General features: G+C 44.2%; 2 protein-coding genes and 1 long non-coding RNA gene across 8 annotated transcripts; 1 reads left to right on the forward strand and 2 right to left on the reverse strand.

The window, feature by feature from the left end:
• The first annotated feature begins 36,993 nt into the window (after positions 1-36,993).
• Positions 36,994-233,231, forward strand: BACH2 (BTB domain and CNC homolog 2). 5 transcript variants are annotated; one of them, XM_064447623.1, is made up of 9 exons: positions 36,994-37,604; positions 79,827-79,913; positions 95,273-95,450; positions 122,627-122,735; positions 141,755-141,906; positions 179,430-179,684; positions 208,067-209,611; positions 218,856-219,062; positions 226,254-233,231. In XM_064447623.1, exons 6-9 carry the CDS (start codon positions 179,442-179,444, stop codon positions 226,731-226,733), a joined length of 2,475 nt encoding a protein of 824 aa, XP_064303693.1. In that variant the 5' UTR covers positions 36,994-37,604; positions 79,827-79,913; positions 95,273-95,450; positions 122,627-122,735; positions 141,755-141,906; positions 179,430-179,441; the 3' UTR covers positions 226,734-233,231. The 5 variants fall into 5 exon arrangements, with proteins under 5 accessions (XP_064303693.1, XP_064303692.1, XP_064303694.1 ...); XM_064447622.1 differs by lacking the exon at positions 95,273-95,450; XM_064447624.1 differs by lacking the exon at positions 95,273-95,450 and having other exon boundaries at positions 122,627-122,731.
• On the reverse strand, positions 144,533-163,348 carry LOC135312632 (uncharacterized). 2 transcript variants are annotated; one of them, XR_010372264.1, is made up of 3 exons: positions 163,196-163,348; positions 154,271-154,417; positions 144,533-144,975 (listed from the first exon to the last, which is right to left on the reverse strand). It is a non-coding gene; the product is annotated as an uncharacterized LOC135312632 (long non-coding RNA). The 2 variants fall into 2 exon arrangements; XR_010372263.1 differs by lacking the exon at positions 144,533-144,975 and adding an exon at positions 149,674-150,365.
• Positions 233,232-241,924: 8,693 nt separating the features above from the next.
• GJA10 (gap junction protein alpha 10) lies at positions 241,925-243,514 on the reverse strand. Its single transcript, XM_009508376.2, has one exon. The coding sequence runs from the start codon at positions 243,512-243,514 to the stop codon at positions 241,925-241,927; it is 1,590 nt and encodes a 529-aa protein (XP_009506671.2).
• Positions 243,515-243,793: the final 279 nt, after the last annotated feature.

Here is a 243,793-nt window from a genome sequence, read left to right on the forward strand (position 1 = left end):
GCCATGAGCATGTAGCAACAGCAACTGAGAGGACCAAGGACCACTTAGACTCTGACTGAGGGCAGGGAAAGTGTGCAAGAGCAAGGGTGCATCAGCAGCTACAGAATGGTTTGCCCACCACGTGGTGCTGTCAGCTGGGCTAAGCGTGTCACCTCTGCACCCCTGTCATGCTTGACTCACCCACCCCACTTCAGTACATTATTATCCAGTACATTGTCACAGTAGGAGCTCTTTTCTACACTGCATCAGAGTAAAAAGGAAGAGAAACACAAAAATAGAGACAGTCCATGCTTTTTCAACATTGACCTCATCAAAAAGATCATTCATAAAAAGTCCTGCCCCAAATAGCAGTGCAACTCTTCAGTAACTTTCCATTCAGTGCAATTTCTCAAGCATTGTCAACCTCCAAAATGCCTAACCTGGCCCGACCTCCCGGGACACTCTCTAGGAGGCTGCCTGGAGGTTCCAGAAGGCTAGCTGCAATGGGGATCACTAACCCACAGAGGCACCAAACACACAACCGTTTGGAGTAAGTGGGTCTAAAACCTGGAGGGAGAGACCTGATGCCACCAGCGAGGTGTGCTCGCTCTTGCTGATTGAGTGAAGTTACCTGGGGCTCTGGATGTCAGGCATGTCAACTGAGGTTGCTGAGAGAAAAAGGCAGGTAATAAAAACAAAAGCTGCAAAACGTACACAGCAGATGTTTTTCCTTGCAAATGACACTGGAGTGTTCAGGAAGGTGGGTGAGTGCCTGCTTATCATCTAATATTTATACACATTTTATTCTTATTCATATCATCCTCGCAGGGTATCAAGCTTTCAGAAGGATTTTGGTTAAATCATTCAGTGAATGGGAACAACCAGACTTGTTCTTTTCTTTGCTACAGCTTTTCCCAGCTTACAATAAACTAGTTCCAGGACAGTATTGCTACCTCTTCCTTTTACATTTAACCTTCCTGTCACTCTAGTTTTATCATTGTGGGTCTGAAACTCATTCACGTAGAAGCCAACTGCGGACTGGTTGTTGTGTAACGTCCCTTGATTTTATTATTTAATCTCTTTTCATCTTGCTCATGTACAATATCTACAGCTACATACATTCAGTACAGTTATGAAATATCGGATCCCTCCCTCTGCTTCCTCGGAAGGGAAGGAGAAAGGAAAGGGGAGATTTCATCTCTATCCCCTGGTATCATGCTCTGAATGTTATTCACTGTGCTAATAACTGTATCAGCATGTTTATAAGCTGATGTGCTTTTAATTGTTTCACTCACTCTCTCATACACATGAAGTAAGCACTCTAATGGGTTCTGTACCTTTCATCCTTTATTTTATTGCTAATGCTATCTCCAGTAATATAAAATGACGGATGAGTGCAGTCTGAGAAAAGCAGAAAAATCAATGCGCGTCCAGACTCCATATGAGAGCGGGCGAGGAGCTGGGGCTGCCAGGCACTGCAATTCTTCTTGGGCTGGATGACGAGAGCGAGGAGGTGAGCGAGGAAGGGCACATCAGCAAAACATCTCCTTCAGTGCCCTCGGACAGCAAGGAGCATCGGAGGGAGTCAGTGCCTCAGGCATCATGCACCCTCTGCCCTGCCAGCCCACCTCCTGTTTGTAAAAAAGTAGCTCCAGCCATGCTTGATGTACAGATACACACACAGGGAGGCTGCCAAATGCGTGGGCGCAGGATGTTTCCATCCAGCTGTGAGCACAGCGCTCACACCGCAGCTGGGGTCACCCACAATTCGGGCAGCACGTGGGTGGAGCTACCCCAGCACAAAGCGAACGGGTGAGCTGGGTCTTCTTCTTCCCAGGCTCTCCCTGGCAAGAGATTCAAGGGGCCTTGAGCAACAAGGGAAGCAATGGCATGTTCTTTCCTTGACTCCAGAAAGAGAGGTGTCCATGTGGTCAGGGACCGTGCCCAGCCGCGGGTGTGGGCAGATCGACATGTGCTTGAAAAACTGTGCCCCGAAACATGTGATGGCAGTGGAGGGTGTCAAGCGCAACAGCCGGGCAGCTCTCTCTGTCTTGTGAGGAACACCTGGCAGTTCTCTGCATGGATAGATGAGTGTGTCACACACATTCCCCAGGAACACAGCATCCCCATGTCACATATAGCCATCAGCCAGCGACGGTGTTAATAATGCACAGGGGCAGCCACTTGCCATTTCCAATTCTCTAGACATCTCTGGTTTTCCTACAGGAAGATATAGCTTGATCTTTGGCCATGAAAAAAAGAAATTGTTTAAGAATTCAAGAAGATGTATACACTTTTTTTTTAAAGCAACAGGAACGCAAAAGTCTAATAGATACCAACAAATTCTAATGCATTTAGGGAAAGGAAACAGAGGTAAGGAAAAGTATTGTTTGTTTCAAAACAAGATCCCACCCTTCGTGTCAGGCTATAGCCTGGAGTGTGTATCATACTGCCGAGTTATAGGAGCCTGTAATGGAAATGCTGACAGACCTTCAGCACCATCGCAGTCATAGTCACTCTATAAATAGCCTTTGCAAATGCCTGGCATGTGAGATGGGTTCAAGTAGCCACCTGACAGAATCTGGCAATTTGACCAGTGATTATTTCAGAAAATGATGTTAGATGAGATCTGTTTGTTTGTGTACTCACTCTTGCAGGTGGTTTGGGAGCTTATGCTACCTATTCTCCAGTGCCAGATACGATGCATTAAGGATGCTGTTCTGGCAGGTACAATGCTGCTTCCCAAACAAAGCTGTAATATGACCTACTTTGCTCAGTCTAGTACTATTCAATAAGTGGCCTCTATTGGGTTTCTACATGTAGACAACATCAAACATGTTTCACTGAAGCATTTAGATATTGATTTTACTCAGCCTGGGAACTTCAAAGTGGGTTCTTTCCATGTCATCTTGAAAACGCATCCTCTTGCTCCCGTGCTATAGATTCTCTGTTAGTGTACGTGCATGCAGACTCCCCCAGGTACTAGCCATCCCTCTGCTATTTGTTTCTAAATTAAGGGCAATTGCTGCATCCCTTTATCCCCTAATGGCAATAACTATTGCGTATAGTAATGTAGGAGCTGTCTCTGCTTCTTGGCTCCCCTGCTGTCACCCAGCTGTGCCTCAAAACATGTTTTTTTAACCAGACTGCAAAATAAAGCACTGGTCCCAAATAGGAGCACTGGGGACACTAAAGGGTTGTTTCAAATTTGTAAGCCTGTTTCTATAGCTTCAAGGAGTGTGCTAAGTTTTCACCATGCATTTGTTCATCCCGTCCTGTGTTCTGGGGCTCTGTCTCTAGCTAAGAGCTTCATGGAGATTTATTTACTATTCCCCACCAATAGGGGTTGCGGTGTTGGTTTCTTTTGTTGTCTTCTGTTTTCTTGAGTTTGGGGGAAGTTCTCTATCAATTAGGTAGAGATTCAAGTGAAACCGGCATTTTGCTAAGGGCTAACCAGAAACTGAAAAAGGGACATCAGATACACTTTCAGCAGGGGGGTTAAATGCTGCACCTGAGCCAGCTTTTCAACCACAAGGTGATATGCTTTTTCCTAGACTTCTCCCAGTAAATTCAGGTGTGGGAAAAGTGTGCCCTTCCTGTCTCAATTTGTGACATTTTTCTGCACGTCATTCCATTACTGCGACAGTTCAATCCAAAGCCAGTTGCATCCAGAGTCAGCCCCAGGCAGAAAGTGGCTTAGGGTCTTTGGTCTTGAAATGCGGGCATTTAAGTAGGCTGTCCTGAACCCTGCTTAATCTGGAAAGGCCACTGGCATCACGGGGAATCCAGGAAATGGAGCCCTACCCAGGTGCAGGCCGTGTTCTTGCCACACATTTGGGACCAAAAAACGTCATTGCCCTCCCAGAGTCAGAAGGAGCTGGTGTCTTCTGCACCCTGCCAGAGTGGCACAGACCAGTGTCTTCCCTCTTCATCTATGGGACAATGCAGATGCCCAAGTGCAACATCCATATGTCTCATCCACAGATCCACCCTTCAAAATTGACTGCATGGTACTTAAACAGAAAAATGATCAATTAAAAGTTATTTTTAGGGACTCTTTTGATATAGAGTCTTTATGTAACGTATTATCATGGTGCGCTGGATGTGATGTTGTTGTTATTATTCTGCCTAGACTACCATCCCTAGGCCAAATGGCAGTTACTTTCTTGCAGAAAATAATGAGTTAAAAGCACCACAGCAAACGAAAACCAAGCAGCACCTGAAGCAAAGGAGCAGCAACACTGCTGCAGGAGGTCAGTTCTCCTTCAAACACAGAATTTTTGCTCCTTCATTGGCCCAAATGAGCATTCTTGCCCAAGTGCCATTCCTGATTGTTTAGTAATCTTTCCTCCTAAAAACTGAGGGCAGACAGCACAACATTTATATCCACAACAATTATTCACTGCGAATGTTGTTTATTTGAAAGGCTGAACACAGAAGCTGATACAATACCCCAGTAATACTTGAGGAGGTTTCAACCAAAGCAGGACTAATCACATAGGGCACCCCATGAGGAAAGCGTTTCATCTGGAAAGCACAGCCAAGGCGAACAGCGGCAGTGCCCATCACCTTTGCAGCACCTGGAGTTCCAGGCACTTGCCTTGGCTTTCTGGGAAAAAACTGCCTGGGGCTCCGGCCTTTGCACAGATGCTGCTGTGGGTATTTCCACGCTTTGGTATTGCCAAACACCGCCTGCTCAGTCAGCACTGCGGAGCACACATTTCTTCACCAGGACTTTGATGACAGCAGATGGTTAATCAGGAAATAGTGCCAAAGGCTGAAAGGATGGGGTTGTTGTTTTAAGTCTGAATCCTTACGGTGATGGGGGATGTTAGAGCACTTTCTTCATGTATTACCAAAAAAAATATGAGACCACGGGTAAATCAGGACAATTTGATACTGCCAAAGTGAAAAGCTTCGGTTATTACATTTCTTTACGCATAACAGATACTGTTTAACAATTACGTGTTTCTTTCAAAGGAGCACACTCAGTCCATTGTGGTTTAAAGAAGGTGGAGGAAATGCTAACAGAGAATAAAGATGAGATACAAAACCTGTAGTAAAGGAATGCCTCAGTGGAGATCGCTTCTCTGCATCCTTCCTGCTTTCCCTGGAGCTATGCACACTGCTGCACTCAACTCAGGACCAGATCCTGCTCATTTTTTCAAGGCACATCATCTTTGGTTTCACTCTTGTTATACAGCAATTGTGATTCTGTCCTACATGTTAAAATAAGGATATTAGCAAGCAGAGAGATTCCCTTCCTGAGCCATGAGATAAAGTGATGGAGTCGGTCTGCTTTATGAATGCTGAAAGAGAATGTGCAGTGTCTGGAAAACACTAAACTGACCTGGGAGGTTTGAGACCTGCCTATAAAGTTCCCATTTAGATGAGATGCTTTCAGAGTGGGTCGGCCAAACTACACTCTTCCTAATATCTGCTAATAACCTTAATGGAGTGCAAAAGCATGGAGAGGCACCAAGAGGGATTTAGAAGTGGGGAGAGCAGGAAGGGCAGGCAGGACACTCTGTGAATAAAATCCCACACCCTGGGTCATACAGAGATGCTGAGGTAGGCAGGGACCTCTGGAGATTGGAATTGACTCATTCATATCTCAAAACGAAACACTCAAGTCTGCACATTCACTTGTATTCAAAATGGCACTTACGGGCACAGATATCACAACATTATTGTTTGACCAAATACCCTGGAGGAGCAAAAGCATCCTCAGGAAAAGAGGAGGTTGGAGTCATAGGATGAGATCTGCAAACACGCCTGAGGGCGCTGGCGCACCCGAGGCAAAATCTCCTCATGACTCAGTGCTGTGTGACTTAGCGGTTCAGATCTGTAGGAAATGTAGCCCCAGGGCAGAAACCCGTGTTCCCCTTCCCCGCAGGCCGCATGCAGAGGATGAAAAGCCCAACAGCAGCTTTTGAAAAGCTGGCAAGGCGAGTGGGGAGTGAGCAACCAGTTGTGTGAAAGTGGGTGGCCATTAGCATTGAGAGCAGACTAGGCAAAGCCCCTCAAAGACAGCTTCGGCCTTTGCTCTCTTTGGGATTCTTGCCTGGAGCTAGCTGCCAAAACTTGCCCAGGCATTTCTTACAGGAGGCAAAGAGCTTTCCTGCTCTGTCCCAGCTTTGTACGCCTATTAGCCCACAAACAGAGCACCGGCTGGGGAGAGCAGCTGTGCTTGCAGCCCCGCGCATCTGATGGGAGCAGGTTATGAGTCCAGGACACCCACCAGGTTCACAGGCTGCCCTCACTGCCAAACTATGACCACTTTGAATGAGTCTTAATCTCCTCCATTAAGGACATTCCAGTTGTTATGGCACATACCCTATTTTGGGAGGGGGGATCCCATGGGAGGCAAGCGTTCGAAGATGTTTCTCCAAATGAGACAGCACAGGAATGAAGCCTGGGCTTCGTGCGTTCTGGAGAAACAGTCCAAACACTCAGGTGAGGTATGAACTTTCAAATGGTGTTGCTCTGAGAGTTTTGTCTGCACTGTTTACAAAGCCATCAAGGCAGCCGTTTCTTTTGCCAGAGCTGGTGGGAATTTGGTACTGCTCTCCCTTGAGGGGGGTTGAGAAAACCCACCCAGAAAAACAGAATACACCCAAAGGACCTGCTGAAGCCAAGTGACAACAGTGGAGAGGGAGATATGAACAAGGATCTCCCTAAGGACTCAGAGCACCCTAATTGCTGCCAGCATCTACTGGGGGGTGTCTCAGAAGCAGTCAGGGTAGGGGGGAGCAGAAAAAAGTGCATTTAGCTAGGCTAGCCCTTTTCCTTCAGGCAGCACAGCCAAGCTTTGAAAAGACAGAACAAAAGGCTGACTGGTGAGCAGGGGAAGAAAGTGCTGGAAAGGAATTTGTTTCTACAGGAAGCTCAATAGCTTGTTGTAAAACAGACTGCAGTTCTGTTGTTTCCATGTTAAACCCTAGAAAGGGGCAGCTCCAGCAAGCAGTGGATTTTCTGGTGCAAAAACAGTGGAGGTTTGAAAAGGACGAAAGGCAACTTGAACTTCCCAGCTGGATCAGTAGTAAAAAATAATAACCAAGAGCAAGCTTTTTCCCTTTTATTCTCCTCCTTCCAGAAATTCTCTGGTTTCGTCTTTTTGAGTCTTAAACATTCATTTAATCCCAGGCTTGTCTTTAAGAAAAAAGAAAACGTGTAGAAAGCCTTCTACACCCCAAATCTATAGCAACACTTCCAATTTTCATTACCAGAAATAGCAGAAGGAAATTAAAAGCAGGTGTGGGAAGGCTCTTCTGAATGATGCCAGGGCTGTGCTTTAACCTTTACTGGGGGGAAATACACATCTGTGCATGCCAGGCTATTGCCTTATTGCATAGTTCCCTTACAGCCACAAAAAACTGACAAAAGCAACCAAATACACTCAAGTTCTTCTAAGCATGTTTGCTGACAGCCCATGCCACTGAAATATTTCACTGACCTTTGACAAAGACAGTGAGTATGGTTTGCTTGGCTGTAGGCAGGAAAAAATCAGGGCATTGGGGATCTCAGAATTAAACAAAGAAAACGGTAACAGGAAAACAACTTTGGAGACAGGTGGGAAGAAAAATAGCCATCTCACCTATCTCTCACCACACCATGTTATTCTTGCTTTTTGCATACATTAGTGGTACTTTCTTTTGAGTTACTTGAGATGGCTTTGGTTTGATCCTGCCAGATGCTGAGCGACAAGCCATTGCCAGGCTCAGCAGCTTGCAGCGATTGAGCTGAGATTAGTCCCAGATTACCCCAGTGCAGCCTGCGAAAGTCAGTCATTCTGTTTTTCATTTCTGTGGCAAAACTGCAAGATCCTGGAATTTGTTCTTTCTCCTCCTATATACCATTCAACGATGCAAGAATGAATGCCCCGGAGCTAGCTGTACACTGCCAACTCAAGCCTTTAAAATGAACACAAAAATCACAGCCCAGCCTGAACAGGGAAATGTAAGCCTGAACCTGGCCCCAGCGACAGCAGCTGCTGGAAAGGCCCCCTGAGGCGACTCCAGCGCTGTAATAACCTACGTAAACAGGGATGGTGTATTTTTTTTATCCTCCGCCTTGCTTCACTGGAAAGGGGCGGAAAAATAACTCACTTGCGTACACAGTCATTTAGGCCCAGTCATGATTCCTTTAGAGCCTGTGCCAATGGATTTTAGTCATTCTCTGGCAAAGGTTTCTCTTTTAACCACAAACACTGAATAGTTACTGGGTGAGTCACCACCTTGAGTAATCTAATTCCTTGACCAGTACATGCTTGCTTCCTGCGCTGCAGAGTGTCTTTCTTCACTTGGGTATTTTAATGTGTGCCTTTCCTGCAGAGTTTTTCTTTCCTGCAGCACCCAGCATTGCAGGCCTGGGAGTCCAGAGGAGTTCAGAGGAGTCCGGAGGAGTCCAGAGTCCAGCTCCCAGGGCAATTGCCGCCGCAGATCCTTGGCTGCCTCAGGGCTGGGAAGGACACCGTAGCCCACTGGCCTCCCTCGCCTCAAATCCAGCATGTGCAATCCTTGGGAGAGCAGCAAGCTCAGGGTTAGAAGGTAATTTTTCAGACAGCAAGCCTTTACTCAGCAAGTCTGGTCATATCTGGAGGCATAATGCGGCTACGCAGATTTACCAGCAAATTGTAAAACAGCCAAATCTGCAACATTTGACTTGCACCGGCCTCCCGGTCAGCCCTTTGGACAAGAGCAGTCAGTGCCCACGGGCTGCTCGGACTGACTTTAGGAAGTCAGCAACCTCAAGCAGCATGGGACAGCATCGGTGCAAACCACATGGGATGGTGTTGGTGCAAACCTTTTGCAAGGGGTATGGACTGTTTTCCCTCTCTCGTGTATGGGCTTTACAAGAAAATATACTGCTAAAAAATCATGGGGTTTAGAAACATCAGGGAAGAAAGGTATTTTTTTCCCCTTGAGAGGATATAATGTTTCAGGAGCACTTAAACACTCGAAGATTAAATTGTGGTGAGTGTTCACACGACACCTTTTTCGGAATGTTATTAAAATCTTTCCTAGCCCCTTCTTTCATGATTGCAACTTTCTGTTTCATTTCCTATTTATGGGGGACTGCGCTTTCCTCGGGGCATCCTCTGGCCACTACATACTGCAAGCTCCTTCTCTTCAGGGGAGGAACAGCAAAGAGAGGCACTGAGAGGGAAGGATTAAATTATACTCTGATATTTTAAGCCAAGAAAACAGACTATAATAAAAGTACTCTAATATAAATTTATGATCCCAGTAGAAAAATGTCTCAGAGTAAGGTGTCTTTGTGCATTTATGTATATATAAGTACTGCTGACAAACAGAGCAGATCTGACTGTGGCTATGTCTGATAGCTTATATGTCTGCTAGGACCAGTAGGGCCTCTCCTGACCTAATCAGTATTCATGCCTATCATCAAAACACACACACACTCCTTGAACAGGGGAAGAAAAGTGTTTTACATGAATTGTCCAAAGACATGATCAATCCTGAACTTGGTGACTGAGTAAAAATGTTGTTATTCTCAATTTTAACACCTAGCTTAATGCTTTTTAAATAATTACACCACATTGCTTGTATGTATTAAACCAAGTTTTTTATGTTTCTCTCTTCTTTTTTAAAAACTGCTATCAAAAATCTGGCCATCTCAGGACTAGAGAATGCTGTCTGTAAATACACAGGTCATGTGCATAATAAACTGTTTAACAGTTATTTTAATTTAGAAAGAGTATTTTTTCATTACATATGGAACACCAACACCATCAACACACCGAAATAATGGAAGAAAGCAGAGGTCTTTGGAGACACCCCTGAGAAACCCAGTTAGCTGAGCCAGCACTGTCTACGACACGTCAGTCAGTGGAGACAGGGACAAATCCTATTTGGTAGTGTTTCCAGCAGCTGGAGCTAAACATTTCCATATTTCATGTGACACTGACATAACGTGTTGTTGCCTATGCCCTCATCATCCTTCTGTCAGCTGATGCTTTTCCATCATTACCGCAGAAGCACACAAAGTAGGACTGGAAAGGACAGGACAATATCACCTACTCCAGTTGTTCTCAATCTTCCTTGAGCTGTGGGCCTCGAAAATCTTCCCTGTGATGGCAAGGACTTCTGAGGCTAGTCGGTGGCATGGGTGGACTCAGGTGGCTTTTGAGCATAACCTGACATCACACCTAAGGCAACCCATTGCCAAAATGAGTGGTCCTCCGCCACATCATCATCCCCGAGAGTCACTCATATCCTCTTTCCTCCAGGACGCTGGCATTCATATGAGGCCACGGTCTTCCAGTACAGGACTGAACCAGCAGGCAGCAATTCACCTTGTCTTCTGGGGTTAACGGCTGGCTTTCTGCCCCAGCCAGGTCAGTGCAGGGCCAGGTCAGCAAACCACACTTGGTAGTGGTGCAGGGAGCTATGGGACCACAAAGGGCCAGAGGTAGCAGGGCATTTTCAAGGCATTGGCTGCATCAGCTTAGTTGTAGCATAAAATTGAGCCTTGGCTTGCTTGCATGGATGGCCCTCAGGCCAACCTGTGAAAACCACTGTGCTCCCTGGTCTGAATCAGTCAGGTCCATGCTTTACAGATGGTTGACAAACCTTTTTTTTTTTTTTTAAACTTCCACCCAGGAAGTTTATCATCACTTCGAAGTTATCTTGGCTTAGCCTCTTAACACTCCTTATAATAAGAATAATGTGCGCTGTGTATACCTTATGTAGCCTAAATAATGTGAGCAAGATAAGGCCTAAAATCTTAAATTAAGCCTTGGGACTCTCAGCCACAGGACCAATGCAGGAAAAAATACTGATTTCCTCCCATACCTGTGGCCACCACTGTGGAAAGGAAGCAACAAGGGGCTAATGCCCAGATGTGCCCAGCAGCAAACTTATGCCTCTGCTGCACAGCCTTGAGTTACCGACCTGGCTCTCAACAATTTGTGCCACCCAAGAGCCGCATCCCTTTTCACCCTGCCTCCATCACAGCTCCAGTCGATCTCAGGTGTGGGGCTCAGCCTCCTCCTTCCCAAAGCCAGAAATGGTTAGGTCACTGTAGACTTTCTGACATTAGTGGGATAAAGACCCATCATTCAGAAAAGCAACTGATTTCATCTGAAAGACATGAAGCAATGTCAAGCCCACTACCATTGCGGTAAGCTATTTCAATATTCATTTACCACTGCTGCTAGGAACCTGGTTTTATTTCAAGGTTGAATTCATTTAACTTCAGCTTACAGATATTGGATCTTGTTACATTTTTATATATGACATTAAAACATTGCCCTAGATCTCATTTCTCTGTGTAAATATCTATAAACACAGATCAAGTAACTTCTCAGCCTGCATAAGCCTTAACTTTGGGGCTTGCCTTCCAGCCTTGGGTCATTTTTGTAGCTGTCCTTTGAATTCTCTGCAGTATTTCACATCTTTCTTGAAGCATGAAAATGAGAAGTGGACAAAGTATCATAATAGCAGTCATTAATTCAAAATCACTTTCATTCTTTACTTCATATTCCCTTATTATACATCTATGGGTTGCATTGGCCAATTTTTCCCATGGCATTGCGTTAAGTGCTTGTGGTTGGGTAATTATTTGCAATGACCCCTGTGTCCTTCTGTTCAGTACCACTTTCCAAGAAAGTGCTCTTCATTCTGGGCAAGTTTTTCAATCCAAAGATAATGCGGTATTAAGTCAAATGGCTTTGAGAAGCATAAGCGTATATATTGGTGCAGAACCGCGGGCCAGTAATCCTCTCAAAAAAGGGCAACAGGATTGTGTGATGAGACATACCATCCCTGAAACCTCACTGACTGACAATTGCTATAATTTTAGATGTAACTAGAGCTTAGTTTATTGTTTGCAGAGTCCTGAATTCACTGTTCTGTTATTTTGACCAAGATCTTCATCAGGGTCATGTACTTCCCTGAATCACAACGCTCACTCCTTGCCCAAGTATCGGAGTTTTTTCAAGGTCTGAGCACTCTGACTCACTCCTTTCAGCCTCTTGGCTATGTGTAATCTGAACAGGCTGATTTGAAAATTTTGATCTTTAGTAGATGCTGCGTCATGAGAGGTTTCCACTTCTGGCTATAACTTCATCTGAGCCAGGCATATCCTCCTGCTCCACCCCACCTACAGCACAAAAGTCTCTTTGAAAATGTCTGCCTTTTTGAGATCCAATTTACACATCCACCATTTGCAAGCAGCAGTAGACCCTTACCTGACCTACAAATTTTTTATTCCTAATATGACAAAAATACCTTCTTATTGCCTTTAGCCATTTAATCCCAAACTATATGAGTGATTCCTTTAGCTCTCCACATCACTGTGTATTATTTACAGTTGTTAGCTTCACTGTCCATCCATCCTTTCAGCCTGGAAATCTTTCTGGCAGCACAACTTCCCTGTGTGACTGCAGAACCAATGCTGAGGGATGTCAGTAGGACAGCATGAAACAATCCTCAGTTTGAGGTAATGCTTCCTACATCACAAATCAGTTATGTCAGCAAAAGGTTTGAGTTTTTGGAAAACTCTCCCTTTTGAAGTTCCAAATATATGTGATAGATGTTGGTACTTTCTTTACAAGGTCAGTGAAAGCAGGCTGCTTTCACTGGTGCAGGGGCAGCTGCCAATTTTTAGGTCAGTGATGATCTCATCTTCTTCAAGCAGAATGAGAACCAGTATGCGGAGTTGTCATAGGTTCTACCGATACCCGCGTGGCTACTGCAGCACGGAGGTCAATACTAATTTAATCTGCTTTTGTGACTGCAGTGAAGCCACGGCACTTCTGCATTAAGAAATCATTCGTCATTTCTGGAAACTCAGGAAATGTTGCTACTGGCCAGAGAAGTCTAGACGGTGCGTCCCGTGAGAAAGGTGCACATGATAATGCAGTTTTACTGCACATTATGTAGAAAGATTAAGAGCACGTAAGATTAGATGCACTTTAATAGATGCTTGCCAACACCAACATCTCTTTAACTCACCACTTGAAAGTGTAGCCTATAACCTTTCAGAAAGCCTGGTCATGATCTCTAGTGGTCTAAAAAGCGGCAATGTCCTTAATGGACAGTGCCTTAGGTGAAACTAATGTCACCAGTGTAGATCCCCACCAAATATACCAGTCTGGGATGCCCCACATGAGTGTCCTCTATTCTTGTGATGATGCCCTTCAGTTTTGGAAAGCAGAAAACTGCTGTGGGATCCAGCTGTGCTCCAAGCGCCATATGCATGACCAGCCCCTTGGGGCTGGCATTACAGAGACGACCGTCTGCATCGTCTGTCTTGACTGGGATCAGCTGGAAGGCCCTTATGGGCTTTTCTGAGGTTTGCCCGGCTAGAGACGAGCAGCATTTCTCAGTTTCCTACTCCACCACCTGCATGTCCTCTCTTCTAGTTGGTTCTTGCAGGTTCTTCATTCAGATGTCTGATTCAGCACCTGGTGGTGATTTGATACCTCCAGATGGGAAGATAACATTCTGGTTCTTCTGCTTCTGGTCATGACACATTGCCAGCCTCTTTCTTTGTTTCTCATGTTCCCTGGACAACTTAACTCCACCACCAAAGCTTGAAAGATTTGCCATAATACTGGCCAGACTGAGGAAACCTTTCAGAAAAGCTTTCTTACTTCTGGCCTTTTGGAAGATGGCCAGCTTTTTCTTAAGACCTTTAACTTCCCTCTGGTAGCTCCCACTTCAAGGAGACCACAGGTAGGAAGCAAATATGACACGTGACAAAGGTCAAAAGAAGTGGTAATGCTCTTCCCATCCTGATCATCGCATTTGTAGAAGAAAGTTCTCAAGCTCCCAGAGAAAAACCTCCTATACGAGATGTCTGTGTTAAAACTTTATCTTTTCCAAGAGTTATTAGTTCAAATAAACACTTCTACTTTTCTAGTAGAAGTGCTTCCTCTTTTAAAAGATACACAGAAAGTCTTAGCAGTGTTTGACAATGATACAGAGTGAGAAATTGATACTATTAAGGTACTATAAAAAAAATTTTAAAAAGGATTAAGAAAAGAAATAGTGACTATTTTCTGTTTCATATTTTTATTCAATGCTTAATTCTTCAGAAATAAAAAATCATACAAAATGTATTTATACTGCATATACGCTTAGCCATGAAAAATATGCCTACCTTATTTTTATGGTATTTCAGCTTTTGTTCTGTGGCTTTCAGTTTATTTTTTTTAACTACATAGACAAGCTTTCTATTGTTGTTTAGTTCATTGTGGGTGAATACTAGAACTTTAAATGTACTTTAATTTATGTCATTACGATCCACAAACCAAAAAACTGACAAAGTTTGGGTTTTGTCTGTACAATAACTGGAAACTGTTGTGAGCCTTTTTCTGCTCTTACAGCTTAATCAGTGCAGTAATAGGACCCAGTTCTGCTCCCATTCAAGCCAACAGGATTGTCACTATTAACTTTTAAGAGCATAGGGTCAGAATATATACTGCATGGAATTAAATACCTGACGGATTTTTTTTTTCTTGAAGGGCTAATTCTTCACACCGGATTGCTGGGAGCTGCAATGGAAACAGAGAACGAGCTACTTCTACCTTTCCTGGCAGTGCCATGTTTTTGATCTATATTACAAAGGATCACTGAACATGAACAGACCTGGTGGCTTTGAAAAACAGCCCCAGAGTGGCTGTGAGCATATTTTGCCCCACATCCCACCCACTTTCAGTCCATACAGCTGCCTTGCAAATAGCTTGCCCGTGGCCTGTTCGAATGCACCTGGGAGCATCCTAGCCCACGGAGCAAGCTCAGGCAAGCGTGGTCCCTGCAGCTGCTGCAGAGAGCACACGTTGAACCCAGGCAGGGGCTGCGCTTATAGACTCGCAATACGGAAAATGGTCAAGTCTGCTCTTGAGGATGGTGTTGGTACAGTCAATATTCTCTCTAGACATTTCTGGGGATCTCTGACTGCTCTCTGTGACCCAGTTCGGTCTCTGTTGCACCACTGTTTGCCCGTACCATTACCCTGATGTGGGTGGAAAGAAAAACATGTTGTCTGCCAGGTACAGCTGTGGGAAAGGGCTAGGTCCTCCTGCTCTGAGAGGAGTGTGCCTGCATACTCATAGGAGAAACCATAAGGAGAAGAGCAGAGCTTGGGTGTGTAGAAATTAAGGGCTAAATCTGCAGCTAGCACACATCAGCCACACTCCAGGGCTGTTAGTGATGCTGTCCTCACTTGTGCCAGGCAAGGATCTGGCTTCTAGCAACCTTCTTGGCCACCAGAAAGGCACAAAATGCAACGCAGCCATGAGCAAAAGAAGAATAACAAAGCACTTTGCTAGCAGCAAGGGTTAGAGAGCTGTATCAGTTTCTTCAATCGCTGCCGGAGTCCCTGCTGCTGGCCTCATCACCTGCCTGTTTCAGGCAATCTCTTCTCTAGGCTGCCTTAGCCATCTGGTAAGATTACAAACAGAACAAAGCAGCAGCAAAGGAGAAGAAGGAGATGGGGCGGGGGGAGCTTGTTCATCCTGCCTCCCCCCTATGCCTCCTTTTCATCCTCTGAATGTGTAAATCCTGGCTGTGGCCTGGCTCCTAACAAACTGTGTGTGCAGAGGTAGCCAAGGCCATTTGATTCAGCTCTATTGGAAATCTGATTTCTCGTTGGTCTTACACAAAGGTCTATTAATTAGGGCTGATAGAGCTTAGTAAAAAATCTGCTTGGCTAGCAAGGGCACTCGCTCGTGCTTTTCTTAGATCTTGCCAAGATCTCAAAAATAGAGGGAGCTTAATTACAGTCAGTGGATTAATCTCCAAGGGAAGGAAATTGTAATTAGCTCTTTGAAATGTGCCACTTTTTCTCTTGGGCTTTCAGAGTTTGTCAGTGTGTCTGTCTGTCCTTCTGTAGGACTAGAAACAGGTAATTCTGCACAGCTTTTATGCTCATTTTTCATCCCAAGCCAGAGGTGCAAATGGCAGACTGACTTCACAAACATTTCCAGCTGATCTTGAAGAGACTGTTGTTACCTCGGTTTCTCTCTTAAATCCTGCTCGCTGCTTCCTGCAGGGTGATTCTCTTTAGCTGCAGTCACTAGTGGCCCTGCAGACAAGGCTGCGAAGGCCTTCTGGTCTCTCTTTGAAGTCGTTCTCCACTTCATGAGAGTAACAAGGAAAACCTGGGTTTTGACTGTGCCATTTCGAGCTGTTCATGAGATGGCATGAGTTGTAACAGCCCATCAGTGATCGATGGGAAGGCAATAAACCCAGCACCTTGTAGTCTATCATTTATGTTCATGTTCAAGTAGGTTTGAAGGTGAACAGGAGTGTTGGAGAGAAAATCTGAAGCCAGAACAAGGCATTGCAAGAGATTTCAGTGAATTCCCATTTCTCACGTATGGGAATTAGGCACAGGTTTAAAAATCACCTTGATAAATGAGAATGTGTCCAGCAAAGACACACCAAGCACTCTGATTTATAACAGTCATTGAACGCAGTCATGTCGCTGATACACAGCACCTTTGCTGTTGAGTTTGCATATATGCAAGCTAATTTTCCAGAAACGTACACTGGGGTACATCACACATTGGCAGGCAAGATCAAGCCCTTTATGTGTACACATTGGCAGTGTATCAAGGAGAAGAATACAAAAAGGAAATGAAATACTTTCCTATGGGGGAGCGAGCATGGAGGGAACCTTCAAGATGTATATCCCTTAATCCTTCTGCCTAGTATATCATCATTCCTCAACAGTGCAGTAAAGCTATCCCTTCATTAAGAATCTCAGTCCTAGGGAAGGTGACCCAAACTCCCCTTCCATCCATTTGAATCTTGCTCTGACAGCCAGTGACTTGTTAATTATTAATATGAAATATTTGATGGTACATAGAGCAGCTGAACCCAGTTTAATGTATGCTCAGGGCAACTCTCTGAAGCTGAAATCAGCCATTCTGATGCTTTGGATTTTTCTACTGAAGTTTTGCCTTTTGCTTCCTCTTTTACTTCCCTGTCCCTTTCTTGTGCCTTTGTGCCTTCATACTGAGTGCCTGCTTTCATCTCAGCAATGAACTTACAGGTCTGCATTTCGATGCTATTCTATTCCTTTACTTACTGATCAGGCTTAATGGAAAAATAAGAAACAGGATACAAGCCCTGGTTTCATCCAATCCCCAGAAATGCTATTTCGTTCTTCTCTCTGAAATGGTTAGTCTGTCCAGTGGTACACACTTCGAAACACTGCTCATCTCTGTGTACCCCTGGAGTTTGAGCTGTGGTATTAGCTTCGACTGCAAGTGAAATCACATCACCCAGAGTTAAACATGTGCTACATGTGGTAAATACAGGCTTTGGAAGACTTATCTTCTGGCTTAGGGCATGCTTTTAGGATGCAAATCTTCTCTTCATGATGAGATGATGATTTGCTACCTGAGTGCTTCATCGGCACAAACATACGTTACCGAGGTGATAACCACCCGCTGGCCCTGGGTGCAGGCACAGTTACTTACAGAATCTGTCACTTGATCATTCAAGACAGAGGGATGTAATCTGTTTGGCTCCCATGCAAGCTTTTTAGCACTGTTTTTTCAAAAGCATTTTCCTGTCTTGGGTCAGGTCACATTTGGCTACACCACCTTCACCCTTTTGTTTGTGTAGCATCTCCTGTGCTGATCAAGAGAATCCACTTTAGTTAACATCTCCAGTCGTCCCCCCCCCCCATTTGCAGCTGCCTGTTTTTGTTCACCTTCTTGTGTTTTGCCCTTTTGAGAGCCATGAGCTGTGATAATACACGAGGGCTGTGCCAACACGGTCCAGGATTCAAGCTTAGCCCTGGAGAAAATCCCACAGCACCCCTGTTGTTATTTCCCTCTCAACATGACAGTCAGCTCAGCTAAAGCCTCTTTGGAAACGTGGCCACCAGGCCATTCAGCAAAACGTAAACCAGCCCAGTTACTTCAGATAGTGCTAATATCAAGTGTGGCAAAGACATCGGAATTTGGAAAAGCCTGACTGTCTGCTCTTTCTTGCTTACTGGACTGCCTGTACTCATGAACACCAGAGTATACACAGTAGCCATATGCTTATTATATGATATACGTCCATCCCTCTCTAGGGAAGATGTGCGCATGTATTTAACCAATATTCTGTTGTATGTTGTAATTCCAACTCATGTTAGGGATCTAGCAACATATAGCAGAAGCAACAAGCCCCGTTCCTTGTCTCTCCTCTGCTCATCCATCAGGCACACTAAGTTATGCACGTTGTTTTTCCTGAAGAATCTCTTCAAGCAGCATCATAAACCTGCAGTATTTGCATCGCAGAGGCAACCTTTGTTCAACTTAGCACAAAGTAATACTCAGTATCTGCGTGCAAATGCAGAAGAGGAGGTGATTTGGGAAGTATTTTGGAAGAGTTTAGAGAGCAGGCTTGAGGATTTTTATTATTATTATTACAATTATTATTATTATTATTATTACTGGAAACTGGGACATTTTCTATCACATTAACTGACTTTACAGCAATTTATTTTGCTGCTATCATAAAGGGAGGTAATGAACCATGAAGTTTCTTCAGGAAATTGTCAGCATCTGCCTGCAAATAATTTTCAAACACATGTGAGCCATGAAGGAAGAACACAGTGATTCAAAGAAAACTGCTTGTTCTAAAGGAAAGGAAAACGAGTCAGTGTCACTGGTGTTTGACACATTCAGGAGAAAGGTCTGGTTTAAAGATGTGTCACTGGTATGTAACAATGGAAAATTTAGATGCATGTTAGTCATCTCACAGATAAGATTATCTCCTTTGAAAACATATGTTTCCACAGATGGATAATCGTAATGAAAGGATAATCAATAAAATGAGAAGAAATTCAACAACCTGCTTTTTATTCTCTTAGGAATCTCACTTTTTGAAACAATTATCTCTCCGTTAGCTGTGACACCTCCTTTGTTCCTCACAGTAGGTGCCTAACACTAAATCAAAACCAAAACCCATATCTAATCAAAGATAATAGGAAATTTAAAAGATTTCCTTATCAGTTCCAAACACATACAGCATCACACAGTAGTTATCTAGGATTAGGAAGCTTTCTGGGTGTGATTCACTGATAGCATTTACATCATGCTACATCTCTGTAGTTTTGGTGACAAACATGGTACTGAAGAATAAAGCAGCATCCTCAGGTTGTGATATGCTGGAAATCTATGGGAAATGGATTCTCCATGCCTAGAGCCTTGTGTGGTCATTTATACAGATGCAAGGGGAATATAAAATGCAACCAGCTATATGTGAAGCATTTTGTTCTCGCTATTAGTGGATGTAATTGACTGTGCAAGGTACCTGGCAGTGAAAAGTCAAGCTCATGTATGTTTTAATCTTTAAGTTTCCCAGTGATCGAAAAGTTGTACGTTTCCTCTATTCAAGCTTTCATTTTACGCAGTTAGGACATCTATCATTCCCTCTCTTGGGTCTTTTCTTCCTTGATGTAACAAGAAAAAAGGGGTTTTCATCTTTTTTTTCTCTTTACTGACATATTATCATTAAAAGTATCTCAGACCTTGTTATGACTTCACACAAAACACTGGTCATTGATGTTTTTCTGACTAGGAGAAAGCCAGTGTTTGTCTTCATACCAGGTTCACTGGCCAGAGAAATGACTTGCTAAACTCATCGCAAGCAGAGAGGTAGAATTCATTGATTTACTCATTTTCCCTGTGCTCATCACTTTAACAGCTGATCATTTCATAAGTTTTGAATGGATTTATCTCTGAAGTAGATCGGTGAGGTAAAGAAATTTTATTTACTTCCATTTTACTGAGGCAATGAGAGATTAAGTGACTTGTCACAGGTCACAAAGGAATCCAATAATGCATCCAGGAACAAAGACCAGACCTCTTTACTATCAGTCCACTGCCTTAGTCACAAGAACATCTTTCTTCTCCTTCTCCCTTAATAACCTCTAACTCATTTCTTTCACAGACCCTGTATCTTGCAGCAGCCTGTGTCTCTGTTCACAGCTTGCTTGCTTTTACTGTAATCCCATCAAACTCTCCATCCCTATGGTGCCTTCAAAAACATTTTATATTTATTTCTGATATCAACACAAACAAACGATCGCGGCATTCTCAAAGTAGCATTATAGCAACCCAGCATGAAACAGATGGAAGAAATAAAATGAGGTGATGATATGCCACTCTAACAATAGTGAGAAGACAATATATTGCTAACACCACTCCCAGTCTGCTGCTACTCCACTGTGTGTGAAAAAAAGCTTTATTAGCAGAAATCACAGCTAGTTATTTACCAGTAGTATGGTTAAGGTTTGCATTTACTTGGTTTTCAGCTGGAAGAAGGACGTGCAGCAATTATTCCCAGAACATATATCTGTGGCATAAAAATACCAGAAATACCTGGTTTCAGTTATGCTCTGTGGTGGCATTTCCTTGACTGGGAAGAAGAAGAGAAGGAGAGCTTGCAGCGCCTAGACAAAGAGGAGAAACACAATATTTTGGGTACGGCTTTATAAATGCCTATCCCATTTTCCAGTCTCACTGCAAAAACTGATAAAGCATAGAAGCCAATGGGGTAAATGGATGGTGTCCATCAGGGTATCTGGGGTGAGCAACAGTCTCAGTTACAGTCATGTAACTCATAGTGAAGTAGATGGGACGGGGTGTCCAGTGGGCTGTGAAGTCATTTCTCTGGTGCATGGCTGGTACAAATCATTCCCATTTCAGAAGTGACTTACAACCAGTTTGCATTGGTATCAGTGAGTAAGCAATGCAAAAAGCCATGAAGAATTTGAAAGCAGAATTTATCCAACTGAAGGCAGAATTTCTCCCTGTTTAACTGAACAAAGACATGTTCAGTCTGGTCATAGGTCATGAAAAGGGTCTATTCTGTATCTGAGCTGGGATTCTTGAGGATGCCCATGTCCTAACTCCCTGAAATCCTTACTGTGCTTGCATTCAGTCTGAATTTAGGTTGCTGCAGCTTACAAATTCTGCATGTCCTTCTAGTAGCAATCTTAGGCTCTTTCTAAGAAACACTGTAAGTCTTCTCATCCACCCAGCTTTGATCGTGCACCATGGCTGCAGAGGCTGCTGGCAGGGGAGAGAGGCTGCCGCACCATGCACAAAGACAAAGACCCCTCTCCTCGCTAGCATTAGTGCAGCCCTGAACAGGCTCAGAAATGCACCTAAGTACTCCCTCGCTTTGGACAGTTTTCATCTCACCGCAACTTTCAGGGTGAATACCACAGCTCTTCAGAAAATTTGGCCTTAACAATAGTCCCCAAAACCCTCTTGAAGTAAGGTTTAGACTCAGCTGGAATATTTAGGATTAAATGGTTCCCACTTACCTTGTTTCCCACACATTCAATGTTTCACTACATTTCAAATCAACTGGGGGTAACTTGGCGTGTTGATGTTCTAGTCCACACCTGTAACTTTTGCCTCAATGGAAAATACTCAGTGCTTGCCCCCAGAAAAGCACTGAAGTTCGTTTCATTCAGTTCCCTCAGCTCTAGTCATGTACTTCTAGCAGGGCAAGAAATGGAGTAAGAATATATCCAGGATTTACAGAAGTGATGTACAGGTCAACTCCGTCAACCACTTTCATCCAGACTTGGCCCCCAGCAGGAATCAGCTCAGTGAGTGGGACAGAAAGACGAACTGCTGGAACTACTGAAACTTCAGCTTTTTGCAGCTGGCAGGAGGATTCTCGGGGACCGCCATGTGCCAGAGCCAACCCATTTTCTCCAGCCTTTTTCAAGGTCTGGCTTGACAGAAAACTGGCCCTGAATCGGCAGTGGCAGTCCCAGTGTGGATGAGCATCCGCGCAGCTCTGCAGCCACAACCGCACCCCATGGCAGGGGAGGGCACTTTGCACAGTGCTACTGAAGGAGCGGCCGCTGGTACATCACCACCCATGGAGGCTATGTCAAAATGCATCAGAGAAAACCTCAGCCTTTGACTTCAAAGAACACATTTATGGAGAACATGAATATTTTTGTTTGTTAATCAGAGTTAGGAAAGATGGACAGGTTATCCAACTACTCTGGTAACATCAGTAACGGTCTGTTTTCAGGAAGCGCTGCAGGTTTTTAGCAGAAAAGTCTAGAAACTATAACCAGAAAAAATCCCAGATAATTAAAAACACGAGTATTGGGAGTGATGGCTTTCTCTTGTTATGCTATAAAACTGAGAAACTCGCCTTTACATGAATTTCCAATAACCTCTGTTTTTCTTACTCTTTTTTACACACTGTCCTCATAATATTTTTATAGGATGCGACAAAGAAACTATTTCAATAAAGCTTTTCTTTCTTCATGTACTGAGGAACTATAACTTTTCATTTAGCCTTTTAAGATATGACACATCTTTTGACACTTTCTGACTCCCGGTACAAGGCAAAGGCAACTTCTGAGCTTGTGTTTTGGTTTTCCTTCTCTTTTTGATCTGTTTAGCTGAGCCCTTGACAGTTGAGAAAGAATTTTTAACTCATACATTTCTGGATGCTGAACAAAAATTGCTTCTCAGTAACACCAGGACTGCTGCCGGTAACAGCTGCAGCAGAGCTCTCTTCCACCACATAGGACTGGGCTCTGTTTATCCTTTAGTCCTTCCTCGATTTGTCTGTAATGCCCCACTTATCAAAGTTTTCCTATGGTAAGGTCCCCTTAATAACTGTCTTATTTATTACTCTTTATGACCATGGCTATTGGCCTTGATCAACAACATAAACCTGTCTGCCCTAAAGATACCACTAACTCCATAGATAAAGATAAGCATACTGGTCTTTCCCTTCCTTGGCCCTTACTCACTTTCGCATCTACTTAAGGGCAAAACCCACAAATGCCCAAGTCATTAATTTATTTTTCTCATTTCTCCCTTGACTTTTGCATTGGATCTTTAAGACTGAAATACTGAAATTAAATTGTCATAATTTTTCATATGGATATGCTCCTACAAAGGCTAATAAGGAGTAGGCTAATTTACATACTCAGCTAAGGAAATTAAAAAATCAAATATCCTTGCATGGATAAACAATAATACACATAACACTTTTTGCACCTGAATCTGGGTTTGATAGGTACATTCTTCCTGCGGGTTAACATCAAGACAACATTTTGCTCAGTCGCACCCGTATTTATCTACAGAATTTCGCCCTAAGCCAATTCAGATGTAACTATTATTATTTCCTCCTACTTCCCTTTAAAGCAGTGTAGGCATAGTTTGCTTTGAAATGAGCTGGCCAATTTTTTCCCATGAAGTACATAAAATAATCCTCCACTAAACAGCACTCGCTTCTTTTCTCTCTCTACTTTACGCAACACATGTGGTTCTCATGACGAGAGAAAGAAGAGATTATTTTTCTCTCCTTTTTAATTAATCTGTTTTGTACCAAAGCCATAAAAAGAAGGCAAAGATAACTTAGTCAAAAGGGTTTTTCTCTCATGACCTTCTCCGTGACAAGTTAAAACGAAAATTGTTTGGAATCAGGGGCTGGGTAAGGTAGTGAACTAGCTGTGCACCTTTATGGGTTTGGCTCAATGCTAGTCCACATCAGACATACAAATTAGGTGTGCGGTCTTGTCCTGAGCCTCGTTTGTACACATCACAAGCTCCAAGAGGGCACGCTGTAACCACACAGGCAGCCGAGAGAGGCTGGCGGGTGCAGCTGCTTTATTTCAGCTGTGGTCCTTGGGTCAGGCAGTCGCAGTATTTCTCACCAGCTCCTCATTCAGCCCCACTCTCACTTCCTCCCTCACCTCCCAGCCCGTCTCCCTTCCAAAAGTCCCCCCCCTTTTCTTAAAAAAACCACATTTTTAATAGATGAGCTTGACAGGAAGCATAGGAGAAACCATTTGCAGTGGTTAAAAATGGGGCAGTTCATGAGCAGCTGACAGAAGGAAAGTATCTGACAACCTTAAGTTAAAGTTGCTTTCCTGGATAATATCGTTGTAAATTATAATAATATTTAAAAAGTCAAACGCCCCACTAAATTATCACATCGTACTGCATTATCACACTGAACCAAGGCAAGCGAAACCTTTATAAAAAATTCCAGAGCCTTCAAGGCTCTTTCAAGGCAGGAGTTGCTGTAGCGGAAGAAGAGCGTGGTGCTGTGAACTTCAGAGCCGTTGCCTCCAGGACAACACCGGGGGAGATTTCACACAAACGTGTTAGAAATTCTGCCCAAACCAGCTCAACACAAGTCACAAGTAAACTGTAAATAGATAGTAATTCGGAGGGAGGAGAGGGAGCAAATAGCCAAAGATATTAAGATAAACAATACATAATTATTCAAATCTACTAAACATAAATAAAGCTGCATGTGTGTCTCTGTAGGCCCTCCGGGTCATTAAGGAATTAAGGACGCAATTAACAAGGATTAAGACTTTTTCAAGAAGCTGACTTTATTATTTACATTTGTCTTCACTGTAGTGGGGGATTTGGAAATTTATGAAAATGATGAGTGTGATACTACAAAGATAAACATTTCTGAAGAAGAGATCCTGGAGCAAGTTGAGAAAACCCAAGCTGATGAATTTAAAAGAATCCAGGAGCGTTCAGAAGCTAAACTTCAGAACAGAGCGACTGGCAAGAGCCTGCAACGCGACTTTGAAAACCAAGGGTGTTTCCCAAGAATAAAGATATTCCCTGTTCTAAAATATGAGCCAGAAATGAACATAGGTAATGCTGACCCCAGGGACGAGGATGCCCACTGTGTGCAACTACGGACGAGGTTAATTTGGGTGTGCAGGATCAGGCCAGCTGGGCTGCAGCTCTCTCCCCTCGAACCTGCAAAAAAGTCCCAGTGAATTAAGGAAGCGGGACGTGTCAGTGGGTTTTCAAAATGCTTTTGACAAAGCTCCTCAGAGCAGAGCGACGGGTCAGATGACAAATTGTGGATTAGTACGCTGCGTTATAAATGGATTAAGCAATAGGAAACAAATAATCTCGACACAGTCCTGCGTGACAATAGTAAATGCTAAACCCCTGGTGACTTAAAGGTTAACCCTCGTGTCTTCCCAATTCCATGACATCTATTTGCTCATCATGAGATTTGATGAAGAGGCTGCCTGAAGAAAAGGGGGAACATTTGCCTTCAGGAAAGCTGGGTTGTCCTTGACTCCACCACCCCCAGGATGACACTGCTAGGCTGAACAGCCATGCCAAGGCTCCTGCTAACACATTATCCATTCTAATTTCTTACTATCGGGGACGTTATTTCACACCTTGCTGGCTGTGGTTTTTCTTCTGCTGTGTCATCCTGCCACCTTGGAGCCTGGTCTGGAAAGCGGAGCAGGTGAAACGCAGAATGCCCCGGGTCTGGTGCTGTTCCTCGGATGATTTTTCACAGTGATTTAGAGAAGAGTGACAATGTGTCGCTGAAGTTTATGCACGCTGCTAAGGCTGAAGGGCAGTGTAAATTATGGAAGATGGAGAGCGATTTCAGTAGATCACACGTATACACCCCAGGCATGTAAAATGTTGTCTGAAGAGTACAACATAGCATGCGCGTAGGCGAAATAACAGTTTCTTGACATGAAATGGCATTCTTTTTGCTTGGTGGTTTCAGGAAAATTCAGTATGGCTCACAGAGGGCATCCCTCCCAGCTCTCCCAGGATGCAGGTAATGACACTTAAGCAAATGAAATAGCATGAGCCGTGCAAGATAAACAGACTGACACACCACAGGCAGTTTCAGACCTCTATGTGGCAGGCTGTATCCCCTGTGTGGAGATCATTGCTCAACAAGGGCTCTGATTTAGGTTTTGTTCTGTTGTTTGCCATAGCTGGAGTGACAGCTGAAGAGATCCTGGGAAAGCTGATGGAAACAAACGCATGACATTAAGTACGGCAAAAGCATGAAGGGAAATGGGCCGTATCCAGCAAAATACACATATGCCCATCCTCATTGCTCATAGAGGCTGCTTGCTCCCAGCCCTCGCTGCGCTCCCAACTTGCCCAGTGCCTCTGCCTCGCATGAAAGCGGCTCACGGGGCTCAAGAACTTCCCAGCTCTCAGCCTGCAATGAGCCACTGGACTCATTGCTTTTTCTTCGCAGTCTGAGCCCTCTGCCCGACCCTCTTGTCCCCCGGCTCCTCCCTTCCCCACCTCACTGACCTGCCGCTCTTCCCTGGACTTACAGCCAAGCCCCTCACTAAAACACAGAGGTGCTGCCGGCTCTGCCCACGGCAGATGCTGGTGAGCCTCCAGGCTGGGGAGCATCGAGTGGGCAGAGCACCTTCTGGTGGGGTGCCAGGCGGGGGCAGAGGTGCCTCACTGCTGGACTCCTGAGGCTGCGGGCCCATGCAAGGTCAGAGTGCTCTGCCCTGTCACCAGCTTCCCATTCCCACTCCTCCCTTTGCACCAGTCCTGGTCTCATCCGATCTCCTGGTCAGCTGGTTCAGGAAGGTAAGCTGGAGGAAAAAACCCTGCAAAGAAATGTAGAGCCACTTTAGCTCCTGAACTGGCTTACTGCAAGGACAAACAAACATCAGTGCCTGTCCGAGGGACAAGCAGTGGGGGAGAGATGGGAAAACTCAACCAGAGGTAAGGATGGGATGGCAGCAGTGCCCATGAGGGTTGTTGGAGCCATCTCAGAAGCACATCCTTAGGCACCAGTCTGCTAGCCACCACCAAAACAGAGGCTTGTCTGTGCCTGTGCAGCAATGACAGCCTCAGGCTGCAAAGGCAAAGCTTTGAGATGAAAACCTACAGAGTTTGTGCACCTCTTTGTTTAGGAGCTCAGGGTCACACCTTTAGGCTTAAGCACTTAGGCCCCATGGGGAGTAGTTAAGCCTTTTTTGGATCTCCTTTACCTTCTGGTATTGCTGCTAGGGTCCCCGTGCTGGATTTAAATAACCATTTTGTGATGTACATAGCAGAAACTCACACTCAGTGGGAAGAGTGCAGAGAGGATTATTGCTCCACTGTAATGGAGCCAGGACCACTCTGCAATGATGCTCAAGGTCATTCAAGGTCATCAAAGGATGACTTGAAAACGTTGCTTGCATTCTTGCCTGGGTGAGCAGAAAATCTGGAGTAAGCTGGGAAGGAGAGGAATCTCACAGACATTGCACGTTTTCACAGAGTAGCCCAAGCGGAGCTCCTGCTACTTCATAAGGAAATGCTGGAAGAGCAGAAAGAAGCTGGCACCGCTGCTGCCTTCTGGGACCCTCCCCTCTGCCCTGTTCCCCTGCCTGTCACTGCCCTCTCCTTTGCAACAGTGGGAGGCAGCACCACCAGGGAGCATCTTCTGCCTGCAGGCAGACCTCTCTCTTACTGAGGTGAGACGGACAGAGGAACCTGTCCAAACCTCCTAGAAGGGTAGGAGGCGGGAGCCATTGCCCTGTGCCAGCAAAAGAAATCTACCTAAAGCAATAGTTTTGCAAGTGGGGGGTGGGAAAGAATTAACTGATTCAGTTAGGGAGCACTCAAGGGGAAGCAAATGGTAGCTTGTGTATTTTTCACCTAGACAATTAGGTCTGGTCCTCAGGGCAGTGGGTGTTAGGCCAAAGCTGGAAAACTTTCCCCAAACTAGCAAAGCACAAAGCTTCCACGCAGTGTGTGCTCAGCCCCAAGAACTTCCTGGTAACTCAGGTTATTGAGGCAGATTGTTGATTAGGATCCAAGAGAGGATTAGAAACTCTTTTAAGCATAAATAGTATTTGCAACTGTGTGAGTTAAGCAAACGGATACAAGGGAAATCAAACCTCACGCTTCAGGGCATAAACTGCTCTCTTGTGAGTCAGGATCAACCCTTTTTTTCCTCTACACATAGCATCTCGTAATTAGCTAGGTGCTTGCTGTGGTTTTGATTTGCTCTGAAGCATCAGTTACTGGCTGCTGCCAGAGGCAGGATGCTGGACTAGATAGACCCGTGATGTGTTTCTGTAGGGCAACCCTTTTGTTCCCATATTGGCAAAGCTTTGTGGGAAAGCTTTGGTGATTCATGTCTTCAGCAGCTCCTGGTCTTACTGAACATTGGCCTCTCATTTCCATAAGCATTAAAGTCACTCTGAATTGCTGCAGAAATAAAAAGCCAAAGTTGTATGGAGGGTTATTTATCTACATGGTGCAGACAGCATTTATTTACTAAATGCAAAGATGCTTTTAGGACCTGCATGGGTCACTTTTTCTAGCAAGAAATTAATTATTTTCTCTATTCCATTTCAGCTGCAAAGAAGTCACAAAACTTCAGAAGGTTTTGTATTTTGAAAAATACGTATTTCTGTGCACGTCTGCGCATACACATACATGTGTGCCTGTATGTATATAAATACACGTCGGTCCAGTAAAAGGGTTTGAATTGCTAGCATTTCCTTACAAATTAAAGGCAGGCAAAGACCAGTAATGCAGGTGACAGAGCATGCACTAACAAAGTCTGCCTCTCCATGCTGCCTCTTTGATGTACCTCATCTTTGCCCTGAAGGAATTTCATTATCCTATGGTGAGCCGGTAATGAAATCTGTACTCAGAATCAAGCCTTCATAGAAAACGGTGTCTTGACTCTTTGTTCTGTACAGACTAGCTGTGTGTGGTAGGAATATGTTTCTATTTGTGTGTGATCTGAGTGTACTTTGAATACTGATCTCCAGATAAAAAGGATAGAGATCTAATTTGACAAAATATTAAATTCCTCTATCTTGCTTTATCTAACAAAATTTCGATGCTTATTATTGTGATGAACATTTGGGGTGATACTTGTAGTGTTCAGCATGTGTGAGAAAAATCTCTCTGTGGAGAATCGAACGGCGTGTCAAAGACCCTGATTTATAAAGAGTGCAGAGGGCTCTTAAGTACTATTTTTAGAACAATGCCGCAACAGATTTACACACAGAGAAAAAACCCTCCTCTACAGTCACTTAGGAGCAAAGTAGCATTTCACTGCATAATAATGAGGAATTAATTGCTCTTTGTCATCACTTTTTATGCAAATTGCCATGGAACATTTGCCCAGTGTGCATTTTACCTTTTAACAAAGAAAGTAGTCATGACAAACTAGACCAAATTTCATAAGCTAAAGACAAAAGTAGGTTGTACCATACATAAATTGCAGCTAGCAAGTCTATTCCTTTGAGGAACTCTATCAACTTCCCATGAAAGTCCATTAAAAAAAAAGAAAAAAAAAAAAAGAGAAAAAGGTTTCTTGGCCTATGTGCCTAGTTAAATTAAGTTAAATTATTAGGCAACTAAAATTTCTTCTCATGGAATTTGCTTGTCACTCTTTACAGCCTTTGTTTATTTTTTTCTTTTCGCTTGGGATAATCACCAAATATCACCCATTTTTTTGTTTTTATACACCGCTTTCCAGCTTTTACTCATATCGTTATTGAATTTCAGACATCGCAGGTTGCCAGTCATCTAAAAATGTTTTCTTGGACTTACATTTAAAAGTAAAAAAAAAAATTATCAACCTTGTGTTTCACCTATGTTTTCACAACATTTACATTTAGACTAAACTGATGATTCTTCAGAGAAAACCAGAACTGCAACAGCTACAGAATAGCATTTCCTTTCAGTGTAAGAAAGAGAAAAACATAATAAATCATCTTTGTTCTACATGAAGCTTTAATTTTTTAGTCATTCTGCAACTGACACTGCAAATTTGACGCAAAAATTACCTAGATGGCAGACCAGGTCAAAATGTAGACATCCTAATGGATTGCATTGTGTCAAAGCATTTTCTCCAGAAACATCTCAACATGTTTTCTTTTCCCTGAGAAATGTAGGAAGGATATCACTGAGGAAGGAGTTTCTGTCTTGCATGTGCAATGAATTCATTCAGTGAACTAGTGGGTCTTTTCAATCTCTGGTTTCTACCAACTTCAAACATAATAGCGAGTTCCAACAGAGTCCCTTTTCTATTCATATGCTATTCACAGCAGACCTTTGTAGTTCACAACTTCAAGTTAACATAGCAAAGAGCAGTTTTAAATCACTCCAGTAATCAGGGGTCACAATTATTTGCCGCAGCTACAAAAAAAAAATCACACACACGCTGCACGCCAATGCACTCTGCTTTCACCTCTAAGACAGAAAAATAACAGAGACTTTACCTCTGCCTTAAGTGCTAACACTTCAGCAACACTATCTATTAATCAAAAAATACAGGAATGCAGCTTATAAATCCCTCTGCGTGGAAAGAGCCATCTTCACCCTTACAGAAATATATTTTCTCTCCTGGTCCTTGCTTAAAGCGCAAGAACGTCCTGCAGCCTTTTTGAAAAAAAAAAAAACAAAACCAAAAACAACAAAAGCAATGGATGCGAGAAATAAATGAATCAAACAGTTGTTAGTTATGTGAGTGGAAACCCACAGATTCTTTGGGGTCCCAAGTTCTTTGGGTAGTGTTAGAGCTAAAAGCAAAACAAATTCCCCCTGCAAAAGCCAAAGCCTTCAGTATAGTACTGAAGCACTCCAAACTCCCCTCAGAACTGCACAGTGTCAGGGCATTTAGCCTGGAATAACAAGTCCAGAATAACTCCAACACCCACTCCAATGCCATCAGAGACAGTGGGAGCCACTGTGCCGGTACGGCCACTGTGTGCCTGCTGAGTGTCAGTACCTCTGCACCCTCCGTGTTCCCCACCTGCCCTCCCCCGGTCTTTCTCTGGCTTCTGTTCAGCCAGAAGCCATCCCCGACCTCCACAAGCCTTCTTATGCTCTGGTCACGTTTCAGCTACATGAAGCACACGTTGCTGTTATTAAACCCCAAGACAATCAGACTTGCCTCCTAAATTTTACATTCCCACACGTTGCTGCGTGTCGCTTCCGTGCCCTCCCTCTGAAGGCACGCTGATGGGCACCTCGGCCATGCCCCATAACACAGCAGCGCCTACCACTGCTGGGCTCTGCCGAAGCTGGTGGCTTTGCGCTCTGCCTCCTCCTCACCTCCCTCTCCACTACGCCCAGTGCCCCAGCCTCCTCTCCCAGTCCCACCAGCACAGCATTGTCTTCATGGCTTCGTGTTTCCCACCATCTGCTACATCCTGCATGACTCAGAAATACCTCCTCAGCTGAAGCGGCAGCATGCTCAGCAAAGCGTGCCTCCTCCTGCAGAGGCAAAGAGAGCACGCAGCCACCACGATGGCAGCCTGGCACTGAGGACCAAGGCAGAGGTGCCCAGCAGCACAAGCGGCAGCCGGGAATCCAGTCGGACATCCCACCGCCACAACCAGTTCTGAAGAAATGCCTCGCAAGGCCTTGCAACAACAGCAAGATGTCCTCTGCTGTGGCTGCACAGTCCAACCCGGAAGGGAAGAAATTTATTTGCACGAATATTGCCGATAACTGATAACTGTTACGGTTATCCACTGAAAGCAGAATCACGGGCACTAGAAAGTCAGAGCTGTTACCAACTCAGTATCGTTGTTTGTGGGTAATAATTACCTCAAGGCTTTCTCTTAATTAGTGAATTTGGGTCTAGTCAGCCACTGGTGCATGTGCATAAACTCTCACTGATGTTAAAGTCTATGTGGCATGGAAGACTCCTTAGAAATAGTAATTTCTCCCCAGGGAATAGTGGGGTTTTTTTCCTCCCCATCTTCTGTTCCTTCCCAAAATCATGACTTTGAATTAAATCCTGCCAGATTACTGGTGTCCTGCGACATGTCAGAACTAGGACCTAGTCTGCTCAGAAATATCTCTGTGCTCTCGAATGGAAAAAGTCTCCGCCTGATATTTAGTGTACGGAGCTCAAACACCGCTCTGTCACACCTGCATTAGCCTCCGTATGCCCTCCTTGTTCTCCAGTCCCAGACATTTCCCCTCCCTCAGCAGCACTCAAGAGAAAGGAGCTTTCTCCCAACCCTCTTGTGCACCCCTTGATTTGCAGAAGGACAGCCTTGCCAAGGCAGCTGCTTTGTCTGCACTCTCGCGGCTTGCTGCAGATATTTTCACTTTTCTGGATAACTGTAAAGACAGAGTGTTGTTGAAAAAATGGATTGCAAGGCTTCTGAGCAAGCTGAGCTAAAACAAGGTTGAGCTTTGTCTACAATTGCCCTCAAACAACTTTTGGAGCTGATTTGCCTGCACTGATTCTTAGTGATGGGAGGATACGAGCTGAGGTTTAAATATGTCATTATGGATGTCCTTGCTTTTGGAAGCAGACTCTGGGATCATCCTGACCTGCAGAATCAGGGAATTTGCCAGATTTGACCTTCAGAACACTAAAAAAATATATATTTCTACATTATATTTTAAAACACAATTCTAAATGCAAAGTCTAAAATGTTACAAATTGTAAATAATAATGAACATACTAAGTAAAAAAAAAAGAAGTTGAAAGCAGTAATAGAGCTGATGAAGATCTCAGAAGGTGGCACTGATTTAAAGACAAAATGGGCAAGGACAAAGCTGTAACCTGTCTCCAGGACTGGCTGTGGGCTGTACTTGGACTGACTCTCACAGCACTGAACTTCAGAAGGCTGTTAGGACTGTGTTTGTCCTGGGGCTGACAAATTCTAACATCCTGTAGGACCAATGGAAAGAATAATCTTTAGGCCATTCATCCTATCTGTCTAGCATAGGTGTTGCAGTTACTTTCCCCAAATTACTATATGTCAAACCAAAGTCCGGCAACCCCAGCAAGCAGGCAATCTGAACAGTTTAATTATCTTTTTTTTTTGAAAAAGATAAACACCAGAGAAGACCCTACCTTTTGCCTTAGTGAACACAGAACATGTTTTGGACATAATGCGTAAAACCTTAATGATTCCTGACCCTTGATTTCTTGACATACAAAGTCAACAGCTCCCTAAATTCCCTTTCTATCATGTTAATTTGCATCTATATTTTTTTAAGGTCAGTGCCTACCATTTTTTCCTGCCTTCCTTCCTGACACTATAATTTCGGTCCCAGCAACAATGTTTTGCTAACACTTCAAAATATTTCAAATATTATATCTCACCAGCTCCTCAAAATATCATGCCGGAGATCTGATGCTCTGTGCATGGCAAATGTTCCTTTGTGGAGCTTTTGATGTGATGTCAAGCCACGCTGAGGAGACATTACATTGTGGATCTTTGATATCACGCACCATGACAATGTCTCCTTCGTAGCCGTCGCAGCCACTGACTCAGGGCGTGCTGCTCATACTGTCAGTGCTCCTGGAAACGCAACGTACCTGGGGTGTGTTAGAATCTGGTTGCGAAAAGACGTATGGTGCCTGTAGCATAATCAGTAATCAACCGTGAATTTCTTAATCACTGCAAAGAAAATGATGCAATTTAATGAATTCTACCTGCACAACCCAGGAGAATATGTGCATAATTATCAATAACGACTTCGATTTGTGCACGGGACCGGTGCTTATCCAGGAAAGCTGATCTTTTTCACCCAAATGCTGCAGGGTAAAATGTACTGCGGAAGGAAATTACAATTTCCTCAATTAAAAACCACAAGATTTGTCCTTATTTTTCCTTTTTCACTCCTTCATTACCATTGCAAAGATCAAGTTGCATAAGATCCACTAATGTGCTGCTCATTCATAGAGTCTTCGAGTCAGCGGGGTTGGAACCGAGACTGCAACAAAAGTTGTTCTGTGCAGTACTTTCATCTCTTCCTGTAGCACTTCAAATTAGGAATTACCTATCACCAGGAAAATGCAATTTGTTTTTATAAATACGTGACTGAAATACCTTGCAATACACAAAGCTCTCCAACAAGTGGCACTATTAAGACTATTCAAGTTGCAAGATTGATATGCAAATGAGATATCAGAAAGGGATGTTGGGACATGTTTTACAATATTGGATTCCATTTAAAATCCTTTAAATTTACATATGAAATATGTTTGAAATAGACCTTTGTAATTCAGATATTCTGGAAAGTTTTGTGTTATCCATAAAGAAAACACTGAAAAGTAGGTCAAGTGCCATAAGCTCAACCCAGCGGTCCTCTCTAAAGGGGTGAAGTCACGGCAATATGGAGAAACCACCTAATTAAGAGATCAGTAAAGGTAACGTGTAACCAGTTAATTTCTTCATAGAGTTGAGTTAAAACCAGTGGCTGAATGCGTGGATGCAGCCTTTTCTCAAGGATAGCGTTGCAGCATTCACGGCAAGTATTCGTGGGATAACTTCTACACCGTACCTCTTCACATTTATGTTTATTTTGTTGTCCTTGCCTGACAAATTGTGGATTGTTTTCAGAGACCATCCATGACATCTCTTCAAATAATTCATATTCGTCTGGAATATATGTTTGGCTGTACTTCAAGAAAAATGGTCCAAAAATAGTTACGCATACAAAAACTGAGGCGTGGATTTGATTGCAAAGGAAACAGGATCAGACCGGATTTGGTGCTGGAATATAAGCAGTTTGGGAATGAACTGGGAAGCCAATGCATTCAAATGTAAAATACATGATACAAAAATAGCATTTTTAAACAGTAGGCTTCATTGGGTTAGTGTAATATTCCCTGTCTTTGAAAATCAACTCTGTCAGTTTTCCCCCAGTTTTCTAGTGTTATATAGAGACATAACGACCATAATAAAATGACAATCTGAACAATATACAGGAATCTGAACGCTGCCTTCCATTATGAGTTGGTCACAAAAGTATTACTAGTATTTGGGCACCGAAAGCTGCATAGAGGTGCTTGGTGAGTTGTCAGAAAGCCTGCTTGCCCATTCCCTGCTCAGCTCTAGCTTCTTTCACTCTGTGCCGATCTCCATCCTGCACAAGCATGATCTGGTTCACGCTGAAGTCACTGCAAATTTTATCACAGGGTAAACAGAATAATAAAATCTAAAATGGATGTTTTCACTCTACATTTCCTTAAGTTTTGAATAGTAACATTCATTTTAAAATGTCGGCCAGTAAGATAAATGGCAATTATCTTGCCTTTCAGAAACGCGTGCTACGGGCAGAGGTGTATACAGAGCGCTTTGTCAGTTTTCTATTTGGCCAGCTTTAACTTCCTGGAGCCATATCTCCTGTAGCGTGTTCGAAATAACAGAATATGTGCGCTTTGAATGCAGTGGCATAATGGGCACGTAGCGCGCTAACTAAAGCATTACAAATGCTGCATGGCTTATTTTTATCTCTCCATCCTTCTCAATATAGTATTTTTATCTCTCACGCCAATACAAAATTATTTTTGTGTCTCTAGGAAAAACAAGGCAACAAGGAGACTCAGTCCTGTTAGCATTTAAACACATGACAAGTCCCCTTACACACTGTGAGACTTTTCACATGCTTAACACTATATATGTCTGCAGAACCAGAACCTAATGGCACTTGTGAGCACAGCTTCATACAAACACTACTTGGAAAGTGACGTTTGTGAGTCAAATTCTCCAGTGGGGTGCTATTGGGCAGCCACATGTAGCCAGCAAAAGTAGGAGTAAAGCGCTACTGAACTAAAATGCTTTCCACTTTATGCAAGTGAACAACCGTGAAAAGTGCAAGCCGGGGGAGAAGTATGCTTTTGAAAAGCAACAATATATTTGTTGTTACGTACAAAGAGTTGGCTTTGTGTTGGCACACAGTATTTGCATAGATTTCTGTAATTCAGTAGACTTTGAAAATGCAGGTAGCCCAGTGGAGCTGCTGCAATTTCAGCAGAAGTTATCAGCGAAGTAACTTCGCAGAAATTGCTCCTCTCTAAAAGATACGGAAAACATTGCATATCACCCGTCTGTAGCAAAAGGGGGAAACAGAGGGTGAAAACATACAGTAAAAACTGATATAAACACATAAAAAATAACAAACAGGCGCACATCAGTTACTGAACGTGCTTTTGTTAGCAGTAGGTCACCATCATTCTTTATTGACATTTACTGCAACTGCAATTTCTTTTTCAGGACCACTGACCCAGGAAAATGTAACCCTCTAGTTATCCAACGCCTTTAATTAGAGATGTCTCCAGAGATAATCTCACCCACGGCCCCTATTGTGAATCATTTAATTTCTAACTTTCCTTTTTTTTTTTTTTATCAGCCGTCTGTCATCTTTGTTTTTCTCTCCTAGCCGGGCTGAATAACTTGGGCTCGTAGAATGCATTTTATTCATTTACAGGTTCTCCCAATCGCACGTCACGTCTGGCGACGTGCAGGGGTCTCGCTCGGAAGCGCTGGCTGCCGGCACCGGGGTAATTCACGGGAGTCGTGGATTTCCACTTGGTGGAAGGAACCGTGGCGCAGATCCTCGGGGCGGGAAAGGGCTTGAAAACGGGCGCCCGACACGAGGCGAGGGGAAGACCAGCCAGCCCTCTCGCGTTGGGAACGCTCGATGGGGTTTTGTTTTTGTTTTTAGTCTCGGGAGCACTTATCTCTTCTTGTGATGTTTGGCAGGGCTGACTCATGACTGTTGGACGCTTGCGGTCGGCAATATAAGTAGGATGAGGTTTCTCTGGGGGCGGAGTGCATAAAATATCACCGGGATCAACACCGAGGCTCCGCCGGCAGCGAGGGGGTGACCGGGCGGGTATTTTTTGCCCTGCCCATCACGTTCTGCCCACAGCCGCCCCTGGGGCGACGCGCCCTCCCTCCATCGCCCTCCACGCAGCCAGGCCCGGCGGCGGCGGCGGCGGGCGCCGGCCTCCCCCACGCCCGCTGCCCGGGGAGGTGCGCAGCACACACACACCCCGCACCACTCCACACCACACCCCGCCATCGCCAGGGCGGCGGGACCGGACCGGACCGGGCCGGTGGGCCTCCTCAGGCCATGGCGGCTGCGGGACCGGGGGGCGGACTACGGCTCCCAGAGACCCCCGCGGCCGCCGCCGCGAGCCCAGGCACGGGGTCCAGCGGCACGCGCGCACCCCTGGGAAGCGCGGGAGAGAGGGAGGGAGCCCGCCCGGTTCTGCGCATGCGCCGCCCGCCCCACAGCCGAAGGGGCGGGGCGGGTGGAATGTCAGCGGCGCCCCGCTATTCGCGGAGAGGCTGTACGCCGCTTTCTCTGCGTAAGGGCCGGGCTACGGGAGGGAGCGGGCGCTGCGCCGTTGGCGTAGCGTTATTGTGAATGGAGCGGGTGGCGGGGCGGGGAGGATGATGTCAGCCTGCGAATGTCAACAATGTAGCGATTGAGGGGCGGGGGCGGCGCCGGGCCGGGGCGCGCGAGGCGGCGGCGGGCGGGCGGCAGAGCCGGGCAGCAGCGGCCGCGGCAGCAGCAGCGCAGCGCCGCCTTCCCTCCTGCGCCTCCGCCGGGCTGCCAGCGCCGCCGGCCCCGGGTGCCGCTCCGGCAGCGACACAGCCGCCGCGGGGCCGCTCCCCCCTCCCGCCTCCCTCCCTCCCTCCCTCCCGCCCTCCCTCCGCTGCGGTTTTCTCTCCTCCTCCGGCCCCCCTGCCAGCCCCCTCCCTCCCTCCCTCCCTTCCCCCTTTATTTTTCTCCGCAAGACTTTGGCTCTGGAAGCAGCTGGTTCAAAGCAATCGCCATGTGATGAGCGTCTGGGTCGGGTTTTTTTTTTTCCTTTGGGGGGGGGAGGGAGCAGGTTTCTGACCGCAGAGAAATATTAATAAGAATTTCCGAAACAACAGCAGCAGCAACAACAAGAGCAACCCCCCTCCCCTCCCCAAACCTCCTCAGCCGTAACAGCCTTCCCCCGCCCGCCCCGGGCCCGCTCCACCCCGCTCCACGGCCTCCCCCCCCAGACCCCCCCCCCCCCCCCCCAGGCTGCAGCGAGAGGGGCGACCCCCGAAAGTTGCGCGGAGGCGAGGTGAGTGCGCCTGTTCCGCGGCTCGGCAGCCCCGCCGGGGAAGGGGAAGGGGAGGGGGGGCAAAGTTTGGGGGGAAGGCTGGACGGGAGGGGGGGCAGCGTGTTTTTTCTCCTCCTTCTCCCCGAGCAGCTGTTGCGCGGGGTTCGGCAGGGGGCTGCACCCCCGGAGCGGCCGGGGGCTTTGCAGGAGTGCTTCTTGCTTATTCCTCGGAGTGGGAAACACGCGCGTTGCGTAACGGGGAGCGCGCGGCGGGCGCCGAAGTGCGCGTGAGCCCCTCTGCGCGCACCGCACCGCGCGCCGGGCCCCGCAGCCCCGGGCGGGAGCGGCCCCCTCCGCCGAGGGCCGTCCCGCCGCCTTCGCCTGCCTCCCCCCGGCCACCTGCAGCCGCCCGGGGCAGGCGGGCACCCCGCCGTGCGCCGTCCCCTTCGCTGTCCCCCCACCCCCGTTTCGATGGGTTTGGGGAGAGATGTGAACTCCGATAACAGTTTCTTGGATCATTAAAACGTAGCGTGTAGGCAAGGCAGCGCGCCGCGAAGACGCTGGCTGTCATGAAAGACGCGAAGTGTGAAATCATGCCTCTCCTTTTGTGGAGCAGGCTATTTTTGTAATGCAGCGGGTGTCTTGCTTAAAGCGCTTCGGTTGTCGTGAGATCATTGTGCCCTTGTTGCTTGAAGCCCCGGCAGCTCCGGAGTAAACCGCTTTTTTCATTCTTCAATAATAAACGTGAGGCAGGGATGACATCTTATTAGAATTACTCTTTAGGATGTTGGAAAGATTGGGAAATCACAGCCTTGCTGTTTGCTCTAGTTGAAGCCGTGCTGGTGTTTTCGAGATGAAAGCCCGTTTTCGAAGACTTTGGAACTGTCGCTAAACTTGTGCGTATTTTAATTTGCTGTTCTGGGGCTTGAGCTAGAAACAAGTAGCTTTTTCAGGCTGGGAATTGTCTGAGGTTCTGCTGTAGATGGTGGAATGCTCTGCAGTTTGAAGAGGGTGGTGGTGCTTGGGTAAATTGACTTCTTCAGGTATGTAAATACTGAAATTTGAGATAATTGCGTTTGGCGAGATGGATAGAATAAAACGATAAGGTTGTGTGTTAAGCTGTTGTCGACCGGGCTGTTGTAGCAACAGCCTTGCAACCTGTGTTTTAGGAGTCTCTACATCTGACAGATAGAAATAAAATTCCACTTCAGATGTGGGCTTGTTCTTTTAAAAAGCCTGTGTTGCCTTTTGTATCCACCCGCCTGCCACCGTCACTAGGATCTGGGCACTTGTGCGGCAAAATGGATCAGCGCCGTCCTTCCCTGCCGCGTACTGAACCTGTGCTTTCAGCGTCGTTTTTCACATTTGACTCTCCAGCTTCAAAGGCTGTTCCGAGGGTGCTCTGCAAGAAATGGAAGGAAGCCGTGACTAATTGGCAAAGTAGAGGATTGAAAACTCAAGATCGTAGGTCTAGTTTTCCTGTTAGTTTGCTCCGTAACACTGGACGAGCCATTCAAACAGATGCGTGCCAGTACACTGAGCTGTCAGGTGGGCAGGAAAGGTCCCTTAGTGATTTTGCAGATAGGGTGGTTGTCAAGATATTTAGAGATCTTTTGCAGAAATGCTCCACAGAAGCAGAGTGTGCGTTTCTGGGCAATGCTGGGCAACTCTGCTGTGTAATTTGTGCTTAAACAACAAAATTGTTGGAAAACTTTTACAATTGTGAGGATTGGATGGGAAAGGTGCATGACTCGTGCACGTGCTGACAGATCCCAACTGGTTAATCATCAGCAACTGTTTATGCCCAGGTATCTCACGCTGGGAAGTAGTGCTAGGACAGGTATTCCTGGTCCTTTTCTGACCTGGAGGCACATATCAAACGTGTTGCTATTAGTGTCACGCACACTGGGAGGATGTGCCAGTGGTCTAGCTGGGACGTTCTCCTCTCCTTCCCCCTTTGCTTTCTGTCGTTCATTTTTGCAGCAAGAAAACGTTGGCTGTTTGCTCTTCCGTGCTGGGCATGAAGCAAAGTTAGAGATAGCACCCGAGTTGCTAGAAGATGGGAGTAGCAGTCCGAATCCCAATAAATAGGCATTGACATCGTGTTCCCGTTACGAGGAGATTCTGGTAAATCTTTGACGTTGTAGAAGGCCTCAGAGGCTCATTGAAATGAACGAGTTTAATAAAATCCCCTTACTGTACAGGAATCTTGCCTATCTCTGTGTGCGTGTAATTAATGACAAAGAGAGCTGAAAATAAACCGCTGTATAGATGATGTGTAGTGTGGAATATGTGACAGAAGTTGCTTGCCTTTGCTTATTTTAGAACTTTCATGGCTTGATTTTCTGTTCTGAAGTGCAATAGCTATTTTTCTTAACGAAGCTGCAGTGTGATTGCCAATTATTTATTTTCCTTAAGGTTTTCTCTAAAAATATCACCAACTATGAAAAAAAAATTAGCGATCACTTGTTTTCTAAAAAAATAAATCCAAGAAGAATAAAAGGAGATGTTTTCTCATTGTGTGCCTGTGCTATTCTTTTTGGGTAGGACTTCGCATACAGAGGTAAAGAGGAGCCCTGCTAGAGTATAGCCAAGAGACATCTGTGGCACTAAGCTGAAAAATGAGATGTGTAACATTAATATATGCGAAGTAATCATTTCCGCAGTAATGACATTTTTATGTAATAAACTGTTGGTGTAAATTGAATAGCATTTATTGTGTGATGTGAACAGAGTCTCTTGTGATTTTAATTTAGGTAGTATGAACATGGTTTATGTATTCAAATCAAAATGTATGTGCCTTTTCACTCGAAGGAATGCTCTCTGAATGGCTTCTCAGTTTACAAGTTGCATGAACATACCTGTAGTGTTTAGCAGATTTGACTTACGTTTGAAGGCATGCATGCTTCCCGCTTTCACCTCATTTTGGGTGTGATGGCCATATATTAGAGGTTTTTGGGTTGAACTATGTTAGAGGAAATATACCAGTCATTCCATTAATGTGCTGAAGAAAATTTGGATTTAAACTCAAAGCTTTCTTGAAGTCCGAGTTAGTCCTGCTGCTTTCAGTGTTCCTCCTGACGACACACGCTTCAAGAGAACGTGGAAGAGAGCCCTTCTGATACTGCAGTTCTTTACTGATATTTGAGGAGGTGCCTCAATGATTTTGTTGCGGTAGCTGAATAGACGGTAGATTTCTACCCCCACTGACTCCCTAAGGTTTTCCAGAGTAGTGCTGAAAATGCTTATTCAGCTTTTTACAAAAAATGGTCATCACTCCTTTAAATTCAGCCAAAAGACATTAACCTTGGCAGCTGCCCGAATGTTACACGTTCATTTGAAGCTGGCATCAAGAAGATGTAAAATGTATGAATATAGCCAGCTGAGTTGTAACGTGTTAGGTTTGCTTTTTAGTTAGGCAGAAACATCTTCATAGTGGATTGAAAAGAGCATTACTTACTGTGCCGCTTGTGGGCTACGAATTATCATTTTAAAGCAGGCAAGCAGTGGAATGCATACAAATGCATTCGTGGCCAGTGATGGACTCGAAGCTCCTGAGTTACTAGAACTAATGGTATTGATCAAAAGGGCAGCCACACGTTCAGAACAGGTAAATAAAAAGGAACAAGCGAATAAATTCGGAAAAACCTTTTTGCTAAAAGTTTACATGTACGGCAGAACTTCGATCCGTCAAAAATTGGGCTCAGAAGACTCCTCTGCGTGATTGTATTGATCTTTCTGCATAAAGAGCCACAGCAACAACCTGAAGAACACCAGCTGTGCTGCACTGGCATCTCAGCAGATCGATAGACGTGCCCCTGTTTGGCTTGAAGGAGATTGCCCGCAAAAAGCTCCTGATGCGGTGGGATCTGAACTGCAGCTCCTGCATGGGTGTGGGGGCTGCCAGGCATGCAGCCCCTCGGTGCATAACCCCTCACCCCTCCCTGATCTCCTGTGCCTCTGCTCCCCCTTTGCTGTTTATACCTGCTTGATGCAAACCTGCCCTCAGAGCAAGCTGGGATGCTTTAGATTCGGTGCCTCCAAGGAAGAAGGGAAGGAGGTGGTGATGGTTCTGGCTGCAGGGGCAAGAGGCACCGGGACCTGAGGTACGCCGTTTTCTTCTTTTTAGTGTGAAAGGTGACCGAAAAGGGTCAGATCCTCACAGATTTATTCCCAAGACCTATAATTTGCATACAGCTTGACTGGTAACTGTTTCTGCTATCGTATCAATGGAACAGATGCTTGAAAAGCTGTTATGAACAGAAAACCCAGGAATTTCCAGTTTACCCATGGGAATTTCCAGTTTAGCACTAGTAGGAGTTGAAATAGAAGCTGGAAGCTTATTTTTTCACTCCTGAGCTTTGAAAAGACTCAGCCAGGCTGTGATGAGTAGATGGGGTTTGGTGGATAGGCTCGAAAGGAGTCTCCCCGCTAAGAAAAACAGGAACTGTTTACTGCTTGTCACCGTGCAGGGCTTCTGGGCTGTGGAGCAGCAATTTTGTTTTTTGAAAAGAGGAAAAGCAGTTATGCCTGTTTAAATAAACAAAATGACCCTTGAGACTTAATTGTAGCTACTTATTATAGCTGACGTCCACTGAGGGTTTTTTTTTTCCTTTTATTAGCGATCGTTTTAAAATTTAAACCTGAACTAGGAAAACAGGAACTGTAGGTGTGGAGGTGTTCCTTTACCCCGATTTGCATGCAGCCTGTTTTTTATTTAGTGGGTAGGTGTGTTCAGCGTATGTGAGAGCAATTGAACATGTCAGCAGTTTCCTACAAGCTGTGCTTGCTGACTCACGTGTCTGGTGCAGCTTGGAGCTACCCTCGCTGTAAACTATCCACAATAGGAGGCGCAGGCAGAGAGACCGTCAGTGCTGAGCCGTTGTTCAAAGGTTATTTTCAGTTCTACGGTCACTGCTTTGCTGGGGTTTTCTTCCACAGTAATATCAAAATACACTGTCATTTGCCAGGCTGCTGTTCTGCTACGTGTATAGTTTAAAGCAGAAATTCATTGCACGGCTGCAGAGGTTGTGTTCAAAGTGCATCTAGATGCTACGGATGTTCAGCAGGACTAAACCTCTGGGGTTTGTTTTGTTTCTTTTTCTTGTGAATGGGATGTTACCAGAAAAAAAAAAATCCCCTGAACATTGTTCCTGATTTGAATATGGCAAGTCCAGCGTATGAATTGTATTTCACCATGCCAATTGCAAGCCTCCTACCCTCCATCCCTCTTTGTGACAGAAATGTTCTTTAAAGCCAGCAAGGAATTCTGTTTGGACTTTAAAAAACTGGGTTTAGCTATCATGAATTTTCATAATTTTACTATTTCTTAATCTGGTTTTTATCTCCTGTGTGACAACAACACTGGCCGTTAGCGTGAAAGGATTCCTTCATTTGCATGAAGACGAAAACTTACGCTCTTGTACAACTGCTGCTTTATTTACAGACTGTTCTGATTACTCATAAGGATCCTAAAACGATAGCTTCTGCTGACTGATGATTTTTAACTGATCGTCTTGTTGTGGTTTTTCTTCTGCCCTCCTTTCTTTTTCCTTTCTTAGTCAATATCAAAAGCCTTTGCAGAAGCGGAGTGAATTATCCGTCTGCAGTTCTGGATTTACTGTCACAGTTTAGATTCGTAGTCGTCTTCTGTGTATTTTTCTTTTTGTGGAATGGGCGAAAAATAAGCAATCTCTAAAACTGCGATAAATGAAATCAGCTGGTATAAAACAGGCTTTAATAACGATAAGGTGAGTTCTTGTCACTTGTTTTGTTTTTAGTCAACTACTTCGATCAGTAATGAATAGAAAACCACATTGCGAGCTTTGTAACACATGAAGCAAATGGGTGTTCTTGGTTTCCGCCAATACAGATGACTCATCAGTATCAGTAGGGTTTCTACTTCTAATAATAAAACTGTGGAAGACCTTTAAAACGTGTGGTTTTGGCCCCTACTCTTAGTGAAAGGTTGGAAAATATTACTTTGAGCTTTTTTTTTTTAAACTTATGGAAGCTTTATTGATTTGCTGTGCAACAGTGAAAGATCTTGTACCCTCCCAAAAAAACCCTAATTTTACCACTACTTGTGATGCTAAAATCTTCCCCTCTCCTGTCTCCTCAGTGTTTTGCGTTTCACTGCAGTGAGTATTGCCGTCGCTTAGCCTCGATGTCAGAGATGCTCATCTGGAAAATATAATCTATTTATGTTGAGTGGGGGAAGACTTGGCACACTACCTCGTCTTGCTGAGCTGCTGTTCTCCACCTCTCTTCTACTCCGGTAGAGAGAGGACAGTAAGATTGCTGAGTGACCTGTATTGCTGTTTGAGCTGGGGTCAGAGGACCTAGAGAGGAGGGTAAACAGAAAACAGGAGTTGAAGAATAAACAACAACTGCAGGATGTGTCTGTCATTACCTAGGAGGAAACGCACGTCTTCCAGTACTGAAAGTGATACTGAAAAAAGGGCAAATCAGAAAGTGATCTATTAAACTCTTCTCATTCTCTCTCTCTTTTTTTTTTTTTTTTTTTTAAGTAATAGTTATCAAGTGTGCTGGCATTCTTTTACCTGTTTACCCATGAGGCTGAAATCTTTTTGTAAAGACTGCCCCCTGTTCAGTGCAACGAAGCAACCTCTAGCGTGTACTGCATTTTGTTTGAAACCATGCCTTATAGAATGCAACGTTATTTTGTTTTCATATAAGCAGACCATGCCCTCCATGCTGTTACAGTATATCAAATTTTAGTTCTTTTATGCAAGGTATTCTGCTTTTAATGGTGTTCCAATCAGTGTCTCCTGATATGCTGTATTGATATACAGCGTTGCTGCCTGCTTTCAAGTTGCCTGTGTTGTTGTAAGATTTAAAGACTATAAATAAGGCAGAGCTAGTCTTTTCTTCCCTGTTAGAGTGAAATTGCCAACATTTATGAAACCTCTGTGTTTATTTTCTCTGGTGTCGCAATATTTATACGAGTAAGTTATTCCTTAAAAGGATGTGATGGTTCTTTGTTTCTTATTATTCTATTTTAAAAACAGAGTGTGCTTTTACAAAATCCATTCTGGGGCAGATCCTCAGTAAACCTACTCCTATTGCAACTCCCTCAGTGTCAGTTGGCATCTTTTACCACTAAATATTTAAATATGTTTACGTAGTTAATTTGGATTGTGCCAAAATACCTTGGATGTGTTTTAGTTTCTTGTATAACCAGACTGTGATGGAGAATCTTTGTCTTGTAGCTGCTTACTGGGAAAGGAGTACTAAAAATAGAGGCGCAGAAGCCTGTGGAGATATAACTTTGAAACATGTGAAAATCCAGTTGTTTGTTACATGGCAACAATAAGAGAGATTTTACTATTTTCAGACTGGTATAGCAGAAAAGGTCAACTTCCAACTTGCAGGATTTATTTATGGCCAGTTCTTACTGAAGGTCACACAAGAATAATCGGTCAGGACTGCAAAAAATGGTGTCAGTGGTTATCAAGAGTTCAAGAGAACATAGGTTCAGCACTTTGATTTCAGCTTGTCTGTAGAAAATCTTGCGATCAGAACTGGGTGGTCATGACAAATGAATAATGCATCTAAACTGCATCCATATTCTGAGCTCTGCTGACTGAGAAACTGAACTTGTGTCCAAAACCACTGAGGGCTGGACCTGTGAAGGGCAACAGACACTGTCGCGACTGAATTTTGAAACTGTGATTCTGCTTTGCATCATCTCCTCTCCTTTCACCCCAAGACCTAAATTGGCAGAAGATTATTCATTGTATGTGTAGGGTTGGTTTTCTGCTGGTTGAGTTTACTGCAGGGCCTGGCAAGGACCTGGGTAGGGGATCAAATTAAACCAAAATTTGTTAAAAGAACTAGAGCTGACCATGGAGCACCTGGCCCCCAAAGCACAGTGACCATCACAGCATCATGCTCATCTTCTGAAGGTCACTCTTGTCTTGCTTTTACAGTGTCGTGTACTGCAGAAAAGCTTTTAGCAGCCTGTGCCCAGCCTAACCTGTAGCTTGGCAATAAGAGCTCACTGCCAGGGCAGGAGAGGTTTGTGCCGTTTAATTTTGGCTTGTGATTGCAACAGACAATTGAAAGAAGCGTTAGAGGAAAACAGAACTTGATCAAGCAAGTCTTCTTTTGCATTTTGTTAACGTAGTACTATCTTTTGCAAATATTCAAATAACTCTTGTTATTCCCACCTGATTCTGGTTGCTCCTGGCCTGATGTGACCTGGTTGTGTCACCTATCTCCCAGCTGTGATGAGCTCTCATGAATTTAGGTTTTAAACCCAAGTTATAGCTGAGGAGATGAGCAGACCTGGTGGCTGTGCAGTTTTCTGAACCAGGTGGCTGCGATCCTAGACCCTCAGGTCTTCCTTGCAACCTTTTATTACTCTAGGGATGATGGCAAGTGTGTGCACTTAAGAGATGTTGAGTGACGGGTTCGGCAGGTGATCAGAGAGGCTTGAATTTGCTCAGGTGAAGGAGGGAGTCTGACATCATCCTTCACAACCAGAGGGTGAAATTAGGAGCTGGTAACCCTTTGTGCAGCTGGGTGAAAAACAGAGGTCCTGCTGGCCGTGCACTTCTTGGACTTTGAGCTGATTCTGCTTTCCCACCTAGCACAGGTTAATGTACCGTTTTCTTAGCCCTGGCTAATTTTCTAGACAATTTGATGAGTAAGACCACGGGTCCAAAGAGCAGCAGAGCTAAAGTGGGGGAGCAGTGGGGGCGCAGGGCTGTGGCGCCTTGATACGTTGTGCGTAGCTTCACCCTGGGTGACTGCTGGAGTCCGTCACCTGTTGTTTGGGAGGGGAGTGGTGCTGACACCATTCTCCTGTGTTCCTGAGCAGCACCAGTGGTGATTTTATGCAAAGCTGAATGCTGGCCATGCATATTAGGCAAACTTTTTGCCAGAAGTCTACTAGCAAAAATCAAAGCACCTGCAGAGTTTTGGTTAGGTCCTGCTCTTGAGCTGGGAAACCAAAATTCTTCTTCAGGTCAATTTCAGGTATCTGCTGTGCCGCAGGTACTTCTGTGTGTTGAACCTATAACCTGCCAAATGCTTCTGACTCTACTCTGCAATTTAATTTCAGTTCCAGTCCCTTCATTTATTCCTGTAACTGTTATTAAAAGTGTACTGAAGGGAAGCATGGTGCAGAATTCTTTCACAGAACTCCAGATTAATTGATGGTGTGAAGTGATCATGAGTCAGTGAGCCAATTCCAGTGTAAAGCTCATGGAAATTATAAAATTGTTGCATAGTTTGTCATAGCTGGAAGTTCACGGGTAGTGCAAATATAAGCACTCTGCAAGGAAATCTTTGTTTGTCTTTTTCCCCTTCTTGTTCCTCTTCGTTTGTCTTATTATTAGTCTAAAAGTAGAGTCAGTGATTCATTCAGTAATCTGTTTCTTGGACAGTTAGTCATCTGCCAATTTGTGTTAACTTTCCACTTTGTTCAGAAAGTGAGTAATGCTTAATGCACTAACCACCAAATTCCAAGCTTTATAAAGCTGTGAGCATCATTCGAATCGTCTCCAAACTTTCTCTTCAAAATTTTTACCGTTCTGTAAGATCAAAGAAAGTAGGGTCTGGCATGCAGTATGGTACAGCTACAGTCCAATTGTTTTGTCTAGCCCCAGTTATTAAAGCAAAATACAAGGTTGCAAGTGTAATGCATGAGCTCTTTTGTACGCCAACCCGTGTATTACTTAATCAGTGTAATGCTTCTTGTTTTCCTTCGCAACTCCTACTTTCAACCTCCTTATTTCCTCCTTATTTCCCTCCCTCCCTCTCCAGACTGCCACGACTTTGTTCATTTATATTGTTCCCTACCTCAACGAATTGTGATGCTATCAGGACTAATTTAGTGAAAATAGCTTGCAAGGAAAGTTGGAATTGGTATTAGCTGCCTGCTGCAAATATTTCTGGTGCTTTTCATGATTCTTTTTGGTGGGGAAAAAAAAAATGATTGTGCTGTTCACATGATATCTATATAGAACTTGAAGCTATAAAGCCTTCCTATAGCGATCAGGTAGATATTTTGATCTCAAGGTGATGCCAGTCATTTCTGAAGATGAACACAGTTCTTGTTTGAACCCCTTGAGAATTTTTTAACTACTTTTTTCTTTCTTATGGAAACCGGAGTAGTGCAAAGAGTAACAAGGTCAGTAGTGTCATGGGAGAACTTTATAGGACTAAAGTCTTTACAGTCTGCTCTGAATTCCTTTGCTGCTGAGCACAGTAGTCAGCCCTTTCATGTTATTTTAAAGTGCAGGAGAGACTTGAGTGCTATGGGGGGGGGGCATAGGGTGAGGTGGGGGCGGTAAACATGGGTACCAAAAGTGGTTCACTTGGCCTGACATTTTCCTTGTTCCTTCCGCAGGCACCTGTTGTCCTGTCCTCTTCCACCCCACAATTTCAGTCCATTTCTTGCAGTGAAACATTGTCTCTGTGTAATTATCCTGTGGTGCAGATGGTTTTAGGGTGTCCCCAGTGCCACAGTTCTGTAAGCAGGCAATGCAAAAGCAGGTGGATGGGAAGGAATAGCCTTTGGTTGTGGGGTCTGTAGGCAGCCCATGGCCACCTTCTGCTGCAGCGTAATGGGGACAAAGCAGACGTCTGTTGTGCTCTGCTATTGTCAAAGAAAGAAAAGAAAAAATGATTTGGTCTCGAGGAAGAGGTAGGAGAAGATCCATTTCCGTATTCCTAGAATCCAATTCCAGTCCTTGTAAATACCCAAAATCACCTGGTAGCCATGTTCCAGTGTGAAGAATTATGGCTTCTGAAAGGCTTTTTTTCCTTGCAGCCTGATTGTGCACACCAGCAAGTTGAATGGTTTGGTTAAGCTTTGGACAAACTGCTGTAATCAGCCTTTGAGATCTGCTCATCCTGATTACCTGCAGATTTTCCAGCATCAGCAGTGTTAGTTAATGCACTTGCCTCTTTAGACTGATCGCAACTATCACATTTCAAAAATTACTTGTTTCTGGTTTGGTCTTAAGTTTCAGCTGTTGAGATCTTTACTTTTCGGGAGCAATGCTGGATTGCAATTTGAAAGTTTCTTGGATATGTCTGCTTCTCAGTTGGCTAAAATGTGAGTGGAGCTTTCACCTGCTTTTGGTTGAAAGTCCTCCAGGAGCCAACCTGCAGATCCCCTCCCTGATTTCAAACAAAAAAATTAAACCACATAGGATTGCATATGGAGGGACCCAAAAGCTGTACCAGAATAGCCCGAGAAACTCTCTCTGTAAGATTAGCGTATTATGAAATTGCTCCCTTGTTTTCCAAAATCAAAATTTCCACCTTTGTAGGAGGCAGTGAGCCAACGGAGGTAGCTCTGCTGCCTGCTGCAGCCCTGTGTGGTTGGTGGTATAGGCAAGAGTGCCTGTGGCTCTCCTGGTCTCAGTGGAGAAGGAGCTGCTGACAGGCACCCGGTGGGCAGAGCTGCTGGCTGCCGAGCCCCTTCCACTCTCTGCCACCCCACATAGGATGTCTGCGCTCACACCAGCATTGCTTTTACGTTTCTGATTTAAACCTTCAGAGCATTACGAACAAGCTTGCCTCCTTGCTAGTTTTGGGGCAGGGAGAGAAGAGCGAGGGCTGGGGTCAGCGGTGCAGCTGTTGGTTGGGTTCGGTGCGCTCTATGAATGTGTGACTTGAGCAATGGCTGATTCACTGCCTGAACTTGGTTTGGGTTTTTGTTGTTTTGTTTTTGGTTTTGTTTTTTCCTTAAGGAAGTAATCCCCCCCTTCCCCGCCCCCCCCCCCCCCCCCCCCCCCGAGGTGAGAACTAGTGCCATTTCATTGGATTATGAGTAAACCAAAACTGCAAGGAATGTCTTTGCTTCCAGCCTTTTGCTCCTGACCTCCAGTGGCCAATGCTGGGCAACAGACTTTGAGCACCGAACTGATGCCGGAGGAGGCAGGCACCTGCCTTTCACAGGGGTGTGCAGTGTTTGGGGGATCACCTAATCGCCAGGTTTGGCACTTTGGGTTGCCTGGATGGAGCAGAGGAGGCCACAGGATTTACGGCTGTACTTGGTCTAACACTTGGCACAGCTGCTTTCTTTGGCTGGTTAAAAGACTGTGGGGTAAGGAGAGATGACCAGGTGCCTGAGACCTTGTAGTTGTTGATACCCAGATAAGGGCAGTGTTGACTGTTGCAAAGTTAAAATTGTGTTCAGGGCTATTTTTTCTGAGGAATTTTTTTTTCTTTTTTTCTCCCCCGCCTACCTTCCATTTGTCTCCTGACTGTAAAGTTTTGGACATTCCCATTAAGACAGGCACACTGGTGTCGTCCTCCTGTGCCGCAGGGTGCCCGGGGAGGTGCAGCCGGGCAAGGGTTCTCCCCCGTATTTATAGAGGGGTGTCTCCTGCCCCAACTCGCTCTGCAGGTGCACTGCTCAGTCGGTTAAAGAAACCACGAGTTGAAATGATCGTGGGGGTGAAACAGTTTACAAATAGCTTTTCAGTGTTTGTTTTTATTTTTAACTCCTTCCCCACCCATGGGTCCCTCCCCCGGCGTATCGGCGAGGCTGAAACGGCTCAAGGAGGGAGAGTCGTTGTTGCAGAATATGCAAAGTGCCCCAAGAGTTTCCAGAGGACCCTCGGAAAGTGAGTTGCTCTCCTAACAGCAGAGATCCCACACCTCTTCCTTCGCCGAGCCCCACTTGTTCCCCTCTGCTCATTTCTTACTTGGGGTTTACAGGGGTAAAGCTTCTTTTTCTGTGGCTGCTGGGGGGTTCTTTTTTGGGGGACGATTGCATGTTTTGTTGTTTGGGTTTTGGGTTTTTTTTTTTTTTTTTAAAGGGCTGACAACTGATGAAAAGATACTGAAAGCAACGGATTTGATGCAGGTGGAGGCAGGGCACCCTTCTGCTGCATATGAGGAGAGCCCCGAGCCAGGTCCTGCTGCCTGGGCACCACCTCCCGGTGTCCCCAGCAGCGCGGTCCCCGTGACCAGACGTCTTTCCTCAGGCACTTGGTGTGACCCCTTTTTGCCCTAATTTTAGCTTATCGCAGAGAATTGATCTCAACCATACTGTGCATCTGAGCGCGAGAGGAAATTTAGACATTTCTTTACTCTTTTTTTTGTTTTTAAATTTTCCTAACCCATGTTCAATAGCTTATGGAAAAATCTGGTCAAAAGGGTGAAATTTCTTTGCTGGGTGTTTAATCTCAAAACCACAGGTCCCAATACCCAGGACGCACTAGTGGTAATGCCCTGCTTACAGCCTTTTTCCAGCACTGTGTAGGTGTGGGTAGGTGTGCAGCAGGGGGAGAAAGGGAAAGGGCACGAGTTGGGTGGAGGGGTCTCTCTTGCTCCTTGGGCTGGTTTCCTGGTTTGTTTTTTAACTTAAAAGAAGAGAAAAGAAAGTAAGTCCAACTGCCTGCGAAGTAGGTTAATCATTGCAGAAAGACCCGGCGCTGGTACTCCACGTATGTATTTTCACACGTGTGCCGATGGCTGCATGCGTACTTTGCGGCTGGCGCAGCGTAGCTGGGAAGTATGTGGGAGCGCTTCTGCTTCCTCTGAGGCTGCTACAGGTGGTCAGAGGAGGGTGGGGGGCGGAGGAGGAGATGCTGGGGGCGAGGTACGACACCCACTTCCTCTGGTGTGTGTTGTCGTGCGCTCGAACCCGCTGCCTCGCCGACAGCCAGGCGACTGCAGGTCGCGCCTGTGGTACATCGTCTGTGCTTTTACTGATTTGCTGTTGTAGGTTTATGACTAAGGTTGTGGTTTAATATGCCCTTTTTAGGTATGCGAAGTGTTTTAAAATTATCTAGTGTTGCATTTCTTCTTTTTTTTTTTATTTTCTTTTTTTCTTTTGGTCATGGCCTTTCTACCTTTAGAATTTTCCACAACTTTTAGAAGGCAAGAAGCATAACTATTTTTCTCTTAAAAGTTTTCCATGGTTCTTACTTGTCAGCTACAAGTACGCGTTTTTGACTTTCAAAGATTGTTTTTTGAGATTAAATTATTTCATAGCCTTTAAGGTTTAAATATCTAATGCAAGCTGTTGGTGAGCCTTAAAACTAAATAAAAAGAAAGCTTAAATACGTGGAATTTGTGAGGAGACTCTTCCTCTTTAGATGAGATGCCTTTCTTCTGCAGCTGTACCTCAAGAAATTCGGTGTTAACATTTGCAAGTACAGATTCATTTCCTTGTAATTTTGCAATCTTTACTTGAGGGCCTGTGATTTTCAGGTGCTGCTGAATGCCTCGGATATTTGTTGAGTATATTGCATGTCTGCTGATACTCCTTTACGTTTCGGATGAAATGCGATGGTCTAGCAAGCTACACTGCCATCATACTAACGGTGAAGATAAAATTGCACATGCTGACTTGGGGAGGAGGTGGGAATGGAAGGGAGCAGACCTATATTTACACGTACATCTGACAGATACAACACCCTTCTTTCTTAGTAGATTGGGCAGCTTTAGTGCCTACTGATTACCTTTTTTTGCAGTTTGTGTCCTGTTCTGCCACGGAGTGGGGTAGAGTTTACCTAATCTTCTTACTGAAGAAAAGGGTATTTTCCCAGTGGAGTTACCTGGAATATCTGGCATCAGCTTGCAGTTGACATGAGCTCCAAATGCTCTGCTCCGGGAAAGCTCAAGTGAGTTCAGCTGTCAAATGTAGCTATTAGATATTAAGCAGAGGTGTAGAGCAGTCTTTCTGATGTTTGTGCCACCTCGTATCTCATTGTTAATTGAGACTGCAACAAAAGGACACAACAGTAGTTCTAGACTGTATATTTGACACTTTTGAAAACACTGATATGCCACCGTTGTGGAAGTGTTAAGGCTTGATACATGTCTTGAAAAGGAGTATCTGCAGGGAAATCTAATGCCCCACAAAGATGTAGTGAGATATGTGAATCATTCGCAGAGTCATACAGAATTAAATTGATTTAATTTGGGAAAAGGTGCTGAAAGTCTCATAGCACTTTGGCTCAAGTTCATCTCCTGCAGAAAGACTGCCTCGCTGTTGTTTCTTGTGTATTACTTGCTTTGGACTTGAGGTGGCTAGTCTTTGGAACCCTGCAGTCTGCTTGCCAAAATCCTTTTACCGATCAGGTCTCCCAGGTGTCCCTCCTTGAGCACTGCAGGAGCTCTGGGAGCAGCTCAAGTACAAGGTGCCAATCCTTCTCTGGAGGATTTGCTGCCTTGCTGGTGGTCCTTGGGGCTCAGCGGCTCCTCTAGACTTCACCCATCTCAATGCTGGCAGGGTGCCAGCTAATCCCTGCACCAGCAGAGCCCTCACACCTCTTGCATGACGAGGTCCATGGGAATAATCCCTGAATTGCTTGGGAGGCAAAGACTGGCCACCCTGGTTTAGGGGCTGTTTGCAGAAAGGAACAAGATGAGGGAGGTTGAGTTGAAATAGCCGTAAATGTCGTGTGCAGCTGCCAGGCTGGAATCGTTGGATTAGAAAATGAGAGAGACTGTGGTGCAAAGCCAAGAAGCAGCAGAGAAAAATCAGAAATTACACAAAGAGTAAGAAATGAGAAGACAGTTAAAGCCCTGTCCTCTGTCACATTGGAAAGGGGAACATATAATTAAAACTCCCGTGTCAGAGTAGGTGATGTAGGAATTAAAACATACCTGTTCCAATTTGCTTCTTTCTATGCAACCTCGCTTCAGAATTAACTCTACCCCCAAAAAAAAGAGCTTCTTGCATACAGGAAACCATGTTTTTGACTAGAAGGTACAGTAAAAAGACAGGGTGGGGCATACATGTGCTTTATGGTATGAAAGCAAAAGGAGAGGGTATGCTGCGTTGCATCGTAAGTGAATCCTTGTTACTTCTCTCCTTTTTTTCAAAATGAGTTTGGAAGATTTCATGCTCCCAAGATACAACACCGAGGCTTGGGCAGCTGGTGTGAGAGTTACGGTGTGCCTTTTAAACTCTGCCATTTTACCGTCCCTTTGGTGAAAAAGGGACTTAGCAGTTGCAGGGAGCTTTAAAACATTTGACTCCGCAAAACAACACAAGCATTTAGTTCAGCACACAGAACTTGCATGCTGACCAGAGGCACATGGCAAATACAGTACTAATTTATTTTATTTTTTAGAGGTCCTACTGGTAGATATCAATGAAGCAGATTGAGATCTCACCGTGGTTGCAAGCTGTGGCAGAAAAATTAGCACCATACTTTCCAGGGGAAGCAGAACAAAAATGTAAAGTCTGCCAATTAAATTGGAAACAGCTCTTAATTTCCCCTCTCCTCCTCCCCTGAAGGATGAATGGCTTACTCTTCTGGATGGAACTTTGTGTAATGACTCATAGTTTTATATGGATTAGTGTGAATATGTAGGTGAGGGAGACTCTGGTATCTGAGAAACTATATATAGTGACTAGCAGAAGTGTCCTGGAATACAGAATAAATGAATGTTTGATCTATTTCTCTTGCTGAATTAATGGAAACATAAATGCATAATACCTTCCTCCTTTTACTCCCTCCCCTCCCAGTTGTGCTCAGCAGACACAAAGGAGGCTTATAATGAACAGAGAACATGCCTTTATCAATAACTGAACTAGTCACTAAAAAAAGGGTACCCCCTTTCTCCTATCTGAAATACGCATGGACAGGGCACCAGGAGCCAGGAGTGTGAGTGTGCAGACATCAGCAGTGAGCGTGCAAGGTTTCCGTGGTACCCTTTGTGAGGTGGTTATTTTTCCGGTAGGTTTCTGGCAGGCCCTTCCACTTTGGATGATGAAGCTTGTCCATGCCTTACTATGGGCAGCAGCCAGAGGTAAGAGCATCATACACCTTGCTCTTCTGGTGGCACCTTAACATGCCTTGTGTTAGCGTGTCCCCGTTGTACCTGCTGCTGTAAAGCCATGGGCGGGGCAGCTGTATTCGTGCTGGGCTAAGCCAAAATCTCTCATGGCTCTGCAGTCATCTATAGCTGGTAATTTAAGCTGAAAGCGTGGGTTCACATGGGGCTTCTCCAGTGGACTGAGAAGTTTTCTATCTCAGGGCTCCTGTTTCACCCTCTCCTCTCTACAGCCATTTACTATGCATCCACTTGCACCAGAATAGCTATTAATAAAACCCATATCAATGAAACATTCAGGTTGGGGGGAGGGGGGAAAGACAACTTTGTAAAAAGATGTTTTAAACTCAGCCATTTCACTGTGTTGCCTTTAAGCAAGGCTACAGAAATTTAAAGTGGAAGAAGTAAGGGGTCAGTGAGTTGTAGTAGAGGAGAAATGGGATCAAGCAGACAGGAAAGATGAAAATGCATTGAGCTGGCATTGATGCGGATACATGCAGTGGGGCTGCACACTCTTCAACGTTGTTTTCTCTTAGTCTGCAGCAATGCCATCTGCTCCTGGGGAAAATGGTCTTCTATGTGGAGTGTCCGTTAAGGGAAAAAGTGAGAGAGAAAACTGTTCTTATGTCCTTGTAAGACAGTTGTACCTTAAAATTAGGCCTTATGTAGTATTCAAAAATCTAGCATAGTTATGTGTTCACCATAGCTTAATTGTAGGGACCTTACATTTACATCTCGGACTTGCAGACATGTATTGTGCTAGCATAGCCATTGTTATTAGGTAAGAAGACTGAAAATCGTGAGGTCAGTCCTGAGCTCCTGGCCTCTGCTTTCCCCTGGGAGCATGTTGCTTGTCTTCTCTGGGAGGACCTTGGCTGTGGTGTCTCCTCAGTTCACTGTAGGAAAAACCTTTGGGTTTCCCTTCAAGCAAGATGCCACGTGAGGCTTACTGTCATGGTACCGTGATACCCTGGGAACTTTTTTTGGGAGAAGGGGAAATGCATTTACATTAAAAACACACAACCAACAACAACAAAAAGAAGCAGCCGCTTCTCATATAACTGGGGGGAATCCCACAGTGTCTTCAGAGAAGTAGACTTATTTGGTCATGTGCAGTGTATCAGACCTCCCACCATCAGAAGTCAAGGAGGTCTGACTTCCATTTTAAAACTAGTACCTGGCATGGAATAGAGTTGTACTAAAGCCTTATTGCTTAGAAACCCAAACATGGAGAAATCAAGAATTCATGTTGTTTGGTGTAGTTTCTTGAAAAGAGATTAAAACTCCAGTGTTTATCTTGGATCCCCAATGCAAGGAGCGGGAGGGAGCGATGAGGGTATTTTATGATTAATGAGTCTTTCTGCATATGTTTCTTGTGCCTCTTGGCATTTAGTAGTCTCAGTGACCTACCTTTTTACTTCATTCTTCTCTTGTTGGCACTCTCATTAGTAGTCTCCTGAGATGCAAGAATCTACCCTCAGCCAGCGGGTCTCTTGGCTGTAAGGATGGGGGCTAGTTTACTGCCCTTGGACTCCACCGGTCAAGTAGGTTAGTGTTTCTGTCTCATTCCTACCACCATTTCTTTTGTCCTCTGCTTCAGCACAAAACAATTCCTACAACACATGAAGCCATCACCCTCACCTTGAAAACAGGATCCAGTTAAGAAGGGGAGCAGCGTTACACTGAAATTGCTGGCCTAACCGACAACAGGTTAATTTGGGTACCGTAGGAGTCTAGCCGCAATACCTGCAGTTCAGTGGGAGTCAGGGTTGCTGCCCAGGCACAGCACAACTCTGCGCACAGCACGCTGGTGGTCCTGGCTGCTCTGGTCGCTGTGACAGCAGTGTAGACCTCGCCCATGCTGATACAAAGGCCATAGGAAGAAGCACTCTTCAGCCACTTCTCTCTGTCCTCAGAAGAGGAGAAACCCAAGACAGCAACACATGGTTCCTGGCACTTACACATGGAAGGCAGGGAGGGGAAAGTGCTGTACAGACCAAGCAGCACAGTCTGTTACAGTCAGTTTTTTTCCCTTAGGGGTCTGTGTGATTTTTATGGGTAGGGAGGGGTTTGGCTTAGATGTGGGACTGATCCTTCATATAGGCCAGAGCAAAGAACATCTGATACTGAAGATAAGCAGTTTATCCTTTTAGATGGGAGGTTTCTCAACTGGTGGCAGGCCATGTATGGCACATCAATAGCTCTGCCTCCCCTGGGGCTTCTCTCTGCAGCTGCAGACCATGTGCTTGTGTATATGTGCATGCTTACCAAGGAGGCGGGGGAAGTATTTAACCAGCTGCAAATCAGTGAATCAGTGTAGGGGAAATTATTTCCCTTGGGCAGAGGAACTCTGTGCTAGAATGGAGGCTTAGTTTGGCAGGCAGTTCAGGGGTAGTGGGAACCTGTGCCACCACTCTGAGTTAGCTCACCTGGGCTGGAGAAGGGACTCCAAGTTGCCATGTCCCACTGAAGGAGTCCTGTGTGCCTCACAACCACTATACAGCCATCTGTGTTGCTTCCTCTGCCATTTCAACCAAGCTGTGGAGGGCCTTGACAAGAAAGTTGTGGATAGAGGGCTGGAGGATGAACCAGTGTCTCTGTAGAGGAAGGGCAGGGAGATAGAGGACTGCTGAAAAATAATGGTGTGCTGCAGGTCAGGCGGCAGCTCTCCAGGCCTGGAGCATAAGTAGAGCGTGCTTCTGTTCTTTTGGACCTAGGGCTTATGCTTCCTTTCCTGCCTCTCTCCTTACTTTGAGAGTAGTCAAAACAGAAGTCATCTGATCAACCTGCTGGATGCCCTTCTTGCTTTTGCCCAGCTGAAGAGCCAACCATAAAAGTTTCCCCCTTCATTCCTAACTCTTCTTTCTTGGCTGTTGATGCCTAGGCAAGTTCAGTCTATACCAGTCTGTTTTCCTCACATACGGGCAGCCTATCTATGTAGTAAATATTTTTTGCATTTTTCTAACCCCTGGGTACAACACACCTGTTTTCTACAGAGATGCGTGCCATTTAACTAATTGTGCTTAAATGGAGGAAGTCAGCGAGTAGATGGAGGGTTTTAATTTCACTGAAGCCATTCAGGAAAAGCAGCTGGATTTCTATTCTGCATATGTCCTTATTCCACCCCACGCTTGACTAGTTTGGGAAGTGCTGTGGTGAGCACCCGATACGGTGAGTTTTGTCACGTGCGTGAGTGGCTGGATGCTCAACACAGAGACTGCAGAATGAAGCATGCCTAAATGTTTGGGGAAGAGAAATGCTCGGCTTCATTTTTATGGAAGAAGCCTTAAAGGTTTGCACGAGCCTTTTCTGCATCCTGGTGAGTAACCCAAAGGAGTGAGGCTCTCGGTGACAGCCTGGTGCTTTGGGGAATAAGCATCCTCCTAAGAGCTTGGTTTCCAGCAGGGTGAAGGGAACAGAAGAGACAGGATGGGGCAGGTTTTCCTGTGATTGACCAGTGTTAGTTTTCTTGCAGCTTGCCTTGAATCATCTGTAGTTCTGCTGCCTGAAGCTGATGGTGGGGTGAACCACAAGTGTCACCTGAGAAGGCATTTTCTTGTGTACGGTATAAGCTGCCATCAGACAGTTACTATTAAAAATTGCCAGTTATTTCCTCCGAGCGATACATTTGGAAGTCTTGTTTAAAAGTGCGTAAATCAAACATACCATTGTGTGGGGAATGCCTAGCTTCTATAGAAATTAAAATTAGCAAAACTAAATGCAGTGCGTTACCCCTGGCACATGACTAGGCTGTATCCAGTGAAACTGATAGGGGGCTTGCCATTGATTGGCATGATCGCAGATGCATTGCATCGACCTGTGCAGATTTAGGACCCTTTCTCCTCCAAATGGAGTGGAAGAGCTACACTGAACATTAGCACAAAAGCTGCCATTCTCTGTATGGGACAGCTAAGACCATGCTTTCCAGCTCTGACCCAAATAATGAAAAAAATTTTCAATGTTTTTTTGGTGATTATTTTCTTTGCCTGGGAAGGGTGGTGTTTAAAAATTGGATGCTCACGAATACATCATGAGGTCTTGGTGCTCTGGACAGTTATTATACTGCTCTAAAAAACTTGTGGCTAAGCTGTTCCAATATGTTTCCTCCAGGATCTTGAATATGAAGAATACTGTAGAGGCGGGATGGTACACCAGATTAGCCCTGGTAGTGAAAAGAGGAGCATAACTGGGCTAGCAGTCTTGATGTAAAAAAATCACCGCTTCAGGTTTTGATGGGTCAGGGGGGCAGCGGAGAGGTTGGGGCAGGTCATGAATTCAAAGTAAAGCATGAATGTGACCAATTAGCTATTGAGTCGAGCAAGGAATGCACCCTGTTTTGCTCATATTGCATGTATTGTACTTCTCATTTCTTACAAAAAACCCCAGATGTACCAATTTTAATTTACTGGACCTTTGCTTAGTAACATATCATCTTTCTGGGAAAACCTATACATAATCGCATTGTTTTAGTGGGCACAAATCCTTGCCCAGGCTACAAGCGCATGTTTTGGACAGGACGTGTTTTGGGCACTGCGCATGGAATTTTATATAGCAATTGTCCTCTTTGCTTTTGTGGGTAAATTTTCTAGTGCTAAAATATCGAGCTACAACACTGTGCTTCATTGTTAGACTCACTGACCTTTGCCTTTAGTTGGAAAGGGGGCAGGAAGTCTGTGTTTCCTAAAAGCTGCCTGAAGTCACAGAAGAAAGCAGTATCCCTTCTGCTAGCAGTATACGAAATGACCTCTCGGTGCAAACAGAAATAACTATGGCCACAATGAAAGCTGTATGGAGGCTTGGCTGTGGGAAGTCACTGATGATGGGAAGCAAATAAACAACAGGGAACTGGATGTTAATGTTGGTCGTGTCAGATATGTAAACTTGTGTAGGCTGCAGTAGTTCTGTTTATCAGGACTCACAACTCATCTCTTCTGAGAGCAGGTGTGAGCCTGTGGAGCAGATGTATACACACTGCTTCAGAGGCAAGATCCAGTTGTGGGCAAAAGAAAGGGGATCTTACAGGGAAGGGAAATCAAAGTTGTTGCCTCTTCCCTGACTCCTGGGCTGTGTAAGAAAGCAAAAAGCCATCCAGAACGGTGAAGATGAAGCATCTCAACCTCTCTTGCCAGTTGGAGAACTGCTAATAATGCTTATAGTCCTGGAACAAAAGACAACAAAACAAGTTATTTAAGAAAAGAATCCATCATTCTGACAAAAATAGAGCTTTCAGCTATTTTTTTTTTTTTTGTCTGAGCCTGTGTTTCTCCAGCCAATCAATCCTGTTACTAAATAAAACTCTGGAAATCAACTTAACAAGATTAATGTCTGTAAATATTTGTAAAACCTGTGTGTTATACAGTCTCTTTAAATGAGATTATGTCATGTTTATAATACTTACTCATATTTTGTACCCAGTCTGGTCTAAAATTGGATAGTTTTCATTAATTTTTCTTGCTTGTTTAATTTCATGCTTAAACCAATAAGTTACAAATCCGCATGACTGCCCACTTTTTGTTACACTCGGAATAATTGCAGTGAGTCACTGTGCATGGGCTCGGATTGCCATAGGGTGTTAATACTTGATATTTAAGCAAGCATGTTTATCTGAAAGCTGCTCGTCAGTCTGTGGAATGCCGTTTTTACTATGCGCAGTTCAGCCTAGAACAACTGCAGTTAGGAGATGTAGTCTTCTGATCATTAATAATGCCTAGAATTGGTGTTTGTCATTTTAAGTGTGTTAGGGAAATTATCTGCTAAATGCAGGGAAAAATAAATGCAGGGAAGGTAAGCATTAGCCTTTGAGAAAAGGGGTTTTGTGTGCATTTAATACAATCCTCTTTAAAGATTTTTTTTTCCTTCCTTTCCTTCTTTTTTTTTTTTTTTTGCCCCAGTAGGTATCTGGTTTTTCTCTATGCTCTGTCTTGAATGTCTTGTTTAACCAGAGGAGAATTTGGGATTATGCAAGCTAATAATCAATTCCCTTCATAAACCAAAAGATTTAGTTTTTCCTGTCCAAGTTTATTTCCAACGTTTAGTCCAAGTGTTTAGTTCCAAACACTGATGCGGAGGTTTTCTCCCTAGTGAAATTGTCCTCTGTGGCAGAAAGAACCCCAGGGAAACCGACATTTGTAATGCTGTTTCACCCTTGTTTATTTTGCTAATGTGTTTGCAAGTAGTTAAAATGCTGAGAAATTCAGTGGCAGCATCACCTGCTGGAGTATGTTCTATAGAAGGAAAACAAATAATGAAGGAGGGATGCGGCTGTTGGTTTACTTGCACTTTCTGCTGAAGGACCATCATCGGTCCTGACGAAGCAGCCGATGCACTCCAAACCCTTGCACTGGGTGAGAGCAGAGAACGCTTCCCCGAGCAGATTCCTTGCCTCAGCAGGTGAGGGACTGCTCGGCCACTCTGCAGGGTGCGTGCTACGTAAAGCCTGCAGAGCTGTTCTTCCTCAAGCAAGGTGGATGATTTCATGCCGGACTTTGTTAGAACTGGTGCTCGGGTTTTAGCAGGAAAGCCTAATTTTCTAAACTGCAAAAGGTCCACAGTTCTTGCTTTCGGGATTACTAGCCAAGCGTCAGCAGCAGGCTGGATTTCATTTTTCATGTGAGAAGTTCTGCAGACTGAGATAAAGCAAACTTTAGGTTGGAAATCAGATGAATTTGTCAGTCAGAATAACGGTATTGTAGAGCTACAGGTGAGCAGTCAGACAGCACTTCATTCTTTGCAAAAAACAGAGGGAAGACTTTCATGATGTACCACTCTGTCACACCAGTAGTATTTATTGCCGCTGAGCACAGATGCTCCTGATCAAGGTGGTTTTGTTAGTTGGCTTCCTGTTACTGTAGTTACTTGGAATATCCAAAGGAATCGCTGTTACTCAGAGGCCCCATCTGGCAGCTTAATATTTTGTGTTCCAGGTGGTATTTGCATGTCCACATATCGTATTTATAAATAACATTTATTTTTCTTTTTCAGCGAATGTATTACAATAAGAACATAGGGAAAAGGACTGGAGGACATCATAGTTATAAAAATGCTTTCATTTATATTCTCTTATTTGATGATCTCTTGTTGATCTTTTGCTATCTATACAAAGAATGTTTTGCTAAACAAAAACAATTTTATAGAGAATGTAGAGGAATATGTATGTGTGCAAGAGGCTTACATTTTGATTTTTTTCAACTGCATTAGACCGCTTTAGATTTTAAGTACTACGCATTATCCTTAACAGTGATAACACATGGAGCATACTGAGATATATTATACACATATCACTTGTTCTTGGGCACCAGTATAACATACGTGGGTGTCAACTGCATATCGCTGTGGTTTTTAACCAATTTATGATAGTTTTGTTCTGATGCAAAGCTTAAGTATGCTAGAACCGGGATTGCCACCCACTTTAAATGTTGTTGTTAGCAGATAGCATTTATTTCAGTCACTTTAAAATCTTAACATTATGAAGTGGTTTTAAAAGGTTTATGTCTTTTTAAAGCAACTTTTATATTCCATCTGGATAATATCTACTAGCATTGGTATTGGAGATCATTCTCTTGTAACATGTAATATGGGTGTGTAATTCCACTTTGTTAATGAATTCCACTAAGGTCTCGGACCTCCTAGAAGAAGTAGGGTCATCCCCGTTAAGCGTCAAAACAGGATACAACCACCCGAACAGCAGTGTCCCTTCAAAGCTCTCTCTTATCCCCTGGATGGAGTCCAGGTAGCCTATCACTTCTAGGAATACATGTGTTGGACTGTATGACCTTGCATAATAACCACGCATGTGAGAAGCCCAGAGGGCAGGTAATCCATGGTCCAGTGGTGATGCTGGCAGCAGGCTGGCGAGTTTCTGCACCAGAGATGTCTGTGTGCGGCAGGAGGGCTCTGCGGCTGGCTACCTCGTGGTGTCTGCACATGGCATTCTCCAGCTTTTGTTTGTCCTCCTGTCTTTCTTGTATAGCAATTAGGCTGGGAGATTGGGAAGTGTGGCTTGTGTAGTCCATGCAAAGGTTTCTGAAGGAAGCTCACAAGGCTGCACGGATTGCTCCTGTGGCCTCCAGTCAATTCTTTGGCTGAAATTAGCTTGAAGATTAGAGGAGAGGATGCAGCCACAAGCATGCATGCAGAAGCTTACAGAGCAATGAACATACCCAGAGAAATCGCCCAGAGTAAATTTTTTGTGTGTCACGTAAACAAATATATCATAAACATTCAGTGCCTGCTTGTTAGGTTTATTTGGTAGGTTACCCTGTGTTGCCTCAGAGCTTTAGTTACAGTGCTTACCAATACCATACTTGATCTTTGGGGACCTACTGAACTTCTTCTCCCCTTCTTCTGTTTCTGTACATGTAAAATGGAGGCTACCTGCCTTCCCGGGGCTTAGAGAGGATTAGTTACTCCTTATGGCTGGCTTTGGAGAGGAGAAGCACTAAGCAGCGTGGCGTGACGTATGATGGCAATGGGAAGGGAGGAAGCACCAGGGTGCTCCTGGAGAAGGAAGAGCATTAGCCAGTGAGGACGGGGTCAGGAGAGCCCCTGCGTGGGTATGTGGGGGTGGAGGGAAGGCCACCAGCAGCCGCAGGGAGACCAGAGCTGCGTGGGGCTGGCTGGCATTTCTGGGACGCCTGCAGCCTGCTCTTTAAAGCAAGCAGAGCAAGACAGGCAGAGGCAAAATACCAAGAGCGTTTCAGTAAGTACGAGCACAGACCTGTTGGCTTAAATCAGCTTATGAGAAATGAACTGCGCCTGGGACCTGCACGTGTCGGGCTTGCAGGGCGAGCTCCGGTTCGGGCATGCGCGTGTGCACATCCCTGCATCCTCTCTGAGCGCACACCCTGGGGTGGGGGATGCTGCCTTCGGGCTCCATCGCTCTGGTTTGTGCCCAACTGGCCCAGGCCTCTCCCAAAAAGCCTGCCAGGAAAGGCAAGCCTCGCTACTTAGCATGATCCAGCTCAAATTTGGTGTTCACCTGGAAAACCACGCTCCGTGCCTGCTCCCAGGCAAATTCAAAACCTGGTTCAGGACAGGTTAACCTCATGTACAGAATCAGTGGTGCAAATGCTTGCCTGCCTCTTCCCGTTTACCTGAGCGTGTGTGTTTCTTTGTGAGCTCTGTGTCGTTCCCATTACTCCCTATTGCCTCTGCAGTGAGGGGATGCAGCTCCATGCCGCCTTCCTGATTAATAGCTTCCCCATCACCTGCTGAAGGGTCCTGCCGGGGTCTCTGGAAGGGGCTTGTCCCCCAGCCTGTTTCCCCTTGTAGCCTCTGGGATTTAACTCTATATAGTTGGGCTGGATAATGCCCAGATAAAGCAAGGTCTGAAATTGGGGTGCAGAGAGCTCCTGCACTGTGCAGATCGAGGGGATGCCCAAGCGCATCCCTGCCTTCCAGAGGACTCTACATTTGTTGGTTAAAAATCAGCTGGTTTCTCACATTACCTCAGATGTAGGAGTGTTTGGGGTTTTTGTTTTGTTTGTTTGTTTTGATGTTCCTCATGTCTCCCAAGACAACAAAAGGCTGTAATATTAGAAGATAATTTTATAAGTCCAGTGAGAACGTACTTTTTCAATGTGCAAATTAAAGTAATATTCTGTAATAACTACTGTGTAGGAATTGATTTTCTGCAGGTAACAACTTCTTGTGGGCCTGATACAATAAAGTAATAGAGCTGTGCATGTTGTGTGTAACCCCTGCAGTATTTCAGGGCTGTGATAGAAACAGCTTTTATCATGCAAGAGTAGCAATTGCATTTCAACATTTTCAGATTTTAAAGTGTGAGCTTCAAACATAACAACAGAAAATATATGAAATTCATCAGCCATTCTCATTGGAGTTTGCCAGGCCCCACGCTGTAAGTGTGGTGGTACTTCAAAGCCGATGACATTCAGTTTTAAAAAAAATATTTCATCCACTTGAAATATTAACATAGGAGAAAAGCAAACGAAAAGGCTCTCTTGGCATCTGCATCTGATGATTTCCTTGTCATCCTGAAGTTCTACCTAAAGCTGAGACAAAACCCTAACACTTCATTATCATCAGGCTTCTTGCTGTCTCTCAGATGTGGTTGTCAAGCTCCCTACTTTATCCTTGTAGCATGAATGGGGAGTCACCAGCTTGCAGAGGCTCTGGGAGAATGCGTAAGCAATTGCGTAAGTCCAGAGAGGGGCTGTGAGGTATGGTTCTGTAGCAAACAGGCTCGCTTGAGCCCAGGGGCTTGTTGCAGCGAGAAATAGGGCATGAAGGGCAGACAGTGTTGGTCCCTGACATATAGAGGATGAGCCCTGTGACTCTGGACCAGCAAGTGATGTCCAAAGAGTACTTACTGTATCCCCCTCCGCATCAGCTGAAAGAAAGGGTAGAGCATGTAGGGAAATGCTGCTTTGTGTGGCTACACACACCTAGTATTTGTTGAAGTAAAAGTTGGTTTCTAGAGCCCACATAAAATCCACTCATAGGTCTGAGTTATTCCTCTGTGCCTTGGAAGTAGTAAACTTGTGGACCTGGAGTTAGGTCTGAATTCTGGCTAAGCATGTGCTTAAGCTTGCTGGGAGCCTGCGAGGGCGGTGCTAGTCTGGAGACAGAGGGGAGCTGGATCATGATGTCCCATTTCGAAGAAAGCCTATGGGTAGGGTGACCTCAGGAGGTGCCAGAAGAGAGGCCAGTATTGGTGCCTACTTGGGTCGAGACAAACTTAGAAGGTGAAGTTGGCTCCTGAGGGCAGCAAGAGTGGGCACTGATCAGGCACTGTGACTCTGCTGGTTGCACAAGTTGTGGTTCTCCTAGTTTAACCAAGAGATGTTTCTTCAGGGAGAAGGTACTTACAAAGCTGTAAGTACGTATCGGGCTGGCAGCAGGCAGATGCCGTTGATGCCTGGGCAAAGCTGAAGGGCTGCGTGTAGCTGTTACCTCCTCTTCTGGTGGTGGGGGTGATGTACAGGCACTTGTGCCCTATCCCTCCCTGCCTACGCTGCCAGCACTGCTGTTCTGCAACTGGCTCTTATCAGTGTGGCGTTACCGGTCTCCTCTGTTTTGATGGCTACATTTGAAATATCTTGTTGTTGATTATGCAAAGTATCTGCTTTTCATCACTATGTCTTTTTGTGTGAACACTGTGTTGAGGCTTCAGTATAGATTTAATATTTCTTGAATATTGTATGTTAATTGCTTCCAATCTTCGATTGCTTCATCTCTTGGCCACTTCAACTTAAGTTATTGTTATAGCTGCCCTTTTGTGAAATGTGTTATGCCTGTTCTGATTTTTCTTTTCAGTTTAATTTAAGTACTTGGCTGCTCAAGTAAACCTTCTTGCCTTATATATTTTGTTTAGAGCAACAGATTCCCATTAAATCAAATATGGGAGTTTGTTTAGTTAATGGGAAGACTGTATAGCACTACTGACTGGAAAATACTCTGTTGTAGCCTCCAGCATTAAACTGAGAATGGTGCATTTCTTGAAACTTGAGGTTTGTGTGTTGATTCTTATATATATCAGGTTCTCAAAAAATGTTATTAACTGTTCTTCACGCAGAATTTTGTCACGGCAAGTGACGTGTGCTGTTCCCCTGGGTCTTAGCCTTTGTATAGGGGAAAGGGTATAGACTTCTCCATACTCACGTTGAATGAAAAGGTGCTCCTTCAAAAGGCTGATGAGTAAAACTGGACCTCAGCAAGAAAAATGCATCAAGGTAATATGTCCTTTAAACCCTGACTTTCAAGTTTATGTGGATCTTTCTTCAGCGGAAGCTGAGAAGGAGCTGCTGGAGTCCTTCTGGAGGACAGTGCCGAGTCTCCTCACATCCAAAAGAAAACTCCTTCTGGAGGACGGAAGGGGAGAGAGGACGGTTCAAAATTTAGAAGTTGTGAGGCACGGTGAGATGGGAGTGACAGGCACAGAAAGCTGTGTAGATGGTGGTGAGTTTTATCAGCCCCCTTACAGAGCTTGAAGCCCCCCAGAGTGTGTTGGTGGCACAGTAACCTGAGCTTGTCCTTTCCTCTGGGTAGCGAAGGATGGGAGACTTCTGCCTAGGATATGTGGGAGCTGCACCAGCTGAAACAAAGGGTGGTGGGAAGGGTCCCAGCTGAAACGTTGCATGTTTTGTATAACAAGACAACTATGCTCAAACCAAAGCATACTAATGCATCCCCACAGTCTCAGACCACTTCTTTCCTGGCTGGCTGGCGGTGTGAATCCAGGTCCTGCTGTTTACCCTGTGCAGAAAGTATTTGGCTGTAAAGGGGATGAGCCCGCATAAAGACTTGTGTGAGGAAATGCAAGATCTCCCAAAGATAGCACAAAATTGTTTCTTAATGAGTGTTCGGTACACTATTTCATAATGGACCTTGGGAAAAGTATGAAAAGTATTTGCCTCGGTGTCTTAATAACATCTCTGGGGGAGGGAGCGGTCTCCTTCCCATACATGGCTGCTGCAAGCTGGAGCCTCGGGCTCCACTGTGGTGAGGAGCCCCTCTGCCTCTTGCACATCATCGCTTCCACCCCTGAGATTTTGTGTTTATTAGCAAGACCGCTCATAGGCTGGGATTTGACGGTATCTTTTGTAAATTAGTGTTTGGAAAGGAAACCAAAGGGCTTCGCTGGATGCCCATGAATTGATCCAGGTGCTTGTTTCTAATGCAGACAGTAGCTCATTCATGAGCGTAACCCAAAGAGGATGTAGTCGGTTGTATTTTTTTTTTAACTGAAAAAAGTATTTTTGTAAGTGATATAAAAATGGCATTAGGTTAAAAAAAATAATCAAGCAGGTGTTATGTTAAAATGTGAAGTGTTTTTATGGTTTCACAGCATATCTGGGTTTTTTCCTCTGTATTGTTATTCACCACAAAAGCAAATGGATTTAAGACATGGAGCAAACGGCTGATCATAGTAGACTTCAAGGTGCTGGGTTATTGCTCAGGTTTATGCTGCTTTGGGGTGCCTGTTGGTTGCATGCTGGCTGCAAAATAGTTAATTTTTCTTAATAGTTGCAAAGCAAAGTGTAGGACCAAAAGCACGGGTTACTGTTGAGATGTTGTAAACCAAAAATGAAAAATAAGTATGCTAAAAATGCCCTCCATTTCCATTCCTACTTATCCTCTTAAAATAAATGAAAACAGCGTTAAACAAGTATCCATTTATTTTTATAAATTTCTGGAAAGCACTGGAATGTGAGGACACGAGCACGACAGTACTACCAGCATGCTGTGAGACCACATGGAAGCATTTAATTGAATGAAGAGACCCGTTTCTTTTTGTTTCAGATTATAGGATATTATTTAAAACCAATTGCAGCTTGTTGTTTTTAAAGTTGGTTATTTTCAGCCAGTAACCTCTACACGCCGCCTGTTTCGGCTGTGTCTGCTCTGCACACGCCAAGGCTGGGAGAAGGAGCGAGGGGCAGCTGAAGCTGGGGGGCGTGTGCCCTGTACTGACATGGCTCGTAGGCAGCAGATGGTCCCACCCCGCAGCTCATTCACTGCTTATTCCCTTCAGTTTCCTAAATATTACTAATTTTCTCTTCCATAGATCATCAGTTCCCTTTCCTAGTAATTAATCATTTCACTTATTTTTTGGTTCTATATTTAATACTTCCCATTCATCAACTCTCTTGCATGTTAATCTTCCAGTAATAGAGGAGTTGTGTTCATTTCTCTGCCAGTTCAGATCCCTCTCTGTATACCCCAGTTTACTCTCTCTATTTTGGTCACCAGCAACAAGATGCTCTGGAGGAAAGAACGGTGCCCCTGCCCCACCTCGAACGGCAACTATAACATCCTGACAGCCTGTGGTGGCCTGGGCTTAACCCTTTAATTATTGGGTCAAGACTGAAGCAAGAGACATTTATGTTCTTTTCCAAAGTTTTGCTGAGATGGGAAATCTGTGTCCAGTCCCTTTTTGAACCCAACTGGATTCTTGGTCCAGGGGAGTGAATTACTATTGGGTAAATTGCATGTTGTATAGAGCGTATTTTACTTTTACATACATTGAGGTTTTTGTTTATTTGAAATTTATTTTCTTCTTGTGTTATGAGATACAGAAACAAAATCTCTTCTTCTATCTTCCCAGTTTAATTTCTAAAACATACATTTTAAGCAGACCAAATAGAACATGTTATCCAGAACCAGAGCACACCTTCCTCCTGCTCAGCAGCGCTGCCGCAAGGGTTTTGCTGTCTCCTTTTGCACCTTGGTGCTGGGGTGCCTCTGTTCAGAGCCGAGGCATGGGGTGGCCGGGTGCTGGCCCTGTGCTGCCCTCCTACCGCAGGAGGGAAACCCAAGCCATCCCCAATGGTGTTGCAAACTGCCACTTCAATTGGAGAGGTGTTTGTCAAATGATGTAGAAGCCATCACTGTGTGCATGCGTTTCTTGGGCGGGGGGTGGTTTGACGGAGCACGGGAGAGGTGTCTTGTCAGCCGAGCTGTCTGATTGAATGATAGCTTTTTTGTTCCAGGGTATACCTGCAGTGCATACGTAGATACCTAGTCTCCTGTCTGCTTTATTTTAGTTGCATATATGAATTTTACAGAAAACTCTATACAAGCTACACTGTGTTTCTTAAGTGATTCTTCAAACCTGCTCCTGACTTAGAAACACTTGGCGGAGTGATGAGGGGATGTGCTGAGGTGTTTACACCTGCAGTAGCAGTTGGAAATGAAAGACCCAGAGCCCCATGTCCAGTGGTGTACAGCTCCCTGTCGGACAAACCTGGCCCGGAGAGCCTACAGGAGGGTTCCTTGAGGGGTTTTATAGCTCTGCATTTGAACTGCATGTATGTGATGCCCTGTCTTTGACAACACGTGGTGCCTGCATCTCTTATCATTCCAGGACTTACTCAGACATCTGAATAACTTCCCACCTCTCAACTGCATGTTGATAGCGGTGCCGTTTGTGGACTTGCGTGGGTAAATTCTCTATACTACCTAGCGTTGCTCTGCCTTTAACATGTATACATAACCGCTCAGGTAAAATAAATTCATTATGTCTTGCTGCAGCTGTCAGTGAAAGGAAATCGTGTGCTTTTCCCATGAGTGCTGGGATAGGTTTTTCCCAGCCTTTCTTCCTTTGAAAGTCCTAGTGGCATGCTACTTTTTAGATTTCTCTCTTTCTTTATGGGGGAAAAAAAGTAACTTTCTGCTTTTCTTGTGTTCAGAATTATGCAAAGCAGTTGCTGAACATAAACATGCAACAGTAAATGCCATAGAAATGTACTCTACAAAGATTCCACCGTTAACCACACCAAAGAAAACAAAAATGCAAGGTTCTTCAAATCGATGTCACATGCAGGAAGTGACATTTAATTTCTTACTCATTTAAAATTAAGCCGTCTTACCATTTTCCTCTTTCAAAGTGTAGAAGATTTTTCCATTAGTTAAAGAGTTGTCTTGCAAGCCTTCAAGAATAAGTTTTTCCATTTTTATTTTAAGAGGCTTGAGCTATTGGGCTTTTTTAAGATGATGGTATGCATGTGAGTGTAACAGATTAATGAGGACTGCGTACGTTTAATTGGCTATTTGAGAACCTGTGTTAGAGGACTGACCTCAGAAGAATTAGGAAATGGTAGTCCCACTGCTTATCTTTACACTTCATAAAAAGCATTGTTTAATTCTTGGAAGGAGAGGGCGTTTCAGTCTCGTTCGGTCATTTTGCTTGTTCTGGTTTGCTTTCCTTCTGTTGGTGTTTTTCCTGATCCTCTTCAGTTCTGAAATATAGTATTGAAACAACGATGCGGTTTATGGCTTTTACTCCCAAGGTTTTCTTTTTTTTATCATGGGGAAGCCTCATGTTGAGCCTCCAGTAATCAGATTTTCTTGAATCCAAACAAAAAGCAAGGGCTGTGACGTGGAATCGGTTTTGGCTGTGAAACCGGGGTCAAAGCGGCTTGTACACATCCAGTCCTGGAGGCGGTGAGCTTGGGCTTGCCCAAGGGTTGATCTTCCCCACTGCTCCCAGCTGAGCTCGCGTCCCAACAACGAATGACACTTAAGACTCCTCTGGATGGCGAGCTGTGTCGTCAGTCCCCTCCACCATTCGAGTTGTCTGAACAAGCGTTTTCTCCTTCCTTTTTGAAGGAGCGTTGCTGGAGTAATGATCTATTTTTCCTCTTCGTTTGAATTGCTGATCCTTTCATGTGCTGGATACACTGTGGATTGAACTCAACTGTTGATGCTCTTCTGAAGCATGAAAGGACAATGCATTTGTTTTAATTTCTCGGGCATCTGCCAGAAGTATTTGATAGCATTGAAGTGTCAAGATGTTATCCCAATCACTTAAATTCTGTACTTTAGCATTTCTCCATCGCTAGGGTTGAAAACAAACACACCAGATTTGAAGTATGAACTCTCTTTCAAATGAAATATAACATTTAATGCACTTACAGCTAGTAAAATTATCATAAGTCTTTATCTCCTGTGCATCTCCTGTATATTATTCTGTCAGCCAGAAGTGTCTCTGGTATTCTGTAAGTATTGGAAGATTTTAAAATAGTCTATTAAGGAAAAGAAAAAAAAAGAAGCTAAAATCCTGTTAAATAATTAAGATGCTTTGGGCTTTATCAGGATTGACAGTGTTCTTGCCATAATATACATATGCAAAAACTGTAAGAAGTTTAATATTTTATAGCAAGGATAACTCCAAAACCTAAGTCTGCTGGCTTGTTTCTATGGTAACAAATATTGAAATATGTCTAGCCAACACTCTGTCCCCCCCATTTAAATTCTGACTATGGGTTCTAGGAATTCATTAAAAGTGTAGAATCCTTTTAAAACTGGTACATTCTGTTGTAAAATTCCCTAAGATTAATGTTGAAGGTAACTTTAAATTTTAACATAAACACTTCTTTGAAAGAGATTTCTTAGCAAGTGAGGGATTAGAGGTATATTTCTAAGACTGTATGCTCATTGATCTGGTATTTTTGTTCTTCATTGGTAAGTTGAATATTTTTTTTTTTCTGTCCATGACTATACTTAAGAAATGGAGTTTCAGTCTATGGATTCTGCTGAAAATATTAAAGGCTGCTTAACTAGAATGGTCTGGGTGGAAGACAACAGCATGAAGTCAGCACCTGCAGGATTAAATTTAGTGGTCAGGACCTCTTGGCCAGAGCTGCTACTTAGGGATCTTGTCCTACTGTTAAGATTAAAATGACGACTTACTGAGAGCTTCAGCCTTTGTTTCCATTAATTGCACTTAACTTTTTTGTTCATTACAGAGTATTTTCTAGGTATCTGATTTAAGCCACTTTGTGTCTGACATCTTCTGGTTGTTTTTCTTCTGAGGGCAGCCCAGCAGCGTTGGGAAGTAATCTGAAGTGTTGGCTGTGAGTTTCCATTTCCCCAGTGGTAGCTCAGACCACAAGCACCTCGTCCCAGCAGTACGAGAAAAATTTTGAGACTTTGAAGTGAAACATCAGGTTGATGCAGCATTTTGCTTCTGGTTGACTAGCCAGCATTAGATGCAGCTGGAAGCATAGAGACTTCCCCCCTCCACCTGCAGGGACTCTGGTTTCTGCTGGAGTGTAGTAAAGATAACAAGGCAACAGAAGGAAAATTTCAGAAACTGAGATTTGTGCTTAACAGCTCAGGAGCCTATGGTTATGGACTAAATGCATGTTTTCTCATAGGGCTAGTAGCATCCAAGCTTTTTTCCTTGAAGAGACTTATAGCTGGGGACTTGGAAGCCAGACTCAGTGACCTTAACTGATGCCTCGAAGGGCAGGGAGGTGCAGCTGGAACCGGTAACTGAAGTACTCAGTAAAAGCAGAAGGTGGTGTTCAGAAAAAGTGCAGTTCATTCATTTGTATCCTCCTGTGCAATAAGGAAGAAAGTGGGATGTGTAACGGGCAAAGGATTATCTCCACAGTCCAATGCGGGAATTGAGTGATTTCAGTGCCGAGCTCGAGGCTGGCGTAGGCAGTGCTTTGCTCTGAGAGCCAGAAGATTTGGCAGCTCTGTTCCTCAGACAGAGCTAGGCTGAAAGAAGGTGGCAGAGTAGATGCACAAGTAAACGTCAAAACAAAACAACAGGAGTAAATATATTCAGTGGGACCATGAGTAAAACATCCTGTTGCCTCACAAGCCCTAGGTAAATCTCCAAAACCTCCTTTTACGATTGCAAACATGTAGAAAAAGAATTGAGGCAAGGTTCAGTGAAGAAGTTGCTTTGGGTTGCATATGGGAGGCTTGTGAGATCTCAGCCCTCACCTTGCTTCACCTGTGTATGTTTATTTGTCCCTAGCCTGAGATACTCCTTTTTTCTTTCATGCACGCCTTGTGGTGTTCTTTGAACCAGCATGGGTTGTGGAAGTAGGAGCTGCAGAGTCACCTGCGAGAAGGTTATCAAAGTCTGTCTCCATTTTACGTGATTCCTGTCACCATACTGTCTGAAAGCTCTTTTCAATGTGTGCTCTTGTGGTACGAGAGTGCCTCCAGCAGCACCTGGGCTTCTCATCCTGAGAAGTGTATGGCTGATGGAGGGGTCTTCTCTTCACACACCCCCACGCCACGCAGTCAAGGACAGCGATATCCACTCTTAGCAATATTTTGAACTCTCTAGACTTCATCCCAAGCCCATGGAAAGATGACTGACGACTTCTCTCTGCAATGAGAGGCCAATGTAAACGGCATTTTTCTTCTGGACTGCTTGCTTTTTTTTTTTTAAATGATGACTTTTCCCCCTTTTTTTTAGTTGTTAAAGAAAAGCAAACAACCTCTGGTTTTGTAACTATAAGATGGAACTTGGTTTTTCAGGACAGAGATGTGAAGTCTCTATGCGTTTGTAGAGTGCCTAGTGCAGGGAGGGCAGTGGCTGAGGCCCCTAGGAGCTGAGGTGAAAGCGGGCTTTTTGTTTTGGGTTTTTTTTTTGTGGGGTTTTTTTTTTTAATCCAAACGCAAATTCTGAGAAAGAAATTACTGAATGAAACTGATGCAAGACTTGCTACAAACAACTGAAAAAATTTTGCTCTTTCATTGCTTGGGTTGAATGTGGAATTTTGTGAAACCACAGATGTGCTCCAGCCCAAACTTTTTTCTTTACAATAATCCATTTTTCTTAAATGGGTACAAGAATACATGTAACGAAATTAGTTCTGTTTTGAGGCTTTCTCACATCATACTGACGGACTTGTCAAATTTATTTTCTGGAAAAGTGAGCAGGATTATATGTCTCTGTGAAAGCTGTGAATACCCCTGTTCCATTAGGCTTGTAATCTTTCTCAGGCAGGGCAAGGCTGCTCAGTACAGCATGGCCAGTTGGTAGCCGTTGGGAAGATTTCATGATGGACATGTCTACACCAGTTTTCCCACCTTCCTTTAAAAACATCTGGTATATATCAGGGTCCTGCACACCCTTTTTGACTCTCGGAGCTGTGAAATGAAAAAGCAACTTGTATTCTTCTGTGATCAGCTCTCACATTCTTATATGGTGTCTGTGCAATCAGACGCATCACATTAATACTTTGATTCGCTCCTACACTTTGAAAAATACTTACCGTCAGGTTTAGACGAACTGCTTAGTGAAGTCCTGAGGAGAGTGAGCGTGAGTTGAGGGGAAGTGCACGTGAGAGGTAAGATGCCAGTGGTTGTATGGTTTGTTTGGTGCAAGACAAAGGCAGAGTTGAAGCCACGATTGCTGCTATTAACCTTTGTGGCGTTTGCACAGAACAGGAGTCAGTATTTTGTGCAGAGCGAATGTCGGTATTTCCCTTAACATAAGCAATCCTGCAGGAAGATGCATACCAGACGATTAAAAAATAACAGGCAGCATGAGCACGTGCAGAGAAAATCTGCTTTGATACAGGAGCATTTGTTTCCTGCCAGAGTTATACAGCCCCTTGCAAGAGGAAAAACAAGGATTTGTAGAACTGTATTTGTTCTAAATCTGAGTGCTTAGTGTTGTCCTGATAGTGGGGGGAATTTTTTGTCTGATAGGTCTCCAAAAAATCTGTGGTTTGGAACAGAAGGTGGATGGTACAACCTCATAAGGACTTCAGTGTGATATTCCCAACCATAATCTTACTGAGAGCCTGTCTCCTTGCCCCATTTCCCTGCTGATGAAAAAATTTGGTTTCTTATATTTGAATCCTCTGGAGGCAAAATTTTGAGAGGTCAAGGGTGGCTCTGTTGCAGCTTCTTTTCTGTTCTCAATTCCCTAGACTTACACCAGAGTATTTTTTTTTCTATAGGTACTTGTACCGTGCTGGTTAAAGACAGAAAATATTTAGCTTAACCCTGAGGCAGCTCAAACCTTGTGCTGGATTAATTAAAATATAGTGCTATGCCCTCCACAGCAGCAGAGCATTGTTTGGGAGGGGAGTGAAGGGAGGAGCGTTGTGCATTGGGGGCAGGAGGACTCATCCTGCCTGCGGAGATCCCTGCCATCAGCGGGAGATCCCTGCGAGTAGGGGGAGCGGGTATCTGCCACGCAGCTCCCCGAGCTGGGTTTTGCCTGCAGCAGTCTGTTTATAAGGGAGCTGTTCCACTGCCAGAGTATTTTATTTTCTGAAGTTGTTTCAACTCCCTTTTCCATCCTGGAAAAAATAAAAAGCCTTTTGGAAGAGGGGCTAGGTAACAAAGCTATGCATTTCTCCTCCATGTTATGTCCTTTGCGCAAGTTAAAAGGCTCCTTTTGCCTTTCATCTTGCGGACTGTTTTCTGCAGATATTTCCTAACTTTTCCCATGACGTTTTCGCCTGGTTCTTCAGAAGATTGTATGAACTGAAAGAGACTATTGTTTCCACAAGAGTGCAAGCATGTGCACATCATGTAATCTGGTTGGTACAGGATTTTAGGAGTGGGTGTTGGACTGGGGAACAGGATTGGGATGTGTGCGGCTACGAATTCTTGTGAACGGCATGCTCTCTTATTCTGTAAATAATATCGCATTTCACTTTCTAGGTTCTCCATTTGTGTTTCTCCAAAAGCTGAACTCCAGCACCATGAGACATAAACAAGGAAATGGCGTACAGGAAGATTGCAAAATCTTTGGTTAGCAGAGATTGGAAAGCTGGTTCGGTTTTCAGTCCTGCGCCTGGATAGGTATCAGCTACTTGATTGCGTAGAGACTCAGCGTGTTTGTTTTTTTGCAAACAACATAGGTTTAAAATTGATCCTTCATTATCTTTCTTGCTGTCTCCTTCCCCATGTTCAGGGTTGCATTTCTGAGGTACAGGGTAGGCAAGCAAGTACTTTTTAGCCTGTCATTTAGGAGGCAGACTTTGGCAATCAAGGTGCATTTGCCAGCTCTTGAGACACTGCAATCTGAACCTCGCATTGACAACAAACTCTTTCTGCAAAGTGGTTTGCATACATCGTATGATACGGTTTTGTTGTTTTGGGGCTTGGGGGGGGTGTTTGTTTTTTGGGTTTGGGTTGATTTTTTTTTTTAATCAGATGATATCACCAGATAGCAAAGAAGCTGCCAGTGGTTGGTTTTGTTTTACACCCAGGACCTTGTCAGACGCAACCTCGCTGCAGATTTGTTTCCCCTTTTGGGAGCATTACCTAGAAGATGGTGCTGGGATAACTCCAGCTTCCTGGTGGTGACCCAGATCTCTGCTGGCGATGAGATCTCATCTCCGCTGGGCATAGAGCGAGAACAGCAGTTATGTTTTCGCCTGCTGATCCGCAGGCATGTTCCCATACAGTGTTTGCAGGCTCATCAGCAGCCTTGCAGTGCCTTGGCTATTGCTGCTGACGTGCCTGTGTCTGGCGGCGAAAGGCGGGGTTTTCTTCCACGGTCTGGTTTCATGTAGGTCTCGTAAGAGGGTGTGAGGCAACTCCAGGGTGTTTTTACATACTGCTTTATGTATGCGTGAGACAGCATAAAAGCCCTCGGAGTTTTTTTTTTTTACCAGAAACAGCATTGTATAACTGACAATTCGCTGTATCCCCATTTTAATACAGTTTCCTTTCTTGGTCAGGAATAGTTGCTGCTTGTGAATGACTCCTTGGAACTAGAGGATGCAGGCATGAAGGCTGAGACTTGCTGGTAATTTAAGAATTGATGAGGATTAATACTGTGGTTTGCTGATGTCTCGCTGAGATGCTTTTTGAAGGATGCACAGGAATTCACAGGTGTCGATAAAAGCACTTGACCATAGCCAATTTTGTAAGGGGATAGGGAAGAGAGATTGTGAACTGAGGAGGATTTGTCTGTTCCTTTCCATCTAGAGGCTATCTTATTTAGTAAAGAGCTTACAGCCTCACCCATAGTCACGTGTTTTTAGCACCGCTGGACCAATCTGCCGTATTTGCTATCCTTGGGTTTTTCCGATGCTTCCATGGGACACAGCATGGGTCAACTCTCTTGTTTCACAGACCACCTCACTGGTTGCCCAAGTGATGTTTCTGAATTTGCAGCTCCTTTCCAACAGCTCATGGATGCAGTACGGAGCACTGGAATCAGTCTGTGAAGCTACCTTTTCCTATCTGAGACTCATTTTGTGTCAGACAGAGCCCTTGTTGCTATTGCCAGGAATATCTGAGGCATGTTTTTGCTGACAGTTTTCTGCCCTGCACTCCCGAGGATTGGATGTAGGGCAGTTCGGAGGGTTCCTAGCTGTGGAACTCCCTATTTACACTCGGTGAGTTCATTAGAGCCCTAAATTATTTACCTTAAAGAATTCAAGCCCTGAATTATTTACCTTCAAGCTCTGTCTTCCTGCATTGTGTATTTGGTTGACTGTAGACCTATGCTCTGTTAAAAGCTGTGAGTGTCTAAGGCAGCATAATATCTAGGGTGGTTTCAGCCATTTAACAGCTTCAAGCGGCATCAGGGGAGGTTTAGATTGGATATTAGGAAAAATTTCTTTACTGAAAGAATGGTCAGGCATTGGAACAGGCTGCCCAGAGAGAGGTGGTAGAATCGCCATCCCTGGAGGTATTAAAAAGACATGTAGATGTGGCACTTCAGGGCATGGTTTAAGAGATATGGTGGTGTTGGGTTGAAGGTTGGATTTGATGATCCTAGAGGTCTTTTCCAACCTTAATGATTTTATGATTCTATGATTTGCTGCTAATTTTATTTTCATACACAAATACATTGCAATATTATAACTAAGGACAGAGTGCAAGTCAGTGAGATATAAAAAAGATTTGTGCAGCCCTGATTTTAAGTCTTGTGAATGCATGGACAGTTTCTGATTATGTGATGGCACCCTGCTCTTTCCACAAATCCCTTGGCTAGTGCCGAGCATACGGCTGGAGCTGCAAGCTCTGGGTGAATGCCCTATTCAGCATCTTGGCTTCTCCCTGCTGTTCCATGTTTGGCCCCGGTCTTTTATTTATGGCACATTACTCAAATCCTACTGAAGAAGTTTGTCGTTTCCTCACGAACTTTTTCTGTTTATCAGTGTCAGGTTTGAGGGTTTGATAAATGATTTGGGAAGCGTTGCCACTTCTTTACAGGAAGGCAGTTAAACCAAGAGGACAAAGGATCTTGAGGATCTCACAGCCTTGCTGCTGAGATGCCTCCGTACTATATAGTGTTTCATGTACTGGAAATACAGTTCCTTTTTGCTGTGAGTGTTCATTAGTTTTGCTTGAGAGAAGTCAGGGTTTCAGGTTGGTTAGGAACTCGCCGTTAATGGCCACTTGGGAAATGCTGGGTTTAAATGACTGGAGCAGCGCTGCATCGGAGCTGCATGGCAGCTCTCCAAGGCACAGCTCATCTGCCTGAGTGCTGAGAGGGGTGGCAGGGAGCGGTGGGGTGGCTGCCAACACCTGTCAGAATTGTCCTGCGCCTATCCCGTAGCCCTGGCGCAGGGCTCAGGTACGTCCCATGGGCCGAGTGCGGCAGGGGATGAGGGTGAAGGGAGCCGCTGCGGGCAGCGCTCACCCGCCACGTTTCCCTCCCTTTTCAGTGTTTCAACTCGTCAGTCCTCTCTTTTGCAATGTAGCATTGGTGCACCAAAGAAAAAAGGCAGGAAGCAAACATGGCAGACGGCATTCACTGGCATCACAGAGGCTTGAACACGATTCATGGGCAGTGCTGAAGCGGCACAGCCACTGTGCAAGCCCTCTCTGCGTAATGAGACTGTTGCTCTCTCCCCATCCTACCTCCAATTTTCTGTCCTCATTAAGTGCAATTTCTCATTCTGACATATTTTTCCCCTCCCTCCCCTGGCCCAGCTCCTGGCTGCTCTGCGTTGAGCGTAGGTGACTCCATGCTGCTGGGGCTGCAGCAGTGAAGTCACCTGGAGCAGGGGCAAAGGTTGATCCCTCTCCTTAATTGGGAGGTGGCCCTGCCCAGTTGCGAGCAGATGCCAGAGGCAAAGGCCACCTCTCTCTTCCTCAGCCCTGGACTAGACTGTGCTCTTTGCTTCGTGTGGCACCTGGCTAGTCCCAGGTTTGAACTCTTTGTTACAGAGGTTGCCAGAATTTGCTGAGTCTTCCCAGCCACTATTTTTTGAGAATGGCTCAATCGGACCACTGCAACCGAAACCTTGCAACAAAACTTTCTGGCAGACATCCATGTCGGCGATGGACAGAGTATGATGAATGCCCAAGCCCTGAAATCACAGGAAGGGTATCACAGCCATATTACCCGCCCTGTGCTGCATGGTTGTGTTTACTTCATGTGCCCTTGTAGAGGCAGGCAAGGGATCATGTACAGATAGTTGAGTTGCATCTCCTTAAGGGAAGGGTTTTGTTTTGTTTGCTTTCAGAGAAAGTGATGGAATACTGATGTTAATGGCATTTCCAGTACTGAAATTCTAGGTGCATTTTTTCTTTACTTATGATGAGTCTTCTGGCTATTCAGAGAGGCTGGTGGCATTTTTTGAGGTTATAACTTCAGTTGGGTTTCTACCATATGGGCTTTTTTCTTCCTTATTTAAGTGTGGAAATTTTGTAGATGAAGTGTACATTTTGGTTCATTGGTGTGTTGGCAGGAGAATTTGACACTGAAGTTTAAAGCAACTAATATGTGAAGTGAGGAGTGAACACAGACACTAAAAGACCCTTTTGAGAATTCGAAGCGGAGTCACTACTTAAATAATGTGGGTGCAAAGTTCAGGGAAACTGTACAATTAAGTCATTTACTGTTGATGTAATTTTGCAAGTATTATTTTTACATTCCTGCTGTGGTTATTAGTGGCATGTATTCACTGTTGAAACTGAAAGAATCTTAAGCAGCTCTCTCTTCCCCTGTAGCTCTGCTTTTGGTGGCACTGAGTATCTGCTTGGTGTTGGTCCTGGTGCTGCCAGGCAGGATGCCCCAGAGAGAGGGCAGAGGATTTGGGCACAGGAGAGCTATGTTCTCCTGTGCAGCTCTACAAGTGATGGGCTGTGGTACCTTGGCCGCCCCTCCAAATTATTCTCTGTTGCTTCTCTTTGGTCAATGAACAATTTTTTGGGAAAAAAAAACCAAACCCAAAACCTAAATATCTGCTGGGAAAGCCAACTGCAAATAATGGATAATCACATGGCAGTTAATCAGTTTTCTCTTTTGTGTTGTTTTTTACACAGAGCAATGAGGCAAGAGAGAAGTTTTTAAAAACTGAAAAATGTGATTGCGGAAACATCATTGTTGGCAGGAGGACTCAGTGGATTCAGGTAATAATGTGACACTGCTTTTTATTATGCTTTAAAAACTGGCTGGGTTTTAAGCTGACAGTGGCCCTTTGTCAGGGACTGAGGAGTAGAGGAAGGTGACAAGGTATAACAAGACCCAGTGGCTGGCTGTTAAATTAATGCAGACCAGGCGAGAGGGTGTGAGTGTTCCCATAGCATGGGTGATTGCTGAGTAGGACAACATTGCTAGGGCTGTGGTAGCTTCCTTCCTTATGTCAGGCTGTTAAATCTGAGGCTGTTCTTTTTTGTTGTTTTGGGTTTGGTTTTGTTTGTTGTTTTTTTTTTTTTCTTCCCTGGGTTTTTTACGCTGAGAGATTCTCTAATTCAGCCTCTTACAGCTGCATTGATGTAGGTGGGGAAGCTCCATGCCTGTTTTATGGAAGAAGGTCAAATGATTAGCTGTCCCTTCAGACTGTACAACTCTGAATCTATGAATATTTCCCTTGAATTCCCCCTTTTAAAAGACTTCTGGATCAGAGATCATTATCTGCTAGAAGACCCAGACTAGAAGACCTTTACTGCTTTAGAGGACTACTGCTGGTTGCTTTCTGTGCATGAATGAAGACCATTTCTTGTTGCATGGCTATAGGAAACCTTATGTGTGATTTTTTTTTTTTTAGCATGCTACTAGCATGTTTGCAACAATCTTATCTTAAAATAATGAACCTTAACATATTTAGATACTCTTCTGTAGGAAATGTAAGTTGCTAGCTGAAATGCAGCTCTCATGTTTTTAATAATTTTAATTATTTCCCTTACTGAGGGGGAGTGGAAGATGAAGGGGGGGGGGAGTTTACAGTGCTAATTGCACTCCACATTCATAATTGAGGCCAGATCCTACCCTCAAACTTCTTAGTCAATCCCAGTGAAATCATCAGGCTTTTCACAAGCATATGGATTTTCCCCACATGTATTTGATTCCAGGATAAGGGCCTACAGTGCCCTTTTTTTGTGCATTGATTTCTCACACGTATGAGGAGATGCAAAAAACATGCATCTTTTTAAACATAGCCCCTTAGTTTCCAGCACCAATTGGAGAATTGCAGTATTTTATCGAGAAGCAGGTCAGCAGAGCTAGTTGCCTTAGACTGAGCTGTTTTTAACTGGTGAGTCCTTTGCGTTTTCTTTGTTAGGTGCTAGGTGGGAAAAATGCAGTTGTGGCTTTGCATTGCTGTATTCATGATTGAAAAGGACGTTTAAATAGGATGTGAATGGGTGTGGATTTGATATTTTCTAGAGCCAGCTTCTTTTTAATATTAATTGCATACTCTGAGAAGATAGTTGCTGTATCAACATTGGTATAATGACACATTATTAAAAAATCAATATCCAGTCATAGAAACGAGTCCTGGTGTAAGCAGTTGGGTGCTTACAGCTGCGATTTGTATGTATTTGCAAATGTAATGGGCTTTTTTTTCTTGTAGCACTGGTAACTTGGATAAACACTGTATGTGTGACTCATTGCAGAGTATAAACTTATTTTAAAGGAGTAAGTGTGGGATTTGCTGAATATCCTATTGCTTGCATCCCTGAATACTTGCATTAGGTCATGATTAGTCTTAAATTGGCCAACCTGAGAGGAAAATTACTGCTGATCTCCCATAGGTGACTTCAGAAATAAACAGAAGGATGGAAGTGCTTTAAAAACATAAATAGTAGTTAGAATTCATAAAATCAGAAAGCAAACATATGGTACAAGGTCTTCTAAAATATAACACTTGAAAGATTTTTTTATAGTATCAGAAAGAGCTTGTTTAGTTATCACAGCAAAAGTAAATATTTTAATTCCTTTTTCTTCGGCTCTCATTCCATTCCTGTTTGGTTTTCTCCTTTTTTTTCCTTTTTTCCCCCAGAATCTTCTTAATTTGGTGCTATGGGGGACCAACACCCAACGTACCTAGAAAGCTCTGTTTTGGGGGCAGGAGAAAACACTGCTAATTGTCCTCCTGTTGTTAGGTTCATTCTTGAAGTCCTGCAGTGTCCGGATGGAGTTGATGTAATCCAAACTGAACGCTCCCTGTGTGCCTGTGTGCATGAGTGAGATGCGATGGTCACTGCAGCGGCTGCTGGACCGGTCAAGAACATGCCTTTTTTTAATGTGGTACCCCAAGCATTGACGCTAAGGGATGTGATCCCTCTGCGTGTGTGTGCAGGGGTGCGAGCTCATGGAGGGTGGCACGCCTCAGCATCCCTGCTCTTCTGCCACATCCTCGGTGGGGCTGCCACAGTCCCCAGTGCTACAAGCATCGCAGCGGGGAGGCGAGGCTGCTGCCTGAAAGAGGGAGAAGGAGGAAGACGGGGAGCGGAGGAGTGGGGGGCCAGGCAGGGAGGGGGAGCTGGGGAGGAAGACGCAGCTCCGGAGGGAAATTCTCTGTGCTTTGCAGTTGCTTGTGTGGATAGAAACCAGATGGTGCGCTGGAACACCCGCTCGCTCGGGCGGCGGCGGAGCCAAACATATGGTTAATGGTTAGGAGAAAGAGCTTTGCGAGCCAGGGCTTTGCTGACTGCCTCACATTACAGATTGTTGCAGTGTGTCATTACATTGCCAAACTAAGTGCTTAATACCCGCTGCGGGCGCTGGGCAGGCATTTGCAGGGAGGATGCTGAGGCTCCCCAGGCAGGGCGGGAGGCTGACATCACGTGCGTCCCCCCACCACACCCCCCCACGCCCCCTTTCCCCACTGGAAACACTGTAAATCTCCCTTTTTACAAGCTCAAAACCTACAGCAGGCAATTTTCCCATTCTGTGTATCTTTAATCTGTTTATTTCCAACAGCGTATGGCGGGTTTTGCCCCTTTTTTTGGGGTGGTTTTTTTTTTGGGTCCCCAAGCAGCCAAGTTCATCGAGGCTGCAGCACTGCACTCACATGCCCGGCATCCAAAGTTCCTGCTCTGGGAGCTTTGGGCGACACCAGGCCCATGTTATCTAAGGAACTGCTGAGCTCATTCATCTCCTTTTCACGGCCCGCTTCCTTTTATTTTTAGCCAAATCCGTCAGGCCTGACAGGCGGGTAATTTGAGCCAGAGAAAGGGCAAAGCTCCAGGTCCTTTCCACAAAGCAATTCTTCTCCTCCCTCCTGGGAAGGCTCCAAACTTGGCCTGCTCCAGGCAGATGGATTTGTTGAGTCATGTGAGATCATTTACACAAAAACACAGCGAGGCAGTGAAAAGGAAAAAAAAAAAAAAAAAAAAAAAAAAGGAAAGAAAAAAGTGGGGGGGAAGGGGTGGGAGAGCGTGTGCTGCCGGGGCTGCTGCGAGCGTAGGAAATGTGCTGCGAGGCAGCTAGACAGAGGAATGCAGCAGATTCATTCTTGTATAAGGTAATGTCTCGTTTACAGTGCAGGGTGGAGCCAGTGCAGAGGAGAAATCACTCAAAAACAGATTACTCATTTAAAACAAAAATTCTCCTTGAAATAAATAATAATAATTAAAAAAAAAAAACCAAAACAACAAACCAACCAACAAGCAAGCCGTGTGCATGGGCGCGCAACAAAGGCGGCGTTGTTGACAGCACCGGATTACAGTAGCGGTAAACTCCGAGCTGGGAGGTTGCTGGAAAATGAGTTTGCTCCGTGATGCAACCGGAGTTTGCTTTGTCTGGCCGCCAGCACAAGCCGGGTGGTGGGGATGGGGAGCCCGGCGGCAGCAGCGCACGCTTTGCTCCGTCCAGGGATGGCTTCAGGTGGTGGGGAAGGATGGAGGAAACGATGCAGGATCCTGAGCGGGCAGGCTGTGCTGGGGAATCGTTGAGAGTGAAAATTGGGGTGCGGGGGGATTGTGCATGGAGGAGGCAGGGGAGAGCCTCTTCTTGTTTAGGTTTTGAACTGGTTATGGCATGATCTTCATTACATCAGTGAGTAAATTGCGTTTATTCAGTTGAATGTGATTTTGTTACTGTTTGCAACCTAAGCTCACCCCAGCGTATTGGTTTGGGTTTTTTTTAAAGTGGGTGGTAAGAGAGAACATCAAACTTAGAGCTTTTTAGATCTTGATGTATCCTGGAGAATTAGGCTGGGTTAATTTATGCAGTGTTCTAACGAGATGTGTTCAAACCTTTAAATAGACGTGGACTGTATTTAAGTATTGTTAATATAACTTCCAGTTACTCCAGGTTTCTTAGCAAGGCAATATCTGAGTATTAGTGTTTTGTCCTGGTGATGATGATTAAAAATCAGAGCAGGAGCAGAAACTGGAACTGGAAATTGGTGGAAAACATGTGCAGTCAAACAAGTCTGATGCAAAACATAGCATTACATTCTCGGCTGGAGTTAAGGAACTCGTGAGAGTGTGTAAACGTGGATTTGTATTTTAACTTGACCCTTTCCCCCGCTGAGCATCATCTTCTGCAGACTCCACAGCGGCATCCGCTGAGTGCTTTCCTCTGGGGAGGGGATGGTTTGTCTGGAGCCTGCCTCCCTCTGCTTGACCTTGTCTTCCCTTTTTTTCCCTCCTGCTTCTTTTTTACACTTTTGTCTGAAAGACGGCTGGCTTTCCCAGCCCGCTTGCCCTGCCGGGCTGTGCCTCTCAGCACATTTGGTGTGGGGGGAGCCTTCACTTCTCATGCTTAAGAGTTTTCTCACTTGGTGGAAACCTTTTCTCTTCTGGTCTCTTGGTTGGGCCGCCTCATTAATTATGTTGAAGGAACACTTGGCAGCACCCCGACCTGCCTGGGGTCCCACACTGCACAAACCCGTGATGGGGTCCCTGCCCCTCAGCGTACAGCTGATGTCCAGGGTGAGGATCAGCAGGGGGATAAGAGTATAAGGATGAGAAGTATGGCCAGGCTTGGGAACTAGACTGTGCAATAAAGCTGTGGCCGTAGCGTGGCAGCTTTTAATGAGGAATGGCTGTAGATTTCTCCAAGATCCTCAGAAAGGTCCCAGAGGAGGACAGTGTTGTTGTTTATTCTGTTTGCATAGTTACTTTAACTTTATTTCCCCTCTTCCCCAAAATACCTAATTATCCTACATTTTCTGTTGCTGTGAGCAACATTTCCCGTAGTTACCCAGAGCTGCAATTCCAATTAAATTCTCACTTTATAAAGCTAATCTCCCAGCAGTGGCTGTGGGATTTCCAAAAGAAAAGACGTTTGTGAGGAGCCAATGTTTTTGGTTTTTGTCTTAGCAGACAATTCTGCATAACACCTCTGTTAACTACTCACGTTCATTATCGGTTGAGAGCTCAGTAGCTTCATCTCTATTTATGGCACTTAAAAGACTTGTAGTTTTTTTAATTCCCCTGCAGAGTGCCCCACTCCACAACATCTCCTTTTTCTGCTCCAAAGATGCCACATGTGTTGCTTATTGCATCTTTACGTCAGACAACCAGCCCAACAGGACAGGTTTTTGGGAACCGTTCATGACCTGACTATCGGGAAAATCAGCCTTACTCTTCCTTCCCCCACTTTCACGGCCGCTGAACTTCCTCCCCTTCTTCTGAGTGTGTTGTCTGTAAGATGCTATCAGTCCCGTGATTCTTTTATCTCACTTCTCCTATCGTTTCCATTCTTCTACTGCCTCTTCCTCTGTCTCACGATTAGACCAGAAATTTCTCTGCTGCTGGCATCTTCGCTCCTTGCACATACTGTGGCGCTGCCTCCTTTGGGATCTGAGGAGGGATGAGTTTGGAGTTCATACATGTTGTGTCATGTCCCGCGCTTGGCTTCAGTTTGCACAAGTAGAGGGTAATGGTAATGGCCTATGGTAATTTTCCTTTGATTGCCACCTTAAGCAACCAACTCTCTCTCCGCCTAGGTTGGAGTATGAGCAGGAGGTCCTCAGTGCCTCCCTCACCAAGGTGGCAGAGCACTGAGGACCTCCTGCTGAGGTTGATCTTTCCAAAGGGATGCAACCTGTGGCCGGGGGTTTGCTTGCTTTCCTCTAGGCATGATAGCACTATGTTTCCTTCCAAAGACCTTATTCTGTGCCCTAATTTGTATAACCTTCCTCGATCTGAAGTTGTGCCAAGGGTAGATGCTCTGGGAGCGAGGTAACCCTCTACTTTTGAGCTCAAATTATCCTGCTTGACAGGATCGGATAGTAATTTACTCCCACAGAAAACTTGAGCTAACTTTATAATTCTCTGCAGTGATATCTAAGATGAGTGGGGTGGTGACCTCCCCGTATCGCAAATGTTCGTTTATGGGACTTATGAAATAACCTCAAAATAAATCTCTAGCCTGACAGCTTCCCCCTTACAGAAAATTATAGAAGTTATGGTGTAGTGGTGGCAATTTCCTTTTCTTCATGTATGCATCTGCAGGGCATTCCAGGGGAGAGGCAAGATTTGTTCTAAATAGATTAATCTAAATTTCCATGGAGCTTTTAAAGGCATTAAATCTATGTAAATTTTTCTCATCCAGCAATGAACTAGTGCAGCGGTGAAGCGCAGGACTGTTTGTAATATATTCGGAAACCTAGCTGTTTTCTGGGTGCGGCCAAATCCCATTAACTGTGATTTCCCTGCTTCCTTTTTCCTCCTGTCAAGCCTTCTGGATAGTGGCTTCTCTTAACAGCTTGTTTGGAGAATCTGCTCTGAAAATCTCCCAGCCTCTTCACTCTTCTCAAAGCACGGGAAACTCTGGGAGCAGCTTATCACCTGCTCATCAGCTGACTTCCATTTCTACTAGATAGTCTCTGTCAGCCATAGACCAAACAAGCTTAAATCTCTTTCCCTTCCATTTGGTCAGGCGCAGGAGAGGTAGAAGTCCTTTTGGAGATTAAACTTTGCCTGTTGGTTTAGTGAGATATCAATCCACACAGCACAACATGTATAAAATTGGCTTCTTTAATTCCCTTGGAGCATCCTTAGGGATCCTTGAGAGTTGTCTGAGAGTTTCTAGGAAGGATGTGTGAGCACCCTCTGACACTGCCCTTGCAGTAGCAGGTTTCTCAAGTTTGTGTTCAAAAATATCAAGTTGTTTTAAGGCTCTGTTCACTCCATTAGCTTTTCACTGATAGTTCCTGTTACTAACTGCTAGTGTGATCCTTTAGTTTTTTTGCCTTGATTCTGTCATAAATTAAATTGGTGTTGGCGAAAGCGGCTTCTGATCACACACTGTAAAAAAGATTTTTTTTTCACCTGTTTGCAGCCTTTGTGCAATTAATGGGAACACACTGTTGCTCCTTGGTAAATCCATTCATGTTTAATAGGTATTTGTGGGCCATATTTGGCTTCAAGTGGATGCATCACAGGTCTTGAGGCATTTTGGTGGCTAAATAGCTGGGATTAGACACTCTGGTTACTCATGCCAGTTGTTTTCCTGTGTCCATACCAAACTCTGTGTGTTACACAGTATTTTTAGTTATAGCCTTGTCAGATTTGTTTAAGGAAAAGAGATGTCCTCATTTTTCAGAGATGTTTATATGGTAGTGAGTAGAGTTATATTAATGTTTTTTTTTCTCAGTTGATCAAATTCTAAGTGCTAGTATGAAAGGTCCACTATTACGTGCAAAAGTAAGACTTGCTTTTGCAGGAGTAGAGCAATTTATCTTCTGTATCCCCTTCTCTAATTGCAGGCTGTAAAGACCCCAAAGAGTCCTGCTAGTCAATGATTTCTTTACTGCAACCAGTGAAAAATCAGATTTAAAATGCATTTAACTGATGCTCAGTTTAATATCTCCTGATTACTATGGTCACAGCATAAATAAATACATTTGATAGCTTACTTGATCATGCAACTATTGAATATCTTTCTCCTTCATCAGAATGCTCCTTTTTATCGAAGATACCCACTGTCATAGAGCCCCAAGCTGTTGATCAGGTAAAAGGGAATGCCATATATGCGAAAATAAACCAGCACCCACAGGTAGCCTCTTACTAGAAAATAATGAGTTTTCATTTAGCGACTTCAGCTTGTTGTTTTCTATTTGAATACTTTCTCGAAATCAATAATGAAAGACTAAAATTTGCCTTCTGGGAGGATGGTATAAATAATTAACATGGGATATCTGTCTACTTGGTTTTGGGTTGATTGCTTATTGGCTTCCACATAGTACCATGAGTGGGTTTGAAGCCCCTGCGGTGGCCTCGGGCTGTGCTTGACCAGCTCAGACTTGTTGCTGCCCTTCTTGATGCCGTTCACTGTGATTAACAGTGTCTGGATGGATGGCAGAACCCAGACAGTTATGGCAAAATAATTGCCTTCTCCTTGGATGCACCACTTGGACACAACCATCAGTAAAGCCACTTCTGCAGCCGGTGACATTGGAGGCAGTGGGACCACGTGTTGCTCCTGGGGAGGACATCTCGTGTGGGTAGTGCTGTGCTGCCCCAAGGGTATGCATGGCACAGCCAGACTCGTTCAGCTGTGCTTTCTGAGAGCAAGAGGTTAAAAGGACAAGGGTAAACCATGGTCGGAAGCAGACTCTTGCATCTGGCAGGTCTGTTCTTGGGTAATGCTCATTTGGTTACACAGCTCAAGTACAGCGAGAGTTTCACCCCTGCCCACGGGTTGACGGTCTCACGCCCAATGGGAAGTTATTTTTCTGCTGGGTTTTGCCCCTTGTGAGTGTTGTCATCGGAAATAACAGCAAATAAAGGGACAGAGGTTTATGGGGCATCATGGCCTGTTCACTGTTTAAAATAAATCTTCTGTGATTAATTCTCCATGGGGCACAGGGGGAGAGGAGTTCGTGCCCTAAACTCTGGAGAATGTTTAGTATTTAATGCTAATTTTAACCCTGAACCATCAGTGAGTTAAGTAGAGCTCAAAGTGCTGCATTTAGCCGTCATCAGGAAATGCTGGATATCACCACTGGAGGAGTTGTGACAGCAGGGAGTTCCCACATGCACGCAGTGGTACTTCTAGAAGAAATAAAGGTTGGTATTTCCAAACAGAAGAGGAGACACATGCGAGTTGGTGGCACATATTTTGATTTTTCAGTACAGTAGGTGGCAGGAGAGACAAAGCGACAGCTTGGCTGAGGTAGCTGCTTGTCCACATGCCGCAATAACAAATGAAGGCCGCACCAGTCTATACCCAATACCCTGGAAAAAAAGTGACATCATATTGCCAGGTGCTTTTGTGAGGTCTGTCATCTGGTGTGATAAATACAAGGACATAAGAAGATGGGAACGTTAACATTGCAATGCTCATGTTAAATGCCACACCATGCACTGTGTCTTGTGTTTCTACGACGTCTTTGGGTAGGCGTCAGGGACTAAAGGTTTCATGGCAGCCTAAGCCAGTCCCAGTTATGGCTGTTTGTCCTCTTTCTGTCCCCACAGTATCCTTGGCCAGGACTTTCCCACCGTCCCTTTTGCACCTGCTTTGGTGCTTTTGGGACTGTACCATGAGCGGCTTGATAGGGTGAATCCAGCCAACAGTTAACTAAGACGCAGTTGGATTTTGGGTAACTCAAGCAGAGCCATCTCACCTTGTGCTTGTGAAATTAGGGTTGAGGGGAAGGAGCAAGTGAGAGGAAAAAGGGACTGATGGCTTCAGGCTGCAGAAGAGCTGCACCCTTGATCTACCACCCCATCAAACTGGATGGAAGAGGTGCTTCTTTAATGGATAATGAAGCAGATGCTGGAGACTTTTCTAAGCCAACATCTGATATTCTTGGACTTTGAATCTGTAGAGGGATAAGGTAACCTTAAAAGCCTGACAAACTGTCCTTTCTAAGCATACAGGAGTCTTTCTTAATGGAGAGGCAAACTGAAGAAGTGAAATTAGTGGGTGTTTTCCCTTCTGTCTCTTAGAAGTATGTCTCATTTTTAAAGGTGAAAGGGTTGTTCCTCATCCCACTTCAGTTAAGATGAACAGATTGTTTCTTATTTATGGGAGATTGGCCTCCCATTGCACACAAGGACAAAATCTGCTCTAGTGCTTGTGTAACTTGAGCAAAGTCAATGAGGTTGTGTTTGTAAAACAGAGGTGGTGATTTGGCTCAGGGCTTGTAACTGGAGAAAGGAAGCACTTCATCCATTGATTCATAGGGAATTAGTGTACGGCTAAAACAGGCCCACCCATTTGCTTTACTTTTTTCTAAGGATTGTTCTCTGAAGGACCTTGGGTCATGATGGAAACAGCTTCACTCTGTAGGCCTGCCAGAGGGCATTGAATTTGCCCTAGAGGCAAAAAGAGCGGACAGTATTTGATTCATACTTGTCAGACGAACCTTTACTATACATACCAGCTTCCAATGACAACTTTAGTCCTTTTATTTGTACTTGGACTTAAACTTTGATTCTGGCAATATCAAACCATGCAGTTGTATGGTGGCCTAAATTCTGCATTTTCATTCGCTGGGAAGCTCTCTCGAGCAACTCCATTACTTATATTCTGTTTCTGTGCCCACTGGTTTAATAAGATTTCTGTCAGCATTTTTTTTTAATATATTAATGTTGTTTTTGTTGTGGAAGTTGACTGAGAATTGAACTGGTGTTGAAGTTGTAAAACTGTCAGTGTGATGTAGTGGCAAGGACAAGACATCTGTTCAGGTGCTTGCTCAGTTGTCTTTGCTGGAGAGCCTGACTGCCCATAGATGGCACCTAAACATGTCTGGGCATCTAAAAGAGGATGAAATATCACCCTTGTACTGATGAGAAATGGAGGCAGGAGCAAGGTGATTTATTGATGGTCATGGAGGAAATCAGAAAGGTTAGGATCTAGGTCTCCTCCACCCCACCCCAGGAAGCTGAATCATGTGTTTTCTAGTATAATGAAGTTTGCTTGCTCTCCCCGAGAAACGTGAGAGTCTTCCTATTGCTAAAATACCTGTTCTTAACACAGGAGATGTGGGCACACGTTTACAACTTGTGAATTAAGTTTAAGACTCATTGCTACAAAACCCAGCAGATTTAGTAGCTGGCTATAGCTGTAGTGTGCAGTATTTCAAGGGGAAACAGTCTGAGGGGCACAGCCAACAGTTAGTAGCTGCTCTGTTGTTGCTTTACGTACAATTCAGAGAGCTTAGTAGTTGAACAAGAGGAGGGACCTGGGTGTACACTGAGTTTGAGCAGCTTACGGGCCGTTCCATTCATGAAGCCATGCGGTCCCACGCAAAGATAAGTCCTTTCTCACAGGGAAGCGGTTTGTAAAGGATGGGACCCTGTTGGCCAAATTTTTCTTAAATAGGCTGGTATCATGCAGATACTGATACATTGATATAAATTGTATGGCTGCAAATAGTTAATTGTTTCTGTAACCATGCTTAACTGTGGAGTGCTCTGCTTGGTGAAGAGGATCAGGAAGGAGTTCCTGTTATTTTAAAGCAGTAGCTGAGGCTAATTATGAAAAACATGCCAATATGAAATATTCTTTTTTTTTTTTTAAACGAATATCCATAAGCAGCTCATAGACAGGTTTATATCGTGCTGGAAGAAGTCTGACTGCACTTTAATGTAGATACCTGGATTGGTGATTAGGAAAAGATTGTTAAACAACTGGAATTTAAATACCGGTACAGCTTCATTGTAATAATTTCCCCAAAGGCACATTGGTAATTCTGCTAAAGAGAGAGTTTAATAGACTTTAATAATGTGTACTTTGGAGACCCTATACACAAAGGAATTACGCATAAAACATTCATTATTGTAAACTGCTACCTTTGCATGTAACAAGGAATCTGTCAGAACAAAATCGGCATGTTGTGTGCGGCAACATGTTGTCAGGCATTAACGGACAGAAGTCATTATCGCTGCCTTACCTATTGCTTCACCTGTTTTGATCAAAGTTGCAGCCCATATCATTTTACCTAACAGTCAATGAATTATCTGAGGTACACATTCGTTTATTTTCCAAGAAGTCCTTTGCTGGCAGGAGGGCTGTGGCAGTTCACAGGACTTTGTTTTCCTTTGATGTGCCCATGTGGTGTCAAGAGAAGAAATACCTGTAGGAAGCACAGAATAACCCCATTTTTAAAAAAAACTTGAAATAAAGAATAACAAAAAAGCAACTTTAGCAAGTGGCTCTAAGTGAGTTTAGCATTGGATTTTGATTTGATTTCACTGTGCTGCTGCTGAGGGCCCTGCTGGAGAACAGGCAAGAAGGAGGAAGGAGCAGATGCTTTTGGTAGAACAGTAGGGCATTTATCTCTTTTAATGAGGTAACATCATTAGTGCTGACAAAGTGCTGCAAATCAATACATGTAATGGACTGCTGCTGTCTTTCGGTAGTGCACAGGCTGTTGTACCTCTGAGCATTTAAATCTGCTGAATCACAGGTCAGGCTTTATCTCCTGTCTGATGCTGGTTTGGTTTTTTTTTTCTTTTAACCATTTTGTTCCCCCCCCCAGTCTTTGCCTTCGATCTCCAAGAATTGGACCACATCTCCAGAATATGTGTTGGGGCAGGCAGAAGTCTACAGATTTCATGAGTACAGGAGCGCACCGAAATGCTGCATATGTCCGTTGCAGTTGGAGGACCTTCTCTTTAATTAGAAAGAGTAAGGTTGCTGTCTATTTGAGTCTGATTCCTTCTGCCTAAAATGGCTGCAGGTTTTGTTTTGGGTGGTGTGGTTTGGTTTTTCCCCCCCCCTTGCCCTCTGCCTGCTTCCTTTAGAGCAGTGGTGTAATGTCAGCCACACTAATCATGTCAGCTAGTGGTACCGATGACCCTGACATTCAGCAACAAAGAACTGCAGAAGAAAGGAGAGCGCGAGGTGGCTGCGGCGCTGGACAAGGAGCAGCAGCAGGTGGAGGGAAATCTGCAGGTCAAAGCATTTCTCTGTACAAAATCTGTTGGTGTAAAAATGGTATGCATGGTTGTATGCAAGGTGACCAAAGAAAGAAATGAGATGGATGTCAGTGGAGATCCGTCCTTTACTACTCACTTTTCAGATGACAAACATGACAGCACATGACTATAGTAGTGTGAAAATAATTAAAAAAAAAAAAAAAAGGCAAATTAAATCTAAATTTGAAAAAGCCTGGAGGTTTTAATAATGTCTCTGTTAAAAATTACTTAATTCCCCCAAAACTTCTATCAAAACCATGTCATGCTCCACTACAAAGAGGTAACATAACCTAAACGTTTGAGGTACGCTGTCTGTTTATCAGAGGGCCCAGGAGTGACACTTGGGTGTCTGTGCTGATTCCAGGAAAAGAGGCTGTCGGTAAAAAAGATTCATCTAATAGGTCACGCATGTCAAAAGAAAAAAAAAAGTGGTTCCTCTTTCTTTTTTTATCTGCATGCCCCTCCTAGCCTGGGCTTCCCAACACCTGCTTGTGGTGAAAGAATATAAACAGAATTGCAACATTCCTCAGCATTAACTGTTGCCTGACAGCTCCAGCTAAGCACTGCAAAGTCATCTGGTTTTTCCTCCTTGTTTTTGTTTCTTGTTCCCTGCCACACACCCAACGAGCCTCTGCAGCATCCTCAGGTGGCACCATCCATGGCGGAAAACCTCCCCATGTTTTTGCCCTGCCATGACCTGAAAGTCAGTCATGTTTGCCAGAGTTGATATGAATCCAGAGTTGGGATCTCTCATTGCCCACCATCTCATGTTACCCTCGCACCGAGTGGGCGGACAGGATTGAGAGCCAAATAAGCCTTTTGGTCACAGTTGGTGGGACCACATGTAAGCACTTACTAAAGTATCATACAGTAGTTACACTGCTGAGTGTCAGTTTGGGTCGAGACTAGGTAAGGCTCCATTAATACTTGTTACTTTTTTAAAATTTGATTGGTGTTCCCACTGGAGAGATCAGAGGGGTACGCTTAGCAACACCCAGGGTACAGTCAGCATTCCTCACTGCTGAAATGAAAGCATTGTTCCTCCAAAGCAGAAATCTAACTAGTGGTTTGTTACCTCCTCATGCTCTTGACTGCCTTGTACTGGCAGAAAGTAATGGCCAACAGATGTAGAAAAGGTATTGTCTTGGGAAAGATCTAAAGATCTTTTTTTTTGTTGTTTTCTTCCCCCACACCCCCACCAGAACATCCCTTTTATAAATCAGTGTTTCTACATCACATACCACAGGCTTTCTGTGCTATCTTATTCCAACAGTGAAACCAAAGTTCACTTACCTCCCTTCCAAGGTTGGGATTACAGAAACCTTACACACATCTCACCATCCGCTCGCTGCAGGCACTCCAGTCCAATAAATAAATACTTGGCTGAGTTTTACTGCCCTTTACCCAGTTAACTAAAAACAAATGCCTTCTGCTTTGTTAAAGGCAAGTCATGCCTACTTCTGTTGCTACAGCCAGCAAAGTTTCTCAACCAGCTTGGCCTCTGAGGGACTGATTCCCTTTTAGTGACTCTGAAACAGTTACCAAAACTTTCTGTGATCAACATATGAAAAGCAAATAAAATTCTCGTGGACTCTAAGGAGAGGAAATAGCTGGCCATACCCTTTCCCAAGGCTACAGATGGCCCACTTTTGCTCTCCTTTTCTCAGTAAAACTGGGGTGAAAGTATAGTGACGGAGGGTGAAGGGACAGGGGATAGGAGGGTTAGAGAAGTAAAGAGCTGTTAGTATTACAGGCTCCTGTATTATCTAGTTTTTATTTTCCTTTTTTTCTTGTGGATGGTATATTCAAACTATTTTAGTGCTGCATGTGAACTTGGCACAGCTTCTCAAGAGGAGAAGATGCAGAGCTGCTCATTAGTATTGTTTCAGAGCAGGCGCAGAGTTGATGCTGCCACAGGCTCGGCCACTTGTAAGGCTTGGTGGTTACCCCTCACAGCAAATACAGGTCAAAGCGTTGATGGAGAAGGGCTGCTAGCGTGCAATTGCAGCCCTGGTGGGCCAAACCATGTTTGCCCGGCTTCCCTGGGTGGTCGCCTGCCTTGTACGCAGCACATGGAAATAGATCTTCTGGAATGTGAAACCGTGCCTTCTGCATTTCTCCCACAAGTATTTTACAGTTTTGACTGGCATGCGCGAAGGAAATGGAGAATAATAGAAGAAAAAACTTATATAACCCTTCAGCTGTGCTTCCTTTCCATACCAAGGTTTTGCATTTAAAGTAAAACAACCAGTCTGTGTTATTGTGTAAGTATTTTTAAAGTTTAGTGATTAGTTTTTTGGTAAATGAGTGAAGGGGTATTTTTTTTCTCCCTTAAACTCATCTCCAGTTTAGATAGTGGATGCTTCTGTGTGTCTTCACTCAGAGAAACTGAATCGATGTAGATTTAGTGGTTGGGTAATCTGATTCTTAAAAATTCAAAAGATCCCTTTGTCCAAGATAGATTTATTTGATTCGTGGTTTTACAGAAATAGGTTGTGAAGGGATCTTGAGAATTCAGGGGGTTTTTGTTGTTCTCTTCTTTTTAGTAATTATGTTATAAGCTAGTAAGTACCCAGACTTTTGTAAATCTCATATGTGAGTGCTGTACATAGGATGAGGAGAAAAGAATGTAAGACCAGCATCTCTCTTTCCTTGTTCTCTAGATGTGGCTGCCATCTACTCACTAACTCTGTGATCATGGCTCTTAACATTTGGTGTAAGATAGAAGAAGCACGTCTGTCTTCTCAGTCCCTTCATGGAGAGAAAAGATGGGTCCTTGCCAGCAAGACTCCTTTCTCCCTCGGGTTCAGCTGCACAGCCTAGAAAAAGCAGCCCGCACATGTAAGGAGTTGTCCTTTCAGAGCATGTTAAGGATCCAGCTTTGATCCAACTGTGAATCAGCCACTGAGGATCCTTTGTACTACCAGGGAAGCTGCCTCCCTGTAATAGTAGGATCTGTGCCCTGGAAGTGGGAGCTTAAAAAGACGCAAACACTTGGAAGGGGCATTGGAGCAGTAAAGGTAGATACGATAATGGCAGTAAAGTGTAGTGCAAGAACATAGGGAGTCAACGGGCGTGTGGGAGTGAGAAAGAAAATACTTGCTTTTCCCCCAGCTCTGCCCTTGGAGGTATCCTTGTCTTCTTAGGTACATGGTCCCGGTTTTGTGAGGGATGCCCTGAAGTCACTTAGCTTCTGAGCTTTGTAGATCTGGGGGTGTTTTGTTGTTTGCAAGGTGCCTTGCAGTCATCCACTGGGAACACGTGAAAAGTACCCCTTCCTTTGCAGTGGCTTTCAAATTAAATTTCTGTTTTGTTTACATGATGGCTTCCTAGCCTGCTTTGTCAGCAGCTCACTGAGATGCTTCCCAGTGGCTTACAGCTCTTGGTTTCATCTAGCAAGAGCAATCTATAATCCAGGGATGTATACATAAGGGAGCCCTTCAGGGGCTTGTGGAAAAGGAACGATGTATACAGCTTGACACTTAGAACAGGTGAATAGTCTGACAGTTTCCCACTGTGTCACCCTATTCAGTTTCAAAAATTGTGGCTTGCATTTATCCTCTCAGTAGAATGAGGCACTCCTCTCAGGCTCCTGGAGGAGACCAAGAAGTGTACACTTAATTGCTTTGTGAATGATGTGAAGTCTTGGAATGCAATCTAGCCGCTGCTCATTAACTGGCTGAACCTATTAAACCTGGACAGCAAGCAGGACTGAGTCGGCCGCCCTTGATTGCAGGCAACTAATGGAGCCGTGGGAGCAAGCTGTGACTGCAGAACGGAATTGGCAGTAGACTCCCATCAACCTTCTCTGTTTTGAACTCACCCTACACTCCCTTTAGACTTCTGGCTTGGAGACAGATGATTTCAGAGTAGCGAGAGGGGGGGGAAGGCAGAGGGTGGAAAGCATTGTCTTCCCAGCTATGTTAGCTTTGATCTAAAGTTAAAAGTGAACCAGAATTTGAATGGCACCAGTAATTTGACATTTAAACCTGCAGAAGCAGAGAGATTTGTCATCTGGCTGTGGCTGGCTTTGGTTATTGATTGGGTCTTGTGCAGATGGTCCTGCTACACAACGTTAAAACAGAAGAAAATGGCCAAATAATGTGACTTGGCATCTCCTTGGTGTTTTTTAGCTCAGAGGCAATCAGCTGCACTTACATAGCATGCACATATAGGTGGCATGGTACCGACAAAATATATCTTGTCTTGCAGAAGAGCGTTGTAGCACTTTCTTGCATCTTCCTGCCATGCTAGCAGCACAGAAGAAAACAAAATTCACTAAATGTTAACTGGATAATTGAGGGTTAGTTGTTTTATTTTTTAGTAGCTTGAGGAAAAATGAGCAGAATTGAGATTTGCTCAGGAAATTTGAAGCATTTAACCTTTCAGGTACACGAGGGCCTCAACTAAAGATGGATACAGCTCTGGCTATGTAGCGTTTACCTCCAGAGCACTCTTGGCATTGCGCTGGAGCGTTGTTTCTGAGCAGTTTGTGCTGCTTGCTAAATCACCAGCATTTCATCCTTCAGCATTCGCATGCCTCCCATCCAGTCACACTTTGTGCCCAACCTTATTTACCTTGTGGGTTTTGCCAGGATCACAGCTTGGTGGTGTGGCTTTGGGCCCAGTCAGACCGTCTGTCAAGGAGAAGCGGAGGAGAAGTAGTGGTTTTGACATGTTGCCTGACGAAGGGCATGCCCAAATGTGCTTTGAAATCTTTGTTCTACTTGCTTGTTCGATGCTTTTAAGCTGCTGTGTATTGTGGGTTTTTTTCTGTTGTTTGCCTTAATTTCCCTGTTGTGGAGAGATTGTTTCATTTCTAGTCTGGATTCATACATTTTGTTTGTGCTGCTGGCAGATCCTATGAACACCCACTTTTCTGTGATATTTAAACTTTAAAAGATAAAATAAAAATCTTTGGTGTCATAGAACACTGACTTGCTTGTAAAATAGTTCCATATACCGGAGATGCTATTTAAAAATATTGTAGGAGTCTAGTAATACATTAGCATTTTATGCATTTCACTCTGAGCAGTCCCAAAGTACTTAAACTGTAGTGCATGCATGCAGCCCTGCTGAGATGCAGTCCCTAGGATGGAGGCTGTAAAGCAGCCCTACATTTACTGAGGATGTGAGGAGTGACGGATGCGAGCAGCTTGAAACAAAGTGACCAGAATAATCTGCCTTGTGGAGGAAAATGCTATGAAAATCATCAGTCTTGATGTATGACAGGGGTTCAGCTCGGGATGCTCTCAGAGTTGCTCACCCTGGGACCGCTAAGCTGTGTGTGGACCCGGGCCGGGACACCCCCTGCCCAGCCAGAGCCACACCGGGCTTTGCCAGAGCTGCGGGTACAGCCCCAGACCGGCACTGGAGCCCAAGTATTTGGAGGGGCTCTGTTGAACAAGTGTCCACATGGGCTCTGTGTTAATAACTTGTTGCCCTTAGTAATCTTCACTGCATTAAAAGCAAATAACCCCTTCATTTGTTAGCAGCTAAAAATGGAGTAACCCGCTTTAGCTGTAGGCTAAGCTGGGCTGAGTTGACTTGCAGCAGCCGTGCACCAGGAGCAGCGTACAGATGGGCAGCTGTTGTGGGTCCCGTGGTGGCTGGTGATATCTTAGCGGTTGTGTCCCCCACACGTGCGAATTGTGTTTCTCTGCATCGTCCTAGTTATCCTTCAGCCCATTTTTATATTTGGGTCCTTTTAAAACCACTGAGTTGCTCTCAGATTAGCTATTTTATAAGTGTCTCAGCAGGGGGGATGTAGACCCTTGGTGTGAGGACAACAAAACCATTTTTAGATGATTTTGAGGCACGGTTACTTCATTCTGGGAAATTCAGCCTCACAGAGGCTAATAAAAACTAAAATTCAAGTTTTTATAATGTTTAGCAGAACTAATACCACAGTGCATTTTCTGGTTATCATTTCAAAACCTCAGTGACATTTTATCTGAATGTTTCCATACAGGCGCTGTTATTCACACGTGAGAATTTCAGGAGCAGCTGAGGGTGCAACAGCAATCTGAATGGCATATAAGAGAGCTCCCATCTTCCGAAAGGAATTATGTCATGGCCAGCTGTGATGTCATAGCTCAGGGTTCAGTGAGCTGGCAACAGCCTCTGAGTCTGTTTTTTCTAACCAAGCAGTCTGTGCTCCTTTTTCACTCTTTAAAGAAAAAATGAAATGATTAATTCTTTCAGTTTTAAAATACCTCATGCCTAAAAGAGAGAAAATTAGAAAAAAAACCAAAACTATTTTATTTTCATGTGACATGACTCTGTTAGGCAGAAAGAGCCTTCCAGTACATTGAATTGGGAAGTAATTAGTCTTCAGAGTGTGAGATGGGTTATAATCTTAATGTCATTTTACCATTACTAAAATAGGCTAATTTTTTCCTTGACTAATCCATGTAAATCCCATTGATTTAACAGTGTTGTATGGATGAAAACAGGAAATGGGGCTGGCCTATATTTTGGGATCTCCTTGCCTAGTGTAAGAGCTTACAAGCACATTGTTTAATGAAGCAGCCATCCCTCCTGTATGCCTGAGCACCATTACCAGATGCTGGCACAAGCCAGAGCATCGCATGTTGCTGTTTCAGAGCTAGCAGGCAAAGCACAAAACCTTTAATTTCTCTAGGTTCAGCAGAATATGTGTATGTTCAGTTTGTCAGTGTGTTTATAGAAAAACAGGCTAAGAGCAGAAAACATTTCTAGAGACGGAGAAATCTGCTTTAAATTAAATGAGAGGCTTTAAAAGCTTACGCAGATCTTGAAAAACACAAAGGGCTGGACTGAACATTGCCGTTTCAGTCAAATTTAGAATCTCCACCTACTTACACAGGAACACATTTAGGTCAGTGCTTTGTGCTTTGCAAAATCGTCTCCCTAATCTCCTTCGGAGCATTTCTGACTGATTTCAGTGGAGGGGGGAGGGAAGTGCTTCCAGGCTGAGACTTGTAGCTAAGTTGTCATCTGGAGTTAATCTGTTGAAAGACTGAAGTGGTGTAGATAGATAGGCACTGAATTCTGAAACCTGCTATTTACTGGCGAGTATACTTGCATGCAGGTACTAATTATTTGGAAGCATTCAGCCAAGGTATCCAGAAACTTTCAGATTTTTAAACCATTTGCCTAAACCATGGAAGCTAATTCGAGTTACCCAGGTTGATCTCGCTTTGTTTATATGTTTCAGCAAGATTCAGAGAGGTTGTGTCAGATGATCTCTCCTATACGCAGTTTCTTGCATTCGTCAAATAAGTGGAGCAGAAACATGGTTTCCTCTTTTCTCCACCCCCTTTTTTATTTAATGAAACGGGAAATGTTGAAGCTACTGGAAACCTTGATGTGACATTTCTTGATGCAGCGATGCTGTCTCTTAGATTTGGGCCCTGTAAGCACGTTGCAAACATCAAAAGCTCCTGCATCACTGGTCATCTTTAGTGCTGTTGTTTTATGAAGTTGGTACGGAATAAGTAATCAGGCTAGTATATCAGACTAATATATATTCTAAAACACGTAATGAAATGTACTTCCTTGAGGGATGATATTAGTGGTAAAGCTGTTGGTCGAGCTCTCCATTACCACAAAGGATCCTGTGAGTCTGCTGTCAGAGGACTTGGGGTAATGGGAGATGGGGTTGGGATTTAGGATATCTTTAACCAGCATCCTGTGAGCAGAGGCTCCAACAAGATTGTAAGTGGTGCAGTTGTGATTGCAGTGTGAATGTGGGCATCACGTAAGTGAGACCGAGCCCCCTGGGAATGAGCATTGGCACTCTGTCTTCCCTGAAACCCGCACGTGCTCACCCAAGTTGGTATGTCTGGCTGTCACCCATCCACTAATGAAGAACGAAATAAAAATATTCTGCAAGGAAGTCTTCCCTTGGTGTTCATCCCCCAAGTGTTTCTTCTTCTGTCTGCTCAGCAGGCTCTAAAATGGAAGGCAAGAGAGTTATGGAAGTGGATGAGTTAAACTAAGGAGGTGACCACGTGTGTTCTTTGGGCTTCCTAAGTATCTCAAGTACTTGCTTTTGGGAACAGGGATTGGGGCCCATTCCTGTTTCGGCTGATGCTTCAGGTCTTGCCTTGCCATGTCTGCACTTACTGCTTTTTTGCAAGCAATAAAATAAAAAACTGACAATAAACACAATCTTGATGGAGCATTGTGGTGGCAGATAATATTAAAACGTGTTCCATCAAAGAGGGCTAATTGTCAAGAGGTAAAACCAAAACTGCAACACAGTCACACCCAGGTTTGTTGTCTAGCCATTATGAGGCCAAGCAAAGAAAGATAGGTATCACAAAATTGAAATTCACATTCAAAGCAAATGAAGCAGTATTGTGATTACTTGGGGCAACAGAAGCTAGCTGTTCTCTTGTGAATCTGAAATAGTAATTTCAGTCGCCCTTCAACTTCTTTTCTTCATCCAAGACCTAATAGCTACAGATTTTTGTGACACCTGTATTTACTCAGACACCTGCTCTTTGCTAGAAAAAAAGTACATTGGAAGTTGTCTCCTGGAGACTTGGTGGCAAGGTAGCACAGACAGGTACCAGCTGTGTCCTGTATCCACTTGCTGATCGCTCCTTCTCAGCAGCGAGTAACTCTGAAGCGTGATGGTCTGCGTTTCAGAAAGTCTAGGAGGGTTGCTTATGGCATTTTAAAGTCTGGATTTGAACAAGTGGATTCAAGAGTCTCTTTCAGTTTGAGGAATACAGGGCACTGTTTATGCTCTTTGTACTTTGGAACAAAGCTGTTCTCTATGGAGAAATGATGTATTGGATAACCACAAATGGCGGAATTACTTAACTTTTCTCAGTTTTACACTGAACAGTACTTTAACCACCAAATTTTGATTAAACCCATGTTACAGACACCTATTGCAGTATACACAGTTTTTACATGTGTGTAAGCTGAAGAACAAAGAAGTTGTTCGGGGTTTTGCAAGAAGGTTTTTAACACTAGCCAGGTCCCTTGTTGTTTGCTTTAGCCTTTACATGGCTCTTTGTTTGTTATGGTATGTTTACAAGAAGAGGTGAAATGCAGATGGTTTGGATTTTTTAGGGCAAGCTATACATTGGTAACACTTGCTTAGTCTGTATTTTTACTACTTGAGAGCTGGTCGGTTATCTGCAAATATTGTTGTCTCTGGTTTTTATTTTCTTCTGTCTCTTCTTTGTTTTCCATGTTTGTGTCTTCTGTCTTGATTTGGCAAGATTAAAATTGTTTTTATTTAATTTCCGAATATCTTGGATAAGAGCATTTTTTTTTTGGTCTAATTTTTTAACCAAAAGACTCTCTCTTAACCCTGAACTCTTGTTTTTTCCTTCTCCCCTCTCTTCACCCCATCTCCCACCCAATTCACTAACCTGGCTGGTGCCAAGGATGACACCACCAGCAGAGATAGGGCACTGGCCTAATCCGTTGACCATCCTGAAGATTTACAGAACAGCTCATGCTGTCCTGATTTGGTCTACCTTCTACATCTCTTGTTTGGTTGATACGTAACCCCCACAATTTTGATCTGAAAAAGTAAGTTAGCAAGTCCTGGTCATTTGGGTTAAATTTTCCCCTTCTGTGGAGCCTGTCTCCCTAAAGGACTGGGCTTTATGCAATGTTGAGCTACTGTTCTCCTCAACACTGCTAGACCATTTTGGGTCTCTCTTGAACCCTGACTTCTGAATGTTAATATTTCGGGTCTGTGGCTTGGCCAACCAAGTGCAAAGTCTGCTCTTCTCTTACAGTTTACCCACTGTCAGGTCCAGAACAACTTTGTCACGTGGGACCCGAGTGTACATAATATCTCTCACGTGAGGTAGTATAAATTGTTGGCAAAAGGGACTTTCCTTTTTATTCTCCATCTGCTGAACCAAATAGCACCATAAGTATAGAAGAATATGAGCTAGTTCAGTAGCCAAAAAAAATTTTTCTGAATTTTTTCTCCCAGCTCTGGTAGGTGTTAAGTTTCTGTGTTTCACTGTATTTAGGGAGTCCTAAAATGAACTTGCATAAGATTCAGGTGGTGATAACTGTGAACGTATTAGTGTTCTGGGGACGAGGAAGGGAGGCAATGCAAAATGTCATGCTGAAGAAGGTATGAACAATTCACAGCAGCTCTGAAGACAGAATGCAGCTGCCTCTCAGATATAAGATGTGGTTTCTTTTTTAAGCCAGGTATTGAAATGGCTGCTGTTACTGTAAAATGTGAGTACTCTGCAATCTTTTCATCTTGCAACATCCTTATCAAGTAGAACGTAGGTGACAGGAAAACTGCTGGGTTCCCTGAGTGGTTGATGGTGCATGGGTACCACCTAACCCAACGACCAAAACAAGGTTGCAACCTGACCCACTGAGGGTGAGGTTGGTTTGGGTCGTGAGACTTGACAAACTGGCCAAATAACATGTTTGAGATGAAAAGCAATAATACGGCACTCTGTGTTTGGGGTTCAGCTGCAGGCAAAAATCTGTCCTTGGAAAAGAGGCAAATTAGAGGAAGATGGTGAGGTAGCTGTTCCAGCAAAGCACGTGCCAGGGAAGTAGAGAGATTCTGTCTCGGGTGAAAGGATACAACCTGCTTTGGTGAAAACCATGAGCCAGATAAGCCTCTGAGAAGTTCTTCGGAGAAAGTTTTGGGGAAAAAGAAGCCAACCACTGAAAGCAGGTTTCTGGAACACTGGAAGAAAGGCTGTGACAAAAAAAAGGGGCTTAGGTGAAAGAGATGGACGAATACATTAAGTAAAATTCTTTGAATAAGCAAAATGTCTGTGACCAGGAATTGATAAAGAGCAATCTAAGAATGAAAACAAAAATGTAATATATTCATGAAGCAAGATGATTATAACTCAGAGGGAGTAGCATTAATTATGACTTCCAAGGCAGAAAAATAGCTTATAGACTGGGAACCAATTAGTGATCGATTGCTCTGAACTAGATTTCAAACATAGTACATGAAATGACAATTACACAGCATTACCAACAACTATGATGGGATAAGAGCTGTCAGCAGTTTTGGACCAAATTCCTCAGACTGACACCTGCGTATTAATGGGAAGACTTCCTTCTCGGGGTTAGGGATGGGGACAGACTGTAGGAATCCATAGCCAAGCATCATCATCTGTCTCCAAAGCAATAACGTGGGGCCTGCCTGGCAGAGCTCTGCCTGCTCTTGAGGCTGTTGGTGTTGTGTGGCCATAGTGTAAATGTGTCCCTAGAGCAGTTGGTGGAATTGTTGTGGCCTGAGTGTGTTGGAGGCAAACACAGTGCATATCTTCAGCAGATTTCTATGTGCAGTAGAAGTGATTGTCATATTTTTGTGACAGGACCAAAAAGAAAGAAAGAAGAAAAACCTCTGCAGGAGAACTAGTAAGAGAGGTGTTTCTTTTGGTTTTACTACCAAGTGAAAAAGGGATATGTTGCTAAAAATGTAAATGGTTTTCATCTAAGCAAGCCCAAATAGTGGGCTTTCCAAGGATGGAAATGTCAAAGCCAACACTGGACGTTTGAATGCTGATGGGAGGAGCACTATGACTTTGCCAAAGGAACTGAAAATGCCAAATTAGAGACGCTGTCTCACAGCACAAAGGCGGTGTGAAAAACTCTCTAAAAACAAAATTTGGAGAAGCTGCAGGTGGAGACAGTTGCTGAAAAATGATTGAATGAATAGTTGCTGAGTTCTTCAAGAAATATGGGAATATGAAAAAATAATAATCTGATTGATGGAGAAATTGCATTCCAGTTAAAGTACCCTAGAAAGGTAATGTAAGTGATTGCAACAGATGAAGGGAAGTTCTGTTCCTTTCAGTGGTACAGTCATGAAAAAGGGAAAAAAAAACCAAAACAAAACAGAGATTCTAATTTTTTTCTCTTACACCTTCAGCTCAGGCATTTCAGTTCAGGAGATAAAGGAATGATCAGATTTTTGGGTATCCTCTCCTGCTCCCTTGCTTGAGGCAGATTACCTGCCAATCTGATGCAGTTGTTTGGGGTTCTTGGGCAAGGGGGGGAGGGTATTTTTATTACCTTTTCAGGAGATGAATCTACTCATTCAAGTATGTATTTATAATAATAGCAAAGTCTTGACAAGCTTGAACCATTGAAGTAGGTGGAGAGCTGAGTGAATGGTTCATTGTGGATAACACTGGTGTAAAACAGGCATATGTTCTGTCACCTCTTTACAGTTGCTGTTCGACTTGATGTTGACATGACCAAGTCATCATGAGAAAAGGTACAGCTAGATATAATTTAGTGAAGTGGTGTATCAGATCCAACATTGTGAGCATGGGATGCTTAAATGACAACTCAGAAAACATGCAAGTAAAGACTGTCTAGCATCACTGGACTAATAATTACTTAGGAAAACAAATCTCAGGAGACCTTCAGCAAATCCCAACAGAAGCATTATATAAAAAGGCAAAGGAATACAAGGAATGAGTCAATTTACATGTCTTGGCAGAAACACACCAACCAGTGGGGAAGTCCAAAAGGAAATGTCACCAACTGGCAAGGCAACAGCTGCGTTTACCAACTTAAATAAAATTAGTCATTGAAAATACAAATGTAGAGACCAAACTAGGAGTCTTCCACTCAGATGTTATTTCCATTTTAACATGTGGATGTGAGTGTTGGAAACTCACCAAAGGCACAGACGCCTCATGCCTCCAGAAGTAAATACCTGGGGAGAATACTAGGTGCAGACGGAGTGAATTTGTCACAAGTGCAAAGATCTGTCACTTTGTCACCAGTGTGCCCCCCAAGTTCTCCAGGGTAAGTGTTGGAAAAACCTGGGTCATGTGCCGCAAGCGAAGCCAGCAAGCCTGTCCGAGCAGATGGGCTCTTGAGCAGCTGGAGGAACATGCAAATGGTCAGACCAGATATTACTTGGAGTGTGAACGCTTACTGGCACTCAGTGATACAGAAAAACTGCAGAGAGCGACTAAAGATCAGCACAGACGGCGGAGCCGCGTTGGCTTCCAGAGCAACATCTGCGGGTGCAAGAAGGCTTTGGGGGAAAAAGTTACTCTTGGTTCACTTGAGGGGGGGCGGGACTTACATGGTGTTTTCTCCTTTGCGAATTTAGACTATTTAAGGTTAGGTTACTGAGAGGAACCGGAGCTTCCCGGTGACTGCTTTTCTGGCCCCAGCTGCAGAGTGCTGCATTGCACACATGAGCCAAAAGATCCGTCATCTCTGGTCTAGTGTGCTTTTTCTGTCTGACCTCAAGCAAATCATGCGACCCCACTGGTTCTCCAGAGCTCAATGACCACAAAATTATGGGATTTTAATTAGGAACAGTGGACAGTGCACTTTTTTTGGGTTTCACAGCTGTCCGCAGGGGCTAGTAGGTGAAGCAAGCTGCTGTGGAAATACAAAAAACCCCCACGTTTCACACACTGTGGTGGAATTCAAGTTGCTTGTAGCTCTATCTAAAACTGACCTAAGGTGATGTAACTGTAGTGACAGATCATCTTCAGAGGTGAATGCTAGCCCTTACCTTCCTCATTTATGTGTGCTTACATATTTAGCTTAATCCAGTTTTGCATTATTTTTTTTTTCATTTGGCGTTTTAGATGACGGCAGTTACTACAGTAAAAAAATGTATATGTTGCTGAGTTTTAGACCACTTTGTGGAATGGGGGGACAAAAATAACATCCCAGGCTCTTTTTTTATCCTTTCTTCATTTATACAAATAGCACTTCAGTTGTTTGTTTTTCATAACTCTGGTTCCTTTATGCAAATTCTGCTTTCATAGAGAAGTTATCAGACCCTGTTCATTCTATCTGCTTTTATCATTGCAGCTTAGCACCTTCTTGTGCATCAGGGTTTGCACCGCTCTTACTAGGCCAGTTGTGCTACCTCACCTCTGCTGCTCCTTTTCTGACATCTACACTTGGGTACAAACAGCCATCATTTTTGTTTCTAGTGGCAGTGTCATCAGCCTGTTGGATGAGAAGCTGATTTTCCAGAGAGTTAGAAATTTAAGGCAGAAAAAGCTTATTTGATCATCTGCTCACACTCTCTCTGCCAACCTCCTATTAGTTCTCATCCAGCCTAGTTGTAAAAGGTTGAGGCATGAGATCCCAGGCCCATGCCTGGGGAGGTGGTTCCAGCACCCAAACCCAAGCTTTCTGCCATGGAGTAGTTCCCAGTGAGAATCCCTACGTCTTCGTCCTGGATTCAGTCTTGCTGTTTCACTTGCACGTGCCTCAGGGGCATTTATTACCATTTACGACAACCTTCCCAGCTAGCCAGGTTTAGATCTGTTGGTTCTTCCTCCAGCAGTCTTTCTCGGTAGCCTTGTAGGATGACTGCAGCTCCTGGTAATGAGAGGCCTGTGACCGAGCATTGCTTTGGAGGGTTTGCTTTCTGCCTGCCCTCTTCTGTGCAGCCGAGCCCCTCTGCAGCAGGGTGAGCCATGGCAGTAGGTGTGGACAGACCTGTGTGCTTCACATGACACCATCCTTCATGTCTAGAGCTACCGGATGATAAAGTACACTCATTTATTTGCCAGCCAAGAGCTAAGTAAATCATGCCTTTTCCCTGCAAGAACTGATAAGCATCACAAGCAGCTACGTAAAGGTATAGTGTTTTGCTGCATAGTTGATGGTGTGAGTTATGCTGCCCTCCCTCTCCAGAGATGCTTAGAAATCAGGGTCTGAGCTTGGGAGTATGATCAAGGAACCCCTTTCCAACCACAGTGAAAGGCAGTCTATCTAAAATTATTCTGCTCCCTTCTGAAAACAGTCTGCTAAATGGGGCTGCACACAGCAAGGGCAGCCGCTGCGTGTGCTATCCACGCCAAGGACCTCATCTGGACTGCATTTAAGAGGGAGTTTTGGATGCGAATAGCCTAAATGAACACAGGACTTGCTGCATTTGAAATTTCAAAATCAGCAGACATCAGAATACGGGTTGGCACCGAACCCCATAGGTAGGTCGGGATGCAGCAACGGCCAGTTGTGAGAGCTGGGGGCTTGCTGGGGGCAGCTCTGGATGCCTGAGGGCTCCCCCAGCCAGTCTCTGCGGAGCCACAGTAGCATCTGGCGAGGCTGCTCAGCAGTTTCTGCAGGGAGCTTCGCTTGCAGGATCTCAGCTGGAAACCCTGTTAAACTGGTAGCCGGCCTTCTTGAGACTGCTTCTTTTCCCCCATGACCCAATGTGGATGTGAGCAGCGCTGCCTGCCTAGCTAGGGTGAATCAAGCCAAATTTGGGCCCTTTGCGTAAGTGGTTGCAGATACATCCCTAGAACAAAGTCGTAATACAAATTGGTCATGGCAGCAGGGATGGAGTTCAGCAGGAGTTAGCCTTTGGGATATTTCATCAAATTTTTGAAGCGTGAACTGTTGGTAAACCAGAGCTAACAGGGCAGATTCACAATCCGCAGTGAGAAGCCATATATAAAGCAGCTGCAGCCCTGCTGCTGGTGACCAGCATTAGATTTCTTCTGTCCTTTTTTTGCAGTCTTGCGGTTGCTGTCACCATCCTACCTGGGGGGCTGGGGTCACACTACGGACCCCAGTCCATCTGGAGATGGCAAAGCTGCTGAAATGCTGCTGTGGGCGGCCTTGGACCAGGAGACCAGGCTCAGATCTCCTGTTGCCAGCCCCTCCCAGAGCAGGGGTTTGTTGGGGTGCAGACGCCACAGTGGAGCTCTTGGGTCCCTTCTGTAGGCAGCAAAGGGGTTCGTTCACCTCCTTGAAGATGGTTACCTGAAATGGTGTGACATGTGCCCTGGAAGGGACTGTCACTTTGCATCAATGGTAAAGGAGGTCTGGAGAGATGACTGTCGCAGCTGCAAATTTCTACCTTGCATCTGAATCAGATGAGATTAATCCTGTTATAAATTGCTGGAGTGATGGGGCTGTAGAAGTAGCTAGATAAGTAGTAGACAGCTAATTAGATAATATTTTATTTCGTAAGGTGCACTCTGTATGTGAGTATAGCAAAGTAGAGAGGTGGGTGTGAAAGGCATAAGTGGTACTGAGATTCTTGACTCTTTAAATTGTGGTGCTTGATAATATTGTTGATTGACTGGCAGCAGATTAAGTATTCTGTGGTAGTCTTGCACATTTTAAGAGAGAAAAACGTTTTGCAAATAAAGGTGGATGTTTTCTAAAAATATATTAATTTCTGCAGGAATATCTGGGTAGCTTTCTGTTTGCACCTAGCCATTTTGGGATTCATCAATAAGTGGATCCTCAGTTTGGCCCAAAGTCCAGACAGTTTTAATTTGAAGAAAGTTTTTATAAACTTAAAGCTTAGGGTTTTTTCTTCTTCTCTTATATCCTATGGAAAATGTTGGTTTTAACAATAACAATACATGTAGTGCTTCAGAGCCCCAGCTTGATTTTCATACGTTGGTTTACCCATTTCTTGCATTCTTCTTGATCAGGACAGCAGAAAAAACTTTAAAGATATTTTCCTTCCTCTGAAGTGATATGTCTGTTATGGCTAAGACTGTAAGGACTTCCCAGTTCCAGCTGCCTTCCACGTCCTTTAATCTCTTCCTGCTCTGCATGTCTTTTTGGATTGTCTCAAACCAATTAAATGCAAAATTAAAAGTTTAGTTGGCAATTACAAGAACTACCGAAAAGTGTCATGCTCTTTGACTGCCTTGCTTCCAGGAGGCTGTGGGTGGGAAGGAATAAAAGCATACCTTAATTATACAGTCTAGCTGTTTATTTTCACAGCTGTAGCACCGCTAAAATGTGCAGCAGACATCCTAATTCCACCGAGCGTGGTCCCTGGATGTTGCACCTGCCAGTCCCACAATCTCAGTACTGATTGGGGATGTGTGTGTGGCTGAACAATGCGGGAAGACTACAAGAGGTTTATCCCATTAGAAATAAATTACAGTGTAGTGTAGCATGAAAATGATGTGTCAGTGAATACAGAACACAGGATTACCTTCTGTCTCTTCCCTTTATCATAGATAACAGAAGCAGTATGGGAAGGAGATTTATATTGCGCTCATTTGAAGCTGACCAAGCAATTTAGGTGAGATGAAATAGGGATTTTATTTCTGGAGAGAAGAATGTGTTCCTGCTAAAATGCCATTAATTGCTTTATTACTTAAGGCACAAATTATATCCAGCAATTTGTTGGTCTTCTATTTTTTCCAGTGGAAATAATTCACCATGGAAAGATTAATCTGTAAAAAATTTGTGATGAATCTACTAACAAATTTAGTTAAAAGAAGATTAACTTTCAAATCAGCTTCTATTTTTCCCTGTCTCTCTCCCTAAGCACCAAGCATGTGTGTGAATTTCAATAAAAACAGTAGTGATTTTGCTAAATATGAAAATCTTGACAAAATTCATGGCAAGTACCATTGCAACACTGGAATTGCAGGCATCCTCTTAATGTATTGGGAAGCTGCTGGCTGTCACGCTGCGGTAGCAGTGGTACTGCATGCCCATTGCAAGCAGGGCTTTGTTGTGCTGGGTGCATGTAGAGGAGGGGAGCTTAGGAAAGCTCCTGGGCTCTCCTGGGGGCAGGCAGTCATCAGGGTGGACCAGACCCTTCCAGGTCCAGTGCTAAACTCTGCTCTTGCTTCCCTGCCCTTGTTTTAAATATACCGTGTAGACCTTTGTCCACCAGCACTGTCCCTGTCTGCCAAGCTTCCCTCCTTTGGTTCTCGGCTTTTGCCTTTTTTTTTTTGTTTTTAAATCAGTCTCTTTTTGTATCTCTTGTTGCTCCTTTTGGTGCATTTTTGTTTCCCTTTATCTGGTTCCCCCGTCACCCTGCTGCCAGCAGGCTGGTGGCCTGTCTCCATCACCCAAAGCTGTGTTCTTTCTCCCATGTCTTCATTGCTGGAATTTGCTGTGCCAATATTAACCCAATGGTTGCCCACAGTTAGTTTATTTGCCATAAAGGCAAATCAAGCTGAGTCCAAAGGAGATGCGCCTCCATGCAAATCACAGTTGTCTTGTACAAGTACTGCTTGCAGGAGCAGTTGCTTCTGCATCATGCCCAAAGCACAATCTTTGGAGTTTCTGCTTTGCTGTTGGTTGGGATCAAGAAAGATTTGGAGGTTGTGAGATGAGCAGGGTCTTTTGTACTGTTAGGTTGCTCAGGTCACCCTCAGAGCCCTTGTAAGCATTGCTTGCTTTGGTCATGGCACCAAGGATTTCCTTACATCTGGGGTGGGGCGGGGGGAGGGCCAAGGAAAAACACGTCTAGACATGCACAGGATGTATGTGGGGACCAACTCCTTGCTGTGCCTGGAGCTCAGGTCTGTGGGCTGCAGCAGGGGTGTCCACCCCTGTGGCCGAAAGCCCCCAGGTGCTGGCCTGCTGTGCCTGAGATCTAACTCAGCTCTTTGCCACACCATGTTAGGGGTTTTTTTTTTGCTAAAAACAGGGCTCGGTTACAACCTAACATGGAAGCATCCTAATCTTCTGTGTCCTATTTATATAGGGTTTTTTCAAGGGAGGTCTAAATTGTACTCCATGTGGTTGCTGTCTACTACTACTGCAAGCTGAGCAGTGATCATGGTAAATTAGATCTGTCCTCACACTGATGGACTCTAAGGTTTTTTCTGGAAGGAGGTGATAATTATGTTTTACTTTAAAAAATAATAGTTGCTCCCTGGAACAAGAGCTTTGAGGCCATTTCTTGTATTTTTCAGTTCTTCGCAAATAAATGATTCCAAGAATAACAGCTTCATATATATATATATATATATATAAAGTTCCATTATTGCTGTTTTCCTTGTGAGACAGCATTGCTCTCTGTCTTAGTCTGTGTTTAAAGCTGCAGCGAGACCCCTCAATTTCCAGCGACTCTATATCATTTGTGTCACCGTCGATAGGGAAGAAGAATAGCTTTTAGAAAAACTGTTTTTGTTACAGATGTGTGGACGTGAATTTATAGCTTCAATCATGCTTCCAAGAGAGCATCTGTGAAAGTGAGATAGAATGCTGGATGAAAGAGCTGGCAGGAGGAGTAAAACATAAGGGGGGGACTGCAGGAGGGGGTAACACCTGAAAACATCCACTGGGAGAAGCGAAGCTGGGGGATGTATGCAGCCATTAAACTTCACCAGTCACTGACCAACTACTGGCTTCTTGCATGCCTTTTTTTTAAAAAATTTTGATTCGGTATTGCCTGGTGTATTTATTCCCACCCTTCTTTACAACAGGTGGTTTTTGTAAGGCTCGGAAGCGAGTGAGCGCTTTTTCCAGCTCTCTGCTCTCCATGCCTGCTGGAACATCTGTACACACACACTTTTCCTGTCTAAAGATAGTTTGAGCTAGCGTGCCCAAAATACAGCTTCAGGCTTCGGTTTGTTGTTGTCTTAGTAAGCATAAAAATATGTTCTAATATTATGTCACTCTGGTTATGTGTTTCAGCAGCTGAGCTCTATCTGTGTCCAGTTTGTCAGGAGCGGCCTTGCTTCCTGGGATTTGTTCTTCCGTAGCCCAAGTCCTGGGTTGCTTAGGTTGACCGAGCCTGTGAGAACGATCGTTCTTGCCTGGTAGTATAATTCAGGCAGGGTTTTTTGCAGGAGTGGCATGACCTCCTTTGACTGACCTCACACTCTGCCAGCAATGCCATGTGAACAGCATCCCGTCCCACCCCCACTGCTTCCCCTGTGCATTCCTGTCCCTGCAGGCCTTGCCGTGGTTGTGCAAAATAATTCCCCTCCCCTCTTTCTGCAGTGTCGCCTCCATGTCTGATATTCCGGGTTTTGCTTCCCAAATTTCCTGACTTGACCTCTCCCCCTCCCTCCATCTAACACAGATGCAGTACACTAATCCTTTCTGCAGATATATATGTTCCTGCAGCGTGCATTGTAAAAATGGAGTTTACTTATTGTGGACCTTTGCCTATTTTTATTTATATTTTATTATATTTAGTTTAATGCATTGTAGCCTGTGCTGTATGTGGTCACGAGGCTTTATCTTGTCTTCCCATCGTGCATTCCCAGGCAGAAAACTAGGATAGGAGCTTTGCGCTGCCTGGGGACCCAGGGAGGGGAATCTCTGCTAAATGGCAAGTTGTGCTCCAGCTGCAGTTCTGGGTTGGCTGGTGTTTGGAAAGCTGAAGCATACTCAGATGTTTCAGGTGAGGTTGGTGGCAAAGGTAAAGGGGAGAGCAGAACTGATCAGGATCAGCAAACATTAGATGTTCAGGCATTCGTATATGGGTATCACAGTCCACGTATTTGTGTGGAGATGTTAATTTTTGCTGAAAAAATTAAAAAATACACTAGGCACTTTTATGCATAAAGCAAAAAAAAATGTGACATGATCATGCATGGTTGTAAAGCTTTTATAGTACTGTAAGTTTGGAAATGTTAAGTGGCGAAATGGATGAGTTATGCGGGTCATCTCAAGTGAGTGCCTATAAAAAAGGACTTTGCAGCTCATTATCGGGTATTCTCCTCTCTCTGAGCCTTGTTTTATGGAAAGAAAACTTTTAAAACTTTGAAGATTCTGATTTTTATTGGTGATATTCTTTATCTGTCCTTGGAGCAGCAAAGGCAAGTTCTCCTTGCTGCAGGAACACAGCACGCTTGGTCTGAAGGAAGGTGGAGGCATCAGAGCTTCCCCAGCAGAGGAGACGGGTGACCCCTCGCTGCTGCTGGCCGGTCAGATCCAGGAGAAGGAGGCAAGAAACTGTACAGCTGGCATCCTGGTTATGGCTCTTGGGAGTTGCCAAAATTAGTTTAAAATAGCTTTTACTCAGAAAGCGATATTACAGATTTGTATTGGAACTATTTGGACTTCACAAGGGTTGGAAACCGAGATGCCAAACAGTGCAGCTTGCTGTTTTTTTGATGCAGACTTCCACATCATGAAGTTTTTGTCACATTAAATTTCTATTTTGAGCTCTAGGCCGCAAGGCGTTTGCTCTAAAGTATGCTGTTGTTCCAGGACTGAATATTTGCCCTTCTTTGGCATTTGGGTTGTCATCATTTAAGTTGCTGTGATGCCCAGAGGCCGAGTAGGTCGGGACCCCGCTGCGCTATGTGTTGGGTGAATGCATGGTGACAGCCTCTGCCCAGGGAGCCGGCAGCCCGATTTACTGGTTTCAGATGGCTGCTGCCACCAGCTGCTCAGGAGCATCAGCTGCTGGGCCTGAGCTTACCAGGGGTGGACAAAGCAGGGATAATTCAGGTGAGGCAGCCAGACGCGCACTGTAAATGCAGTTTACAATCGGGATATCAGCGCTGCCTTCTTTGCCTGAGTCAGCAGATACAAACGCATAGCTCATTGTGTCAGTGACCATCGTTATATATTGCAGAGCCTTATAAGCCCTGGCCTACTAGTTGGTCTCTGCCAACACCGATTCCAGTAGGACCAGTTTGTTAACTGTTAGAAACACAAATACCAATTAGAGAGATGTATTTTCTCCTTCCCAATGGGGAATCCCTCTGCCCTGTCCTCCCGTGCGTTGTGCATAGCATCCCTGGGTGAAGGACAGGGAATGGTGTCCACGGATTCGAGGGAGAGACTGAGCTGTAACACTGTAGTGCTGGGAAATTCTTCTATGTTTATAGTGTGCCTTAGTCTGGGGCAAGTGCAGGTTGGAAAATAAAATAGGAAAGTTGGAAAGCAAATGCAAGAAAGCAATCGAAAATTCTCTAATATGTTTCAAAGCCAATTGGGTGCTATTTGTACATTGTCTAGGAGGGTGTGAGCTGGTTTCTATGGGATGTAGTCTCAACCATCAGTGTGATTAAGGTGTGCCTTTGCCACTTACGACTGGTCTGCAGTCCTTGGGAACTAGGACAGGTAAACCCCTATCCCCCACCTTCCCTCACCAGGCAACGTGTGTGCTGTACGAGCACCAGTGTGGGTACAAGCTGAAGGAAAACTTCATTATGTTTGACAGTGCCTTTTTAGTTGAAGTACTGCCACAATTGGCATGACAGCAGTGAATCCCAAAACTGGTTGATTGCCGAGAGAGACTTTAAACTGTGAAGACAGACATGAGGGATAAAAAGAATTAAATGCATAATTAATGGGTTTATACTTCCCATTTCTTGGGGCATGACTATTTTTCCTCTCACCTGTTTTGTTTACTTTAAGGTGCCCTGTGTTCCACTTGAAGCTGTATAGAAATATGGTAAAGAAACACACACGTCAGGGTTAAGAGGGTTCTGAATTAGGTGATCTACTAGTTGAATATTGGACCTTTTCCATAGGAAAATGTTTCAGGCTACTAATATAAAGAGGCTATTTGGTCAGTATTCTGTATCCTAATGACAGCACCTATACAACCGTGCAATTACTCTTGCTCCTAAGACACTAAAATAAACCTCTTGCCTTAGCTTCGACTTCTCATGGCAGAAGTTCACTCCCGTTTTCATAGATTCCTGATAACATTTTTCATTAGAATTCTAGTTATGAACCTCAACATTTCTTTGGTGTCTCCTTCTGTTAGTTCCTTGCTTCCCACATGCTGTTTTATGTGAAGGTCTTTGTGAATTGCTTAAAGGAGTAAAATCCTTCATGGTAATGGAGATGCTAACGTGCCTGACAGTTCTTATCCACCCAAAAATGGCAGCAATTGACTTGTAGTTTTTCATATAATCTGATTTTTCACTCAGAAAAGTTTTCACTTAGAGAAGGTAGCTATTAATTACTTATCTATCCATGTTTCAATATGCCACCATCTCGTTAAATAGCTCCCTTGTCTATTTCTTTCTGAAACTCTAAAGCGCTCTTTTCTGCAGAACAAGCTTGATGACATCTTGACGCTTTTCTAATGTTTTCAGATCCTGGTGGGTTTGAGTGAATTATTGGATTTATTTGAACTTCAGATTCAGGGCTTGTAAATATACACAGATGAAAGCTAAAAAGGTTGACAAAAATGCACTTTCAGTTGCAAGTGCTAAGTTTGGCGTAGTTATCTTTGGCAACATGCACCTCATCAAGTCCAGGAACTGGAGTGATCGTAAATCTGTTGTGATACCAATAGTTGTCTTGTATTACAGTAGTTAGTACTACCTCCACTATTGTTAGATTGGACCCTGGGGAAATGCAAAGTGCGAGTCTCACCCACAATGTTTTGGTACTGAGCAAGCCAAGCACTTGGAGAAGATCCTTATCTTCACTTTGCAGATGGAGGGTGAGGTGGATGTATGAGACTTAGTCTTAAGTTGCTGAAGAGGTCTGATGCAAGTGTTAGTTGGTGGGTTCTCATCTTCCAAAAGTCCAGAGCCTTAATGCAGAATGGCCCTGCTTTCATGGGTCGGTACGCTGCTTTTCTCTTTCTGAACAGTAGTGGTGCAACCCATGAGAGACCTGGAAAGATGAGTACACCCAAGCAGTGAAGCTTTCAGTTCTAGCATTGCTAAGGAGCATTTCAAGAGCTGATTTCTGATGTTTTAGTGGTCCGGGGATTTGGAAGATCTGTGAAACCCTCCACCGTGGTTTTATTTTAATGGAAGTATTTATGTAGTAACATTAGAGCTATGTGCATGTAGCCATTAAGCAAAGAGAGCAATAGGTGGCACCTCTTTCGCTACTACTTCTGCCACTTAACTTTCTGAGTATAATGCTTTAGTTTAGGTGCTCCTCCCGTACCACCATCTCCTGATGAGCACAGGTGTTTGTTAACTGGCTCTGTGCAGGGGATGATATGATCAGTGGGTGTTTAGTTTAAAAGTTTTGCCTACTCATCTTGTTTTCTATTAATAACTTCGTGTTTTAATCTTATAAATATATTGTGCCATGTATCTGTCTATTTGGGGAGCTAATTCTGTCGTGGTGGGCATCTATTTCAGGAGCAGCCTAGACGAAGCACAGCATATTTGAGTGCTAGCCTCCATCATTGTCTGTAGTGGGTTATGTTGCTGATATTAGTGTAATGTAGGAGTTCAAAAAGGAAAGATGTTATTTGCAGCATCAACTCATTAAAAATATTCTGCACAGATTTTTCCAAAAGAATAAGCAGACCAAGCACAGTGGGCCCCATGCCAGGGTATGTAATAGCCTTGCACAGCATCAGTTGAAGCTCCAAGTTGGATAAAAGGCAGCTTTTTATGGGTTTGTTGAGTATTGCTTAAAAAAAAAAAAAAGGTTTGTTTACAGAAGTAGCAAATTAATTCAGTTCTATCAGAAAGTAGGTCAGTGACTGACCTCCTGATAGCATGAGGCAGCAGTTTCTAGCAGAAGTGACAGCTCAGCAACATGAACCCTCCGTGTCTCCAGGAAACTTGTTTTGACAAATGTAAACACATTATATCCTGTATTCCTCTTACTTATTTATTTTTTTGCTGCTGCATTAGAAACCACAAACTGTCACTCTCCATCCCCTTTCTTCACCCCTTCTGGTCCCCAAAGGGAAATGCCTTGTAATGTAGCTAATAATTTTTGCAAGGCTGCGTAATGAGTAAGGCGTTCCAGCAGGGTTGGTTTTTTGTTTTTTTTTTTGACAGCCAAAGTTGAGCCCTGTAAACCAGACTTGACTAAAATCCAAACCAAACTCTTTCCAATGGTGAAGGAAGTCATTGGGAAGAGAGGAAAGGAACTGGATTAATTTAGGATCCTTGTGTCCTGGTCTTGCTGTGCTTTGTGCTGTGCGAAATTTTTGCGTATACCCATGTACCTCTTCAGCATTTGTATTGCCAGTGTTGATGTCCACGTTGCTGAACAGACAGCACTTTGAACACATCCTCACTGTGGCCCAAAAATTCCTGAAACTGGGATGCTTTTGTAATTTTGGGGGAAGTACCAAAGAGCTGATAAAGGGGGTGGTGGCTTCTTGAATGCCACAAAGAAAAGTTGCTTCAGAGGACATGGGGAGTATGTTAATCTTTTCATTGAGTTGTCTTTATCAGCATGTATAAAAGATGGATCGTACACTACTAGTTAACTGTTTTGACGGGTACCTTTCCTGCAGTGATTTCTCTTGTGGAAATCACTGTGGATCAAAAGGTCAGGCAAGGTTTCCAGCTGCAGTGCTGTAGGTGAGACTCATCTCTGAAAAACTATCAAGTTGGTTCTTTCTGCTGCCTTGTGCCTGGGTTTCATGCACAAGGTAACGCCATATGGAGGAGATAGGATCTCATTATATACTAACCAGCACGGTCCGATTTAAACATTTTTGCTAAAGATCTCATAAAACTTGACATGATTTTCTTCATTACCTGGTTACCTTTCTGGCCTGAGATGGCTCAAAAACATCCAAAGAATCCTATGGTCCTTTATACAAATGCTGTACAAGGAGTGATTTTTGCCATGTGATAAAACTCTAGAGCCCTTCAGCTGTGCCTTGCCATTTAACGGGATTTTTAAGTTCATTTGTTCAGAAGCGTTGCACTAGAGTTAAAGTTGGATGACATTGTCTCAGCCAGAAGTAGGATTTGGTTTGGGAGGATGGGAATGTATTTGTTAGAAACAAAATGATTCTAGCTGTGTAAAGGTTTGGTCTGAGTAGACACAAATCAAGCAAGAAATCAGATGGATATATTTAACAAAAATGGCTACAAGAAGTTGGGGAAAGAGAAGGTCCTATTTAAATAAATTACATGCTTCTGTGCTAATGCTATAGGTAATGCTGGCACTGATCGCTATATGATTAAACTTTTCATAGGGCCACCAAGTTTCTTCTGCCTGAAAGGGCTGGAAGTGCAAGGTGTGCTCCCGAGAGGCACAGACAAACATCTGATGCCTTTTCCCACTGTTTCATGCTTACAGAGGTAGCACTTCCCGTTGCTCCCTCTCCTGCACTGGGGAGGGAGAGTCAGGAAGGGAATGGCTTCTTGAGGGCCTGGGCTTTGCTGAGCAAAACTTGCTGTGCAAAGCTGGGGCAGGTTGAGATCGTTTCAGTTCAAGGCAATTTAAGAATCTCAGTCCCTTCTTAAGCTTTAAGAACTAGAACCATTTTTGAAGCGCCCCCTCTCCCCTGCCAAGTGGAAAGCTGCAAGGTTTCCCACCACCCCCGAATGCTCGCAGGAGGTCCTGCCAGACTGTCCAGATAAGCTCCTTCCCTGTTGGCTGGTGGGCGGCAGACCTTAGTGTAACAGATATGACGCCGTGACCTTTGCAGTGACGTGAAGACAGGCGTAGAGCACAGACAGGAAAATTGCCCACGGTGTAGTTAGTCACTGGTGCCACTTGCCTTGGGAGAGGAGAGGCCCTGTTAAAAACCCAGCAGCTCTGAAACATTTTGGGTTAGCGTCCTGTTCTCGCTGGTTGGAAGACTGGCGCCCAGAGAATAAAAAGGCTATAACCCTTCTTTTTTTTCTTTTTAAATTTCTGGCCAGGGGAGTTTGTTTCACACAGTCTGCATCCCATGCAGGCAGGGGCTACCCAATGCATATTCAGTATATAAACTAAATATATATATATTTACCCCTTCAGTTACATTGTGCATTATCAAGAGAGCAGGACATCTTTGTATATTCCCTTTTGCTTTTGAAATCTTGGTAAGGGCTTGCTGGGGCAAATGTCATCTTTATGGCTTTCTTCTAATACCGTGCAAATAGCAGTGGGAGGGAATGCAGCTGCAGGATCGGCCAAACTCCGCCATCCTCCCCACGCCGACACCTGAAGGGCAGAGCAGAGAGGTGTGATGCAGGGAGGCCACGGGAGATCCTCAGCCTGCTTCTTCCCGATGTTGAACCTTCCTGTGCTAGCCCTGTGTTGCTGAGAGCAGGCACAAGCTTAAACAAGGGACTTGGCAAGAAAGGCCCTTCCGCTTGTGGGTGGCTTCTTCACACTCACAAGTTGGATCCATCAGGAAAAAAACTTGTCACAAGTTAAAAGCTACTTTTTCTCAAAGAAAAAAAAAAAGAAAAAAAAAAGAAAAAAAAAAAGGCACCAGAAAACCCACAGTCCTCCTTTTTTCCTAATAATCTTTACTGGGTTAGTGGGGATGTCTTGGGCTTTTTCCATCCCAAATTCAAACTCAGGGAGTTTAAGTTCCTTTGTTTCCTTCTGTCCTTCTTGTTTACTTCAAAGAAGTGCACAGGAGAGATTATATTTTGGCAGTTGAGATAAACTTTACTGTAAGTTAAGATTTTATTAATTTTCCTCCAAGGTGGAGGAAGATTAGTGTTACCTTCTGGGTAGTTACACAAATGAAGGTTTTTTACTTAATAGTTGAATCGTCTTTATTTCAACCTCATTGACTCTTGGACTGAACCCAGGGAAATAATGCATTTAATGCGATGCACTGAAAATATTTATCAATTTTTGTTACTTGGCGGGAGAGAGGTAGGAGTTGCCACTTGAGTTCTTTTCTAAATGTACAGCAATCTAAGTTGATTAAGCATGGATGATATCATTCCAGTCAGCAGCACAAGATAATGTCCATCCTGACTGTAATGACGTAAATGTCTTTTGCTTCCATTAGATCTATCAGAGAGTAATATGTCATTCTTCAGAGTAACTTCTCAGATGATGAAGAAATACTGTATAGGGTGTGTGAGGCATGAGCAAGTGAAGAGTCCAGATGACGTCCCCCCTTAATGTTTTGCACGAGCTCTTTTTGTTTTGTTACGTGTTTTGAGTTTTGTAGATAAATTACGCGGATCGCTCTTGCACCGATGCAGGCATGGGGCAGGTGGATCGGCTCTGCACAGGTACAACATTGCCTCTCTTTAGGATCTAGGAACCACTCCAATCATCTCTTCATTGTGCCAGTGTTAGGGGAAAAAAAAGAAAATTTTTTTTTTGTATTACCAAGTTAATTTCCTGAATTAATTTCCTCTGCATTCTTGCGTGGTGTGTGCTCTGAGAGGTGGTGGAGCTCAGAGAGTGGGACTGGAGCACTGGAAGTCCAGGTTGCTGATGCATAGCATAAAGCAGTGGCTTTTAAATACTCCTCCTGAAGCCCGCTTGGCAGGCGCTGAGAGTGCTCCTCTCACAGTACTGTGCTTTGCTACCCTGGACTATTGCTAGCTTTTTGAGTTCTGCCTGGGGTCCAGCCCAGCATGACTCCCTTTCTTCTCTCCTACACTGGCAGTCTTCCTGCCCTGACCGTCAACAACGCTGGAGGTGAAATGAATTGAGCACTTGGTTTCGTTGCTGGATGACAGGTTTAGTGTGGGGTTAATGTTTTAAGTTAGCGTCGCCACTGAAACACTGCTCATTTCAGCTGAGACTACCTTTGTGTCCATTACTGATTCCAGGGTATAAACTAGGCAGATTATTTATCCTGCCCTGGGGAAGAAGAGGAGGAGTTAAAATTTAAGAGCTGCCATGGGCATGAGCGCTGACTAATGCTTACTATGTTGAGCACACGGAAATCAGTTTGGACTTTGTCTGATGAATACCACCACTTTGGGGTGTTTTTTTTGCATATAGAGCTATACAGAAGAAACGAGAAATAAATGCGTTCGCTTAAGATAACATTGTGTGACAGCTGAGAACAATTAAAACTTACTCGCAGCTACATTTTTTTTTTCCTTCCTTTCTACAGTAGGAGGGTGGTGTCTGCAGCTCTGAGTAGTTCATACAGGGTATTTGTCACTTGTCTGATCTTATCTAGAACAAGTACTGTGCAAGGTTATTTATTTTACGGCCTTTTCTCCTAGTTTTGCACAATACACAGATCTTGGTACATGGGAAAGGTGGTGGTTTTTTTTTTCTTACTAGAGTCTTTTTGGCAATAAACACACGCCTAACTGTAAGAGAAAAAACTTTCACAACTGAGCTTGTTTTGTGAAGCCCAAACATTTGTGAAGCTTACAAACCCTCAAACTTTGCATAATGTGCCCATCCCTGGTCTCAAACATGAGGTGGCAGAAGAGGGAAGTGTTACTTTTTTTAACCAACAACTTATGACTGTGTCAACACATGACAATTTGTCAAAGCTTGCTGTAGCGGTGCTGCAAATTAATTTTTAGCATCAGTTGTAAGTGGTAAACACTTTGTGCGGTGTGAACAGCTCTTAGTACAGTGTGAGTTGTCAGCAGCTTGTGAGCTACCCTAAAAGAAAAAAAAAGTAAAGAGGAGGGAAGGATAAAAGCTCATTTACTAGTACAAAATGGATCTGAGTCTGCAAAAATTTGACACGTGGTGGTATTTTTTTTTCTCCTCCGTACCAGTCAGCTCAACCTTCAGTTTGGTTTTACCATTAATAATAATCACCTGCAAAGTTGGGAAATCACAACTCTCCATCCCATGCACCAAGTAGCGCCTGACAATAAACAAGTTTCTCAGGATTGTGGCTAGATGAAGTAGAGCCCTCTCTTTACTCTTGGGTTTTGCCTTTGCTTGCGTGCTTTAAAAGCAGAACGTGCCCTGCAAATGCGAGCATGCTCCTTTGTTGAGAAGTCTTGCATAAATGACATAAAATGCCTAGAAAAAAAAAAAAGATGGCAGCCCAAAGAGAAATGATGGGGGCTGAGCGCGCTCTCTCCCTCGCCTATCCCCTTGCCACTTCTTCTTGCCTATCCCAGCTGCTGTGGTGGAGCTGGCAATGATGGTTCGTACAGTAGGAGTTGACATGACGGAAGAAAATTATTTGATACGAAAAGCCAGGGAATATGTATTGTAGAAAACAACATTTCAGATACAAACCTATTTTAACCTGTCACTTCAGCAGAACAAGCAGTAATAACCTCCCAACCTAACAATGACTGTTAAACTGAACATTAATTCACTCGGTCGTTGAATTGCTAACATGTCTACAACTTACGAGTGAACACCCACTCAAGAGAAAAAAGAAGCTGGTGCCTGGAATTCCTGGCCCTGCTGAAATCACCTACATTTTTTGGCGCTAACACTGGTATTTCGTCTTGCGTTTCCTGCAAATGTTTTAAGTAGAACTAGATGAGAAAAACAGCTGCGCGCGTTTGTTTGCTGCTTTGATACACTCCGCATGGGGCTTTTTTCTCAAGTGCAGTTGCTCTCGGCTTCAGCACCCTAGGTAGGCTTTGACTGCGCCTTGGAGCTTGTTCTTATAAGCAGCAAGCACACATGAAGCTTAGCATGAGAACTTTATCAAGTCCTACTAAAGCTAGTTGTAACCTGGTTATGGTTTTAAAAAGAAAGATGACTTTATTTGTGTATTTGCTCACAAATAATTTTGGTTTTATTTCCTTTTCTAGATATAACTGTAGGTGCTGCTTGTATGAAAGAGCTGAGCCACACCATCCAGTAAACTGTCTAGAGCAGCAGTTGGCTTGCTTGGAAATCGCTTCCAGGACTGTGTTGTAAGTAAGTATTTTTGCAAAAGCAGCATCAAATGGTTTCTTCAGGTTTGGGGCATTTTTTAGATGTTTTGATTGTTCCTTATAATTTCATAGTTTTTAACATCTAGCCGACAAGTAGCAATGCATGTGGGAACATGAGCGCTCCCTTGTCTGAAGCACTGAGCTGAAGCCCTTTAAAGGCTCTTTGCTGACTTTCTCTAAAACTCTCTGGCACAGTACCTGAACACTTCTGAGAATAGGCAGCTACATATAAGCCTAGGAAAAAGTTTGGCAAAATACATATTGGTCTGTTTTGCCATTCACTCTGTGGCATACATCTTTTTTGAGTGTTCACCCCTGCCTGCGTTTTCGTACTTCAGCATTTCAGCTATGCCAGTATAGCCCTGCTAGGGCAAATGCTTTCTGAAGATATTCCAGGGGCATAGGCTGTGATCTGCGTAACTCGATTTGAAATACTCCATGCATAGCTGCCCTAACTGATCAGAAATGGGCACTGGTTTGTCTTTTCTGACATGCTGTGGGTATGGCCTCAGCAGGCTGTGAACAGTGGTGAATTTGGTCAGCTGCATCTGCCTCTGTGATGAGTACGTGTCAATGAAAAAGACCGCATTTCAGGTTAAAAGCCAATTGCATTGAGTATGGCATTGAGAACACGTTTGCACTTAAAGTGCATAACATAATCCTAGAAAACTTCAAGATATACACCAAGAAAACCTCATCATGCCATTTATATATTTCCTTTTGAAAGCATAATCCATTTGGGGATGCTTGTGACCTGAAATTTTATAACTATTTTATTTCCTTTTACATTGCCTTCATTTTTCTGCTGCTGCTGATGCAGGCTATGAGAAGTATGATATGAGAAGTATTTATGGCTTAAGTGCATTTCCCTTGAAACGGCCTCCGATAATACAGTTGCTTCAGAGAGCAAGGGCGGGAGGGTTAGTGTCTTAGGGCTCAAATCACTTCAAGGTAAGCCCATTATACCAGCTGCTCGCACTGCTCAGCACCCTGCAAAATATTCCCTACAGGTTACATTTTCTGTACATAAACTAATTTTTAAATAAATATATATATTTGCTAGTCCCCAAACTGAGTCCTTTAAACCCAGTGGTAAAGCAGTTGAGTCAGTCTTTTGGAATAGGTTTCTTGTTTGTGGATTTTTGTTCTGTGTGGTCGACTGATACACCTGGGTCACTCATCAGGTGAATTTGTGCTGGGCAAAAATCTTTGCCTCAGCTCTGCCAGGAGTTACGTGCCAGATGCATTGACTGCCATTTCATTCTTGCTCTGTGCCCACCAGACCCATGGGGTACTCAGCCCAATTCCACGTGGGTGGATATGAATGAGATGAAAAAAGGACACAAGTTACTGTCAGTGGTGGGACACGTCAGCTGTGGCAAGTGGGTGGAGAAAGAGTGAGGGAATTGCTTGGGGGAAATTAGGACTCAGAAAATTCTAAGAAAACAAAAATTTCTAATTAGAAAAATTAGAAATTCAGAACAAGACAAAACATTTGTTTTCAGCACCCTGCCTGTAAATGGTCTGTCTGCTTCTGGAATTTAAGTCCTGACCCAAGCCACCGTTGCCTCCAGCATGGGAGGCAGGAGCCTGGCACCTCTGGAGTGGACAAGTGCTTCTGGTCCTGACCTGCATCTGCAGCACTTGCCAGCAAGAAGCCCTCCTGTGACCCAGCCCCAGGGTGGCAGCCCTATAGAGTTGCCCATAAGCCTTGCAGCTGTTTCAAGGGGAGTTTTTTTGCTCTATTGCCGTTAGTGCTGGATTTTCATTCGTTTTATGTCATGGTGTTTGAACCGCTGCAGCACCAGGAGCTGGAGCTGTGTGTTTGTTTAATTTACCCTGAGGTAGTCACTGCCTGTTTGGTAGAGCAGGTTCGTACCTGGTGTCACAGGGCGCACACTAATGCAACAATCTCAGTTATACCAGTTCTTAAAGGTTTCGCTATTCCAGCGTGGCTTTCTGCCTCATGTCCTTCCAATTTAACGGTATTAGTCTGTTTAATGGTGCCAGAAGGCCACATATTGGCTCTCCATGAAGCCCCAAACGGTAGATGCATACTTTTAAATAGTTAAATAAATGTTAATTATGATTCATGAATAGTTTTTCCCCAACTATTACGTAATATAAAACACTGAATTTTTCAATCAGTAATTGTTTTTCCAGCTGCCGAGTGGGACCAAGTATTCAATATTTTTAGAGGGTTATTTTTGCAGCTGCTCAGCTGCTTTAAGCATAAAAGTTGTATTATTTTGTAGGGCTTGAGAGCCTTCGATGCACAGTGGGCACAAGTTCATGAAAGCCTGTGGTGGAAGTGGAATGATGACAATCTTCTGGTGCACCTTGGTTAGCTGTGGATAGATTGGGCTGGATCCAGATAAGCTGAAAATAGCATATGGGCACCTTTGAAAGTTTGTGGTTTTGCAGCTTTTTCTCACCAAAAATCTGAAGTCTCTTTCTTTCTCACTGTGCTAGTTATTACAAGGTGGAAATTAGCTATTTTTTCCCTCTCAAGATCTTGAGACTTTCTGTAAGGGATTCAGCCAGGGTGAATTATTTCATGAAATAACGGTTTGACTTGTTGGACCTCCTTGCAAATAGTATGATACCACCGAATTTTATCTTAGAAATACATATTGTGTGCCTTTCACTGAAAGATCTTAAGATGATTTCAAATATCAATTAAACCACACATCATCGTGATAAAGGAAGAGATGCTGTTCTCACCCATCATGAAGACTGCCCTGGCTGTGAATACATTGCTCACATTTGCCCAGTGATTCATTAGCTGAGCAGTAAAACAATCTAGGCAGTCCGATGCGGTGGCTTACTGGTAGCTTTTTTTCAGCTGATTGCTCATTTTGACATGATGCATAGCAACATCGGAGCATTTACTTAGGAACTTACCTTTCTTGTTCATTTCCTTTCTCTGGTTTTCCCACCAGATCTTCTCTGATGCCTCACAGCGCCACTGTTTGCATAAGCAGTTGCTATAATTCTTTGAAGTTGTGAATAAGACATCTTCTAAATATCACTGATATGTTGTCATGAAGCCATAGTTGTGAGCACAGGGTGCACAAAGCACACTTAACAGTGAGAGCTAGAGAGAGGCTGATGTTGGTAGGGGAGAAGACCAAATCGTGAAGGTTAAATTCTGTTTAATGTTCACTTGTGTTGGTTGTTTAAGCTAAAACAAAAAAGAAGTAGAATAAAAAGCTTCTGCAAAGCAGAAGTGTGAGTGAAATGAAACGTAGTGGCTAGACAAATGAAAAACCCCACATTCATTAAAAAACCCACCAAACATAAATTTCAAAGCCCCAGCAGAAGAGGTGATCTGTCAGCCACCCAGCTTGGACTGGGCACCCAACTGGAACTCATGGTCTGGGTTCGGTTCCCCACCTCCGTCACAGGTTTTCTATGTGTTCTCGGGCAACCTCCTTCATCTGCCCCATGACCAACTTCCTCATTTGTGCAGCAGATATCATCCTCCGCCCTTCCATCATGAAGGTGAAGCCTACTGATGCTACTGAAAGACATGGATATTGCTGGATGAGCCAGCCTGGAAACTAGAGCCAGAGGGATAATTGCCCATGCTGCTTGCAATTTCAGTGTTCAAGAGTAGAGAAAATGATTTCCAGATCTAGAAAGGGTTGGTTTTTTTCTTTCCAAGTCTTTCAGGCCTGTTTCTGATGGAGTTGGTGCAGCGGCAGGCATTTGGAGTGTTCCCTGTCTCTCGCCTTTCTCCTCACAGTCTGTCTCCTCATGGCTTGGAGTCATTCCTGTCTGCTCAACACACACGACCCACACAAACCCAATGGGATCAGAAATGCAGCTTCTGTCATCTCCCGACTTATGCAGAAATCTCTTGACATTTAAATACAGTTGTGTGTTAGAAAGAAACTGAAGAATGCTTGAGTCTGGTCAGGAGGTGACCTTAGCAGTCAAGAAAGGTGGTATGAGGGAGCGGGCTGTCGTGTTCCCAGCCTCCTGGCAAGGTGTGCGCTGGCACAGTGTTGCTGCACTTGCTGAGCGTGTCCAGATAGCCTGGCACTGTGGTCGGCCCTCAGCCCCTCTGCCCCTCCACTCAGCCCCTGATCGGCAAATATTCATTTAAGAGATTCTGATATGAATTCACCCAGTACCAATGCTAATTCTGAGTAAGGAATCAGAAGTGACAAGTCACATGCCTTTTGATGTGTCCTGTTATCTCCTATGAGTTGGTAGTTAAACTTTTCTTACCCCTTAGAGGAATTATTTTTCTCTGGGAAGAGGGTGTGGAGCCCCCATACACCCTTTTTTTCCCCTCCAAACATTACTAATGCTCTTCTCCAGCCAGTGACGAGATCCTGAAAGTACAAACAGGTTCATATTCAGACCAGAGCCACGTTTTGTTTTCTGTCTGATTCTGCTACAAGAGCTCTTGCTGTTTCCTGCCCTCCCACCTTCTTACTGCCTTCCCTTTTTTTGGCCATGCTTTCACAAACCTTCCTTTCATCTGACCCTCATCTTTCTCCAAGCTGCAGCATTGCTACAAGATCATCCTTTTTGGGACCTGCATAGTCCTTCCATCCCTGCTGTATTTCAGTCCTCCTCCCATGGCCACAGAAATGCTTCACCAGCCTTGCTCTGAGATCCATACTCCCCTGGACCTCTTTTTGCCACTGATTCTTCTTATGCTGACCATTCTGTGAGAAGTTTCTTCTCCGCCATGGCTCATGTCTGGTAGGACACAGAAGTGGCACAAGGTGCTCTTCCCTCCCAGGTCCTTCCTCCTCTACTTGTTTCTTACTCCTGAATGGCAGCTAGCCTTTGTCTCGGGCAGGTTGGCTTTTCTTCAGTAACTCTCTCATCAAGTTACTTTCCTGTTCATTTTTCCTCATCATTTTACCACACCCAGCTTTCCCTCTCTCATCGTTCATGTAATGGCTTGGTTTGCATTGGTTCTGGTTTCTCATTCAGACCCCAGTTGATGGCAGCACACAGCAGCCTAAATTCTGAGCCTGGGTGCCAAACAAGGGTCATACCAGAGGTCTACCAGCCCTGCCTCTGACCATGGCCAGGAGTGGACATCTGTGGAGAAATCGTGAGAAGGCAGCAGGCAGGTGGGGGTAGTGCTGGGCACTGAGAGATGCACTGGAAAGGCCGTGATTGAGAACCCTTCAGAGACAGAGGGTGTATATAAGGCTTGGTGGACTTGGAGCAGCCCCTCTGATTTTCGTCTAGTTAATTCCATCTTAGATTAATAAAGAGCCCGATTCCTCCTTGGAGAGGCACAGTGCAGCTCTGGCTTGGCTGCTGCGTCTAATCCAAACCTCTGAGTGTTCTCATGATGTCTCCTCCGTTCTGATGCTGGTTAGCTCAGAGTCCCCTGCCATGAGAAAACACGGCCAGTTGGAGATGTGGTGCTGTTGACACTGGATGTCCCCTCTCTGCCTGCCGTGCTTGTCCCTTTTTCCAGCTGGTAAACCTGGGAATTTGATCTGCTTACAACTCCGAGGGGCTGCTGCCTGAAAATATGGCAACCGCTTAGATGTCCATTGCCTTTTCAACCCCTTGCCCAAGCTACAAGTAATGAGTTATTGAACTAATTTAGCTTTATAGCGAAGAAGTGATTTTCCTCTTGCAAATCAAGAAGCCAACTATTTAATGCAGTGTAATTGACTTTAGCTGTAAAATTCAATATACTTATCTAGGATTACAGTTCAATAAAATCTGATTGTGCCGAGAGCAGCAGGAATTGTAGAAACACCCAGGGATTGTTTTCCCCCTTTCCCACAGACAAGCTGCATTGGATGTCTTCTGATCCTTGTGGTTTGGGTTACGCTGCTGCTTGACCTGCGTGTTGGTAGGAGCAGCTTGAGGTGGCACTGTTTGGTGCGGGGAGGTGAAGCCAAGCAGCTGAAATGGTGGGTAGCCTTCTTCAGTAAGTTTTACATGAGTGACTCTCTCATTTCAGTGTGCCCTGCTGGTGTCGCACTGGGGGAACGGGAAGTAAGCTGTGTCTGGTTTCATTATGATGATGATGATAATAAAATCCACAAGGTATATGAGATTAAAAGCCCTATAACATTGCAGGCCAAATTGTGCACAGAGAACAAAACCTGAAATCAGTTCAGTGCCTAAACATCCTTTTGTCTTGCCTCACCCAGTGTAGGAATAAATACGGGAAAACAAATATTTATTCAGAATTTCCTTTCACTATTTAACGAGTAGGAAGCTGTGTTAAGAAACATTTGCTGGCCATCATGCATTGGATTTTATAGCTGCGTGACATAACTGTGGAGAGCCTTTTTGCCCCAGTACTCATTAATGAGTTTTTCGTCAGCCACTCTGAACAAACGGGAAAGCATTAGATTTAATTTTTCACTTGCAGAGCTTGAGGAAGAAGTACAGACTTTTTCAGTGGGACGAGGACTCTGGCACAGGTACTGAGTAATTTGGGATGACGGCTCAACAGACGTGTGGCAAGTGTCCTTGTCACACGCTGAGACACAGACTTTGTTATTTTTCCTTCCTAGAGGTACATCCCAAACTACAGTCCTTGATCCAAATGTGAGCTTATGTCATTAGGAGTTTTTACCTACTGCCATGCTTGTTTTCTCCATTATTTCTTCCAAGTATTAATTATCCTGTTGCAAGCAAGAAAGGAAAAATATACTTTCAGACCAAACTAATAGATTTGGCTGGTTCTGGAACACTGACTTCATACACAATAAAATATGTAACATTGCTTGGTTACGGCATTTGCTGTACTAATTCTCTGTGCAACTGCCCATTTTTTACATAATTTTAAACAAATGCCAGGACTACAGAGAATAATAAAACAAGGTAATCCAGGCAGAACAAGCAGGTTTTATGGTATGAGTCAAAAACAAAACACAAAAACCCTCCAAAAGCCGTGAGAACTGGAAAGAGAGGCTCTTTCTTGTGGCAAAGTTAAGCTATAATTACTGGGTGCAGATAACATTTTTCTTATAGGAATGAGCAGTGAGCGTGGATTGTGCCGGAGATCCCTGAAGCTGGCACAGCCACAGTTTAAGAGCAGAGAAGGGAGCTTGCTAAGAAAATCATTCTTTGTTCTGCTTATGGAGTGGGCTTTGATTCTGGACTAATGCATGCTGCTTCTTATGACTGCTTTGGGTGATGGTTAAGTGGGATGGTGTCAATACTGATATTAATTGCTGTGTTCAGATGGCATGAAACTCAAGAAGAAATTCATGTGGTGCCCAAGTTTCCTGTTTTGAGTTGAGCCGTTAGGGAGAACTAGACGGAAATGTAAAGTACAGTCTTTCCTATTCTAGTTGCCTTTATTTATGAGGTGGTGAATCCTGATTTACTTCGCTCCCCATGTCTTAATTTTTTTCATCGTGACATTCAGGAGTCGGTGCAAAATGAACTAAAAAGCAGCCAAGGCAGACTTAATTCAAATTTAACCCACTTATCTTGCATCAAAACACTAACGTACATCTGTACACAACCTGCTGGTATGCAGTGCCAGACAGCAAATGGTTTGTTAGTATTGGCAATGCTCTCATAAAGCCAAATACGATTCTTTCGCTTGCTGGCTTGAGAGTGCAAAGTGCTTTTAATTCCCGTTCAGTTTTTCTCTACTTCCTCTGCCTTAGTATTGCCACCCTTGTACCTTGGAATAATAAAACTTCAAAGAGTTTATAAAAGTCACAGTCAAAAGCATGTGCAATCCTACGTTAGGCAGATAAAATCAGTGCTAAGTGCAGTCTCCTCTCAAATCTGGCCAGGATACAGTGTCTCCCCACATTTTGGGAGTGTGTCTGTCCATTTCTCTTTAAAGTAGCTGAAGTAAGCAAAAGTGTAAATATGAGATTCCCCAAATATGTTGTAAGGTTGATGATACTCATTGGATTCTGTGTTGAATATAGATAAAGCAATATGCTTCTGGATACCGTTTCCAGATCACAATTGAGATTGCGTCTTGTTTAGTGTTGTCATACGTTTGTTTCATAAATGTTGCTCTGCAGTCATTTCTTATTTCAAAAGATCTGTGTGAATTGCTTGCGTTAAGATGTTTTGTCATTGAAAAGCAAGACTTTTATCTAAATTCACTTCTGCCCCATTCAGAGGAGGCAGAGTACATTATTTTCCTGATTCTTCTAAGTATTAGCTTCATGTCCAGCCACCTACACTGTTAGGGAAAAAAAATCTAATGTAATCTCCAGCCAGTAAATAATTTTCTCTTCCCATTTTATGCCATTTGTTCCATCATTCCTTCTTCTCCACAGCTTTGGTCAGTCCTTTGGCTTTAAAATCTACCATTGTGTTACTCTCAGTACTTGGTGTTCAGATGGGTCCTTTTCCATCTTCTCCAAAGTATCTAGAGGTTCTCCTCCTACCTCCATTCCTTGTTTTTAAGAATTAGTAGCATGCTGTGTAATCCATGAGTTACTGATACAAGCTGAGAATTGTGCCTCCAGCAGCGCTGCTGATGTGCTCCAGCTGCTGGTGGGTGCTCAGTCTGCAGCACCAGGCTGGAGTTACTGCCAGGCAAAACAGAAAAAATTGGGCATCACATCAGCTTTGCAGTACTGGCGGTTTCAGTCTACTGACAAAGGCTAATATAGACGTGGCCATTCATTTCTCACCCATCCAGGGACATACTTCTAATAAGACCATGTATCTGCTGTTAAATGTTTCAAATGCTGTCCCCTTAATCTATAAATTACTGGTCTATTTAACAGGGCTCTGTGTTCAGTCCCAGCCTTGACACCTGGGCGTACCCACTGAGCCCGGTGCCCCTGCCCGAGTCCTCATCTCTCCATTTTCATGCTAATGGAGTAGCCTAGTCCTCTTTCTGTTAAAGTATCATGCCAATTTCTCCCTTTGGTTTCTTTCTCTCTTTTTTTGTTCTAATGATTTTGCTATTCCAGGGCAGATTTCCTGCCAGAAGACCCACAGTACTGCTATCTGGCATCACCCTTACCCTGGTAGTGGCAACCCCCTGTTTTGCGTCACCTTTTCTTCAGAATACACCACTAGAGGCAGTTGCAGGCTCACTTGATCTTTCCCTGTTTAGAAGATGTGAAAATAATTAATGAATCGTTCTGGGGAGGTGTGACCTGAGGGATGCAGATGTGTGGGAGTATTTGTTTGCTGAAAGCCTCGGAGGGGGAATCACTCTGTTATCCAAGTACTGGTGTCAAAAGGTGGGAAATCAGCATGCTCTGCAGTTTCATCGACCCTTGTTCTTCTCACATCTTCCTAGAAGATGCTTAATTTTAGAAAAGCTCAGGAAGAGGGGAGAAGAGAAGCTCTTAAATTCCCAGGATTTCCTCTGGGGAAAGAGATCCTAGAGGGGAGGGAGAGAACTCTTCTAAGAATCTTTGCAGCATTTAATCCCAAGAAAATGCAATAAAATCAGTGCTTCCACTGAGAGTTGGCAGTGTATTCTTTCCGTAACAAGACCCATTTTTGGTTTCTGTGCAGTACAGACTGTACTGAGTTGACTGAGGAGAGTGAAATCTGTTTTTTTAACAGATGTTTCCCGTGATCTGGCGAATACAAACACTCCTACGAGATGACAGGTGGCTTGTTTATGTAGGAAATCTATTTTTTTGAATAATAATAATAAAAAAAAACAACAAAAAACACACAAACACAAAGCAACATTCAGATCAGTCATTCTGATCAAGGCAGTGTCAATTATTAGGCTGTAAGGGGAACTGATGACTCAACTTAGGCACAGCGCTGCGGCGGTCCCCGATTTTCGGTTTCATAACAGATTCTTTTCAGGAATGCTTTTCATTCATACCCGACATTTAAACGTGTCACTGGGAGCGTGTATCGTTTTGTAATCGGGATGTGAGAGACTGGCGTCAGCCTGTGCCAAGCGGTTGTGCAAGATCTGGGAGACGTCCCCGTGCCTTGGTGGGACGTTGGGTGCCCGGTGGGAGAGGGGTCCTCTGACCCATCGCATCACCTGCCCGGACCGTACCCGCACACCATCAGTGTTGTCAGTCACCACGTTAAATTTATAGACAAGGTCATATCAATACAATTGAAAAGCACTTTGATTCAGAAAGCGAAATGTTTTGATCAGATTCCGTGCTTAGTAATTCCAGCAAGCACACTTGTTAAAATGGGTGAGTCAGAAATGGAAATGCAAAGCATTTCTCTGAACGGTGGCCGGAAATTAGCTCTGAAAACTGAAACAAAGCCCAGACCGCAGTTTTATCTATTTACTTAATAATTTTAGATCTGCGAAAATCCCTTTGTCTTTGGGAGACATTTTGATTCCTCTCTTTTAGCGTCGGTGCGATCTCTAGGCTGGATCATCAGCCATGTCAGGTCTCTCTGTTGTGTCTTAACTTTTTGGTTTAAAAAAATTAGTTCCCCATAAGTGGTGTCATTGCCTGTGGTGCTGCCTGATTCTGTCACGGTGTGTGGTAGAAGTTGGTGGAAGTATTAGGCAGGACGGGATGTTGCAGTATTTGAGGTCATGTAATACTGAGGAAGAAACCCAGGGGAATTGAGTGGAGTCACTCAGCTTCTTGTTGCCCAGTGCATAGGTTATATACGTACATACATACATACATACATACATATATGTGGGGCACATGGGGTTCTCTGACTGTTCCGACACCAAATGCTCATTGGTTTGGGGCTGGCCGCTCCCCACCTTAGCATGGAGAGGCCACGGTGGTGACAGCCCCTCAGTTTGTAAGGTCGTAGCCCTCTGTCTGTGGAGAGAGAGCAGAGTGGGTTCATCAGAGTTTTGGTGTTAGTAGAGTTGGTCTTGCTGCAAAAAACTTTAAAGCGAGCGTATTGGGTGATAGATAGCAGTGTTCTGGTCGTCATCCTGCACCCAAGATCTTGCTACTTTCTTCTCTACTGATATCTGGGCATCTGGTGCTCATGCTTGAGAGTGAGTCTGGATGCTTTGGACTCACTGCACGGCTTTCGACAATGTAGGGACTGTCTTCCTGGCAGCTGTTATATGGTCTGAGGCCCACAAATGTAAATTACAGTGGAGGAGGACAAAGTAATATACGTGTTTAAGGGACTCGCAATTCCCATGATAAGGCCAGTGAAGTAGTGCTCATTTCAAAGAGAAGACAGTCTGGGTGATTTTTCTTAATTACTGTTTACCTAAATAAATAAATAATGCATATTCATGGCTTTAACTAAAGTAACTCGTGTTGAAATGTTTACCTCTCCCGAGGATAATTATTAAGGGTGGGGTGGGGGGGTTGCAGCAATTAATAATAAAACATTTAGACGAGATTACAGAACGTTCTGATTGGAATAGTAAACATTATGCTAGAAATAAAAGCAAATACATGGAGCAGTCTTGAATTAAAAAAAAACATTACCATGCTATCCAAAGAAACATGCTGAACGGAAGCAGTTCAGGTGAAGGGGCACAGCTCTTGGTCTTGGAGCTCTTCAGTATCACATGGAGGATCATTCAGCATAAAGTTAGATTTGTTGGTAAGTTCACCCTCATCTCCAGTCCAGAAAAAAAGACACGAATATTGGCATCCACACAGACCAGTGTAGCAGCTGTAATACCCATCAGCACTGCTTTGAGGCTGATGCGCGTTGATTCTTAAACTGAGCGATGGGGAGTGTTTCAGCTGTTTATATCAGTAGTAAACAAAACCTTCGTTTGTGTTGTGAACCTTTTTTCCCCCCACCTCCATTTCATACAGTCCATTGAATGAAATTCTTTGCTCAGCTGAGAGTTTGAAATTTGGACCCATCCTTTCACGTCTTTTGGCTACGGCTCCTTATCTGGTTAATCAGCTCAAAGAGAGCCAGTGATGTGTTCAAAGATTTCTGTGACAGCTGCATACCATTAGGCTGAATGATTTAAAAAAAAACATAATTGTAGTTTAGCACAGTAAATACAGATTGGTCTTTTGGTTTAACATACGGTAGCAAGAGGACTGAGCCTTGGACAAAAGAGAGCTGCTGCTTAACCCCATGCAGGTGAAGCTTGTGGGGATGGTGGAGCTGCTCTGCCCCGTAGCCTTAACCTGCCTCCAGCTCTTCTGGACCAGCAGAGCAGCGCAATCAAGCAATGGGGTGTAGCTACCTTTTTGCACTGGGTTAGAGAAGGAAAAGAGTGTTAGAAGATGGGCAGAAAGTAGTTAGGGGCACCAAGGCAGCCTGAGAGGGCCATAGCATGCCACTGCTCCCTCCTCAAGCTCAGCACCACCTTGGAGCTCATGGTGGAAACGTGATGGGCTCTCCTTGTTCACTGAGTTGTCCTCAGCCAATCTTAGAGGAGCAAGCTGCTGTGTTCCCTGGGCTGTTCCCTAACTTGGGTGTCTTCTGGGGATGAAGGTTTCCAGACCTCCTCCTCTAGACTAAATCGGTCCCCCTGGTAAGGTAGCATCAGAAGTGCTGTGGCGTTTGCTGGCACCTAGCATGCCTGGCGTGCTGCTGGCACGTGTGCCCTGGATACCCTCTCATCTAGAAACCGAAAAGTGATTTTTTTTGGAAGTGCGGTCTGACTATTAGATGCAATAGAGTCTTTGCTCATGTCTGTTGTTAGTGGAAGTCCCTGGCTGTGCTCTGAAACAGAGCAAGATGTCGAGGAACAAGCGCCGGCGGATGGGCTGCCTTGTTGCCAGCAGGGGTGGTGGGAATGCCTGGGTGACTTTAGTCCTTGTGAGGCAGCTCCGCAGGTGCTGCTGGCTGATGAATTTTCGCAACCACATTTTTTTTTCTGCTTCGGTGGATCAACCTTTTCCTGACTGAACTGCCTGCTGTGCAGGATCCATGAGTGGCATCTGTACCGCAGAAGATGAGAGTGCTAATGGTGGGACAAGGTTCCCTGTTGGTCCCATTGCCCCTGTAGCAGAGAGGGTGGTTTTCTAAGCATGGTGCATTTTACCCATTGAAAAAACCTTTCTGGGTTTGCCTCAGAAAGATTTCTGTGGAGCAGAAATATCTATCTCCACCATTTTTTTTGGTGAGGGTTTCTGGAAGTTTCAGCTACACACCTCCCGGTGAAGCCAGTGGCAGAGAGGCAGCCAGAGCTTCACGCGGTGTTTTGCAGGTTGAGAAGGCTCTGCACACACGGAGTGCACAGCACAGTAAACCCGGTATCAGCTCGCAACTAATTATCTGTGTATAAAAATTCCCCTGCTCGCTGTTGTGCCGTTAGAGGCTCGCTGGTAAGATTTATGACTCTGGCTAAAATGAAGCACCATTTCCTTTTTCTCAGCATTACTGCATGTGGCCTCTCTGGCTTTTCTTGTTAAACAGACCTGAGTTCACCCAACAGGGAATGTATTTTTGGAGCCCTTTCCCATCATGATTCGGCCTTTCTCTTTTTCTGTTTGTTACGAGTGAAGATAACCCACAAAACATTTTCAGATCTTACAACTTTCCCCTGCTTGGTGTGAGTGTAACGAAGGAGAAGCAGCCCCTTCACATGAGGAGCAGCATTGCCCTGCTCTTGGCCCTACGACAGCTTGCACAGGCTCGTGGTAGACCATCAGCATGGGTGGGGATAAGATGAATGGGATCTGCAGTGCATGCCTTCTTGCTTCTTTCTGCTGAAGCAGACAGAGATTACCTCTGCAGGAGAGGGAGGAGCAGTGTTTGGCCTCTGCTTGGTGGGGTTGATGACCTGAGTGGGAGGTGGGTGCCTGGAAGAATTGAGCTCGATAGGATGAGCTGGATGACTCTTGTCTTTTGGCAGCACTTCTCCATTCACTTGGAGTGTCCACTGCTGTAGCTCAAAACCTGGGTTCCCTCTGCATCGTAGTTTGATGCTCAATTGTTCCCTTCTGCATTTATGTGAGCTAAAGGATAACTTTTTCACTTCATGCTAGAGCATTGGGGACCAGCTGTACAGCTTGGAGAAAGGCTTTATTTCTCCTGCCCTCCTGTTGCACGTGTGTGTCCTCATTTCACAGGCTGATGAAAATGAGACCACGGACTGAACTTTCTGAACTGGCAAATGCATCACTGACTTCACCCTCATCTGAAATCACCTGAAAATTAGTTTGTCTGATGTTGTAAGATGGCAGGGTTTTTTCTGAGTACAGAGAAAAAAAGGGAGCAATGTTGAGCTGCTGCCATCTCTCCCAGTCTCAGTTAGACGTAGTTATTTTTGTATTAGAGCTTGGAGGAAAACTGGTAGAGATGCCAGATAAACCTTCCCAAAAAAACCCATTTGTGTTAATACTTAAATATTGTTCATCTTTTGCAGCATTTACTTATCTGTTTCCCACATGCCGAACCTTATGGGGAGTTTTTGTGGTTGACTGTTGCCCGTTCTTTCATTCTGTATGTTAACAGTTTTCTCAATTTGCATTTTTTAGAAGAAATCGGCAGTAAAACTCTGACTGTGATAATCGTTCAACGCGGGAACATGCTTTCAGCAGGGCAGGCATGTATTCTTGTGGTTCACGTGCGTTGGGGCAGGACTCCCAGAGCATAAACCCAGTGAGCTGCGTCATTTCGTGCTGCCCTGGGGAAGCATCCTTACCCGAGAGACTCAGAACCAGCTGGTCTGATATTGTTTTCAGAGATGCCAGGCTCAGGGACAACAATTTCATCCTCATCACTGAACCATCTTAATTTTTCCTGTTTGGATGTGTATTAACCGAAATCCCTGGTCCTTAATAAGGAGAAATAAGCCAGATAACTGAATTTTCATCAGATCTGACACAAAGTAGTAGGCTGTGACTTTTGCTGTGTCTTGGTTTTACTGCATGGGGCATAAATATTAATCTTATGTCATTTGATAGTGGTGTAGTGTGGGGGTCTTTCTCACAGCATATATTAACTTTCCTTTTACACCTAGCCATTCTTTCATGAGTCATACCACCAAGACAAAATATTTTCAACGGTGGCTTTATTTTAAGTCAAGTATATTCCAATGATAAAGTCATTCAGATTTTACATAAAAAGATTTACAAGTTCCTGTGGTGATGCTCTTGAACTACAGTCTCCCGCCTCTCCTAGCCCAGCCTGGTTGATGTGTCACAGACTTAACCACAACCAGAGGACAAGAGGGGGTGGAAAATTCCCCCCACGCACATCCCCAGCTCCTCTGAGGGTTTTCCGTTTAAGCCCAGTTGGTGCTGTTAAGTGTAGCTGGGGAAAATCCAGTTTGCAGACCCTGGAGCACTTCCCTGGCCAGCACAGGGCAGCAGCAGCTGCTTTCCCCTTCAGTCAGTCAGCGACGGTTATCTTGCTGCCTCTCCTGATGACTTCAGTCGTGGTTTCTAGCCAGGCTGATTCCTCACGTGATTTTGCCATGAGCTGAACGAACAGCTCAATCTCATCTCCACTGACTGTTGACACAGCTCTCCCAGATAGGGACCTACTGCAGAGCTGGTCCTCGCGGTCCTGGGTGGGTGCCTCCCTGCTTCTGGTCCACAATTCCTGGGTTGTGGTGGTCTTCTGCATCCTGCCTCTGGGTACCAGGGAAGAAGCTGCTGTGCCCTTCAGACTCCTGGTTTTGGCTGCCCCATGCCAAACGGTACATGTGAGCACAAGGAGGAGTGATGGATGAGCATGTTCCTTCTCTTTGGAAGAACCGAGCAGGTTATTAGGAAGAAATTAAATGCACTGATAGCGAAGCCAGGCTGTGCATCTTTTCTGACATAGGTATCGATATCATCTTGGGTTAATTTACAGATTTTGGGGAGGGATCCTGCACTAGATATCAGGAGCACTGCAAATGCCTTCTCAGCCTCAGGCAATCCTTCAAGCAGTTGCGAGCTACAAATGTTCCAATGAAGCTGTTCCAACCAGAAAGAAATACTCTTCAGCTTCACTCAAAGCCACACAAAACGTAAAGCGAACACATTTGCAAATCTGTCATGGTATTGCATGTAACAGCCGGGGATCCTTCGCTTCAAGGGGACGAGTCTGTGCACATGTTTGTGTAAGAAGTGTTGCACTCCACCAAGTGATGCGTCGCTTCAGAAAACACCAGCTCTGTTTGCACATCTGTGCTCACTTCTTCCTGCTTGCTGGTGCGCAGCCTTCGATTCTTTTTTTTCCTGCTGTCCGTGTCTGTGAGAAGCTCACCAATTAGCCTTGCAGTGTGGGTTCATTTTACTCTAGCCCTAATTTTACGTGCCCGTTGTGAACATTGGTGTGTTTGCTTACCCAGCTGCATATTTGTTGCTCACTTCCCTCATTGTTCACCCACCTTCCCTGGTTTTCTCGAGCATGATTACACAGTTTGCTGTGTTTGAAACATGCTAACCAGATTAATATCCAGGTACATTCATCCCACTCTTCTCAAATCATCTTTCTTATTTTGTTCACTGCAAACTGAAGAACTTATCAATTTTCCTCCCCTTAGAGCATCAAAGCTCCATTATGCTATATTAACAACAAAACCTCTCTTTGAAACGCACCCTCTGTGTAACAGAAATCCAAGCTGGAAGGTGTTTTCTTGAAGTAAATACTTTTTTAGCTTCATGCTTCCTTCTGCCAGTTGTGGTGTCTGGTGCGTCTTCCTTTACTTTTGCATTCTTTGGTACGAACTTGAGCTGCCAAGCAGTACTGGAAGCCCTCGGAAAGGGGGAGAAAAGGAAACCTGGTTCAAAAATGTACAAGAGGTTGTTAAACAATATAAGTTAAAAAAAAAAAAAAGATTATAATGTCTGGTTTGAAGTATTGTTATTTTTCTAGCTTTCTATGCAGCATTGAAGGCAGATGTTTATTTTTAAAATAAAGTTTCCTTGCACCCCACATGACTCCAGGAGCTGGGTCTTCACATTGATGTTGAACAACAACTTTGTGGCCTCTCATGATCCTGTAACTGATTGCCCATGTGTGCAGGTCTGTGCTGAGAGCTGAGACCTTGATGTGAGCAAAGAGTGTGTCTTCCCCTGCCCAGGATCCAGCTCTTCTCGTCCTGTAAACCTAGTCAGTCAGCATGTTAAAATGCTGAAACTCCTCCTCAGTAGATGCACCATTGGCTCTTCATTTTGTATAAGCTCAGTTTTCATGCGTTCCTTGTAAGTTTACAGCTGTAGCGGCAGTTTCGCTTATAAAAATTTGCCTGTTTCAGAAAGAAAATTCTTTTATCGAATGGAAAGCATGGAGAAGCCCTCATGTTGAGTGTAGGCGTGGGCTTAGGTTTCATTCTACCCTAAGCTGACCTCTGGGCAGAGAGATTCCTGCTTTCATGTTTTAGATCATGTGTAAAACCTGATGCTGGCTGGATCATCCCGCATAGGGCAAGAATATCTAGGGAACATGGGGAGATATATGGAGTGAGATATTTGCAGAAGGGAATGAAATGTTTGGGATGCAGCCTCATGCTTTCTACAGCAGTGAACATCAATCACACCTTCTCAGAAAAGCATGGCACTGAAAGTCTTCCCCCCCCCCCCCCTTTTCCTGTTTCCCTGTTCTCCACTTCTGTTTATTCTCCTTTCCTTCTGATATCCTGCGGCAAGTGCAATTTTAGCTCAGAAAACTAACTTGTTACTGAAAAAGCAGAGCCTTCCCTGGTTGTATTCCTATGGCCATAGTGTAAGCAACAGTTATTTTTGTTCTACCAGTGATTTATGACTGAGCAGATTTGGAGTTCATATTTTTAGTTTTATAGGCAATTTAGATAATGTATATTTGCGACCATAAATATTTGGTCCTCTTACAGTCTGTCAATGAAGGTTATGCCCCATTGGAGAAAGTTACATAAACTGAAGAGATACAAGCATTGTGTTCCTAGCGTAGCCTCATGATTCTTTTCAAGTACCCATATAGGAAATCCTTAAAGGTAGCAGTATTTTGAGCATCTATTGGTAAATCATCTAGGAGTGTGACATCCAGAAGAAATAACCTGCTTTTCATAAGTGATGCAGATCTCTACAAGGCTTGGAGTAAAATGCTCTAGCAACAGTGCCCAGAAAGAATTGAACTTTCTTTACCAGGAACAGCACACTTACAAAAAACAACCACCAAACCTCTTTCATTTGCACTGCTTTGTTACTTTTTGACTTTTTTATGGAGTCAGTAGATGTTTCTTGAGAAACCATGAGTTTCTACTGAAGAGTTTAATTTGGAAGTTTCAGAAAAATAATAGTAGTTTTAAAAAAAAATCTAAACTTTTGGGTTTTATTTTCCTTCCCCTCACCTCCCCCTTTATATAGCTTTACTTTGTGGTAATTCTGCAGATACAGCCCTTTCAGTGATCCTGAGAAGACAGATACGTGCCACTGCTTGTACTGCTGCTGTCCCCTTCTGTTCAAAAGAAAATCATCTTCCCTTCTACTACCAGTTGCCAGCTTTATTCAAGTAAACAGTAGTTAAGCCTTCAGATGTTTTTTCTAGGAAAACATTAAAGTGTTGGGCACTGGCAAGTTGAAAACTTCAGTCTGAAAATCCCTGTAACATAAAACTAACTACTTCTCCTTCTACAACTGTTTCCTTCCCACCCTCCTCCTCAACCACTTCAGAGGGCGACGGCTTCCTTGATAGGTGGGGGAAGCGTTTTCAGAATCAGCTGGAACTGGGCATTGGGTGGGATCTGGGCTGTGTGCAGATGCCGGGATTCGAGTGCTGGGCGGGGGGGTTCACCCCCTCTTGCAGCCGTCCAGCCTGACCTTGAACACTTCCAGGGATGGGGCATCAACATCATCTCTGGGCAACCTGTTCCAGTGCCTCTCCACCCTCATCGTAAAGCATTTTGTAGTATGTGTGCACAAGTATGCACATTCCTGCAGCATGATCTGGCACAATAATCACAGAAGTGTTAGTTTATCTGTTCTGTAATTCTTCTCGGGGGCCTCATCTGTCTGGGTGCTACATGAATGCAAGAAAAACATAGTCTTTTTGTAAGGTGTCTACAGCATAAAAGTAAGAGGACATATGTAATGGGCATAACGTAGTTGTCGCGTTTGACATAAGGGCCTTCTCTGTTTAAAGAAAAAGGCCCCCAAAATGTTTGTAGAATTGGGGGGGGGGGGGGGGGGGGGGGGTAAAAGGGGGTTTGTGAAGATTCAGTGCTTGAATTTTTTAATGCCTGCCTTTATTTTATTTTAGGTTGCTATTGACCAAGTTGCCAGAACATTGTCCTACAAAGCTTTGGGGGGCCACTTCTTAATGGATTGCTGCAGCCTCTTAATTTCTCCACTGATCCTGTTCCCTGCGTCGTGAGAACATTTTAGCCAGCACAGAACCTAGAAAAGTTACATGTAAGTCGTGATTCAAATTCCTTTCTATTTAAAGAAAAAAAAGGGGGGAAAAATAGGTCTTGGGGAGCCAAGGTGGAGGCAGTAAACATCATACTTTAGAAAAATACTGTAAAAGCTGTAATTCAACAGCAAACATTAGGTGGTGAATAAATTGTTATTGAAGTAGTTGCTTGCTTTTTTAACCTAAACGATGATTGTCATTTTGAAGGCTTTTCTAAGTGTTCTGCTACCATAGTAAACCGTAGCAAGAAGTACTTAAAATACCTTCACTTCACCCCATCCCCCTAATTATGCTTTGTTTTTCTCCACAACTGGGTAACCGTGTGTACACTTACCTCAGTGTGCTGTGCCAAAGCCGCATGTGCTCCATGCAAGTTTGGAGGCCATCCTTTGCTCAGCAGGACTACAGGCATCCCTGTATTTTTCCTGTCATAAAATCAATATCCTCCTCCTCATTTGGTTTTGCAGAATACTTCCCTCTGAGGAGCCCTGGCACTGCTTCTCCTTTCAGCCTGCTGCCCCAAAAGGCTCTCTAAGCATCCATGCTATCTTCATTACCACCTCCAGCTCCTTCCAGGTGGAGTTAGCTGCTCCACCTGGCTGTAGGAGGGTGGAGAAAGCTATGCATAGATCTGCCATGGACAAAAGGGATTGAAGGGGCTGCAGACCCATTCCTATCTCCTCAGTCTGGTGGTAGTTCCCAGTATATGTTGTATGCTTTGATTTTTCTTCCAAGATGGGGAGTGGCTGTGGTGCTGTGCACACATTTCCTCCCCCATCATGGCTAAAGCCTCCTCTGAAACCTCGCATAGCACCAGCCTGGCATGGAATCAGTGGACTATTCTAGAGGGGAGAAATTGGTCTGACCCTTTTTAACTTGTCAGATGTTCTAATCCTAATTCTGGAATGGATCTGCAGGTGGAAGAAGCCTCTGGACCATTATAAGGTTGGCATGGATGTGGTGGCCTGAGCTGTCCAGAGGGTGAGACACCCCAGAACTGCCAAGTTTAGAAAAAAGCTTGAGCACAAATTTATTGCATTGATTTTTTATATAAAACCAAATCGCGTTGTGGTTAGGAGGATTTTATCTTTCAGATAGGGGTATAGAGCAGCTTGGCAAAAGGCCTCCTGAGCCAGAGATAATACGAAATTGTGGTTCACAGTGTGGTACTGGGCATGTTCCTGCCTTTATTCACTGCACTAACAAATTCATACAACACAGTTTAATGATTAATCAGGACAAGGCAATGAAGCTGACCGCAGCACTCTGCTGGTCACTTTTTCTTGAATGCCATTTTTAATCTTAGGAACTGATTTGTAATATTACTTCTAAACAAATAGTACTTTGGAACCAAAGAATTTATGTTAGAAATATACCTTCATTTGAGGTACTCTAGTGCTTATGTGACACTAGAAGTATTATTTAAAACAAGAAAAATGTATTGCAAAAGGACAGGGTTTTTTAATGCGTATGGAAATTCAGTTTTTAAAGAGAGGAGAAATTTTCTTCTGGTGTGATGAATATCAGCAAAAGTAACAGTGAAGTAGTAAGCAATGGAGAAAGGCTGGGCATGGAATTCACTGTCAAAGAGGCCTTACAGGTTGTTGGTCTGATTTTGTTTTCGGAAAAAGGGGGAGCATTGCCATTTCATTGTGGGCTTGGCAATATATGGTACAGTTATTTATCAAACCCCAATAGCAGGAATCATCTGACTACACGAAAATTTTGGATCTGGCTTGAAACTTGTTTCTAGTGCTTGTCTTAAGGGAAGAAAACTTGAAAATATGAGTTGTAACAGCTAGGCAGACAGTAAAAACTTGTTGTTCATTAGTCCTACTTAGCACCATTCCCATGAGGTTTGGAAGCCTTATTCACAATTTTTTGCAAGCTTTTCTCATGATGTGTGAAAAACTTATCATTAGGCATCTTGCAAATGCACTATTAAAAGTCATTTCAGAGGAACTAACTTTAAAACTGACATCCTTCTTAGCAGACTTGAAAAAGGAGCCAGAAACTGAATGGACATAAATGGAGGAAAAAAACCCTCTAATTTCAAGAAGTGTATAGAAGTTTGATAATCCAAAGTCCCTGTTTCCATCGTTAAAATAATGTCTGACCAGCAAATAAACTTAAATACCAATGTAAGAATATAGGAGCTGTCAAAAAATATGTGCTTTTCTTTTTTTTGTTTTTACTATGGTGCTCAAGATGTGCCAGACTTCTAAAACATGGCCTGTGGTCTAAATTCAGGAAACCATGTGTGTTGCCTCACAGGTTGTTGGTGGGGATTGCACCTGTTGTGCATGGAGATCTGAGCCACCAGAGGTAGATGTGAGGGCAAGCTGCTGGTTGCTAACTTAATTTCTCAGTGTTTCCTGCTGTCTGGCTTTTTCTGACAACAAATTCTGCTTGTAACAATTACCTTGTTATTGCAATTCCCATAGAAAGAAGTGAACTTTCCCTCGTTAATTAGCCCTGTTGGCAAGAGCAGTCGCACAAGGTTGATCCAGCTGTAACAGCTGTATTCTTCTTGCTTTTCCAGGTTGTAGTGTGTTTAGTAAGCAAGTACACCTTCCCCCTCCTTCCATTTATTATTTAGTTTGTATAATACTGCTAGGATGCTGATTGATGTGATATCCGTAAAAATAGTATGTATTGATGTTTGAATTGAAAGCATAAGGTGTCTAACTTGTTCTGATGGAGCAGATTGCAAAACCCTGTTACAGAGCATGTGTCAAGATTAAAAAAAAAAAAAAAAAACAACAACATTTACCCAGACCCCCTGGGAATTAATCACAGGCAGGTTAGACCGTGTATATTATAATGAGGGAGTACAGGAATTAGGGAGAAACTGTGCTCTTTGCTGAGCGGCTCACAGTTTGTTATCCTGAATGATCGCTAATGGCAGTGTACAAATGGGGCTTTGCTCGGACGCTGGGGACATGGCCGAGCCTTGGAGCAGATGCTGGGGCAGGGCAACTGGCATCCCAGCGGAGATGGGTGGTGATTCCTAGCCATTTCCATGCTCTGCTCATGTTTCTCGCTTTGGTTTACCCCTGTGTCTTTTCCTGCAAAAGAGGCAAAAATAACATCCTAACCAAGGGCATTCTGGGTCCTATAAATTGTCCTAATTTGCACTGCTTATGCAGTGTTGAGGATCCAACAATGGCCTTTAAGTGCTTTGTTCATGGACAAAAAAGACAACCCAAAACTCAGAAATCTCTGCACACAAATTTCATATTTGCTAGGTATGATTTCTTCAGAATATTTCAACATTTTAAAAATAAGATTTCTTGAAATCTGTCCTTATGCCATCTGTAGGCAGATGTAAATAATGTAAAATTTTAAAATGCAGATTTTGGTGATTGAACGTCTGTCACCCGCCTACCACTGCAGCCTGGGAAAAACATATCTTTTTTTTAAATCTGCAATGAAAGGTCAGGTAATTTGATTGGATTAAGCAGGAAATCAGATTTCTGGAGGTGAAGTCACATGCCTTTGAACATTGCCTTACCAAACACTCCTAACTCTCAGTACCAAACCCAATTCCCAAGTGCCGTGGCTGTAGCTGAGGACACGGGTGGGTTTATCGTACAGGATTTTGATGCAAGGTGTGGCTATATCTGGATTTCATAATTCTTCTGGTACGTTTTCCTGTTGGAGTGCCAGTTTTGTGGTGGAGAAAGCATTTTCTTACCCATTTTATGGTACTAGCAAAGCAGGGCTCTGCACCTTGTGCACCACTGCATGGAGCATCTCCTGCCCTGAGTAGCTTCACAACCTCCTGTGACATCCTGTCCCAGGAGTTGCGCTCGCAACGGCCAAAAAGCATTTTCCTGCAAACTAGGGGAAATCCTTCCCGCTAATTAATCCAGTTATTCCTGCTGCCCCTGCTGTTGAGAAGACATAAAGCCATTGACCACTGCTGGCACTGCATTGGTCCCTCGGTGTGATCAGGTGCTCCTCAGCACCATCAGTGTCTCTGTACCTGAGGCAGGCTGCAGCCCCAGCCTGTGCGGCTGGAGATGGCTTTGGTAACTGCTGCAAATATATTGGTTGATTAAGTATGATTTTTATTTTTGTATATGTGTATGTATATAAATAAATACATGAAAATAGTTGTATCTATTAATATATAATTTTATAAAAAGCAAAATATATATCTGGACAAATATTTTCAGTACGCTCTGAAAAGCACTGGTGTAGCTTCATGCACAGCGACTGCGCGTGCAGTCGTGTGTGGGTGGTGAGACGGCGTCCCTCTCCGGATGACGCTGGCCACGAGCCCCGTGCCGGAGGCATCCCCATCCAGGGACACGCAGTGGCTGCGGGCCGTACGGCCAGGAGGAGCATCCTGCTTGCGTTTAGCTGTGTTTGGCTGGTTTGACAAAGGAGGACGGTAGTGGTTGTTGCAGTATAGCACGCGGTACGAAATCAAATTATTCTGACGCCTCTCCCCTTTGCTGCCATTGACCACAGGTTTGTTTGTTCATCACTCCGGCAGCGCAACAGGCCGCGTGGGCGCGTGGTGTCATTGATCTGTTTACTCGGCGTTTCCCACGTGGCTGCCGTGTCGTGGCGAGAACTTTTATTTTTTCGCTGCAGCAGGTGACAGCCCGGGTGCATGCGTGTGTGTGTCAGCCCGAGGGACTGAGTCACAGCCGACCTCCGACAGGGGCTGGTGGCACTTCCCCTTACTGGGGCGGGGCGAGGTGCCAGCCCGACTCCCACAGGATGGCTTACCTGCCCGTGCGTTGATTTATTATTCTTTTTTAAAGAAAAGACTGAGAGATGGTGACGGTGAGATCAACTTTCTCTGTAACCCAAACCAGTGAAAAGTAAAATCCATCTCACCGCACCAGTTTTGTTTTCACTGCTGGTTCACCCTATCCTCTCCCTCTGGCAGAGCCCTGTACAGTCATTCAACGCCCGGCTTGGGGGTGGTGTGGTTGTTAGCTCAGTGGTGTATGACCCATTTATTTTCATAATACTTAGATACCCGCGCTTCTGCAGCGTTCAGCACACAGGTCCTACGACCTAAATCCTCACCAGAAAAGCACACACCTGATTTCAACGGCGTGCATTGAGAGCGACCGGCTCTGCGCTCCGCTTGCCGGGGGCTGCGGCAAGGCAATGGGCTGTTGGGTCTAGCGGACAATTAATGAGCAAGTGCAGGTAAAGGTACATTTCTCCAGAGCTGGCACTTTGTCTTAGATTATTTTGTTAAACATTGATTGCTAGCTTACGGGACGTGTTTCCTGTTACGATTCGCGTAAGTTGAGAAGTAAAAGTGTTGTAGTGGATGCTTTTCTGGCTATAACTTGCATTTTCAAAGACGGCAAGGTAATTCACAAGATGAGATTGTTCATTCTTTTTTCCCCATCCCCAGACGTGGCATCACCTATACTCTTGTTGAGTCTGGTCTTAAGACAGACCTTTTTTCGACTATTTTTATTTCTTTTTACTCAGCTAATTGGGTTAGCGTTCTGCAGGTTTTCAGATGCTAATTAGGTTCATGCTTGTGTTGCTTTCTGTAAATGGAAAGAATCAGGCATAGGACAGACAGGAGGGTAAACTGGCATTGTAGTAGACATGGAAGTTTTAGGTATAAAATTAAAGAGTAATTTGCAAAGCAACTTGAAGTAAAGTGGATTTAAACACAATGAAATCATCCTTGACAGCAATTTGTTTGAAGTTCTTCTACTATTATGAGTGTAAAGGGATTTTTTTTTAATTGCTGGTTTCTGGGTAGAGTGTTCGGCATAATTTCTCACAGGTAAGTGAAGCATTAACTCCTTGTACCTCGGTGGTTTGGGCAGTGGGGGGAGAAACTGAGAGCTAGGGAGAGGCATCTCCTCCATTTCATAATCTGAAAATCAGTCAGTGGTCAGCTAACTTAGAAAAGGACTTAACCAGGTAACTGAGAGAAAACAATTAATTAACTGTATGAAAATCTAGCAGGATCCCAGACAGTAGATATGCACTGCATGTGAATAGCTGTCCTCGATGTTTAACAGAATATAATGGCACTTGAAATACAAACTGGAAAAAAAGTAACAGCAGTTAGCTAGTTTGCATCCCTTGTTCAGATGAGCCATGAGTTCTGGGGTTTTTGCATTTATATACTTTTGCTGTAGGTGTTGGAAGTGTGGGTGGCCATGAAAAAGCCGTGGTTACAATAAGATTTTCCATTTATTGCCCTTTGTGTACAACTAAAAATAAGATTCAAATGGTTCAGAATTTGTAGAGCAAGCCATAATCCTTCTCTTAGCTCTGATGACTGGCTTGCCTGCAACTTCAGCTCTGTCTGGTGAGTCCCAGGGTTAAATGCTTGTAAATGGTCTGTGTTGGAATGAGAGTCAGAGTTTACTTGTAGTGTGGTCTAGCTATGTTAATTCATCAACTTCTTATTTAAAAAAAATAAGGAGTTAGGCTCAGTGCATAAGTAAAAGGTGGTGATGAAAGAATTTTGGAAGCAGAATTGTTCTGTTCTCTGGAAAAAGAAACTTTGGAGAGGACTGAAAGATCTTTAAAAGCAGCCCTCCAAAACTTCACTGGTGTAACTTGAACTGTTGATCCAGAACTTCATCTTCTGGCAAAGAAAAAGAAAAAAAAAAAAGGAAATATATACAAATCTGCTGAGCATCAAGAAACAAATTCTCAGGGTTAACTTTTGGCATATAAAATCCTTTTGGTTTGGTTTTTAGGGTGACGGTATTGAAATATGCAAGTCGGTAGTTTTTCCAGGTAGTTGTACCGCTTAGGAATATGCTAAATTAGTTGCAATATCTTGAGCTACTAAATCTGTTCTGACCACATTAATTGATATGTTAGCTCGTGGCCAAAAGAAACATTAGAGAGGGATGTTGTCAGCGTATGCAGGGAAATTCGTAACTTCATGGTGTAAGGTTTGGTGCTGTCCCAGCTTCGCTCGTTAAGTAGCCGTGGCATTTCCAGAGAATGAGTGTGCCTGTGCATGTCAAGCTTCTCGGTTTGATGTCATTCTTGCGATGGATGAGTAGAGAGAGCATCTGTCCAAGAGCTGCAGAACCAAAGGTAGAGGCTGAATACTTGCTTTCTGCTGCATGGCAGCTTGATTATCACTGCTTTCTTGTTGCTTCATGACCTTTCCAGGTTTTCAGGGCTTGGCAGGGTAGCAGAAGTGTTGGTCTTCAGAATCGGGCTGCGTAAGACAATAGGTTTTCGCTCTGAGTAACGCCGCGTGGCACAGAGGATGTGGGGAGCTAGGGGCACTTAGAGGCACACACGCTTGTTCCATGGAATAGCCATGCTGTTGGCGGTGAGTCTTTTATTATGCAATATGAAATCCCTTTAAATTAGCTTGGTGTAACCCTCCCCCTCTTCTTAGGAGAGCTCGCTGCCTGTCGTTGCTGCCTTACTTTCGCCTTTTTGCTGAAATGCGTGTTTCTGCTTTTACATCTGTGCGCGCCCCTTGGACCGGCTCCTGCCTTGATACAAAGTATGAAAGACAAGAGACCTAATGCAGTAACCAAGGTTTTAAATATTTCAGGTGGGAACAGGCAAAACTTCAGCAATGATTAGTTTCGATGGCGGTGGTTGCTGCAGGGAATTACATCTGTTAAAATCACCTGCATGTCTCAGTCCTGTAGGTGACCAGATGCTGACAAGCAGCGTAAACGTTTGTTGTCATTTTTTCTGTGGAATTTTCCCTTTTCGCTACAGATGTAGAGGTAGGTTTTTTCTCCTACCACCACCCCCCCCCCCCACCCTGCTTTCTACTGCTGCGCCCGATGCAGATGAGTTCAAATCCGATGGCTTTGAAGATAACGGCAGAAGAGAGTGCGTCATGCAGCGACGGCACTCACGCGCCGCTCGCTGCTGCCACACTTTCCAGCTGGATGAGACACGCTGGTCTTTTCCAGGGGTATCGCCGTACGGGCTATTTTTAGAGATGGCACATAGGACGCGTTGTGCAACTATCAGTACATGCTGCCCGGGCTCTTCATTTTTTCCCTTGTATGGTGATGAGGTTTTTAAGGTGTTTACCTTTCTCTTGAAGAGGCAGACGGATCTCTTTTTGATTCTTTTAACCACTTGCAGGGCTGCTCTGTGGAGTCTGTGCAGTAATGTTTTCTGTACGCGGTCCAGACAGAACAGTCCTGCATGTGGCCACTAAATTAGAGTTAGTATAAGTCACCGAAGCAATGCGGTTAAGATTTTCAGCTGAAGAGCCCTAACAACCTGTCAGGTTGCATAGCAGAAGATCTGTTACCTCGGGAAACCCCCAGCTTGGTTTTTTTTAACTTTCCCACAGCAAACAAGCTGTACTCAGGCATCTTTACAGTTGTCATAAACTCTCTTTGTGACTCTCAGTTTCTGGAGTCCTTTAAACAGCCACCTCGGCTGTCGCTGCTCCCTGTGATGTACGGGAGGTCCTGTGAGATGGCGGCGGCAGATCCCGGTACCTCCCACGCACCTGGGGGGACCAGCGGATGGTTAGGGATGTGGTGCAGCCTCACGATGGGAGCAGAGCCAGGCATAGCAGTTGACTGCCGGCTTACGCCTGTCGCTTGCTGGAGGAACAGAGCTGGCCAGTCACAGGCTCCTTATTGCATTGCTCAAATAATGCAAAAACATTAGCATTGGAGATTTGCTGTAATGGTGTATTTTAAGTGCGTCTCTGCTCTGCCAGTTTCACTTTTAATGCACTCGGTTAAGGAATGCTTTGGAGGTTGCTGCTAATGGATGAATCTTCTGGAAAATTGGAATTTTCAAATAAGATTGACACTTTGGAGTGAGAAATATAAATCTAATGAGAGTATTTCAGCAGAGGTTTGTAATTAGGAATGAATGGAGGGAATTTGTACGCGCAGTCTGCAAAAGGGCACAATGGAAGGTGAAATTGCACCCTCTGCGCTGAATGAGGGATGAAAGCCAATGTATCAGTGTCATGGCATGACAGTGTAGAGTATAAATGATACTGTCACTGAGTGCTGCAGAAGGTATCAAGGGAATTCCACTCCAGTAAATTACATTACTTAGACAGACCTGAAGGCATTGTGTCTGAATGATTGGAGGGAAAAAAGGTTGTCAGCACAAAGCAGAAGATATTATAGAACAACTGGCTGCAGGGTTGGAGAGCGATGTTTTTCTGATGTTTACCATGCAAAGCTCTTCAGAAGCTTTTTAAATCTTTTTTTGGTTGAATTACAAATGTATTGATGAAGCAATAGTACTTTTTGAGATGGTGTTCAGAGCAGATACCAGCCTGCAGCAAAAGGTTGAGCATGCACAGCTTCCATTTTTTCAGTAGGAATTGGGACTCCTTCAGACTTGTGAGTTCCCAGCTCAAGCAGTGATCTTTATGCATTGCTTCATTTGGCTGAGGACTTGCTGGATTTTGGTTATGGGGTAAATCTAGCATTGGTTTTTGTGGAGAGGAAGGTTGTTACCATTCTCACTAGCAGTGTCTGGAGCTGGACTGTGGTGAGCAGCAGCAGACCACGGAACACAAACTTTATGGTCTCATTTAGAGGCACTCAGACAGCATGGCAAGGTCCATGATGTGGGCAGCTAGGAGCATGATGTTATGGTGGCAGCACAGGAAAAATCCAGAGACTTCATCCCTTTTAGCATGCATGTGCTGGTACATCATACATATGTGTTCCTCATACTGTTTGCTCGTTGCCCGCCCATACCTACTGCTGACGCCGCCTTGATTCCCCCAGACACAGTGAGAATGTTGAGTAGAAAAGTTATTTCTCACCTTTTTTTCTCTGTAATGACTTATTACATCCACCCTCAGAGGGGCAGTACCTCAGAGATGGGGCTTAACTGCTTCTCTGTCTCTGACCTTAGACGCAGACAACACCTACAAGCTCCTGTCATTTCTTAGTTTGCTCGTGGGTGAGACAGCCCAGCTCCCACAGTTCTCCCAAACTGCCGCCTGACGATAAAACGGCTTCTTCCCAAAGATGCTATGTTTCATTCCTGTGGCGCATAATAAGCCCTGCCTGCCTTGGGGCTTCTTGTAAAACTTCAGCAGAGTTTGTACTGCTTAAAAACATATTTTTCCACTTGCCTACTCATGAAAAGCCTCAGTGAAAGTGCGTGCTCTAAATAATGATAAGGGAGCAGGCTTCGTTTCTCCTCTTCCAAAACTTGATTCTCAGCAAAGCCCACACATGGCAGGGGGATGGACATGCAGCACAGTTGAATTAGCAGTCCTTAGCGTAGGCTTCTTTACCTGGAAATACTGTTTCAAGTTGTGGGGGCATTAACCAGGAAATATGGCCAAACTGAACGTTACTGACTCTGGAAAGGCTGTGGTTCAAATGCTTCCACAGAAATGGCCCATCCTCCTCGTAGCTGGAAACCATAGCATCAAACCTACAGGCAGTGTGAAAAAAACAGTGAGGCATCCATGGAAAAGAAGATGCCCTGAATGGGATGGGTTTCAACAGTAGAGCAATTTATTAGCGGGTCCTGATCATAGCCAAAGGTGAGTGGGAGGAAGCAAAATGTAATTTGTATCTATACTTCCCACATTAGAACTGGCCTGGAGTGGCCCAGGGTACAGGACTGTGTCTGTCTGGATAAAAAGGGGAGTTAAGATGTAAGAGATGTAAAGGTTGCCCTTAGACCATCATTGCCATGGGAAACCACTTTGCCTGCTTCAGTGCTTGTTTGTAGTAGTATTAAAAATCTGCCATCGCTCACTTCTCCTGTGGTATTTCATGTCAAAAGCTGGCATTTTAACGCATCTTTTTTTTTTCTTTTTCTTTTTTTTTGTTTTTTTTCATGTTGGGAAAGAAAATGCTTTTTCTTATATTCAGTGTCATTCCTGTGGTCATGATGGAGCCACATTTTCAAAATGTGGCTCTTTGTAGTCATCCATCAATCCACAGAAGACCCGTTTGTTCTCGCTGCCCTAGCTATCCATATGATGCTGTTTTCCTCTTCCCACGCTGGTCCTGCGGCACGAACGCCTATAACCAGCACCTGTGAAGTCACCAGGGTCACTCACGGGAGCGATGGATGTGAGACTGAACTTTGAATGCTGCAAAGTACTGTGATTGCAAGAGCGGGGTAGAGCAGGAGAAGGAAAGACCAAACTCTATGCCTTAGGGAAGACCGAGAGACTAACCAGTATTGCTTTAACTGAGAGAGATATTGAGCTTGCTCAGTCAGATCTGTATGCCCTGGCAAATGTATTTTGTTGTGTAAACGGCTCCCTGCTGTCCCAGAAGACTATCACTATCTCTTCCTATCTTGTACAATGGATTTCTAAATAATCAATCTTTGTGCGGGGAAGTTGTGGTTCAGTAAGCCCAGCTTGCTCATGAGTCAATGGTTTAATCTTAATTCTCACTGCCAGGGCTTTTGATAACACAGGGCTATAAAGTTTGACATAGCAGAAACTTCTCTATAAACTCTGATTTGCTTGCCAAGAAGTCAGCCCATTACCGTTAATTCCCCTCTTATCATTAGTGTTATTAAACTGACGATTGATGTGTAAAAACTGCCATTTGTATGAAGTTCCCAAAACTGCAGTAAAAGAGACTTTTGTTCTGACTTGGTAAGAAGAGGGGGGAAAAAAAGGCAAAATAATGCTAGTTCTAGCAGCAGAGATGTTCATATAAAGACATGTTCTGAACAATAAGATCGTTTATCCATGTATGACATAAATACATTGGAATTTAAATAATGAGAGATCTTGTGAAATGCAGCTAAACGCACACCACTGGCATTGTGAAGTTTCCCTTCTCTAAAGCCCTATTCTCAGGGAAAAGCAGCTTTACTTCTGCTTTGAAAATCCATTATCATAAGCCATTTTTTATAAAACACTTGTCTTACTGTAATATTAAAGCAATTTTGTACCCTAAGTGCAGCTCTTTCATAAGGTAGTGTGCAGTCGTGTGCGCGCGCGTGTGTATGTGTGTGTAATTGCGGTTTATAATACTTCTTACAATCCTAATTTCCCCAAAATTAAGAAAACCACTCACCTTTTTAGGCTTTCCTTTTCCTAATTATTTTTTGGTTTCCCTTTTTTCTTCCCCAAAAGATCCTTTTTTAAAAATCTCTTCTTAGGAGGGGAAAAAAAAAAAAAAAAAGAGAGACACAACGCTTTCTGGATTCATTGCAAAGCACTGCTTGAAGGAAACATTTTAAGAGTTTAGGTTAAAAAGTTTCTGCCTCTTTCAAACTGCATGGGTGACATTGCTATTTTGGGAGGCAGTGCCATCTGCTTGTTCAACCAAAAAGCGGGGAAGATGTTCCTAGTTCTAGCATAGACTTTTGGGTTGATTCCACATAAAATTCCCAACCAATCTTCACTTGTGCTTGCCCCCTCTATAAGCTGGGGAGAGCAAGGCCACTCACCTCTTCCACCTTCACAGCTCCTAGGGGAAAGGTGTTCAGCTTGTGCGCCACAATGAGCGAGTAAGACATGGTTGTTCACAACAGGCACAGTCTGTCGTGACATATGAGGTCCATCATTCCTCCCCACGGGTGTTCATGTCTCAAGAGCTGTAACAAGGAGAAAAAGAGAGCATCGTAGTGCCCAACATGCGACATGCTGCAGGTGGCTGCTACCTGCAGGTAAAGAAGAAGGTGTTTGGGGGAGGCTTGGTTGGGTTTTGTTGGAGGAGTTGGATTTTCTTTGCTTTTGAGTAAGAAAGAGGGAGGACAAGTTTTCTGGGGTTTTGCTTGCTTTGGGGGGAGAACAAAAAAAAATCAGGAGGACAAGGTTTCCTGGAGCACAGATGAACCATTTACCAGCTAGTGCTGGTGTGAGGGGTGCGGGAGCTAGAAAGGACAGTAGGAGTAGGTGGGGAGGAATGGCAGGACTTGTAGGGTGTGCAGATGGGTTGAAGGAAGAGTTTGACAGGAGTAGGAGCAAGGTGGAGTCTATGTAGTATGTACATGGAAATAGCATAGGGTAACACAGAAACATGAGAAGATATTACTGTAGTCATCCATAAGTGATGAAGACATTTCTCTGAGATAAAGAGAGATTTAAGTCTATGTTATATTGCCGGAGTATTTGCAAATACATATGTATCATCGTTACAATATCTTCCTGACTGGCAAAATGTTTCACTCAATCTCTGTTGACAGAAAAGATTGCCTACTGATAATTGCTTTGCTTAAGTGTCTGATAATATGCCAGAAATGAGAGCATTCTCTGTTAGGTCATCTTTAATTATGCATGTACCACCTGTCAGCTTTAAATCTGGAAAAGATTAGTTTTCTCATTGGATTCAGAGTAGGGAAGAGAGCCTTCAACAAGGAGACTAGGCTGTTGCAAACAGTGTGTCTATGGGGGAGTTTCACAAGCAGTCTCCTCATCTTCCCTAGTCATGGATACCGCTGTTGGCACATGTGGAAATATTTGAAATATTGCCTAAGCTAGCGGACGTAGCAATGGTTTTCACAGGAAGAGGATTTCAGACCATCTGTTACATTTCCTAGTTTTCCTTTTTCCCCATTTCAGAGGGAGAGGGAGCGCCAAGGTGGGGGAGAACACATGGCAAGTCGTGGCTCCTTTGGCAGTGCTGGGAGGAAATCCCCCCAAAAGCCTTGTGAGGGGGTTATTCACTTACCACTCATTAAAGCACACAATAAAACCACTCAGGCTGATGAAGGCTTGCCAATCTAATAGGAAATTAAGGGCTCAAAAGACTGAAAAATGATGAGGATGGGTGCTTTGTGGAAAACCTCAACAGGGAGAGGCGGTAAAGGTCTCTGAGGATATTAAATTAACGGGGTTGCCATTATCAGGCCTACTTATGATATGAAAAATTACTTTGGAGAGGAAATTTATCTTTGTACAGGGTGGGGAGACAGTAATTGTTTGGGGTAGTTGAAGGGATTTTCAGTTCATGGGAGAATATGAGCTGTTTATTTAGTACAATAATAGATTTAGGGATCTCCTGGGTTTTCTGATCTCCTTTACTCTGAGGCCAGTCTGGATAGCAGGGGAAGGATGTTTGGTTGTCCTCTGAAATGCGTCGTTTGTACCAGAAAACAGGAACGGTCTTTGTTAAATTTCTCGCTTTCGGCAGAAGAGAACATCACTTGTGCTGTCAGATGTTGGTCCTGCTGCTTGTTGCCTATGTATCTGAGTGGCCCGTACTTCCCCCTCTCTGGGATTTTGGTTTTCCAGCTTCTGTCATGACTGCCTCACCTCCTGGAAAGAATTCCTCAGTTACACTGGTTAGCTGGTGCTGATCGTTTTTCCTGGTAATACGTTCAACCAGTGCTATTTCTGAAAGTCTGGGATTTGGAACAGTAGGTCAATTTCTAAAACAACAAGAACGAGTAAAGAGGGACAGATGGCTCTGGATGCGAGAGCGTGTTTCTATTCATCTCCTGTTTGGCTTTTGCTCATGCTTCATCGTTGCGTGAGCATTTAAGGCTGTCATTTTGCATTGGTTAAGGGGTAGTTGCTCCTTTACCACAAAGATTGGCCTATGGCACTCCTCATGTGCCCCCCCTCTGCTCTCGTGAGGCACCAGGGCAGGCTCCCTCTGTGGAAGCTTGCAGTGCGTTTGCACCCAAGGACATGGAAGGGGTTTGGGAGATGAGTGGATTTTCTGCTCAGAAATCTGGCTGTTTTTTTCCTGACCTTTTCTCCCAGCAACTGTGCTGGATGAAGCTTGCCGGATAATTCCTTTGCTCGGGATAAGGTTGCCAGACTCACCTTTCTATGTTATGCCTGTGTAAATGACAACTTTTCCATCCTCTGTTGTGCTGTGGGATTTTGCTCAATTCTTAGACAGAATCTGATTGATTCAGACTTGCTCGCTTCTCTCTGTCTGGGCAGTGGTTCCAGTAGCATCACTTGGACGTAGCTGAACTTTACAGAGCTGAAATGGAAAAGTGTGGGGGTGTACCACAGCCTTTTTTGCTCGCTCATGATTCATTCAGCCTTTCTTTCCACCCCCCTATTGCACACTAAAGGGCTCTCCAGTCTAGCAGTCGTCACTGGAAGACACCTCTTTCGTAGGGGCTCCTTCATTAAATAAGAGGGTGTATGCATCTCATTATGTTTGTGCTACTGCTCAGTTGTGCAGCACCACTGGGCACAGCAGGAGATGTCCCATTCACCAGTTTGAGGGACAGCCCTCATACCTGAGCTAATACAATACTCTGCTTTTGTCTGCAAAACTTGGCAACTAGATGAAATTTAAGGATACCTGTAAGGATTAAAGAAATATTTCCTGAAAATCAGACCTGAAATAATGAAGCAAAATCAGAGAAAAAAAAGAGTTAAAAAATGAAAAGAAAAAACAATAGCATGCCCTAGCAAGGATTTTTCTGACCTCTTCGGGCTTGCAAGATGTCCATCTACATGCCCATCTACAAGAAGAGACAGAAGGAGGATCCGGGGAGCTACAAGCCTGTCAGTCTGACCTCAGTACCAGGGAAGGTTATGGAGCAGATCATCTTGAGTGCCATCACACAGCACATACAGGACAACCAGGAGGTCAGGCCCAGTCAGCAAGGGTTTAGGAAAGGCAGGTCCTGCTTAATTAACGTGATCTCCTTCTATAACAAGGTGACACGCTTAGTAGATGAGTAGATGGCTTGGACAGGCATACTCTTAGTTTGGTAAAAGACGTCTGTATGCCCAGGCCCAAAGAGTTGTGGTGAACAGAGTTAAATGCAGTTGGTGGCCGGTCACAAGCAGTGTTCCTCAGGGCTCAGTGTTGGGGCCAGTTCTGTTGAATATCTTTATCCATGATCTGGATGAGAGGATTGAGTGCACCCTCAGTAAGTTTGCAGAAAGCACCGAGCTGGGCAGGAGTGTTGATCTGCTTGAGGGTAGGAAGGCTCTACAGAGGGATCTGGACAGGCTGGAGCAGTGGGCCAAGGCTAGTTGAATGAGGTTTAACAAGGCTCAGTGTTGGGTCCTGCACTTTGGTCACAACAACCCCATGCAACGCTACAGGCTTGGGGAGGAGTGGCTGGAGAGCTGCCTGGCAGAGAAGGACCTGGGGGTGTTGGTTGACAGCTGGCTGAACATGATCCAGCAGTGTGCTCAGGCGGCCAAGAAGGCCAACAGCATCCTGGCTTATATCAGGAATAGTGTGGCCAGCAGGAGCAGGGCGGTGATCGTGCCCCTGTACTCGGCACTGGTGACGCCGCACCTCAAAGGCTGTGTTCCATTTTGGGCCCCTCACTACAAGAAAGACATTGAGGTGCTGGAGTGTGTCCAGAGAAGGGCAACAAAGCTGGTGAAGGGTCTGGAAAGCAAGTCTTCTGAGGAACAGCTAAGGGAACTGGGGTTGTTTAGCCTGGAGAAGAGGAGGCTGAGGGGAGACCTTATTGCTCTCTACAACTACCTGAAAGGAGGTTGTAGCGACGTGGGTGTCAGTCTCTTCTCCTAAGTTACTAGCAATAGGACAAGAGGAAATGGCCTCAAGTTGCACCAGGGGAGGTTTAGACTGGATATTAGGAAAAATTTCTTCCCTGAAAGGGTTTTCAGGCATTGGAACAGGCTGTCCAGGGAAGTGGTGGAGTCTCCATCCCTGGAGGTATTTAAAAGACATGTACATGTGGTGCTTAGGGACGCGGTTTAGTGGTGAACTGGCAGTGTTAGGTTTACAGTTGGACTCAATGATCTTAAGGGTCTTTTCCAACCTATATAATTCTGTGTATTCTGTGTACGTGGCTTACACAGTCCCCAGGTCTGGCCAGTCCTGGGGGCTCTTTCTTGCCTTCTGTTTTACAGATGATTACTTAAACTACCCAGAAAAGTTTTGCTGGAAAGCCGTCCTGTTCTCGAACCCAGGACAGTATGGGCTCCCTTGTCCTCTCTTACAACTACCTGCCCCTTTTCTCTCCTGGACTCTTCATTGGAGCTTGCCCACTGCCTTGTTCTCAGAAGGGGCTTCAACTATCTTCTCCATTTCTCACAGGGACACTTCTCTTGTAACCTTTGGTGTGTTGCTGGTTTTAAGCTTCATGCTTTTTCTCTCTCATTTCACTCTCCTAAAAACACTACAGTAAAGCTTTTCACATGTCAGATTTAGTCTCTGTTATAGTAGAGACTTCATATAGGAATTATACTTTTCCTTCCATAGCAGTGCAACAGTGCTAGATCGTGAAGCTGGTGAAATTCAGTGTGATGTGTTTACATTGAGATATCCGACTGTATACACTGCTAATTTTAAGAGGAAAGGGAACCCTTCTTGGGATAATTAGTTTTGCCATATTTATAGACACGACCTCTTGCTGAAGCATGTTTTTCCTGACTCTGAGTTGGCTGCTGACAGCTGGTATTACAAGAGCTCATTGTGAGTCTCATGGTCCGTTTGTGCTTATGTATACACAGCACAGAGAAGACGAATCTACAGAGGGATAACGAAGCAGCAATGCTAAACCCCATAGCAGTACCCAGTAGTGAAGCATTTGAACAACCAACCTGGGCCAAATTCCAGCTCCTGTCTAGGCCATAACGATCAGGAAAATCACCTTGTCCTTTAACTGATTTTACCAATCTGGGCAACTAGCCAAGAAGTCAAGGTAATCATCTCTTCTTTCCCTACAGTCCTGGCAGTGGCAGCACAAGCTCCTAAATGAGGTGGTTTGCCTGTACCCCCATAGCCCACTGGTAAATGGGGATACTGCCAGATCTCCATACATGGCCTTTTGAGGCATAGAGGCAATGCAGCGTGTGGATCGTGTAAGTGCTGCAGGCCGGTTTTGCAGTCTTTCCACCACAAGTCAGTTGGCAACACAGTACAGTAGATCGATGGTAAACGCATGCAATCTTCTTGAAAAGTTCAAGTGGGCAATCAGAGCAAGGCAAGTGGTTGCTTTTATACTTTGGTTGCAGAGCATTTGTGGAGGGATTTCAAGGAAACCTCTCAGAAGCAGGAAGCTGCTGCTGCAGGCATTCGATGAACGAGCTGCATAGTTGTCTTCTGCACCTGGTGCCCCCTTCCTGGGGCTGCTTAATAAATACGTAAGCATGACCATTATCAGCCAGGCTCCGTTGCTTTTGCCTGTGCTAATGTGCTAGTATTTTATGTCGCGTCGAGTGAGGAGGGAAAGTGGTGATACGAAGCCTTTTTTCCCTTCCCTTAAATAGGATTGATGACCACAGCTTACCAGCATTCTAAGAAAAAGACATTTGATTGAAGTTGGCCAGAGCCTCCCCTGAGATGCTGCATAAGGACATTCGTCCTGATAATAACTTGCCTTTGCCATTTTCAGAGCAGATGTTCCTATTACATGAGCTTGCTGCAGTTAATATACGTGCACATATATAAAGGTAGCTCTTTTATTTCTCTCCAGGCTGCCTCCCCCCATTTCCCACACAGGCCCAAGGGCTGCATGGGATGCCTGCGCTGCCGGCAGCTCCATCTCAAGAGGATTCCTCCAATAGCACCCTCTCGGTGCCTTTTGGTGCCCCTTCAGCCATGGTGGGGTCTGCCCTGCTGTGCAGGAGCACCAGCAAGCTTCCTGCACACCGCAAGCTGGAATTCCCTCTGGGCTGCTGTGATGAATATTGCAGAAACCTCGCTGAGCAGGGGAAAGCATCATGCTTTCACGTGCAAGGGCTTGCCAGTTTGAATCACGTCTGTTGTGTTGTGGAGGGGAATATTGCTCTGGTTGTAGTGGGTTAGTGGAGTACTAGCAAGTCTCATTTGCAAGGGGTCCTGGGCTTCAGTCTCCTCTCATCTGTCTCCAAGAGAAGGAATCTACTCTGACAACTTCTAACAAACGCTGGTTTCACTTTTGGTTTTTGTTCCCCAGCCATGTCCTTTGTTTCAGAAACGGCGTTTCATACTGTAGATTTTTTTGTGTGCAAATCGATTAGCTTGAATATCTTTCTCAGCTACCTGATTTTTATCCCATTGCTTCACAAGCATGCTGTTGTTAATTCACAAAATACATGATAAAGCAATGTGATATCCTTCCCTAGTTATCAAAATGTTAGAATAGCTGTTCGCAGCTTCTGGAGGAGTAATTAGCAACTAGGAATTACTCAAAGATGAGTGCACTAGCCTAAGCAGGCATTTTCCAGCTGTCTGCAAGTTCAAAAACTAGTTGGGACTTTTCAGGCTCTAACACAAAATTAATTATTTGCTACTAGAAAAGAACATTTAGAAAAATGTGTAGTGTGCAAGCAGGGCTACTGTGTTTTGTTCCTTAATTTAGAAGTGGACTTCTTTATCACAAAGAACAGGATTTTTACAGTACTTAGTAGCCATTTTTCTCACGAGGCAAGCCTTTTCTTTACAAGGGGATGTCGAGCTCAAACTCCAAATAGTAAGCCAGCTAAGAAAGCGCTTAGAGCTTTGTGTACATCACTCCTCACGCCGCTGGGTGTAGCACTGCCTTGCATGGGGATGGCGCGATGCAAGCACCTTTGTGCTGGCTGCCTGAGCCAGGATCCCCAGCTCCCTTGTGCATCCTGGCATAGCCCGGGACACCAGTGTTTCCTTTCTCTCTTTCTAATGTGCAGGAGCTTCTGTCCATGATGCTTTCTTCAGAAAGCACTGCTGTGCCTCTGTTTTGCATGAAGAAGCCCACGTAAATCAAATATAGCCACACAGCTGTGCTAAACACCTCCTTTTTATCCAGGGACAGCTGTTGTAAGACAGCTTTTATTTCCCTTCTTCCCTGTTCTGTTGCTCCTCCAGGATCAGCTTGAGGGTGGCTGAATATTTGTTTGTTCCCTCCTCTAAGGTGGTCAGTCTCTACCTATGTGATGGAGAGAGGGGGCAGGCAGAAAGGAAACATACAACTGGTGCATTTGGACTGCTTGACAGTTTTATTTTAAGCTCAGGCTCTTCCTGCCACCTCCATAGCCTCTTCTGCTCTCTGCCGTTCGCTTAACATCTCTTGTGCCTAATTCTCTAATCAGCTGGATTATTGTCTCTTGGCACTGTGTCCTCACCCACTCTTCAGCCTCTCACCAGCAATTACCTCCCCCCTCTCATCTCTTCTCCGCTCTGACACTTCTCCCTGTTTGCTTCTCTGAGTGCCTGCGACTTTCCCTCCCCTTGCTTCCCATTGAAAAAACATCATTACACCTCTCAGTGGGGGAAAGGACAATTTCCAGCAACATTTTTCTTGGTGTCGCCTCCATTCTCACTGCTCTTTCAAGTTCCTTGGCAGTCGTTCCCCTCTCTGTTCTGGGCAGTGCAACCTCTACTGCCTGCCCACTCTTTTCTACTCCCTCCCAGCATCCTTACATACTCACTGTAGTATGCAATGGCTTTATCTCTGGCTTCTTCAGTTTCTTTTTGCTCACTGAAAACACTGGAAAATAACCAATCTTTCCCACAATTCGTTCCCTGTTCTCACCTCTGCCACTCTGCCCATCTCGAGGCAGTAGAGGCAGGACTGGGCTCCTGCCCCCTTAATACAGACCCTTCTCCCTTGACACTTCTCCAGCCATCCCTCCTCCGCCTTTCCTTCTGTGTAACTCTTGATCCGTAAGCCCCCAGCCTCTTCAGCCTCCTCTCTCTCTGAGGTAAGCCTGATCCTTTCCCTTCTTTTATCTTGGACCTTTCCACTCATCCATAATAACGTGATTTTTAGTATCCTTGTGGATGTTGCTCCTGGCTCTCCCCCATCCCTTCAGCTTTTCATCATTGCCTCTGGACTAGTCCTGTTTCAGAGCTTTTTGCACACATCTCTTTCCTCCTTTATTATTACTAAAAACATTTGCACAAGCATCCTTTTCACGATTTTAATTTCTCCTCTTGCTTATGCTCCTTTCGAAAAAATTCTTGCCACATGCAGTGGAGAAGAATATGTGCGTGCATATGTAGTTCAGGTGGGAAATGCATGGAATAATGGATACATATAATAGTGAGCCACCTAATTTGTACAGAGTTAAAGGAGTGTTTCCTCCTTGATGTGAGTCTGGGTAGCTCTATTGATAGGACTGGCCCAAGGACCCTTTTAACAGAGATCATGTAATTTTTTAATGTTTGGAAAGCTCATGCTGGGCTCATGCAATGACAATAATATGTATTTCCTAAGAGATATTAATAAACATTGTGCATATATGTGCATGCATATGTATATATATACATGTACATATATATCAAGTATATGCACATACATGTCTGTTTTAATTTAAGACACTATAATGGAACATAATATGCTGTGATGGAAAAGCATCATGTCATTCATAACAAAGTAGTGACTGTCCTGTATTTCATCAAGCAACACGTATTTTTTAAAGCATTTTAACATTCCTTTGTGCATATAACAAAACTGTGTCTTACTAGGGCTTAAATTCTTAAAGAAATGGCATAAATCTGTAGATACACTTACCTGATCTTGGCTTCTGATAGATATAAATTAACTGAGCCTATTTCTATAAGACTTGAATTGTACTAATGGCAAAATCTTCATTTAGTCTGACAGTGGAAAATTCCAGGAGGAAAAGTCTCTTCCTTCCATGAAGCTGTGTCACTATTTGGTCAAGTTTGTCTAAAAAGACTGGATTTGGTCCTGCGTAGCAATATTTGCATTCTTCTGACAGTCCAAAAAACACAGTACATAGATGTAGTTAGAAGATTTGTGGAGTGATTTTTTAAATTATTATTTATTTTTTAATGCAGCCTGCAATATAGGTTAGGTACAGTTAGGGTAGGCAGAAGTTGAGGGGGAAGAAGGAAGAAAAAAGTATGCTTGTTTTTACATCGCAGACTGTTCTCTTTTATATGTACAAACAGGACAAACTCCCTGCCAAGCACTAGAGTTTGCCATGTAGTCTGGTCTCCTTATTAGCACAAAAATTGCTGTAGGGGGTTGTAAGCGCTGGGAAGTATTGATTGTTTCCTAACACGCTATTTGTATTACATATTTTAGTTAATAATTAGTAATGCTTTTAGATTAGTTTCATTTGAAATAGTAATCAATGTGCTTTATAGATTCCCCACTTTATACATAAACATGTCCGTCTCCAATGGAGTAAGAGAGTTTTATTTTATCCCAGATTGTTTATACAGTATAATTATTAATCTGTAGTTTAATCTCCTTGTCTTCATGCTTTTACGGCTTGATCCTGCTTGTTGCAGGGGATCTCAAATCTCATTAAAGGGCATGGATTAAAGGCACTCAACACCTTGCCAAATAAGTGCTGGAATGTGCCAGCTAAGTCCTGTTGCATGTAGACCTCCCAATGCTTCTCACTCTACATGTGCACCAGAAATAGGACTGCCTGCCTTGTATCTTGTCATTTCCCTCTACAAAGCCTTGTTTTGAACCACAGTAGGTTTGCCAGACTTCAGGTGCACAGGGTCACAATTTTCTTGCTGTGATGTTCTCTCAGCCTGTAGTTGGAAAACCACCACCAAAGTGTTTCAGCTGAGGGAGAAGTAAATGGGAAAATAAAGCTAGAAATTATGTGTTGATTTTCCGATGTTCAACTTTTTTTTGAGCTCTTCTGAAGCTCTGGTGCCCCCATGCTGCGGAGCAAAGACATGAGATCTCAGCTGGAGAGTGGGTTTGGGGCCACAGGTGCAGTCATTGCTGTTGCTATTCCCATGGAAATCCATCTGACCAGCCAGAAACTCCAGAAAAGAAATCCCAGGGCAGCTGATAGCTGCTGCTAATGCTGCCTCAGAAATCTGGTTTCTGACAAACCAGGGAAACCTGCAGACCAGCACTCTGCTCGCTCCATCTCTATTTGGTGCGGCATCGCGGACTGCTTGGTTGGGATTTTGCAGACCAGTGATGGTCAGCCAACATCACTTGGGAAGCAGAAATCTCATGGTTCCTGACCTGCTCCTGACCTGCCTGGGCTGGAGGGTCAGGTTACACAATGGCACCTTTAGTTTGTTTAAGATAAGGAAATCATGCACAGAAGCTGTTAAAAGAATATAAGGTTGTCAAGTCAAACGAGAAATGTTATCACATCACCTGCTCAGCCTTCAGTTGGATCCTGTGTGCATGCAAATTTGACAGTCTTTAATTGCATGTCTCCAAGATCTATGGAGAATATAGCTTCTCAATTCACATCAGAAAAAGCACACAGACTTTTTGTTCCTCAGAAAAGAAGCATTTGCTTGCACATCAAATATCTCTTAAAGATTATCCGGACTGTAGGCGTGGGGTACATTTCAACAGCCAAGCAAAGCTTCCACAGGTCACAGCTGCCTGAAACACAGACCTGAGCAAACCTGCCATGGTCCTGAAGATAGTGTGGCAATGGTAATTGCCACTGTAGGGACAAGGTCCTCGCCGATTTGTTCTGTGTTGCCCTCAGATGTGGTATAGTTGGGTGTCCTGGAGCATCTGTCCTATTGTGAAAGGAGAGGGAAGGCAGAAGGTAGCAGCAGGTTGCAGTCACAATGCTGCTGAGGGTGAACAGCTTGGGTCTGTAGTCTACAGAGACTGTGGGGAAGGTCTGGTTTTGGTGGCCTCTTTTTCTCTACCAATAGTACGTTCCCCTTGAAGGCAAATGAGCAAATGGGGCCTGTAAACTAACCAGAGAGAGACAATGACATCACTGAATACCCAACCACATAAACCAGCCTTACGGTACTTTTGGTATATGTAAGTATAAACCATTAGGGTTGTACACGAATCACATTGTTTGACTTTTTAGTTCTTGGCATTACAGGGGCGGCATTGGAGAGAATGGCACATGAGCAGCAATCCAAAACAGTTTCAATGGGAGTGGTTCTCTTAAAAATGGGCTGGAAAATAAAGGTTTACAACTTGTTGCATGAGAAAACGAAGCAAGAAGGGAAGCAGTTTGTTAAACATTGTTATCTGTGGACAGCCTTAAATAATGTGAATCACAGGACCTGAAATCCCATACAGTGACCTTGTGCAAGCAGAGTATACCACCTACCAAGAGATGATAAATTTATGCATGCACTGTACTCAGAACTGAAAAAGATGTTTTCCAGAGTTAGAACCTGTTGTGTTGGCATAACATTACATTTAAAGTAAAAAGCCTTGAAAGCACTGGGAATTGTTAAAGAATATTCTGCCAGCTGCTCAAAATTATGATTTTACACTGCTATCAATAACAAAAAACGTTACTTTAATGAGAAGCTATCCTGGTTAAATGAAGAAATAGAAGTCAAGATAAAACATTAATTAATCGCATAGCAAAAAAGGGAAAATAGGAAAGGCAGAAACGTTCCCTAAGTGGTTTTTGTATTTGAACTGGTGAAAGAGGATGTGTCCATCCTCTGCGGTGATGTGGAAAGAAGAGAAAGTTTGCTGCTTATAGGAAAGGAAGACCTGAGGTAGGCAGGAGTGGTTGAAATTACACGTTTTCACATATTAGTAACTTTTACATCCAGGAATCTTAAAGGAGGTAGCTGAAAAGCTCTGTGAAGTGGCTGTTAATTTATAATAAATCTTGGGAAACGGGAAATTCCAGAAAATTGGAGGGCTGCCAACTGTATTTCCGATATTTCAAAAAGATAAAAGGGATGTCCCGGGGAACTGAAGGCTGGTTTAGCTTGACGTCAGTCCAGGGTAAAATAGCGGAACAGCTATTTCAGGATCTGTCAAGAGAGAACTTGGAGGCTATAAAGGTATAGATAATTCCAGTAACAGAAGAGAGAGTTTGTAAAACAAACCACTGGGGTTTTTTTGCTCTGTCAGGATTGTAAGTCTGTGTGATAAAGGCAACTGTTGATACTGCCCTTAGGAGGCCAGATTAGGTGGTCCTTTCTGCCTTTTGGGTTTGTGAGCCGTAGAAGGAATGCCCTGAGATTAAAACTCCCATGACAGAGTGCACTAATTCAAACAGAAATAATCAAGCCACCCTGTTTCCCTGGGATAAAGTGTGGCTTAGTTTTGGATTTTGCGTGTTAATCTCCTATTTGATTTTATTTGATGGCTTTTGCAGCTTTAAGTGAGTTGAGTACGTTGTAGTTCTGTGGGGGCAAATAAGCCAAACAAACTTCAAAAAGCTGCATGGAAAGCTCAACAAATAATATAAATATCCTCAAACAAAGATAAAAATCCAAGTTCTTCTTACAGCAGCCTTTGCAGCTTTAATCCCTCATTCTTTTCCATGGCAAAGAAGCTTTCATAAGCTCCTCTGGATCTTAGCAAAGAAGGAAAGCTTGTCTTTGCCTTCTGCTGTCTTTGCAGTCCTCTAAGGAACTATAGGTGCAGATGCACCAGGACCCAAATGCATGAAATCTTTTCTTTCTCTCTGGGATCCTTTAGACTGCAGTTGCACTTAGTCAAAATACCCATTTCTGTCTCACATCCTCTCTGCTTGCCCCGGCCGTAGCCTGATAGGTGCTGGCAGCAGGAGTGATTACTTTCCATGCGGCTTTTGCTGAGGGATGATTTATTGTCTGCAACAGGAAAGGCAGTTTAGTTCCAGAATAAGGGCCAATCCATGGATAAAGGGACCTTTAAATAGGAATCTAGACATATGCCAGACTCTGAGGATGGTGGGAAGACTTGCAACTCCTGCTTAAACCCTCTGATGAAGAAACGGCAATTCTCAGATCCTTGTAGGATCAAAAACACTGTCAGAATCCCTTGGCATAATCCAGGTATCCCCTTCGCACTTGCTCTGAGAGTTTCTAAATAGACATTTCAGTGACCTTCTGATAATTTCATGGTTAGAAGAACGTGAAAAATTATTTTTTGCACGTGTTGATAAGCCTTCCAAGGTTCAGACCTGTGAATCTGTGGATCCTAATGCAGTAGTCACTAGAATTTCTTTATTCATTTATTTTTAGATTAGTAAAAAGCAATGATTTAACCATAAGGAAACATTTTTCCTTCTGCACATGTGCTGTCAAAGGAAAACATTGTTGGTGTCTGTTTGGTTGTAGAAAATGCTGCACAAGCAGATAGTGGCCCAGTCTCTAAGGGGAAGGCGACACCTGCATTCTTTCCCAAGAGCAGAATGTGTGAAGTTGTACCCTACGAAATTCTGTCCCAAATTTAACCCAGTGACCTAGTGCATGCGTTCCTGCTCTTCACACATTAATCACAACAGACATGTTCCAAAGGACATGCCATTTTGTGTCCCAAGGAAGCACGAAGGATATTCTAAACACTTGCTAACTTGCAGCAAAGATGAAGAGCCTGCCTTTTTTTTAGGGTGGGGGGAGGGAGAGCAGATTTTTTTCCCATAACAACTGCGCAGTATGACAGGAGAAAATGGGCTTTTGTCATTTTTGCAACCTCTACAATTTGAGTAGTCAAAGTTTTTAGCAGTGGTTTTGGCCATATGCTCCCATGCAGACAGAACTTCCTTCCACAAGTTCTACAGATAGGCTGGAAAAGCGGTAATTAGTATAGCTTGAGAATTAAGGAGGAAGTTAACCAGTTGTCCTGAGAGAGAAGTTTTCTGTTCTGCTCCGGAAAAAAAAAATCACAAAAAAATTGCTAATTTGATAGCAACCAAAAAATTCAAGTTCAGAGCTTCAGCATTGAACTCTACTGGAGCTGTTGAAGGCTGGGCTTCCTTGAGAACAAAGCATAAAGGAAATTAATAGCTTTTAGATAACCTGTTGGCATAATCTTTCATGTGAAAAGGCTGCTAAAAGGAGCAAAACAGCACAGTTGTTCATAATTTGTAGCTTCCAAACACCGGTGGTATTGGCTTAATATCAGCCTGACTTTTGTTCTCATAGTCATACCAGAAAAAGAGATTTCAAATAGAGAAACGTATTTTTTACTACCCCAAAGTATTGTCATACAGGCAAGCGGCCTGGGTACTTGGATACTTGATCAACCATTTATACTTCAACAATTTCATCATCTCAGACAGCATCATAGTGCAAATTATAGATACATATATGTGTACATACGCCCATAAAGGCCCACATAAATTATTTAAAAGTTTGAGAAAAGGAGGAAAACCATATCACTATATCTCTTCTCAACAAAACCCCCAAAATACGAATTCAAAGCAAGGAAGGCAGGACCTGTATCTGGTGGGTCATTGCCAGAATCTCCAGCCTCCATTTATATGGAGGCCTTAAACCTTTTCAGAGAGCTCACCAGGCTGGAGGACAAGATAAAAACAATCGCTAGTTCATTTTTGCCTGTCTGATTCTTTAATCTGGCAATGCAGTTTACCTAAGAGTAACCCAAAGGTTGTATATTTTCCCCAAGGTCCTGAAGCCTTTGACCACTTCAGAAAAACATATGTTGTTTGTTTTGCTTGGTGGTTTCCTGGCACTGTTTCAGTGTTGGGCATTCCCCATTATGCTTTGAATAAGCTATTTTGAGTAGCAGACTTGGTTCCAGTCCCCTCCACTGTAGCCAGCTACTGTAAAGAGCAATGTGAAAGCTATGAAGAGATGCTTTATTGGGGAAGAGTTCTCCTGTATTTCTCACTTTCTATGTATATATATGCCATTTGAGTGGCTTCTGAAAAATAAGGACAGAGGACAGTTCTTCTGTTGTCCCTTCTCTTTTCCTATCCACACTATATCTTCCCCTACCCCATCTACTATGCCTCTTTCCTGAAGGCATCACCATTTATATTTAAATAATGTTGAAAATGCATGTTAAACTAAGCCTGCCTTATTGAGTGTAGGACAGTTACTAGTATCATTATATAATTTTTCACTAGTCATAAAAAGATGCATATGTATACTTTGTTCAGTAGGCCTGTATAGAATGTATATGTCAATGCAAGTACCATGTGTAGACATTATTTGCATGTTAACTAAAGTCCTTAAAGACTGTGAGCTATCATTAATTTGTTAAGCTGGGTTACTTTCTCAAAACACAATAAAAACATAAAGTTGTCAAGACCCTCTGAAGTCAAGAAATAGGTTTTATCTGTATGTGGTGTGGAACACAAATCTGTTTGGACTCTTCAAAGCAGCCTCCAGTGGGAATCTCTTCCTCCGTATGGTACCGATCCCTGAATAACCCAAAGCACAATTGCTTTAGAGTAGACACCTGGGGTTTAAATAAACATTCATCATGGAGACTACAGGCATCCTGACACTAGTTTAAAAACAAACAAACAAACAAACAAACAAAAACCAAGATCCCTCACAGAAATGAATTTGTAGTGCATTTCTGTTCGTATGTGCAATCTACCAATACCAATTCTAAGTAACCAAAATATTACAGACAAAAGTGATATTCAGTAGTTCTGTTTAAAGGTCTAGAGGATCAGAGTCCATCTATTTTTTTTTCCCTGGTCTCTGTGCAGTTGTGCAGCAGGGACTAGGTCCAGTATAACAAAGCCAGTAAGTGACTTTTGCAATGGGACTTACTTCCTACATCAAAGCCTCTGTGCTGTGACAGCATATAGGCTGTGCAAAAGCAGCTGTTCCACGGTTTGGAGGACACATCCCTGTTCCTGTCGGTTTAAGCTAAGGAATGAATTTCCAGTGTTCTCGTCTCTACTTCAAAAGCACGTGAAGCTTGCCATACAGAAAGAGGGCTCATGGCCCAGCGCTGCAGCCAGCCCAGGCACTAGTGGTTCTGCTCACTGCCCGTGGTGTAGCTCATCAGGGACCAGTTTGGGGCCCTTGAACCACATGCAGCTCTTCAACAAATTCAGAGGATGCTCCCTGGGCTGTGAACGCTTGACGTGTGGGAGCCATGCGGCCTCCTCAGCAGTGTAAATTTTTGCCTTTGGGAGAGTTACTAAATGTTTGTAGGGCTTGCTGCGTGCCCAGCCAGGCCTTTTTCTATAGAGGGCCCGTGGTTAAATCCTCTCTTGAGTTTCTTAGCTATCCCCCTTCCTACTTACAGTCAAACAAAGGTTTTGCTTTGAGGCAGTAGGGTCAGAAGCACCACCCATCGCTATCAGCAGCAACACATGTCTACAGCTGCCGGCTGAGAATGCTCTACAACGTCTTTTCCGCTGGGCCATGTATTGTCTGCTTTACAGCAGAAGTTACTTGAACAATGTGAAAAGCTGATTTCTGAAGACGTGCTTGCTAGTGGCCCTGGCACCCACAGTATGCTTGGCAGGAGGCAAGCCCATGTAGCCTGGCGGCCTGCTAGTCTATTTTCAATTATCTAGGGTGCTCAGAGAAGAAGACATTAATATTGCTGAGGATGACATAGCAAATTACTACTGCTCCCTAACCTTTTTAAATTGCTAACACTGTTGTAATCTGTAATTACAGAAATCAGTGTGAGAATTGTGGCACAGTATAATTATCTTTCCTGATACTTTATTGCTGTATGAATTATTAATCAAAATCAGTCTTGTATAGTATTTGCAGCAACTAAGGAGAATAATGTATAATTAAATTTCATTATTTCTATTTTTGTGCTGGTGTTTTATGATGTTGTAATTGATAATTAATTGGTTAAAAATTCACACAATTCTTGGGAGTTTCATATGACTATGACTGCTCGGTATTCAGCATTTATTAATTGAATAATGGGCTCACTGAAGAGACCTTTGTATATAGTCTTCTGTCATTACAGTGAGCTCTCAAAAATGGTGAATTAATCATTAGGCCTTTCAATAGTTTCTTTTTAAAGGAAAGCAGTGACAATATAATCATATCCTTTGTTGTTATAGCTATAATTGAGAGATCGTAATAACCAATTATAAGGATGGTCATTTTAGGAGCTCTGAAGTGTCAGTTATTGATAAATTTCTTTAAAACCAAAGTGTTGATTACACAGAACAAGTCTTTTCATAGAAAAACATTAGGAGACGTAGAAGGAAGCCTGGAAAATTATTTCACTCCCACTTGCCACTTAAAAACAGTGCATGTTTATCCCTAAAAACTGTCACATCTGATGTGCTTTTGTTGCCCTTTGTCAGAAGTATGAGTTCCTCTCAACTTTCTCATTATTTTATCTTAATTTTCCCCGTTTTTTTCTTAGTACCATTTGCTAAATTGTTAGGGGGGAAAAATAATAGAAGACCTCAGAACAAAAGAGTATTTTTTCACACTCTCTGCATCCTATTAAACAGAAATACTGACAGATGTTTACATGCAAATCTGTGGTGCAGGCTCTCCAGCTACCTCTGACCAAAGAGCCTTAGATGCATTCAAGCTGACCACTTCAAGGTATTCCTAAGTGTCTTTTTTTAACTGTTAGTGGAGCTGATTGAAAGAATGTGAACTGGAACTAAAAATAACCCCAGTTCAGTATTGATCCTCTCTTAACACAATCAGGAGAAAGCCGAGAGTCACCTTGTATAGCAGGATATAACACAAGCTCCAGCTTGTGTTCCAAGCAAAACTTGTGGTTCATTTTACAGCGGGTCAGATACTGTGATTCCTAAATGAGAAATCACAGTGTTATCTGTTGGTTTCCATACTAAAATGTAGCGTTACAGGCATAATGAGGAGATACTGGGAGGAGTGGCTGATAGGCTGGAAGGCTGTGCTGTCATCCAAGACCTGGACAGGCTGGAGAGCTGGGCTGAGGGGAACCTCATGAAATTCAACAAAAGTGTAGGGTTGTGCACCTGGGGAGGAACAACGCCATGCACCAGTACAGGCTGGGGGCTGACCTACTGGAAAGAGGCTCTGTTGAGAAGGACCTGGGAGTGCTGCTGGACAACAAGCTGACCATGAGCCAGCAATGTGCCCCTGTGGCCAAGAAGGCCAAAGGTATCCTGGGCTGCATTAAAAGGAGTGTGGCCAGCAGGTTGAGGGAGTTTATCCTCCCCCTCTACTCTGCCCTAGTGAGACTGCATTTGGAGCACTGTGTCCAGTTTTGGGCCCCGCAGTTTAAGAAGGATGTGAAAATGCTTGAGCAAGTCCAGTGGAGAGCTACGAAGATGATCATGGGACTGGAGCTTCTCCCTGATGAGGAAAGGCTGAGAGACTTGGGTGTATCAGCCTGGAGAAGAGAAGACTGAGGGGGGATCTCATCAATACCTATAAATATCGAAAAGGAGGGTGTCAGGAGGATGGGACCAGACTCTTTTTAGTGGTGCCCAGCGACAGGACAAGGGGCAATGGGCACAAGTTGGAACGCAGGAAGTTCCACCTGAATATGAGAAAAAAATTCTTTCCTGTGAGGGTGACAGAGCAGTGGCACAGGCTGCCCAGGGAAGTTGTGAAGTCTCCTTCCCTGGAGACATGCAGAACCTGCCTGGATGCGGTCCTGTGCCCCCTGCTCTAGAGGTACCTGCTCAAGCAGCAGGGTTGTACGAGATGATCTCCAGAGGTCCCTTCCAACCCTTACTACTCTGTGATTCTGTGATACCAATAAACCTTTACAGGCCTTTACTATAGAGTTGTCAGGAGTCCTCTGTGCGCTGCTGTAGATCTGATGTCCTGCTTACACCGCCTGGGAAACAAGCAAGCTTTTGTTTCATGGGATGAGATGATGCCTTTAGGACGCTTTTTTCCCCTCATCCCCTTCCTCGCTGGTGTTTTGCCATGGAGGGGCTACAAAGATGCTTCCACTGCAGTCTGTGCACCTTTTATCTGTTGAGCTTAACATCTGATGGCTTCCCATGTCCTAGACCCTCCACTCCACTGGAGCCAGGGGGACCGGGAGCCCCTGGTGTCAGGGACACCCACCACATGTAGCCTTTGGACAGATGTTTTCTACCTCTGGCCCTCAACAGCTTGGTCCCATGCAACTTCAGTGCCCATTCGAGAGAGGGGAGTGCAGGGCGGCATGCCCATTGCTCTCTCAAAGTGTTAGATAGGGGGTTTCATCTATGTTGACAACCATTAAATAATTTATTTCTGAGACAGTGGTTAGTAGGCTGGGAAAGACGGATAATACACACATGTTCCACTGCCCAGGCAGTTTGTTGTTGGCCAGCGTGCTGGAGCACGTGACTGTTCACCCTGTGTAAACTTGTACTCCGAGTAATGTGGCCCTGGGTAATTTTATTAGGAGTGACTAATCCTTTTACAAATCCCATGACTTCTTTGCCCAGTAACATGCAGCAATGGTCAGTTATACATATGGTTTATTGCAGTGACTGTGAAATCTCTCAGGAAAAACAAAACAAGCATCTTCTGATGAGTACAGAGTACAAGTTCAGTTTGTTTCTATGGTCAGGAATCACAGCTATTCTTTTACAAATTCTGCATTTGTCTTGCTTCTTTTGCTTGCGTGTCCTCTTCTATTTGCAACATTAGAAACAATAGACAGCAGTGCTGCTTTGACCTTTTTATTTTGTATTATTTGTATACTGTGTATATCAAATTGATCATACATGTTGAGGATGTTTTTTTTCTCTTTCCTCGCCAATAATCTTTTTCATTGTTCTCCTGAGGATTTTTCTCCCTGTTTCAACATCAGTAATCAGATGCAAACACTGCACAACAGTGTACTACACCAGAACTAACAAGAAAATGTATCTCCTTATTAAAATAGTTTTCTTTCTCTAAAATCTGTCTCTAAGTGATGACAGTCTGTCTGTCTCCAGTCTGTCTTTTTCATGAGAGACTCCAAATGGGAATTGAGATTCCAGGTTGATGAGTTCCTATTTATTGTGACAGCGGTCAAACATTGCAACAGGTTGTCCAGAGATGGTGTGGGGTCTCCATCTTTTAAGAGATTCAAAACCCAGCTGCACATGGCCCTGAACAGCCTGCTCTAGGTCACTCTGTTTTGAGCAGAGAGGCTGGACTAGACAATATCTAGAGTTCCTCCCCAACCCCAACTGTTCTATATTTTTTTTCCTGTAATTGCCACTTGTGTATAATAGAGCGCCCTGGATTTAGTGTGTGCCACCTTGTTAGTGTCTAATTCTTTTTTATATTAATTCTTTTTGAAAATCCCAACAGTCCCTATTACCTTTGACATTTGAAGTAATTTTATCAGTCTTGGTCTCCCTGTCGTGGCCTGTGGTCAATACAGGATCTCCAGATAATTTGTGTTGGAAAGGACCTCAGGAAGTTCCTAGCACAACCTCCTGCTCAAAGCAGGTCATCTCTGAGATCAGAGCAGGTTGCTCAGCACTATATCCAGTCTGGTCTTAAAAACCTCCAAGGATGGAGATGACACAACCTCTCTGGGCAATGTGTTTCTCAGTTTTTCCTTATGTCTCACCTAAACCTCTGTTGTTTCAAATTGGTCCCATTGTCTGGCTCCATCTTCTCGATGACCTCACTGTAGGTAGTGGCAGGCTGCTGTTAGGGCCCTGGTATGCTCAGGCAGTCTCCCATCCAAGTACTAAGTGTGCCCAACTCTGCTTTAGCTTCAGAGATCAGCCAAGCTCAGGCGTGTTGCATGGCATGGCCACAGGCAGATGTGAGACACCGGTACTGCTGCTGTTGCACTTCTGGAGGAATTTCACTGTTAACCTGCTGAAAATTGCCCCTGCATCCCTTCTCTGCCGCACACAGTTTAGCCTAAGTGATTTCCAGCCTGATGCAACTTCTCACGACAACCGAGCTTCCTGAGCAGCCTTTTGTAAAGGTTTTGTCAAAGGATTTCTGAAAGTCAACACTAATTACACATACCAGTGTTCCTCACTGCTAATTTGACACACTTCAAGAATTCTAATAGAGCCCATCAAAGACATGACTTCCCCTTGCAGAAGCCATGCTGCTTTGTCACAATGATTATTTGCCTGGTTAAGTGCTCTGCAGCTCTGCCATATCGAGATCTACCTTTTCACGTAATTCATCGGTTCTGATGCAGGACTTTCTGGTCTGTCTTGATAGGATTTTTTTCTCTCCTAATGTTTTCCTTTAAAAACAGATACCACATTGTCTGCTATCTAGTCCTGTGAGGCAGGAGCTGGTTTTTCATTTTTGGTAGCAGCTCAGGCAGCGTGTTCATGAGTTCCTGGAGAGTTTTGGGCACGTGCCAGCCAGTAAAGATGATGTGCTGCAGACTGAAGTGATTTGGATGTTCCATGAGCAATTTTTTTGGTCCCCTGAGGTTTCATGTACCTCCTCATGCTGCCCATGCAGAAGGGCTCAGTGGGATCTCCCACCTGTTGCTGTGGAAGGACCATGTAAGCAACGTTCCAATTCACTGCAGATGCTGGCCTTTACCAGCAACTTTTTTTGGCGAGGTTTTGATGGTGCTTTCCTTGCCCACAATAGTTCATGCCAGTTTCTGGAAACTTTTGTTTCAAAGAGGCTTTTTCTGGCAGTATGGTGACCTATATGCAAACAAATGCACAGCATGTTCTTTTGAGCTGGAGAAAGGCTTGCTAAGACATTCTGTCTTCAGTCTGAAGAAATACCAAGTGTGTAACAATGATTTCCATGAAGAAGATTCTGCAAATTCAGCATAATACTGAATACAGCAAAAAATTATGCAGTTTGAATTAACATTGTATAAAAGACTTCCAGCCCAGCTTGCCTCAGAGTTCAGAGTTAATACCCAATCCCTGCTTTTCTCTTCTGAGGAGAGGAAAAAAAATAAATGTTGAATTCTTCAAATTTTCTTGCTACTACATGCCAAAGCCCTATGGTGACCTTTTCTCTTTGCACTCTAAACCCCTTCCCTGTGAAAATGAACAATATGCTTCCCAGTGCAGGGTTTCACCATCTTGCCCCTGTCCTGCAGGATAAAGCCCTTTAGGAGAGGAAACACCTCATGCCCGGAGGTCAGTCAGTTGATGGCAGAGCGTGGAAAAGGGAAGACCGTAAATCACTTGTGTTGAAACATTAAAAGCTGATAAATAGGTGGTCCTGAGCCATAGCCCAGCCCCAGCTTCCCTGTGCGCAATGCAGGGCTCAGGGTGCTTCCTGGAGCAGCCAGGGGCACAGCCAGGGGAAGTCGGTGTCGGGCTGAGATTGCAGCCGCTGGGCAGGGCATCCACACGAGCTCTCACTGGCTGCGGGAAGGGGCACGGCATGGATCCACTTTCGGGAAGCCCCTGGAGTCATAACAGCAGCTAAAGGCCACCAGAGCCTTGGGAAAGCATGGTGATATAAGCAGCTGGCTGGAGGTCCTTCCCAGGAGCGTAGCCAGGGGATCCGCTGGAGCAGAGGGTGCGATTTACAGCCCCAGCATCTCAGTACCGCATTGGTCAGGTTTCCTAGCATAAAAGGCAGGCTTGCTTGCCAGTGGGGAAATACACCGTGGTATTTTCAGCACTTCACAGGGCATGCAATGAATTTTTTTAAAAACTACACTTGATGAGAGCTGTAGTTAAAAAGTGGGAAATTACTAATTAGTAACCAAGTAATTCAGGGTTTGATTCACACGAATTACACTATTACTGTAAAAAAGGATTGCAATTTCAGGCAAACAGTGGGGTTTTTTTTGTTTTTGTTTTTTTCAAAAAGGCACTGAAAATATAATTGATGTTCTGTTCATTACCTGCCAGGTTTCGGGTTTCTTTTACATTTTTTCATCATCTGAGACATTACAGACATAAGATGTGCCTGTTAAAAAAGAGAAAAAAATGAACGCTTTCCCCTTTGCATTGTCATTTGCAACTCTCAGGTTTTCCCAGTAGATTGTTCTTGTAAATGCTTGCATTTCATAGCACGCAAGAGTGACCACTTAGAACATCATTATAACACTATCGTTAGCATCAGAGTTCAGTTATACAGAAAGCTATGAGTAGGATGAGCTAAGTATCATTTTCTCTTTTACCTTACTGTACTGCTAATAAAATGATGGCTGTCAATCTTCTCATTAGTCTCAATTTATGAGAAAAAAAATGCATTTTCTCCTGATTAAGAAATCCAAATGGTAGCATAAAAAACCACACAGTGTCTCCCTCCCTTACCTGTGTGCAATTGATAAGCAGGTTTGTATCTTTTCTCTAGATATGAAGTTGGTGAAAGGCTAATGGGTACTGGGTTGGCTGCTTGGGTTTTTTATGTTCATGTAGGCATTTCAGCTGGGTACTCAGATGTGTAGCATGAGTCAGCACTAAATACTGAAAATACCAATAAAAGAGAAGCTGTAAGCATCCCATGAGGAGTTCCAGTAATATTATAGTTTTGTAACATTGATAAAAACACCTATTTTGTAGAAAGTCACCATAGCCACTAGCTTAAAAGTACTCCTATAAAGGTGGGAAGATACAGTTATTTGTGACAAGCCCAGTAAATACTTGCAAGTACTTGTATAAGTAACAAGCAGGTCCTCTTAAGTCCATTTTTGTCTAGATTATTAGTATCTTTTGAATGACACTGTAGGAAAACAGTACCCTGGTTTGAACACATGGCAAGACAAATAGCTTGAAGTTATGTTGTGTCTACATGCGTACCTGTATATTGCACTAGCAAAGGAAAATGCAGCGAAGAACCATGTTAAAAAGTAGCAGAGGAGGAATTTTGCTTCCACTTTCTGCAGTGGTCAGATATTTGCAGTGCAGCAGTATTATACCAAAACACCCGTCTGTCACCCTTAGCCCCGTATGCCCCTGAATCTTACCTCTCAGAAGGCAGTTGTTGTTTGGAAAAATAATTCCTTAAAATACTTGACATTTGTGTGTTTGCACAACTTTTGACAGCAGGTAAAATATATACAAATAATCCTTTTTCCCATGTAAGCCTTAAAACAAGTGTGTTCGGTTTGTTTTGGGGTACATAGTGTGTTCAGACACAGCACAGGCTTTTACAGTTTTCACTCATAGAAATTCAAAAGGGAAGATAATGCAAAGAGGATTCAGTCTGGTGCTGAGGAGAAGGTTTTGGGTAAGAGAAGAATTACTTCAGTGTGTCCAAGTGCAAAGCAAGGTCATGCAGTGTTGGGTGTTGAGGGAAGCTGACCCACCACCACAAGTCCAATTCCCATGTTCAAAGGTGATGCTGGTTGTAGAAATTGCAGAACAGCAGGCAGGGAACTTCCTAGCTCAAAGTGTTCTAACAGGTGTCTTACATCTTTCTGATCTCTGCTCAGCTGTCAGGCTCTTGACTTACCTGCAGGCAGGGGTGGCCCCAGCACGCACATGCTGCCTGCCACCTGGGGCTGGACCTCCACACAGCTTGGGGGATTTTCTTGGGTCTGTGGGTCTGGAATTCAGAAACTGCTCTTTTCTGTAAATGACATTAAACTGACGGTGAAGTTGTGTTGCTTTAGCCATACCTGGAAGTGGATTTCTTCTAAGCCACTAAATATCTTTCTCTCCCTCAGAAGGCTTAAAATAGCTCTAATTCTGATAGGGAGATGAGGTCGCTTGTCTTTGTCGGGTTCAGTTCCACTTTGCCTTTCACTTGAGCAGAGGTCATCAGTGTAAACATGCAGCCCTGCCTGTCCACTGGAGAATAGGCTGGGATTTTGAGGGTTTTTTCCCTCAATCTGAAAATAACAGAAACAAGCACAAAGCCCTTTTTTCACTATTAGAAGACCCGAGAGTCACTCCTGCTTTTTTTGCTAAAATCTTCTAGAATTTCCCATGTCCCCATGTTATTGCCTCTACTAAAGTGAAAATCATAGATGCGTAGTAGGTGGTTGAAGGAAAACACTTTGCATTCCATCCAAACTGTACTTCTGTTTTGAGGGGGGAGGCCAAGGAGGGGTAGGTAATCAAAGCATGGCAGAGTGAAAGCTGGTGGCGACAAACACCCTTCCCTATACTTTTCCCAAGCAACTTGCTCGGATTTAAGAATTCATGGGCTGATTGGCCATGCTCTTGGGGTATCCAGAAACTGGGCAGCATCCTACTGCACCGCATTCACCCAGCAGCTCCGTTGCTCCTCACCGCCTTGTTTGTGTTTTCTTCCCTCCCCTGCAGGGTGTGAACGGCATGTCTGTGGATGAGAAGACTGACTCCCCCATGTATGTGTATGAGTCAACGGTGCACTGTACCAATATTCTCCTCTGCTTAAATGACCAGCGGAAGCAGGACATTCTCTGTGACGTGACGCTGATCGTGGAGGGGAAGGAGTTCCGCGCCCACCGCGCTGTGCTGGCTGCCTGCAGCGAGTACTTCTTGCAGGCCTTGGTAGGGCAGACGGAAAATGACCTGGTGGTCAGCCTACCGGAAGAGGTACAGTATGTTACCATACCCCCGCCATAAACACGAGCCCCTTACATCCCATGCAGTGAGGAAGACCTCTACAGTCCGCTAAGTTGGCCAAGGGGAGCACAGCATGGGTGTCAGTGCCTGCCCCAGAATGGCTCTGGATGTGGCTTTTGTGTTTGGGTGGGTTGCGAATCACTGAAGGATGGACATGTTCACGCCACCCTTCCTCACCAGCAGTATCTCCTAACAGTTGCAGCAGCAAAGCTTTAAGATGCTTCAGCTTGCCTTTCTCACTGCCACCAAGAGAGTCACACCCAAATGCTTAATTACTGTAGCCTCGTTGCGGGTATTATCAGGACCTCGATATTATTCTGCTCTTCCAGACAGGAAATTTGAAAGGGGTGATTTGGCTGCTAGATGGCAGGTTATTGCTGAAAAGTCATATGAGCTGTCAAGTTGTTGGGAGTCTTATTGCTGTCCACCCCTCTCCAGGAGCTCATATCCTCATCCTCCTCTTCCCCCTCTCCTGCACCTCATTCAGCCTTGCTTCCCCTCTCCTCCCTTCACGGCGAGTTTGGGATTTAACTGCTTCGGGCCATGTGTTTTCCACCGAGAAACCATGAACACGGTCTGCCAAAAGCAGGGTTTTTCTCATGCGGCATGGCTCCCACAGCAGGAAGCCAAGGGACGTAGAAAATACGTACCTCACTGGAAAGTTTACTTTATTTTACCACAAAATCTCACTGGCTGGCTTCCACCCCCACTGTAATTTCCTCACAGCCATACAGCCGTGACAACACAGCTACCATAGGGCACGCTGGTGGCTTTGCTGCCCACAGAGGGGAGACGTGTCTGCTGGCCAAGGCTGCTATCACCCACCGCCTCGGCACTGCCTGCCCAGTGTCTCCGGCTGGGATGGGGAGGGTGACATTGTAGCCAGGGCACGGGATGGCAGTCTCCCAGTGGGACAGTACTCTGGCATACACAGGATTTTTTACCATCATTTGCTTAATGCCCATGAAGAAGCACGGTGTGTTTTTAAATGATGACAGGTCCCAAAGTGTCACACACCAGTTTTTGCCCCTCTGGTTTAGCTCTCCAGAGACTTCAGTGGCACCATGATGTTGTCATGGCGCAAGTTGGAGAGCATTAGAAGAAGTAGGTCACTGGGTGTGACTTCATGAGTCTTGACACTGAATATTACTCATGAAGAAATTTCAACCCAGACATTTTGCATAGGAGTTAGAGATAATGCAGAGGACGCGCTAGGATGCACACTATGATTCTGCAGTATCCACTAATAATTTCCGTGGAAGAATCAAGTCTCAGTCAGGGTTGCATAGCTTTCACACCACAAAGCAAGGGCAGGAGCAGAGAGGTGACAAAACATGCCCAGGGGTGCACAGGTACAAAGAGGCAGGAGAGTATCAGTGCTCTTCTACAAAGCCTTGGTGAGATCTCCCATGTATGATTCAGGTCCTGTTAGATAAAGAAAAATAACTGAAGTTCAAATAAGCATATATGAGAATGACTGAGATGTTCAGAAGAAAGAGCTTGGCCTAAAGGAGGAGGACAAGACCATGGCAGGTTCATACTGCTGGTGTGGCAACTGCCACATGCTACAGCTTTGTGTAGGCAGAGGAGGTGAAACAGCCGAGAGGAGGAGTTTCTCTTTAGTACTAAAATACAATGTTGACACAAGCATTGATCATTTTCAACCGGCTTTTAGTAAAAGTAGGTTGGAAATGAGATTTCTAATCGCAGTAGCGGTGAGGTGCTGAGCTGCAGGCTAGTGGAAGGAGCAGGGTGCTGGAGGGATCGTGGTGTGTCTGCACTTGGTGACCCAGTCCTATGTTCATATGACACTAAAGATTTAAAAAACAAAGGTTTGTCCTTCTATGTATTTTATTTGAGATACTACATTTTAAAAATGCCTCCAGTCCACCCATAAATTATTTCTGTTTAAGTGAATCCCCTATGGCTAAATGAAGTCTTGGAGTTTTACATTTTAGAATATATCTCAATGAAAGATCAAAAAAGTTTTGGTGACTTAGGGTTACGCTGCCTGCTGTTACAGCTCTAGTGAAGTCCATGGATTTGCAGAAGCAGTGAATCTAGTTCTTCAGGTTTTTCCCAGTACTCTGAAATTGTCACACTTCACCTAAGACCACCACTGTTATTTTGCCACGTGCTTCTATTAGTTGCAGAGTGCCAAGGCTTTAACTTTCTCATCCTGGAAAAGAATTCTTTAGCCTATTAAAAAAGTTACTCACAGGGACCAGTGCTTACCTGTACAGGTATTTTCCACGTGCAAATTAATGGCCGTTAACTGCATTGAATCTAATTTGCGTGGCGGCTACTTTATTTGAATAGCTGTAAGTGAGGTGGTCAGTTAAATAATTTCCTCACAAATGCTAGTCACTTGGGGTCAACAGAGCTGCCTGATGCACTTTGTTATTCCTTCTGGCGTTGCTCTGCTTCAGCGCAGTGGGCACTTTGGTAGGTGCCTGTGCATAGATATGGGAAGTGCCTCCAGCAAAGAGCAGTGTCGGAGCTCCCCGTGAAAGGAACTGGAACGCTTCTGGCTTTTAAGAGCTGATAGGGCAGGGGGAAAACCGTCTTAGTTATATTGCATTAAAAGAAGTTAGCAGGGTCTTTCTCGGTTCACAGGCTAGTGGCTCTTCCCAAGGCTATTGTTTTTAGTCCATAGGCTGCAGAGCTCTGGCAGCCCATGAGTTATTTCTAAAGCTATCTGTGAAAACTGACTTAATCTATCATGTAGGGGGTTATTGCTCCAGTGGAAAAATTTCAAACAAAATTTGAAAGTTGATGTCCTGAGCCAATGCTTTTTTTAGGCTTAGGGACAATTTATGTCGGCATATAGTTATTATAGAAAAACAGAGACCAAAAATCGTTTTTAAATATAGTCTTCGCAGTTCAAAACTTTTCCGAAGGTGATGATCACTCCTAAATTAACAAAGATATTTTTAAGTCAACCATGCAAGCATTGCATTTTAAATTCTGGCATAGTTTGAAACTGCTAAAGTATGCAGTTGTGAGAAAGGGCATTATTACTATTATTTCTCAAAGGTTTGATGTTAGAGCTGGACAAAGCTTTATATATAAAGCTTTTACACTCATGTAATGTTGGTGTGAGGGAGCTTAACATTGAAACAAAAGAACTTATTTTTGATTATTCAAAGCACTAAGTCTGCCTCTGAAGTCTGAATTGCAGACTTTTTTGCTCCTTCGTAGCATGTTGGGGTCTGTTTGTTAATCTAGCATCCAGACATTGTTAACTGTTGTCTAGCTGAACAGTGAACAGATGTTTTTTACATTATTCCTTATTTATATCCAATTACAAGTGAGAGCAGTCTTTATGATATGCCAGTCATTTCAGTAGGGAGACATTGTGCACACACAGAATTGAGACTAGTTGAACTTACAGGGTTTTAAACTGCTGTGAAACCTTGTGTTAGACATTTCAGGTCAGTTCAAGCGTGACTTAATGTGCCTCAGTTCAAACCTTTTCCTAATCAACTTAAGCTAAATCAGTACGGAGCTAATTCTGCACTGATTGAAGAGTTTCCATAAACCCTTTTGTACTAGCCTCGGTAATTTGATTTTGTACTACACCTTTTGTTAAACCAATGTATTTTAGTGTGTAGATAAGTGCTTGGAAAAACAGCCGTATAATAACAAGGGCTCAGATGTGGCCGTGGCGTGTAAAGTATCAGTCCTTAGAGCAGAGTTAGAGGAATGGCAAGTGTCAGCTGCCTACAGCTAATAAAAAAGGACCCTGTTAGCTCTTATCTTCTATGCTTTTCTCTTCATTTGCAGTTTTTGGTAAATAACAAGAACCTCTCCTGCTTTTCACCCAGGATATTTTTCAGCAATGGTGCAGTTTTCCTCTAGCAGCTGCTGTTAAATGCAACCAAAATTATTATTTTCCAAGAGCTGAGTTTTAAGTTGTGAAGTTACTCGTTCACTCCATACCCCTAACTGTTGTTTTGTTTTATTTAATCATGAAAACTGGTCTTCCTTCCTTTAACAAGGCACTTAATTAAGCTTTTAATTCATGATAAGAAGTTAAATGGCACTTATGAGGCTTTTTTAATGGTTTCCACTTCCCATCCAGATTACAAAAAAAGGTGTGATAGAGAGAGAGACACGGCTGTCAGCCAGGGATATTGTAGGTCATGCCAATATTAGCTGGCAGCGGGCCATTATCCAATTAACATTGCTTCATCGCTGCAAGTAATAGCTCTCGAGTAGATGATTGAGTCATTCATGCAGTAGTGGTACTCTACTTTACTTGAGAAGGAGCCAGTGCTACGTCAAATAAGCTTTTTATTCACTATTATTACCTGCCTGGCTTTGCTAATAGAAGTGCACAGCGAATCTATATGGGCAAGCTGAAGGCTGGGTGCGGGACAGAGGAGCATCATCTGTGCGTACACCTTATTCACGTGGTTTTCTGAAAGCTGAGGTTGCAGCTAAATGGTGAAAAGACAGAAACAGCAATGACAAATTAAACCCCTCAGCTGCATTAGATTCTGACAGCTTAGAAATTACATTCCCAACCTTGCTTGCATTTTTTTTTGACTTTGCGGTGTACATTTGAAAAAACCTTCACCTTGTCATTCTGGCCATGAGAGCAGCAAATCCCTTTCTCTCTAGTGAAGAGGTCTTCTGAAACAGTAGACCAAGCTTTCTCTAGCACTGGTCTGCTGCTATCTTTTCTGTTATAAAACCAGCTTGTTTCTCAAGTAGGTTGGTTAGTTTTACCTGTAACCCTCGAATTTCTTGAATGTATTTCAAAGAGTGGTTACTGGTGACTTTTTAGTGCAGTGAACTATCTCCTGGAGATGTTGCCTTCCAAAAGGGTTAAACAGAGTTGTCTGTGGCATACAGATCTTCCAAGGGGCAAAGGGAAGCAGCATCTCTTTTAGGAAGAGGGGGTGGGATGTGCTTGGGGAGCTTTTTTGTTTGTTTATCCGTACAGCTCTCTTCTTTGCTATTAAGAAAATAATGTTCAAAGTAGATGTTCGCACACACCACGGGCTGAATTTCTCTGAGTTCTTACTGCTTTACTGCTCCCTGACGGCTGCTGCGAAACCTGCCGTTTCCCCACGAGGTCTAGCCCTGTGAAATTTGTCATCTGCTGCTTCGGTTGACGTGGGTTAACTCCCTCACCCAGTTAATCTTTGCAAGGAGAAAGGCAGGACAGGACCTCGATTGAGATTCAAGGCTGGCAAAAGCTGAGTATGTTGGAAAGCGAAGGCATGCGGCACCCTGGGTGGGACTGAACCAGGCATCTAACATTAGTATGGCTCGTAGCTGACAGGGAGGAGAAATACTGGCAGCTGCTAACCATCCATGCCAACCCGCCAGCCTGAGGGAAAAATGCTGGGAATTAGCCAACGAAAGATGATTGCGCTGAGGAGAAAATCAAAGGCAGGATGCAGGAGGTCAACTATTACATACCCTGCTGGCTAAAGGCGATTACTGTTCCTTTTAATCTCTCTAGAAATTAGCGATACTCTCTTACTTTGTCTCTTTCTTTTCTGTGTACTGTGTATATGTATGAATATAATATCTTTAAGGAATGCAGGGACTGAGCTGGGAGTGTTCTGCACAGGCGCTTAGAGTGGAAGAGGTGATAAATGTGGGAAAGACTTCTGCTTGGAAGTTTGTTTCCCGGCTGGAGGGATGTTATTACGCAGTAGGGAACAATGAAAGACCCTTTTTCTTTGGCACCCCAGAGGTTAGGAGTAGCTAAGGTTCATTCTTGGAGAATGGGAGGCATTAATGTGGTTTTCTTTTTACATGACTCTATCAGCCATTGATGTTCCTCACAGCTCTGGCCAGAATTAATTCTGCTTTGGCTCAGGAGGCAATAGTGACCTGAAAGCCTTCCTGAAAGCCACCGCCCCCTTCATCCACAGAGCTTTTTGTAGAGGCAAGAGGTTGTATCCATCAGGCTTCAAATAAAGTCAGGCTTCAAACTCATTTAGTCTTCAACCTCACCTCAGCAATGCCGCTTCAATGAGTCTGTATGGATGGAAGTTGGGTCTTTGGTTTCCTAAATTCCTCCTAGGGAATGTGTTATTTTTCATGCTGAGTCACAGTGCTGACACTGGCTGCACAGAAGGGTGGCTGGAGGCTGTGGATCTGTAGAGAGAGTAAAACTGAGCATTGAGGTACTTTTTGAGGTCTTACGTGACATGATACTAATTCAGGAGAAACAGAGGGACAGAAATGCACATTGTTTTACGTGCGTTGCATATGTAGCACAGCCTGAGGTACAAATGACGAATTTTGTTTCTAGCAGGTGAACAATAAAACAGAAAAGAGACCATCAAGATGTGATGTGAAATTGCATCCCTGTCTCACTGCAAAAGCCTCTGGCACTGCCTGATTTTTCATGCCTTAAGGATGATGAGGAAACTAGCCACATACTCTTCATTTTGCATGGTGTAACTTCCATTATCTTCTGATAAGGGCTGTCTTGTTATTGATAATTCTTCTCTCATCTTTTCCAGCGGAGAAAACTGAAATACAGCTCTGTTGTGATGTGGGGAGAGCTAGGCTTAAAAAGCAAAACAAAAGCTGTGCATACATGCGCGTTAAGGGGAGAAAATCTTGCAATAACTCCTTTACCCTCCCTTTGGCGGTAGTTGTACTATTTATTTATTTATTCGAGTAAGCATATACAAATGTACTGTGGAAGGGGGTATGGAGATGAATGTACAGAATGGAATTCACCACCGCGATAAGTAGACTCAATTTCATTGCCTTTGTTAGACTCCTGCCTGCTGCTAGTGCTAAATCGGGCTGATTGACTGTGATTGCACTTACTATGGAAAAGGCAGTTTGCAGTGTGGAAACTTTCTTGCTCAAACATGACAAACGTAATCTAAAATGTAAAAGATGTCCTGAAGAGTAAGTCCTAGAGATAGGCTATGCTAAAGGCGTGAGCAGAAGCAATAAGCATGTGTAACAGGAGGTGTGTTTTGGTTTGTTTTGTTTTGTTTTTTAATTTGGGGAGTTTTTTGCTGTATTCAAATACATATGTGGGCATGAATGGAAATGAGGTGGCTGAGCCATGACTGCGCCTCAACAGTGTGAGCACTCTCGTCCTGCAAACAGAAACATCTCCTTCTCTTCTCTCCCTCCCCCTTTGATTCTCTTACCTTTGCTTTTTCTCCCTCTAAAAACACTTTGAATTTCTTTAATGCTGACAAACTAAGTATCTGCTCTTTTAAGAGTCCAGAAATACAGGCTGAGCGTTTGCCATTTGAATAGACTAGACAGATAAGGCCCAGATAAGACACCCCTCAGCTTCACCACATCAGAGACCACAACCCGTAAGGTACTTTCTGATCCTAGTACCAAGCTTTGTTTCATCAGCGTTCCCAAGACGCAAAGAAGATAAGGTTTTATCTCTGTACAGCACTTTCTGACAAGGATTCCCCAGTGAATAATGTCAGGCCGACTGTTTTTCTCAGCTACCAGTGAAATTGAGCATGTTATGGGGTGGAACATGGCATGTATTTAAATGATGCATTGCAGCAGTCAACAAACATTATGGCTAGGAAGTATAGTTCAATTTGGAAGTGAAATACGGGTTTTAGGTGAGCATAAGGCAATTGAATCATACTAGGATTTGGGAATGAGGTGCTCTTTGTGAATTCCATGGGCAGGTTGTTGGGTTTTTTTAGAAGAACAAGTAGACACACTTTCTGTTACATGTTCAATGCAAGCTCTGAGGAGAGAAATGGCTGGTTTATTCCAGGACTTTTGTGCAACACTGAATTTTCATCTATCCCACTTCAATGGGAGACTGCCAGCAAACACCTCCAAGTCCTAGTGCTGTCTAACACTACTAAAAGCTGTGTCCTTGGGCACTTTCATTTACTTAAAAAAAACAAATAAATAGGAACAGCTGTACTTCGTCAAACTACAGATCCATCTAGCCCAGGCTTAGTTTGTTTTAAAAATGAGATTTAATTTCTTTAAAAGAGCTTGAGAGGAGGTTTGTGTGGTTCTTTAAAGACTTCAATGAAAAGAAAGTATCAGGCATATCTCTAGGAAGCGTGTTTTAATTTACTGGGGAAGGATATCATGAGAGCCACTGGCAGTTGCTTTGAAGCCAGATTAAAATCAACTGAAAAATTTGGCATCTGTTTTTAGCAACAAACTACTCAGTGATGTGTATGACTACACATTGTTTCATTACTGTAAGGCAAATGGACTTGGAAAGGGACGAGCTTTAGACACCCCGAAGTTTGATGCTCAGTACAGATGTAGTTGAGTGGAATTTAAGATCCTAAAGTAACATAGATCAGATTTGCTAATAAACCTTTCTGTCCTTCATCTTGCTTAATCTGACCTTGTAAGAGCGGATGGCATCACAGTGTGCATTTAAGTTTGCACAATGCATCTTTTGCATCACTTAAGAGCCACTGATGGAGGCTTTAGAAGACTTTGTGGAGAGGAGGAGGTTGATTAGTAATTGAAATGGCACTGGTAATTTCTTGCTGTGACCCAGGGACTGCTGCTGGGGGTGGGGGCCGCAGTTAAAATAGCCGTAGCTGTGCTGAGAACAGCAGAGATTCACAGTACTAGCACTTTCAGTAAAACTGATGTATAAACAAGGTGTCACCAAACAGCTGGAATTGAGAGGTATCAACTCTGAAGTTAAATAATGGTAACATAAAACCTTCAGCAGTAGATTTTTGAGGTCTCTTGCGAACAAATGAAATACTGTCATCACCTCCCTGCGAATGCTGGGGTGGAGGCTGATGCATCAAATGGGAATTACAGCTCAGGTCTGTGCATCAGGTCAGTGATGATTAAATCACCTTGTGTGAACCACTCAGCTATGTTTACCTCTCTCTAAACTCTCTGGTTCACATTACCTCACAGGGAGGTGAACAGACTGACCCACAGCTGGCACAGCTGCTGGTCCCAGAGCAGCCCCTGTATCTGAACCCAGAGCTTCCAGCTTATCACTCCTCAGCCAGAGTTTCAGTCTCATTTTCTTCCTTCTATATCTATATCTATATCTATATCTTTTAAGCATGCAGGAGGCATTGAGGGGATTTTCAGACTAATTGCAGCATTTCTCAAGATGAATGGGGTAAGATGGAGCCACTTGCTGCTTTTTCTGGCCAGTTGGTCCTGGGTGACAGATGGGCTTTACGCTGTGTCTTCTGCCCACTCTTCCTGCATCACCCCTGAGGTCCGGTGCACTGCCATTGGTAAGACCTGCTGAGACTACCACATCCAAGAGGAAAGTAGACTTGGAGGCATGGAACAGACCAGAAAGAGTCTGTGAAATGCTACAAAGACTTCCAGTCCATTACCAGGAAACTGGGGCACTTTGAGGATGTTTATTTAGGAATTTTTGCCTGAGTGAGAGAGCTGTTGCAGACCCAGGTTCAAAAAGGAAGTCTTAATTAAAAAAAAAAAAAAGTCTTGATACTTAGAGCAAGGCTTAAAAAACTTTTTCCTGTATTGTTGTAGCTTTTGGACATCCCACCTATCCCAAAAAATAGGCAGGTAGGTACCTAGCAAGAACTGATCTCTTGCACTACTCAGTTTTGGCAGATGGGAGCTGGGGGTTTTCAGGTCTCCAAAAAACAGGCACCTTTGTTCTGGTGTTGAAGTAACCATATTTAATTGAATATATATTTAGGTTTGGTAGAGCATGTGCTCCACATCATTTCCTACAGCAACCGCTCACTTCAGAACAACACTTTAGAGAAATGGAAGTGTACAGACTTACTGTAAGGAGTGCAGAGAGGTTTGGCAGGTGTGACCCAGGATGGATTCAGTGGTGGCGTTGTATTCTCAGTGCTTCCTTCTGCTTTCATGGTGTCAGACGTAATCCCAAGGCCAGGCCTGAGGTGGGTTTGTTGGGGCACTAAAATAGAAAGGAGTCCATCTAAACAAATGGGTTGTCGCAGAGTGGACCTGAACAATGCTAATACTTTAAAGAGCTGTGGGCACCCAGTCCATCAAACACTTCATAATACTTTTCTTAAAGTTTGCTTGCATTGAATTGTGATAGGACCAAATTCCCTAGTCTGTGCATGTACCTTTATGTTCCCAGAATGGGTGGGGATGCAGTCTATGGTAGTGTTTCAAGGTAAAAGAGTAGATTTAAAGAAAAAAATTGTCCGTGCACACTTTCTCAGTTTCAGGAAAAAATGCTTTTGATGAAGTGATCCAGGATTTTCATCAGCCTGTCAGCTAGGAGGCTGAGGCTACATTTCTGGCTGTGTAAAGCTTTTGAATGTGGGAAATGTGTTGGGTTTTTGCTTACCTTTGAAATTCAGACCTGTGGTCCTCTGTTTCAAGGGCCTGCAGCTAGTAGGAAACAAGTCTTAAACAACTCTGAAAGCAAAATACCTTTCCATCTCTGACCACACAGCAGTCATACAACATGCCTAGCCACCTCTCTCTCCAGATACACAGGCAGCCTTCAGAGAAAATTTCCCTGTCAGGGGATTCTTGGTCAACTAAAACCAAAATAAGCTCAAGTTATTTCCTGTTTCTTTCAAAGGACAGGGTTGGAGCCAGTAACCTTTCAAGACAGGAAGAAGCTGGGGAAAGACAAATCCTGACAAATTCCCTTCTGCTTTCCACAGAGAACTAGTACTCATTTCTGCTTCCGGAAGGGGAAGCTGGACTTGAGGTGGATGGGTCTCCAGCCATTCCATCTGCCTGTTGAATTGAACTATTTTTTAGCCTTATTTTTATTTGACTGCAGATTTCCATGTTCCCCCATGAATGGCTTTCTGCATATGGTGTTTCTGTCTGGCCATAAAGCCAAATCAAGCAGTTTCTGTCTATTCCTTGAACTTGTTAGACTGGACGCATCAGGGCAAGGCTGTGTTTTAAATGTCTGGATTAATTTGTCAAATGCAAGGCACAAAATATAGCGAGTTGCTTGTCTTTTGTAAGAGCCATCTATCTTTGTCATTTTTGCCTGGTTTATATAAGCCATAACCATTGAGGACAAATAATATCTATACCATTGTTCAAGGAAGTAAAGAATGAAGAGGTGTCCATGACATATATTGGCACTGGAGCATTCTACAGAGAAACTTGTTAACACTCACAAAGTCATCATAATATTCAGAAAGCAGAAAGAGCTGCTTTCAGTAGTGGCAGAAACCTTTAAATCAATAACTCCTTTTCTTTTTTCCCTGCCATCAATGTATCTTGCAGTTGGAGGACTGAGAAGAACACCCAGTAAGAACTAACCCAGTGGGTTAGTTTTGCTTCCTTTTCAAAGATGAGCCTAATCCTTCTCTTACAGGATTTATTTCACTATTACGCATGAGATTTCCATTTGGAAACCTCAGTTGAGAGGGCATAAGCAGGTAAATTGTTAAAGACAAGCATTTGATCACATTCTGGCCTCTGTCTTCAGCTGGTGGTGCACAGCTGAGGTGACCCTAGCAGGAGCTGCTGTCAAGGCTGCTGTGCTGGACCTCCTCCAAGCAGCTCTGCAGAGCAGATGGGCGCTGCACACCGTAAACTGCTCTTCACAGTGAGCTCAGAGGGTTTCAAGTCAGTCCCAGCCTCGGGGGCCCAGACTGTTTGCATCATCTGCTCTTGGACTCTCAGCTTGGTTCTCAGATACAGTTTTACTCTGAATTACTTGGTGAGGTTACAGTCCACTTCTGAAACTGGGTTTCTGAATAGGATTGCATGGCTAAAGAAGTGTGAGAATTCATGGTCATTTCTGTAGTTGTGCTTTCTACCTCTTGGTTGAATGGTAAGGTGGTAGTAAAGACCTCTTTAAATATTCTCTTTCAGGAATGGATGTTTTACTCTTAACTACTCTTTTTCCCCCAAACTGCTGTGATTGCAGATAGAAGAAAAGAAAGGGTCAGGTGTCATATGTGTACCTGAGAGACTTCAAAGGCGTCGTTACTATTGTAAAGGGTGGAAGAAATCAACATCGTTATAACTATTTGACCAAATTATTTCCCTCCTGATATTAAAATTTCTTAAAGCCGAGGTTTTTCATGAGGCCTTTTTGTAATTAATTGTCTGTGCTATCTTGGTTTTTTTTATTTAAGGGAAGGGAGAAAGTTGTTTCATTTGCAGCTTGCAACCCTTGTCCATGTGTCGGGTGGATGCATATTTACAGGAGTTAATGAATGCCTGTTTCTAATTTCTCCCCTTAGAAAAAAAGGTTACATCATCGTTGTCTCTGGAAACCTTTTGGACCAGCTTTCTTTTGTGCATATGCACCATTTTTTGGTACCATGCCAAACACCCTGTTGAGACTCTAGTAGTGATCAAAGGAACAGAAAGAGATTTTGAGGTTTGGAGATAAGCCCTGTTCACATGGCTAAAACTCTGTAAAATGTCCGCAGCTGTCTGCTGGAGAGTGGGTGGAGAGCTGGCCGCTGTATTGTGTGCTCCCTGTGCCCACCTCTGCTGGGGTAAAATAGCTTCTGTCCTATCATCTTTGAACACAGGGTCCTCCAGCACCAAATGCAGGAAGGGCTTGAACGCTACTCGCTCTTCAGGATAGCAGCCACCCCTGGGCAGGCTGGCGTTTTCTCACCCTCTAAATGCCTGTAGTATTGGCACGTAAATGCTCTTACTCAATCCTACCATCAGCTGTGTATCATTCTATTCTGGGGAAGGTGAGAACGGTGCTGGAAATGACGCAGCTCCCAAAAGGTATCAGTTTTACTCCTTTTACTCCCCCAGAGTTAGTCCTCACTTTAGTTTGTATGGTAGCTACCATACAAGGGGGAAGCATCACTTTTTTTAAAAAACGGAGAGCGATGAGAAATGCTGTGGCTGCCCATTGAGTGAACGTATTTGTCATTTGGTGTTTATACGGCTGATGAGCTCCCTGCACTTCACCAGTGCTCTGTTTTGCCAAGGTTTTTTAAAGGTCCTTGAGAAGCCTTTACGGCAAATGAAGTAACCTTGGCAAGGTCCTGCATTACACCGTGCCCTGCCCAGCATTCCTGTAGTTCTTGCCATTTCCTGCCCCTTACAACATGTCTGTGGCTTTGGACAGCAAGTCCATTTTCTATTTCCCAAACGAATTATGTTTAAGAAGTCTTTATCTGTGAGGGTTTTTACTGCGTGCTATGGATTTGCACTGGGGCAAGGGGATTTTTGCTTTCTGTGACAATGTGCTGTTTTGTGGCTGTTTTATTTCCTCTTTCATCCTTCTCCCTCTCTCTCTTCTACCTGAGACATTAAATCTAGCATAGTGATACATGTAGACAGAGGCGGCACTTGGCTATGCCAGTTCCCCAGTGGCTCTCAACTGCTGGCTGCAATACTGCAAACAAATTCAGACCCTGGCTTGGCCAGCAGTTCCCCCCAGCTATCCGCGTGTTCACTCTCCAGGCTTTATTTTACCTACACTATTGGAGTCTGCGGAGTCACAGCCTATGTCTCATTGTTATGCATGGATGGGAAATATTCCTGTACTTATTTGCATTCATTAGCTGTTGGTAGTTCCTCTGTTGAGGTCTCTAGCCTTGTTTTTACAGTGCTTTTGGCAGTGTTTCTGCACTTGGTGTGTGAATTTTTATGATCTGTTGCATGTTATTCATGCAATTTCCTGCCCTGTAATGGTATCAGTTTTCCAGACACAGAGGAATACAAATGAAAACCCAGGAGCCTGCATTACCATAAAATGTCCCAGTTCTGTCAGTTTGATTAATTTGTCTCTTTGTCTCCACTCTATATGATAAGTGCTATTAATGGTTGCAACACTTCATATGTCAAAGTCTTTCTTCCTAATGACTTGAAAATGTGGTTTATTTCCCCCTTTTTTGTATTATTTTTCTCATTTAGCATTCCACTCAAGTATAGATTTATGCCATGCTCTTTCATTATCTTACTGGTTGCAGCACTGGAGTGATTACATATGGTGTAGGGTATGAGCAAAGATGCGATCCCAGGGGCAGCAGCTGCTGATGCAAGCTGAAAATAGATCCAGCGTATGCTCAGCACTTTTCCCAGAGGTCTTTTATTTATTAGGAACAGTCTTGGTACAGGACAGCTCGGACTCTCATTTAGCAAGATGACTTTTTGCCTTTCAAGAACAGTGCAATGACTTTGCTCTATTTACTGACTGCTGTGTAATTTTTTTTCACTGCCTCCTATCGAAGCAGTGACTTTACCTAACATAAATTATAATATAATCCTGATTTATAATGGAGTCAAGAAATGACAGGCTCCATTTGAAGTAATGGAACTTGACAGATCTAAGGTTTAAATTAAATAATCCTATTTGTAAGACAGCATTTGTACATGGTACACTGATTTAAAATGAACTTCAGTTCTTCTTCAGCAAATCCTTTACCATTCTCTTTGTTTTGCCTTCCATAGGGACTTTTTGGGGAACAAAATTCATTTGGAGAGAGCATGTAAAAGTGTATGGAACAATACATTGGTTTCTTTTCCTTAGAAAAGGAGTTCTCATAAATTGTTTCACAGAAGAACTCTTTAATTAAAGAGGAAAAATTAATGTATATGACTTATTCAGGGCAAGCCACGTCTAACCGGCTTTGGCGGCTGGAAGAGGCTAACTGCTGAGAATGAGGAGAGGGAGGATGCTGGAGGGAAAACAACGAGGAAGGCTGCAGCTCGACTCTTCCCCTCCCAGGAGCAGAGGTCCATCCTAGCAGTGATTTTTGTGGAGAGAGAAGATCACCTCCTCTGAGCTGTCCTTCCCCCGCAGCTGGCAGAGGGGGACATGCACGGGTGACATTCCCTCCTGCCTCCGCGCCCTGCATTTCTTCCTGTGTCACTGCCATTCCACTACGGGCAACGAGAGGCGCAGGGTGTGTGTCTGCAAGTGCAAAACAAAAGGTAGTCCTGCCGTGCCCAGCTGCTCGGCGCTGGCAATAAGTGCAGAAAGGAGGGTTGGTGGAACAAAAGGCTTGCAGATGAGGAAAAGGGACCAGGCAGGGAGCATGAGATGCTGGAGAAATGATGGAAGAGAGCACAATAAAAGGACAGTGGGATAAAAACACTAAAGGATTTTTCTGGCCTAGATTGAGGGAAGCTCTTTCAGAAAATGCCCCCTTCCCTTTTCTCTCTCTCTGCATTGCATTTTTGCCTTCCTTTCTGGTTGCATTTAGTTGCTGCTGCCCCTGTCTGTCATCTTTGTGATTCTTTGCACCTGGCTGAGATGCGGCCCTTTGCCCAGGAGCCTGACAGACGCTCTCACACTGGGCCAGCCTTGCATGCTCGGGCAGAAGCAACCCAGCTCTCCTATTAAGCCTGATAACATGCCTTGTGCTAACCGTGTCACCCTGCCATCACCCTGAATCACCAACCTGAATCCCCCCAAGCCCTGACAGAGAACATGTCACTTTCACATCTGTTGGGTTCGGGCAGTGTCAGCTGCCCTCAACACCGGGGACTCGGGCCAGCAAACACCCGGTGTAGCCCACGCCACTTCCCCAGTGAGTGGTTTCAGGCTCAGGTAGCTTATTTCTCCAGTAACAAATAGATGATGATGTCCAAAGGCCAACCTGCGACCTCCGGCAGCTGAGGAGGGTGTTGCTCAGGTGCGGGGCCTGGAGCCTGGCCTGGAGACACAGGGCAAGAGGCTCCTGCTCCCATTTCCTGCTCTCCAAGCGATTAAGGACTTTTTTTCCCAGTGCTTGCAGGGAAGTAATAACTTCTGTTAATTAGAAACCAAGCTCGAGTTTCCCACTGCTGTCAAGAAAGGACAGGACTCAGGAATATCGTTGGGGAATGTGAGGAAAGTCGAGCTCACAAAGCTAAAGCAGTGCAGGCCAGCGGAGGAGGCAAAGGCGAGGAGGATCCACGCAGCAAACACGGCATTATCATCATGGGGGTCCTTTCCCTTCATCTAGGGAGAAAAAGCAACGAGGCCCAAGAATAAAAGTCCATGAGGAGGTTTTAGAGTTGCTGCTGGTAGCTTGCGTGCTGGTCCCGTCTCCCTCCTCCGACAGACATGTGCATGGCTACAGGCACGGCTTTCTGTTCACTTGGAATTAATGGGATTATATACAGCAGGAAAGGAGGTGGGGTACACTGAATTCTGCAAATACAGGGTTTCAGCCTGTGCTGCTTGATCTTTAGAAAAATAAATAAAATAAAATAGGAAGACCAATTCCAGGATGATTCAGTATGCAAATAAACTGTTTTTTTATTATTCACAGCATACGTAAATGCACACTGGTGACTTAGGCAGCAGAATAACACTTCACTGTTCATTATTTTATCAGACAGTGATAATTGTAGTTAATATTTTCTTAGTAGCGTCTCTGAGAGTTTATTTATACTGTTAATAATCTGAGCAGCTGTAATGATGCTGGCTGCCAGAGCTGTAGCCTTTTAGAAGCACTCTGGTGTGGCAATGATACGTGTAATAGAAATCCAAGGAGAAAACGATCTTTTCAGAGCAGATGGGGCTAATTCAGTCCCTTTCACACACGTTCACTTTCTCTCGTCTCTTTCTCACACTAGCATGTGTGGGTGCACGTGAGCATATGTAGACACACATGCACACAAATAGCTGTAAAGTTCCGACTTCCACCCTCCCAGGACAGAGAAATCACATGTCAAGCTGGAAATGCCATAATTTTTCTATGTGGAGAGTATTTTTAGGGCTCCTAGAGTAGATGGTATTTTCTACCCCTCACTTCCTCGGTAGATCTTAAAAATCTCACATATAAAGTGGAAAGGGAGAAGTCAATTCCTTAGGTACAGCCCAGACCTGGGTATGGAGTAGTGGCTGCGCTGGGAAGCCGTTGCCCATCCTTCTCATCCTTCCTTGCCTTTTCCACTTAGCTGCGGGGCACTCCTGCTGAGCCTGCACTCCTTTAGGGACTAAAAGAGCCATTTACCTTTGCTCACAGCAGACATGAAATCTCAGCAAGAAGCCAAACGCCTCTGATTTTTTCTGGTGGGATTTATGGAGCCTAGCTAACCTTTTGGGGCACCTCAGGAGTAGTTAACTACTCCTTGTGGAGGATGGGAGGGGACCAACTTTGCTAGCTCAGCAATGGCTGGTTCTCCTTGCAAACCTGCTTTGTTGAGCTGAGCGGACGTCATTGATGAAATGTGAACCCCAAGCAGTGGAACAAAAGCCACCATAATCCTCAGATCTGTTAGTAGCCATTCAAGAACAAAAACGAGGTGAACGCAGAGAATTGCGTGTCCAAATACCAGAAATTAAAAGACAAGGCGGGGGAGCATTTGGCAGGTTTTGTTTTTAGAAGTATGATGCCTGCAGGAGGCTGGGTTATTTACACAGGGTTTCAGCCTACCAGTTAATAACTGTAATTGCCTGGTTACCTTGTGAAGCACAATAGTAAAGCTTTGACATTCACTTCCTTCCACAGCCCAGCAAAAGCATCTCTGGATTTGAAATGTTATGGTATTTGCTGGGCTGCGCTCTCTGCTACCCCGGCATAAGGATGCCAGTGATTTTATACATTGTGCCATGCCGGCGCACAGTCATGGGCAGTGCTGGAAGCACTGGCACCGTCAGCCCTCTAGAAACCACAGCAGAGCATCTGTGACCCACATTGGATCTTATCCGGCCCCGTCTCCTGAGCCTGCTTCTTCTCCAGCTCCTTTGTCTTCTGATTTAGTTCTCTTCCTCAGAGTGCAGCCTTGTGTTTTCCTAAATCATATCTGACAGAGCCTGTTTCTTCCTCTTCTGCGCTTCGCAAAGTATAATAGTAGGGCTTGTAGTGAGATGCCTTGCTGTGAAGTATTCCTTGTTTTTATAAAGTAATTACAGTGTATTTAATGCACTGTGTATTTAATACACTGTATTATATAGTTTATTCCCATAAATAAATTCTGCCATGCTTGGGAAAGAGGCGTATCCGTGTAATTTACAGGTCTTTGTAATTCTTCTGTATTGTTGTGTTTGCTTGTGTATTAATTGCAGCTTTGGAAATTCTGAACCATTCTTCTAAGCACTTCCTGAATTAGCAAATTTCTACATGCATCTTCATTTTCTGCCTCTTTTCATATTTCCTAATGTCACTTAGAGGGTTCTTGAGTTTCTTTCTTCATTCTAGTTCTTAAGCTGCTTTTTGTTTTCCCTTTTTCTCCCCACTTTGGCTCATGATATGCACCTAAACAGATCTTTCACAGACTCTTCTCTCACAATTTATATTCTGTGAAAGCTTTCCCACTCCTTCCTCCTCCTTCTCACTGCTCAACACTTTATTTTTTTCTTTCTTAATCTGGGGGTTAGTTTAGTTTTCCTTTTGAAAAAAATATGGGACTGATTTTAATTTTAAATTACAGTTGTACTTTAATTCTGATGATGGTCTTGGGTTAAAATCTGTTAAGTTTCTGCCCATTTCTTCCCCACTGGTTTCAGCATCGCTTGCACAGGCACCCAAGGAGAGAAAGTGGCATTTCAGATGAGCCACCCTCCTTCGTTACTGCGTTCCAGGTTTCTTAAGGTGCAAGTCGCACTGGAAAAACAAATGTATTACAAATTGCCACATATCACAGCCATATTTCCATTTGCTTTATCTTCCAGTTCATGCCTGAGTGTTTAAACTGCTAATCAGTGCCACAGGTTGTTATGTGTTCTTTGCTGATTCAGTCATGTCGTAGCTGAGTTGTTCCTTCAGATGAAAGGTTATTTGAAACATCCTCATCTCTAATTTTCTTTCTAACACCTCCACCCAGAGTCTGACCTCAGCAGCCTGAAAGTTCTCCAAGCTTTTTCACCTATGCTTGCCTGCAGGTACTCTTGGCTGTAATCTGAATTTTCTGTGTTCTCCAGTTACGCCCTGGGCAGCCTCTAACATCAACAACATACCTCAAACCATGTAATTAGTTAGGAAAAATGTGTCTCCTTCTGCTGAAGTTCATTAAGGTGTTTTCTCCACACAATGGCACTTCAGCTGTTGTTCCTCCAGTTTGATGCATAGTATTACAGGCAGTATTCTCTTCATGGTTTAATAAACTACTGTTTGACTTCAATACACATTACCGAGTGAGGTTTTAAAATAAGAGCTCTGACAGGTGTCACGTCACAGGTTTGCTTGCAGGGGCATAAGAAGTTCCCCACTCCAGCCCAGGAGCTGCTTTGCCAAAGGTGTTGCACTGCGGTGGGGTGGCAGAGGGAGGTGTGCCATGGTGCCAGCTTGGCTGCCCCCCAGCAGCCCCTCGCCTCTGCACCGACCTGCACCCTTGGCTGCCAAGCTTCTCATGCCAGGCTGCGGCCCGGAGAAGCAGCCAAGCAGGCGAGCATTCCCTTACACTCAGCAAACAGCTGTGGATGGTAAAACCCAGAGCTGCCTGACGGGGTGTGCCAGGGGATGTCTGCCAGAGACCAATGGCTGGAGTAGATGTGATCGGCAGTGCATCCCTGCTGTGGAAAAGCACTGGATCTTCCAGTCTATAGCCTTTCAGTTTTGCAAGCACATTCATCCATGTTTGGTAAAGGTGCCTGCTGTTACCTGCACTGAAGTGTCAGCAGCAAAGTATTGAGGCTTATGCCTGGTGATTTCTACCTTCCTTCTCAATGAACAGTGTATTTTCTGAAAGGTGTGGCAAATTCAACAGATTAATTTCCCCTTAAAATTTTCAGGGATGGCAAGGATGCCGAAAATGCCCAGGGATACTGTCAGGATTTCCAAAAGTAAATTCTTCATTTTGATTTGAAACGAACCTCAGTTTTGAAAGGTCAAAAGAATTTCAGGTGGGCTTCAATAACTCTGAGATGAAATAAAACTTGAAGTTGTGGATTAAAATAGGCATTGCAGTTGGATCAGGATTACTTTATTTTTACTTTTATTCCTCTGAATTTTTTTTTTTCATTTCTTAGCCATCATCTGATTCTGTCTCCCCCTTTGGTTCATCTGACATTACTGGTCCCAGTCATGGGGGCCAGGATTTTTGAGAGTGCTTCACAGTTGGGGCCACTACCACAGTGAATTTGATACAGAAAAACCCAATTGTGAGGGTGCCTTAACTCTTGCGCTCCACCCTTAAGTCACGTGTGGTCAAACGCTGACATAACCAATAACATGGCCATCGATCCGCTGGCTGTTTACACCATCTTTACGCTTGGCAATCAATTCTGAGCCACTTGCCCCACCATCAGCACTGACGCACTTCATGGGGCGATGGATGCTGTTTGCAACTATTGCTCCCCATCCTCAAGACAAGCCTAGCGTGAATGACCTGTCTTTCCTTCCTGTCTCACCTTCTGTGGTCACACCTGCTGCCCAGGAGCATCGTGATACTCTGCGAGCGCTGAGGGATATTTATCTCTCCCTCCCTTTCAAGTGGGGAGGGAGGAGGCCCTTTGAAGTGCTGCGCCTGGATATGTTTGTTATGCCAGAGAGAGGAAAATGGGAAGTCATTTGGTTTCCTCCTTTGATTTGTAAATACTCTCACACAGGCAGTCAGGGCTTCTAGCGTAAATTTGTTGTCTCGCTGAAAACCGTGACTTCAAGGGGGAAGGCTGAGGGGCACCTGTGCATTTTTGTTCCAAAAACACAAAATTGGAAGTTGACCGAGCACTGCCAATGTGGCATCGTTTGTAGAAGTACTGCTAAAGGGAATTAAGCATCTGCTTGAAGCTCTCAGCCTGACCCCTCAAGAGGCTGTTGTGGAGGATGCACTGGAAAGATATTAGGATGCCCCTTAGCCCAGCCTTGGTGTGGCTTTGCAGGTGGCAACTTTTTCAGTGGGGCTTTTTGCTATTAAAAAAAATAATCAGGTACATCAGCCTCTCAGAGGAAGGAGCTGTGTGTCCTGGTTCTCCGTTCTGCTGGCACACATCCGTGCCCAGGGGTGTCTGTTATGGTGGCGGCGCAGTGGCCTCCCACCCCTGCGATGTGATGTGATGTGATGCGATGTGGGAGATGCCAGACTGTCACATGGACTTCAGGTCACTCTTCTGCCCAAATCTGTACACGCTACCTGAAGTGGCAGAATGTAAAACTGGGGCCAGGAGGGTATCTGCTTAATTTAAAAAGTGGTTTTAGAGTGAAAACCAAGACCTCTCTTCATCAGTCTTTTCCCTCAGTGACTTGTACATTAGTTGCTGTTTAAAAGCCCAGATAATATAAATACCTGCATCTGATGCTTCTCGCCCAAGTTGAATTTTAAAGAGTGATTACTCATTTTAGGAGCTCCACGGCTTTATGAGCAGAGAGGGAAAATGTATCTGTAAGCTGCTGGTGAGAGAACATTTAAACACTGTTAAATTGAAGAGGGGAAAATGCAGTAAAATACTGGCATGGCACTGGTTTACGAAAGTACTCTGCTGTTTACCATCTCTTCTGACTTTTTCCTGCCTCCTGCATGTTCCCACCCTATGTAAAAGGATCACGGTTTCAAAACAATTCCTGACGGTGTGCGGGCTTCCTTTGTGCATATTCAGGGACAAACCGTGGTACCTAGCACCACTGATTTTCCACATGTGACTGACCTGTTTGAGTTTTCCCAAACCAAATACGCTCAAGCTAGGAAAAACAGGATCTGCCAGGCTCCACCATCCCAAGTAAAAATAACTAAGTAAATAACCAGGAAGTCCTTTAACTCTTAATGGAATAACAGCTTTGGTGACTGATTTTGGTTATCAGATTACACTCTGAAAATAACTTCTGCGCTATACTTGCAATTGGCTGTAAAAGAAAAAGAATACAGTGTGTGCTAATTTTAGCAAATAAGATTAGAGTTAATATTTAATCCCAGAGACCTTCTTCAGGCTGTGGAAAAAAATAGCAGCAGTTAACTGTCACTAATCTTATCTCCCATTTCTAGCATGTGTTTGATTATATAAGTTGTAGTGTTAGGAACACGCTGGCCGAGTGGGAAGTTACTAGTTTGTTTGCTACATCCTTGGGCTTATTAGGCAAACTTCAGGGCTGAGATGGATTTAGAAGTTCTCCACACATGCCTTTAGACTGCAATAGCAACACTGGTGGGTTAAAAAACCGTAGACCTGCTACAAAACACTATGCAGATAACGGATTGATTTTGAGTTCTGCAAGAAACAGTCGCATTTTTTCTATATTTCTATCCAATTGTTTTAAATGAATAATTAGTTTGGGATTTGATATTCAGCATGTGAGGTTTGATTCAATTTTCCTTTTTTCCTTCCCCACAAAATGGCTTAATAATTAAATCGATGTTTCTATATTAGAGATGAGGAGTTTCTAAGTGGTTTTAGATGCCTGGTGATGAATTTAACCTGAAAATCAAAATACTAAAAATATAATCCATAATCCTACAAGCAGTTTGCATGTTTCACAGAAAACCCATCAGTACCGCCATTGATTTCAACAAGACTACTCAAATGCATAAAGATAATAATCTGTGCTGTGCTGCTCAGTCAAGACTTTTGCATTCTCAGTGGGTCTGAAGGTCTGACCACTTAATCTACTCCCAGTTCCGTAGGTTTTAGCAGCTAATGTTCTGCAGATCTCATTGCATCCCCTGAGGGGAGGAGGGGGCTCTGCCCTCCCATGCCACCACCCGTGAGTTTTTATTCTGAATATGCCCCAGATATTATTTATTTGAAAAGGAACAATTGCATGTACATTTGCTGTTGAACTTTGATGCTCTTTTCTAGAAGATCATTGAGACTGTGCCCTCATTAACAGAGAAATTAGGCCTGGAAAAGCCTACCAAATTAAAGCCCACCTTGCTGCAACAGGGTTGTGCTTTGTTAGTTTTGCTTGGCAGTACTCAGACATAAAGTATCCATCATCTTCCCTGGAAAGCCTTTCAAGATATCTCTGAATTTGCTGTTAGATTAAGAGTCTGGAAAAAATCCCTACATGTTCATTTCTTCAGTTTCTTCTCACTGCAGTCGGCAATAGCACCCCATAGCAAACTAGACAATTCTTCTCTGTTCTTGATGTTAGTATGCATCAGATTACTGTAAACATTCTCTTGCTCCATTTTAGATATTGTCTTGCCAAGTTTTACATTCCTACATGTTTACAGTGATCTTTCCTTGCCCTTAATCACTTTTCCCCTCTTTAAATTGAACTCAGACTTGCTGGCATTTCACAGGGGTTGACCTTCCCCACTCCAGATGCAGCTTTTCATACAGATGCCATTCGGAGCAGGGTTACCAGACATCCATGTTTCCCTTGGAAATAACCTTTCTTTCCCCCCGTAAGAAATACCGTCTGTGCAGAATTGGAGGGTTTTGTCTATTTGTCTGGGATTTTGAGACATCTGGAAGTCTGGGCAGCCAGCTAATGAGCATGCACTGATGAACTCTGCAGCGCACAGCGAGTCCAGCCCATCCGCAGAAATGTCAGACCTCTGCATGTGCTCTGAGGCCACGTCCTGTGTGTTCAAAACAACGTGGAGGCCTCCACAGCATGCTTGAATGGCTGTCATGGAGGAGACACAATACAACAGGGAACCAGAGAGAGTTCACCCACGGTGCTGTGTCTCCTGTGGTGCCTGTGGGTGTGTGTACAACTACATTTAAAATAGAACTTCTGCCCTAGAAGTCCCTTACGAAAATAAGATGTTCCTAATGTGGAAGTGAGCTAACCATCCTCCTAATTTTAGAATAGTGCGTGCCCAGTACTAGAAGAATGCTGCACTAAAAACACTCCACGTTTGCATCTGTAATGCTGCCTTCTTTACTAGCACTTCTCATTGCTGACTCTCATCTCAGCTTCTTATTCTCCCACCTGACAGTGATCAGTATGGTTTTCCTTGAGTTAGCCAGTTTTTCATTAATGATATAATACCCACCAAAGAAGAAGGGAAGGCAGAGAGTATAACAACAATGCAACTATTTCTCCAACAGGAAGAAGCATTACCCGGAATACATTGAGGAAATATAATGAGAGATGATGGAGGAAGATAAGGGAAGGAAGATTTCCTCACAAGGAGGTTTTAAGTAGAGTCTGGCAATGATTTCCCAAAGGAAGCAGTGGAAGTCTGGTCACTTAAATCAATTAAAACTAACCAGAGCATCGCACTCCACAGGACTCTGTAAGGAGAAAAGCAGTGTTGGACTGAACTAAAATAGATTTTGCGTGCTTATTTTCTGCAGGGCTGCTGGCCATATTTTGCCAGTAAATTCAATATGGCTAATGCTGATTAACAACTCTCTTGGTGGTGATTATATCATTGCATTATTTCCAGCCCATTCCTCAGTATCATAAACTCACGAGGACATGGACATACAAAACACATCCCCTGGCTCGGCGAGCTCAGTCTGAAAGACAAGTGGCAGATAAAGGGCTGGAGAACTTTCTTTCACCTTAGCAGTGGTCAGGCTTATTACCATCACAACACTGAATTGGCGTAGACCTCCATACCACACGCTGTGTACCTGTGGCAGCATGGCAGAGGCAGGAGCTGCACGTGGACCCCCAGTGCTTGATCTCTTGGATTGCTACAGAGCAAGGAGATGTGCCAGATGGCTTAGGTAGGGCTGCAGTACCCGTGTCCTCTGTGCACTAGGTGTGCAGAAGGGTTTTAATACATACAACACCAGCTGGGGACAGGAGCAAGACAAAATAAAGTGATTCATCCTTAGACTTGGCAGTGTGTTTGGCATGTTTCAAGTATACAAGAGAAGTCCTCCCCTGGCCTGCTGTGAAAGATAAGGGAAAGCAAGCCTCTGAGAAGCTGAGATCTTTGCTTTGCTTTTCTTGTCTGTGTGGGCATTGTTGTTTTGTATGTATGTTTTATCTTTTCTTTGCCTGGTTTTCTTGTAGCCAGTCAATTCCATTTAAACAATAGAAATGGGTAGAAGTTGGAATAGCAAGTGATTGGAGGGCAGGGAAGCAGTGATTTGGCATATGAGCTTGGACAACATGCCCAGTGGAGGTTCCCACAAATTGACCTGCCTACTTAAACCTTAATTTACATGGAAAATAAGGTTTAAAAGCAAACAAATCTTGGATATATGGCATCTTATTTACAGTAGGGGGGGGAAATAAATGGAGGCTGTTGCTGGCATGTGTTTTACCCATCCAGCAAAGGTCTCTGTCACATGTAAATGGAGGCTGTTGTATCAGAGAAATGATCTGTTTCCTTCTGCAAACACAGATCAACTTGGTTTCACTGTTTTCACTGGGATGCATCAGTCAGGTAAAATAATTTTAAAAGGCTCTTCTTACCTCTTCCTACAGAAATGCATGTGTGACGGTAATACATGCAGCTTCGAAGCCTTTCCTTCCCCAATATGTGGTGCTCATAGCCATGCTCCAGCACCTTGATTCCAGCCTTCCTGCCAGAATGCATCGGAGGCAGGCAGTCCCACAGCTGGTGGGTCTGAGGCAGGGGACCCACCACAGGAACCCAATCAATATTTAGACAGCTTCAGGCAACAGAGATTGCATTGGCTTTCACACTTGGCAGCAAGCTCTGCATCCGTTCCTTACCAGAGTTATTGTTTGTGCAGTCTCAAGCATTGGCACTTGAGAGATTCCTCCCTGAGGGCAATGACAAGTGCCGGGTGCTTGAAAAGAAACTTTCCCCCTTTCGATCTGAAGATTGCAAGAGTGAGGAAAGTTGTAAACCGGGTAAGGTCTTGTAAGGAAGTCAAGGCACATGTTTGACCAGCGTTTTCATCATCCTTCACTTGAGGTATCTGCCAGGCATCGTGGGGAGCCCACAGCGCAGTCTCAGGCTCTGCTTCTGGTACATCCTGCGCAGAACATCTGTAACAGCTGTCATGCTGCTGTTTGTTATCACGGCGGTTTATTGGGAGTGAAAACCTGAGTCAGCGTGGGAGACAGCCTTGCTGTGGGGTGGTATGAGTCAGCCGGAGGCTCTGCAGTGTGCTTGCACTGAAGCGGCAGGCAGACAGGTGAAACCCTGGCCCAGCACAGAAAATTATTTTAATTTGCTTTCCAGCCATTCCACCTAGTGGCCAAGCGACACAACTGCCAGGAGAGATGGGTTTGTGCTCCAGAGTCCCTCCTCATCAAAAGGGACACAAAAACCCCAGACAGTATTTATGGCTGCTGCTATGGACCTATGCTGCAGCAGAGCTTACAAGATTTGTAGGAATACATAAGCCCCCACACTGAAGATCCTATCAAAGAGAAACATTGGCTTGCAAGTAGCTCATTAAGTTCCTGAGCAATTTTGTTAATCATGCTGTATAGATAAAATGCAGATAGGCCTTTAGTGAGCTGATAATCTAACAAATAGGCAGAAAGTGTTACACTGATAAAGCAGAGATTGGTTTAATAGCCAGCTGTAAATCTAGGCAATTCTGTACCAAAGGCGTATTGTAAAACAGAAATGTGCAAGTGTGTAAGTATGTGCATGAAAATGTGCTGTTTCTTAAAATAGCAGATGCAGCAGTAATATTATGTATGGGAAAGCTTTTGGGAGCAGTTTCAGAGGTGTTTTAAAATATTTTTCTCTCCATCAAAGTCTGCACCGCTTGTGCTATCTTCATGATCCAGCATCACAAGTGCAGATCTATGAATAACAAAGGCTTGTATCTGGAAGTCAGGATTTTCTATTAAAATCTGTGAGCTCTACCACTGGTCCTGAGGCAGTGTAAGGAATCTGTAGGCTTTTCATTGGGATGAACCAAATTATTCACTCAGATTTGTGCTAATCACGAATAAGACCATCAAAAAATTGATGGTCTGACGTCTCACCAACCTCTTGAGGAGCTTCTTGCTCAGGGGTGTTGACTCAATTGGAAGGACAGGGAAAAGCAGCTCACCTTCAGATGGCATCCCACACCTACTGGGTAGGATATCCTTCCGAGGAGCTGGGAAATGTGAGTTTGAATCCCCACAGCCTAAGGAAGGGACCTGATCTCCTACTTTCTAGTTCCCTCTTCTGATCTGTAGGCTATTTTACAGAAAGGGGACAGCAATGCTTCCTCTTCTTGTTTGTTTTAAAAGAAGAAACTGAGCTGGGGACACCTACCAGAGACACCTACAGCCAGAGGGAGGATAGAGGCTGTGCATCCCAACCTCACATAGGTGTGCAGGTGCACATGTAGGTGGCATATGTGGTTGCTGTTGCCTGGTTTAACTGTCCGGCTGTCCTGATTCACATCTGGATGCCTTTCCTTGGTATGCAAAGTACAAGGAACTCAGATTTGCAAATACGACTAGCAAGCAAGGCAAGGTGTCTTGTCTTGGTGAACTGAGACTGAAATGACTTGCCAGGGTCATATAGCAGGTGGTTGGTGCAATGGGAAATTGAGTTGTGTTCTCCCGAATCTCAGCGTAGAGACGAAACCACTGAATCTCCTTCTTGTGGAGAAACCTTTATCCTTGATGGTGAGCCCTGGTTTTGAAGCAGCCTCTTGCTGTTTCATGAAGAACAGTTTTTCCAGTACCTTTGTTTCCTGCCCATTGGGAGGAAAAATGCAACAGAAGTTAGTGCCAGTGCATTTTTTTCATCAAAAAATAGACAATGTCTATAGTTTACCATGTGTCTTAGCAAGTATTTGGTAGTTATATGTGAAAATACCACTGTAAAAAATCTGGGGGGGAGAAAGTATTTATGTTCTAATATATGATATGTGAATGCAAAATATAGTGTAGATGGTATGATGAGAAAAAAGGACGAGTAATGGTGCATAACCCAGACCTGGAAGAGTTGGTTGGAGATCACTCTCCTGGAAACAGCTGTTACTCTTTCTACAAAGAAATGGTGGAAAATTAAGTACTGAGGTGGGACTCAGAGTAACTGGTATCACTTGAACTATGAATATGATTTTCTTTCCTGTTAGCTGTACCTTAGACTCACTAAAATCAGGAACAGTATGAGGACAATAATCTCCATGGAATGGGGAAAAGAGCTGTGCAGTCAGTACTTACCTATTATTTATTCAGCAATAGCTTGGAAAAAAATTGAGAAGAAAGAAAGGAACCAGTTAGCTCTTGAAAGAGGCAAGAAGGTATTTTCTGTTGAATTTTTCTATAGTAAATGTTTCCATCCCAAAACACTTATGGTGTTTAAGGGGTGTCTTAACCTTGAAACCACAGTTCACCAGAGCTTCCATCGGGGCAGAAGAATGAAATTTGAATTGGTATTTTCAGGGTGGTTAAAATAAGTTAAAGGGTATTTAAAATAAGATCCATCCAAGAATTAGCAGCGTCCACACCAGCCTGTTTTTTCAGTCTTTTGTTACATCAGAGGCTTAGTTCATAGGTCTTCAAGATATTTGGGAAAAATGATGCGCAGCTCAACCTGTACAATAATGTACAGCAGCAAGATAAAGGGAGCAGTGCTAGTTACTGGATGTAGCATCGCTAGTTACTGGGTGTAGCATCGCTGCTGACCTGATCACAAAAAACTGGTACTGAGCAGTATTTATTTTTGGACACTAGGTCTGTTAGGTTATCTAAGTAAGGACTTGGGATGATAGCAGGAGCTCATGGTAACGCTGGCAATTTCCCTCTCTTTTTTTGCAGGTCACTGTCAGGGGATTTGGTCCATTGTTACAGTTCGCCTACACTGCTAAGCTGTTACTCAGCAGAGAAAACATCCAGGAGGTCATCCACTGCGCTGAATTCCTGCGCATGCACAACCTGGAGGACTCCTGCTTCAGCTTCCTTCAGACACAACTGCTGAACAATGAAGATGGCCTGTTCCTGTGCAAAAAAGATACCAGCTGTCAGCGCATGCACGATGAGGAGAACTCAGATGGAGACGAGGAGGAGACAATGGAATCGGAGACATCAAAAATATCTTGCCCAAGAGAGAGGATGCACCAAGAACCCTTCAATTTTGAAACCACTGTTGCTGGAGCAGACAAAGGCGAAGGGATGCTGCCTGATTCTGACATGCTGAGAGATAGCAAGGACAATTTGGACAAAGATGCAGTAACACGATACCCCAGATACAAGAAATACCAGCTTGCTTGTACCAAGAATGTCTACAACACATCACACATCAGTACCTCAGGTTTTGCAAGCACATTCAGCGAAGAGAGCTCTGGAAATGGCCTCAAATCAGGACTTGCTATGGGGCAGATAAAAAGCGAGCCTCAGAATGAAGAGAACGATGAAGAAAGCATCACACTTTGCCTGTCTGGAGATGAACCTGACATCAGGGATAAAGAAGGGGATGTTGAAATGGACAGGAAACAGCCAAGCCCCACTTGCGTCGACAGGCCAAAAAGTGGGTCCTCTCCTTCTTGCTTGCGGTCTTTCTTCAACAGAACAAAAAGCATAGATTTGGTTGGCTTCCCCAGCACTTCCCAACAGCACTTTGGCAGGAGTCCAGCATGCCCTTTTGAAAAAGGGACAACTCAGGGTGACCACAAAACTGATTACGTCCCTTTCACAGGGAACTATGGACAGTCCCATGCCATGCAGAAGGATGCTTCCAACTTCACAGTGGGATCGCCGCTCAGGGGGCCCGGCTTTGAAACTCTCTGTAAGCAAGAAGGGGAACTGGACAGGAGGAGTGTTATATTCTCTTCAAATGCTTGTGACCAAGTAAACACTTCGGTGCATTCATATTCTGGTGTGAGCAGCTTGGACAAAGACCTCACTGAGACTGTGCCAAAGGGTCTGTGGGCTGGCAGTAGCCAGTCTCTCCCCAGCTCTCAGACCTATTCGCACAGCGGACTGACAGCTGATCACTTGCCGGGAAGGATGCGGCCGAACACCAGCTGTCCGGTGCCAATTAAAGTTTGCCCTCGCTCTCCTCCTTTGGAAACCAGAACCAGGACCTCCAGCTCGTGCTCTTCCTACTCATACGCAGAAGACGGCAGCGGCGGCTCTCCCTGCAGTCTGCGTCTTTGCGAGCTCTCCTCTTCCCCTTGCTCCCAAGGCCCCCGGTTCCTGGCACCCGAGCACCAGGAGCCTGGTGTGGTGGGGGATGGATTGTACAACCCAGTCCGAGCCCAGATTAAATGTGAGCCATCCTATGGAACAAACTCCAGCGATGAGTCTGGGTCATTCTCAGAAGCAGACAGTGAATCATGTCCTGTGCAAGACAGAGGGCATGAGGTAGGGATTTAAAATAAGTACATATACCACAGTTGTTGTGACCCAATTAATCGCTTCTTTATTCTCTCAAATGACTTGGCATTTCCCCAGCACTTTCTTTGTTTACAGAGGCAAGGAGTAACTTCTCGTCAGCTGAGTGCGCGTGGTTGACTTCATGTAAATAGGTCTGCTTGACCTCTGAGGTGTTCGGCACTTACCAGAATTTGAGTATGGGACAGTAGCAAACTGCTGAATGATGAGAGCTCATTATTGTGCTGAGGAGTCTCCTAGCAGTGTCCTGTCTTCCTCCCTCCCTCGCCCATTCCTCATCGTTAGTTTGCCAGGGTGGTTCCAGCTCTGCTTGTTATTGCTGCTGGTGTGTTGAGCAACCTCAAGCTATGCCTTTGCTGGCATCAAGGGTTGGGCAGCCTGCACCAGGAGCCCCTGCTGCATATTGCTAACAGCCCAAGTAGAGAAGGCAGACCGAGTGGGAGTAGAAAGAGGTGTGAAATTACTTGAACAGTTGCATAGCTGGCTACTCTCGGCTGCAGGAATGGTGTTCAAGTCATCTTCTGCACGCGCGTGTGTGTGTGTCTCTCTCTCTCTTTCTCACATGTGCAGGTAATGGCTTTTGCCTCCATTAAGTGACTATCTAACCGCGATCAAATAAACTGTGAAATTACTAGTTTGAGGGAAGACTTAAATCACAGAGAAGTATTGCGGAGCCCAGAAACTGAAAGAAGACTGGATGTTTTCATCGAGCTTGATTAGGAAACTGCATGACCTGGAAAGTGTCTGGGCAAAACCACGTATCTGGCTCCTCTAGTGCTCCGCTGAGAGCTTGTGCTTCAGCATGGGGAGCAGCGAATGCAAGTTTGCGGGGTTTATGTGCTGTGAGCAGCCAGGACAGAACCAGCTGGGCTTAGTTGTAGGCTAGGGATGAAAAGAGTGACCTTTATTTTATCCCTCAATCCTTATTGCAGCTACATCCCAGGCTCTGGAAGATACCTTCCATACAAACGTAGACGATTCCTTTTGCTATGTGATTTTCTGCTTAGGTCTAAGAAAGATCTGAAGAGCCTCGGGAACCTCTCGTGTCCTAAGCCCTGTCAGGCTGTACATGTGGTTTTGAGAGGATGGTTCTTGTTTGTCCCCATGTCCTGAGCTGGGGACAATGCAGAAGGGAGAGGAGTCTCCTTGGAAGGCTGCCTGGGATATTGTGCATAGGACCTCCTTCAGGAAGCCCTACAGCAGAACTACTCTGCTTGGCAGTGCCAAGGTTACTCAGTGAAGTTCTGCCTTTATGGGGGGCAGAGGGAGCAGGGAGCAGAACCGAGGGGAGCGTTGGATCTCCACTCACATGTGCTGCTTGCTCAGCAATGGCTAATACACAGCATGAGGCAGTGAAGAGGGCAGGAGGTTAGCCTTTTGGGGTTTGATGACTAATTAGCTGTCATAATTGGCTAATTGTGTGGAGACACTGCAGCAGAAATGAGCCTGGAAGAGTCAAATAAGAAGGGTAGAGGGGATTGTTGGTGGTTTCCTGAAATAAAGCGTGCCAATGTGTGCCTGAAAACATGGATGAGAGGAGGGATGTTCACAAGAGGAGCAAGCCGGTGGGGTATGGGAGGCTGTCTCAGTGTGCTGCTGGCAGGCTCTGGGGCAGAGTGAGGAAGGGTTTGCTCCCCTTCTGGTTTGGCTGCTTGTTTCCTCCTGGGAAGATTTTCTGCACCGTGCTGAGTAAGTTTTCTCCCTGGAGCTGCTGATAAGGTGGTTTTTTGGCCTTTTTTTTTCCCCCATCTTTTTTTTTCTTTTTTTCAGGGCATTTTGATTAGGACTGCTAGGCATTAAAAATATGGTGACGGACTTAATGCTCTGTGATGTTGCACTGCACTATCCTGAGCAAGCAAAGGGTAAACAAATCACACCAGTGCACCGGTACAGATTTTGTCTGAAAAATTAATTTGTAAAGGTTGTTAGCAATACAAGAAAGGACATTGCAACCTCATTAAGCAATGTTGTATTTATACAGCAACTTGGGGTGTGTATCCTGCAAGATCTGCCACTGTGGAAGCCTCAGTGAAGGATATGCTAAAGCAGGCAGTAGAAAATATCTAATGGCAGCAGGAAGTTCTTGTGTAAGTCTCTCTACCTACTTTTAGCAGTTTGGCTGTCATTAAAACAGCAGGAGAGACTCACAGCAGTCTGAAATGGACTGCTTTCTGTCCTTTGCCTCCCCTTAAACTGCACGGAAATCTTTCTCCGTTCCCGAAATTATCAGTTTGCCCTTGCTGTCCTGACGGCTTCCCAGACGGGTCCCTTGCCCCCGGTCATATCAGATCAGTCAGTGTTTGCTGGGCTTCTCTTCAAAATGCACCTGATAAGATAGCTGGGGGTGACACATAGGCGCTCGGCCCTCTGGAGAGTGGCCACTCGGGCTCTTCTGCTGTGGTGGGCTTTCGTTTGGGTGGGACGGCCTAATGGAAATAAGCCTGATGGACTCTGACCCTCAGTTATCTCATGGGGCTGCTCAGTTCCCCTGGAATTTGGACCTCGTTGGTCTTGATTTGGGTCGCTGAATGCTGTAGGTGCAAGAATTAATGTCACAAAACATCATTTGCTGGTGTATTGATTGTGTGAGAAGTAGGTGAAAGGTTTCTGCTCTTTGCTTTTTTCAGGCACTCTGCTTTCCATCAGACAGGTGCCATTCAGGAGCACATGCCCGAGTTGTTTGGTGCTAGGGCTTGGTGTGAGTGCCATGTGGGTGAAGGTGACCCTGCTCTGTGGCCAGCCTCACTGTCCCATACAGGGGTGCGAGTGTCAGAGGAGGTGGCAGTCCCTCTAACACCACTGGTAAATCCTTTCCAGAATGGCTTTGCCTTTTGTTTTCCTTCCTGTTAAGGGAGCCACCCAAGATCTTCTGAGATTTCCCTACCTTAAGTTTGTGCTAGAAGCAGCAAGTGCAATGTGGGGTATCCCTGTGTTAGGGAGTTTCAGGAACAGGGCCATTACTTGATCTGCTGGGACTTCACAGAAACATTTAACAGTTTGTGTTGCTCTTTTCACCCAGCTCCCTCAGGCCTCCACAGGTTGTTAAAAATCAATTATTGGGATATAATACTAGAGAGAAGACTTACGCTCGGTGCTTGCAGGCAGGTTCTGACAATCCTGCTTAAAATAGCAACAACAAAACAATAAGCCCTGAAATAATGAATTGTTGAGAAGGAAGTAGTCTGTCAATCTGTTAACCTACTTGGGAACAGAAGCTTCAGCACTACCTACTTTTCTTGATATTCATTTTCTTCAGCAAGTATCTGTGGGGTTCTTTCTGCTAGAAAACTTGTAAAGAGTATTGTACTGTTAAACCAGTTAGAAAGAAATCTCAGCTCAGTCTAATTTAATGAGTGAGTTTTCTTCGGAAAAGAATAAACAAGGGTAGGAGGAGGTAAAAGGTGGAGTTTTCCAAGAACTATTGCTGTCTAGAGTATTGCATTCAATCTGTCTTTCATTTATATTTCAAAAGAATTTCCCGTCTGGATTAGTGACTCACTTTTTTGAGGAGATTTTCATAAAGGCAGAGCTAATGCAATTGGACCATTGAGGATATTGTAGGCAAATAGCCTTCACCGAGAATCCAAAACCATCCATGTTAAGTGACAGGCAGCCACCCTTTCTCTGTTCGTCTGCTGATGCTTAGCAAAGTCAGAGCCCCAGTAAAAGCGGGTAAACCAAAGTTGCCCTACCAGAAATCTACTGGAGATGTGCTGAGTTACCCAAGATGAGTCTTCTTCACTGCTTAATGTTTCTACTCAGTGAAGAGTGTTATGTAGAAAGAAGGGCAAACAAGGAAAATGCATGATGAAGCGTTAACTTGCTTTTGTATGTAGTTCCTCCCCAGAATTTGGTGATCGGTCACCCCAGCTTTCCTGATCTTACTAGGTTTATAGATTTGAAAATGAGAAAGTTACTCTGGTGGATATTCTTCTGACGAGGATCCTCAGCGGCATCAGCAGAGCGCTGGGAATTGTTTTTGGCAACATCAGGTTAAAGGGAGTCTTATCAAACATTGGTCTTGCAAGATAAACTTCATGGCAGTTTTGTTTTCCAAACCTCAGTAGGAATGGTATCCATGCTGGTAGCAGAGAATTACTGGATTACAACAACAGTGAGAGTTTTCTGTTACAAGCTTGACATTTTAGGAAGGTCCTTTTAAACACTGTATTATTTCATTGCCGCCTACAATCAGTTCTGTTGTGTGCTGAGCTGAAGCCCTTGCTGGGACTTTTGAAGGACTCCTTCCAGTTCTTGTATATTTTCTGCAAAAGCAGATATTTGAGAGCTATACTGCATTTTATCCCGCCTTATTTCACTGCCTGATCTGCCTTTCTCAAATACACCTACAGCTTCTGTTGGGGTTTCTGTGCTATCCCTGTTCACAGAAAAGCCTGTTAATGGGCAGGAATATTGTATTGTCATGCCCTTTGTAGGGCTAGAAGCTGAGGACACTGCAAGTGGTGAGAAGGAGGAGGTCAGCCCAGCATTTTAAGCACCAGTGGTATGTGATTGGAATACAAATCTGAGTCATGGGCTAAAGGATGAGAACTCCATCCACATCTCCTGGTTGTTGGTTTAAAGCCCTCAGCCATAGGACTAGCCCCTGCCCCCAGTTCTCTGAGGCAGGTGGCAAATCAAAAGGTTACCCAGGCTGCTTCCTGGGTGCACAGCAGTGCCCTCTCAGGCAGCATTTGCTGACCCAAACACCTCTTGTGGCCCTCATGAGGTGAGGCTGGAGTTGACCCCAGGCAACTACATCGCCATCAATTGTATTGTGGCAGATAGGACAGGCTGTTTACAATGGGACCTGCTGATCAAGCCCATTTCAGACCTGTTTTTGTTGACACAGAGGTAGAGCTTCACTGCCTGGGCTCACCATTCTTCTCTTGCCAGTCCTCTGCTACCTTGGTGTGGCTGACACCTCAAAAGAAGAGGTGCTTTGAAGGCTTTACCTCTGCTGGTAGACAGTGGGGTGAGGAAAGGAGTGAGAGCACATCCTGCCTGTCCTCTCTCTTGCATAAAGCGTGGCCCATTGGCTTTGTGCTTCTTAGATAACCTCTGTTCAAGTGAGATCAGGTAGGTCCCTATTCTGTGGGACCACAAGCGTTACCTGAAATAGTTTGTAGGCAATCAAGTCCCTAACACAGGTGGACACACCTCAATTCCTGTCCTGGGATGAATTTCTTCCAGAGTGTTTGTGGAAGACAGGCTTGCATGCTAAGGAAGATAATAAGAAAAACATCATTAATGTGTTGGGCTCTTCTATGTGAAGCAAATTACCCCTTTCTACATCAAAAAACCATTTATATGATTCAGCCCCTGTGCTAGATTGCTTGGGTGGGTCCTGAGAGCTTTCCAAGGGCTAGACAATTTTAAGTGTCAGAGGCTTTCAATAACTGTGGCTTTCAATTCAAGGGCATTAAGGCAACAGGTTTATTTCTGACAACTCTGGAGCAACAGACCAAGATTTTGAACCATTTATAAAGGTCAAGCTGGTACCTTAAGTTCCACCTTCCCATGCCCAGTACGTAGTGATTGCTTTTTCTTATGGATAGGTATAAGTCCTTTAGTTACTGTGATGTTAGGCCAGGCTTGGGAAGTTCATTGACTTTATTAGCACTTGGCAGCTGAAGGAGGATGATGTTGAAAAGAAAGAGTGAAAAAGTTGTGTTACTCATGAGATAAGGAAATTCTCAACACTTGACATTTATATTTTAAAGTTAGTGAATACGGGGCCTTGGTGCTTTCCTTTATTCCAAAGAAAAAGAGAGCAGGGAGAGCAGTGGCAGCAGTAACTAGTACAGAATGTGAGCTGCGCAGCAGTAACTGGCATGTGATCCAAGCTGGCACTAACTAACGAAGCATGAAGGAATTAATTGGTTATACATGGGCCTTTCATGTGCTGAGTCAATGGCTGTCCCTGTCTGTCTAGATCACTGCTGTTACTTAGCCACTCGGAGCAATGACATTTACACTGACATCCTAATGATAATACAGAGGGATAAAATGCCGCAAAATCATCGAGTTTTCTTTTTCACCAGGGTGGGTTGGCTCTCCTCTCAGGGGTGCATCAGCCAGAGTCGCGGGCAATAGGGACTGCAGCCGTGGCGGAAAGTGCCAGTTAATTTGTTCTGTGGTGGAAACATAGCCTCTGCTGTTGATGTAAAAATGCAGGGAAAGAGTTAGGGAAGGTTTTAGAGCTCTCTGAGGTTAGCTCTGGCTGGAGTAACTTCTGGAAGGAGTAGGGATCCCGCTTACATTTCTAATTTTAAATAGTCCAAACCAAAGCGTACACAGGCATTTCCTGTATAAAATTCATAGTTATTAAAAAGAAAAGTTTACAAGAAAACATACTTGCTAGGTTTTTCTTACACATCTTAGAAAAGATTGACTGCTCTTTTTCAGACACCTCAGGTAAGGTTTCTCTCACCTACCTTAGATACTGTAAGATGCAGCGTCTTTTCTAAGTCTCATCTCCGCTCCTTCTGCAGCCAGGAGGAGGGAGAAGCCATGCGGGATGCATTGCCATCTGAAGGCCTCTCTGTCCTGGAAGCCAACAGCAGGGACCTGGACAGTAGCTAGTCCCAAACCATCACTTCAGATGGCTCTAAGTGGGTCAGATGAATCCCACCCATGGTATAGTCATCAGCTCTTGCAAATTGACTTACTGCTCTGTTGTGATAAATACCAGCTGAGAGTCATGCCCTGTGCCGATGTAAAACACCATTAGCCTCTCACAGCAGCAATACCCCGGCGCAGTTATTCACTGTGTCCGTGCCAAAGGCTTGGTGGTTTTTTTTTCCAGTTGACAGCTAATTGCGGAGAGGGAGACAGGCAATAAAAATGCTGTGAATGGTGAAGGAAATGAGTCTGACTCACTTCCACTCTCCCTTTCACGCTTTTAATCCTCTGCAGTGCTGCCTATGACAGGAGTGGGATTATGCTGGGTTTACTGATAGCAGTCTCTGGCCTGCAGTGTAGATGGTTTTATTTGCGATCAGTTATTTTTTTTATGAATCTGTTTCTATTTATTTTCCCATTTCCCTTCAGCGACTTCTACCTGACAGATTTAAGTTGCTTCCCTTTCATTCCCATTCCAGCTGCAAGCCCATCTCCTTCTTGCAAGTAAATATGTTTTGAAAGGGAGAGGGAGGGAGAAATAAAGTTAACATTGCTTTCCGCTTTGGACTTAAGAAAATAAGGAAAAACGGGGGACGTGAAAGGACTGTTTTTGCAGTGAAACTGTGGTGTCTTTCAGAGGAAAGCACAGGCTGTTTTCATTTTCAGACCCTGGTTGAAGCTTGAGAGAAGAGCAGGTGACACCGAGTTTATGTTGACCATCCAAAGGGCTAGGGAGGGGAAATCAAACAGTTTTCATGTCATTAGTTAGCAGTCTGTAAATAAGGTAGTCCACATCACCATGTCTAAGGTCAGCCTTTGTGTGTCCAATCAGGAATCTGGGGGGATTGGGGCAGTATTTGGTGTTTCTTGCTGGTTTAAGTTGATCTGTCAAGTAGTGTGTTCTGAAGTGGTGCCTGGACACATGGGGCAGGAGGGCAATGTTAGAGCATGAAACCATTTGAAAGGATGTGGTAGGTGTTTGCACTGAATTTCACATAGCCCAGGCTTGGAAATGCACAGAGCAATGATAGAAGAGCGCAAGAAAATGCAAGCTCATAAACCAGGTGAGGCACTGGTTATCAGCAGGTCCGGGTGCCTGGCGAGGGTCCGTGACTGTCAGTGCCAGAGGCCACCACTGTGTGCTTGTGTACATGTGTCCTCAGCAAACTGTTCTGCATAAACGAACTCAGCTCTCAGATGAAAATATCTTTTTTCTAGTTCATGCTGTTATTTTCTTTCCAAATAATTAAAGAGAACCGTCTGAAGATGATAGCCATGTTTTAAATATCAAAGTAACCTTTTCAACCCATATCCTTTGCTTGGCTGGAGCAACTTAAGTTGTATCTTCTTTAGAAACCTGCATGCAGAATAGTCTCCTTGTCTGAGAGGTTGAATTGTACCAAACGGGGGCAGAAATGTAAATATTTACTGCCATCTTTTGGGCAGTGTGGGTATGGCTCAAAAAAAGTCAAGTTGTCTTCTCCTTCAGCTTTGTCAACTGATTCTTATTTGACCACCAAACACAGCAGTCCACTGAGGAACATTATTTTTTTGGTAGTCATGTTATCGGTCTCAAGCTACAAGTGAAGCAATTTTTGTAGGGAGAGGTGCTCATTTTTATTTTAGCAAGCTGATAAGTTTGAGGGAAAACTGCTAAAAGAAATCTTTGAGCACATCCACCATTCTCCAGGTTTTGAGACAGTATGTGTTCGTTGCTCCAAGCTGTCAGGAGCTTTGTGTTTTGCTCTGCTTTAACACATAATCAGTAGGAGCTGGGGAGATGGTTGGAATTCCTGAAGTCAGAACCTGGAACTACTGTCGCATGGTCTACATTCAAAATGGGATGGCAGTTTGTGGCCCAAAGGAAAATGTTTTAGTGCAAATAACTGAGGGTTTAGACTGTTTGGGGTTTTTTTTTAAGAAATGCAACTTGGGTGCTCTTCAATTTATGAAAATATTAGAAAGTCAGCAAATATTGTTTTCTTTCAAAATATGTGTATTTTAGCAGGGTAGGATATGTTGCATCATACTTCTCTGACCCTTTCTTCTTTTATGGTGTACTGCTCAGTTGAAATGCTGATTAGGCAACCTTTCCTAATTGCAATATGGTATTTTTCATCCACTTGAGCTGTCAGGTTGCATTTTTAACCTCACACCTAATCAAACTTCAGTCCTGCAGGCCGTGCAGAGACAGGTTTCCTGCTGTGCTAATGGCCCATTCCTTGAAACTAGTTTGAAATTAATAGCAGCGAGGTACTTCACTGTTTCCAAAAGGCCATGTCTCTTAGTGGATGAAGCCTTGTTTTAATGCAAAGAGTTCTGGTTTTGGAGCTTTTTAGAAAGGCAGAATTTTTACCTGGGATTCTTCTATAATGCTGGTTTCAGTTCAATTATAATCTGATCCTTACCAGCTGGACCTCCACAATGTACCACAAGGGAGCGTTAAAAACTTGCTCAATGTAAAACTTGCTGTGTTGTTTATTTAGGGGGCGGCAGCACAGGTAATCATCCTTCCACTCTCTGTTGTTCAGCTTGTATTCAGCAGGCAAAATATGACTCTTTGCTCTTGTCTTGTATTTGTTTGTTTTAGGTGAAACTTCCTTTTCCTGTTGATCAAATCACAGATCTTCCAAGGAATGATTTCCAGATGATGATAAAGATGCACAAGCTAACCTCAGAGCAGCTCGAGTTCATCCACGACGTCCGCCGGCGCAGCAAGAACCGAATTGCAGCACAGCGCTGCCGCAAGAGGAAACTGGACTGTATTCAGAACCTAGAATGTGAAATCCGCAAGTTGGTGAGTTGTGTGCCCTCGCCATGGCCCTGCTCACCCTCACGTTGCAGCTTGCAGGGCACTGACAGCAATTCCTGTCCGGAGTTTAGTGGGTTCAGTCAGTTTGTATGTAAATAAGAGGAGCCACTAGTATGAAAATTTAAAATACAAAAATATATTAGTATGTATGTGCGTATAATACATACAGAAAACACAAAATTCCAGTGGAATAAGGCACAGATATCTCTTTATTTTGATATCTCAGGAGCAGATTGTTGAGTGAGTTGGAAGAGTGGGGAAGCCTGTATCACAGCTTCCTCTTGCAGTTTAACTTAACCCTAGTACTTAGAGTGCATCCACAAAGACATTTCCTCATCCAAGCCCCATTTTCATGCCTAACTACCGTAACAACCTGTTGGCCAGGGATTCGTGGAGTGCTCAAAAGAGATAGATATGAAGAAGACCTTCCGAGGTTGTCCACTCCAAGCAGCAGTGTGGAAGGGCCAGCTTCATCTCTATGCAGAGGCTTTTTTTCTTTTTCGTGTGCTAGAAGGCAGCTCAGCGTTTTCAGGACATTTCAGCTCGCTATGCCTTTTCTTCAGCTCTTTCATTCACTGAGCAAATGGCAGAAATAGCAAGGGAAGTGAAAAGCCAGAAAAGTGAATATCCAGACAAGTGGGCATCCCTTGGTGTAGGTCAGTGAGATAGCAACTGTATGTTCCTCCTTGCTCCCGCTGTCCTCTTCTCTCTGACCCCTCCATGATTCAAGGACCATCTAACACAAAAGGCCTATTCCCACTCCACAGTGCACTGGCTTTCAGACCCCGTGCACCAGTTTCAGGTGGCAACTGTTGGTTTGCCCCAGCCCTCCCTGACATGTGTCTCTGGCAGTAGTCTGCTGTGGAGAGGAGAGCAAAGCATACACTGCTCACTGGCCAGAGCCCATCTGGGGACAGGTCTCCTGTGTGCCAAGGTGTCAGTGGACAGTGCCACCACATTTTAATCCAAGGGAGTGAGGTGACTAAGTGGCTGGTCAGGAAATTCCTGTCTTACAGTCATGGCATGGACACCTCAAGTGTGGTTTGGGTAGCTAACACAGATGTCTACCATATAAACACCTGTGCTGGAGCTAGTTGTCCAGGTTTCCTTTATAGTCAGTGAAGAGAAATAGATACCTGTCGAGTTTTACTTGTCTCATCCGGCAGCAGAGGAGGTGACATACAGCCCAGAAGGGCCAGTTCCTCCCCATCGCTAAACAAGATCACCTGGAGAGCAATGTCAGATGGAGAAAGATACAGGCACCTTACCTGAAAAAACTCCCCTCCTTCGTGATGGTGTCCCTATAGTCTGAGGGCCCTGCTCCTTTTCCCCTGCCATCCCTTGCCTGTTGAAAAAGCAAGCTGATAGACAATGAAAAAAAAGGCTTGAGGCAAGGCTTATGGAAGAAGACATGTCTACAGGATGTCACTCAGCAGAAGTGCAACACTGGAACTTGAAAATGGGTCAGCAACTCCTCATCTGTTTAAAAGTCCTAAAAGCTTTCTGAGACATGAAAAACAATGTAATAGTCCCAGTTCAGCTATTATGAGAAGTGTCAGTGTGCAGCATGCAGGACTGGACAGTTTAATTACATTACGCATAATAGATTTAGGAGTCCAGCATTAAACCCAGCCTTTGAATATCCAAGGGTTTGAATGATAAATTAATTCATTTGCATAGATAAAACAAAAGGAGCTGAAGTTGATTTCCTTACTGAGACCTCTGTATACGCAGCTTCCACTAAAATTAAAGGTTATTTGGAGTCTTTGATTTAAACGTCTGTGTGCACATTTAAAACATGCTCAGTTGTAGGTTGAACTTGGTGGATCTGAGGAGCGGGGCACTTCCTGTTCTTGTCATGACAGGTTGCATGTGGAAAGTGGCCTTTAGTGTAGGCTTCGCTGTGCCTCATTCTCTGTGCAAGCTGTAGCAAACGGAGTGTGAAAGAGGCAGGGATCTGTTGGAAGAAGCTGAGTTACCATCACCTGACAAATGGCAGAAAGCCGCATGACTTTGGGTTACTCACTTACTGCCTGTGCCTGTCTGCTTCCCGTCTGTAACAGGGAGGTGACACTGACCCCACAAGCTGGTTGGGAGGCTTAAATCATCAAGGCTTGCAAAGCTTTCAGATGCTGTTCTGCTGAAGCCCTGGGGGAAAAAAAAGAAACGAAAATCAAAACATTGTTCAGAGGAGTGTTCCACCAATGCAAAACAAACAAAACATCAAAGATAAACAAAATAGTGAGCAACTGCTTCCTGCACTGAGCGTAATCCACAGTGCGTGCAGAGCAAGTCAGAGGTTCTGCAGGGTGAAAGAGTGGTTCCTCATGCAGGTTGTCAGGAGAAGCAGGCCTGGCCTCAGCTGCACATGCCCGTCCCTCTACACTAAGCCGATGATGGGAAGGAAAATGTCTCTCTTTCTCCAGAGCAGAGCACCAGGGTCAGCACTGTAAGGGCTGGAGTAGCAGCAAGGGGGGGGGTCAGCTTCATACCTGTAGCCCTCCCTTGAAAATTAATTTGAGTTCATTGGCTTTACGCAATCCTGTGATATTGCCATTATTGTCTAATGTAATCAACTGTGTATAGGCAAAATTAAATTTTTAAGTCCCCTTCTTTCCCCAGCAGATGCACACATCTCAGGTAAATGAATAAAAGGCATATGAGTGACCTTGTGGGCACAATCCCTGCTGAATTTCAGGAATCAAAAACCCTTTGAGGTGCAAGATTCTTCAAGAGAAATGTTGAAGTTTCTATTTAGTGAGCTGGACTTAGGTATGTAGCGATATGTAGCGATATGGACCTGTTGTTTGCAAACAGGGAAGGGCTTGTGGGTGATGTGATGGATGGAGGCCATCATGGGCAGAGCAATCACAAAGTTATAGTTTTTGATTCTTGGAGAATTAAGGAGGGGGGACAGCAGCACTGCTACCTTGGACTTCTGGAGGGCAGATTTTGTCCTGTTTAGGTTGGCAGAGTCCCTTGGGAGGCAGCCCTGAAGAGGGAAGGAGTCCAGGAAGGCTGGGCATTCTTCAAGAAGCAAATCTTAAAGGCGCAGGAGCAGGCTGTCCCCAGGTGCTGAAAGATGAGCCAGTGGGGAAGATCGGCCTGACTGAACAGAGAGCTTTGACTGGAACTCAGGGCAAAAAGGAGAATTAATGACCTTTGCAAGAAGGGGCAGGCAAGTCAGGAGGACTACAAAGGTGCAGGGAGGTTATGCAGGGAGAAAAGTAGAAAGGCCAAAACCCAACTAGAACTTAATCTGGTCACTGCCATAAAAGACAATTTAAAAAATGTTTCTATAAATACATTAGCAAAAAGAGGAGGGCTAAGGAGAATCTCCGTCCTTTATTGGATGCAGGGGGAAACATAGTGACAAAGGATGAGGAAAAGGTTGAGGTACTTAATGCCTTCTTTGCCTCAGTCTTTAACAGTAAGACCAGTTGGTCTCAGGGTACCCAGCCCCCTGAGCCAGAAGACAGGGACAGGGAGCAGAATGAAGCCCCCATAATCCAAGGGCAAATGGTTAGTGACCTGCTACACCACCTAGTCACACACAAGCCTATGGGGCTGGATGGGATCTACCCAAGGGTACTGAAGGAGCTGGCAGAAGTGCTCACCAAGCCACTTTCCAGTCCCAGTTCACTGGAGATTAGCAGATGTGATGCCCATCTACAAGAAGGGCCAGAAGGAGGATCCAGGGAGCTACAGGCCTGTCAGTCTGACCTCGGTGCTGGGAAAGGTTGTGGAGCAGATCATCTTGAGTGCCATCACACAGCACATACAGGACAACCAGGTGATCAGGCCCAGTCAGCATGGGTTTAGGAAAGGCAGGTCCTGCTTAATTAACCTGATCTCCTTCTATGACAAGGTGACCCACCTATTGGAAGAGAGAAAGGCTGTGGATGTTGTCTACCTAGATTTCAGTAAAGCCTTTGACATTGTTTTCCACAGCATTCTCCTGGAGAAACTGCCTGCTTATAGCTTGGACAGGTGTACTCTTCGCTGGGTAAAAAACCATGTGTATGCCCAGGCCCAAAGAGTTGTGGTGAACAGAGTTAAATGCAGTTGGTGGCCGGTCACAAGCAGTGTTCCCCAGGGCTCAGTATTTGGGCCAGTTCTGTTGAATATCTTTATCCATGATCTGGATGAGAGGATCATGGATCCTCCATGGATCATGGATCATTGAGTGCACCCTCAGTAAGTTTGCAGAAAGCACCGAGCTGGGCAGGAGTGTTGATCTGCTTGAGGGTAGGAAGGCTCTACAGAGGGATCTGGACAGGCTGGAGCAGTGGGCCAAGGCTAGTTGAATGAGGTTTAACAAGGCTCAGTGTTGGGTCCTGCACTTTGGTCACAGCAACCCCATGCAACGCTACAGGCTTGGGGAGGAGTGTCTGGAGAGCTGCCTGGCAGAGAAGGACCTGGGGGTGTTGGTTGACAGCTGGCTGAACATGATCCGGTAGTGTGCCCAGGCGGCCAAGAAGGCCAACAGCATCTTGGCTTGTATCAGGAATAGTGTGGCCAGCAGGAGTAGGGCAGTGATTGTGCCCCTGTACTTGGCACTGGTGAGGCCACACCTCAAAGGCTGTGTTCCATTTTGGGCCCCTCACTACAAGAAAGACATTGAGGTGCTGCAGTGTGCCCAAAGAAGGACAACAAAGTTGGTGAAGGGTCTAAACCACAAGTCTTACGCTGAGCGGCTGCGGGAACTGGGGTTGTTTAGCCTGGAGAAGAGGAGGCTGAGGGGAGACCTTATTGCTCTCTCAACTACCTGAAAGGAGCTTGTAGCGAGGTGGGGGTTGCTCCCTTCTCCCTAGTACTAAGCGATAGAACGAGAGGAAATGGCCTCAAGTTGCGCCAGGGGAGGTTTAGACTGGATATTAGGAAAAGTTTCTTCCCCAAAAGGCTTGTCAAGCATTGGAACAGGCTGCTCAGGGAAGTAGTGGAGTCACCATCCATGGTGGTATTTAAAAGGCAGGTAGATGTGGCACACAGGGACATGCTTTAGTGATGGAGTTGGCAGTGCTAGGTTAATGGCTGGACTCAATGATCTTAAGGGTCTTTTCCAACCTAAACGATTCTATGATTCTGTGGGATCTGGTGCATCGTTCTGAAAAAGGGTATTCATAAAAAAGGCAGTCACAAGTTTTTCAAGAGTATAAAGCTGCAAAATTAAACTCATGCAACTTTAACTTTGCGTCTCATGCACTCCTGCCCTGCCCCAATACGCATGTTGTCCAAGCAGGTAGTCTGCTTCAGGATCTTACTTTTACTCTTGGGAGAACCATTAGTGAAACTCCAGTTGACTTCACACAATACATGATCACTGGAAATTCGTTTGTCATATTCTGTTCACTTTGTGACCAGTAATTTCAAGTCTCCTGAATTATGTAATGGTACTATGGTTTTTAAGGGTTTTCCACTTGGCTGGGTCTTTTTTACGAAAGACCCCTTCCCCCCCTGCACTTACTTCTTGTAAGTCACCCATCTTCTTGACACAGATGGTTTCACAGCAGACAGTGAGTGAAATGGTCATATCCTCTGAGTTTGATAGGTAATTTTTTTTTGCCTGCTTTCCCTCACTCATCCATCTACCCACTCACATTCCCTTTTTTCCCTGCAAATGCACAGCATATTCTCTTCCATAATTCATTATCTCAAGATGTACATAGACATCTGTTTATTTTTTTATTATTTTTATGCTTTCTTGATAGATTTATCAATATTTTAGCAGTTGATTCTTTTCATGTGCACTGCTCTCTTTCTCATTGGCACAGCTGTATGCTTACAGTGCAGGCTTCATACCCAGGGCAATACTATCAGTTGTCAACAACCACCCAGAGTTAGATTATCATCTGAGTTATGAAGTTTTCACACCTCAGATGCTGAGGCAGCTTGGGTTTAGCTGTGTTACTAGGTGAGGTACACGGCTGTGCTGCTTTCAGGGCCAACTCAGCTCTGGAAATAGCTCTGGTACTCTACAAAATCTCATATACTCCCTCGAGCTGTATGCCCACCTTCCTGGGACAGAACGTGATGCAGCAGGACCATTCCAATCAGTCTGCATGGAGTCAACGTGGGTTTTCAGAGGTGTAACCCCAGGCTGGGTCTGGCTCTGTGCCTAACGCCCCCAATCTGCCTCCTGAGCAGGGGGAAGGCAGTGCTGACCCTGCGGGGGTCTTGCCGGCCACCTGAAGTCTAAGCTGGAGATGACTCCCACCGCAGCATGTCACGCAGCACCCTAGGGTAGCTAGGGCTGAGGGCCTTACTGCTGCTTTGTTAGATGCAGAACAACCTGAGCTCTTTTTCCCAGTTTTTGAATCCTGCATGAAAAAATAAGTCCCTCCAGGGTCTCCCGCTCTTCCTCCTCACAGGTACTGTCCTGCCATTCACCTGGCGGCCTCCTAGAGCAGCTTGCTGGGACGGTGAAACTCTGAAAACACTCAAGCTAGATGTTGGTAGGAAAGGACATTTGTGAGCACAGGAGGCAAAGCCTGAGCAGAACAAAGGGGAAATGATGTTCAGCTTGTTGCACTGACTGTTAAGAAGCCCACCAACCTTCAGGGTTTTCACATACATCTTTATAAAAATGACTTGATTAGGTCAAAAACAAACCATTAAGCACCACGACATAAGAAAATGAGCCATGGTGTAGGCCACAGAGCACACACTCAGATCCTCTTCTCTGAATAACACACCTCTCAGTGGTAACGGGGGTTCAGCTGGCACATGGGCCAAAGCGGGTGCACCCAGCCTGACAGGCTGACCTGGCAGTTAGAGGGTGGACTGAGCTTCTGCAACATATCCTCACTTCAAGAACTAAACCCCATTTTCTTGCTGTTTAGATGGGTAATGGCTTTTCTCCATCACAGTGTTTCTTTCAGAGTACTTTTGTATCATCCATGAAGCAGCCAGAGTCAATAAAGGGAACTAACAGTCTCTTGGGAATAACTTGTGACTCTTCCAACTCAAATGTTTTTCGCCAGATGTTTCCCAAACTGCAGTCCAAGCAGACCTCGTGGTGGTCAAATACCTGATGTCTTTGTGACTTTTCCTCTGCCTATATAAAAATAACTGTGACATGTTGGTGTTCTTCTTGGGCACTGCTGCGTCTGTGCCCCGGAGTGTGCAGCCGGCAGATGGCCCTTCCTCAGCCTAAGATGCTTTCTTCTTTTTCAGGTGTGTGAGAAAGAGAAATTGCTCTCAGAAAGGAACCAGCTGAAAGCAAGCATGGGAGAATTGTTAGACAACTTCTCATGTCTTTCCCAAGAAGTGTGTAGAGACATGCAGAGCCCGGAACAGATACAAGCTCTCCACCGATACTGCCCCGTTCTCAGACCCATAGATCTGCAGCCAGCCACCACCATCAGCCCCTCCCCAGCTGGCGTGGAGCAGAGCCTGGTCACCTCCCAGTGCGTCGGGGAAAGCATGCAGTGCTGCTCGGAGCAAGGCTCGGTGCAACTGGGAGCGCCCTGGCTGCCCAACAACATCTCGGAAAATTGTTCAGCCGGCGGGGGGTTGGATGGAGCCGACACAGGTACTTACCCCGAGAGAGAGCTTCCGCCAGAGCAGAGCAGCCAAACAGTCACGGTAGACTTCTGTCAGGAAATGACTGATAAATGTACAACAGATGAACAACCTAGGAAAGATTACACCTAGTGACTTGTAACCTTAACGTTACACCTGGTCAGGTGTTCTTCAGTCAGCCAGTGGCAGTGTTCATTTGTTGTCTAGAAGAACGTATTTGGTGCACACTACAGTGGTCTTAGCAGCAATACTGTTTTTAAGTATTCCCTCCTCTCTACAAGCAGGAGTTCTCTTCACAATGGTGCTATCCCTTGCTCAGGCAGGGAACGAAGCAGTGGCAACACTGTCTGTTTTTGTATGTTGATTTCAATCTTAACAGGGATGGACATAACACCTCTGAGGACCCAACCGCAGCTTTTTTCTCAGTGGCCCATGTCACAAAACCCTAACTCAGGAATTTCCTCTGAATGTTCAATTTTTCATTGAAGACAGCTTCTTTACACATCAAAGTTTTATAGCTAAACTGTACATATTATATATAATATATATAAAATATATATATCCATATGCAAAAGTCCCTGCATGCCTCAATTTTTCTCATCCTACAAACTGGAAGCTTTCATTTCTATTGTATAAACAAGTTCCAACATTCCTTTTTGTCTTCGATGCTAGAAATAGTTTGGTAACTTGTTACACGATAATTTTTTTTCTCAGTTCGCAGTTCAGCAATATCATTCAATTTGTACTTATTTATAAAATTTTAATGTTGGAAACTTATTTGAGATTTTATTATAGACAATTTTTTTGGCACAGCCATTTTGTGCCACTTGAGCAATGTGGAGTTATTTTATTTTCTTGCAGATACTGTACAGTAACGGTCAACTTTGCCACTTGCACTGAGTTTCTGGTCAAACCTCTTTTCATAAATGAAGTCATGACTTCAGTATAACTTGAGTATATGGTTTTCTTTGCTTTATGGCTTAAAGAAAATAGAAAAGTTTTAGCTAATAGACAAACACTCAGGAGCTCATTATGTAGTAAAAACGGTCTTGCCAAATACTGAATTCACTATACAATTTGTAAAGAGAATCTGCTTGAATTATTTTTATATTCAGACTTCCTTCTGTTTCACAAACCAAGTTTAAGTGCTGTTAATGATGCTTTTGGATTCTTATAGGGGAAAGTATATTTCACTCTTTAGAGAAAAAGGTATTTGACAACTGGATCAGTTCATCATACGTTCCACGAAGTAAAGCAACCAGAGATCACATCAATACACTTGGGGGCTTTTTTCTCCAGCCCCGCTCCGCATCCTTTACTCATGGAAGCAACTGCTGCTCCGGCTAGTCCCCAGAGCCTCACCTCAGCTGTCCTCAGACGTTACCTGTTTTCCTCACCAGACTCGAGTTGCAGAGGTGGGTCTGGTGAAGTCAGTGATCCTGCCCGGGTAGGCAGAGCTGCAGGATCAGACCCTTAGTTGTTGACTTTGGTTTCCTTACAGAAGTCAAGTTAGCACTGTATCCTCTAAGAGCAAAGCATACATCTGCCAACACCCCATTCGGTCGCTTACCCATCAAATTCTTGTGTTTCAGGATCCTCTCATCCTGCAGCATTGCCCTCAGCACAAACCGTAGCTAAAAGAGCGCTGTCTCAAAGGAGACTACTCAGTGAATTGGCTTAGTTGTAACTGTATTGGATTTGTATCTTAAGCAATGTTGACTCATGTTATGACTGTGTGAGACAGCAGCTTTCCAAGCATAACATCTCTATGTACAGTGTAGACAGAAAAACATCCTCCTAATGCTTTTTTAATAATTATTATTATTATTCTAAGTGTACTGAGTTTTTATTTTGTGGTTCTTTGCCCTACATGTGCCAGGTTGCGTGGCTTTATCGACGACAACTGTCATGTGCTTTACTGGCTGATATTGTTTGTTCTCGCAGAAAAAAAAATAACCAGCTGTTCACACCTATTTAAAAAAAAAGTGTGGGGAAGCAGCTTCTCAGAAGCACTAAGTGATGATGTGGTCTTCTGCGCTAACGTTTACACTAGAGGTGTGCGCTGGTGTTTTTTGAGGCACTCAGTAGATCAGCATCTTGACCCTGGAGGAGGAATCAGCTCCCTCTCTCCACTTCTTCCATCTTCAGACTGTGCTCATGGACCGTCGCCCACTCGCCACAATGTCTTGCTTTTATCCTCTTCACCCAAACTATTGTAGCCAAGCTACCGAGGAGGAAATGCATATAGCATGTGCCATGTTTGTTGAAAATACTTTTTCCCCCCGCATGTACAAAGAAAAACTAGTATATAATGTAGGAGAATATTTATGTTTAAGTATTAATCATTACTGTACAAAATCCGTACCTTTAAATGTTCAGAAATATACAAATGCCATAAACTCCTAGTTCACACGGTTGAAAAAGGGGGAGGAGTCGTCCTTTCTTTTTAAAAGAGCTTAACCTAAAAGTACGTGACCCCGCTCCCAGCCATCTTTTGCAGGTGACTGACTGAGAAGCTCTTTGGCGGGGTGGGGGGGCGTTGATTTCTCTTTGAATTCGTTGACGTTGCAAAGCAGTTCCGTGCTTCGCAGAGAAGTTTTGTTTCTATGAGACCATGGTGAAAGCTAGAATTTAAAACTAAATGTGAATCACATTATAGAGTCATAGCTACTTGGGGGGGCTGGGGGTGGGCGGGAGGGAAGGGTCAACTGACACAGTATTTTAAAGATGTTTTTCTGTTGCCTTTTTTATTTTTAAGTGACCTCCTATATATATATGAATAGATAGAATGTTTTATGAGTATAAAACCAAGTTTTAACTTGCTTCCTGACATGAAGATTTACTCTACTAACAACTCATGTGCAACTGGTACTCTTGACCTCATTCCAACGGTTTAAAAAACCCTCCCACACAACCCATGGCGCTGCAGCTCTTAGGTTTGACCTGGCTTCATACTGGTGCTGGGTCTCTTGATTTCCTCTACCTTGGGAACTGGTATTTAAAACCACTGCTCAAATAAGTGTCTCTTCCTCAACCTTTCTCTCGTGTCTCTCTCTTTCTCTCCTCCGCAAGCTTTTCTGGATGTTTGATTTCATTCTTTCCCATTAGAAGTGGCTGATTTTGTGTCATTGCTTCCTATATTTACATGTATCATGGTTTTTCAGTGGGGTTTTTTTGGTGGTGGTAGTGGTGGTGGTGGTTTTTTGTTTCTATTTTGTTTTGAGGTTTTGTTGCTATTCCGAACCATGCGGCTCTCAAGGCGGTTACTGGGCTAACGTTAAAGGAAGGTATTGGGAGAATTAGTTTCAGACCTGGACGCCAGTTGACACACTCAACCGTTCTTGTCTCATGAGGTCAAAACAACTGACCACAAAAATACCACTGGAAAGAAAAAAAAACCAACTGACTGCAATATTTATGAATTTTAAGAGTTTGGCCAGTGGTCACCGTGATCTTAAGTAAGAATCTCTTTGCTTTTGTCAAAGAGGGTACCTATGGCATCGGTCCTCTCGGGCGTTGCTTGGGAATGGCGTGGTGAGACCCACCGCCCCACTGGGCACTGCACCGCTCTCATGGGCGTGCGAGCCTTTGAGGCTTTGTCCAGTCTGTAGCTAGTCCTCCTTTTCCTTTGCCGTTGCAATACTTGTATCGCCAGGAAACCTCATTTCATTTAGGCTTGTTATGCTTTGTCAGGTGAGTACTACACTATATAATGTGTTTGTTTCTCTGCGTTCTCTGGGGGTGCCTTGAACACAATTAAAGCTCACTGCAAGCTGATTCTGGAACAAAAAGGTAGTGAAAAAAAAAAGGAAGAAAATAAAAAAAAAAGAGAGAGAAAACAAAACAGAAAACAAACAAAACAAAAGCAAAAATGTTGGCTGTGTTATCAGGAGATCCCAGTATTTATATCACAGACTTCCTAACGTGATGACTCAGGCGTCAGAGTTTGATGCTGCAGTATAAAACTATTATTTTATATATTGTACAAGTAATTTATTAAATGTCTTTCTAAGGGTATATGCTGCTTTTAAGATGCACTATATTTTTGGATCTAATCCTTGTATTATTTTTTTTCCCAAGGAAGTAAAATGTGCTGCAAAGGCAAGCCACAGTGATTAGTATGCTAACTGCTACTTCTCTTTAAAAAGGAGAGGGGGAACTAGATATGTAACTTTGCTAAATGGATTAACTGCTGCCAGAGAAATTATTAATGCTGATAGTGTGGTCGTTAATCTGGAGTCCAACACTTTGTCAAGTCTGTATTCTAAAGAGCGCTTAAATAGAAGTTAAAATGCCTAGATATATAGCTAGATTTTTAAATATGTAAGTTTATGATTGCCTGATAAATAAAACAAATCTGCATGCTGGAATCACTATAATCCTGTAATAAAATTAAATCTGATCCACGAGGAGAAAGCACGGTGAAGCGTTGCAATTCCAGAATCACCGCCACATCCTCACTTGTGTCTTGTAATCCACTGCTGCGGCGGTTAAGAGAGAGAGGGGTGGGTTTGCAGAACAGAAGACCTGTAGTGCATTTTGCAGTGAGACGACGTGAACGTCTGCCAGGTTTCCACAAGCTCACATTTTGCTCCACTTCATGTCCTCTACCATTGCAACGAGGAGCGCTGCTTTCACCTTGGTTTTTTTTTGTCTGACCTGAGATGCGTTTGGAGATGCCTCCGGGTGAGTGTTGTAGCCCATGGCTGCAGCGCTTTAAAAGTCACGTATTTTAGGGCTGCCTAGAGAAGGTTTAGCTCAGTATGAGCAGCGGAGCTGCTGGCCATGCATAAGGAGGGGATCTGCAAAGTATGGAGTGGTTTATTTTTATCGGAAGTGAGGTGAAGCTAAAACTATTAACATAAAGAACTTATGCTCTCTTTCCTGCTAGAGATTTTCTCAACAGATTTTGACTTCGTTTCAGTTTTGTCTCTGCCAACACAGTCCAAGTTAATTTTACACCCATATATATATAATACGTGTATGTATGTATACATACATCTATAATTCTAGTCAGAGTGTGTGTTTGTGTATTTTCCTGTTTATAATACATATATGTATATTTATAATACTCCCTGGAGTATTTCATGACTCAGGCATCAGACCTGATGCTGTAGAACACAATATATGTGTATATGCATATGTTAAAATACTGTGTGTATATTTAAAAGGTCTATTGTTGGTGGTCTGTAGAATAATTATTCCCTTTACTCTCAAAAGTCTAATGGCATTACCTGCAAAGACGAAGTGTACAGTATTTTCCTACACTCCACCAAGATAGGTGTTATTTATATCGAAGTCAAATATTGATACGCATTTTAAGGTATTACACAGATAACGTTGCCACTTTTGCAAATCATTTTTCGGCAGGAAGGAATGCTAAAAATATGTTTTTGTGAGGTCATTTCCCCAGCCAAATGGCTGTTAAAAAGCCAGTTAGATGACTCCTGTTGTATGAATTTTAGTGACTGTGGGCAGAGCCCTTTCCGTAGGTGAAAGTCACTGCATGGTTCATGCAGTGCCACTGTTGTCCCTTTTGGCTAATTAAGGGCATGCAGAGAGAAACTAGTATCCTAAAATAGAAATGGCAACTGGCAGTGTTTGATTTCATTGATTGCTTAGAAGCAGAGACCGTCCCAGGCTATGAACCCAAACGACCCCTCTTGTTTTGGAGGGCGCTGAGCGGGGGCTGGAAGCGCCGGCTGGGCTCGTCCCTGCAAGCGGAGGAGCCCACCCTGCTGGACATGGGCAGAGGAGGGACCAGCTACCCCACGCCGGGGGTTGTGGCTGGGATCCCCCGCCCAGGCCGGTGTAACCCTGCATTTGTGATGTACCCGAGAGAAACGTGCGTGGTTTCAATCCTGTTCTCACTACTACATTTGCTCTGCCTGAAGCTATCTGGATCCCTCAGACCGGCAGGAACGATACTAAACACTTTGGTGATACTCAATGCCTGGTTGTTTACTCATAGGTCCAAGCATCACCTTTGATTTCAAGGGTGGGGATGCCCTAAGAATTTGTTCCAGAACCAGTTGGTTACAAGTGCACCTCTTATATATGCCTTACAAACTTCAGAGGCCATATTCAAAACAGGGTTTTATCAGTGTATGCAAGGGGGTGCAACCCCTCTTCTCTTCCTCCCCAGGTCAAACAGTATGGACAGTTTTCACACATATCTACCTGTATAACCCTCTGTACCTCTCATAACTGGTCAATGACTGTAACAGGTTACATCAGGTGTTTTTTCTACATACTTTTTACACAAATTCTATGCGATTAATGTAACTTAATTCAATGCATCATTTTATTGTACTAGTTCTTAAGCTTGTCTTTATTTTTTTTTCTAGGTGACTGTGGTTTCTTGTGATTTTTATTGTATAAATAAATGAGGTGGCTGTTGATGCTTACTCTCTGTTACTAAGAATTTTTACCTTTTTGGAAGAAAGCATTGCTATGAACTAATGAATTTAAAACGTCATATACTCATTGTAAATACAGTATTGTGCAAAAAACAAAAATGAAAAAAAACACCCGACCCTTTTCATTCATTTGAATTGCTAGTGTTAACTGAATTTTGTCTAGACACCATTTCTGTTGATGAAATAAAGACATATCATTATGTATTGTAAATTGACTCATCTTCACTCTGAAACTGATACAGTGCTTGGTTAACGCATGGGTTGTAGGTGAGATTCGGGGGGGGTAGGTTGGGTGTGGTTGATGCTGCCTGGTGAATCTCTGGACTGGTGAAGAGACCTCCACTCACATGGTCCCTTTGCTAATTCACCAGTCATCTATGAGCCAGGGATCCAGTTATCTTTGATCTGCTGCATGAACAGCCGAGGGTATTTCATTGCAAAGATGAAATAAGTTGGTTTGGAAGATCAAATAAGCGTGTCTATACCCATTCCCCTAGTGCTTGGCTTAAGGCAATTCTGCCAAGTCTTTGTTTTGGTCTTCTAAAGTGTCGGTGTACGTGTTGGGAGGTGAGGGGAGAGGTTGGGGTTCGTTTTCCCTTTACAGAAAACCTGAGAGAAATTGAGAGAGGTTTCTGTAGAAACAAAATAAAGCTGAAAAAAACCTCTTGTGTATAACCCAAATACGGTAGTGTTCCTTTCTGAAGGAGAAACTCATGTCATGGACCATTCACTTCTACTGCCATCACTTACACTGCAGAAGATCTAGAAAGGAAAGAAGAAATTATAACAGCCTTAGGTGCTATCATAATTCTTAGGTACCACAAGCAGGGAGCAGGGTCTAACAGGTGGGGTTTGCTCTCTGGGACCCCCAAACACATGGCAGTCACCTCTCTCCTTGGGTTGGGTGCATCTGACAGCCTGCTCAACAGCTTGGCAGAAGACCTGGGAAGGGGGGGAACTGGCATGACCAGTTGTCCCACCTGGTCCACACACTTGCTGGGATGCTGCTGTGGGGAGTGAGGAGGGCAAGCTGCTAGAGGGAGGTCCCAGCCTTTCTTATCACCAGACAGGAAACCCTAGATGGTGCGTCTTGGCCCGCCATCCTTACGGATGCAAACTGAGTCCTCCATCTGCAGCAGTGAAAGGTGCCTGCAATTTTTCAAGCTTAAAATGTTCACAGAAGAAAATCAAATGCATTACTTTCCAGAGCTCCCCAGTTTTCTGAATCTTCCTATTGAGCATATATGAAGAAAGCTTCCCACCCCCTCAAATGTGTCAGAAGTTGCAGCATCCACCGCATCTACACATAGCCTGGCAGTAGAGAATGTACTTTAGCAAAGCTGTTTCTCCATCCCTGATCAGTTGTTGCTGGCACTTAAAGGCCACCATCTTAAGTATTGTGGGTTTTTTGTCTTCAAATAACTAAACAAATGCACAGGCAAACTGTCAATGGGTTTGTAGTGAGGCAGAATATGACCATAAAGCATGTGTACTAGAACAAAACCACTGTAATCTCAAGCAATCTTTATGCTTGACTCGTTTTTTTGTTTGGTTGGTTGTTTTTTTTCCCTGCTATCCTGCTTTCTGCTAGCCTTGCATTAGAGTTGTCAAGTCATAGAGGATTTTTATGCTTAGGGAAACTGACATAGCAAATGAGCTTGTTCCAAGCATCGCTTGCCATTGAGGTGATAGCAAATGCGAGCTATGGTAAGCTTGACAAATAAAAGCAGCCAAAAGCACATGGCTAGAAAAAAGGTCAGAGACAGTCAGAGGAAGGTGCTTTATTTTCCAGATACACAAGTGAAAGGACTGCTTTCTTGGGCCACACAACCCAGAAACCCAACCCTCCAGAGCAGGTCTGTCCTAGCAAACTGAAAATGAGCTCTTTGTGGCTTTGCTTGTCCTTCAGTTCCTCTATATGAACTAATGAGACGGTGAAGGGAATAAGATTTTCATGAGCCTGAGGTGATACCTTGCAGATCTTGAACAGCAAACTGAAGAAAAGCACAGATGTTTTGCACTTAAAATAAATTGCCCGATTTTACTTAGTTTCAAATATGAAGCTGAAAGTACAAGAAGGCTACATTAGCATCGAAAGTCTCTTTCAGAGCTTGAGGACTGCATTAGCACAGGCAGACGAGCAGCAGCATATTCTTCAGCTGGGTTTTTATCTCTGTTAAATTCTCTGTCCTTTCAGATTCCTTGTGTGTTTCGTCCATCTTTTATTCATTGGCTGCTGAAGCCTGGGGAGATAGAGGCTTTCAGATCAAACTAACCCTTTCTTGTAGGTGTCTTGGGCCTTCCCCTACCTTGAAGGTCTATGGATCAGGCTGGTTTCTGATATGAACACTACTAGCATGCACAACAAGTTGTACATCCCAAAATGTTCTCCCAAAGACACAAGGCTATTTCTGCAGTGGCAGCACACGCTGACCGCATCTGGCTCAGTCCACACGAGAAAAATCTTGAGTCGTGGCGCAAGCTACCCGTTAACACTGGCATTCAGAGTAGGGTGCTGTTGGGACTGGTATAAAATGGAGGAATAAAACAAGTGTTTGTTCTCTTAAACTGTATTATGGATTTAGCATTATAGCGGCAGGCGAGGGGAGCATAGCAACAGGCAATCTGCTTTCTATCTCTCTGCTGAAGGTGGTTTATGCTCAATCCCTTAGTTTATTTCTTCTCCTTGGAATGTCATTACTTTTTCATGATAGATGATAGTTCTAGGAGCATGCTCTGAAAGATAAGAGAAAGAAAGGATGAAGCTGAATTGGCTTAAAGAGAAAAAGAAATGTTATCAGAGTAATTAACCCAGGTTCCAACACGTACATAGATGGGAAGGTGGGATCTAGTGTTTAGCTGACGACATACCTGCCTTGTAGGGCTTTTGTCAGTGCTAAAGGGAGTGGGGGGACACCTTGCTTTTAAACCAAAATAAACACATTAATCCCTGAAGTAACCTGCTTGAAATCAGTGGACCCATCCTAGAGGCCTTGCTTGACATGTTAAGGGGTTTTGTATATTTTTTGATTGCTTTAAACCCGTACAAAATGGACACAATAAGGCCAGCTCCACTTTCTAAAATCCAGCTGACACCTTTGTCACTGCACAGATCCTCAGAGGGGTTCATTAATTGTCAACTGCTGCTGACCCCCAAAGTGTACCTGTGTTTGTGCAGCTGGTGAATGGTTACCTTTGGGTGACCAAGTAGCTTTTGCAGGATAATTGGTACACTGGCTGTCGTACCACGAGCTTCTCCTGAGTGCTTCAGGGCAGAATAAAATACGACTACTGTGGAATTTAATTTTTAAAAATATAGGTGTTTGCACAGAAAAAAAAAACCATACAGAAGCAACAGTAGTTACTAGCAGGTGTAAATATGAATACCTTTAAGGATTCTCAGACATCCTAGAGGAACACAGGCTTTTACCAGTCCCTTACCCTACCTGTAGAATTTCCTGGTGGAACTCAGCTGTCTAAATAACTCCTCCGCAGTTATTAGGTTTGTTATTTCAATGTACATTTACTCTTATCAAACTGTTCCCAGCCCCAGGAGCGAGCGCAGGTGAGCAGCTAGTTAAATGAGTGGATATTTATTCCTCAAGTGTTGTTGAAAGGGTGAGTAAACATGCCTTGTTCTGGAGAAGACTGCGAGCATTCAGGCTGAATAGCAGCGCTCTCAGATCCTGCTCACTATGGAGTATTTTCCCACTGGGTAAAAGGCTCAAAGCTGAATGGAGAATTGAGAAGTATAAAAAGAATTGAACAGCACAGAGGAATAAAAAAGCAATGCAGTGAGGGAAACTGGACCCAGTGAATCGTAAAATTTCCCCAACTTTGGCAGAGCCAGGATTTCAGCCCCAGAGACTTTCTTTTCTGCAAATTAATAAAATCAGCGGCCCTATCTCAGTCCGATTCTACAAGCTGAGAGTATCAGCTTTATCTCCCTCATTCACCATGGGGAGGGGGCCGTGCTTTTAGAGCTACATTGATTACTTTGTAGCCAAAAATAATAGATTTAAAGAAATGACACGCTGAAAGCACAGGGCTCTCTGGAGGAGAGGGTAGGCTAAAGAATAAGGAATGGACATGAGGGTGAGGAAAACTCAGCACTTCTTGAAAAACAAGAATCTGAAGTTGAGTGCCTAAAATGCTTAATTCCTTCTGGAAATCTTGATCTAGTAATTTTGGTTTCCCAGGAGAGCGGTTCAGCTAAAATATAGCTAAGACTATTATAAATCTTCCAATGACTTCCAGTTTTGTTTTGTAATTCCAGGAATTTACCTTGGTTCAATGAAGAAACACGACCATTAGATAATGAGAAGTCTCCCCATCTTCTTGGTATATCTTTGGGTACTCTAGCGAGAGGGCTAGCACAGTAGTTCTCTCAATGCAGGTTTAGTCTTGAGGTGCAAATGTGATAACCTAGTTCTGTCATCTGAAAGATGGTCCCTTTTTGAGAAAAGTTGCCAATCTAGTGTAAATACTCCCAATCCCAGTTAACCAAATTAAAACTCATAGGTTTTAGAGCACACCTTAGGGTTCTTTAGAAAACTATGATATATAGGCCAGAAAGAACTGATGCTGGACATGCTCAGGTAGCATGCAACTGGAGTCCTCTGCTACAAAACACAGCTAGCAATGAAATATCACACAGCCTCCTGCTTTTGCAGAAATGTTTTCATTCAGCTGTTGAATTGTGATGACCCTGTGACACTCCGGAGATGCAACACCAGGCTGTGGTTTCTCAGCTGAGCTTTCTGACATTATGCAACTGTTCCTTCTTGTTTGTAGAAAATGGCTGAGGAGGAAGACCGGTTGATTGTTGCAAAGAGTGACTTTGGAAGCAAAGTTCTCTCCCTCTCTAATTGTTCCATCTCTTATTTTCATCTCCCCAGAGAGAAAAAGAGAGTCATTCGACGGTCCCAAATGGCTTCACACAACCTTGCACATATCAGGCAGTGAGACAATACCCCTTAGTGCAATGCTTCGAGATGCCTATTATACACTAATTTTTGGCCCTGTCTATTTTCAAAAAAGCAAAGATTGTATCTGTACTAGTTATATACTGACCTTTGACTGCATCAGCCTATTCATTTTATCAGACTTAAAAATGTATCATGCACCAGTCAGGGGCCTGACTGGTGCAAATTATCTTCTCCCCCCCCCCATAATGTCATTCCTGTGCAGAATCCTATTGACAGCAGCATAATTCCTACACACCTTTGTATGCCTCTAACTCCCAGTTGTCATTTCTGACTTTAGTTATACTAAATTCAGCGCATCTCTTTTCACTGCGTTACATGTGAAAAGCAGCCATTTAAGGCCAGCTTGCCTAAGGGATGCTGGCAGCCTGGGACCATGCAGAAGGTACCCCTTTGCTCCAAGCTGTACCTCTTCTTACATAAAAGTTAAAATGTGGCGAGAGATGCAAAACTTAGGACAGAACTATATGTGTACACACGATATCTCTTAGACGATAAGATAACACATATTCTCTAAGATGTATCCTCTAAATGAGCCTTGGAAATTATTAGCTTCGAGCCAGTTATCAGTGAACAAATTGTTCGCTATCACTTCCAAGCATGTTGCCTGCATTCCTCAGTACCAAGGTTTTGGAGGCTTGCAGTTAGCATGTTTTCCGCTGTATGTAGATGCTGGATTCCGCTGTCAATGTAGAGTTTCCTAATGTTATTTATCCCAGGTCTCCATCGAGTTGAGATTAGCTCACCCATATAGTCGGCAGTGCTCTTGTCGTTGTGTTTAGGTGGACTGAAACCAGTTGGAAATTACTCTTACATCATGGAATGACTCCTCCTATGCTTTGTCATGTGCTTTCCCTGATGTAATGAAGATCCAGTTTTGGTGGGCTGTCCTTAGAACCTAAAATTTCACTAGCAGTGGCTGAAGGTAAAGGTATTTTTCCCAATGGATCAGAGCTTCTTGAGAAGTCTTTAGCCCAGTAAGTTTTCCAGGATTTCTGTTTCTCTCATTTTTGTTTCCCAATCTGAATAATGGATAACTTTGGATGATGCAATGACCAAGAAACTGACTAGAGTATGAAGAGTGAGTGGTTTGAGTGTAAAACTAAACAGCTGGAGCATAAATAATTTTTCAAGGTTTTATGCCACAGTTGGACATGAAATGAAGAACCGGCCCTTCACCTCCACCAGTTCCAGATGAGGACGTCTTAAATATCCCCGTTAGTTTGCATGGTGGCCAAGCATGGTTGGTTTGTACAAACCCTACCAATGGGAAGGGCATTTCTTTTATATATATATAGCTGGTCTGGTTTGAAGTAAAGTCGAGGAATCCTCACACTAACCATGCATTTTTGTATTCAGTATGCTACTGAGCTGGTTCCTGAGGGTTTTCAGTGAAGGACTGAATGAATTCTTTCTTAAGGGTCCAAAGTAGCCTCTCCTCCAAAAAGCAGGTCCTAAGAAGAATTTCCTGTTCTCTCTGAGGGATGCAGTTTTGTACTTGCTTGGAAAGAATCACTTGATCATGATCTGGCCAACTACTATCTACCACCTAGTCTTCATGCTTTGATCAAGAGGATGCAATACATTCTGAGAGGTAACTTCTACAACATTTAGTTGTCCCTAATCATAAGTTAGAGATTCAAGTTTGGTGTGGAAATGGCATTGATAATATTGCTCAAAAAATAAAATCTAATCACTGGCTAAAAGTCAAGCATCCATAAATGTACTCTTAGATCTGTTGGGTGCTTTCAGTGTCATGACTCACAGGATGCAGCTGGCTTGCAGACTTTTGCAGTATCAGGTGGATTGATTTTATGCAGCTCTCAGCTTTTCCTTCAGCTAAGAAAGCTGTGGTGGCTGTGGGCAGCTGCAGTTGTCCTGCTATCTTAGCACAGAGTGTGGGTATGTGTTTGATTGGCAATTGCTAGAATGGTGGTTGAGGTACAGAAAGTGATATTTTCGATATTGAGTTGGTAAGTTGATGCACCGCTCTCACTGAGCTAATGCAAAGAATGCTACAGACAACTCCTAGTAGAATGGTATGGAAGAAAGGAAAAAGAAAACATCCAAGGCAATATGGAGGTAAAAATGATAGTTTGGGAAAGTTATCAAAGAAAACTGAAGAACAGTGTCAATTCCACTATGGTTTTCCTCCATTTAGCGGTCCAGCTTAGCTTAGTATGCTCCAGGTTAGAACACACCACGTTTTGGCAGTTCAAAAAACGTTTGTGCATGTGCATGTATTGTTGTGTTTAAAAGTGTCTGTCCTTTCTCCACATTACTGTTGCAAGTCACTGTTAATCAGACATGGCTGATTTTGTGTGCTTCAGTGGGAATTTTTAAATACAATTTCTTTTAAGTGGTTTTTTTTTTTCTTAGATAGGTTCACTAATTTTTGAATGCTCCTGTCGCACAGATAACTCTAATCATACGTATTTTTTCTTTCATGTAAATATTAATACATGATGATTGACTCCTGGAAATCCAATTAGAACAAATCAAATCAGTGCTGAGTGCCCTTGACAACCAAGGCTAAATAGTGAATATAGGAATTGGGAAATACCAGAAGGAGATGCAAGCTGTAATGCCCAGGTTCAACATTTTTATGATGCACCAGCATATCCGTGCATTGAAACTGGTATTCATAAAATGGTGTAGCAGTGCTAGCGATAACAGTGTGTTTGCCAAAACATTGACTAAATTACATATAAAAGCACCTTTACTTTAAAATATCATGTGATGTAAACAGGAAGCAACAGGCAGAATGCCTACAGAAGCCATATTTTAAAATGCTAGTACCAGTCCTGTACATAATGATCCCCAAAGGCAGCACGCCAGAAGAGTGTGACTTCCAAGAGTAATGACGTTGCTTTGCAAACTCCCTGTATTTCTCTACAAGATCTCCCCTGAAAGATAGCGTCATTGTCGTTAAAGGGTAAAAGCTGCCAGGCAACTTCTGTCAGTTCTCAACAGGGTGCTACTGAAACTCTGTCTTGCTTAATAGCTTTTTGCACTTTACTTTTTTAAAGGGCCTTCTCATCTGAGTAGCAGAAAAAAGCAGATCGACAGATTGGACTCTAGGCCCTCTCCTTGTATTAGAAGCATCGAAGTGGAAAGTGGTTAAATTGCATCTAAGTGACAATTTAACATGGCTTATGCTGACTATGTAGTGTAGAAGCTATAACTCCATGAAAACCGGAACCCGCCGTCAGTGTTTTGATGAGCAATGTGTAAGAGCGTCTTCTGCTTCTTACCGCAAAAGATTTGAAGTTGTTTGTTTGTTTGTTTGTTTGTTTTGTTCATTTTGTATTTTGGAAAAGTATTTCTTTTTAGGCAGAGGGAGAAAAAAGTGAACAGAATCTGTAACTTTGAGTATTGTGTGAAATAATCTTGTGTTTATTCCATGCCCCGTAAAAAGGTATTTAAGGGCTTATTCCTGCAAGCATTTCTAAAGGGGCTTTTTTTGCTCTCAGAGGACAAATCCCATGATCTGGGGCAATCAGGATTCAAAATACTTTTTAAAAAAAAAACATTCGTTGGTACGTGAATGCAAGCAAAGAACAGGAACAGGTGCTGAAAACAACTCTGTGGTCATTGGTTCTGGCATTGCAATTATTTCATATTTTATATGTAGAACTTTTGATTTATTCATTGAGCAATTATTCAAATCAGTAGTCACCCCTGGGAGAAACCCTCTGAAGCTGAGAGAAATCTTGAGCCACTGAACTCAATGCACTCAAGACTTCTCTTTCTGACAACATCAAGGGGGCCGTAGCTGAACAAGTTTCCCCTGGGACAGCCCTCGCTGAGTCGATCGGGATGATGTAACGAGTATAAAGAGGCTGACATTCGGCACCTCAGACATCCTCGGGGATCAATAATTCCCTAGTGATGTTTTCGCTTTCACCATAGAAGGGGATCAAGTGTGCGGGAACTGAGCTTGATCCCAGAGGCTGCGAGGTGTTGGGGCTGTGTCAGAGGTCCTGCCTAAGCCTCCTTGTCCCTTAGGTCGCTCGCTCCGTCCCGGGGCCAGGACAGGCAGCCGGGGCGCCCTCCCTGCCCGGGACCCCCCGTCCGCCCCCCGCCCGGGGCCACCCCGCGGGCCGCTACTTGCCATCGACACCCGGCGTCCCATGGCGGCGGCCGGCGGCGGGCTGCTGGGCGGGCTGCCCTCCTCCCGGCGCTTCCCCTCCGAGCCGGAGCCGGAGCCGGAGCCGGAGCCGGTGCCGGGTCCGGAGCCGCCGCGGGAGGCGGCGCTCTCGCTGTCGCTGCCGGCCCGGCTCCCGGTGAGGACGCGGGAGAGGAAGCTGGACTTGCGCGTTCCCGGGCAGTGCCCGCTGTCCGGGGAGTCGTCGCGCTCCTCCTCCAGGTCCCGGCAGATGCTCACCCGGCTGTGCTTGCGGAGCACCCTGCGGGCCGCCGCCGCCGCCCCCGCCGCCGCCGCCGCCCCCGCCGCCCCGGGGGCGCCGCCCGCCGCCGCCCGCGGCGCCTCCTCGCTGCTGGAGGAGGGCGGCGGCTGCTGTCCGTGGTGCTGGGCCGCGCTGTGCCGGCGGCGGGGCGGCGGCGCCCCGCGGGGCTCTCCGCCGGGAGGGCGGCCCGCCGGCCCCGCCGCAGCCGCGGGAGGAGCGGGAGCGTGCGGCGGCGGCGGCGGCGGCAGGGCGGCCGGGCGCGGCGGGGAGGCGTCGCTGGCCGGGAAGGCCGGCGGCACCACGGAGTTCTTCTTGGAGTTGTAAAGGCTGGTGTCCTCCTCGACGGGGCCCGCCGGCCGCCGCGGCCGCCCGTAGAGGCTCTTCTGGATCTTCTTGAGGCCCAGGTGGGCGATTTCTAGGATGTTGAGGAAGAGGGAGACAGCGGCGATGCTGTTCATGAAAACCATAAAGATGGTCTTCTCTGTGGGTCGGGACACAAAACAATCCACCGAGTTAGGGCAAGGGGGCCGAGTGCATTTGTAAAGGGGGGACAAGTGAAACCCATACAAAAGATACTGACCTATCATAAAGCCCACTTCGACCACCGACCGGGTCAGGATATGTAGGACATAGGTGCGCAGCAGGGACCCTCTCAGGGGTGCCTTGTTCACTTTCTTCTGCTCCTCCAGCTTGCGCAGTTCCCTCTCCACTCTCTTGTGCTCCTCGGGCATGGGCTCCAGGTCTTCCAGCTGAGCCCTCAGGTGGGCTTTCCTCTTCTGTCGCTCCTTCTCGAGAGCCCTTAATCTGTAGAGCGCGTGGCCCATGTAAACTAGCGACGGAGAAGAGACAAATATGATCTGCAGTACCCAGTATCTGATCAAAGAGATGGGGAAGGCCTTGTCGTAACAGACGTTGTTGCAGCCAGGTTGCTCTGTGTTGCAGATGAACTCGGACTGCTCGTCGTCCCAGACATCTTCAGCAGCCACTCCCAGCACCAGCATCCGGAATATGAACAGGATTGTGAGCCAGATTTTGCCAACTATGGTGGAGTGGATGTGCACTTCTTCAAGGACGCTGCCCAACAGGTTCCAGTCCCCCATGGTCAGAAGTTTGTATCTGAAATACAAAAAACTATATTATTTTAACACAATACCAGATTTCTTTTGGAAATGGCCCTTTTTAGTATTTTTTTAAAAATAATGATCTTTCATACACATTCTTCTGATGGTAGGAGAGCTCTTAGAACTTCTTCATTATTTGCTTCTTACTGGGTCTTTAAATGAATGCCGACTTCATGATTACTTGTGAAAGATGCAAATGTGAGATTATTTTAAGCCTAAGCGAGATTGATTTCAGCTGTAAGTCTTACTTCTTAACTG

This window comes from Phalacrocorax carbo, chromosome 3 (genome assembly GCF_963921805.1).
Source record: "Phalacrocorax carbo chromosome 3, bPhaCar2.1, whole genome shotgun sequence".
In the NCBI taxonomy this organism is placed as follows: Eukaryota; Metazoa; Chordata; class Aves; order Suliformes; family Phalacrocoracidae; genus Phalacrocorax; species Phalacrocorax carbo.

Coding starts and splice junctions, on each gene's coding strand:
- BACH2 (XM_064447623.1), top strand. CDS start 179,442: ATGTCTGTGGATGAGAAGACTGACTCCCCCATGTATGTGTATGAGTCA. Junction 179,685..208,066: donor TGGTCAGCCTACCGGAAGAG/GTACAGTATGTT, acceptor CTTTTTTTGCAG/GTCACTGTCAGGGGATTTGG. Junction 209,612..218,855: donor TGCAAGACAGAGGGCATGAG/GTAGGGATTTAA, acceptor TGTTTGTTTTAG/GTGAAACTTCCTTTTCCTGT.
- GJA10 (XM_009508376.2), bottom strand. CDS start 243,514: ATGGGGGACTGGAACCTGTTGGGCAGCGTCCTTGAAGAAGTGCACATC.